The 281,052-nt window shown below is 38.7% G+C and overlaps 1 protein-coding gene and 1 pseudogene across 1 annotated transcript; one reads left to right on the top strand and one right to left on the bottom strand.

The window, feature by feature from the left end:
* Nucleotides 1-124,686: 124,686 nt before the first annotated feature.
* Nucleotides 124,687-240,063, bottom strand: LOC149159600 (serine/threonine-protein phosphatase 4 regulatory subunit-like protein). The gene is made up of 6 exons (XM_089434352.1): nt 239,984-240,063; nt 239,706-239,754; nt 239,374-239,479; nt 147,945-147,997; nt 147,685-147,747; nt 124,687-125,665 (listed from the first exon to the last, which is right to left on the bottom strand). Exons 1-6 carry the CDS (start codon nt 240,061-240,063, stop codon nt 125,345-125,347), a joined length of 672 nt encoding a protein of 223 aa, XP_089290478.1. The 3' UTR covers nt 124,687-125,344.
* A 20,745-nt stretch (nt 240,064-260,808) lies between these two features.
* LOC149159601 (uncharacterized) overlaps nt 260,809-281,052 on the top strand; it is a 33,971-nt pseudogene continuing 13,727 nt past the window's right edge.

Here is a 281,052-nt window from a genome sequence, read left to right on the forward strand (position 1 = left end):
GATTTTTGGAATATGGTGGGTCTTCGATCCCACAGTAGAGTCTATGAAATCATGATTAACATTTTTTTTGTTCGCATCATGAGTTTCCTTTACTACCTTTTCACCATTAGTAAGTATTTCTTGTAGAAAATTTGTCAAATCTGTCTTCAAATCTGCCATGTCTCTCTTCAAATCTGTCTTCAAATCTATCTTCAAATCGTCCATCATAGCTTCCACACCCTTTATCTTAGATTCCACGCCATTTATCTTAGCTTCTGTTAGCTTTTGTGAGAGTGACATTTGTTGCACTTGTTCTTGTAATTTTGATATATCATGTAGCATTTCTTCCTCTTCTTCATGAGTCATGCTAGAGCTTTCAGGTTGCTTACTAGGTGTTTGCATTTTCTTTCCTCGGGGCATCAGTTACCGATAATAATGCTCTACTATGCCCTTTGAATTCCTTCAAAATAAATTTTCAAACCAATCTTAAGCAAAAATTTAAAAGAATCTACACACCTTTTTTCACTTTGTAGGAGCTTGATATTGCCTCTGATGTATCTCTGTAATTTCAGATCATCTAGTTCTAAAATTGTGATCTGCAGTAGCCCTTTGTGTCCTCTTTCCAATGCCACCAGTCTGATCCAAATTGGATTCTCCAAGGAAGATTTATGCGAAATCTCCCACAGTGACCTGATTATAGACTAGTTCAGTAGAGTAAACTTGTATGACGTGCCACGAGTCACTGTTTCGACCTTTGGCTCTGAAAAATATAGAAAAGAAACTACAGTCCATCCTCTTTTTGTACCTTATTATGAAATTTCAATCCGATGCTCAGAGAGAAAGTTATGACGATTTTCCCTAGGTCACCTGTTTGGTATGTAATTAAGGAGTCTGCAAAAAGACCAACTTCCTCATATCATATCTCCATAAATATAGTGCGAAAAGCTTTGAAATTCGGACCCGAGGTTTAGCGCGATTTCTTCTCAAATGGGTTTTTTTTTAAGCTTCTGAAATGTCGCAGAACAAAAGTTATAGCAAAAATTCCATGATGACCTATTTGGATTAGCGAAACCCTAGAATCCAAAGCTCTGATACCAAATGTTATGAAACCAGCTCAAGAAAAGATAGAAAAGATAGATCAATGCCTTAGAATTCAGCCTCTTCGAGGGGGCAACCTCCTTTACATTACATAAATGAATAGTTCTTGGATGATTCAAATGATAAAACCTCCTTTCTATATATAGGAGTCTAAGGAGTCACAATATAACCCAGCCGACCTAACAATAATAATATAAAGCCACAAAAATAACAATAGAGGGATTCTATGGGGCACAATAATAACAATATGGGGATAATAGGGGCACAAAAATATTAATAAGGGATGCAACTACAATAGTAATGGGGTAATCACTAGTATTATAGGGACCCAACATACTCACCAATGCTCCTGCCAACTGAAAACTGAACCTGTATAGTTTCCCAGAGCGGACTCTAATCACTTTGGTTGAAGTGATGGAAGCTCCCCTGGGATGCATCAATACCTACCCTCTTGAGAAAGTGACATCAAACCCCTTATCCTCCATAGCAGACACTGAAATCAAGTTATTCTTCATCCCCAGAACATACAAAACATCCATGACCTTCAAAGGAAGAAAAGATTCCCTCTCAAATGTCACAGTCCCCACACCAACAACTCTCATAGTGCGGTCATCTCCTAGTACAATCTCAATATCAAGTGCCCTTCCTGCAAGCTCTGAAAAGAACTCTCGTGCACCTGTCATATGGCGAGAAGCACTGTTGTCTATGTACCACACATAGGATGATGTACTCCTACTAGATGTGGAATTAGTAAATGCAAAGTCCTGATCAAACTATGAAGCAAACTATTCCACCTCTGCTGAAGCTGCAGTACCATTCTTCCCCTTGTTCTTCCTCTCAGGACACGTAGAAGCATAGTGTCCCATCTTCTGACATGCCCAACATTTTACTTTGGACATATCTATATCTTTCTTCTTTTTCTTCTCCTTTCCCTTAGGCCCATCTGATGATGCCCCTTTCTTAGCCTTCCCTTTTTTCTGCCCCCTGGCTGTCAGGACTACATCCTCCTCATCTGTTATCTTCACCCCACCACTACCAGTCTTTCGTATCTCATGCTACACACAATCATCCTAGAATCTGTCCCAATTGGGAAGATTCTCCATAGAGGTAACATCATCTCCAAAGACCTCCCAAGACTTAGGAAGTCTCGCTATAGCTATCCTGACTAACTCTATGGGTGCAACTATCTCACCATTATCAATCAAATCATCACATACTTGTTTGACCCTGCCAAGATAATGAACTACACTTTCAGCCTTTGTCATCCTGATGTTCTTCAATAGTTCTTTGAGTACCATCTTCCTGCTCTCATTGGTACTCTGATAGAAAGTGGTTAGAGTTGTCCACATCTGATATGCATATGTGTTTCCTCTCACCTAAGGAACCACATGATCCTTCAGACTATCCATAAAAATCATTTTTGCCTTTGCATTATTTTTGTGAATTCATCAAGTTCATCTGTAGTAGTAGGAGGTAAAACCACTAGCCACACTATGTCCCAAACTGCTACCTCCTCAAACATTGTCTCAATTCTATCCTTCCAAATGGCATAGTTGGATATCCCATCTAGTCTGTCCTTTATCCTTAAGAACATGGCCATGGCCGCTACCCAAAATTTACAAAACCAAGAAAATGGAGAAATGAACTTTCCAACACACCTTGATGTCCCAAAAGTTTAGTCTATGTGAAATTTCACCTTGTTGTCCCAAAAGTTCAGTCTATGTGAAATTTCACCTTGCTGTCCCAAAATATCAGTTTGTTGTCCAAACTGAGTTTTCTGTCCAAAAATTCAATTTGTTGTCTAAACCATTGTTTTTTGTCCCAAACTATTGTCTATTGTTCAAACTACAATTTTCAGCATGTAGCTCCAATACCATGTTGAAATTTGACAACCAAAAAAAAAATGTTTCCAACAAACCCAACTCAGTTTTAATTTCACCTTATCACTCCCATTCAGTTAAATTCCCTTTCCCATAAACATACATTAAACATGTAGAATTCTGGAAATGAAATTTTTAGATTAAAACACATGGGACTGTCAACACACGCTGAAAATAAATATGGACATAACTAGACCAGCAATACACATAAAAATACACATAGATTTTTGGTCAACTTAGACCCAGGCAAAACCCCTTGAATCTTCTCCAGAGAAAACCTGTTAGAGAGCTCTTCAAATTTATTTATCTTTAAAGTTAAGGAAAAATACATTTGCAGACAAAACGAAACAACAAAATACAACTTATCTCTTCAGCCCAAAACTCCTTGAAAACTATGCCCACTTTGCCTCGATTTCCATGCCCACTTGAAGCTAAAAATATGTATTGCACGGATACGACTGTACGAACTGTATGAATTTCTGTATCAATGTACAAACTGTACAATTTTTTTTTTCAAAACATCTCTCGAACAAAGTGCAGCTCACAACATTCAATATTGTTCATACTGTACCTTTTGATGTCTTCTAAGCCTTGATTTCCATGCCCAACTTTGCTAGCAAATCACTCCTTCAGCTCGCTGCAACAAATTTCTCCTTCAGAACTTTTATCCAACTCTCAGCATCCTTTCTCCAATCTGCTCATGAAGAATGAATGTAGTCTCCCTTTTATTTTCCCCCTTTTGTTTCCCTAAATGACTTTTGGGCAACCCTAAGTCTAATGGCTCATATTCATTTAGATCAAGTGATGAGAATAAATGTGCATTTAATTCTCATTTTCTATTTTTTAACTCACCCATTAAATAAATTACCCACATTGTACTTTATGTCTAAAATCAATTTTCACTTTATAATTTAACATTGACTTTACCAATTATAAAGTCACTTTCACTTTATAAAGTCACACCTAGGAAACAAATTATTTTGGACACTTTTCCCTAGGTAGAGACTAACCCATGGGAAACCACTTGTCCAAGGTACATTAAAAATCAACACAATTTTCTTATAGGTTCATGAGATATGAACCTATTCACTTATTCCTTAGGTATTAATCTTCTTGTATTTCTTCTTCATCGAGTTGGTGGCCAAATGGAGGAGAAATCCCACTTGTTTATACTACTCAAAATACCTAAGATAGGGTCGACTTGGATAAGGGATAAAACAAGTGTTTGTTTCTTAAAAAAAACATTTCTCCTCAATGGAGAGGATCTAGGGGGCATACAATAGTTCGTTGGAAAGGGATTAAAGTGATTTTTAAGCCTATTCTATTTCCCTCTTTAGTTGGTCATCCCTTGACATCAATAACAACTAATTTCTCAACAATCCCCCATTTGTTATTGATGGCAACATTCCTCATATGCTACTCCCCCTAACATTGTGTTGCTCCCCTTGTCTTCATGTTCTCCCCCTTTGACATCAATAGAAAAGGGATGCTCTAATAGGATGAAAGAGAGATGCCCCCCATATTTTGAAGAAGATATTCAAATGCTTCTCGTGGTAGGGGTTTTATGAAAATGTCTGCAATTTGTTCCTTTGTGCTAACATATTTCATTTTGATGTTTTGATCAACAACCTATTCACAAAGAAAGCGATACTTGATTCGAATATATTTTGTTCTTGAGTGCATCACTGGGTTTTTAAGTGACTAATTACACTTGTATTTGCACCAAAGGTAGTGATGGGATGATTTAGTTCTATTTTGACATCCTTCAAGGCTTCCTTCATCAAAAGTATTTGTGTACAACAGTTTGTTTCTGCAATATATTCGATTTTAGCCTATGGAAGGAGATATGGATGACTATTTGTTTCTTAACTAGGATACAATACAATCTCCTAGAAAAAATGAATTTCCATTGGTTCTCTTTCGATCATCAATGCTTCCTACCCGTTTTGCAGCAGTATATGATATCAAGATAAGGTTTTTTCTCTTAGGATACCATAATCCAAAATCAGGGGTGCCCTTTAGATATCTGAATATCATTTTTATAGCTTGCATGTGAGATTCCTTAGGGGATGGCTAGAACCTTGCCACCATACCCACTGCTTGCATGATGTCTAGGCATAAAGTTGTCAGATATATAAGGCCTCCAATCACTGTTTTGTAGAGAGTTGCATTTACTGTAGGAGATTCATCATCCTTACTTAGTTTACAACCTCTAATCATAGGTGCACTTATAACAACAAATTCTTCCATCCCAAACCACTTAAGCATATCCTTGAGGTACTTTGTTTGTGATATAAACATTCCATCACAAGTTTGAGTTACTTCAAGTCTAGGAAAGAAAGAAAAATATCCAATCATTGGCATTTCAAATTATTTTGACATTTCTCGGGAAAATTGGTGACTCATTTTATCATTGTTACTGCCAAAAATTAGACCATCCACGTATACCAGTGTGATTAGTAGATTATCTTCATCGATCTTCATGTAAATATTGCTTCATTCAACTCCTATTTTGAATCCTATTTGTTGAATATAGTGATCAAGTCTAGCATACAAAGCTCTTGGGTCTTGATTTAAGCCATATACAGCCTTCTTCAATTTGCATATGAAGTCTTTATTTTATGACAAGTCAAACCCTTATGGTTGTTCCATGTATACTTCTTTTTTAGGTCACCATTTAGAAAGGATGATTTTACATCCATATGATAGAATTTTAACCCTTTTGAACATGAGAAAAATAAAAACATCCTTATGGCCTCTAGTGTGGGAACAAGAGCGAAAGTCTCTTCAAAGTTAATTCCTTCAATTTGAGTGTAACCCTTTCACATTGATCTTGATTTGCTTATAATGACTTGTCCATCTTCATTTATTTTTTTCTTTAACACTCACTTCATTCCTATGACATTCTTATCCTTTGGAAGAGGTACAAATTCCCATTTTCCATTCTTTTTTATTTGGTTCAACTCCTCTTCCATTGCTTTTATCCAGTGTGGATCCTCACTTTATTGAGTAAATTTATTTGGTTCTATCTAAGACATCAAATAAATTCCACTCTTTTTGGTGTGTTTGTCATATTTCATCATGTTTGTATTCCTACATCGACATCTCCGATAATTTGGTCTTCTAGATGATGTTTTTGTACAAACTTAAATTTGTCTTGGATGGTGTTTGAGCTTTTTCTTCCTTTTAGTCTTCCAGTTCCCGCTCTTCCCTTGCAACACCTTCCTCTTAATTTGTAAAGATAATGCCTTCTTAATTTGTTGGATCTACTTCTTTTTTGGGAAGATCCTCATCTATCTTTACATCAGTACTTTCTACCACCTTTTGTAGATGATTGTTGTAGCATTTGTATGCCTTACTCCTTAAATAGCACCCAAGAAAAATTCCTTCATCAATGTGAGAGTCAAACTTACCAAGACAATTGTCATTAATCTTAATAAAGCATTTTCTTCCAAATATTTTGAAGCGTTTCACAGAGGCAAATATTCCTTTCCATAGTTCATATGGAGTTTTACCGCTTTTTACCCAGAGTTGTGCCCTATTCATGATGTATACTCCTGCCCCCACTGCCTCCTTCCAAAATTTAATAGGTAAGATAGCTTCCAATAACATTTTTCTAGCAATCTCTTGTACATATATGTTCTTTCTTTCTACCACTCCATTTTTTTTTTAAGTCCTAGCTACAAAACGTTGCCTCTTGATTCCATGTTTTTCACAGAACTCATTGAATTCTCTTTATGTGAATTATCCACCTTTATATGATCTTAAGAATTTGATCTTCAATTCACTTTCATTTTCAATTGTTGTTGTGAATTTTTTAAAACAATTTATTGCTTTTGACTTATATTTCATGAAATATACCCACATCATTCTAGTATAATAATCTATAAGTAAAATAAATTACCTTTCTCCTTGTAGTGTTGGAGTTCTAGTAGGTCCACATAGATATGTATAAATGATTTTTAGAGGCATCGATGTTGAACACTCCTTCAATTTGAAGCTAGACCTGGTTTTCTTTCCATGTTGACATGTATGCAAATAACATTTGTTGGATTTGAGATTCTGGAGATATCTCTTATTGCTTGAGTTTTTCTAATCTTCACTAAGTTATCGAAGCATAGGTGTCCCAAATGTTTGTGCCACAACCAACTTTCATTTGATTAAATCATGTATGTTGAAGTGTGGGCACCTTTGGGATGAATTTACCTAAAGGGAAACCCTAATACCCTAAGAAGAATCCCTCCATACCGCAAAGGAGGAGTTCAATTTGATAGAAGGAAATTGTTATTAATTATGTTTGATCATTAAAGAATGTGATTCAAATTTATTTGGGATAGTATCCATGTTTGCCTCACTAAATTTATCCAAATACAAGTTGGATCCTAAAAAGGAGACACCCTTTTGGTTCAATCAATTTACTATAAATATAAGATTGATACCTCCATTTGGGACGTAAAATAAATCTGGTATCTCGATGGAATGTAATTTGTGCATCTCTATGGAATAATTTGTATGGTCTCCGTGGAATAATTCATATGGTCTTTGTGGCACAATTTATATGGTCTTTTTGGCATGATTCGTATGATCTTTGTGGCACAAAACCGTGACTCATACTATCTCAGTAACTCGCTTGGTACTAATGTGATCCAAATCTTTGAGGAATCTCGTCTTTATATTGACTCTATGGTTCGCTTTATTTACAAAGCTTACATTTCATGAATGGTTTGATCTAATCTGAGGTAGCTCACAATATACTTGTGTGGCTCGTCCATATTCTTCATGGATCACTTCTATTCTTTCTGAGGGTCATATCCATGGCTCACATTTTCTATACTTTGTGGCTTATGACTTGCACTTGATTTCTCTACGGTTAGAAATTTTCTATGCCATTGAATTTTTGAACATTTGCTTGCTTATGTTTACAGTGCCTTCCATTCTCTTTTCTATATAACACATTCTATCTAACAGTGGCCCAATAGATCACATTAATTTATCAATGGTTCATTCATGATCTCTATGGTTCACTCATAAATTACTATGGTTCACTCATAAATTACTATGGTTCATTCATAATATCATTGGATCATTTATAATTTATTGTGGCTCATTCATGATATCTGTGGTTATTTTCAATCTACTAAGGCTCTCTATATCTCTCATATGACTCACATAATTCCATGGCTCACACCTTTTCCTATGGATCAAATGTTTCAATGAACACGCATTGTCTTTATATTACAATGTGGTTCATATTGTAACTATTGTTTCTACATTATTACTCTATGTGGCATATCATGTAATTCAAATTAAAACATCCCTATTGTCGTGGCTTGAGAATTGGATAATAACTTTGAATAACAGTTAGTCATTGCAATGATATGTATGCTTATGGAAGTGACATGTATTCTCATAGCAATGAATTACATGGAAGTGAATTTGATGAATGAAACCTTGATGAATGACATGGCTTTGATGAATGATATGGCAGTGACTTGGTTGTATAATACAAATAATGATGACACTTGATATTGATTTATGTGACTACGATATAGTGACTTATATGACATGATTATAATGACCTTGCTTATGATCTGTAAGGAAAATGACAATAAGACAATGATGACCAATATGACAGTAACCTTGATTGCACAAAAATAACCTTGATGGATGATATGAGATAGTAATCTAAATGACAGTGATATTGAGACAATGTCTCTATAACAATGATGATGTGGCATTTCCCCTATGACAGAGATGTGTGGTTGTGACAATGATGTGTGGACTATCACCTGGTATAATTCTAGAATGGCCCTAGGTGGCGTAATGTGATTGATGTCTCATGATATTGTATCTCAGTTGAACATTTGATGAATATCTAATAGAAGAATCTAGATGAGTTTTCTCCCTTATGTGGTTTTCCCCTACTCTCTGACCTAAATCATGGTGTCTTATTTGTGCATGTTTTTATTATACTTTTCTTTATTGTTTTGTTGCATTGTTGATGTTATTGTACTCTCTACATAATTTCTAATGATTATATGAAGTTATGGGGAAAATTTAATGTGAAAATGTTGAAAAAGTTTATAAATGCAATTATCTATAACAAAGAACAATCTATCCCTTAAAATTAACAATATAACAACTTCTTCTTCAATTTCACTGAGAATGTATACATTATTCGTTGTTCTCACCTCTTTTCCCACTAGTCTTCTTGTAGATGATCTCCTTATTTCACAGTCTTTGGCACAAAAAATGAGATCATGTCCTTGATTACACATTTGGCTGACACTTAGAATATTATGCTTGAGGACTTCAACATATAGTACCTTTTTTGCTTTTCCCTTGCCATTGATGAGACTCATTGTGCCTATTCCAACAATTTTAGCAGATCCATTCTCTCCAAAGGTCACAATTCCATCATTTTCTTTGCTTAATGAGATGGAATTTTTTGTGGTCACCTATCATCTTCCTAGAGCATCCACTATGGAAAAACCATTGGCTTTCCTTATTTTGACCATACATAACCAAACCACAATTATCAAGGGTAGATTCTTCAATCTTCCTTCTTCAAACTATTTATGTTGCCTTTAGTGGAGAATTTTGTGCTTCACGACCCAGATTGTTGCATTTGCAAAATTTTAGACTATATTTTGAAAGGGGAGAAAAGCAATTATAAGTCTTATTTTTTTTTCCTCTTAGTGTCTCCAACCTTATTTTGGTGGTTATTATTGAAAAATGTAACTAGGTTTGGTCTTCATAATGACATGTGTAATTCTTATTTTATGTAATTAATGTAAAGAAGAAAAATAAAATTATTATTGTAATGCTTGTCTCATGAGTTTCATGAGCATGGATTTTTTTATTTATTTAAGGCTCCCATTGTGAGCTCTTAGGATTGGTCATAAATTCAAATTGAGACAATGATTTGTATAAAAGACCCTTCTTGGGTATGTTACATATGTATATGAGGCATTGAAAGAGTCAAAATACCCTCCAAGACCAACCTCAAGAACCTCCATCATGTCGGACTTAAACAAAGCAATGGAGCTACACCAAAGGACATGTCGGCCTAGATCACAGTCAAGTTGGCTAATGTACATGGGAAAATCACTATAAATGGTAGCTCAATCTCCATTTGAGCTAAAGGAATTTGATCAAGGTATGAAGCAAGAAGAAGTGTGAATAAATCAAGAAAGAAGCCTCATCATCAAGCGAAGAAGAAGGAAAGTAAACTGAGTAAACTTATGATCTATTTTAGGGTTGATCTCTTTCACACGTGTGAGAATGCAATGTTGTCTATTGCAGGAAAAGACTGAGATATTACAGTCATATTGAGAGAGAAGTTTTGGGAGAAAAATAAGGAAGATCTCAAGTTGAATTTCCAAGAATAAATCTCCTTATAGAGCGAGGAAAAATCAAGGGTCAAATTTGGTCAACCACATGTTCTAGGGTTTCTGAATTAGGGCCAAAAGTTGCAGATTTGTTTCTAGGAATCGAAACACTAAAAGGTAGTCGAGAAGGAGGAAGAAACAAGGAGGTTGACTATCGTTGACTCAAGGAAGAATAATTTCATCAAGGAGATATTGTGTCTTGGTCTTGGAGTGGTCAATTAGGTCAATGGTCTTAGTCTTGGTATTCGTCAATTGAAGTCTATATAAGAAGAATAATTTGTTTGGGTTTTCCTATCAAGTGGGCGAGGTTTTGACCTTGGCTAATGGCCTACACTATGATCCTCTTGTCTTTTTATTCTTTATGCTTTGGTAGTTGTTTTATGAAGAATAATAGTATAATATATAATTGAAGAGAAGATCCTAATATTGAAGTAAAAATAATTCACAAGCAGTTATCATTAATAGAGAAATAACTTAATATTGATGCCCTAGATTTCTCAACATGGTATCAGAGATAAGGTGAAAAATCAAGGAAATTTCATCTCATAAAGAGACACACAAGCAATCAAGGATCAAATATCGAAGGATATCAAATTGAAGTAAATAATTATCAAACCCTAGATCAAAGAAGAAGTCTTGGGATCCTCAAAACACCACAAAGACCCTACTCAAGATGAAGGGACTTAAAAATCAAGTTTCTTGAATAATATTCATCCTAGAGAAGCAATATCAAGGGCGTTATCATCATCTTCAAAAGTTTTAAGGCAATTTCCTCTCATTGAAGCAAGTACCTTACCATTGAACAAGATCATCCAAGAAGCATCAAGACATCATAAATAAGTCATCATTATCAACAAGGACATCACTATCAAAGGATATAAAGTTATCTCCTTCTTTGTGGAGTAACGGATCACTCTAGAATATATCTATCTTCATCAAGGAGAAGTTATTTATCATCTATATTATCATCAAATTGAAGGAGGCAACAAGTGGAAGAAGCATCTTCACAAGTATATTTATGTTTAAATCTTTCGAAATGTGTTTTTTCAAGGCAAAAAACAAATTGGTTGGGGATTCAAACTATATTGCATGGAAGAAGAGGACATATCTGAATCTCATTGAAAATGAGGCTATTGATGAGCCTCATCATTGGGTAATTATATGGGCCTTAATTGGCCTTAATTCACCTCCTAGCGTAGTCAAACCAACTATTCTCACAACTTATTGCATACTTTTGATTATATTTTGTTTATGAGATGAGTTAGAGTTGGATATTTTGATTTGTGGTCTAATGTGCAAGTAATGTAGGAATAAAGAATAAAAGAAAGGAAAAATGCAGGAATAAATAAATAAAGGGTAAAAGTAAGGAATTATGGCAAAGACCTTGGTAAAATCTCGAATGGGACAAGGGAGAGTAATTATAGGAGGTAAATCCTCCTTGTTATCGGGAAATCTAGTGTCTATGCAGAGCTGCTAGTCCCACTAAGGCTAGTAGCTACCTTAGAAACAAAAAAACTAAAACCACTTTCGTTTTCCTTTATGAGAGATAGATAAGAGGGGAAAGAAGGAGACCAACCTCTGTCTTGCGCTTGGTTCCTTGCTTGATTCCTCTCCCTTCTGATAGACCTTTGCCACTTGCTTCCTCATTTACCCAGCTTCAAAGAGTACCTGTAGAATCAAAGTAGCATAACACTATCCAAGAACAAAGATCTACTATCATAAAAAATATAGGATCAGATATATATTGACCACACAAATGCATATATCATCAATCATACAAGAATGTGGAGGAAAACTCGAATAACTTTATTAATAATCAAGAATAGCAAAGAGGATTACAACCAATTGTTCTGACCCAGTGTCATCCTCTCAGCAAGAAAGCCCTTCTTCACCTCATGAAAAGCTTAGATCACCCAACACTATGATGTTACACCAAGAAACCAGCAGCACTTCCTTACAAGATACAAAATTCTAGCCTTTGGATCTCTGGGATGAGGGATCCATATATAGATGTTTGCAAGGGGGGTGAGTCAGCTTCTGAGATTTGATTAGTGTCCTCTCTCTGATAGTTCTTGATTCCACTTGGAGATTGATGATCTCTTACTCATCCCTGGGCGAATGCAGAGAAGCAAGTGTCACAGGAGAAGTTTCTGGAAGATTCCATGATCCTCCACCTCACAGATTGACCCTTCCATTTATCCACTCTCACCCATCGCACCCCATAGAAGGGCGTTTCAGTATGCATCGCACCTCCCGTGTGCATTTAGGTGGGATGCAGCGCACTTTGACCATGGAGCAGGTGAGATGGTCCAATTTTGACCAGTTCTGAGTAGTTTTTCATGGAGAACTTTTGAGAGATGTTGTAATCAGTTGACCTTATTCTTTTAGGGGTTGGAACAACACTTTTAGGGACTTAGGAGCCCTTGGTTTATGGACATTTATGATTGGGTTTGCAGTGCCCAAAAATGTCTATAACAGTTGCCCCCTAAAGCATGAGGTCGTTAATCTTTTTGATGTCGGGTGAAATGCTTTATCATGAGGATCCGAAGTTTTTTCAAGCTGGAAGGTGACTTGTAATAAGATACAATACAATACATTATCTTCATAATATTTTTCATGATCTAGCTGAGGTGGCCATTCCCATGCTTAGCTTTATAAATTCATTTTCATGTACATAAGACAGACAATCGTCTGTGTGCAGACTGATGATTCTAGTAGAGCCATCATCCCTTAGGTTGGATGATTATATGTGCAACATTGATGTACATTTGATGTCTTTATTTTCCTAAATATATATCGCAGCCCGGATCGATGAAACTAGATCTGGGGTCTTCAATCTCATTCGATGTTCACTCAAAGTACAAGTTGATCCATGTGAGAGATGTTCTAGAGTCGAACATGGAAAGACATCGCCCGATTACCAGCCAATGATGTAAGTTGTTAACAGGCATGAGAGGAATCACCGATAATGATGATGACCCTCAAGGTACTACAGTACAATTCACGTGGTGTGAATAAGGGACTTGGTGTCGAACACCACGCAAAATATTTAGGTCGAAGGCCATTGATATAAACCTGTTGCCAAAAGTGAGAAACTTGCCATTGAGGCATGCAAGCTTCAAAGTACTGAAAGGGTTGTTCCTAGATCGACTTCTTGGATAATGAGCTGATTTCGACAAGAAGCGATCCATCATAGGAGGGCCTTAGTGAATCCCACATAAATGACACGGAACGAAGAAAATTATTTTAACGGAGGTGAAAACGATCTGATGACATAAGGTTCAGGGTGGCGGTCATGAAAGAATGGAGCGTAAATGTACTGCAGTGGATGAGACACAGGTGAATTCTTTGAGCGACTTCTCTTGAACATATCAGTGACACTGACATGATGGATTGATAACGTTAACCCCAAATATGGATGGTGTGATGGACCCATGGTGATATGACCAATGAATGGAACAACCCAACCCGACTCAGATGCAGAGTGAAAGTGTCATGTTCGAGAGCGACTTGCTACCAATAAAGTTTCTTCAAGTTTTCTTCCCAATTTTCCCCAGTCATTGCTGACCAGTACCTCTTTATTTTTGTCAAGCTTGAGGAGGATAATATATGCTTGTTCTATAATTTGCCCTTCGGGCAAACCCATCACTATGTTTTAACGAGCCTAGCGATAGTGAAACTCGTTCTTATCTGTATGGACAAGTTTGTCACTATTCGGTTTTAACGAGTTTAACGACAAAGATAACTTGGTCCTTTTCAATTTTAGAGAGTCTGAAAAGGGACGTAAAGAAAACTCCAATAATCATTTTTCGTCATATAATCCCTTGAGTCCGAAAAAGTATAAAACAATACAAAAGGGATGAATTTTCGGTACTTTTAACGAGCTGAACAAAACGAGTGCTCGATTTTTTTGTGTAATAATTCCTCAGGTCCAAAAAGATTAAAATCTAAAGGAGGGATAACACTTTCAGTCACTTTAACGAGCTGGAGAGGCCAATTACTTGGCAATATTTTCATATTTTACAAGTCAGTTGAAAAGAGCTTAAAGGAGACTCGTTTTTTGAGGAACGAGTGATAAATTTGGGTAGCAGCTAATTCTAGGTAAGGTTTGGAATTTTCCAATCACGGCAGTGTCACAAGGATGGCTAACAGGATCACTCTTCGTAGCTGCTCCTCAAAAAGGGTAAACAATCAAATGGAGGTGAATGATCGGCCAAAATAGAGTGGAGGTGATGATGAGAACACGACCAAGGCTTCAAAGGCTGATGATAATACATTCACGATGGTTATTTACCGGAAATTGGTTCATTTTTTAATGAGCTTAAACTCTAGGGGAACATTTGCTCATTGCTTATGTTTATTTTTTAACAAGCTTGAATTCCGCGTTAAAACTGCTCGATACAATGGTCATTGATTATCTTGATTTTACCATTGACAACTTCTATTCCTTCAAAGGTTGTACTGCCTGCTGAATTGCTTCATCAAACTAGTTAGAAACGAACAATATATGTTTGAAAAATGAGTCAAAACACTAATATTTTACTTGAATTACGTGAAAAGTAATTTAAAAGTGGTTTTTTACCTCTCATTTTACCATTTCATTTGAACTTTGGTTTGTTGGAGCTTTGGAGGTGCTTTCCCCCTTGATTTTCACTAGCTAATTCCAGGAGATTCTGTGGACGATTCTTGGTGCCGTCTGGACCAGGTAGGAGCTAAACCTGAGCTCTTCAATTTCATCCTTTCCTTTTTGAATTCTGAGCATGTTTTCTGGTTTTTCTGAGCCTCTGGGGTTTGAAAAACTCACCCTGGCTCCATCGCACCTCTTCTATATCGAAAGGTGTGATGCATGCTAGCTTGGCCATTGGCCAGTTAGCATGCATCCCACCCAGAACACTGCTGGGGGTGCGATGGGCGCAAAGAGGGAAATTTATGCACAGTTTTTCATGGAAATTTTTGCCTGTTTTTCACCAAATCAGGATCCTGACTCTTCTCTTGTTTGTTTCAGAGATTCATTGGAGCAAAATGCCTGTTACATGGCGAGAATGTGAGCATGAAGAAGAGGACATGCTTGCTTTACATGATCTGGTTACGGTAAATGCACTGCGGAACTGTGGCCTGTTCAAGTTTTTTCGCATCTCTAGCATGAGGCAACAAATGAACTTGTTGCAATATTTCCTTGATGCGTGGGATCCTACCACCTAGGTGTTCTAGATTAGGGGCAAGTCCATCCCCTTGACTGTCGTGGACATCTATTTTTTGACCGGCTTATCGAGGCGGGGTGCCCCTATCTCATTATCAGGTTCAGCCCGTGGGGGTGAATCCGTGAGAGATTACATTCGTAGGTATTGCAAAGAGGGATCTCAGCCAAGTAAGGATGGCAAGATCAATATCCGAGATGTCACTGACAGGTCCTTGAGGACCATTCTATTTACTTTTTCTAGACTGGCTGGTAGTGCGGCTCTCCATGTGGCCAACAGATCTTATATGTAGTATGTCGTAGAATGCCTTGAACCAAAGGTGTTCAACTGGTATGATGTAATACTCTCTGTGATGAAAGAACAACTAACCAAGGTGAAAAATGGAAGATTGAAGAAATTTGGATATGGTTCTATCTTGACCGCTTTCGCCTTGGAAAAGATCCCGCTAATGCAGCCGTAGTATGTTTCACTTGGTTTATCTCCACCGACTAAGACACAGATGCAGAGATGGGTCGACCTTATGGCCAGACATGCTGGTCAGTCCCAAGTTTCCTTTTCTGATACTTTCTTTGAGTGGTTCAACCGTCAGGAGATGGTTTTTTTCGAGTATCCATATGCTGGTATGGATTTCCGGGGTGATCCGGATTTGGTACTACCGGCTGGCGAGCAGTGGGGTGTCATCGGTAAATTCTCTGACCATATCTCTATTTATCATTTGTTTTATACTGTTCTTGTGCTTTCTTCTCTCAGGACTAATCAAAACTCATGTGCTCATGCAAATGTTGGACCAGTTCGGCCAGTAGTACGCCTGAGAGTGCCCACTGCCGCTCCAGCAGGAGAGGCTATGGGAAGGGCTATCCTTCGCGACCTTGATGTGGCCGAGACTCTTTCAGCATTACAGGATCAGGTCGAAGGCCTCACTCTTGGTATTCCGGACGTGAGGACTGACGAGCTGCCTCTGAGGTTGCAGCGACATACTATCGGCGTGCCGAGTCGATGGACTAGGCTTTTACGCATGATTGCACAAGCGGTGACTTGTTATCACCAGCATCATTAGACTAGGGTGCCCCCTAGCGTTTTGAGTTTTGGGTCATCTGACCAATTTTGTCTTGGTTACAGAACATTATATGTAAACCATAAACAATTATATATATATTTTTGATTTTCGGAGTTTTATTTTGGTTAAGTTACATGATCCTGATGCAAATATTGATGAAATGCTTCTTTTTATAAATGTTGCAAATGTCTATCTAACACATAATTTGCCAATGAATCTGTTAATGTGTTTAAGTTTCTGGAAATATGCTGATATTGAATAAAATCAAATTGTCTTTCTAAAATCTTGACCCTTAGGAACATGCGATAGATAGCTGGATTTCGGACGAAGTAGATACCAGTGAGTTGCAGTATGACGAGTTGTGAGTCTAGCCTGATGACAAGTCGGCATATGCCATGTGTGATGGCATCAGAGAGGATTTTTATCAACACGCTATATTCAGCGATATTATTTGTTGACTGACCAATACATACCCCTCTGAAACTTACTAACTCATCGCTTGGATCAAAAATGGCCCAGGCCGCAGAAGATAGGTTCCGCGAACTACGACTCGCTCCGTCGGCATATCCAACAAAAGATTCCAATAGATTCGACATCTGCAACAAATGTAAGAAGTGGATTACTTGACCAAAACAATTACCCTTAGCGAAAACAAAAATGTAAAAAAAGCATATGGGTTACTACACTGAATCATACGTAGTAACACTTAAGGTACAACCCGTTATGGGGTTGCGCCAGTGGAATCCCGTCATAATCCATTAACTCGTAGGCTCCTTTTGCTAATACATGCTTAACAATATAGGGGTCCATCCACAAATATTTGAATTTACCTGCTCCCAATTTATCGAATTCCTGGTCGTAAAGTAAGACCAAGTCACCTTCCGAGAAGACACGGGGTTTGACATTTTTGTCGAACTGCCGACATGTTTCATCCAATTGGATTAGTTCCAAGAAACGAGCCTCCTCTTCTAAAGTTCCGGGGAGAAGATCGACTGTGAATTTTAGGGACGAGATTTCACACTGAACTGGTAAGATTGCTTCTAGGCCATAAACCAGTTGAAAGGGTGTAAACCCAGTTGCATTCCTCACTGATGTTCGGTATGCCCACAAGTTTGAGTACAAAATCAGGTGCCAACTCCTTTTGTGAACTCCAATCATCCTTTGCAGCATCCGCTTCAGGACTTTGTTGATTGCTTCAACTTGTCCATTGGCCTGCGGGTAATATGGAGTAGAGCTGTCGTGGGATAGCCCCAATTTGGCAGCCAATTCGACCATCATGTGATTGCAAAAATGCGATCCATGATCTGTGACTATAGCCTGTGGAACGTCGAATCTGGCGACTACATGATTGAAAAAGAAAAGGGCAGTTGTTTCACCAGTTTTATCTAATGTAGGCATCGCCTCGGCCCATTTGGTAAAATAGTCTACAGCGACTATGATATACCCATGCCCCCCGGTCAAGGTGGGGTTACATGTCATGAAATCAATGCCCCATTTGGCGAATGGCCCAACCACAACTATTGGCTGTAGGGGTGCGGGTGGTCTTCTGGTTTTGCTATCGAAAATTTGACATGCATGGCAACTTCTGACTGCGGTTATGCAATCTTTGAACATTGTTGGCCAGAAGTATCCTGCTCGTAAAAAAAAATTGTCGTAGCATAACCAAATTGATGCCCCCCACACGCGCCTGAATGGCAATCATTCAGGACTTTTTTGGCCTCCTCATGGGTGAGGCACCTCCTCAGAACTGTATCGACACCACGACGGTAAAGTGTATCACCGACGATCATGTAGTCTTTTGATTGGTATCGAATACATTTTTGTTCTGAGCGAGAGGTATTAGACCTATATTTTTGGGTTTGGAGATAGATGATTATATCTCCATACCACGGATTTCTTGAAGATATCAGAAACAAAGATTCATCCACGATGGTTTCTTCAGATGTTCCATCGTTGGACGACGATGGGAGATCGCATAGTAATTCTATGAAAACCAGGGATTTCTTTGATTTGGATTTTATGAATTCCAGATCAAACTCTTGAAGAATTGCTATCCATTTTGAATATTTGCCCCCCAGTAACTGTCGCGACAATATATAAGTCATGGGGTTGCAATCTGAAAAAATGGTAGTTTTTCAAAATAGGACATAGTTTCAAAATCTCTGTATCGCTTGAACTACTGCGAGAGCCAGCTTTTCAACATAGGAATACTTGCTTTCTGTATCATTTAAGTTTCTACTCAAATAATATATAGGATGTTCAATTCCATTGTCTTCTTGAACTAAAACCATTGCGATGGTTGTATTTTCTGCAGCCAGATACAGGTTAAAGTCTTTTTGATAATTAGGAGCGTACATTAATGATGCTTTCATTATCAATTCCTTTAAAGAATCAAAGAAAGCTTGCATGACCTGATCCCAGACAAAGGGTACTTATTTTTTAATAGACACGTATAACCTTTAGCTAGTTCGGCGTAATTTGGAATGAACCTCCTCAGAATGTTTGCTTTCGCTTGGAGTTTCTGAATCTGAAGCAAATTTGAAGGTGGAGGCAAATTTATGATTGCCTGAACCTTACATGGGTCGAGACAAATCCCATCCTTTGAGACTACAAAGCCAAGTAAACGACCAGAACTGACACAGAACACACATTTGTGTGGATTGAGTCGTATCTTGTAGTGTCAGCAATGTAGAAATATCGCTCTCAAATGCTACGGATGATCGGTCCGCTTTCACGAATGAGCCGGAAGGTTGTCGAGATATGGTTGAACGATGTTTTTGATGTCATGGAAGGCATAATTCATTTCCCTTTGAAATGTTGCCCCTGCGTTCTTTAAACCAAAGGGTAATTTGCAATATGCAAATGTGCCCCACGGAAAAATAAATGCACTCTTTGACTGGTCCTGTGGGCGGATATTTATTTGATTATACCAGGAGAATCCATCCATAAATGAAAATATTTCACATCCGGCACATTCATCAATTATCTGGTCAATAAAGGGTGTAGGGTAGTTGTCTTTTGGACAAGCTTGATTTACATCCCTATAATCGATGCACACTCTAATCATTCCTTGTTTTTTCATCACAGGAACAATGTTTGATACCCAATCGGTTAGAGGAACCGGGTAAATAAAACCAGCATGGAGAAGTTTCTCAACTTCTGCCTTGATGGCAGCGGCTTTCTTGGGGTGCACCTGCCGTAGCCGTTGTCGTACCGGTTTGACATCTGGATACATCTTGATTTCGTGTTCAACGATATTCGAGTCAATTCCTGGCATTTCTTCATAAGACCAAGCAAAGACATCTCTGAATTCGCAAAAAAGAGCGTTATATATTTCCAGTTCTGAAGGAGAACAACATTTGCCAACATAAATATTCTCTACAACATCTGTTTTGGTCGATATATTTATGGCGATAGTCTCTTCGATATTGGACAATTTTCGCTCGGAATCCACCGTGTTTACAGTATTTGATAGGAAATAAAAAACTGAAGGATGATGAAGGTCATCAAGAGTATCTTCTTGACAATCCGGAAGATGGGAACAATGGTGGTAATTTTCCCATGGCGCCCCATCAATTGTCATTGACTGAACAATTCCTTCGTCGGTGTAATGCACTTGCGACCAAGGATCTGAAGGGGTGCCATATTCCTTAGACCTATCTATCCAAACGCTTGATGAGCGTTGATTTGGGTCTGCCTCCCATGCCAAAAACATTGATTGCTACAATATTTCTATTGGGCTTGGAGGCAATACCTGCAGATGATCCATGTTAATATCATTTTCTGAGATCTTTTGAATAGAATATATCATAATGTAGGTTCCTACCGTCGCCACTTCCGCCAGATTGATTGGAGGTGGGAGGGAAAAAGTCCCCATTAGTATAGGGTCTTTTAGTAGGCCTACTCCGATATTTTGAAGCGAATGGGAGCTTCCATGGATCATCGGAATGCTTCCCGTAACTTGGGAATTGTTGGGGAGAAATGTTTGTTGGTCGACGATTGTAATTCCTCCTTGAAAAGGAAATGCAATCTTCCTAAAGTAGGTCAACACAATGGCATCCATAGCATATATCCAGGGCCTTCCCAGTAGGATGTTGTAATCGAGGTTTCCGTCGATTACTTCAACATCTATTTCTATTGTTTTTCCCCCCAGTTCAACTTACAAGTTACTTAGAATCCCATATGGGGTATATGTTCGTCCATCAAATTCTTTTAATGTCATCGAAGATCGCGACAAGGTTGGAGATCCTAAAGTTTTCCAGCAACTCATCGACATAATACATGTAGATGCCCCCTCATCAATAATTGTTCGATGAACAATTTTGTTGAGGGCTTTCACTTGAATGAGGAAAGCTAGTTGAGCTGGTAACTGAGGATCATATCCTTTGTGATTAAAGGACACAAGATTAGAATCCTTTGGGTCAATCCCACCTATTGCTGATAATAAAGCCTGCTTTTGGGAGGGGCAATTTTGCAGTACCTCAAGTGTCGACATAGCGGATGGTGATTGGGCCAGATCTTCCACTATATTATAATGTTGTGCTACTCTGGCACGAGGATTAAATGTCGACTTGTGTACTACTCCCTTTGGCGGTTTTATTGTTAGCTCTGGAATGATGGGTGGCACAACTTCTATCGAAGTTGTTGTCAAACTACTAGGTTGATCTTTATCCTTGTTGTTCGACAGCTGTGGATTCCCGTAATCTTTATTCCTTGTCGTTATCAAAGCATCATTTTGCTGTTTCGAAACCGACAACATCAGCACTTGGGACGGGGAAGCATTATCATTGGCAACCAGATTTGTTCCTGGATTTGGAAACGGATCAGTTAATATCGCCAAGGTTTTCGAATTCTTGAAGAATTTTCTAAGCTCTGATTTATATGGACAATCTCTTGTCCAATGATCCTCATCACATATAAGACATGGACGATTTGGTTTCTTATCTCCAGAAGGGTTTGAAGAAGACTTTTCAGGTGATGATTCCTCCTGTTTCTTCTTCTTCCCTTTTTTTTTCTTCTTTCTCCCTGGTTGCTTGGTTTCTTTGCCTTTTTCAGTTGAGACGACATTTACTTCCGAGGCGAGAAGTTCTTCTTTTGCATTTTGACTAGAAATCTTACGGGCCTTTTTAGATGTAGCCTTTGTTGATTTCGTGTCTGTCGTACCAATCACGCCATCGCCGGCATGAGAGTCATTGTTCGATTTAGGAGGAGGAGGAACGGAAAATTACGGCCTGGGAGCGTCAGGGATTTTATCATAGAGCGTGCCAAACTGAGTATAAATCAAGTCTAAATATTGCGCACAAGCAATAACTTGCTCTTCAGTGGCGACTCCTCCCTTTGCCACATCTTCTATAATGGAAGGTAATAATGACTTAATAAACCATTCAGCTAAAATCTGATCAGGAACATACGTTTTTACCATTCTACGACGACGTTGCCACTCATGAATATGATCGAATATGTGATTGACCGTCGTTGCTTGAAATTGGTAAGAAGTTCTGTTCCCATTTCGTACCTTATGGGTAACTGAAAATGGGTTAAAAAGGTTGTGGCTAGGGCACTGAAGTTATCAAACGAAGCTCTAGGTAATTCGATATACCATTTTGCTGTCGGACCAGTTAACATTCTTTGAAAAAGGCGAAGCCTAATCGAATCATCGTTTAGGGTGTTTGATGAACACCACAAATGAAATGTCATCACATGATTCGATGGGTCTTCACCCGGATTCCCATTAAACTTAGGAATATCTGATGGAAGTTTATGCGGAATCGTTGGCTAGCAAGGGGCGTAAGCAATTGGATCTTTCGTTAGCCGATTTAGATCTGGTAACTCTAAAGTCGCCACGAAGGGTAACTGTTGATTCAGGTTTGGCGAAGCATACCCAGGATAAGATGGAATTGCCTGAGCAGTTGGTCTTTGCATACCAGCATAATACATTTGATGCTGGTAACTTTGGTAAGGTTGATGGGAATAACCATTATAGAATGGTTGATTTTGACCGTTTTGAATATACGGTTGCCCACTATTTGCAAAGATTTGTTGCTCAGATCCTTGGTATACTTGTTGGAATTGCGGTTGTTGATATTGCACCAGCCATGGTTGTGAAGCCATGTGCTATTGTCCAATACTGACTATTTGACCAAGATGAGGGGTAATTGTACCCGTTTGGGCCTGTGTCATTCCACTAGTTGGCGATTGTGGTTGAGTCGCAGGGACAAGAGGTTGTTGCATTACAACCTAAGAAACCTGAGGTTGGCATACAACAGGCAACGCTTGTACTTGCGACACCATTACAATAGCCGGCATAGTTGGTAAATTAGACATAGGTAAACATTGTTGCATTGAGTATACAACTCTTGGTTGTTGAGGCAATATTGGCACCCAACCGCTAGATGTAATTCCAGCATAACCTGAATTTTGTTGTGAACTCTCGTATGGTTGTCCTCCCGGAGGAGACAATGAAAGGGTATATTGCCCCCCATACGGCGGTAATCCGATACTCAAAGGAATTGTTTGTCCTTGAGGACCAGACTGCCCAAATTGACACCGTGAAGGATCAATTTGCTGAGACTCAACATAAGAGTTCCCAGATATTATTCTGGATGAACAAACGGGAACGGACCATACTGTCAAAATAGCCCTTGAGTGGGCCCCATCTAGCGATTGAGAGCTAGTCGGGACAGATGGTATGCCGACAAACATTGTTGGAGTGACAGCAGGAAGTTCTGCCATTGCTCTGTTGGATGACACAGTCCTATATGTCGACGATTGTTTATACATTTCTAGTCTATCCAAAATATTTCCTAACAATTCTACAGGAGCTTCCGATAATGGTAGACTAATTTCTGATGAAGAAGGATATAGGGTGATCCTAACTCCAAAGTGCGATGAAGTACTAGATGGAGGATCCTCCACAATCTCTTCTATAGCAATCAGACCAAGTGGAAGAGGTAGACTGTCAGGTCCGTAAAATATTTCTGGTGCCGAAGAAGGTATAGAATCTGCAGCGACCGATGTTTGGGGAATAACACCTTCCGAATTAGCTGTAGATGGAGCTGGTTCAGTAATACAAGTGTTTACCTTCACACTAGGATCAGCTCTACTGTCCTTTGGTGGCTGCGGAACTTCTTCTGTAAAGGCAGGGATACCAGAAATGGTTGGAGTAACCGGAGTTTCCGATGGTGTTGGAACACTTGTTCTAACCTTACCAGGGGATTTGGAACCTTCTAAACGAGTTCGCTTTGTCCGTAACAGTTTTGATTTTGGAGACAAAGACGGTTGACTCATAAGCCTTTGCGAACAATGGGGTTTCAATTGACTTTCTTCCATGATTGCGGATTACTCGATCAACTAAAAATAAAGGGGAAATATGTTTCCGAATTAAATGAATTTTAGATGCTTTGACGCAACTTGTTTTTTCAATTTTTAAGAGTTGAGAAAAAACAAAAGATGACTCTAGTCGCCTTCGATTTTTAATGAGCTTGAAGTGACAAGTGCTCAGATGGACCTTTTCCTTTAAGGAGTCTGAAAAGGAACGAAAGAGACTACTCTGGAAATATAGACAGAGGGATTACCAAACCAATCACAAAATTGCAGAATACTTTTTACGGTACGGCAGTCAAGCTTCCCGAATGCTGTGTTCAGTGCATTGCGATCGATAGGGCGGCAGACACGGCTTCCTATGGATAAAGGATAAAGCCTATTGTGGTCTCCCAATATATACTCGACGGTACGTGGGAGCACAAGTCCGTACTGGCACTTATCGTCTCAAAGTGGAGGAATCACCCAACCAACAATGAAAACAACAGTTACCAGGCTTTACAACACCGAAATACGTCTCTAGCCTAGACTTCTAAATGTTGTGCGTTAGGTTCCAAAGCGTTTTTAGATTCATTAAATTTATTTTACAGTTGATCTTGCTTAAGAAATTTTCCTTTCAGGTTCACCGCATGATGTAGATATACAATTCCTAAAATGCAATCTAAGATGATAAACAATGGTTTAATCTTCTTTTTGCAATGAAAATCCTAGCTACTAAGGAAAGAAAGACGATATTCTTTCAACATAGAGCAGAGAGCACACACTATATGCATTGTCCTTAATCAAACCAACAAATAGTCTAAATGCAAATGCACATGCATCTATTTGTTTTCAACCTTCTTAATGTGTGAATGATAAAAAGAAAGCTATGCGCAAATCTGAATTATTTTTAAAGCAACATTACTAACAAGTTTCTTTTCAAGACAAAATGAAGACAATGACGACACTTTATTATTTGGAATTGAAAACTTGCTTTCGACACTTGAAAAACTATTAATTCAAATCAAATACAAGAGTAACAGTGTAATCGACTATCAAGAACAATCGGATTCTCTTCTATGACTGAAAACGACACTTGCGACACTTCCAAATCAAGAAACGACAGTTCAATTACGCTACTTCTTTGTAAAAGAGAACTGAAAAATGGATCACAATACATAAAAACATTTACAGTTCTTTGCACAATAGAGGCGGAATAATGGCAAGGAAGGGGGTTTCCAATAGAGGTATACTGACTACAAACAGAAAAACTCCTGAATAGAGCTGAAAAGAGTGAAAAAACCAAAGTCTGAAGGCAAAATTAGCCCTTTCTGATCAGTGCACCTGTTACACGGGGATTCCAGTATGCATCCCACCTACAACACACGGGAAGTGCGATGCATACTGAGATCCTTGAAGAGAGGGTGCGATGGTACAGTGCGAGACTTTTGATCCAGTTCTTGATCACAGTTTGCAGCACAGTTCAGGGATTTTGGCCGAGCAAGTGGTAATCAATAAATAAATCACAGGGGTAGATCTAAGGAGGTTACTAGAGCCACCACAAGGGCAATTAGAGAGCTTGTAAATCGATTGTTCAATTCATAAAAAAAACCCGGAGATAGACTAAAGCAGCATTGATCTATTTTGCACTTGCATAGCAAATGCACTTTGAAGGCTAGCTGGCTTGACTTCAGGCTCCGTCTGTAAGTTTATAAAGCAAACAAATATAGACAAACAAACAATCTATTCGCTCCCCAGTATGGTCACCATTTTGTTATCGGGAAATCTAGTGTCTATGCAGAGCTGCTAGTCCCACTAAGGCTGGTAGCTACCTTAGAAACAAACAAACTAAAACCACTTTCATTTTCCTTTATGAGAGATAGATAAGAGGGGAAAGAAGGAGACCAACCTCTGTCTTGCGCTTGGTTCCTTGCTTGATTCCTCTCCCTTCTGATAGACCTTTGCCACTTGCTTCCTCGTTTACCTAGCTTCAAAGAGTACCTATAGAATCAAAGAAGCATAACACTATCCAAGAACAAAGATCTACTATCATAAACAATATAGAATCAGATATTATTGACCACACAAATGCATATATCATCAATCATACAAGAATGTGGAGGAAAACTCAAATAGTTTTATTAATAATCAAGAATAGCAAAGAGGATTACAACCAATTGCTCTGACCCAACGTCATCCTCTCAGCAAGAAAGCCCTTCTTCACCTCATGAAAAGCTTAGATCACCCAACACTATGATGTTACACCAAGAAACCAGCAGCACTTCCTTACAAGATACAAAATTCCAGCCTTTGGATCTTTGGTATGAGGGATCCATATATAGATGTTTGCAAGGGGGGTGAGTTAGCTTCTGAGATTTGATTAGTGTCCTCTCCTTGATAGTTCTTGATTCCACTTGAAGATTGATGATCTCTTACTCATCCCTGGGCGAATGCAGAGAGGCAAGTGTCACAGGAGAAGTTTCTGGAAGATTCCATGATCCTTCACCTCACAGATTGACCCTACCATTTGTCCACTCTCTCCCATCGCACCCCATAGAAGGGATTTTTAGTATGCATCGCACCTCCCGTGTGCATTTAGGTGGGATGCAATGCACTTTGACCATGGAGCAGGTGAGATGGTCCAATTTTGACCAGTTCTGAGTAGTTTTTCATGGAGAACTTCTGGGAGATGCTATAATTAGTTGACCTTGTTCTTTTAGGGGTTGGAACAACACTTTTAGGCACTTAGGAGCCCTTGTTTTATGGAGATTTATGATTGGGGTTGTAGTGCCCAAAAATGTCTATAACACTCCTCATTTACTACCGCTCCATTCAAATATTCCTCCATCAGCTCGGAGTGCAAACAACCATCACTTTGAAGACTAGAAGACATCAGAGCAAGTGAAAGTGAGATAAACCAATTTATCTTGAGTGGGGAGCCTAGCCTCCCTAATGGGAAGAAAGTTGTTGGAGACTTCAGATGTATAAATAGAGAGGCTTAGGACCTCAGTAGGATTTAAATTATTATTGTAAAACCCTGCTTTATTTCTGAGCTGCAAGACTTGTGACAGTTTATTATGTAATCCATGGTTTTGATAATGAGAATGAGTTTCGTTTTGAGCCAGCACTGAGTTAACTGAGAGGGTTGAAGCTCTTGGGTTAGGGCCCAACCTGAGCAGCCAAAGCTCCTCTTTACTATACATATATGCTAGCATAGATTCCCGGTTTTCATTGTTCATTTTCTTAAGTAGCTTCCTGGTTCTGTTCATTTGCTTAAGTAGATTCATGGTTTTTTGTTTATTTGTTTCAGTAGCTGCATTTGTTGTAGTTTTTTCATTTGCTTAAGTAGCTTCCTGGTTCTGTTCATTTGCTTAAGTAGATTCATGGTTTTCTGTTTATTTGTTTCAATAGCTGCATTTGTTGTAGTTTACTTCCATTTGTGCCTTCTTTCAGTTTACAGGTTAGCTAGGAGAAAAATATCACCATAAGGTTGTGCATAGGTGTCTCAACCTCATCTCCTCCCTTTGGGACCATGTCTTGAGGAAGAGACCCTTCAACAACCCCAAAAACATAGGTTTCTGGTTCTCGCATGAGCTATGGAGTTTGTCGTTTGATGCAGTTACTCGTTCACCCTCACTGGTTTTTCCATTTTCCTTTGAAACCTCCTTCAGCATGTTCTTCATGCATCGCTTCCTCACCATCCGATCCACAACAAACCTTCACAATCACCATCTGATTCATTATTTTCTCCAATTGTTGCCTCGTGTGAAGTCTTCCACTTACTTTATGCACTTTAATCTCCACCGTCGATCTGTCTCTTGATCCAATGGCTATCGCGTCACCTCAACACTTTATGCACTTTAAACCCCCACCGTTGATCTGCCTCGCCTGATCTGATGAATATCACATTACCCAATCGCCAACTAGCTTGGCCGATCTCCACTTGTTGATCAGCCCCACCTAATCCAACGGCTATCGCGCAATCTCGCGCGAATTATTGCACGACCGTTATCTGCCCGAGAGCACGCGAGAAAAGTGGTTTTCTCATGCTACGTGTCGCGCAGTAAGGCTAATCGCGTGAAATTTCAGAATTCCGCTTATAGCTGTGAGGGCGCGTGAGAAACTACTTACTACCTTAGAAACCCACTCCATCATTTCCACACATTTCTTTTTCTTGCGATACAATCTCTGCCATTCATCACTTCATTACCCTGTCTGTCCATCTCTTGACTTAATCTGCATGATAAGATCTCAGCCGTTCATCGCTTCATTACCCTGTCCGTCCATCTCTTGACTTAACCTCCACGATAAGACCTCATTTGTTCATCCCGTGCGTTCATCCATCTATTCACTTAAGCCTTCGCGATAAGATCTTCGCCGTTCATCTTTTGTTCGTTGGACGATCCAACGGTTCTTATGAACTACTGCTTCCTTACGTCCTCCTTTCACTGATTTCGACCTTCGATTTCTCTTCTGCTTGAAAAGCGATTTAGCTTAAGTTTATTGCTTACACCTTAGTATAGTTTGATGCTCTTTACCTCTACAACTTAGATAGCAGCATTAGGTTAGTGATTGATTTAGCAATTTTTCTTAGCATAGCTATTTAATTGGTTAATTAGGTTATGGTGTGGTTTAGCATTACATGTTGTTTTCTTCATTACTGCAGTAGAGTAGCTCTCTCTTAGAATAGATTTTCTCTTCTTCCATCAAAGAATTAAGCTTCTTCTGACCCTAAATAAGTCTGGCTTGGAACCCCTAGGGTCTCTTGCCAGATGAGAAATGACAACAGGCACTACCTTCACTTTTACTTATGCATATAGCACTATCACCTCCAAGTTTGTACGAACCCCGAGTTGATAAGTAAAGCTGGTAGCCCTGGGAGTTGAAGCACTCTTGTTGCAATACCTAGGTTCATCACTTTTTGGCACCGTTGCTGGGGAGGTGTCTAAGTAGAATGTGATTACTTCTTTCTTCTATTTCTAGTCTCCAACTTTCTTTTCTTCTACTTCTTATCCTCAGTTTTGTTCCATTAGTTTATTTTTGCAAAAGTAATCTAGTTTATTCCTCTCTCTTTTTTCAGTTGTCATTATCTGCTTTCCTTTTTGTTCTGCAAGTAGAATTTCAATTCAACAAGTAGTTTTTCTTGTTAGTGGTTTTTCATTCAATCAACAATTTCCTTTCTGCAGAGTACTTTCCATCTTAAAAATATAAAAAATCTTACAAAAACCAACCCAAAAACATTTCCTTTCATGCCTCGTAGGAATATAGACAATTTAGGGAAATTCTTGTCAAATACCCCCACTGCATCCAACAGTCAACCTTCGCTCTTCTTCAATTATGGTGAATTGGAAGACCCTTTAGGTGAGAAACCTTACATATTTGAGGAACCTACAGGGGAAGAAGAAAAGGAAGAACCCATTCCTACTAAACCAATGGCTGAAAACCGAAATGACAAAGGAAATAGAGAGAGAATTGAGGGTGCCTTCCCCATCAGGGAGACCAATGGGGATAGTAAGATGAAGAATATAAGCCCCTTTGCTCTACCTCATTTCCATGGCCTGACCACAGAGGACCCTAACACTTTCTTATTTTAATTTGTTGTTATATGCCGAACCTATGACTATACAGATGATGAGAAAAAGATAAAACTATTTCCATCTACCCTCAAGGATGCAACATTGCGCTGGTTCATGGGTTTACCTGGATATAGCGTCACAAATTGGGCTCAGATGCAACAGGATTTTAACAAAAAATATAGGGACTACTGTAGGTCAAAGGATACTAAAGAATATATTTTTAGGATGACCATAGGCCAGGATGAATCCTTAGAAGACTGTGAAGAAAGATTCCAGCTCAGTTACAAAAGGGCCAGGTGCACACTTGACCTTGAGTCACTAAAGTTGGTCCTGATTAGAGGGGTAAGGGAGGATCTTCTGGATACCTTACATATGATAGCAGGAGGAGATATCTACCAATTACCCTGTGAGGATATTCAGACTGTATTTAGAAACCATTCTAGGGCAACCAGGAAAAAGGATAGGGGTAGTCAATCTATGGCCAGTACATCATCCTCCCACTCATCCATCAAGGGTGAAATTGGAAATATGCTGGTAGATTTCAAAAGTGATATGCTGCAAATTGTTGCCTTGCAATTAGACACCATGAACATCAAAAGGAAGCAAGAGGAATCAGAAAGAGCCCTAGCCATATTTTTTCCTAAATGCATGAGGAGGCATCCTAGGAACAAATTTCCATTGAACTATGTTAAGATTTGCTCAGTCTGTGAAGAAAACCACTCCACAAACAAGTGCCCTTATTTACCTGGACTCAAAGATGTATATCAAGGAGCTGAAGGGGTCACTGAGCAGCTTTGCTACATCAACCAAAGGAGGCCTCTTGGTCCTAGACCATACCAGCAGGGTATGCAAGGGTCATCCCATGCATATTACAACCCCAACCAAATCACAACTATACCTTCTTTGAGACCCCCTGCTCATCCTTCCTGGTCTACACCCCCTCCTTGGTCCTATACATCTCAGTATCATTCCCAACCAGGAAACCAGTCATTTCAACCTTATGTTCAACCACAACCTCAGTGGAATACACCACTCCAGGGGTGGAGGCCCTGATTCAACAATGTTCCAGCCCTATTTCCTCCACCACCTACCCAACCACAACTCCTACACTCTGCTCCACCTAAGAAACCCTAGATTCCTTCCCAACCAAATCCGAACACAAACAATATGCAGACTCAACAAGTATACAGTGGAGAGACATCATACCCATCTTATGTTGTAGAAATCCAGGAGATCAACCCAAGATTTGGGAGAATTATCCCTAATAACCAACCTCCCTCTCCACATAGGGAGGTTGAGGAAGAATGAGAGGAAAGCAACCTTAAAGTAGATCCACCCTTTCCTAAGAGATTAGCCCAACTACTCCAACCTACCCCAGAAGAAATTGAACTTCTGGGAGAATTGAAAAATCTATGTGTAAAGATCCCCCTTCTCCAGGAAATCAAGGATGTTCCCATTTACAATAAGTTGATTAAGGAGAAGTGCTTCAAGCATCTAGGAAGAATAAAAATGGATGCCCCTACCATTAATGTCATTGGGCAGTTATCTGACTTAATGTTGGGTAGGTAATATATCCAAAATATTTGGACCCTAGAAGCCCTGTAGTAGATGTGCACATCAATGGCACCATTGTCCCACACACTCTGATTGGCATTGGCACTACCATTAATGTGATGACCAGGGACACCATGCTCAAGCTCAAACTCCAAGGGTCATTGAGGAAGACCACAACAGTTCTGCAACTTGCAAACCGTTCCACAGTCACCCCTGAGGGAATTGTGGAGGATGTGATGGTCTCCATTGACTCCTGGGAGTACCCTGTAGATTTCCTAGTTCTCTAGCCTAAGGCTAAGCTTACTGGTTACCCTCTCATCCTTGGGAGGCCATGGTTGGCCACAACTGATGCTTACATTAGCTGCAAAGCTGGGAATATGACCATCAAGAATGGGCATATGTCCAAACAATTAGTCCTATACCCTCCTGCTCAACCTACCCTAGAGCATGATTTACCTTTATGGTTGGAGGAGGAGGAAGAAGATGAGGTTTATTCTACCCAACTTTATGCTTTGGAAGCAACCATAGGAGGAGGAAAACAAGATGAGGATGACTTAATTGAACACTTGCTCCAAAGTCCAACTCCTAGTTCACTACCATTAGAAGAAGAAGTAAGGGAAACCCAGAACAATCATTCAATTGACTTATGCTTGGCCAATTCCAACCCACTCCATGTCAAAACCATATAATTTAGCCTAGAGAAAACTTTGAAAATTAATCCATCTCTTTCTGCTTTAGAAGAGGAAAAGCTATGCAACATGTTTAGAGAAAACCTAGAAGCCTTCGCTTGGAGTTATAAGTAAATCAAGGGAGTACACCCCTCAGTGTGTACTCACCACATATACATCAAAGAAGGTTGCAAGCCAGTCAAGAAACCACAAAGGAGGATGAATCCAGCTCTTAAAGACATAGTCAAAGAAGAACTACTAAAACTGCTAGATGCAGGATTCATTTACCCTACCTCAGACAATGAGTGGGTCTCTCCTTTAGTATTAGTTCCCAAGAAAAATGGTAAGTGGAGGATTTGTGTCTATTATAGGGAGTTGAAAAAAACCACAAATAAGGATCATTTTCCCCTACCCTTCATTGACCAAGTGCTAGATGGCCTAGCAGGGAAGAATTTTTTTCCTTTCTAGATGGATTCAATGCATACAACCAAATCCAAATCTGCCTAGAAGACTAGGATAAGACCACATTCACTTGTCCTTGGGGTACTTTTTCCTATAGGGTCCTTCCTTTTGGCCTATGCAATGCTCCTGCCACTTTCCAGAGAGCAGTCTTGAGTATTTTTTTCTGAATTAGTACATGATGCTGTGGAAATCTATATGGATGACTTTACACCTTATGGATGTGATTTTCAAGAAGCCCTGACTAACCTAGGAAAAATATTTCACAAATGCATTGAAATGAACTTGTCTCTCAGTCTAGAAAAATGTGAATTCTTAATGACTGAAGGGACCCAAACAAAATAACAATCATCCAAAGGGTCCAACCTCCACAAAAGCAGAGAGATTTCAGGAGTTTATTAGGGTTAGCTGGATACTACTGAAGGTTCATAAAGGACTTTAGCAAGTTGGCCTCTCCTTTATTTGGGTTTTTGACCAAAGATTTTGAGTTTGTATGGTCAAAGAGCTGTCAAGAGGCCTTAGACATTCTAAATGGTAAGTTAACAACTGCACCAATCCTTAGAGGCCCAAACTGGGACCTCCCTTGTCATATTCATGCTGATGCCTCACGCAAATCCATAGGAACAACCTTAGGTCAGGAAGAGGAGAAATTTCCCTATGCCATCTATTTTATCAGTAAGAACCTGTCAAAGGCTGAGCTAAATTATACTGTGACCGAAAATGAACTCCTAGTTGTTGTGCATTCATTAAACAAATTTAGGCATTATATTATAGGCTATCAAACATTTGTGCATACTGATCATGCTGCAATCAAATATTTAATGAACAAACTAGATGTGAATTCTAGAATTATAAGATGGTTGCTTTTATTACAGCAATTTGATCTGACTATTGTTGATAAGCTTGGTAAGGAAAATTTTGTTGTTGACTTTCTATCTAGGATGAATCTGCCTGCAGGTGAAGAAGGAATGGTTGATGACCAGTTACCAGATGAGCATTTGTTTGCTATTTCAGTTCTCTCCCCATGGTTTGCTGATATAGAAAAATATTTGGTATCAGCACAATTCTCACCAAACTTGCCCTCCAAGGAAAAGAGCAAGATAGTCAGGAAAAGTTCCCCCTTCACCTGGATTGGGGGCAATCTGTTCAAACTTGGCCTAGATAAAATCTTGAGAAGGTGTGTAAGGGAAGAGGAAGTCTTTGACATCCTTTTGACCTCTCATGATGGGCCTAGTGGAGGTCACTTTGTAGCAAAGAGGACAACATTCAAAGTGTTACAAGCAAGCTGTTATTGGCCTACTCTTCATCAGGATGTGAAAAAGTACATTAGTCAGTGTGATTGATGCCAGAGGATGGGAAAGCCTCCTCCAAGAGATGAAATGCCCCTACAACCTCAAGTGACTTTTGAGCCATTTGACAAGTGGGGCATGGACTTCATTGGGCCTATCAACCCTCCTTCAAAGAAAAAACAACACGTCATTGTGTGCATTGATTATTTGACTAAGTGAGCTGAAACCAAGGCAATTAAGGTAGCAACAGAAGAGAAGGTGGTTGAGTTCCTAAGGGAGAATATATTCTACAAATTTTGGTACCCTAGAGAGCTAGTCACAGACCAAGGCAACCAATTTACCTCCAGCATGATTGAAGAACTGCTCAGCCATCACAAAATCAAGCATAGGACCTCCACAAGCTAATGGGCAAGTGAAGGTGACCAACATGGCACTGGAGAACATCTTAACCAAGGTAGTGAGCAACAGTAGGAAGGTTTGGGTAGAGAGACTAGTTGAGGCCACTTGGGCCTATAATACAACATGGAAGACCACCACTAGATTTACACCCTATGAGCTGGTCCATGGGAAAAAGGCTTTGTTGTCCATTGAGTTTGAATATAACACATTGAGGATGGCAGCCCAACTAGGTTTGGATCTCAGTCATGCACAAAAAGAAAGATTGTTGCATTTGAATGGCTTGGATGAATTCAGAATGCAGGCCCTCCCACATACAAAGATAGTTCAACTTTAGAGGAAGATCTGGCATGACAAACATATTAAGGAGAAGCAATTTCAAGAGGGAGACTAGGCATTGTTATATGATTCTAGGTATAAAGACTTCAAGGGCAAGCTAAGGACAAGATGGCTCAGACTTTACGTGGTGGAAAGATGCCATGATAATGGTTTAGTGCAAATCGGAACTATAGATGAAGAAGCCATTCCATTGCCTGTTAATGGACAGTGATTGAAAATGTATAAGAGGCCTTTATCAAAACAAGAGTTCATTGACAATATCAATAAGATAGTGATGATGGTGAAGCAAGTTCCAGCTCCTCCTTCATCAAGGCACTGAAAAAGAGAAAAAAGAATAAGGATTCAGGTGACAAACGCCATGAGGTGCCTAAGTCCCATCTTTGGGTTGAAAACCTCGTGAGGCAGCCCAAGGATGAGAAAAAATGAAAAAGAGTAAGAAGATCCATGGGTGAAAACCTTCCTTGAGGCACCCAGGGCAGATATCTAGAGTGAAAACCTCTTTGAGGCGACCTAGGTGTTTTTTATATTAAAAAACTATAATAATAAAAGAAAAAAAACATAATTGTTATTTGCAGATGGGTGAGAAAGACAATCAAGGAGAAAAGGGAAGATCCAAAGGGAACCCTGCCTCACATATATTCATCTCCTTCAATCCTTACCATGCATCCCTCCATCAATTCCCTTGTTTTTCACTTCATTGCTTCAATTCATGTAAAGATTGTATTTTCTACAGGATCCCCTAAATGGTAGATTGGTTAGGTCCCCAAAATTCATACTAGACATGATCTAACCAATCACCTCATCCATTACCATCATCCCTACATCCACACACACTCCTACTCCCTCTATCCATTCATTACAACATCCTCACAGCACTAGCCAGCAACATGATCAAGAAATTCTAAGGGAGACACCAAACATTTCCAAACAGTAATCCAGGAGCTCCACAACAACAACAACATTAGATCTCCAGTCACAAACACCTCCAAAATCAAAGAAACCATCAACAGACAATAGAGGAGGAAGAAGAATGACCGTGCAACAAGTGAACAACGCAACACCTCTGATCCTCGACAAACTACAACATGGCATCGAGACCACAGGTAAGTATCCCACTCACTCACTCATATGCATCATTTGATCAAAAGTTTTAAAGGTTATGAGGTAGTTGGTTTGTAAATGAAAAGGTGGCTGGTTAACTTGGCCCCCTTCATTCAGTAATCACATACAAAGCAGGGTGTCCACTCACACATGGTTACAATCAACTCAAAGAATAGAGGAGGAGTAGGACAAGAAGTGGTTAACTATGGATTTAACAACTGTGGGAGTTGATTACAAGGAGTGGGAATGATGAGGTGGTAAAAAGGGAAACAAAACATCGTTTGCATGCATTCATGCATTCTACCTCCTTAAAACTCCCTCACTCAAGTAACTCTCATAACTCTGGCCACCCACTGGAAGCAAGGATCCATCGTTCTGCAAGAGATTTCCTACAAGAATAGTCTACAGGATACATAAAGGCAGTCTACAGGATAGGCAGAGAGGGGTTCAAGAGAGAATATCAAGAGAATTGTCCACTGCCACCATTCTAAAGAGGTAGGATCTAAAAATCCATCCCCATTTACAAGCAAATGAACTATAAGTCCCCTAAAAATCTAGTGGATTACATACATAGGAAACTATGCTTTCTCAAGAATTTTCTCATTCACTCACTCCACACAGTAGAATCCATGCCATTGTTATAGTTAGAGGGATCACTATAGATCTCAACCCAAAGTTCATCGGTAGGGTCACCACACTTCCCCTAGGAATTTCATGGAGAAAAGAAGACAAAGAAGACAGTCAGGTGGAAAAAAAGGAAATTATTTTTAAGAGGTGAAGAACCCACAGAGGAACACGATGAAGCAGAAGAGAAGGAGGATGATGTTGAAACATAAGAGGAACATGACATTGAAATAGAGGAGAAAGAACAACAAGAAGAAGAAGATAAGAAAAACAGAGAGGAAGAAGGCATTGAAACAGAGGAGAAAGAACATAAATAGGCCATCTAGCGTAGGATGCTAGCTAAATCCTATGCTCTTTACCTCAGAAAACAATGGCTACAATTTCAGATTAAAACACTAGCACAAAGGGGCACCATGCCATTTCAAGCCTGCAGGCAGTTTATTGATCTTTGTGATCAAAGTGCACTAGAGGATAGGGTCAAAATGGCTGAGTTTTACTTGCACAACATGACCCTCACAGACATGAATATTTGGGATCCTAATGCAGAGCTAGGATATCTGCAATCAATGGATTTGGCATCATTAATGAACCATGAGAAGTCAAGGGCTGCAGAGATGAAAAGAATATTGGACAAAGAGCAAAATGAACCTTTTTTTTCATCAGAGCTAAACAATCAAATCCCATGGCCCTAATCAGCACCCATAATGTAATTACAAATGTTCCTCAGCTGGCACCTAGATATCTTTCTACCCAAGAGCAAGAAATTTCACATTTTGAGGATATGTTTAGGCTGCTAAGAGATGATAATATACATGCCTGCTAAAGGAGATGGAACACACTGCCACACAGCTTGAATATCAACGAATACCACTCCCCTCAAAGGTTGAGGGAGGCACTCAACAGGACACCTATGTATAAGAAATAAATGCAAAGGTTGAAGGTCAATTGGATAGGCCTAAAACATAGTCCACCACTACTCCTAGGGATGCTAGAAGGGAGAAAAGAAGAGGAAAAGAGGTAGTGGGAAGAAGTAGAAAGGAGAAAAGAAGAAGAGGAAAAGAGGTAGTGGGAAGAAGTAGAAAGGAAAGCAGGCTTCTATGAACAAGAAGAACATACCACAACATAAGCATGGGATGTCAAAAAGGCTATGAGATCCATGAATGACATGGACATTGACTAAGTTGCTTAGAGGATGAGCAACACTTTCAGTAGGGGGTTGATGATGAGCCTCATCATTGGGTAATTATATGGGCCTTAATTGGCCCTAATTCACCTCCTAGCTTAGTCAAACCAACGATTTTCACAACTTATTGCATACTTTTGATTATATTTTGTTTATGAGATGAGTTAGAGTTGGATATTTTTCTTTTTGGTCTAATGTGCATGTAATGTAGGAATAAAGGATAAAAGCAAGGAAAAATGCAGGAATAAAGGAATAAAGGGTAAAAGCAAGGAATTGTGGCAAAGACCTTGGTAAAAACTTGAATGGGACAAGGGAGAGTAATTATAGGAGGTAAATCCTCCTCATTTACTACCCCTCCATTCAAATATTCCTCCATCAGCTCGGAGTGCAAACAACCATCACTTTGAAGACTAGAAGACAGTCGAGCAAGTGAAAGTGATAGAAACCAGTTTATCTTGAGTGGGGAGCCTAGCCTCCTTAATGGGAAGAAAGTTGTTGGAGACTTCAGATGTATAAATAGAGAGGCTTAGGACCTTAGTAGGATTCAGATTATTATTGTAAAATCCTGCTTTATTTCTGAGTTGCAAGACTTGTGACAATTTGTTATGTAATCCAAGGTTTTGATAATGAGAATGAGTTTCATTTTGAGTCAGCTTTGAGTTAACTCAGAGGGTTGAATCTCTTGGGTTAGGGCCCAACCTGAGCAGCCAAAGCCCCCCTTTATTGTACATGTATGCTAGTATAGATTCCTTGTTTTCATTGTTCATTTGCTTAAGTAGCATAGATTTATGTTCTGTTCATTTGCTTAAGTAGCTTCCTGGTTCTATTCATTTGCTTAAGTAGATTCATGGTTTTCTATTTATTTGTTTCAGTAGCTGCATTTGTTGTAGTTTACTTCCATTTGTGCCTTCTTTCAATTTACAAGTTAGCTAGGAGAAAAAGATCACCATAAGGTTGTGCGCAGGTGTCTCGGCCTCATCTCCTCCCTCTGGGACCATGACTTGAGGAAGAGACCCTTCAACAACCCCAAAAACACAGGTTTCTAGTTCTCGCATGAGCTATGGAGTTTGTCATTTGATGCATTTACTCGTTCACCCTCACTGGTTTTTTTATCATTTTCCTTTGAAACCTCCTTAATCACGTTCTTCATGCATACCTTCCTCACCATCTGATCCACGACAAACCTTCACAATCACCATCCGATTCATTATTTTCTCCAACTACTACCTCGCATGAAGTCTTCCACTTACTTTATGCGCTTTAATCTCCATCGTCGATTTGTCTCTTGATCCGATGGCTATTGCGTCACCTCAACACTTTATGCACTTTAAACCCCCACCGTCGATTTGCCTTGCCTGATTCGATGGTTATCGCGTCACCCGATCGCCAACTAGCTTGGTCGATCTCCACCGTTGATCAGCCCCACCTGATCCAACGGCTATCGCGCAATCTCATGCGGATTATTGCACGACCATTATCTGCCCGAGAGCACAGGAGAAAAGTGGTTCTCTCATGCTATGTGTCACGCAGTAAGGCTAATCGCAATGAAATTTCAAAATTCCACTTACGACCTTGAGGGTGCACGAGAAACTACTTTCCGCCTTAGAAACCTGCTACATCATTTCCGCACATTTCTTTTTCCCGTGATACGATCTCCGTCGTTCATCGCTTCATTACCCTGTCCGTCCATCTCTTGACTTAATCCGTGTGATAAGGTCTCAACCGTTCATCGCTTTGTTACCCTGTCTGTCCATCTCTTGACTTAACCTCCGCGATAAGACCTCAGCCATTCATCCTGTGCATTCACCCTGTTCATCCATCTAGTCACTTAAGCCTTTGCAATAAGATCTTCGTCGTTCATCTTATGTTCGTTGGCTGATCCAATATTTCTTATGCACTATTGCTTCCTTACGTCCTCCTTTTACTAATTTCGACCTCCGATTGCTCTTCTGCTTGAAAACTGATTTAGCTTAAGTTTCTTTGCTTACACCTTAGTATAGTTTGATGCTCTTTACCTCTACAACTTAGATATCAGCATTAGGATAGTGATTGATTTAGCAATTTTGCTTAGCATAGTTGTTTAATTGGTTAATTAGGTTATGGTTTGGTTTAGCATTAATGTTGTTTTCTTCATTACTACAATAGAGTAGCTCTCTCTTAGAATACATATTCTCTTCTTCCATCAAATAATTAAGCTTCTTCTGACCCTATAGAAGTCTGGATTGGAACCCCTAGGGTCTCTTGCCAGATGAGCAGTGACAACAAGCAGTACCTTCACTTTTACTTGTGCATATAGCACTATCACCTCCAAGCTTGTACAAAACCCGGGTTGATAAGTAAAGCTGGCAACCCTGGGAGTTGCAGCATTCTTGTTGATACCTAGGCTCATTAGCTATGGAACATGTCAAAGGCTCTATCACCAAACCATCAAAGGAAGATGCTCAAGAACTTGCAAAAATTATGAAAGGAGAAGTGAGGCCTCAAAGGATTCTCATAGAATCCATCAAGGATCCCCTCATTCCATATGTATCTAAACTTTTCACCTCAAAAGAAATATAATACAAATTGGTAGAGTTGTTTTATGTAAGCATCACGGGAGAAGTTATCTCTCTAAGGCAAGAAATATACAAGCTAAGGATGTCAAAATAAGAAGGGATAGCCTCATACTTTATGAGGATATCTGAAATAAGGGATCAACTTCAGGATCTGGGAGAAATAATGTTTGACAAGGAAATTACCATTGTAGTACCAAATTCACTACCATAGGAGTGGGGTAACTTTACTTCAAGTATTTATGGGAATAAAGAAGCTACTCCATTCTAGGATATATGGCCAATATGAAAGATTGAATAAACCAGGCTGAAGGATAAAACTGATGTGGGATCAAGTGAGCAAAATCAAGCATATGTTGTTATGACAATGAGAAAAGGAAAGTCTAGAAAATTTGGTCCTTAGAAAAAGAAGAATAACTTGGCTAAGGTTCAATGCTATGGATGTCAAGAATATGGGCACTATAAAATATATTGTCCTAAGCTCAAGAAGGGAAATAAAAAAAGAGGTAGAGAACAAGCCCATATCACCAAATAAGTGGAGGAATTTTAAAGGAAGAAGTCCAAGGAAGAGGAAGTAAGAGATCTCTACTATGATTGAGACAGTCTTCCTCACCTAGTTCTTTTCAAGTTTTTGTTTTCAAGTTTTCTTGTTGTAAAGTATAACTATTAGGAATCATTAGAAGCATGATAGGATGCATCATGTTAATAGATGTCATCATAAAAGTAAGATATCTTGACATCATCATAGGGAAGCATGAATGGTAGTTGTAATAAATCTATGACAATCACCTATGGAAGGATATAGCTCTTGGTAACCTCATTAGAAGCATAAGTGGCACTTATGGGAAAAAGAAGAACAATCATCTAACACAAAACTCATCATACATTAGTCAAAAAGAAAGATTTTCTGGATGAGGATACTGAAGATCATTTATTATAATCTTCATCAGAAGGTTCACCAATCGAAAGGAAGCAAGGGTTTCATCGAGAATTCCAACTTGTGGAATTCATGAGATGATCGTATGGTGACAAAAGAGGTGAAGCAGATCAAGGGATTGAAGTTCTTTCAATCAAGGAAGTTATTGAAAGGAAGTATAAGATGACCTAAAGGAAAATGAGGTATGTATGCTTGTATTCTATATTGTAGAAGTCATGTCATATGGTTGCAGGTAACATGGATAAATTCTCTATCTCAAGAGCATGATCAAAAGAAAAGGATCTACTCCTATGAAAGGATGCAGGAAGGCATGAATCACACATTCTTTATATGAAATCAGCATAATATGTCCTCATATGAAATGTGAGGTGGTTGACAATAATTGGAAGAACTCTAATTGAAAGTTCCTGGGAAGGAAATGCGTGAAGAAAGAAAGGAAGAGATCATGAAATATGCAACTATGGAAAAGGAAATCAACATCTGAGGACTAATATATTTTCCTAGGATATCTCCATGAAAGATATGAAGACTCTGATGAAGTCTAAAAATAAAGATACCCTTGAAAATATATATCTTTTGGAGATGTGTCAATGTGTATTCAGGATGTTGATGCAAACTAGACGATATCATGGTGAAAGATCATCACAAAGTTAATTTTGATTTAATTTTCATTCCTTATTTTTTAATGATATTTGGATGGGCTTATGTAGGGACTGCAAGGGAAGAGCTATGGATATCTTCCACCACCGATGTCCATGTAGTAGGATTAAATATCCTTAAATAAACATGGCATGAAGAAGGTAGCATGGCATAAAGGAAGGCCATATAGGAACTGATGGATCACTTTCTGATGAAAGGAATAATGACATGAATGAATCATGTATGAAATTGATGGATGATATGTTCCCTATGAAGAAGTTCTAAAAACATGAAGACTTCTAAATAAAGAAAATAAGTTCATGAAAGCATGGGGAGGAGTTCTTCAAGCATCTCGTTGTCCCATCATCTCCACCTAAAGAGTTGTTGTAGGTCCCTAATTAAGAGGGAGCCTAGCAATAAGTTTCTAAATTGATAGAAACTTGGAACAAAATTCATAAGCCAAGAGGGAGCTTATGTACATTTCTTCTGTAGGAATGAGTAAATTCCTTCATTGGAATGGGTATATACTCCCTAATTAAGAGGGAGAGATAGACACATAATTCTTGTCTTCACTTGGGAAGACAAAATGGAGGATTCGGTAAACATATGGCATCTGATACTATTTGAGGATGAGTTAGGGCATCCAAGATAACCATAGTCATAGAGGACCAATATTCTTTGAGGACTGGGAATCCAAGATAAGAATGCTCTTGGTGGAACTGTAGGTTTTAACCCTGTACAGAAATTACCTGCAAATGAATTCTTAATAATAGAAAACAAATATTGGCGAGTACTTAAAACATAAAACAAATATACACAAAGATTCCCCATGGATCCCAAAATTGGGACTACCAAATTTATTTTTTCATTATGTTCCTTTCAATGTCACAATACATATATATACATGCTGAAGCATTCACACACCCCAATCCATTAACCTTGGATTAGAACATAACCGTAGTTCACTTGATTGAATCTATAAAATACCATGGGCATAAAACCATCATGCCCAAAACGATGTGTGAAACCCATGCACAAAACCATAGGTAGGTTCGCCCACCTAATATAGGGTCAAAAAAAAAATCTTGAGGTGGCTCCCTAGACCTCGTAGAGGGGGGCTGCGTGTGGGGCTAGTTGTAGAAAAAATATAACACACACCCAACGGGAACATACTCTTAGAGAACTTGGGTGGAGTATGCTCCTATAGAGACAATGATGAGGGTGTATATACATCATTGGTATCGCCAAGCATTGTTCTTTGATCTTGTGGAGAGATAGAGTTGCTAGTCAAGGGCTTTCTATGTGACAATGCTGGTTGATATGATGCTAAACAAATGAGTTACCAATCTGACTCTTCTTATGAGAATTATTTAGATTCAAAATGACCAAGTACCATTATGAATACCTCCCTAGTTAAGAGGGAGTGTTGAAAAATGTAACTAGGTTCGGTATTCATAATGACATATGTAATTGTGATTTTATGTAATTATTGTAAAGAAGAAAAATAAAATTATTGTTGTAATACTTGTCTCATGGGTTTCATGAGCAAGGAATTTTATTTTTAGTTAAGGCTCCCATTTTGAGCTCTTAGGATTGGTCATAAATTCAAATTGAGTCAATTTCATGTATGAAGGACCCTTCTTGGGTATATTACATATGTATATGAGTCGTTGAAAGAGTCAAAATACCCTCCAAGGCCAAACTCAAGAACCTCCAGCAAGTCGGTCTTAAACGAAGCAATGGAGCTACACGAAACTGTATTTCAGCCTAGATCATAGTCAAGTTGGCTTATGTACATGGGAAAACCACTATAAATAGGTAGATTGACCTCCATTTGAGCTCAAGGAATTCAGTCAAGTTCTGAAGCAAGAAGAAGTTTGAAGACATCAAGAAAGAAGCCTCATCATCAAGTGAAGAAGAAGGAAATTCAACCAAGTCAACTTCTGATTTGTTTTAGGGTTGAACTCTTTCACACGTTTGAGATTATAGTGTTGTCTATTGTAGTAAAGGACCATGGTATTACCGTCATATTGAGAGAGCAGTTTTAGGAGAAAAACAAGGAATATCTCAAGTCGAATTACCAAGAATAAGTATCCTTCTAGAGCAAGGAAAAATCAAGGGTCAAAGTTGGTCAACCACATGTGATAGGGTTTCTAAATTAAGGCCTATAGTTGCATATCTATTCCTAGGAACTGAAAAATTGAAAGGTAGCCGAGAAAGAGGAAGAAACAAGGAGGTTGATTATCATTGACTCAAGGAAGAAGAATTTCATCAAGGAGATATTGTGTCTCGGTCTTGGAGAGGTCAAATAGGTCAAGGGTATTGGTATTAGTATTCATCAATTGAATTCTATATAAGAAGAATAATTCATTTGGGTTTTCCTCTCAAGTAGGAGAGGTTTTGGCCCTGGTTGATCGCCTACATTCTGTGTCTCTTGTCTCTTTATTGTTTATTCTTTTGTCATTGTTTGTTGAAGAAGAACACTTTAATAATCTAACTAAATAGAAGATCCTAATCTATTGAAGTAAAAATCATTCACAAGCAGTTATCATTAATATAGAAATCACTTAATCTTGATGCCCTAAATTTCTCAACAGTTAGCCCTATATGCCTTGCAATGTTTTTCTTGATGACCATTTTTTTGACCAAAGAAGCAGTGACTAAGGAAAATAGTTTGGTACATGTTAGTATAATCTTGCCTTGATTAGACATTCCTTTTGGGGATGGACTTCTTCTCATTCCTTGGATGTGTTAATTTTTCAAATGCAATAAATACAAGCACAATTTTCTAAAATATTGATAATTACTTCTAATGATATATATATTCTTCTAACAATTTTTGTTTATCATTAAGAAATTACACTTCATAAATTCAGCAATAAAACCATAAGGATAGTAGAGATACAATGCATAAGAAGAACACAAGATATACCCTGGGAAAACCCACTAGGGGAGAAAACCAAATAGCCTCAAAGAAATTCTTCAGTGCAATAAGAGATACATCTAACGCTACTAATCAACTATGATATCAAATTGATCAACAAACTATGGTCAAACCTGGTCAAGAAACCCTCTAGTGAAGTCAAACTTCTGCCCTTCAAACTTTGGCCTTCTTTGATTTTCCCTAGGTTAAATTTTGGCCTCCATAATATGCCTAGAAACTCGTCCTACCTGGAATTTTGGCCTACTTATAAATTCGTCCTAACCAGAAATTGCTACCTAGAAACTTCCTCAAATTCACACGTGTGAGTTCAAGAGAGTGAGAGATAGATGTTAGAGATAAATTCATCCTACTTGTCCTTCTTCCTTCTTTGTTGTTTGGATGACCAAAAATTGTCTTTCTTGTGAGTGATCAAATGGTTCCTTTGTGGAGGAGGTCAAATGCCTTTATATAGTGTTCTGTCTTTGTGAATGGGTGTGTAACTTCAATGGAGCTGACTTGACTTGAGGGATAGCCAACTTGACTAGTTTGGAGCCAAAAATTCAAAATTCAAATTATAAGTTTGTTGTTTTAAATATCACATGAAGAACATGTATCATAATAATTCTTTCAAGGGATAATTAATCAAAATTACATGAAGAACATATCTTACAATTACATTATACATTGTTGGAATTTCTAATTCTAACCCGTTAGAAACCCTTCATGTACTTTCTGATTTATTTCTGCCTACTTGTTTCGATTAATTAACAAGTTATTTACCATGTAAGTACTAAAAATAAATACAAGTACATGCTCAACACATTACAGATCATCAACTGAAAGAAATAGAAACAAGTACGCAAGTGACACTGTTGTTTTTGGACTAATGTCCCCGGAAAACACCAACGTGGAAAAACCAGTGCAACTATCTAAGGGTTTGATTTATTAAGCAGTTTCAGAATACAATCTAGGTGCCAAATCCAGCTTACCCAACAGAGAAAAATCTCGGTATTAGTACCTCTCTACTCAAAAGTAGATATTTTGGTTGAAACCCTGGATAAACACTCTGACAGCTCCACAGCTCCAATCCGCCCCACGAAACCCCAACATCAGCTTCTAGGGATTGTGTCAACTCTCTCTGGCCCAACATTAGCCCAACATCACTCTGGATTGGCCCGCATCAGCATTTGGAGGCACTGCATCAGTCCTTTGGCCCTCTGTGTCACTCATGCTAGCCCTCTAAGGCACTGTGAAGCTCCTAGCTGCCTCTACGTGAGCCCTGGATGGCTTTACATGAACCCTTGGCTGGTTTTGTGTCCCTCTCTCTAGATACTACACTGATCCTCCCTGTGCTATCTCTGCCTCTATGCTTTTGTATTCACTTCCCCTCAGCTGCAACTCTGATCACTCTCTCAACTTTCTCAACAAACCCAGCCCCAGAAAGTCGAAATTTTGATCTCTTGGTGTGTTCTCCAAGTGACCCTCAAGCCTCCTCTTATACTTTTCTTGTTGACAAATCAACGACCGAGATTGAGTCCCTAATCAATGGCTAAGATTATATCTAGCTTGATCCATGAATTTTGGACCATTCTAACACAGTTTTATATTAATTCACATTAACATTTTATTTTCCCTAAGTTTAGACTTAGGGACTCCATTAAAAATATTAATTATTTTAATATCTCCCAAAATGTTTAGAATCTAAACAAACCCTTTCTGGGTATTGGAAATATCATGTGCCTTAGCCTCTCCACCAATTTTAGTGGCTAGATCACATCCGATGCTACCCCAAATCAACACAGCCTCTTAGCGAGGACTGTGCTCTAACAATACTCCTCACTTAGTATCACCATGATCATCTGGCATTGGTCCCTGTGCTGATGCTAGGCCTGCTGCCCATCATCTGCACTGTTGCATCCTATACTACTACCCATGGCACTGCCACTACCACTAATACATCTGTATTGTAACCCCTCTCATCATGCTGCATTGTGCTGCCCATAACACTGCCACTGCTAACTGCTACACTGCAACTCTGTTACTGAAAAGTAAGTAACTGATCTCCAAACTCTGACATCTCCGTCAGGCTAGAAACGCTCTCGACGCTAAATCTCCCTCTATCACTAACAAGTTCTCCCTCTACTAACCTTTGCGCTATTGCAAAAACTCCCCGCATCTCGCACCATTGCACACCTCTCTATGCCATCCTGCACTGGTGCAACACTCTCGTGCATCTTGCACTATTGCCTCACGCTATCTTGGGAATCCTACACTGTAGCTCCCTCTGTCGCTCCATCTACATCCGTCTCTACTGACATTCGCCAGTACTGCTACTCCTCTTCGGGGCTCCCGTAGCAAGGTCTAATCCAAAAGGCTAGGTACCTCGAGGATCTTACCCGTCATTGCCTATAGTCCATCTGACTACAGCTCGATGTCTCCCCACTTCCGCTCAAGTGGTGTGTGAGCACTCATGGCATAGTCATCGTTTGTCTCCACTTCCTTCTCTACCCTTGCTGGTGCATCCTTAGTCTTGGAGGCCTCTCACTAGCTCTTCTTCCTTGGACACTGGAATCATTTGACCTTGGAGAGGTCCTTCTTCTTCCATTTCTCCTTCTTTCCCTCAGATGCTAGGGCAGCATCCACCTCCTCCTCCTTCTTGATTCTGATCCCTTTGCTGTTGTTTCCTGCCTTTCTTAGCCTTTTGATCTCGTCTTGGTGAAGAGAAACCCACATTTCCTCCCAATGTGGAAGGGTCTCCCTGCCCAGTATGCTCTGGACAAACACCTCCTAGTCTTCTGAGACTGCATTCAGGGTTGTCCTCACCATCAATTCTTGATTCGACATGGCCCCTATGGAAGTCACCTGATCTCGGATCTCCTTCAATCGACCGAGGAAAGGGTTGATCTGTTCTCCCTTCTGCATCTGGTACGATTGCATCTTATTTTCTAGTAACATCCTTCTCTGCAGAAGTATGCTGGTACAATTTATTTAAGGCCCCCCACATCTCATTTGTCATGTCCTTTTCCATAATATGTGGTACTACATGGTCCTTGACCCTGTCAAGGATGATGATCTTGGCCCTCACCATTGCCTCCTCGTACTTGTTGTTATCATTTGGGTCAATTGGGATAGATATCATCCTCAAGGCGAAGTGCTTGACATGATTCTTGTCTAAAACAGATAGGATTTTGTCCTTCCAGACTACGAAGTTTGAGGCTCCGTCCAGTCTATCCTGGTCTCTTACCCCGTTCACTGCCATCATGTTACTCCTCTACTTCCCTCCTGGAATTTCTTAGTGTGACTCCCTCTGAGCCTCGATTTCCCTCTTGCAAACCCTTATGCTAATGTTGAGATTCCCCCACTCCAATCGTTAGTGTAGTTGCACCACTGATCCAGATTTCTCAGCTAGAAATCCTCTGTAGAAACTCCCTCCTCCTTGGCCTTGCCCTATTAGGTACTGTTCTGACTATAGTACCCCACCAACTCCACTCTTCAACTTACCCACAGCCTCCTAAACCCCAACAAACTGAAGGTTGGAGCTCCTAGGCTCTGCCAATCCTAACATCGGCAAATCAGCTTCCACAGCCAATTGCGCCAGCCCTCCTGGCTTCTATGTTGCTTTACGTGAGCCTGTCTTTGCCTCCCTCAGCCTCTACGCCGCCTCTTCTTGGCTCGAACTTGATGATGCGGGTACTGCATCACCCCTTCCTTGTTGCTTCTCTGCTAGGAACAACTTCTATCGCTCGGGACAACTATTTTATGTTGTTTCTGCTATGCTTGGCTAATTTCCTCAGTTGTCCTGTCATCTGCAACCACGTTCTGACACCATGTTGGAATTTCTAAGTCTAACCCGTTAGAAACCCTTCATGTACTTTCTGATTTATTTCTGCCTACTTGTTCCAATTAATTAACAAGTTATTTACCATGTAAATACTGAAAATAAATACAAGTATATGCTCAACACATTACAGATCATCAACTAAAGGAAACAAAAACAAGCACACAAGTGACACCATTTTTTTAGACTAATGTCCCTGGAAAAACTAGTGCAACTATATGAGGGTTTGATTTATTAAGTAGTTTCAGAATACAATCTGGGTGCCAAATCCAGCTCACCCAACAAAGAAAAATATCAGCTGTAGTACCTCTCTACATGGAAGCAGATATTCTGGCTGAAACCCTGGATAAACACTCTGATAGCTCCACAACTCCAATCTGCCCCACAAAACCCAAGCATCAACCTCTATGGATTGCGGCAGCTCTCTCTAGCCCAACGTTAGCCCAGAGTCACTTTGGCTTGGCTTACGTCAGCCTCTGGAGGCACTTCATCAGTCCTCTAGCCCTCTGTGTCACTCATGCTGGCCCTCTGAGGCACTGCGCAGCTCCTAGTTGGCTCTGCGTGAGCCCTGACAGGCTCTACATGAACCCTTGGCTAGTTCTCCATCCCTCTCTCCGACTATTACATTGATCCTCCTGGTGCTATCTCTGCCTCTCTACTTCTATATTCACTGCCCCTCAACTACAACTCTGATCACTCTCTCAACTTTCTCAACAAACCCAGCCCCAGAAAGTCAAAATCTTGATCTCTTGGTGTGTTCTCCAAGTGACCCTCAAGCCTCCTCTTATACTTTTCTTGTTGACAAATAAATGGCCACGATTAAGTCCCTAATCAACGACCAAGATTAGATCTAGCTTGATCCATGACTTTTGGACCATTCTAACACAGTTTTATATTAATTCACATTAACATTTTATTTTCCCTAAGTTTAGACTTAGGGACTCCATTAAAAATATTAATTATTTTAATATCTCCCAAACTGTTTAGAATATGCCCAAACTGTTTCTGGGTATTGGAGATCTCATGTCCCTTAGCCTCTCCACCAATTTTCGTGTCTAGAGCACATCCGATGCTACCCCAAATCAACATACATTACAAGGGCTAAAATATAAATTATGAAGACCAACCATAGCTACAAAAATTCAACACTCCCTCTTAGCTAGGGAGGTATTCATAATGACTAGACAAATGTTCTTCATGTTGACAAATTTATCTAAGAAAAGGTTATAAAAAATCATCAATAGTATCAACATCATTCAACTACCATAATTCTGGCCAAATAACTTTGATACATGGTAGATCAACAACATCAACAGGTTACCATAATTATGGTCGATACCATTGACACATGGTGTATTCTCACCATAATTTTGGTCGGTACTCCTAACACATAGTAGATTAACCATAATTCTAGTCAGTGCCTTTAAAACATGGTGTATCATCACCATAATTCTAGTTGGTACTCCTGACATATTAACATCACATAGTCACCATAATTTTAGTTGATACTCCTGACATATTAACATCAAATAGTCACCATAATTCTTGTATATCTAACACATGGTATACATACTAGTCTTGGTTCACCATCATTCTAGTTGCTACCTCACACATGGTGAATCCAAAAAGGCCACGCTCTATCTTAGTAATTCTGGGCCTGATGATAAATGATATTGATGCTAAAAGGACACACTTTGTTTGAGTAATTCTAGGCCTTAAGGATCATTCTTTCTAATTATGGTCAATATACTTGACACAAGAAGAATGTATGTCCTTTGCCAGACCACTCTCCCTAATTCTGGTCATATCTGACACAGGGAGAATGTTAGTCCATGATAATATCTCATTAACACTCTGTCTCAATGAGAGAGTAATTCTCAACAAGTCCAAGCTTGTCCCTGAAGTATACAAACTTCACTCTAGATAGAGGCTTTGCAAGAATATAAAAAAATTTCTAATTAGTAGAGATATGTTGGAGCTTCACTGCTCCCTTTTGCACCATTTCACAAATGAAATGGTACTTGATCTCGATGTGCTTCGACCTGTCATGGAAAATTGGATTCTATGTTAGCTTCAAACAACTTTGCTTATCAATAAAGGTCAATTCTAACACACATTCAAATAGTCTCGCGAGTAAATTTTGAAGCCATATTGCTTCACAAATTTCCAAGCTAGCTACAATATATTTTTCCTCAACAGTGTTGAGTGTAACAATTGTCATCTTCCTACTCATCCATGAAATCATAGTGGAGCCCAAACCGAAAAACCTCCAGAGGTACTCTTTTTGTCTTTAGAACTCCTTTCCCAACATGCATCTATATATCTTTGTAAATGTATATCATTGGTTGATACATATCCCAAACCATAATCAACTATACTATGCAAATATCTTAATACATGCTTTTCTAGAATCCAGTGAACATGTATTGGTTCTGCTTAGAACAAAATTAGATGTTTACTGTAAAGAAAATGTCTAGCCTGGTATTAGCCAACTACATCACCAATCCAATAAACTTCTGGTACATGGATGGATATACCAAATCAGACTCAGAGTCTCTCATCTTTCTCAGATTTGTCACTATAGGAGTTGACATTGACTTACGATCCAACATTCCAAATTTTTTAAGGATCTTGATAATATATTTTCCATGAACAAAGAAAAAATTCACTGAGATTCTTCCATACTTTTAGCCCCAAATAGTAGTGTGTTAATTGAAGATACTTCATATAAAATTCACAAGCCAACTCCCTCTTACACAGAATAATTAAATTCTCCACACTTGTCAAAAATAATTCATCAACGTATAATAATAGAATCATAGGTTCATTCTTCTCGACCTTGAAATATAAGTTTGTATCAACATCACTCTTGGAGAAACCAAGTCTTGTCAGGTAGCTATCAATTCGTGAATACCAAGCTCTTAGTGTTCGTTAAGTACCGAGATTTCTTCAATATACAGACATGAAGCTCTCTTCCATGAACCTCAAAACCTTGAGGTTGTTCAATGTACACTTCTTCAATTACACCATTAAGAAAAATAATCTTTATATCCATCTAATGTAAATTTCAACCCATAGAAGAAGCAATAGAAATGATAGATCTAATGGTAGTGTGCCTGGCAACCAAAGAAAATGTCTCATCATAATCTTCTCCCTCTTTCTAGGAGAACCCTCTAGCCACAAATATAGCCTTGTATTTTTCAATACTACCATACACTACATGCTTGAGCTTTTATACCCATATTGAGTTCACCACTAATTTTTCCTTCTGGTCTTGGCACAATTTTCCATACATCATTCTTCATAATCGAATGGTCTTCTTCCAACATCGCATCCTTCCAAATTTTCTAGCTAGAATCTTCTCCAATCTGCTATGATCAGAAATCGCTCTAATACCATGTGAAAAATTATGAATCTACACATCAGAAACCCCTACTGCAAGTACTAGTTTAACATCTCCTACTTGTTATTTTGCATTAAAAAGTTATTTAATTACATAAATATGGATGTAAACATTATTGCAGGCTACACATACATACAGATCATGAACTGAAATACACCGAGACAATCACGCAAGGGACACCATTATTTTTGGACATTCGTCCCCATGAAAATGCAATTCGGGAAAATCAATGCAACATATAGAGGGTTTGTATTATTAAGAAGATTCTTGAATACAACTAGGGTTCTAGATATGGCTCACCCAACAGAAAAAATCCTGGCAGAAGTACCTCTATCCGGAGACAGATATTCTGGAAAATTCAACAACTGGATGATCAAACCTTACAGATGACCCGAATGTTCCCAGTGCTGGGTAGCGATGGCTACTCCAAGCTATGCGCTGGAATTGCATCACCTCCTCTAGGAGCTTTGTCACCACCACAATGAGCCTCCCTTGCTCAGAAATTCGATTTCCTGAATCGCTCCCTCTCTTCCCCACAAAATCTCCCTAGTGCTGCCTCTAAGGGCCTACGTCACCTAGGTCATCCCCTACGGCCTCTGCGTCACCCTCTCTGGGACTACACTATCTCTCCCGGTGTTTCTCTGCCTCTCTACTATGTATTCTTCGGCCTTGGAATGAAGTTCCCTTGCCGAGCTACCCCTCACTCTAGCTCAGATCAGTAGCTCGATTCTCTCAGAAAACCTCGCCCTAGAAAAATTGAACTCTTTGATCAATTTGGTGTATATCCAACTGACCCTCTAGCCTCCTCTTATACTTTTGTTTTTGATGAATGAACAACTGATATTAAGTCTCTAATAAATGGCTAAGATTAAAACAAATTGATCCTCGTCACTTAGAGCCTTCTCACCCATATTTTTTATTAATACCCATTAATATTTTTATTTTCCTAAGTTTAGACTTAGGAACCCATTAAAAATATTAACGATTTTAATAACTCCTCGTCCATGTGGAATTTATGCAAATGATTTTTTGGTTCTGGGGATCTCATGTGTTCTAGCCCCTCCACCAAATTTCAGAGCTAGATCACATCCGATGCTACCCAAAATAAACACATACTAGTTTTTATTTCTTTTTATATCATTTGATATTTTAGGACAATCACTTCTATAATGGCCAAATCTATGAAAATGATAGCATTGAACTTTTGACATGTCTCTCTTTCCTTAAGGAGAAGATCTTCTTCCTTCATGTCTTCTTCCCTCATTTCTTCTTTGAAATCCAATCTTCTTTCTTCCTGCAACCTTCTTGAAACATGTTTCAAATGATTGAGATTCACCTTCACCGAATCCCTAAATATTCCCCTTAGACATGAGGCTTGATTTGTCTTCAGTATGTGTAATCCATAGTTCATCAAACACTGGAACTTCTTTTCTGGCACATGTCCCCAATGCAAATGAGTCCCATGATTCAGGTAAACCATTAAGCGTTGTAGTTACTAGTTCCTTTTTAGAAATTATTTCATCAATTTCTTGAAATTGATCCCTCAATTGAGAAATCCTCATGAAATATGAGGCTATAGTCACATTCCCTGTCATTCTAACATCTTGAATATCATTCTTCAAACTCATTGCTTGACCAATATTATTGATAGAGTATAATCCAATTAGGGCATCATACATTTTTTTTAAGAGTCAAGATTTTCTACATATGGGATCAAATGATCTCGAATGGAATCTACAACGACAATTCTAGTAGTAATATCATATTTCTCAAATTTGATTTTTTCTTCATCTTTTTCAAGTCCAGTGGTATTTCCCTGCACAATACCCAAGAGTTAATTCTTTGCAAGAAGGAGACTGATCCTTGTTTTCCAAGCTCTAAAGTTTGTATCTCCTTCCAATTTGTTTTCTTCCTTCATACAGGAACCAATATCCATAAACTATCAAAATAGATCTTAGATGAGGTCTTATTTGATGCTCTTCCCTTTACCAAAGCTTTCCAAGAGTGATCTCAATGTCTTATCCTTCACCAAATCTCTAATACTATGTTGATTTTTCAAGTGCAATAAATACAAGCACAAATTTATGAAATAGTAACAATTACTTCTAATGATACAGATCTTATTCTAACAGTTTCAGTTTATCATTAATAAATTACACTTTAGAAATTCAACCATAAAACCATAAGGATAATAGAGATCACAATGCATAATAATACAAGATTTACCTCTGGAAAACCCACTAGAGGAAAATCTAACAACCTTTTCCCTAGATAAATTCTTTAGTTCAATAAGAGATACATCTAATGTTGCTAGTCAACTATGAGATCAAACTGATCAATAAGCTATGGTCAAACCTAGTCAAGCAACCCTCTACTCAAGTCAAGTCAAGTCAAACTTTTTCACCTTAAAAATTCAGGCCTCTCTGATTTTCCCTAGGCCAAATTTTAGCCTCTAGAATATGCCTAGAAACTTGGTCTGCCCTGAATTTTGGCTTGCCCAAAATATGTTTCACAAAAAATGCTACCTAGAAATCACACGTATGAGTTCAAGAGAGAGAGAGAGAGAGAGAGAGAGATCTAGATATAAATTCATCCTTCTTGTCCTTCTTCGTACTTCTTCTCCTTTGCTTGGATGCCCATAAACTATCTTTCTTGTGAGTGATCGAATGGTGCCTTTGTGGAGGAGCTTGAATGACTTTATATAGTGTTTTTTCTTTGCAAATGGGTGTGTCTCTTCACTAGAGACGACTTAACTAGTTTGGAGCCAAAAAATCAAAATTCAAATTTCAAAATTTTCTCTTTTAAATCTAACATGATGAACATGTCTTATAATAATTATTTCAATGGATAATTAATGAAAATAACATGAAGAACATGTCTTACAATTATATTATACATTACAAGGGATAAATATATATTATGAAGACTTATCATAGCTACAAAAATTCAATAGGATGAAGTTTGTTTCCTGTAGGATTAGTGAGATAAGATCCTCTAAGGACATCAACAAAAATTCTAGTTTTTTCTTCATGATGAAAATTGGTGTCTTCCTTTGAATTAAAGGATTCCCCTGTATAGCCAAGTCCAAAATTTTCATGTGGTGGCATTTGGGGGCTGAGAATAACATCCAATAATTGGGAACTCTTCAATTTTTTGTTGGCTTTGTCCAACTCCCTTTTTAAAGGCACAGCCTCGGCTTCCAATTTTCCACAAATTTCTTCCTTTTCCTTTAGTTTATTTCTCAACACTTCTTGTATTATTTTAGATTCTTCCTTCTCAGTTTTGAAAGAGATGATTTCCTTAGATAATTTTCCTTTAATTTTCCAGAGTCTCTCATTTTCTTCTATTGCATTAATCAATATTTCATCCATATTTCCTTCTACTTCTTCGAGACTTCTTCTTCTTTTGGATTATCTATTTCATTTGAGAAAGCCATGAACAATATTTCTCTACTTCCATCACATTCTACTTCATTAGAGTCACCATTTTCTTCCTTGGAGAAGAAATTATTTTTTCTTGAGCCTCTCTTCTTGAATGTTCTTCTCTTGTGTTTGTCTTCGTCATCACTATCATACTTGAAAGGACACTGTTGCATAATTACCTATTTTACCAAATCTAAATCAAATAAGAGGTAACTTACCTTTGAGTTTGTATCCTTTCTTCAACTTCTTGACAACTTGTGCCATTTTAGTATCAGAATCATCACTACTACAATCACATTTCTTCCCCTTTATTGATGTATTTGATGCCTTTAATGTAGCTTCCTTATGAGTTAAATTTCCTATCTTCATCTCATATGCTGTTAGGATTCCATGAATCTCATCTATTCATAAAGTTTCCAAGTCTTTTATATCTTCTATGGCATAAATTTTTTCATCAAACCAGTCAGGAGGTAATCTTAAAACTTTTTGAATAATCATCTTTTCTTGGGCATCTTTTCCTAGCCCTTTGAGAGAGTTAACTACTTCATGTACTCAAAGGAAGTAAGTTGTAATATCTTCTTCATTATTCATGTTGAGAATTTCAAATTGCTTTATGAAAGTTTGAAGCTTTTCCTTTTGACCGTGTCATCTCCTTCATAGATATTGATAAGCATGTCCCACATTTCTTCAGTTGTTTCACAATTCATAACTTTGGTGAATTGTGAGTCAGATGGGCCACTTGTTAAAGAATTAAAATCCTTGCCATTTACTACATATGCCTTCTTTCTTTCTTGTTTTTTTTGGAGTGGAGATGGAATCTTATATCCATATATAATTGATTGCCACACTTCAACACCAAGAGACATCAAATAAAACTTCATCCCAATTTTCAAAATGAAAAATTTATTCCACTAAAGAGAGGATCCTAAAACACTTGCTGGCCATGTGATTCACAAAAATCCTTCTTCCAGTTGCGAGGATGATCTTGAAGAAGCTGACTCTGATACCAATTTTTGGAAATACTGGGGGAGGTGAATCAATATTTCTTTCAATAATTTATTATCCATAATACTTGGTAAGATTTTGCAAATGGGGTAGCAAGCTAAGTGGGCTTGATTGTGGGTAAAACTCCACAGTTAAGCGCACTTGATCCAGAGGCGATCTAGGATGGGTGACCTCCCGGGAATTCCTAGTTACCGAGTGCAATCTGTAGGAATTTACAGGGTAAGTTCCTCAGAAAGAACACCAAAAGGACACCGCTCACAACCAGATCACAAATCAATACACCAGTATTTTTGACGTGGTTAAAACCCTCAAAGAGGGAAACAGTCCACGGCCTGCGCCAATGTGGCTACTACAGGCAATTTATTAATCAAAGAATGAAAATTTACATAAGCTTCTCTCATGCACGGATTACCCAAACAATGACCCTCCATGCGCTTTAAATAGAACTCATGGACCAATCGGGTGTCAAGCCACGGATCAAGTGTCGGTAATACCGAGGAGAGAATGAACCGTCGGATCACTACATATCGTGACCGTCGGATTGTAAGTTACAATATGTACAACGGTAAAGAAACACACTTTACCTAACTCTATACCTAACTCTAAACTAGACCAAGTTGTACTTAACTATTTCCTATGTGTCGGAATATCCTAACATCCCCCCTTAAGAACAACTTGGGATAGGATTGAAGGATTTACAAATATGACACAATAGGAGAAGGAAGGAGGCACTAGAGCCTATCCCCCCTTAGTGACAACTTCCTGAACTCCAAGCATATATCGAAGTTTAGTGAACTTCGCCTCTGTGAGAGCCTTTGTGAAGATGTCTGCAACCTGATCATCTGTTGAACAATATTGCACTTCAAGAACATGGTCATGAATGAGATTTCTGATGAAGTGCATGTGTAGTTCAATGTGTTTGCTGCGCTGATGCTGGACTGGATCTTTGCATAGCTGAATGGCACTTTGATTATCACACCAAAGTGTGGTTGGATGCTGCTGCTCAAAGCCAAACTCTGATAGGATCTGACGAAGCCACAAGGTTTCCTTACTAGCTTCCACGGCACCACGATACTCTGCTTCTGCTGATGAAAGAGAAATGGCAGCCTGTTTCTTACAAGCCCATGTAATAGGTCCTGAACCAAGAGTGAAGACATAACCGGCAGTAGACTTTCGATCATCAGGGTCACCAGCCCAATCAGAATCAGTGAAACCGACTAATAGAGGAGCTGCTTTGGCACTGTAATGAATCCCAAACTGTATTGTACCTCGAACATAACGAAGTATTCTTTTAGCTGCTTTCCAATGACTTTCACGGGGGTTTTGCATAAAACGAGCAACAAGGCCAACAACAAAGGAAAGGTCAGGACGAGTATGGGTTAAATACAAGAGTTTTCCTACAAGTTGACGGTATAAGGTAGCATCAACTTCAGGAGAAGTACAAGAGACTGAAAGTTTGACTCCAGACTGAAAGGGAGAAGGGGCTGGCTTACAGTCTTCCATGTGAAAATGACGAAGAATATCACAAGCATACTTGGACTGGGAAAGGAAAATACCCTCCTTGGATTGCAAGACTTGAAGACCGAGAAAATAGTGTAAGTGTCCTAAGTCTGTCATTTCAAATTTCTTTTTAAGGCTGGACTTCACATGGTTTATAAGGTTGGGATCACTACCAGTAAGAATAAGATCATCAACATAAAGAACAAGGATGATAAGAGAGTTGCCCACTTTCTTGGTGTAGACAGTATTGTCAGAATAACACCTAGAAAAGCCAGATTCTAAAAGAAAGCTATCCATTTTGGCATACCAAGCCCGAGGAGCTTGCTTGAGACCATAAAGGGATTTCTTAAGTCGACAAACAAGGCTGGAGTCTGTTTGTATGAAGCCAATGGGTTGTTCCATATAGATTTCTTCCTGCAAGTCCCCATGCAAGAAGGCAGATTTAACATCCATCTGATGGACTTCCCATTTTAAAGAGGCAGCAAGGGAAAGAACAAGGCGGATAGAGTTCATTTTGGCAATAGGGGAGAAGGTTTCAGTGTAGTCAATGCCTTCAACCTGTGAAAAGCCCTTAGCAACAAGACGAGCTTTATGTTTATCAACTTTCCCATCTGGTCCATACTTGGTTCTGTAAACCCATTTACATCTAACAAGTTTGCGTCCCTTTGGTAGAGGAACAAGATCCCATGTATCATTTGCCAACAATGAATGATATTCTTCATTCATAGCTGCTTCCCAATGTGGATGGCCTGAAGCTTCTGCAAAAGTGTCAGGATCATGATTTACTGGAGCTTGAGCCAATAAAGAAGAGGCTCTTTCAAACTGAGAACGTGTACGTCGTTGATCTGTAGGATCACCTGCTGCATCCCGAGTAGCACGGACCCATCTTGGAAGTTGAGGATCCTGAGAAGGTGGGGGAGGATTATCATCCTCACTTTCATCATCTGAAGAAGAAATGTTTTCAAAAGTAGAAGAGATAGGAAGAGGTGGCACATCCGTCGGACTAGGCTCGCAGGCCGATTTATTTTCATCAAATTTTACATCTCTTCTAATGATAACATTTTTGGACTTAAATGGAATAAGTCTATAACCTTTTACATCTTCAGAATATCCAACAAAAGTACATTTCTCACTCTTAGGTTCTAAAGCTTTATGCTTTTCATCTGGAATATGGGCCCATGCTTCACTTCCAAAAACACGGAAGTGACTTACATCTGGTTTAATGGAACTCCAAGCTTCTTCTGGAGTGATATTCTCTAGAACCTTAGTAGGAGTGTGATTGATTATATAATTTGCACAATTAATTGCTTCGGCCCAAAAACTAAGACTGAGTCCTTTAGATTGCAGCATACAATTAGCCATTTCCTTTAAGGTGCGATTTTTTCTTTCAGCTACACCATTTTGTTGTGGAGTGTATGGAACAGTATGTTGCATTTGAATTCCATTTTCGGTGCAAAAGTTGATGAATGTGTTTTTAACATATTCGCCACCATTATCAGTTCTTAGCTTAAGAATTTGATGTCCAGATTGTTTTTCAACAAAGGCTTTGAAGGCCAAAAATGTGTTAAATACTTCGCTCTTGAGTTTTAAGAAGTATACCCAAGTGCGTCTGGAGAAATCATCAATGAAAGTTAAGAAATACTTGCAGCCAGAGAATGAAGCAACAGGAAGAGGACCACATAAATCACTGTGCACAAGCTGTAAAGGGGCTGAGGCGTGCCAAGAGGCACGTTTGTCAAAACTGTCCCGATGATGTTTTCCGAGTACACATCCGGAACAAACACCATCTCTGCAAGATACCATAGGAAGACCTGTCACCATATTTTCTTTACATAGATGCTGAAGGGAGCGATAGTTTAAGTGACCAAATCGCTCATGCCAAAGTTTGCTCACTTCATCATTATGAGCAACAAATACTGAGGGAAGATTTGATGACCCAAAGTTGTGAAACTTATACAACCTTGTGGAATCATCAGCAATACCAGTAGCTAGAATCTGTTTAGGATCTCTTAGATCCTTGATTACAACATCATGAGGTGAAAATTCAACAATTTTACCTTCACCTGAATGAGTTATCTAATATACAGATAGAAGGTTGCAGGATAAGGTTGGAACACATAATACATCATTAAACTGACCATTGTCTAGATGAACAGTTCCAGTCCCTACAACATTAAGAGATCTATCATCACCAACATATATATTTTTGGTGTTACAATCATTTAAAGAAGAAAACATGGCTTGGTTTTTGGCCATGTGATAAGAGGCTCCAAAATCAATGAGCCACTCATGAGAAGGAGTGGAAGAAGATACATTTAATGCAAAACCAGACTGAGATGATTGACAACGACATGCAGAAAGTGCCATTCCGGAAGTTGAAGTTGAAGTAGGCTCCACATGGATGTTATGTTTCTTCATTGCGGCTTCCAAGGCTTCCATATTCTTAAAGCATTTAGATTCTAAGTGGCCATCTCGATTACAAAAGTTACAATGTCTATCAGTCTTCTTCCATTTGTTTTTATTGGTCTTATCATTTTGCTGAAATGATCTTTCATTTTGAGGCTGAGTTGGTTTAGGACCATTCTTTTGAGGATATGACTTCTTAGGATTCTTTGAATTTGGTTGCTGTTGGGCGGCTAACGCTTTCGTGGAAGAGTTTCCAAGATTAAGAAGACCAAGGTGTAAGAGTTTTTCTTGTTCTCTTATTAAGGAATCACAAAAGGAGTCAAAGGAAGGGGCCTTGTAGTCTTTTCCTTGACAAATGAAAGCTTCCCTTGTAGAATGGAAAGTGGAAACAAATACAGAGTAGGCTGGTCCCAACTTAGTAAGGATGGAATAAATAAGGTTACCATCTTCTTTCTTAACCTTAACACCTTCCAAGAGATATCTAAGGGTCTTGAATTTGGACAAGAAATCTTCAATGCAAGAAAAATTATTAGGATCCAAAGTAAGCAACTCATTTTCAAGTTTATGGGCTCTAATTTCATTTTTAATCCCAAAAACTTTAGCGATTTTTTCCAATGCTTCATGAGGAGTCTCAAGTTCTGCAATATGGAATCTAAGATCAGGAGAAATAGACATCCCTATCAAACCACGTGCTTGATCTTGTCTATTTTCCCCTTTTGCAGCCTTGTCTTCATCTTTTGGTTTCTTCTCTTGGTCTATGGCTATTCTGTAGAGACCTTTACTTCTAAGTAAATCTTCCATGTAGGCTATCCATTGGAAGTAGTTAGTGCTGTCAAGAATGACTTGGCATGGACTTTCCATTTTTTTAAAAACCTGAAGCTGAAGATGCTGAAAGTAAGTGTTCCAATGGATAGATCTCGAAAAATTAGGCTGTTTTAAAAAAAACGGCTCTGAAAAAGGCTTCCGGATGAAGAAGTTATGGCTTTTTGAAAAAAATTTGTTGAAGTTGCCGGCAAAGTGCGCGAATGTGCGGGAATGAAAAAAAAATCCGCCCCCACAAAATGGAGACTTGAACCCAAGACCTCTACTCTCTTAAAATAGATTTGAACCAATTGATCTATACAAAAAATTTGAGAGAGAGGGAGAGAGAGAGAGAGAGAGGGGGGGGGGGGGGCCTTGGTTTGCGTGCTTGCCTTGAGAAAGCTCTTTTTCCCTACAAAACACAAAACACAAAACCCAACACGAATATGCAAAGAAAAACGAACCTTGCAGCTCGAAGTTAGCTTTAGCCAAAAAACTAGATATTTAAAAAAAAAATCTCAAAGTTAGCTTTAGCCGAAAAACTAAATATTTTTCTCAATGTTTCTGATTTTCCGAGATCACACTAAGGTGCAGGGAAAAGAGCATACGCATGAGAAAAATCCTTCCTTTCTGTTTCTGATTTGCCCAGATCGCACAGAGTCGCAGGGCAAAGAGCATACGCAGAGATGAAAGGTATAGATCCGGTTAAAAAAAAGGGCTAAATAAACCGAAACCGAAATAAGCAGAGAGAAAATAACAGTAAACTGCAAAAACACTGTATACCTCCCGATCTGAAAAATGACGCGGCTAGGGCTACCGGAAACCTTTTCGCGTGAAATGAAAGGGGTTCCTCACTGGAACAGATGCTCCGAACGCAACAGAGTAGTCCTCTCGGCCCGAAAGCAGTCAGAAACAGCAGATCTAGGAAACGACAGCCGCATGCAGTTCTACCGGCTTCATATTTGGATCACCAACGGACGCGGCCCTCAAATAGCTCTGATACCATGTAGGAATTTACAGGGTAAGTTCCTCAGAAAGAACACCAAAACGACACCACTCACAACCAGATCACAAATCAATACACCAGTATTTTTGACGTGGTTAAAACCCTCAAAGAGGGAAACAGTCCACGGCCTGCGCCAACGTGGCTACTACAGGCAATTTATTAATCAAAGAATGAAAATTTACATAAGCTTCTCTCATGCACGGATTACCCGAACAATGACCCTCCATGCGCTTTAAATAGAACTCATGGACCAATCGGGTGTCAAGCCACGGATCAAGTGTCGGTAATACCGAGGAGAGAATGAACCGTCGGATTGTAAGTTACAATATGTACAACGGTAAAGAAACACACTTTACCTAACTCTAAACTAGACCAAGTTGTACTTAACTATTTCCTATGTGTCGGAATATCCTAACACAATCCCCAGAAGTGATGATTGATGCTACATGATTCATTTCACTAGTTTCAATCCCACTTCTTCACCCTTGTGAGCATCACCTGATGCAATGAGTGCTAAGTGGACTATTCAAAAATAATGAGAAATTAGTCAGTTACGACTACCTCTCATGGAAATGGTCATAGATGAATGACTTACTTAACGCAGTTGAATCCCAAAATAATATCTAATATAACACACTGTAAAAACCCCAATACTTAGTTTATTATCCAGTTAATAATTTTCATAACTTGAAGCACAAGATATACAAGAACACGAGAAATAAACCAAGATATAACTTGTATAAATATAGTTCAAATGATGACACACCAGTCAAATTTTGGCTCCAACCAATACAAATAATTCAATTCTTACAAGGTTCCAACCTTGAATGAGGAAACCAAACCTCTTAATCTAATTTAGGAACCAACTTGATTCATATGAGGACACCAATCCTCTTAGGATCCAACCTTTACAAATACTCTAGATAAACTTCAAAATATTGATCAAAGTTATGCTTCAAGATGTCTCCAATATCACTTTTATAAGTTGCTCCAGGATCACTTCAAAGGACACTTCAAAGGTTGCTTCAACAATTATTTAATGACTACTATAATGACTCTTCAAGGTTTGTTTCAAGGATGGCTTCAAAAATATCTTCAAGGATGATCCAAAGCCTACTCTAAAGATCTTCTTCAAATATGGTCTCAAGGCCCTTCAAATTGGTTTAGATAAGGATCAAAATAATCATCCACTAGGCAAAAACTTGAGTCAATAAGAGGCTAAAATATAGAGGTCAAATAAGGTCAAAATTTATGCCAATACAAGTCTAACTTATATCCTAAATAGACTTGAGTTATGTCCCTTATCATGGATTTGAACTATCCTCAGGAGAGTCGAGTCCCACAAGGTCGAATTGTCCATAAGAGGGGTCAATTTCTACACTTCATTGCAAGGTTGAGTCAGAGGTAAGATAAGTTGAGTTACAAGAGATGAGGTCTGTCCTCAAGCGTCCGAGTCTAGATAGATTTGCAAGAGGCCGAGTTTTGTCTCTTAACAAGAGCCAAATTATGTCACAAAGGAATCTGAGCTCTGACTTCAACAAAGGATGACTTGTATGCCACAAAAAGGGCCAAATTATGGAAAATATATTTTCTCCAAAATATCCCAAAACCTAATAAAAAAACCCACCAAGAACCCTTGATCTAGAGCAGAAAATATTATCCAAAATTGTTGCTTCAATATGTTTCTAGGTTCATGAGATATGAACCACTTCTTCCTTAGGTTTGAATCTTCTTGTCTTGATTCTTTAACGAGTTGGTGGAAAAATGGAGGAGAAATCCCACTTATTTACATTGCTCAAAATACCCAAGACAGGGTTGACTTGTCCTAAGAAGGGCCGACTTATACAGGGGATAAAATTAGTGGTTTTTGTCCTAAGAAATCCATTTCTCCTCAATGGAGAGGAGTTAGGGGGAATGGAATAACTCGTTGGAAAGGGATTAAAGCGATCTATAAGCCTATGTTTTTCTCATGTTCATAGAATCATCCTTTGGCATCAATAACAATTATTTTATCAACAATTGAACCTTGGTTGAGCCTTTAATTTCCATGCAAACATAGATAGGTTTCATTTCGTTGTGTAGTTTGGTATGTTTTCACAAAATCCATTGAATTTGGAGCTTTAATTTTGAACTGTAGAGTGTGAGAGAGCACAATGAGGGCAATGTCAGGCTTTTCTTCCCTCTTGGCTGTACAATGATTGTTTGGTTCAATTAGCATAACGGAAAAGGTCTTGTCAATCAAGGACATCATAGGCAACCCTAGTGGCATCAATAGACCTAGAATTATTTCCCTTTCCCACCCTTTTATTGTGATTTTTACCCTCACTTTGAACCAATCTAAGATGTAGTTTGAGGTTGCTTTAACGATATGTGAATGCAACAATTTTCTTATGCAATAAAATTGTTTCATGAAATGCCTATAACCATATTCTTAAGTCTATTGTCCAAAGAAAAAGTTCCCTGTAAGCTTCTTTCATTTGGATTGGTTTTTCGTATCATTTCCTTTCATGGTGATAGGACAGAATCCCATTAGAAAATATGACGACTACACATACAATGTAGTATCTCGAAGTTTGAAAACATCTTGATTGATAATTTAATGTTGAATCCTTTAAGCAATTAAACCAACCAACAACGTGTGATGCCTTGCTTGGAAGAAGACTTAATTATTGTACACTTTATGTTCCATGGAGGTCTTTGTGCTTATGTTGAAGAAAAAATTAAAGACCTAGTATTTGAGGACTTAATCCATAGGGCTGACATGTAGATTTCGAGGCTAGCACTATAGTTGTCTTTCCATGTACTTGTCTGGTGCAACACAGCTAAAGCTTGTAAAGCATAAATAAAACAACAAATCTAAGGTGAAAAACTTGTGTGATACAATCTTATTGAATGTCTTGACTTGTCGATGTTGATGTTAGCATGTAGAGGGTTTTTATTTCAGATTTTATACACAAGCTCAAGGTCTATGTGTGGAAAAATACCAAACTAGCTATTGCAAAACAATAGAGAAGAGAGAGAAAATTTTCTTAGAAATTTGACTAAGTAACCGAAGAAATAATTTGAATTACACAAGAGACATGATATGATATTATTATTTTTTAACATGAATATAATATATAGTCTCTCTAGGAAGTTGAACCAATTAAATTAGGTTGGTATTCCCTTTTTCATGCACTTAGTTAACTAGAATAACTTCCTAAAATAGCTAGAAATCCAAAACTAGAGTGAGAGACACTTAAATTAAAAAAAAAAAAAACATAAAAGAGTTAACTAGAGTTATAAATCTATCATGGATAAGCTATCATGTAGAGTGGATTTGATTGTTGAAATAGAAGCCACTGGACTCCCTATTATAAGTAAATCATCTACATAGCATACTATAAGCAAAAGACAGCCAATTTATTTCAACTTGTACATATTAGGATCATATTTACATCTTTGAAAACATTTGGAGAAAAGATATGAATCTGCCTTGGCATACCGAGCTCAAGGTACTTGTTTAAAACCATATAGTGATTTCTTCAATATGCAAACTAAGAATGGATCTTGCACATACCCTTGTGGATGCTCCATGTAGATCTATTTTTTGAGGTCTCCATGTAAGAATGCAGTCATTTCATCCATGTGATGCACTTCCCATTTACCAACAAATGCAATAACTAAAGCCAACCTAATAGTGTCCATCTTATTTACCAGTTGAAAGGTCTCCTCATAGTCAACCCCCTTAACCTGAGAGAATCCCTTAGCTACCAAACAAACCTTATACTTATATCTAACAAGTTTCCTATTGGGGTGAAAAAGTACCAATTCCCAAGTGTTTTTCTCCATCAAGGAATTGTACTCCTCTCTCATAGTTTCTTCCCAAGAGGTATTTTCTTCAGCCTCTACATAGGTTTTAGGGTCTAATTTAATAATAAAATAATAATGGATAGCATATGAAGGCTCCATGAAAATTAGAACTTGCAAAGGCTTCACAAAGTGCGACTTGGTCCTTTGTGATAGAAAAAATCACCCATTATATCACTACCTGCCTAAAGTGTTGTTGTAGCCATCAAGGCCTCTGCTTTGTGCCTTTAATTCCTTATTTTTGTCCTGAATATCAAAATTTGAAATATTATTAGAGTTTTGATCTAAAGTAGTGACTAAGATTTGACACAAGTAGAGGTGGAGAGGCTTTAGAAGTGGATTCGAGGGACCTTCTTCAAGTAAGGCTCTTCTCTATATGAAAAAATTATATGTTGAAGAGTCTAATAACATGTACCCATTAAATTCCCTTGGATATCACAAAAATATGCACTCCCTACTCTGAGGCTCCATATTTTTTCTCCTATTAGAGTGAATCCTAGCCTATGCCTAAGAACCAAAGACTCTAAAGTGAGCAATATTTGGTTTCTTCCATGTCAAGGAATCAAAAGCAGTGATCCTATTTACTAATTTATGTGGAATTATCTTCTAAATGTAAGTTTCATGGTTAATAACTTCATACCATAGCTTCATAGGTAAATATCTAGCATGAAGCATGCAGTTCACCATCTTTGTTAGTGTTCCATTTTCTTCCTTCCAAATCCATTTTGTTATGGAGTGTAAGGAACTATATTTCATGGTCCTATGCCAAATTATTAACAAATATTTTTAACATCCTTATTTTCATATTCATCCCTATTATTTGTTTAAAGGAATTTAGTTTTCTTCATTATCTAATTTTCTAGACGCCACTTGAAATTTTTGAGATGCTCAAAGGCTCTTGATTTCAACTTAAGAAAATAAACACATGTATATCTTGACAAATAATTTATGAATGTTAACACATACTTCACCTTATTAATGAGTGAGGAAAAGGTCCAATAATATCACTATTCATTCTCAAGAAATAAGGAGGCTCTCTTAACCTTACCTATCTCACACTAGCAATGAGGAGGCTCTCTCCTAGCCTTACTCGTCTCAAACTTCTCTTCAAAATTCTTTCCAAGCATGCAACCCTAACAATTTCCATTTATTTATTGGATATTTGGAAACCCTTCAACTATTCCTTGTTTATATAGTTGATCCAAATACTTATGATTAAGGTGACCAAATCTCTCATGCCATAACCTTCTCTCCTCATTAGCATGTGTTAGAAGAGAAAAAACAGATTTAAGAATACACCAAGAAGAAATGTATAACTTAGAATAGTATTTCACCTCTCTAATAACAACTCAAGAACCATATGACATGTTGGAAATCACCATTGTATATTGAATGATTTCCACTTTCTTGCCTGGCCTTGAATAAGCGATATACTAAATGGAATGTATGGTAACTAAAAGATGAGGAACATGAAGTACTTTATTAAAGCTACCATGGTCCAAGTCAATTCCCCCTTCTCCAAAAACCTTCATAGGTGTCCCATCTATCAAAAATATGGGTGGTCTACTACAATTCTCCAAGAAAGAAAACTATTTTTTGTTAAAAAATACATATGTCATGTGGCTCATGAATGAGGCACACAAGTATTATGAAATGTAGTAGCAGTTAGAAATGCATGACCCCCTGACCTTTTTGATATGATGGTTAGTCTCCCTTATTCTTCTTGGCGTTATCTGGCATGTAATCATCCAACTAATACTACTAAAGTACTTATGCCATATGATCATTCTTTTTCTTCATGCAATAGCTCTTAGGTTGGCACCCCCTATTGCAATATGTGCACTTCTTCTTGGCCTTTCCTCCCTTGCAATTTGAACCCTCCCTGATAGGATTTCTCTTGGCTTCCTTTCTATCTGATTCCTTTGTATTATTGTTATTTTTCTTAGCCTTATTTCTTGATTCATGTGTTGCAACTGCATGGGGTTTGGAAGAATTCAAAGTCCATGTGAGTATGACCTTGGTTTTCTCTTATATGAGGACCCAATAAATGTATCCAAATATGTTATGTTCCAATTTTTATACATAAAAAGTTTCATCGTATTGAAAGAACAAACAAAAATATATTACTAAAATTTTAACTTAGAAAGCCCCAAAATAATGAGTTTTTCCTCTTTCCTGTCTATGCATTAAAACTGTGCATGAGTCGTTAATGTCTTGAATCTAGAGTATTCTTGTAGGGTATCGAATTTTGTTGGAACTAGTGTGATCAACTCATTCTCAACCTGATTTCCCCTTGACACATCTTTCTTGCCAAACAATTCCTCCAATTTGGTCCAAAATTCATTAGGAGTTTTACACTCATCAATATATGAAACAACAAATAAGTGGAAATTGACAACAGAGAATCTCATAAGCTTCATTCATCATTAGGGAATTTTTGAGGTCTAAAATGGGTTTCCTAAGAAAAATTATAAAATAAGAGATGAATGTTTCAAGGAAATGAAAAAACTATTTTTTTATTGCATATTTGACTTATCTCCTTGTAGGTTTACTCAAATTTCAAGTTTGGAAACTCATTGGATGTGTAATTATATTCTGCATCTAATGAATGCTCGCTCAGTGTGCTTTTGAATTGATCCACACCGAGAAAAAATTAAAATATTTGAGAATGTGTGCTTTTGAGTAGATCCACATCAAGAAAAAATGAAAGTACATGAAAAAACTTGTTTCTTACATGTTTTTCATGTCTTTTAATTTTTTCTTGATGTGGATCTACTCAGAAGCATGTACAGTGGGTACTCATTGAATGCAAAATTTATTCCACATCCAATGATTTCCCACACTAAAAAATTGAGTAAACCTATAAGGAGATAAGTTGAAAACACAATTAAATAAATTAGTTCTCTTCTTTCCCTCCAAAATTATTTACCCCTTGAGATGACATTTTCATCTTGAATCCAACTGGTTCTTTAAAGTTGTTTTTGTTAGTACATTTTTCATTTTGAGGTTCACTTTTGACCCTAAAATTCCCCTAATGTTTGTTGAAGCATTTCAATTTCTTAACGACTAATGTGGTTTCAGTTTTTGTCGCCATTGTGATCCAATAGTCTCTCATTGTGTAGGAACATCAGATCTTAGGCTTCTAATCAAAATAGTTGAAAAGAATGAGGGTTACTAAGATCTTGTCCATTCTCTCTATGGGTTGTTTTAACTTGTCAAAAATGCAATATAATATCAGTGTTCTTCACCAACACACTCCATATCTAATATCATGTAGGATTTTAGACCCAAACTGAAGATCTATATCTGAAAAATTACTAGACCAATTATTGCAAAACAAGAGAAAATATAGAGAAAAATTGCTTAAAATTTGACTAAGTAGCCAAAGAGACAATTCAAATTACATAAGAGATATGGTTTTAAAATATGATAAATTAGTATTGCTAAATATAAGTACAAACTCTCCAGGAAGAAGAACCAATTCAAATTAGGTTGGAATTTTCTTGTGCATGCACTCATTTACTAATTTCCTAAAAAGTTAAAATGCCAAAACTGGAGCTAGAACCCTTAAAATAGAAAAACATCTAATAAAAAGGTCCATTGAAAGTAAGTGAAGCTAGAAATCCATTAAAAATAGTGTAATAACTCGCACATGTAATCAATACCCATGCAAACTCCAAAAAAGAAACTCAAATCCATTAGAAAAACATGTAGGTGAGTGGATAAGGTTGTAAATAAAGAAATCTATCAAATAAGAGGGGGAATTCATATTAGGAACCTTAGGGATGAAATAATGGAGAGGAAATCACCATGTAATATCCCAATCAACACCAAATCACCACATGTCATCTTAGGTGGCACCCCTTGCTAAAAATGGGAGATGGTTCTAAATGGTAGAAAATTTTTGGTATTGAAAGTATATGTGCCCCTAATAATGTATATAAGAGAGTCAAATGATAGCATGAATGATGGTCCTAATGAATTACTAGGTGCAATGTACTTGTTACCACAAAATCTAACATGACTTGGAGAGGGAAACCCTATAGGACAAAAGCTAGAGAAAGTGTTAACAATGGGGTAAAGGCCCAATGCCACCTTAGCTTAAAACCCCCTGCTTTTTATAGAATTTCACCAATGGGATGCATTGAAAATTGGTTGCCATTGATGTCAATCCAAATAGTAGCCAGAAGAAGCCCTGCGTTCAAGGACAAAAATGACAAGGAAAATTAGGGTTCCTGAGATCAATATCATCTTCATTTGATGGTATTTTTCATGTTGATTCTAACTGTAGATGGCACGCCTCTTAACTCCTTACGGTTGAGGAGATATGCCTGATCAAAGTTGGAGCCCCATTTTGTGGTCAAGAAGCCCCAAAGAATATGTTGCAAGTAGTCTATAGATTGGTTTATTTGTGGCATTTTTGTTTCAAAAATTAAATCAAATTAATGCTGGGATTTTACTAGTGAATTTTGCATGCAAAAGAAGTCATGGTCAAAGGAAAAATAATTAATTAAGTTTGAAAATCAATTTGGCCTCCATTAAAGAAATTTTGAGGTAAAAAATGGGTCTCAAAACAAAAATGTATAATAAAAGTCAACTTTATAAATAGGATTCAATATGATGATGTCAACCATGGGAGATGATTCTCCATTTTTGGAGTAAAAAGGTAAAAAGATAATTTAAAAAAAAAAATTTAAAAAAAGTTTTCCACCTCACATTATCAACTTATCTCCCTACGATTTTACTCAAATTTTGAGCAGGAGAACTCGTTGGCTCTAGAATTTAGTTTTGCATCCAAGGAATACCCATATTGCATACTTTCAATGGGCCCTACTACATGAAAAAAGTGAAAAACGTGAAGAAAAAAAACGTGATTGCAATCATGTTTTTTCATGTATTTCACACTTCTCGTGTAGTAGGGTCCATCGAAAGTATGCAACATGGGTATTCCTTGGATGGAAAATTAAATTATGCAACCCACGTATGCTCCTGCTCGAAATTTGAGTAAAATCATAGGGAGATAGTTGAAAATACGAGTTGAAAAAGTAGTTTTTTGTTTTCTCCCTCCAAAACTTGATGAGTTAATATAATTTTATTTCATTATTTCCACTATTATTTTATAATATTCCTTAAGAGGACCACTTTAGACCTCAAAAGTTCTCTAATGCTAAAATAATTTTCTTTTAGCTCAAAAAATTAAATTTAAAATTCAAATTTGAGGTTGACTCCCTCCTATTGTCAAGTCATATTTTCCCTTCTAGATGTATCCTTGGCCAGTATAAATTAATGACTTGTTGCCCTCCAAGACCAATGAATTCCAGTGATTATCTATAAAATATTGCATGATCTGTGGTCTTTCTTAGTCAGACCTAACTAAAGATACAATCCAAGTTCTAGAGACTATTTTTGCATCTGAAGTTTATATTTGATTATTGGTTTTCCGTTGGGCTAGTGTATATGTTTTGAGGCCTACTTGGCCCTATTTGGGAGACCACTTATGTAGTTATCTATGGGAGATTTTGTAGAAAATTTGTGGGATATGTCCTAAGGCTACTACAATCTGTTGATGGGCTTATTTTTTTATGGGTAGAGGCAATTATGAGGCTTAATCTTCTATGCTAAAGTATAGTCTAGGACTATTTGCATCTCTGTTACAGACCTTTGTGGACAGAGGGTCTTGGGGTTATTTATTTTTCTTTTATGAAGATTTTTTTTGTTGGGTTAATTGATCATCTGTTGTAGAAGCTCCAAGACCCACTGTGAATGAGTTTTTAGGTCTATTCAACCTCCTTTTTTGAGACTATAACTGAGATTTTTTGTCGCATTCTTTACAATTTGTTGGGCTATTCAATGGGAACATTCACTATGATTTTCTGAGCAATATTCTCTGTGATTTCCTGAGATATTTGGTGGACCCTTTCTATGGGAATATCCACTTCTTTGAGAACTTATATGTGGGTTATTTCACATTAGTTTTGAGATATATCTTGAACTCCTTTCTAAAGAAAATTTCACTTGTTTCCTGAGGGCTAATCTGTGCAAATCCAAGGAGATTTCATTGACCCTTTTCTAAGGCCTAATATGAATGTTTCTAAGGAAAATTCAAAGTTCCGATATAATTTTGAGGATTAACTTATGTTGTGGTTTTCACCCTGTTGACACGACGAATTTTCATGTGCCAACAAAGGGGAACCAACCCGACCGTAAACCCCAATTAGATCTGCTTCGTTTGGAATGGCTAGTTCCAACGGGTTTCAAAGGATCCCATAAACTGTTATAGGTGTTGAAAGATTGCGCCCCGGAGGAAGATTTCCATTAAATCAACAAAAGAAAAAACTAACCTATATGTATCAATTCCTATCTATACTGATTCTACCTACTTATGCTAGTCCTAACTATTCTAATCTATCCTGCATGAGCATAATAAAAGAGATTAAACATCATATATAGATTCCAAGTCCAAATGAATCAATCACTAAGTTCACCTATGAACAAGGTTGTATTTAAGCTTAATTTCAATCTAATTATTCATACAATAATACACATTCCTATTTCTACAAATAAAACTTGCAACTAATGTTTAATATAGCTTTGAATCGGATACCGCTCATGAGTTAACCATGATAACGAATTATATTCAAATAACCAATACTAGTCATAAGCTATCTGTTATAACTATGCATAAAAAAAAAACATATATATCCTCATGCCAATTACAACACCCTTATTCCAAACATAAAAGAAAAAGGAAAATGAATATTGTTGTGGAGGTAAATCCCCTCTGTGGACAGAGGCGATCCCTACTAGCCCAAATGGGGTCTAGCAACAATCAAACAACGCTAACACAGAGGTTCCTAATTGCAAATCAAAGACCAATGATGAGGGCCTACCTGGATTCCAATGCTAATATTTTTAGAAGAGTCGTCGCTCCCGTTCCTTGGCTCCGGTCACTCACAATCCCCACGATCCTCGTGAATAGACACCTGCACATGTAAAGAACGACACAAACACAAGCATAAAATCCAATAGATGCAACTATATATCAGTCATAAAGGATATAACTCAATCATCATTATAAAGACAATAAGAGTGGAACCATAATGATAATCATCTATTATTGATAAACAACAAAGGAGAATACAACCATAGTTCTAATGTCAAATCCTCCTTTGGCTGGGTGATCAGCAGCACATGCCTTGCAAAGCTTGTTGGGAATGGGGAACAAGCCTCTCTCTCCTTGGTTACTTGGACAAGAATCTCCTCACTTTAGATTTAGCTTCATGGGAATGAAGAAGGCTTCTTGTAGCATGACCTTAGCAATTCTCAGACTTTGGGACTTAGAATTTGGAACTTGGAGACTAACTTGTCAAAGGCAAAAGGACAAGCTTTTATAGATAGAGGAGAATGAGTTAGGGTCATCCACAAGATTCATGGGATTGGCTTTATCACTAAGAAGCTTCCATGAGAGGTGGAGAACTACTTCCCTTCTATGGAGATTCGAAGCCAAACTGACCCAACCCAATATAGATTCAGTTCATGAGTGGGTTAGGAAGAACCTTCGTAAGTTTGTTTGTTAAAAACTTTACCCAACTGGGCTGGCATGAGTGCAACTCTAAGATAGAGCGCCAGCTGGCGCGCCCTCTTTGGAGGATTTCCCCCATTGGCGCGAGTGATACACAGTCAAACCGCGCCAATGGAAAAAGGGCTATTTTTATGGGTATTTTGTAGAAGGTGTCTTCAGGGCATATGAAGTACATACTCAAGGGGATACAATGCAAGTGTTTTCAGGATATGTCACTTCTCACAGGTCCCGGAAGAAGTCCTTCAATGTGCGGGAGAAGGGGTAACAGGGACGGTAACAAATTACTGTGTAACAGATGCCCCCTAAAGCATGAGGCCCGAGAGAGAGAGATGAGTGAAATGCTTTACAAGAACATGGCCAACTGAAAACACTGTCGTCGGAGAACCTGCATGAAGAAGTACAATTGATATCTCAAGTACATGATGTATGTGGTATGGGTGCAGCCATCCATAGCAGAGTACATAAAAATCCAGATCCAAGGTATGGGCGCAGCTATCCAATGAGGATCGATAAACAGACTCAGGCATGGTTGCAGCCATCCAGTGAATGAGTCATGTAATGATCATAATAATCCACAAAATCGCAACCTGGATCTCAACAAACAAAATCCAGGGTCTTGTGCTCCATCTCGACCCGAACAAAGTACAAGTTCAAGCATGCGAATATGAGAGTTGAAGTTGAACATGCAAGAACATCGTCTGATTACCAGTCAATGATGAAAACTGTTAACAGACGCAAGAGGTACCACCAATAATGACAATGGTCCTCAAGGTACTATAGGTACAATCTACGGTGTGCGAATCAGTGAGCCGGTGTCGAACACCCGTAGAATCATTCAATCAGAGGCCAATGATGAAAACCTCACATCGAACATGAAGAACCTGCCATTGAGGCAGGCTCCAAGGCACCTGAAGGGAGTCTCTAGGTCAACTTCCTGGATAATCAACTGAAGTCGATAGGAAGTGACCTTGATCAAAGGTGGGCCATAATGTTTCCCACATCATCATCATGAGACATAGGAGGATAAGATGTTTTGTGTGAGGTATCAGAGGGAGGTTGAGTATTCTGTAGAGGTCAACTTCTCTTGAACATATTGGCGGCACGACAGTGGACTTGGTAGTATTTGACATCAAATGATCAAGGGTCATGGTGACGAGATAATGAGAAGATGAGAGGTCAAACAGGATAACCCAAACCCACAGAGGCAAGTGTAAAAACAAGATGAGATGTCCCCACCCAGACACGAATGCAGAAAAGTGCCATGTTCAAGAGCGACATATTGCCGACACGACAATAATTGTGGTTCCATTTTCCCCACCATTGCTGGCGAGTACCCCAGTTATTTTTATCAACAAGCTTGACGGGGATAGCATATGCTTGTGAGTGTCATTTCGACGGAATCCAATGTCATCAAGTTTTAACGAGTCTGACAGAGGAAGAACTCACGTCTTTTCATGTTTAGAGAGTTTGAAAAGACAGTAGAAAAGGAAACTCTAGGGGTGTCCTTTTTCGTAAAGTTGTGTCTCTCGAGCCCGAAAAAGTATAAAACAATGCTCGAAAGACGCCCGACCATTACGATCGAGGAGTACTTTTCATGAGAAGTGATTTCGATCTGAAAAGTAAAAAAGCGATCGAAACCACATCGCTTCGTAACCATTAACGAACCTGAAACGACAAGGGTCCGCCGATCTTTTCGTTTTTACACGGTCGGAAAAGGGTTTAAAGACGACCGCCTCTCATTTAAATTTAACGAGTCGAGAGGAATAACTCGGCAATATTTTCATCTTTAAATGGTTGGAAAAGAGCTGAAAGCATACCTCCATTTTTATTCTCTTTAACGAGTCAAAAAGGGAAAATACTCGGCAATCTTTTCATATTTTACGAGTCAGAAAAGAGCTTAAAGGTGACTCATCCTAGAGGAATGAGTGGTATAAAGGGTAGCAACTGGTTCTGGCAATGGTGGAACTGCTCAAAACATGTAATGGTCAAGAGGCTGGCTAATAAAACCACTCATCGCTGCAGTTCCTCAGGAATGGAAAAACAACCAAGTGAAAGCATATGATCAGCCAAAGAGATGGTGGTGATGGAATGAAACAACCAAGGCTCATCTAACAGAATTTAGCGGATAAATGACAATCACGAGATGTAAATCGGATATGGGTTCATTTTTACACAAGCTTGAACCATGGAGAACTTTTCTTGGATTCGGTTTCATGTTTACACAAGCTTGAAACGAAAAACTATGCTTGTTATGATCCGGATTTAAACAGGAACGCAACAAATTACAGAGATAACCATAAATACAGAGATGAGATAACCATAAATACTGATATGCAGTGGAAATAACACTTCATTTCATTACTGTAAAATATTGAAATGTGCTTACAAACAGAAATGGAAATAAATCAGCTAGGGCGATGGTAGCTTATCTCTGAGAAGAGATGTAGCGGCTACATGCCTCTGAACTGTTTTAAAATTGTGTTACAATGAGGCTCGAAGGCCTATTTATTGTTGAGAAAAAATGAAAAACCCTTCACATCCCAAAACCTAACCCTAGAAGATGAAACGCCAAATTGTGGGCCCCGTTTGGGTAAATTGGTACATCAATTTCCCGGGGTCGTAACTTTGGCATACGATCTCCGTTTGACGCGTACAATAGCTCGTTAGAAATATCTATCCGAGTACTACCACTTTGGGAGGCAACATCTGTCCATGGACCCATGTTTCCCTAGATTCCCAAAAAAAAATCGTTTAGGGCCTCAAAACGGCTCCAGAAGTTCAGGACCCGAAAAACTGCTAAAAATAGTAAACTGTGATACAATTTAGGAAATTGAAAAAGCTGAAAGAGACAGTTGTTGGGGTCCAAATGGGATAGGTGGGTGGCCACCAACATCCACCTGGATCATTCCTCCCCCCTTAGGAAGCAATGGTCCCCATTGCGTTGAGTTCCTCCATCTGCTGAACTTGTCCTGCAATCTCTGATGTGTCCAGTAATGGTGGGAAGCATGGTCAACGATGGTCCATATTGAACACTTGGTGCAGGCAAAGGAATGGAGGAATGATGTGCTCCAAAGCACTGTTCCCCACAGCCTTGGTACTGCTGTAAGGACCATGTTGGAGTGGTCTAAGCTTCTGATGGGTTCTGGTAAGGCGTTCTCTCTGCAGATGCAACCAAACTTTGTTGCCCACCTGAAACTTGTGTGGTATCTCTGTGGGTAAGGAGAAGTTGTTCCTATGTTCTGCCACGACCGTATCCCTTTGTTGTTGCTGCTGCATGGAGGAACCCTTTGCAGGGGTCATGGAGGTAGCAACGATCTTCCCCTTACTTTGAGAGTGAACCAGACAGATAAATTTCCTGGTCTGTGAGATGAGCTTGCTGCCTTTCTTAGAAGTGATCAAAGATGTGGCGGTAGGTGGGGCTACCTCTGGTATCCTGTATAATTAATTATTTAAAGAAATAATTACAGCACGGGGCCTTGATTCATACACAGCATGTCACCTCCACAAGTATGGTTGGCCTAATAATACATCACAAACATCCAGAGGTGTAACATCACACAGTACCTCGTCTGTGAAGGGCTTGATGCTGTAGGGAAGGCGGCACTGCTGGCGAACTTTGAGATCTCGTCCTTCATGAAGCCACCCGATACTGTATGGCTGTGGGTGTGGTGTAGTCGGTAGGCCCAACCACTTCACGACCTCTGCTAAAACAAGGTTCTTTTGGCTGCCACTGTCGACAATGAATTGTAGCGGAGAACCCTTCACCCACATCTATGAGTGGAAAAGACGCTCCCCTTCCTCTGGATTTTCGGGCTCATCTTTCTGGATCTTGGCGGTGGCAACAGCGGCACTGGGATCCGCATCAATGATCTGCTTCCCTTTGCCATTACCCTTGTCGGGTTCTGGCTCAGGATCAGAACATGCATCTGATTCGGAAGCCTTCAACTCAGCCACTAGCGACTGCTTGGTCCAACACTCACTTGTGTTATGAGTGGGACTCTTGTGGAACTCACACCACTTTCCTGTGTCCTTCTTCGGCTTCGTGGTGTTGTTCTTTTCTTGCAGCTTCGACGGGTTGTCTTGTGTCACCCCACCTTGGCTTTGTCCTTTTGGCTTTGGATTTGCAGATCCAAAGTCTCGCTTCTTCTGTTTGAACTTTTGCTCGATTTTGACAGCGTATCGGTATGCTGTGCCGAGTGAGGAGATGTTCAAGAACCCCATCTCTTCCTGGATGTATCTGTGTAGGCAGCCGCAGTATTTGAGTACTAGATGCAGCTCAGAATCTTTGATACCCAACTGTGTGCGAAGGGTATGAAAATTATTTGTGAACTCTGACACATCTTGGTCTCGTCCCTGCCACAGTGTGGTCCATTTGATGTATTTGTCCTCATAGCTTCCGACAGGGTAGTACTGCTCCTTGATGGCATCCCGGAAGTCATTCCAAGTGGGTGCGGCTGAAAATAGTGAGCCTGTACTTTCATCCTTCTGCTCACAGTAGGTTTCCCACCAGTCCTTGACGTGGGGGGCTTCTTTGAGAAGAGCGAAAACGATCTTTTCCCGATTTGAAAATTCATGAACAGAAAAATACCCATCTAGCAGATTTAACCATTTATCTACGGCATCTGCGTCTATTTGACCCTCGAATATGGGGATTTCAAAATTAACTTGTACCTTGAAGGGTGTGGCATTTCCAGAGTCGCTGTTGGAAGTCGATGTGTCGTCTCTGGGTAGCCGCTGAAGAATCTGCGCAAAGCTATCCATCATCGCATTCCTTTGCCACTCGAGCGCTTCTTCGAGCAAGATTTTGATAGGATCTCCTGCTCCCTCATCTTTCTTCTCATCCGCCATGGGAGGTCGTCGGGATTTGCGAGGCTGGTCTTGCAAAGGTTCGACCAGTTCAAGCCCTAACTCCTTATATCCCGACCTCGTTGGGGACATGCAAAGAAAAACAGAGAAAAAGCAGACCACTCTGATACCACTGATCCGGATTTAAACAGGAACGCAAAAAATTACAGAGATAACCATAAATACAGAGATGAGATAACCATAAATACTGATATGCAGCAGAAATAACACTTCATTTCATTACTGTAAAATACTGAAATGTGCTTACAAACAGAAATGGAAATAAATCAGCTAGGGCGATGGTAGCTTATCTCTGAGAAGAGATGTAGCGGCTACATGCCTCTGAACTGTTCTAAAACTGTGTTACAATGAGGCTCGAAGGCCTATTTATTGTTGAGAAACAATGAAAAACCCTTCACATCCCAAAACCTAACCTTAGAAGATGAAACGCCAAATTGTGGGCCCCGTTTGGGTAAATTGGTACATCAATTTCCCGGGGTCGTAACTTTGGCATGCGATCTCCATTTGACGCGTACGATAGCTCGTTAGAAAGATCTATCCGAGTACTACCACTTTGGGAGGAAACAACGATCCATGGACCCATGTTACCCCAGATTACCAAAAAAACGTCGTTTAGGGCCTCAAAACGGCTCCGGAAGTTCAGGACCCGAAAAACTGCTAAAAATAGTAAACTGTGATACAATTTAGGAAATTGAAAAAGTTGAAAGAGACAGTTGTGGGGGTCCAAATGGGATAGGTGGGTGGCCACCAACATCCACCTGGATCATGTTATGAGTTCGCATGCCCCCAGCATAATAACGCAAATCGAGGTACATTCCCCCCAAGCTTCATTGCATTCAACGAGGTGGATGGAATGAAGGTTCACTTTCGAGATCAAAGACTCGATTTGGAAAGGGAGTTGTTTCATTTTTTAATGAGGTTGACACAGTGAAAGAACTATCCTCATAACCCTTGTTTCATTTTTTAACGAGCTTGACACAAGACAAGGAACTGTGCTCCAGACCCAGTTTCATTTTTTTAAGGAGCTTGACATAGGAAAGTGAACTATGCTCCGACCAGACCCAGTTTCATTTTTTAAGGAGCTTGACATAGGAAAGCGAACTGTGCTCTGCCCGAACTTCATCATAATGAACAGGAAGTCGAGGCTTCCAAGAGTGCCACTCCCGGTGGAAGGACAACATCTCGGAAGTCAGAACCCAATGCGCCCAGGACACTACGAACAACGGTGGCATCACTGGATATAGGCACGGGATAAGTGGCCACGTAGTTGATCTGTGGTGGGGCAGATACAACTGGTGGATAAAAACCCGGAGGGGAGGACAACTGCATAGGAGGCACCTGGGGACTAAAGAATGATAATTGATCTATAGTCACGATTCTTCCGTCGTGTGGGAAGCAAACCACACGGAAAAGTGAAGAGACAAGGGCCCCCATGGCATAAACATAGTCACGGCCAAGGAGCAGACTGAAATCTAAAGCACCTTAGGTAACCAATATGTCTATATAGACGGTTTTGCCTCCCAAAGTAACAGGAAACTTCGGGAGGATCCCTAATGGTTGACTGGTTCCTCCATCAAATGCCAATAGATTTTGTGCGACTGGCACAAGCTGTGGGGAGCCCAAAGCTTGCCAAGTAGTGAAAGGCATGAGACTAACTGATGCACCCTCATCCAAGACAGTTCCAGGTACTGCCTTATCATAGGCATGTACTGTAATCTGGAAAGGCACATGGGATGGAAGGCAGAAAGTAGTCAAGTGACTCCAATCGAAAGCGACAGCCAAACTACTTGGTGGGGGAATCGTATGATTTCCCCCATGCTCTACAGGAACCGAAGAAGGACTCTCTGGATCAGCTGAGCCAGGAGAGTCGTTTTTGGACTCTGGAGAATCTGATGAGACGAGAAGAACATGAGCAGTAGAATCATGATACTCCTCCAGAACAGAGTAATCAACAGGTGGTGAAACCAAGTCGATACTATCTCCGACCAATGGTTGGTCTGGAGTAGGCTCGGCACAGCCAGGTTTTGGAAGAGGAGCTCGGACAAGAGAAGAATCTAAGTCAATCTCGTTGTCCACAGGGAGGGGGTCAGAAGAGAGCTTCTGATAACCAACAGGAAGTTGGGGTGAAGAAGCTGTAAGACTTTCCAAAATAGCGGAAGCTTTATCCATGAGCGGACAAAGGTGAAGGGGATGATTGCCCTTACATAGCCTACAGGGGATTCGAATCGTTCCTTTCTTCTGAATGTTGTCAGTTGATAGGGTGGCATTGCCATGAACTTTAGAGGACAATGAGGGACGAGCCGGATCGCGAGACCATACTTCAAGGATCCTGGGAATACCAGGACAATCACGAAGAAGGTGGTCATCCTTGCACAATCTACAAGGAAATTTGACCTTCCACAGAGGAGCAGAAGGTGGCTCAACTTGAGTTGTACTTTTAACCTCTCACTTAGGAGACTTCTTCTTCTTCTTCTTCTTCTTCTTCTTCTTAGCCACCTGGTTACTTTAATCCAAACTTTCACCAGGCGAAGTAGAAGATGAGGACGTAGAAACAGGCGAAGAAGGGGAGAGGTCCACCTTAGAATCAACATGATGTTGTTCAGGTGGAGGAACTGATTGACCAGCTGTTGAGACGGTAGGGACCAGAGAGGTTGAGAACAACCAAACAGGCAACCCAACAGTTAACCCAAGAAGTGACAACGTTGCCATGTAAGGAGCACCAACATTTCCAAAAGGAGGGAAATGACCAGGATTCCCATCAGAGGGGATGCCTGGGTTGGTAAACTCCAGAAAAGTTGCCATCACAAACAAGAAACAACCCTACTCAAACAAACACAAACAAGATCTAACCGGGTAAATGTGAATCGTGGCCGAATAAATTTTAAGACGCAAGGACATAACTTGACCTTTTCATTTTTTAAGAGTCGAGAAAAGGACAAAAAGATGACTCTAGTCGCCTTCGAATGTTTAATGAGCCTGAAGTGACAAGTGCTCAAATGGAACTTTTCTTTTAGGGAGTCAAAAAAGGAATGAAAGTGACTACTCTAGAGAACTAGGCAAAAGGTTTACCAAACAAATCCGTAAAACTGCATATACACCTTGGCAGTCATATGAAAACCAAGGACTTTCCGTACGGCAGTCAATCTTCCCGAATGTTGTGTTCGGTGCGTTACGGTTTGTAAGGCGGAAGACATGGCTTCCTAGGGATAAAGGATGATAACCTAGTGGGGTCTCCCCATATACTCGACGATACGTGGGAGCACAAGTCCGTACTAGACCACAATTGAGTCACAAAAGGAGGAATCACCCAACCTTGAGTGGAAACAAAAGTGACTAGGTTTAACGACGCCGGAGCACGTCTCTAGCCTAGACCTATAAAAAGTGTGCGTTATGTTCCAATGCGTTGTTAGATTTATTCAGTTCATTTTAAAGTTGATCTTGGATTATGTTTTAGTTTTCAGGCCCTACCGTATGTAATCTCTCAAAATTCCTTAAATGCAAACTATATGCCAAAATATGTCGTTTCATTCAATGAATGCTAATTACGAGAGGGTTTGAGAGCTTTCACGCAAACAAAATGATCACAAAACAACAAAGAACTTCCCTAATGCAGCTAATGGAAATTAACAAACTTTTCTTTAAGATCACTAATCACTAATCAAAATGAAAAGTTCTAATTCTCATTAACTAATACAAAGCAAAAGAGATTTTTTCTTTTGTTGATGGCAAAACGCACTAAACAACTTTGATAAATGATAACAAAAGAGTAAAAACACAAATTTCACTCAATGCAAACACGTTCAGTTCCCTAAATCACAAAGCAAACCTCCAAAGAACGAGAAAAGTCCCAAAGAGACCAATGAGCTGTGTAATCTAGGCTCAAAGTGAGACAAAGCGGAATTCAAGTGAAAACAAAGCAAGTCACCCAAATAACACAATAAAACGATTAACAACCACTAAACGAGTGCAAGGGAGCAATCAGAAAGTTGACTGGACTAATAGAAGACCAAAACTCCTAAGGAAGGCTCAACACACAAAGCCACTAGATGCCCTAGTGCTAGAAATGTGAAATCGATAGAAAATGGCAAACATCCAAAGGGTAAAGGTAATCTATGCACAATTCACTTGAAAAGTATGCAAATGTAATCTATGCACATTCTGAAAATGAGAATTCTAATTATGCAAGTGTGATCTATGCAAGAGAATTCTCAAACACAAGATGATTCTAATGTAATCCAAGAACCAATCAAGTGCAAATCAAGAAAATTGGGTGAGAGTTCCAAAGATCAAAAAATAAAAACACTCAAAGGCGATTAACACTCATACACATTTTGCCCCCCCCCCCGGCGAATGATGGGGAATTTTTTTTGCAAAAACAAAAGCAAAAAGATGCAAAATTGTGAAAACACTGGGACAAACCTCCAAGTAATGACCAAAGGAAATCAAATTAAGAATTTCTCAAAAAAGATAGTCAAAACCAGTCAAACAAGACTCCAACACACTCAAGTAGTCAAGAAAAGGTACCCAGAACAAAAACCAAGCTCAAGAGGCTCAGAAATAAGCAAACTTCAAAAGTTCCCAGGCCTAGCGTGACTGTCAGGCTGAAAATTGCACCTTTCAGTGATTGGCGCGGGTTTTCAATGTGCAACGAGCGCCAACTGGTGCGACTGTAACGCTATAAAAAGCGCCAGCCGAGTTTGCTATGGAAAAATAAAAACAAACGAGCCAAAGCTAAGTCAACATTACCCATGTACACCAAGGGGCAAGAAGCAACACAGGGATTCAACCCAGAAAGCTAATCAAGTAGGAGAAACCAAGAAACAAGGCAAGTTCCAAGCCGTTCAGTTCGTAAACCAAACTGGAGATGGACTAAAGTGGCGTTGATCTACTTTGCTAATGTGGAGCAATAGCGTTTCAAAGGCTATCTGGCTGTACTTCAGGCTCCGTCTAAAGTTTACAACTCAAACAACAAGACAAAACGAAGAACAAGACAAAATGCCAACTCCCCAGTGGAGTCGCCAAATTTTTGTGGAGGTAAATCCCCTCTGCGGATAGAGGCGATCCCTACTAGCCCAAATGGGGTCTAGCAACAATCAAACAACGCTAACATGCAGGTTCCTAATTGAAAATCAAAGACTGATGATGAGGGCCTACCTGGATTCCAACGCTAATATTTGTAGAAGAGTCGTCGCTCCCGTTCCTTGGCTCTGGCCGTTCACAATCCCCACGATCCTCGTGAACGGACACCTGCACATGCAAAGAATGACACAAACACAAGCATAAAATCCAATAGATGCAACTATATATCAGTCAGAAAGGATATAACTCAATCATCATTATAAAGACAATAAGAGTGTAACCATAATGATAGTCGTCTATTATTGATAATCAAAAAAGAAGAATACAACCATAGTTCTGATGTCAAATCCTCCTTTGGCTGGGTGATCAGCAGCACATGCCTTGCAAAGCTTGTTGGGAATGGGGAAAAAGCCTCTCTCTCCTTGGTTACTTGGACAAGAATCTCCTCACTTTAGATTTAGCTTCATGGGAATTCTTGTATATGAGCTTAGGCCTCTCTCTGGTTACTTGCAAGAATCTCCTCACTTTAGATTTAGCTTCATGGGAATGAAGAAGGCTTCTTGTAGCATGAGCTTAGCAATTCTCAGACTTTGGGACTTAGAATTTGGAACTTGGAGACTAACTTGTCAAAGGCAAAAGGACAAGCTTTTATAGATAGAGGAGAAGGCGTTAGGGTCATCCACAAGATTCATGGGATTGGCTTTATCACTAAGAAGCTTCCATGAGAGGTGGAGAACTACTTCCCTTCTATGGAGATTCGAAGCCAAACTGACCCAACCCAATATAGATTCAGTTCATGAGTGGGTTAGGAAGAACCTTCGTAAGTTTGTTTGTTAAAAACTTTACCCAACTAGGCTGGCACGAGTGCGACTCTGAGATAGAGCGCCAGCTGGCGCGCCCTCTTTGGAGGATTTCCCCCATTGGCGCGAGTGATACACAGTCAAACCGTGCCAATGGAAAAAGGGCTATTTTTATGGGTATTTTGCAGAAGGTGTCTTCAAGGCATATGAAGTACATACTCAAGGGGATACAATGCAAGTGTTTTCAGGTTATTTCACTTCTCACAGGTCCCGTAATAAGTCCTTCAATTTGCAGGAGAAGGGGTAACAGGGACGGTGACAAATTACTGTGTAACAAATATGAAAAAAGGCTTCTTCTTGACCGAAACAGTCTTCTTTAGTAGCATAATAAAATTGACCCCTCTTCTACCAAAAAAAAGTCATTTTCCTCTATCCAGAGGTGGTACTTATGGAGAAAAAGAACTTACCATCAGTTTCTCCCAACCTTCAACCTTCCCTCTTCCTTTCCACATTCAAATTAAAATACACAAAATGTAATGGTTAATGAAACAACGAACACGTTGAAGCCATTGCTACTGGATCGTTCTATTTCCTGAAGAAAAATGAACGTATGTCGGTAGAAAGAGGAATGACTGCATACCATCCCTTTGCACACGTATTGACTGAATGTTATTCATTTTTATTCCCTGAAGGCAAATGCAGACAGTGCACTCATTTTTCAACATCTGGCTTGATTTAAGGTGTATCCAGAGGTAATAATAACTTGATGGATTTGTGCTATTAGGAGTACCTTTACTGAGTATAGAGCGTGCCTCTTTTTCTTGGACAAGTATTCCAAGATGTAAGATCCTTTTGCAAGTCAGTAGTTGCAATTGAAAGCTCTATTACAAGAGTGGAAGGGATGGAGGGAGGATAAGCAATAAGAAATCACCGTAGTCTGTTGCATAGCTCCCCACTGTGTATGCCTTCCCTGTTGCGTGTCATAAATTCCTCTGTTTCGGCTAGGTCTCGCTTGCATATTTTCCCCGCAGCCATTCCTGATGCTTGTGCGTCAGCTCATTGACCTCGCTTTTCTTCTCTTGGTCGTAGCTTGTAGAAATAATTAACATTAGCTATGATTATGAGAGATATGATAGAAACACCCAAAAACAAACCTTTCCTTCATTAAAACTTTCATAAAGATACAAACTCTGTAACTGGGAGCTCTGTGAGTCCTTCGGGCTCTAAGTCTCAAGAGGGCGCAGTGATCTTTATTTGGTCACGGAACAATGATGGCTCTAAACTTTCTAGGCTATGGGGAACTGATGATTAAAGCAAAATGGACAACCATGTGATGAAATGATGAAAGTCTTTTGGCGCGGTGGGGATGCATCTCTTTCGAATTTTGTTTTCACTTATTCACATTTGGTGCTATAAATTGAGAACCCTCAAGGAACTCCCCCGAAATCTAGAGTTCAGGCATCAAGGGAGGCATTAAGGGAAGCGGTCACACGACGATCTCGAACTTCTACTATCTTATGCGAGGTTTCAACGCTAGACACGATTCAACCTTCAGGAACCTTTAGGTTGATTCCACGAATTATAGTATCAAGCATTTTGTGACACTCTTCAGGCATGCACAATCACAGTTTCCATTTTAATCTCAAAGCGTATTGCAATCATAATTATTAAACCATTCAACCATTCAACTTTGAAGACATAATTCCATTTGACAACTCTAGTTATCATTCAGAGAAACGAAAGATCAAACTTCTCAAGGGACCCATTCAAATTTACCTACAGAGCAGGTTTTAATAGGATGGTGGTTGTGGCCATAGCAAAAAATCTAAAAGTGTTGTTCCCTTGAGGGAACAGTAGTTGTTCCCTGGAGGGAACAACAAAAAACACTGCAAAAAGGTGTTGTTCCCTAGAGGGAACAGCAAAAACACTCAAAAAAAAATTTGTTGTGGTGGTGGTTGTGGCCACAACAAAATGGCGAACCATTGGACGAACCAGTTATCTCTGTTACCAAACAAACTTTGATCCGTAGAACATCAGGGTGTTAAGATAAACTCGAAATGCAAATTGTATAGACCGACAGATATGGGTTCTTCTTTAGCATTAATCGCTTTAGGCAGGATAAAGACAAATAACTTCTACTCACTGATAGGGTTTTGACATGCATTCTCCAATGGTCATATTATGGGATTTATTGACCCCTCTTTACCTGTTTTCTACTTTCAAAATCCTTCCAGGGCCATCACCGGTTTGTCAATACATGTTTAGGTGTGTACCTCAGCTCTTTATCGTGCATCAAGCTTGACGAATATATGTAGATATGTTTATCTGCACTTTCTGTAAGAATTTTTTAGTGTTATACTTTCGTATGATCGAATGGGGCGTAGTCATGGATCATGCCATATTTTTAAACCGCTTAAGCCACGTTGGGCTTGCTGTGTCAATTGGTACTCTAAGTCTAGCAACAGTCCCTACTCCAACCAGCTTCCCAAACAATCTGTCCTTCTATATTGACACAAGGACTCGACATTTCATTTTCTTTTAAATAAGTCCTTCCAGTTTCGGGCACAAGGACAAGAGCATAATTAAATTTGCCATAGGATATATGGCAGTGAGCTTAGCCCATGAAAGGAGGTTTACTTGTAGATGATAGATATTGGAAATTTAGTGTGGTGGATGGAATCAATGGAGAATGACTACAAATCTCATAGGCAAGTATAGGCTAGGTCTAGGTGGGATTTAAAAAAAAAAAATGCAGTGTTCCGCCATGCCAGTCCAACCGTGGTTACACATTTTTTCGTTTTATAAAGATGTCCCTACATGCTTCGAGTATCCAGGTTATCAACAGAGCCTACCTAGTTCCCAACAGATGTCGATGAGTGGCTTCAATTCGAATTTTACCGCTGAATTTAGGATTTGCAGAATCACCAGCAAGTTAATGAGGGAAGCGAAAGGCTAAAGGTAGCGAATTAGGGCAATCGGAAGAGAGTTATAAAAGGTGAAGACGAGACTAAAAGCCCGAAATCAATTGACTGAAAAGGACTAAAATTCAAAATAGAAGGAAGATAAACTTGCACAAGATAAGAACGAAAATGATGAAAATATAACTAAGCTAACAGCAAAATAAAATGAATCCTAACATACTCAGGAGGTAACCACCATGTGGTGGCTACTGGAAGTATCTCTTAAGATGTTGGCCATTAAGAGGGAGTTTTTCAGTTTCTCCTTGTAAATTTTTCAATCTGCAGGTTCCCTGACCAATTTTTTCCTCAACTTGGAACGGGCCCAGCCATAAATGTTGGAATTTGTGTGCTTACCCTTCGGCTCACTCAACTTGTCCCATTTCAAGACTAGCTCTCTGACTTGATAATCTTTATTTCCCGCCTGATGGTGATCAAACCATCTCTTCACAATCATTTGGTGATTCCTGAACTTATTTCTGGCATTTTCTCTCAATTCCTCCAACCTCACCAGTTGGTTGATTCTTTTTTGAAGTAAGGCTAAAGGGGTCCCTCTTGAGGCTTGGGAGAGCTATAAAGAGGGAAGCGTAACATTGGGAGGCAAGATGGCTTCCTGTCCATAGACGAGGAAGTATGGGGAGTTTTCTAATGCTACTTTTGGGTTGACCCTATCGGCCCAGAAGGCATTTGTTAGAGCGTTGTGCCAATTCCTCTAGTTGTTGGCAACAGATTTACGAATTACGCGAATGATGTTTTTATTTGAGGACTCTGTAACTCCATTTCCCTGGGGGGTAATAGTTTGATGCATATCTTATGCGAATTGATCTATTGATAGCAAATTCAGTCAATTTTAGTGATGAAAAATAAGAAGCATTATCAAATATGAGAGCATCACGGATGCCAAACCTGTTGGTAATAAATTTCTCAATAAAAGATACTACCTCATCTTCACTCTCATTCATAAGCCTGTCATGCTCCTTTTCATCAATGAGTGCATTTTTGAATGTCTTCTCGCAATGCAGGAACTCAAGGATTTGCTCGTCACCTTCAAATACCTACCAATTTGAGATGTTATCAGGTATGGATGGTTTAAAAATCAATTCAACATAATATTTATTCTTGTTTAATCTAAGATCAGGAAAAAGTTTTGCAGCCATACCAACCATCAAATTGGCATCTTGGTTTTGCCATCGAGGTATGTGTATGATATTAAAAGAATCAAAACTATAAATTAAGCTCCATACCTCATGTTGGTATCTTACCAGGTGTGGTGAATTGCAATGTATCCTTTTCCTTACCTAGTCCACAATTATCTGTAAGTCACCAAAAGCTTTAATATTTCTCACCTTCATATCAATGACTTTCTTCCAGCCCTGTAGCAAGCCTTCATATTCTACTATGTTTTTGGTGCACGCGAACAAAAACCAACCGGCTGGCCATTAAATGTTGTTTCCCTTGCAGGTCAATGAGAATGCTCCCAACACCTGCACCTTCTAGGCAGTTAGAGCCATCAAAATAGAGTGTCCAAAACATAGAATCTGATGTTATATCAAATGAAGTTGCCTTTTACGAAATTAGCCCTATCATCTACCATATTACAGGGTAGCTCATCAATCGGACTACGAGGGAGAGCTTCCAACCGTGTGTTTATTGCAGTTTCTTCAACTATCTCTGCATGGAATTCTCCAAAAAAAGTTTTCGTGACACAAACGTCGAAACTATAATTCCCAAGGATAAAGTTGGTAAACATTACAGGTTCATTATAGTCGTTTAGTTCTGTCACTACATACTTCATGTATCTTTCTCTATCAACTCTCAGCATATCATCCTTTCCTTTCTGAGGCAACAAGAGATGGGACCAATCAATTGAGAAATATCCATTCAAATTTGCTGACCAGTCCCTACTAAGAAGCATTCCATATGCCTCAGGTATGTCGACTACCACTATGTCAATGACTTGTGTGTACTGTGGTTTGGCAGCCATTCGAATCAGCACATCTTTCAATTCTCCAATTACTTTCACATTTGTTCTTTCCAGTTGCATAATTCGAGTTCCAATTTTCTTGAGCATTGCATGAAGTCTTTTAGCAACATCGTAAGGCATAACATTGGACGAGGCACCCAAATCTACCAGGCAATTTTATACGTTCATGTTGAAGATTTCAAATGTGATAAGGAAGGGTGGAGTCATGGATTTTGATTTCCTTCCTATCATGGCTGCACTGACATCTTGAGGCATTCGATTCATTTTTGACATAATGGCTTCCATGGCTAATGGCGTTTGGGTTGTACTGGGGGTTCTAATAGGTCTGGACATCGACTTCTTGGTTTGGCTACTCAAATTGGTGGGAGATTTGCAATTCGTTCATTCATAGCTTTCAAAATTAGATCTCTTTGCTGTGTTAACTTTAACAAATCGAAGTATGTGATATTAGCTCAAGATTTCTTAAGATATCTACAATATTGTAATCAATGTTATAAATAGGATAGGGCAAAGTAAACATACCATTTTTGTCGTTCTTAGGTGGGAGTTTAGCATTTTGAGTCCCCTTTGTTGCATTTGGAGATGTATTATCTTTCTCTGGATAGTTCACGACTGGAGTGCTCTTGGAATCACCACCAGGTTTATTCTTCTCAACAGGAAACTTGGGAGCAGATGCCTTCGAAGGGTGAACATCTTTCTTTGTCTAGTCTACAAGCTTCATCACCCCCGCAAGTGGCCCTTTAATTCGTATGTGGATTTCATTAGTGTGGATTTCTACTATACTATCTTCTTCATCGTCATCGTTCCCATTTGTATAGAAATCCCATAGTACATTGACTTGAGAAGCCTCATCCAAGGGCTCTTCTACTTGATACTCTTCCTCACCTTCTTGTTCTAGCTCCAGCTCTATTATAGGTTCTTCTTTGGTAAGAAGCGATCCGATAAGGGCCAGCTCTTCCATATTTAAATTCCCTTTGTTGGGTGGAGCAGGCAATGCAAGTTGACCATGACCACCTTCTATCTTCTTATGATAGAAAGGTTTGAAGGGTTTTTTGTTGTTATAATCTCCTCCATTCCCACTTATACTCTCTCTAGAATTCCTTTTCATATCAATGACTGTGTTCGTCAATTTCTTAATGATCCTATGCAAACCTTCCACATTTGTGGTGTCCTTTTCCTTGATCTCAGCCACTTTTTTATCACTCCCATTATTCTTCTTGGATGACTAAGAGGCTTTCTTTCCTTCGGTCGTATGATGACATGTTGTGAGACTGATCATTTCATTCTCGACTTTTACTGCTTCATCGATAGCACCCTGTAAGGTTTGTGCGTTACTCCTTTTAACCCACATCACGGTAGGGGCAGGGAGAGCAGTGATGTAGAATTCAATGAGCACCTCATCAGTAGGTATAGCGTTAGCCGGGATTTTTTTGAACAAAGTGTTGAACCGGATGTTAAAATCCTTGACCTTTTCTTTAGTTTCCACTATTAAACGGGATAGTTCTAAAACTAAGGTCGCAGGTGTTTTGTCATCGCTAAAATTGTTTAAGAAGTCCTACTAAAAGGAACCCCATGAGGTGATCGATCCTATTCTCAAGCTAAAGTACCATGTGGAAGCCATACCAATCAGAGTAAAAGGGAACAAGCGACATACCACATCTTCATCGGCTACCCCCAGCATGCGCACGGCTAAGAAGAAAGAGTGAATGTGGCTATAAGTAGTGTCTCCCCACTGAGGATCAAATTTAGGCAATACTCTTTCTGCGTTCTTGGGTAAGGCATGCTATTGCCCAGGTACTGCTACAACATCCTGTGCAAGCCAGGGAGGGAGTCCTCCCGAGGGGGTGGGGGTTGATTCCCACCTGGAGGAGGCGGTGGGGGCTGATTCCCACTTGGAGGAGGTGGTGGAGGCTGATTCCTACGTGGAGGAGGAACGTTAGCCACAGTATGATTTGGGAAGTTTTGGTTGAGGGTCTCCTCTAGGCGTTCTTTGTTAGCATTTTCCAAATCAAGCCAAGGATTACCTTTATAGAGGGGATCCTCAGGAATTTCTTCCCAAGGAGTGTCGATACTTTGCAAGGACTCTAGAACAATATCTTCAAGGGAAGGGGTTGCAGATGTCTCTTTGTTTATGGGACAGATCCTTGGCTTTCTTTTAGTTGTCAGAGGTAAAGAATGAAAGATGGGGAGCTGAGACAGGGAACGAGCGTAAGCACAAGTAAGTACTCTGACTAGTTGTTCCTGAGTGACAGGATACTCCCACAGTCTCTCTTCCTTAGGTGAACCAAACACGGGACTTAGAAGGACCTCTGCTTCTTCGAAGTGAGGCTCTTCCCAATGGGTGGAAGGATCTTTTCAACCTTTAGGATCCATACATTAATCTTTTCGAATCCATGCGTAACATTTATAGATGAAATCCTGAACGTTGTGGACGAAGGTTCAGACCCTCCTTCTAGCGTGAAATCTATTGACATGACGAATTTTCGTGTGCCAACAAAGGGGAACCAACCTGATCGCAAACCCCAATTAGATCTGCTTTCGTTTGGAATGGCTAGTTCCAACGGGTTCCAAAGGATCTCGTAAACTGTTATAGGTGTTGAAAGATTGATCCCCGGAGGAAGACTTCCATTAAGTCAACAAAAGAAACAGCTAACCTATATGTATCAAGTCCTATCTATACTGATTCTACCTACTTATGCTAGTCCTAACTATTCTAATCTATCCTACAGGAGCATAATAAAAGAGATTAAACATCATATATAGATTCCAAGTCCAAATGAATCAATCACTGAGTTCACCGATGAATGTATTTAAGCCTAATTGCAATCTAATTATTCACACAATAATACACATTCCTGTTTCTACAAATAAAACTTGCAACTGATGTTTAATATAGCTTCGAATTGGACACCACTCATGAGTTAACCATGATAACGAATTATATTCAAATAACCAAGACTAGTCATAAGTTGTCTGTTATAACTGTGCATAAAAACAAAACATATATATCCTCATGCCAGTCACAACACCCTGATTCCAAACATAAAAGAAGAAGGAAAATGAATCTGTAAAAAGGTTTCTTCTTGACCGAAACAATCTTCTTTATTAGCATAATAAAATCGACCCCTCTTCTGCCAAAAAAAAATCCTTTTCCTCTATCCAAAAGTGATAGTTATGGAGAAAGAGAACTGACCATCGGTTTCTCCCGACCTTCGGCCTTCCCTCTTCCTTTCCATATTCAAATTAAATATACAAAATGTAACGGTTAATGAAAATTCGAACACGTTGAAGCCATTTCTACTGGAGCATTCTATTTCCTTAAGAAAAATAAATGGATGTTTGTAGAAAGAGGAATGACTGCATGCCATCCCTTTGCACACGTATTGACTAAATGTTATTCCTTTTTATTCCCTGAAGGCAAATGCAGATAGTGCACTCATTTTTCAACATCTGGCTTGATTTAAGGTGTATCCAGAGGTAATAATAATTTGATGGATCTGCGCTATCAGGAGTACCTTTACTAAGTATAGAGCATGCCTCCTTTTCTTGGACAAGTATTCCAGGATGTAAGATCCTTTTGCAAGTCAGTAGTTGCAATTGAAAGCTCTGTTACAAGAGTGGAAGGGATTGAGGGAGGATAAGCAACAGGAAATCACCGTAGTCTGTTGCGTGTCTCCCCACTATGTATGCCTTCCATGTTGCTTGTCATAAATTCCTCTGTTTCGGCTAGGTCTCGCTTGCATCTTTTCTCCGCAGCCATTCCTGATGCTTATGCATCAGCTCGTCGACCTCACTTTTCTTCTTTTCATCCTTGCCTACAAAAATAATTAACATTACCTATGATTATGAGAGATATGATAGAAACACCCAAAAACAAACCTTGCCTTCATTAAAATTTTCATAAAGAGACAGACTCTGTAACTAGGAGCTCTGTGAGTCCTTCAGGCTCTAAGTCTCAAGAGGGCACAGTGATATTTATTTGGTCACGGCACAATGATGGCTCTAAACTTGCTAAACGATGGGGAATTAATGATTAAAGAAAAACGGACAACCATGCGATGAAATGGTTAAAGTCTTTCGGCGCGGTGGGGATGCATCTCTTTCGAATTTTGTTTTCACTTATTCACATTCGGTACTGTGAACTGAGAACCCTCAAGGAACTTCCCCAAAATCTAGAGTTCAGGCATCAGGGGAAGCGATCACACGACGATCTCGGACTTCTACTATCTTATGCGAGGCCTTTAGGTTGATTCCACGAATTATAGTATCAAGCATTTCATGACACTCTTTAGGCATGCACAGTCATAGTTTCCATTTTAATCTCAAAACGCATTGCAACCATAATTGTTAAACCATTGAACCATTTAACTTTGAAGACATAATTCCATATGACAACTACAGTTATCATTCAGAGAAACGAAAGATCAAACTTCTCAAGGGACCCATTCAAATTTTCCTCCAGAGCAGGTTTTAATAGGGTGGTGGTTGTGGCCACAACAAAAACTCTAAAAATGTTGTTCCCTTGAGGGAACAACAGCTGTTCCCTGGAGGGAACAACAAAAAACACTCCAAAAGGGAACAATAGTTTTTCCCTAGAGGGAACAGCAAAAACACTCAAAAAAATGTTGTTATGGTGGTGGTTGTGGCCGCAACACACCCTCCTCTTGTCTATTGTGAAGCAGTCCTAGGGTATTCCTTGGAGGCAAAATTTATTATCTTTAAAAGCCTATTATAAGGGAGGAATTTGACATCTATACTTGACATGTCTGAAGTCAGCTCAGAAACATCATCTCAGGATCAATGGATTATTCTATTGAAAGCTTAAAGGATAAGTCATGAGGTAAAGTATTATCAAGCCTTTTCAAAGAATATTTCTTAGAGGCATACCAAATAAGTCATTGACATTGTTTTGGGTAGTACAATTAATTGATTCTTGTAGCAAAGTAAGAAGATCATCATAATGAAGCAGGTTATTGAGGGGAAACTTCAGGCACTCCTTTTGGTAGTCAAATGACACACTTCACTCAAGGTATGAAATTATTGGTTAAAGGTAGAATCAAGAGGTAGTTCTAAAGTTTTGGTCAATTATTGAAGTTTGTCTCTCCATTGTATATCTGAAGCATACATCAGCAAAAAGGAATATAAACAAAGTTATTGACTTAACGAGAATTGTAACCTCAAAAATAGAACTTTCATTGGCATAATTTTGAGGTCTAAAATGGGACTCCTAAGGAAATTATAAAATAATAGTGGAAATAATCAAATAAGATTAGATTACATCATCAATTTTTAGAGGGAAAAAGGAAAAAAACTAGATTTTCAACTTATCTCCCTATGGGTTTACTCAAATTTCGAGTGGAAACACTCGTTGGATGCATAATTTGATTCCTCATCCAAGGAGTACCAATGTTGCATACTTCCGATGGACCCTTCTACACGAAAAATGAGAAATACATGAAAAAACATTATTGCAATCACATTTTTCATGTATTTCTCATTTTTCGTGTAATAGGGTCCATCAAAAGTATGAAACATGGGTACTTCTTGGATGAGGAATTAAATTTTGCATTCAACAAGTACTCTCACTCAAAATTTGAGTAAAACCTTAGGGAGATAAGTTGAAAATATGAGTTGAAAAGTAGTTTTATTATTTTATTATTTTATTATTTTTTAATATTTTTACTTTTTTACTCCAAAAATGGTGAATAATCCCCCATGGTTGACATCATCATCTTGAATCTTGTTGGTTCTAATAAATTTTATTTTGGTTGTACATTTTTATTAGGGGGCCCACTTTAGACCTCAAAAATCCCCTAATGAACCCAAAAAAACCCCTATTTTTGTGCAAAAAACATGAAAAAACACCCTGCAACGAAAAGCGTTCATATTGCATCAACATTTTTTTGAGTTAAAATCCTAATTATTTTTTTACGAACGACATTAGAAACCAAAATTTTTGTGCAATAAGCACGAAAAAACACCCCAAAAATGAAAAGTGTTGATGCTACATCAAAACTTGTTTTTTTTTGGGTCAAAATTCCATTTTTTTAACAATGACATTGAAAATTAAAAATTTTGTGCAATAAGTATGGAAAACACCTTGGATGTTGCATAAATGTTTTTTTTGTTAAAATTCCAACATTTTTAGCAATGGCATTAAAAATAAAATACCATGACTTCAAAAAACCTTAAAATTCCATTAGTATTCCATGATAGCATTAAAGATAAGGTATCATGACTCCAAAATACCTAAAAAATCCAACAATTTTCAACCATGGCGTTGAAGATAAATATCATGACTCTAAAAAACCTTAAAATTTTGACATTTTTCAACCATGGTGTTAAAGTTAAAATATCGCGACTTTGAAAACCTTAAAATTTTGAAGTTTTTCAATCTTTGAATTAAAACCAAATACCATGACTAAAAAACCCTAAAAAATAAATATGTAAATCAAAGATTCATTATACCAAGAGTATTTTTTTTTAAATGCTAAAAAGTATAGCTCTTTAAAAATCTTAACTTAAGACAACATGACACATTGCAACTAAAATTTAAAAATCAACCATCAACTTTACACGTAGTGGGGGTGGACTTGACCCATTCTAATGAAAAATTAGAAATTGTTAAGTTATGGTATGTTCTATGCTTATAACAGTTTACTTCTCTTCTTATTATATTCCATAGATTAGCAATCACATGTACATAAAGTAAAGTGCAGATAGAACATTAAACGATCGACAGAAAATAAGCCAAGACAAGAGACACAAGATGTGGCGGCTAGCCAGGGACAAACCCCACAATGTGTGGGGAAACCCTTTGATCAAATCTATTTTTATCTTCAATAATTCAACAAAGAGAAATAGTACAATAAATATGATTTATATCAGCAGTAGCAAACCCTAGATCAGCAGCATCAACATTAGCAGCTTCATCATCAAAACTAGGGCAGTCGATATCTCACAAACCAACCGTCGGATCGGCTTGATTCCACCACCAAACGTTGCAGCCTTCAGAGGAGGTTCAGATGAACCTACATCGTAGTTCAGATGAGGAAATATTCTGGTCCATGCAGGTCAAACTCCACTTCTGCAATTGTAGCTTCAGTTCCAGTAGCTTCCTTCAAACTAGGGCAGTCGATATCTCGCAAATCGTTCGTCAGATAGACTTGATTCCACCACCAAAAGTTGCGGCCTTCAAAGGAGGTTTAGATGAACCTATAGTGCAGATTAGAAGAGGAGGTTTGATGGTCCATCCTAGTCAAAGTTTGGATCTGCAGTTGCAGCTTCAGTTTCAGCAGCTTCCAGCTTCACGTGTGAGAGAGAGACCCTTTTCTACGTGGTAGAGAAGAGACTCTTTTCTACGCAATAGAGAAGAGACTCTTTTCTGCGCAGAAGAGAGAGAGAGAGATGTGATGAGATGAGTGAGTGAAAATGAGGAAAATTCCTCCTGTATTTATACACAACTGTTGATGTTTGAATAGATGCAACTATTGGGCTTCTGAACCTACATGAATTGTAGGTCGGCTTGATAATAATTCCATAATCAAAATAAATTCATATCTCCATGAATACTTATCGGAATTGGATGATATTTAGATTAATCCTACACCTCTTGACGAGAGGAATCTAATCAACATATTATCGGCCATGAATAAGATGACCCACATGAAGTTTGGCCCTAGTTGCCAATTTTAACACTCCCTCTCAACTAGGGAGAACTTCATCTGCAATATGTCTGTCGGTCACTACTACATCCATCAAATGCACTGCCCTGTACAGCCTGACCCTTGACCTGCTCTGCTCTATTCTGCCTGTTCTGCTTTGTCTTGTTCTACCATGTACTGATCTATACAGCTCTGCTCTGTTATGCTCTGCTCTGCTTTTGTCCAAATTATGAAGAAGAAATGATCGAGGATGTATCATACTGACTCAAAGTGAGTCTCAGAGTATGTACCACTGGTCCCAGACCAGTAACATCCTCCACTGACTCAAAGTCAGCCTCAGAGTGCGTACCACTGGTCCCAGACTAGTAACAACCAACTGGAAGTCAGTGTCGTAGAATGTACCACTCCTACCACTAGTCCCAGACTAGTATCATTGATCCCAGATCAATGGAGGTCATCCTAGTGTAGGGAGTACAGTAGATACAACAATGTGTCCATCGATACTACTATGGTCCCTAACTTCATTTCCCTACTCATTAATCAAATGAGAGGTACTTCCCATGAGTCCCAGACTGCATGGGTAGGATGTCTCGACAGGAGCATTTAATCAATCCCGTCCTCACAGGAGAACACATCAATCCTGCTACAATCACCATGGAGAACACATCAATCCAGGCCACCATGGAGAACACATCAATCCAGGCCTCACAAGAGAACACATCAATCTTGCCACAATCACCATGGGGAACACATCAATCTAGGCCTCACAGGAGAACACATCAATCCTGCTACAATTGCCATGGGGAACACATTAATCCAGGACTCACAGGAGAACACATCAATCCTGCTACAATCGCCATGGAGAACACATCAATCCAGGCCTCACAGGAGAACACATCAATCCTACTACAATCACCATGGAGAACACATCAATCCAAGCCTCACATCTCCGACAATGTATCTTAACCCATAAATGAATGTGCCACGAAGATATCTCAACAGATTCTTGGAACCAATCCAATGTATGTGGTGGGGTTCAACCATATGTTGACTCAACGTGTTGACTGCGAAGCATATATCTGGATGGGAGTTCACTAAGAACATTAATGCTCTGACAAGTTACCGATACTCGGTAGCATTTCATAAAACAGGTCCAGTGCTACCACTTAACTTCTTGAAGTCAAGCTCCATCGGGGTAGTTACAGGGTTGCAGTCCACCATACCGAATCTTTCCAATATCTTCCCCACATATTTTCCTTGAGATAGGAAAGTTTCCCCTTGCTTCTACCACACTTCAAGTCCTAGGAAATAGTGCATCAGTCCTAGGTCATTCATTTCAAATTCAGAAGCCAACTCCCTCTTACATTTGAGAATGAGAGGGTCTACACCTGTTAGAAAAACGTCATCCACATACAGCACCAGTATGAGAGGTTTGTCATCTTCAAGCTTAAAGTAAAGGTTAGGATCGACTTCACTCCTAGTGAATCCAAGCTTCATCAAGTAGCTATCGATCCTCTCATGCCATGCTCAGGGTGCTTGCTTCATCCCACAGAGGGCCTTCTTCAACCTGCATACATGAGATTTTTTATCATGAATCTCAAATCCTTCGAGTTGCTCCACGTAGACCTCTTCTTTGATCGAACCATGCAAGAACGTGTTCTTGACATCCATCTGATGTAGTTTCCATCCTAGTGAAGCCGCAAGGGACATGATCAAGCGGATGGTGGTATATCTGGAAACAGGTGCAAATATCTCATCATACTCCTTTTCTTTCGGTTCCCTGCTGTCGGCTTCTTGAGAGCTCCTCAAAGTAGGAAGATTGTTCATCTTGCTGAGAGCCATATCTTCGTCAAAGGTGACATCATGACTAATCACGACTTCCCTTTGATCGGCTACATCGATTCTATAGCCCTTGGTATTTTCATCATAACCCATGAAGACTCATTTCTTTCCAGATGCACCCAATTTATTCCTTTTCTCTTTCAGCACATGAAAATATATAGGGCTTCCAAAAATTATAAAATGAGATATGTCAGGTTTCTTACTAGTGAACATTTCTTAAAGAATCTTGGAACCCAATGCTTGATGAGGGCATCGATTTTGTACATATACACCAGCGTTTGCAGCTTCGGCCCATAGAAACTTCGGAAGTCTTTGATCATGGAGCATAGCATGGACAGCTTCCACAATCGTACGGTTCTTCCTTTCCGCCACACCATTCTATTCAAGAGTGTACTATGTAGTAGTCTCCTTCTTAATGCCAGCCTCTTTACAAAAGTCATGAAACTCATTAAATTCATATTCAGTCCCATTATCATTCCTTAAGATCTTGATCTTCTTTTTGGTTTGATTCTCGATCAAGGCTTGAGATGTGTCACAAGACATGACACCTAGCGGACTTCCTCTGACCTGATATAATGAATCAACTCGAAACCCAAGAGTGAAGGCATCTTTAATATTGTTTTTCCATGCACATACCTTGCCTTCGCTGAAGGTCACCTTGTAGCCTTTGTCTTCCATTGTCGAGATGGACACCAGGTTCTTTTTGAGGTTAGGTACATATAATACATCTTGTAAGTGGATCGTATTACCTTGATTCAATTTAAGAGAGACATTGCCTGCACCTTTCACGGGGTATTTCATGTCATCTCCAAGGACAATTTCCAGGTTAGTTTCTTTCTCTGCCAGATTATGGAGTACTTCTTTGTAACCAGTGAAGTGCCTTGAGGCACCACTATCAATGAGCCAAATTCCAATTGAGTTCGAAGGAGCAGAGGTAGATAGGGCAGCTGGTAGATAATATTCAGCCTGCTTAGTGTCAACAGTGTTAGATTCATAACTGTAATTTCTAACCTTCTTGAATGGTTGTCCTCTTCCTTGATTTCCAGCACTCCTTTTACCTCTGCTATTAGATTTTCCATTCCTTTGATTACCATGGGAGGGATTTTGATCATCATCTTGGTGAGAGTCCTTTCTATCAAGGCATTCCCTTGCATAGTGTCTTGCTTTATTGCAAATGTAACATCGTCCTTTTCTTCCACCCTTAGTTCTAGCCTTTCTTTTTTATTTAGACCCAAAATTATTTCTTTCCTTAGCATGAGAAGAAAAAGCGGCAAGAGGACCTTTAGGCAAGAGCATTTCTTTCTCTTATACCCTTGTTTCTTCTTGAATGCATCTAGCCATTAATTCATCGAAACCAAGAATTACATTATTGTTCAGAAGAGTAGTCCTGAACACGTACCATTCAGATGGTAATCCTCCAAGAGTTGTGAGTGCCATTTCCCTGTCAGTAATAGTTTCCCCAATAGATAGGAGATCGTTCTTGATCTCGGTGATTCTTAAGAAGTATGCTTGCATACTCTCATCTTTACCCTTCTTGATTTCCCTCAGCTTATTTCTAAGAAACAAAACTTAATTTGCATCAATGACTTTAAATAAACTCACCAGTCTATCGTAGATTTCCTTGGAGGTGTCCAGTTCAGAGATGTAGGCCACCAAGTGCTTATCAATCGAGTCTCGATGATCTTCTTTGTTTTGACTTCTCCATTTTCCATTTTTTCCAGGCAGCAGCGCATGCATTTGATGGAGGCTCAACAATATTGCTTCTTACATGGTCCACCACTCCTTGATCTTCTAGGGTTAGATCGATAGACATCTTCCATCCGTGTTAGTCAGCTTTCTCGCGGAGCTTGTCTTCGGTAGGAAAGATTGTTGAGGACCACATAGTTCTTTTAGGATAGCCTTGCCAATCTTTTCTTTGGTGATTGCTCTTGCTCTTGCTCGGGCTTTGTCTTCACCTGAGCTCTGCTTCCATGTTAAGTTATGGTATGTTCTATGCTTATAAAAATTTACTTCTTTTCTTATTATATTCCACATATTAGCAATCACATGTACATAAAGTAAAGTGCAGATAGAACATTAAACGATCGACAGAAAACAAGCCAAGACAAGAGACACAAGATGTGGCGGCTAGCCAGGGACAAACCCCACAATGTGTGGGGAAACCCTTTGATCAAATATTATTTTATCTTCAATAATTTAGTAGAGAGAAATAGCACAATAAATCTGATTTATATCAGCAGTAGCAAACCCTAGATCAGCAAGATCAGCATTAGCAGCTTCATCATCAAAACTAGGGCAGTCGATATCTCACAAACCGATTGTCAGATCGGCTTGATTCCACCACCAAAAGTTGCAGCCTTCAGAGGGGGTTTAGATGAACCTACGGTGCAGTTCAGATGAGGATATCTTCTGGCCCACGCAGGTCAAACTTCACTTCTGCAGTTCCAGCTTCAGTTTCAGCGGCTTCCTTCAAACTAGGGCAGTCGATATCTCGCAAACCGTCCGTTGGATCGACTTGATTCCACCACCAAAAGTTGCAGCCTTCAGAGGAGATTCAAATGAACCTATAGTGTAGATCTAAATAGGAGGCTTGATGGTCCACACTGGTCAATGTTTGGATCTGCAGTTGCTGCTTCAGTTTCAACAGCTTCTGGCTTCACATGTATGAGAGAGAGACCCTTTTCTGCGCAGTAAAGAAGAGACTCTTTTTTGTGCAGTAGAAAGAGAGAGAGATGTGATGATATGACTGAATGCAAATGAGGAAAAGTCCTCCCGTATTTATACACAACTGTTGATGTTTGAATATATGCGACTGTTGGGCTTCTAAGCCTACATGAGTTGTAGGTCAGCTTGATAATAATTCCATAATCAAAATAAATTCATATCTCCATGAATACTTATCGGAATCGGATGATCTTTAGATCAATCCCACACCTCTCGACGAGAGGAATCTAATGAACATATTATTAGCCATGAATAAGATGACCCACATGAATTTTGGCCCTAGTTTCCAATTTTAACAAAAATCAACCATGAAATTGACACACAATGGGGAAAAACTTGATTCATCGTAACAAAAACTTAAAATCAAATAAAAAATTAGCACAAAGTGGGGGCAGTTGGTTAGTCAAGCATCGACACAACTCCTATAACAATAAAAAGTAAAAAATGGAAAAATAGATAAATAACTACAAAAAAAACAAGCATAAATGTGTATGTTTTTGTATTAACTTGCACATGGTCGTGACATATACCCAAGAGAATTACATGGCCATATGGGATGTCAAATTGTGCCTAATTTCCCTTACCCAGATTACATCAAAAAACCCAAATCCAAATTTTACCATTTATTTGCCGAGAAGTGTATATGCGGCAAACTTGTAACAAAAAATACACACATTTGAAACCAAACATTCCAACATTGATTAGTTTGCATAATATGTTGGCCTGTTGAGGATGATATCTTGGGAGGGCACTCTGGGTGGATTTTCTGATTGAATTCCCTAAAGCTTGAGATCCATGATTATACCACACAACACATCCACTTCGTCTTCCAGGCAAGAAATTGTTTGTTGAATAGGCACAATTATTTCAAAAGAGTTGCACTCAGAAGCCTCATGCTGATACATCATAACTTGCAAGTCGTATATTTCACAATAATGGCATCATGATCTTTTTTGCAGTGGTCACACACAATGGAGGTCGAGGAGTTTGTTGCCGAGGAGCTAGGGTCCATAGAGAGATCAAAATTATGTCAGTACCAAGAGAGAGAGAGAGACTATACTAGCTAGGCGAAAGAGGGAAGAGAGCCATAAAGAGCTAGTGGAATACTCAATGACCAAATGGTTCCAACACAACAACCAAATAACACAAATAGAATTGGTAGAGTAGTTTATAGGGTTAGCACAAGACGGGAAGGGGAAAGTCGCCTCCAATTGAGTATCTTGAATGTTGACTAAGCTAAAAATCGGAACAAAGTAATTGCCAACACCAGTCCAATATCTCACATTGTAATGAATAGGCCAAATCACCCAATTGCAGTGATGATGAACCCACGCGAGTTTCTCATAGTAGAAGAATGCCCACAAAATTAACCAAATCTCATTGCAGATCTCCCCATTATACCAACGCCTAGACACCACCATTGATACAAAGGTAACCCACTTCAAAATCAATAGTGAATTCATATTTTTGAACCAACTCTACTCGCAAGTCATGAATGTGGTTATGCTCCCACAACCATATTTATTCTTGTCACACCATGGAGGCCACACTCAAACTTTCATTTCGACATTATTATCTCCAATACCCCATAATTGAGTAATCATCATGAGTCGATTAGAGGTAATGTAGCAATAACTGACCATGAGATCAGGTCTATTCCACACAAAGGCTATTAAATTAGGATGCTTGCATGAGGCAAGTGTCTAGTCCATGTCGAGCTAACAGAAGGTGTCCTCGACAATCATAAGGAGGCAAATGAGGGATTTAGTGCAGTCATCCGTATGAACATAGTCGACATTATAATGAGAGAAGAGGATCAAGATGGGGATGGGGCGTAATGGCTCAAGGAGGGAAAAAGAAATGGGGAGCACAAGGGAGTAAGACATTAAAACTTACGAGATCAATACATACCCTATTATCCCATTGACCTCCTTATGCCCTTCATTCAAAAGGAAAACATTATTGGCATGTTGACCCGCCTCGTAATTTAGATTTCTAAGGATGTGGTAGAAGGTACAATTAGAGGAGTGAAGAATACTTTTAATCCGATGATACAAAAGGCCTAATGTATTATCTTTTGGAGGAGTGTCAGTTCTCATATATCGAATAACTAGGAAAGAGTCACACTGATGCCCCAACCTTGAGCCAAAGTTACTCCTAGAAATAACACATACATTTCAGCTTAGTTGTTAGATTTCCACCCAAGACCCCATAAAAATTTATCCACAATGCTTCCTTTGGTATTTAGTAATATCATTCCCCTCCTACCACCTCTTAAAAAAAAAATTCAAAAAAAATTAAACATATATATATAAAACAAAAAAACACCCAAAAATTCAAACATAGAAGAAAAAAAAAATCAAACATTAAAAGAAAAATTATAGAACAAAATAAAAATAAATTAATTAATTAAATATCAATTAAAAAACATATTAAAAAATAAAATTAAATTGAAAATAATTTAAAAAAAACAAATTAAATAATAAAAAAATCAAATTTAAAAACAAAGAATATATAGAATCTATTAAAAAATAGGGGATCGCTTTGTGCGAAAGGGTGAAAAAGGTAAGTTTATTTTAAATATGAAAAAGTTAAAGTTTTTTTTTTGTTTTACTACTGGTTCAATATTTCGTACGTCCAGGATCGATCTTTTTTCACAGTTTTTTTTTGTGACCTCCCATTGTTGACCGATTTTTTATGAAAAAAAAGTTATAATATATTTTATTTTTTTATCTTTTATTTTTTTAAATTTGCATTTATAGTATTTTTTATTATTATTTTTTTAAATTTGTTTTATATTTTTTATTTTAAAATAATGAAAATTTAAAAAAAAAACAAAAAAATTCAAAAACAAAATAACTCATAAAAAATCAAAAATTAAAAAAAATAAATAAATAAATAAAAATTAATTAATTAATTAAATATCAATAAAAAAATAAATCACAAAATAAAATCAAATTAAAAGAAATAAAAAAAAAACAAAACAAAAAACTATTAAAAACAATTATATATAGGGGAGTGAGAAGGGTAAAAAAGGAAAAAAAAAATAATAATAATAATAATATATATTTTAAATATTTTTTTATTTATTTAGTTTTTAATGTTTTTTTTGAAATGATTTTATAATATATTTTATTTTTTTATTATTATTATTTTTAAATGAGTATGATATTTTTTATTTTTATTTTTTCAAATTTGTTTTTTTTTAATAAATTTTGATTTTATTTCATTTATATTATTAAATTTTTATTTTTATTTTTATATTTCCTTTTTAGTTTTTTTTGTTTTTCCAAATTTTTGTTTTAAATATTTTTGAATTTTTTTTTGGAAATTTTTGTTTATATATATATAATGTTTATTTTTTATGTTAAAATTATTTTTTATTTTATTTTTTTAAACTTTTTTTTTGTTATTTTTATGTGAGTTAGCATTTTCAGGAAAAAAAAAAAAAAAAAAAAAAACTTCAAATATTATCATCTTTGAACATAAAACTTATAAAAAAATTGATATTTTTTCAACTTCTTAGTTTCAATTTTTTTTCCATAAAAAATTCATTTCTTTGACATGTCATTTTTAGCGAAAAGATCCTGAAATCTGTATTTTTTAATTATATTTATATGCAAAATCTGTATTTTTTTATGTATTTAAAAATATTTTTTTAGTGACAATTATTTATATGTATTGAAGTATTAATTAACTATCCATAAATATATAACAAATCCTAACTTCAAAAAATTAATCTCATTATTGTTTTTTAAATTTGCAAAAAAAAAAAAAAAAAAATCATTACAAAAAAATATTGCAAAGAAAAAAATACAAGCATGAAAAACTATTAAAAAACAAATAACTCACAAAGAAAAAGAATACAACTTGAAAAAAGATTAAATAAACAACATTAAAAAAAATGTGCAATGAAAGGAACTTAGCACAAGTGGTAAATGCTCATGTTTCTTGGCTAGCTATTTGGGTTCAAGTCTCTTGAGACGTGTTAGGTTGACCCTTGTGGCATTTATGAAATTGTTGTTCTATTTGGTGAAACAGTGGCAATCATTTGTATGAAGTTAGTGAATCCATCAAGTCAAAATGTTCTCATTCTTGCTAAAAAGAGATTGTTCATACTCAAGGCATTAAAAAAATTTAAGTGTCAAAAATATCTCCCCCTACGCTTTTTAAAATTACCATGAAAATCATCAACATTTTAATATGTTAATACATTAGAAGATTTAAAGTGTAAAAAATAAGCCCCCCTCCAAAAAAAAAATATTGGGTTGATTTTGCATCAACACTTTTTGAAATCAGCATGAAAATCACTAACATTTAAAAAAAAATGTTCATACTTAATACATAAGAAAATTTAGTGTACAAAATATGCTAAAAAATGAAGTTTAATGTTGCATCAACACTTTTCAAAATCGACATGAAAATCATGATTTTTTACGACCTCAAAAAAGGGGGAACTAGCTCTCTTGCTATGTAAACCCTAGCTACGCAGTGATCCAGATCCGGCCGAGCCCTTGCTTTCGGCAGCCATGGCTCCCCCTGAGGGCCCCCCCACCTCCCCTGCTTGATGAGGTAGCCGCCTTCCAGGAATTGGTCTCCTCTCTATCACAGAAGCAAAGATCAAATGTGAACCCTTCAAAATTTGTGAAAAGGTTAGACTTGATCCCTTTGGTTCTGCTTCCCCCAGTGTTTTGCAAATCGACCCTCACCTACTCGGATCGGGATTTAGTCGAGAAATTCACTGGATGTGGTCCTCCCCCAAAATCGATGGAGTTTTGGGCAGAGAAGAACTGGAAGGATAAAGTGAAAGGTAATTTGGGGATTTTTTTTATAGGTAATGGATATTTTACCTTTCTATTTGAATACAAGGAGGACAAGGAAGCTATCTTCAGAAATGGGCCATATTTCTTTGGAAGTCACAGAATGTATCTCAATCAATGGACTCTGAACTTTAACACCACAAAAGTCATTCCCATTTTGATTCCAGTCTGGGTAAAACTTCTACGCCTTCCACTCTCTTGTTGGAGTGATGATTGCCTCAGAGCAATAGGGAATGGGGTTGGAAAGTATATTGATCAGGCATAACCCAAAGAAGGACAATTTTCATGAACCAAGACATGTGTTGAGGTGGATATCGAGAAGGGTTTACTGGTTGAGATTCTCCTAACTATGGGAAATTGGAAACACTGCTAGGTTTTGGACTATGAGAAAATACCATTCAAGTGCATAATATGTCACGAGTACAGGCATTTTGCGAGAGACTATAAGAAAGCCTTTGCCAAAGCCCCAAAGAACCCTTGTTCCGATCAAGAAGAACAGTCTGAACAATGGAAAACCCAAAAGATGGTGGAGGTAAAAAGGAGAATGAAAATAACAAAAAATCCAAAACAATATCGAGCCATCCACCTCAACAAATCCATTTGATGCACTTCAATCTTTGGAATCGAAGTAATCACAGGAGCCTCAAGCGAAGGTTGTAGGAGTAGTTGAGGAAGAGACAATGGAAGAAGGGGAGATTCATGAAGTAGAAGAGGAAATCAATGAAGGCGAGAACACAACAAAACTAATCCCCACTCAAGAGGGAGCTCCAATCCCTTTCCACATAGCTTAGCCCTCGTCTCCAGTTAAAAGGCAGTAAGATCCTCAAGAGGGATCATGAAAAATCATCACCATAAATAGGTCTCAAACTCAGTGAGGAAGTGAGGATAATCGTAGTTAGGATATATGCAACAATACAAAGAAAAAATGGCGACACTCTAAGAAGGAAATAAGGGAAACAAAATCAGAGAAAAATAAGAAATTAGGAATTCAACTCCAGATCTCAGATCTTCTCAAATCATCGGGTCAAAAAAGGAGTAGCAGGTTTGAATGAGGGAGGATCAAAATCTACTTTGACTCCCAATCGATGAAGATTCTCTCTTGAAATGTAAGGGTATGGAAGGACCCTCTAAATCCCTCTTGATAAAAGATTTAGTCAAAAAGGAATAGTAAACAATTCTTCTTTTGCAAGAGATAAAGTTGAAGAAGCAGAGTTTAAAAAAACCTCTCAAGTACTTTGGAATGGTAGTGAAGGAATAGGGTAAAACTCTAGACATGCTTCTAGAGGCTGGGGACCTTCTATAGGAAGGAACAATTTACTTTGGTAAATAGTATCATGTCAACCAATTGGTTGGGGGTGGATCTAGAGGTAAAGAACACAAATGTCAGGATTAAGATCTTAAATTTATATTCTCCAACGTTATATAATGAGAAGCAAGAGCTTTGGGACAAACTAATTCTTATTAAAAATGATAGTTGGCATCAGATGGGGATAGCGGGGGGAGACTTCAACACCACATTATTCTCTTATGAGAAAAAGGAGGGAATATAATCAGAGATCCATTTTGAGAAAATCTTGAATATCTTATGGTTGAATGGGATCTACTAGATATCACTCCCCACAAAAGAAAGTACACTTGGTCTAATAAAAGGGTGGGAAGCGGTCATATTGCAACCAAGTTAGATCGATTACTACTTCATTACACCTGGATTCTCCAGGACCATGAACCACAATCGTTGATTCTAGCCTATGGAGATTCTAATCATAGACCAATCTTATTGGTGCTAGGGAAAAAGAGAATCTAGGGATGATCCATTTCAGATATAACCCATGATGGTTGGAAGAGGAGGGTGTTAAGGGCTTAATAAACAATACATGGCATCAAGAATTTATAGGATCCCGAGCCTATGTTTGAGAATCAAAGTTAAAAGCAATAAAGCAATATTTGTGAGCCTAGGCTAGGGAGGTTTATATCCCACTAGGAAATAAAAAGGAAGACCTTATGAAAGAATTGGAGATCCATATAAAAACCATGGAGGATCATCAAGTTGAGGATTGGCACCTGGAAAAGGAAAATAATCTTACGAAGTAGATCTTTCAAGAAAGAAGAAAAGAGGAAGAGGAGTGGAGGTTAAAATCTAGAAGTATATGGTTGAAAGTAGGAGATAAAAATACATCCTTTTTCCTAAGCAGACCAAAGCTAGGGAGCTGAAAAACCAGGTCAAGGAAATAATACCTGAGGGGAAACCCCCCATGTCAAGGTTTGAAGAAATAAAGGAGGAAGCCTTCTCGCACTTTCAATCCCTATTCTCTACAGATAAGGAGGTAGATGTAAACTTGCGAGATTCCTTTTTGGACCCCTTCAATATAGAAATATCAAAGGAGGAAAATACTTAGTTAATGGAAAAGATCAGGGAAGAAGAGGTGATAGAAGCAATATGGGCATTACACCCGGATAAATCTCTGAGCCCATATGGTTTTCAATTAGTTTCTATCACTCCTTTTGGCTCGTTATCAAGAAATATCTAATTCAAATGCTCAACTAGTCTAGGATCAAATGGAAGTTAGGAGGAGGCACAAACTTGACATTCTTGGCATTAATCATTAAAGAGTTGAATTCTTCAAGCTTTAATAGGTTTAGACCTATCTCCTTATGTAATGCATAATACAAAATATTAACTAAGATTATCTCCTGGCGCCTCAAAAAAGTCCTTCCCTGGCTTATAGCTAAGAATCAAGGTGGCTTTCTACAAAATGGATGTATCCTCAACAATATCATATTGGTTCAAGAGGCAATCCATTCAAGCCAGGGAAGCACAGAACTGCGTATCATAATTAAATTGGATATGGTGAACGCTTTTGGTTGGGTAAGATATTCTTACTTATTCAACATTTTAGAAAAACTTTGATTTAGTAAAGGATTTGTTATTTGGGTCAATGCATGCATCGGAAGCCCCTAGATCGCTCCTTTGATAAATGGAAGACCATTTTCCTTCTTTAAAACCTCTAGAGGACTTCATCAAGTTTGTCCCCTCTCTTCACTGATATATATCTTAGTTGTGGAAATTTTAAGTCAAAACTTGGAGGTCGCTCAAAGATCAGGATCCCTTCCTATCCTTAGCATTTCCCATCAAGTCAAAGAGATTAATCACTCACAATTTTTTGATGATACGATTCTTATGGGAGGAGCATCTAAAATCATAGCCACCAGAGTCAAAAGAAGATTGGACTCTTACTTGGAGTTATTAGGAGGACAAGTAAATAAAAGGAAAAGTTGTATATATGGATGGAATTGACAAGAAGAAGTTTTCTAGCAGATCACAACAATTCTAGAATTCTCAGTCAAAGCATAATGGAAATCATTCAAGTACCTTAGGATTCCTATTTCGATTGGAAACTCACACAAGGAGGATTGGGAGGAGGTTCTGCAAAAATTTAAAAAGAAAATTACAGGTTGGGGTGCCTAGTGGTTAAATTTGACTAGAAAATTAATTCTGATAAAGGTAGTTCTTTCAACTCTTCCTATTTATCTCTTCTCTAGACTCTTAGCCCCGAAAAGAATTCTAAACCAAATGAATATCATGATAATAAATTTTATACGTAAGGGGGGAATAATAATGAAAAGAAGTTTCATCTAGTTAACTCGAACATAGTTAAATTGCCTAAAGAGATGGGGGGACTGGGAATTCGAGACCCTTTAATGATTAATATCACTTTGGGAGAAAAGTTAGTCTAGAAGCTAGCCTCAGATTCCAAACAATGGTGGAAAGAAGCTTTCACAAAAAAATACTTTTAGAAATCCCAACAATTAAAATTAGAGGAGGCACAATGGACAGGGGGATGATAAAAAATATGGAGGTTATGCAAGAAAGCAACTCCACTCATTGCTAATAATTTGGGATGGAAGGCAGGAAATGGAGCACAAATAAATCTATGGAAGGATAAATATTTGCCTAATTTCATACATTCTTCTGAAGAAATGAACCCTTTGCTAGATTGGATGAAAAGAAAGGGTATTTAAAAAATGAAGGATATTTCGATGTGGGGTGGATCGACATCCTAGAAAAGATGGGACTGTATGGGAATTCCCCCGAAGTTACAAGCACCTTGGTCAAAATTTATTCATTTCTTGAAGGGGCTACCTCTAGTGCATGTCCAAAAAAAGTATATAAGATAATGGATAGTATCAAAATAAATTGTATACTGAGTTAAAGATGGATATTGATTTTTGTTAAGGATTGTCCCATCTTCTAACCCCTTAAAGCTTTGGAAACCCATATGGAGCAGTGTCTCCATCCCAAAGGTTAAAGAATTTTGATGGACTCTCGTTCATGGAAGAATACTAATAGCAGATAATTTAAAGCATAGAAACATCCAAGGGCCTTCGAGGTGTGTTCTTTGTTGGCAGGAAGAAGAAACGATTACCCGACTCTTTTTTTATTGTCAATTCTCCACTGCAGTATGAAGATGTGTTTTTGAACAATTTGCGCTGATAATCGTGATTCCTTCTAGTTGGGAAGAAATTTATTACATTGGAATTATCAAGATTCCTCGTAGGGGATGATTATGAAACAGGCTTGGCGAGCCCTCCCAATGTATATTTGTTGGGGTATCTAGACCTCCAGGAATCAGGGCATATTTGAAGGATCTAATCCTTCCATATCTCAAGTGGATACCAAATAATTTTCTTTCCCTCTGAATCCTTAATGGAAAAAGGGATAACAAATTTAGAGTGGGCAGGGTCAGTAGAAAATGAAAAGAGTTGGCTAGGAATATGGGCCCCTCTGGTTCATGTTGGAAGCCTCAAATCTCAACCCCAAGCAACAAAATTTCGATGTTTAAAACTCATCTAAACATAATTTTCTCGGTGGAAAGAATCGCAACATGGGGTGATTCTTATGTTTGATGGAGCAACTAAAGGAAATCCAGGGGAGGTAGCAACGGGAGGGGTTCCTTTTCACCCCGAGGAACAAATTGAAATACAGTATGCATGGGATTTAGGAGTGGCAACGAAAAATAAGGCATAATTGTCAGTGTTGGCGAAAGGGTGGGATGTGGCATTATCTCTAGGATTAAATAACATCAAGGTGGATGGAGACTCCTTATTAGTTATAAGGATGTTTTCTACCAACAAAGAAAATAAAAGGGAAGCAAAATCCTCCCTCGAATTAAGGATCGAATATCAATTGCAAACGTTTGACAAATTATAATTATTCCATATCCAACGCCATCTCAATGTTGTTGCTCATGAGTTGGTGAATCGTGGGGTGGTTTTGGGAGAAGGGAAATGTGAGACAGGTGAGAGGGTTGTGGGTCCCATCCTAATTCCTTAAGGTAATGATGGACAAAGGAATAAATACTCCCCTCAAGCTTGATGAGGGTAGGATGACACGTGATCCTTTGACAAGATGGCAAGACAAATGGGTCAAGGCTTGTGAGTTTTTAATGCATGGTGATCATTCGAATCCCAAAATTACTCTCAGAATGCATGTATAAGGTATCAGTTAAGTTAATGGAGATATAAGTGAACCTATCATCTTAGGAAGGATATCGAACAGTAAATTATTCTAGTGAATTAAGTGGTGAAGCAATGGTTGGCATCCCGTTCTTCAGTAAAATGATTGCAAGGGTGGTTAGGGAGAACCACAAAGCAACAAGATCATTTAATGAGCCTGCAGATCAAGTATCTTGTGGCGATCATGGCTCATGCAGATATGAATGAGGAATGGTAATATCAAGGGGTATATAAGAGTTCACAACCCCCTCTAGTCTCATTTGGTGTGGTAAGAGGAGAGAATTTTTTTGCGAGTAATGTTGGTTTGTAGGATACAATCATGGATACAAAGAAAATGCAGGTCGGGAATCTTCCCGAGGAGGAATTGGACTGATGGAAAAGGGTCGTAGTTCCTGTTTAAACTACTCATAGATCGCTTGGACCTTCTCACTCATTGTATCAAGCTCCTTGAAAAATATAGAGCTTCCAATGTAAAATGAATAAATGATAAGTTCCAGAGCATCGAAGCTTCGCTGGAATGGAAGATTGTGAAGATGGAAATGGAGTTGTTGACCTCCAACTTGAACCTTATAAATGAAAACATCTTCAAGGAAGTGCAACAAATTATTGCAAGGATGCCTAAAGAAGTTGTCGCTCAACTGCAAGCACTGGAAGGAGTTAGTGAAATAGAAGCAAGCAATTGAGAAAAGGAGGAAGGCACGAAAGTGGGGAAGTACAATCTTGCTTAATGTATGTTTTATGTATTTTCGTTTTGTGTTAATTCTGGGTCTTTTCTATCAAGATTATGGGAACTTTCGGTGTTATATAATAGTAATATAATAGTAAATAAGGCATGTAGAAGGAAGAAAATAGTATTTTGGATGTACTAGGACATGGACATAGATGCTCAAACTGTTGTTAGTTTTGTTGAAATGTTGTAAAAGTGGTTCTAGCCGTGCCAACCCAAATTTTGGATATACAAAGTACTTATTTTGTTTAAAAATAAAAAAGTAACTCGGTACAGTTCTCGTTAAGATGGTAACTTTTTTTATATTGAATATATTTCTAAGTGTGTCATTGTCCCTGGTACATGAGCCCACAATCAATTTTTCTATTTTATATTTTCAAGGTAGTTGGGTGGTGCTAGGCAGGAGAGTGAGGTCTCCTTCAAGTTGGAGTCTAAAAATACTTCAAGGTGGCAAGGTGGTGTTAGGGAAAGTTGGAGCTTCTACGGTGTTATAGCATCTTTTCAATTGAAGATGATAAAATTAGGGCATTGGAGCATCTTTCCAGTTGGAGTTGGTAAAACCAGGGTGTAGGAGCATCCTTTCAGGAGTTGGAGTTTCCTGATAAATTGAATGTTTTTCTAGAGTACTAGGGAATCAAAGCTTCCCTTTCAGTTGGAGCTAAGAAAGTTTTGTATTCATAAATTATTAAAAGAGTTTGATGATTTTTCTCTCGGAAGGGTTTCCACCTTAAAATCTTATGCACTACTCTTCTGACATGTTTATAATTATTGTTTTATTGTGCATGCTCTAATAATTTATAATTAATTGATTGTAAGTGAAACATTGATTCACCCCCTCTCATTTTTTCTAACGGGAGGAGTCTTGGTAGGAGGGAGATTACTGAAAAAAAAAAATATATGCTAAAAATAAGGTACAAAGTGATCAAGATAAAGCTCATTCAAGAGAGAGGCTCAATAATGGATCAAGGCTTCAAGGAAATAAAACGCTCTCAAAGAAAATCCCTAGAATAAAGGTTTAGGACCGAGAGTTTTGATCTTTTTTGGTGAAAAAAAAGTGTTCACAAGATCAAGACCAAAGAGAAAGGGTTTCTTACAATGATAATTAGTTATCCCAAGGCTCATGAAACTATCAAGAGAGTCCTCAAGTTGAGGGAGAGGAAACTAGGGTTTCCCTCTTAGGGATACACCTAGGGCAAGAGATTTTATGGATGAAATTTGAGTGGGTTCCCACTAAATTGATAGGTTAGGTAGCCTAGACCTATCTCGATGTTTATACTCTCAAATCACCAGAAATAATCTTCCCTAAATTTTTTCACCAAGCCCCATTTTTTCTCCCTAGCCTTAAAAAGACCAGATTTGAGAAGAGAAAATTTATGGAGAAAATTTAAGGTTGAACATCAAGTGATAAGACAAATGCCTAGTCCTATGGGGATATGGAGTCTAAGATGTTTAAGATAATCAAAATTCCTAGTCCAAAAAACCAAAAAATTGTAAAAATCAAGAAAATATTAGTAAAAATAGGCAAACATCCGCAAAATCAAGATACCATCAAAATATTGGTAAAAATCAACAAACATCGGTTAGGCCAAAAAATCGTGATTTTGAGACAAAATCAGGATGTTATCGAGATGTTCGCAACACTACAAATAACAAGAAGTGCTCCGCTAGGAACATTCATTACATGTTACAATGAGTAATGCATACAACATTCATCTAGATATTATTCAATAAATTGATCTTTAACCAATTAAGGCACATAATTTCAACCTAAAATAGATAGTTTCATGCACTACGCATTCAAGAAAAAGATATTCAAAAAAATATTTCACTTACAAGATAACATGCAATATATTCTTCCATTAGACCAAGAAATATCTCCAAAAAATGTCAAAATCAACTTCCATATATCAAAATGCATCTAAGTATCTCCAAAATCACCCACAAGAAGCAAGTGTGAATTCTCTAAGAGGTCCGAAATTCACAAGATTGATGATGATTGATCACAAATGAGTTATCTCTTATTTATACATGTCCTACTAACTTGAATTAGAGCAAGAAGCCCCTCCTAAGTCATAAAGTAATGTGAAAAATCACTCTAGGTCACATGCCAACCTAGTAGCCAGTGTGTAAACATAAGAATTAACCCACAAAGAGGTTGAAACGTTGACGCCATGAATGCATAGGCCCTTCTAGGGAATGGGTTGGGCTCCTCCAGTGCCAAAGTGAGTGAAGAAGGCTCCAAAAATCATGATTTATGGGTTGGCTCCCAAATCTCCATGCAAATCATCATGTGGGCCTCAGCTTTGTGTTTGGGGCACAAAATGGGTCTCATGGGTCTCTTCGTGATAAAATAGTCTGATTCTACTTTAATGTTGAGGGCTCTGAGGATGGTGTTAGCCCTCCTATTTCTCAAGGGGTGAGACAAACCTCAGTTAGGCCTCAAATTAGTTACCGAACCACGTGTACACTATTAAGTCAGTTGGGGCACATTGGTCCAAGTGCATCATCTTATGAACAATGTGGGGCAAAGTGCAAACCGTTGGGGGTGTTGTAGGTGCCCATGGAATGGAATGATGCTCTGCAAGTGGTAGGAGTCCCATGGCTCTCAACGCTTCACCTGTAGGGTGTCACAATCATGATACTCTTCTAGTGAACTTGGGCCCCAGTTAAGTTGCCCACCCCATAATGAAAATCATCTACCAATCACACACAATGTCCAATGATGCATCTTCACCATTAGGTACAATAATCATTTATGCATCTAAGTGGACCAAACTTGCTATTCAATGGCAAATTGACACTTCATATGGGGCTTCCCTTTCAAAATTAGGGCCTTGATCATGTAACAATGTTACCTCCCTAGGTAGGAGTGGCTAATAGACGATCCTATTAGGTGTTGCCGACCCTTAAGGGGAAAGACAGGTCTCTGGTACATCCCTCAGTCAATAGGTACCATATGAATAATGATGGAACAAAAAGGGAAAAGGGGGTTGTTGAGCCAAATTCCATGATCAAAGGGGTAGCAATGATGAGGAAATCCACATTCTTGGCATGCATATGTGAGGAGGGAGAAGTCATGGATGCATGAGTTACCTAGGCCTCTACTTTTCCACCCCTCTTATTGTCTTTTGTCTTTTATTAATTTGTGTCTTTCTGTTATTGCTCGAAGCTCTAGTAAATGAGAGTGTGTTGTGAATGATGTGTAGCAGTGGATCACCCCCTTAAAGGTGGGGTAGTTCATCGCCCACCACGAATTGGGACATGCAAGGGTTCGTTTTATGATGTGGCACAAAAACATTGGCCCTAGAAATTGGGTGATTTCCATAATGATAAGGAGTAGAACTCATGCTTGCCTTTTGCCCACATGCTAATGTTGATGTCTCGACCCTCTTTTGCATTTTACAATCTTGTTTTTCTTTCATTTTTTACTTATGGCCATGATATGGGTTTTACTTTTATTTTATCTGCATCAACCTTATGGGGCAATTTTTTTAGGCCCAACCCATATATGTGTACAAGGGGAGTGGTTGTGCTAGAACCTAGTGGACCCAGAGATGGGAGGTGGAGTATAGGGCTTGTAATGTATGGAGGGAAGTGATATGTATGGAATGAGAAAAAAAACCATGTTATCTCAATCATAGTTTCCCAAATAATGTCCCTCCTAAAGTCGTAGGCCATTAGGGCAGGTCCCACTAGACTAGAATTGAATATTAACCCCCCATTTGGGGTGAGGGAACAAAACCATGGTCAAAGCGCTTACCTTTTCCAAGTCACCCAATGATCCATGCCAAATGTCCAAATGAAAAACAAGCATAAGCACCATATTGCATAATGAATAACATACCTTTTGGATCAGATTGTCCACTTTCTAACATGTGCTCTTGATAAATGGGAAAGGAAACATATGGTTGATGCAGGTGGCAGAGATAAAATGACACATCATATCAGCTACAAGGTAGTCTTTATAGGTTGTTCGCTGTCAACTGGAAGAGATGACTTGGAGAAAAATTATGCTATGGTGTCGCGCACTTTTGGTGGATAACAATACCAACACTTTGATGAAGTGACTAGGGTTATTTGTGAGTGATTCCTAGCTAAGAGGAGTTTGTGGTTATGATTTATTTAGTGTCTTGAGTTAGGGTTTAGAGAGTTTGATTCATTCGTATATTTCAACTCTTGTTGTTCGTATTGATTTGACATTAATATATAGTTGAATTAGTTAAGTGATTTAACACACATCCAAGAGATAAAGGAGCATATTTGGAATTTCAACTATGTTATATGGCTTGAAAGTGTGCCCTAAGAGTTGAAGCAATATAGTAATTAAGTACACTTAATATTTATTCTATTGAACTATGAAAAAAAGTTCAAGGGAAATGAAATATTATCGCTATAAATTAATATTTCAAATCAATGCTAAGGCTCAATACGAATGGGATTGGATTTGAGAAGCTCAAGTAATTAAGGCGAAATTTCAAAATTGTATTAATTGCTTAATTCTCAAAATTTATCGTTGTAGAGAAAAATGAACTGGGGTCATAAAACCCTAGTCAAGGCTTAAACACTTTCTTGGATTCCTTGTCACCAAGGGCACCCACACAAACTGTACCTCTTATTGTCTTACTTTTTGCCCATAATGAAATCTCCACATATGGTTGGAAAAATGGTTTGTTTTCTCTTGCACCCAGGATCAATTCCCGAAGAGGGACATGTGCCACACTGTGATAAGGCTCAAAGAGTAGGAACCCTCCTCATCTGTGGGCGTCTTGACTCTTACCAAGTTATTGGTATATATGGCTTGCAATCTATTAGAGGTACTCTTGGTGCTGTATTAGCATGAAGCATAAAAACTTAAATATTTAATAAAAAAATATTTCTATATATTTTATTATATGAAAAATTGAATGATGAGTGTTACAATGAAGGCCCTTGGCTTAAATATAGCCTCGGGTGCCTTTACACGAGGAGTCATGATGTTTAGCTCGTGCCCCCTTTACCTAAATTAATCATAATTGGCATAAATTATTTTTTATACATATCATTGCCTTCCTCTCAAGAAAAATGCTTTGTCCTCAAAGCATAGGTAATGAAGGGTGTTGGTGACCAAATTCTTTCGTCTCCCAAAAGGCTTCTTTTTCTAGCAGGTTCTTCCACTTAATAAGATATTCTTTAATTACTAGTGATCACAATTTCTTTTCCCTGGCAGTGATGACTCATTCTAGTTCTAAAATGATTTCCCTTCATCATTTAATGTCAAAAGTTTCGTCTGCGTTGATTGGTGTTTTCCTAGTCCCTTTTTAAGAAAATATACATGGAAAATGTTGTGAATGTGGCTTTTATCAGGAAGGTTCAAGTTGTATGCTACTTGGCTAATCTTTTTGCTAATCTGATACAGTCCATAGAACTTTGGTGCCAATTTGTTTTTCCTTGTTGTTTTAGGGATAATTGCTTGTAAGGTTGAAGCTCTTTCTCTTTTGTGTTGGTCGGCTTGCTATTTCATACAATTTCTTGCAATATTTAGGTTTTCCTTTAATGCTTGAAAGATTTATTGAGTTTCTTTTAAATGGTCTTTAACTACTGGAAATTTGTTTCAAATATGGCGAATTCCTTCCATTTAGGAGGCTCATAACCATAAATATATATAAAAGGGTTCATTTTTGTTGAAGTGTGAAAGTGGAATTGTACCACCATTCAACGAAGTGTAACCATTGAACCCATTTATTTTGTTTGTCTATTGCATAACAACAAAGATAAGCTTCTAAACATTTATTGACAATTTATGTTTGACCGTTTGAGGATGATAAGTTGAACTAATGTTGAGGTATGTCCAATATGTTTGAAAAAATCCCTCCAGAAATTCCCTTAAATTTAGTATCTCTATCGCTAACAATGACTTTTGGAAATCCATGTAATTTGCATACATTTTTGAAAAATATTTCGACAATTTGTTCTGCAAAGTCAGATTTCTTTGTTCTCATGAATTGTGCATACTTGGTGACTATGTTGACTACTACGAGGATTGTATCTTTTCCATCCAACACATGTAGGCCTTCAATAAAGTCTATCGATATTTCTTCCCACTTTTGGTTTGGAATATTTAGGGGGTGGAACAATTCGGGGGTCATAATGTTCTCATTTTTATTTCTTTGGCATTGATCACACTTTGTTACATATTTTTTAATATCATTACTCATCCCCTTCCAAAAAAATGATTGGAGTGCACTAGAGTATGTTTTAAAGAAACTCACATGTCCAACTGCTAGCGAATCATGGGGTTCCTTGAGAACTTTGGATTTAAATTTTGAATTTGAGCTTAGGTAAATTCTTCTTTTATACCAAGAATATCGTTTTTCCATTCAAATTTTGATTTTGAGCAAGATTATTGATTATAGTGCATGTTTTTGGATCTTTTGCATACTCATTTTGAATTTCATTAAACTATTCTGGGACTACAACCGAAATTGCAAGCAGTGATAACTCTTCATCTCTTTGGGATAGAGCATCTACTACTATGTTGTGTTTCCCTTTCTTATGTAATATCTCCATGTCAAAAGTGGAAAATTTATCAATCCCTTTATGTGGTTTTGTAGAAAGTGTTTTTCGTTGGAGAATATGTTGAAGACTATTATGATATGTGTGTATCAAAAACTTACTTCCCAAAATATATTGTCTCCATTTGGTTAATGCATGCATAATGGTGAGCATTTCCTTGTCATATGTAGATTTTAGACATTCTCATTTATTAAGCTTCCTGCTTTCAAATGCTAATGGATGGTCATCTCGCATTGACACTGCTCTCATTCCAAAACCTGAAGCGTTGCATTCAATTACAAGTTTTGAAAACTCTGGAGTTGATAATACAGGTGTAATGGACATAATTTCTTTTAAGGTTTTGAAACACTTTTTTGCCTTATCATCTCATTGGAATGAGTTCTTTAAAAAGCTTGTTAGGGGTGTGGTTATATGAACATAGTTTCGAATAAACCTTCGATAGTATCTTGTTAAACCTAGAAATCCTCTTAATTTATAAATTTTAGTTGCCTTTGGCCATTGTGTGATAGATTTAATCATGTTTGGATCTACCTTCACTCCTCGTGATATCACATGTCCCAGATACTCCACGTCTTCCTTTCCAAAGGTGCATTTTGACATATTTGTGTAGATTTGGTTCTTTTCTAGAAGAGAAAGGACTTGCTCCAAGCGCTTGAGATGTTCACCCCATGTTTTACTATATATCAGGATGTCATCAAAAAAGACTAAATACATTTTTATTCAAGTACAATAAGAAAACTTCATTCATGGTTGCTTGGAAGGTGGTTGAGGCATTAGTTAACCCGAACGGTATAATCTTGAATTTGTAATGCCCTTCATGAGTTCAAAAATCGTCTTTTCCATGTCTTCCAATCTTACCCTGATTTGGTAGTATCCTGATCTCAAATCCGATTTAGAAAAATACTTCGCTCCATGTAGCTCATCTGACATTTTGTCTATAAAGGGAATACAAAATTCATTTTTTATTGTTATCATATTCAATCCTCTATACTCAATACATAACCTGAAAGATCCATCCTCCTTTTGAAGGATGACTACAGGGGCTACATTAGGGCTTCTACTTTTCGTAATAATACCACACTTTAGTAGGTCTTGGATTATCCTTTCGATTTATGTTTTTTTGATGATGGGAGCACTGACATGGTTTGATATTAAACAAATTTGAGCCAACTTTGACTTCAATAATGTGTTCAATCTCTCTTTCAAGAGACATCTCTAGTGGTAAATCTTGGAATACTTCCTTGTGCTTTTGAATTAACTCCGTAATCTCAGGGGGGTCTTTCATCAATTAATTTTGAAGCCATCATTTCGATCTGATGACATTGCACCATATATGCAGGAGCTCCTTTTTTATCAACTTCACCATTTGATGGGATGACACAATCTGATTTTTAGGTGGTTGAAAACCATACAACTTATATTTTTGTCCTTAACATCAAAATTTTATAAATTGTTTTTTATGGTTAACAGAGTAAGTGCCTAAGGTTTGCATCCATTGGACACCTAGCACCACATCCACTCCTCCAAGCAATATGGTGTAAAATGGCAATTCTAAATTGTAATCCTAAATCTGCGATTTAACCTTATTGCATTTTCCCACTCTTCCAATTTTCTTTCCATCTGCTACCATCACTTTCATGTTAGGCATTAGATTGTGGAAATGTTGAGCCTTTTTGCAAGATTTGGATCCAAAAAATTGTGAGCGCTTTCTGTGTCAATTAGAACCATTACATTGTTCTTTCTGATATGCCCTTTTAACTTCGAGGTTCGAGATTGGGTTATTCCTGTCATGGCTGATATCAATACTTGTGGAACATTTTTGTCATCTGATTTTGGGGAAAAATGTTGAAAATCCTCAACTCTTTCTATGTTTGATTCTTCACTATCTGAGTCATTGGTTGCTTCACATTTATATAAGCTCTTGGTATCCTTTCCCTTCAAAGATTTTTGTCTGGGATTTTATTTTTCGCCACAATGTTTGCATTTACCTTCTTTTATTCTTTGCACCTGTATATTAAATTTTACTTGTTCTTGTATATGTTGTGGAACATTGTATTTTCCATGTCAGAAGTCTGGAGAAACCTTTCTCTTAAATATATTTTTTCAACTTTGGGCAACTATATTCTTTCAAAGTTCCTTTATGCAACTCTTGCTTTCTATATTGCTTCCTCTATAGATGTAACATCATGAAGCTTAAGTTCATTTTCGAGATAAGGTTTAAGTTTAATGAAGTATGATTGAATAAGACGATTTTCTAATAACCCTGGTACTAGTGTAGCTAGTGTTTCCCATTTTCTAGTATACTTTTCCACATTTCCCTTTTGTTATAACCTGGTGAGTTCTGTGAAGAACTCTTCTTCCTTGACATCCCAGAACCCTTTAAAGAATTTACTCCAACTAGTTGCAAATGCAACTTCTTCCACCACGTGTACCAATTATATACATCACCATCGCCTCCAAGGTGCATGTATGCATGCTTGATTTTTCAATGTTGTTGTCAATATTGTTAATCTCAAAATACTCCTCTACCTTATTGAACCATGCTAGATAGGTTTCTCATTACCATCAAATTTCGACAACTTGAGCTTTGTGCTTCGTTTGTATGTGACAATAAGTGGATTGAATGAAGGAATTTGGATTGAAATCAACATATTTTAAAGATTCAATGTATTGTTTTGTGGATTGTGTATGGTAAATGAATGTGGAAATTCAAGTGTGATGTGAATTTGACGGGTCTAGCATATTTGAAGAGTCTTGTTGTTGAGTGGTTGCATTATTCTTTGATTGAAAGATCAAGTACAACATACTCAGCACTTGATTGTGATTACTATCAACCTAGTTTTGCAAGTCTTCATGATCCTTTTGAATGTCATTGAAATTTTGCTAGCGCTAATTCTGTAAACTTTGTTTTCTCCTGTATCTTCACAATTTCCACGTCATTTTGGTCGCACATCTCAAAATCATCCAATTTTTCACTAAATTTGCTCATCAAAATTGTACGAGTAACTAGTGGTGTATTTTGTTCTAGTTTGAATCACCTCCTTAATTATATATAAAATAACTTTTTATTTTTTTCTTTTTTATTAATTTTTTTTGTTTATTATTCATTTTATTTTTTATATTATAAGGTATATTAACTAATTATATTATAAAGTTAATTTTCTTAAAATTGAAATATTAACTTATGTATGGGATAAACATGCGGATAAGGTGTTGATGTTGTCCACGACAACGACATGGAGCGAAGCGAGGAGGCGCCGTGATTGTTGGCCAACAAACAATGGCAAAGTAAAAGAAAATAGCAGGGCACATAAGCTTGTTGGAAAAACTTGGACAGACTAGCAATGCGACAACACGAGACCAAGTCGGATCGACGAATTAGTGGGTAAGGTGTTGGAAAGAGGTTTGTTGAGACGACTGAAATCACGTGAGGTATGCAAAACAAACGGTGGAACAAGGTTCGACAACTAAGGTGGCTATGACAGAGTACTATGGTTACAACTACAAGCAACATCAAATAAGTGCAAAACTGGCGTGGAAAGAATGGACAATATGGCATCGACAATGGTGGGAGGTAGCACAGAAATATAGTGGAACACAACGATGGAACAGGTATTGGTGGGGACAATGGAATAGGACTTGGGGAATGCAGAACTTAGCTCTGATACCAAATGAAGCAGGAACATTTCGATATTTAATTAAATATCTATTGATCATGCCCCCTTTACCTAAATTAATAATAATTAACGTACATTAATTTTTATACATAACATAACAGCTGAAGGTTTAATCCTAAGCCTCTCCCAGATTACTCCAACACCTTACTAATTCAACATGATTTTAAAAAAGGGATGTGCATCTGAATACCACCAACCATCTAATGCCAAAAGTTCTCTCTATAGCATCATTAAAAGCATAAATCTTGCCCAATCCCAAAAGTCCACCATCAAGATTTAACAAAATCCAAACCTTTGCATATGGCCTATGCCTCACTCTAACAACTACATTAGCACGTTAAGGAAGGATTAGGTTTGTAACCCCCCTTTCCCATTAACATGGATCAAGCAAACATTTAGTATCCAATGAAATGACACAATAGGTTGTACAAAACATATACCCTATGATTTTGACATGTAAACAAGATATCCACCTAGACAATTTTTCTTTCCAAGGATACTTGAGGCTTTTGACATTCCATGAGGTGATTTTCATTAGAAACGCACTATGTTGTGCATCTTTTTCCTCGTTATATCAAAAGTCATTGAGAACACCAACTAAATTTGATCTTGCAAGGTTACACCAAGCAAACCAAGCATCCAAATTAATCCGTTGTGGGCTTTTGAGTAGGGCCCCAATTGAATCCTCTACTTAGGGGTCAAGCAAAACAAAGGACATTAAGCCCAATGATTTTCCCCACCCTACTAAGAGGGTCCAAGGACCTATTGTATCATCAACATACCTGTTAAAGTAACCTAGGGCCAATCGGTACTACATTACTAAGTAGAGGTCATTTGAGGCTCATTACCTTTGTTCTTGCACACCACTTGAGTCCATCCTCCCTAAACATCATTGCAAACTCAAGGACCATTTTAAGGTTGTGGGGTCTGCATGGACAAGGTTGCAAAATTGTCAGCTCAGTTCATTAACTGTAGATGCACAATGTTCTAGAGTTTGTCATCAAAGATGGGGCTTCAAAAAATTAATGTGGCAACTAGGGTGACGAATCATCTTTGAGAGCACAAATTCTTTGACATTGTTTTCTGGAGACACTTGGCACTAAGGCCTAGGGTTAAGGAACCTACAAGACTCGTGACTAATAAAGTTGTCTACTATGGTTAAGATATGTTCCAAGAATAGCAATAATTGCATAGGGAATTCATGGAACTTTACCCACACCAAGCATGAAAATTTGGGTTGTGTGCTTGGGTGAGAACCCTTTAAACTGAGGAAAAAACAAGGCGGCCTTCTCAAGGATTTTCAGGTGTGCTTTTCAACAAATCACAAAAGAAAAATGCCCTCAATCACATTGTGTGTATGGATGCAACACTAATCTTGTGGGTCCCAAACTTCCCCAATCCAATTTCATATGACAATCTCACACAAAACACACCTTACAAAATATCCCGGCAAGGCTTCCTACTGGAAGGAATTGCAAACATAAACATGTATTCACATAAATGTTATACAAATGTCACTTGTATCAGAGACCAAGTTACCAAGACTTATATCACAAAATTCTTATATGGTCTTTGGTGGTACCATTATCAATGTCAGCAAAGTCCTTTAAATCCCTGAAATTACCAGAGGGTTTCCAGGGAATCTTGGTTTCTATATTCCTTCTGACAGATTGCACCTTAGCAGGGACAGCTAGGCCAGTGATCAATACAAAAAGACACTGTCTAAAACTAGGCAAGCACGAAGAATCACAATCCTTTACAGCATACCCTAAACCCTGGAAAAACCTCTCTTTAATTTAGAGCATTAGGCAAAAGAGAAAATATATTAACGGCTTTAAATACTGTTAGATTATAAATCTATATTACCATTTCTGCCAATACCCTTACCAAATCCCAATGTAAAATGCATCAATATTTTATTAATAAAGATATGTAATTTCCTTCTCCCAATTTTGATGGGTGGAAAAGTCAAAACCACCATTCAAATATAAGAAACACTACTCTGGAAGATTTTAATTTAAGGAGGATGCTGACAAATTTAGGAATTTGAAAAACTCCAAACTAAAGGCCAAGATGCTCTTGAAGCACTTCAAAAAGTGTTTGAACTCAAACCAAGATAGGAGAAATAGAATGTTAGGTGGTGCTTACCAATGTCATAAACATGATTCCAAATAGCTCACGCACTTCTTGTGTAAAATAATGTAATGAGCAGCCACACTTCTCATGCCAAACAATGTAAAGCATCATACACGTCTCATGCCAAAAAAAACTTGTAGATCCCAAAAAAAGTAATATAATCATTAATTCCATCCGTGAAAATTTGGACGTGGATTGTATTCAAATAAAACTTGTAGATCCCAAAAAAAGTAATAAAATCACTAATTCCATCCATGAAAAATTTGGGCGTGGATTGTATTCAACAGAACCACAAGATTTGAACCTTTTCCTAGCAATATGGAGGTTCAGGTTTGTTTAAGCTAAGGCTGTCACTATTTTTAAGTCTATACCCTACTGGCACAAAGGATGTCACTGAAAGTGTCTTTATTACAACAATTAAAATGCACTGCACTCTAACAGAGTTTTGTTCTTGCATCAAGCACTCACTGCCTGATTGGAAAGTGAAAAAAAAAAGAGGGAATTCGATACCAGCTTTATATAGTGAAGTACATATACAACAGATTGATGGTAGCTGTAACTAAAACATTGCCTCAAGAAAGAGTATATAGAAAACCAACTTCCCATCTGATAAATTTGTAAACAAATATGTAGCATACTATATCAAGAGCTTAAGTATACTGCCTTTTGCTGCCATGTGCTTTCTTGTATTCTTTGAATATCCCCATCAGTTTCTGTGTTGGATGCACACTCATCCATGCGAGGAGCATCAATTCCTGCCCGAATTGTCCATTGAAAATTAAATTCTTGCCAGAATTTAATATTAAAAATTTCAAACTGGAATTAACAAACTTTCCCACTGAACCCATGCAAAATAACTACTCTCATTATAGCCATGTCATAATAGGTCTGCATTTCAGTCAACAAACAACTACGGCTGAACACAAATAATTTGATGTTTTCCAATAGCTAATATACTCTACAGTTACACACATAACCTGTAAAGAATACAAGGCACTGGATAATTCAACCCATGACGCATTTGTTTACAGGATATTGACCAATGTTCTCAACTATCAACTGCCACATTTACTCCATTAACAGGTGCAAGAATTGTATCTCCATCAGAGGAAATCTCAGATGGTTCTTCTGTCATAGAATCCAGTTGTCCATGTTGTTCTGTGGTCTCTGCTTTCTCCTCATCCTCTGTGATAGCATCCACCATCTCTACATCAACAATGGCAACTGGGTCCTGAATTCCATTTTGCTTGGGACTACCCAAATTCTGTTCTTGACTGCCTGCCACCTCCTCGTGTGCAGATGAATTAGGCAGGGGCAATGATGGATAGGGATCCACACATACCGGGAGGGTTGATGTCACAAGCAAAATCTGAATAAACCAAACCAACAACTAAATAGTGAGCATGTCAGAAGGAGGCAAAAAGAACACATCACTAGCTTACAGACCAATCTTTCATCACCAACCAATAATGATAGAAAGGCAGATGTCAGTTTCAAACAGAATACAAACTCAAAGCAAGAAATCCAGAAAAAACTCATATACACAACACTAAACTAGAAGTAACAACAGCAGCTCAAATGTGTTCCAAGAATCTAAATTAAGCTACAGAAAAGACGGTAATTCATCATTTTTACAGGTAAAGACGATCCACAGCACAGAAATAAACACTACAATTCGTATGTGACCAGTGACATGAAATCTTGCAAAAGTCACCAAGTTTTTTTATCAACTGTCAAGAGCACAGAGAATGAGACGTTAATAGAACATTGACACTATCCTCAATGTTGAGACATAACAAATTTACTAACTGAGAATGAGCTGAAGAAAGTTTTTCAACCAAATAACAAATTGCAATGGAATATTTTGATTCAACCAAAATATAAGAAACATAGAGGATGCAAACTCGCATGGTTGGCTAATTGAAATTGAAAAAATTTATGCATTAGTAAACTGCCAAATATCCTTGTGGTAAGGCAAGGGAAGCACATTTCATCATAGAGACTGAGATGGGAACGAAACAGCAACCGGAAAGGGTTATAAGCACCTTTATGCTATTTTATGCATCCATGCCATGATATGTAATGCATAGTAGCGAGGAAGTAGGGAGGTGTCAACCATGCTTGGGCCAATCCTGATTTTCCATGATTGTGATGGAAAAACCATAATCGTTGCTCTAGTACTACTCTTCAAAATCAGTTCTCCATTCTTGATACAAAAACACGAATAAACGAGAGATGGCTATGGTGGTAAGCATATAATACATGGCTACTCAAACTACACAAGTATGATGATGAAGCCAAGCATTTTGTATGCAACGAAAAATCTTGCATGACATTAGAAAAGACATATGACCAAATACCAACTTCCCAATGGTAACCCATCTTCCAATGCTTGTTCAAGTGATCATGACCTACCACATAAAACAGTTAAATAGTTCATCCATGATTTTACCCCATTACCATATTGCCACAGGGATGAGATGCCTAACCTTAGTGTCTCGTGGAAACTTAACAAAAAAGTAGGAATTGAAGTTTTATCAACACTTTTGCATAACTTTAAGCTTAAATTTTACTTAACCTTTATCTGTGTCAATACATGTGCTTTTATTTAACATTTATCTATGGAAATATACATGCCTTTCAATTAACTTGCTTTCTGTGCAGGTTACAAAGCTATGTTACCAGAAGCTTCACCCCAAGGAGCTGGAAACATAACTCCGCATTTTGGAAAGGTTTCTTACAAAGCACCTCTGATACATGGCTGAGATGTTTCAGTGACATTTCATATTTTTGGAACATTATATCAGCCAATTTTATGGCGTCAGCCATTTTAAATAACATTTTGTTGCCTCGGAATTCTCCCTAGTTAAGAGGGAGTGTTAAAATTGGCAACTAGGGCCAAATTCCACCTTAGGACAGCTCATATGATGGAGATGATTATTGCATCAAGAGGGAGTTGACTGCTCCTTACAACCCACAACATAATGGAGTTGCAGAGAGGAAGAACATGGCCATAGTAGCGGCTGGGAGAGCCATGCTTCATGATCAGAGACTACCTTTCTTTCTTTGGGCCGAAGCTTGTAACATTGTGGTATATTTGCAGAAGAGGAGTCCATATAGATTTTTGCGGAGCAAGACTCCAAAGGAGGCTTTTTTGGGGAAGAAGCCTAAGGTTGGGCACTTTAGGATTTTTGGGTGTCTGACTTATTCTCATGTCCCTGAGGAGAAGAAGACAAGGTTAGAACCCATGCATGAGAAGGGTATCTTTGTGGGGTAAAGTGAGACCTCTAAGGCTCACAAGTTACAGCATATATATTCCTTCCTTAAGGAAGATTGTTGTGAGGCAGAATGTGAGATTTGAGGAGCGAGCCTTGAGTAGGTCAAGCGAGTTGGATCAGGTAGAGCAGCAGACTCCTCAGCAAGTGAGTATTAAGATTTACATAGGTCTTCTCTACTGAGAATTGTTGTTAATGATTTACTTCCTTTTACATTCTTATATATCATTCCATTATTAAACAATTACACATAATACATCAATCATTTAAAATCTATAAGAGAAGGATCATGAACAGGCATCCACACAAAGAACACAATAGTTTACCCTGGTCCAAACCTCCTAGTAAAGTCCAACAACTTTCCCAAGAAGCTCGGTTTGGTTTGCTCAGCTATGCCAGAATTTCGGCCTCCCTTTTCCTCCCTAACCTCGGTTCTACAACTTGACATGCCTTAGTCTTGCAACTAATCCTGAAATTTGTCATGCCCCAGACTGCAACTCACTTTGTAATTCATCATGCCTCGGACTACAATTCGTCCTATAATTTATCATGCCTCAGACACTCATATGTTGCCTCAGACTCGTTTTATGATCTTCCTCAGGATATCCAAACTCAATACGAACATAAGATCTGAATTTCTCTTAGAGAGGAGATCGAGTTACATATATATAGTCATCTTGCCATTTGAATTGGTGTGTCCCTTAACTGAGCCGACTTGTATAGTGGGAGAGGTTGACTTAACTAGGAGGGGGCCGACACGACTAATATGGAGTGACAAATCTCCAAATTTAAATTTTCACATTTTTATTTTGAAAAAAGAATAAATATTTTTTTCTTTTATCACAAGTATAAAGAACATGCTAAATATTATTTTTTCTTTTGGCACAAAATCATTACAAGTACAAAATTTGTATGTTATGAAGACCGAACATAGCTACAAAATTCAACACTCCCTCTTAGCTAGGGAGGTATTCATAATGACTATCCATATGTTTTCATGTTGACCAATTTCTCTAAGAAGAGGTTATAACAAATCCAATTACCATAATTAAGTAATCGGTGCAAAGGTCTCATCATAACATTCTCCCTCTTTCTGGGATAACCCTCTAGCCACAAATCTCGCCTTGTATTTTTCAATGCTCCCATCTGCTGCATGCTTGATCTTATATATCCACTTTAAGGTTACCACAGACTTGAAACTTCAAGTCTTGGAACAATTTCCCAAACATCTTTCTTCATAATAGATCTGTATTCTTCCATCATTGCGTCTGCGTTCTTCCAAACTTGTTGGGTGGCTACTTCCTTGAAGTTGGAATGTTCGGAGTCAATCAAATTAGTCATTAAAGTTGCATAACCAAAATACCTCGTAGGTCTCTTCGATTCCCTGAAGGTGTCATGTAGAGTCGCAAGTCCTTCTGCACCCCGCAAAGTAGACTTGAGCCAAGCTAGTATTTTTCTAGTTTCTGGAACAACCACAGGATTCAATGGTTCACGAGGCCCTTTTGGTGTTTTTTTCATGATCTTCAGGATGTCTTGAGGATGTGGAAGGACCTGTCACTTCTTTGGGAGCCACAAGCTCCTTCTCTTCATCATCAGTGTCCACGTGTTCTTCTCTGGACTTACAATAAGCGACATCCTCATCAAAAGTCACGTCCCTGCTTACTTCAACTTTTTGTTGCCTCGGAATATAGATCTTATAGGCTTTTAATGACTCATTTTACCCAACAAATATCCCCTTCTTTCTAGATGTCTCTGTTAATTTTAGGTATGTTCTATGCTTAAAGCAATTTATTTCAATTTTCACAGTTAGCTCAATAGCTTTTCCAAATTAGCAATCACATCAACATTAAAGTAAACTGCAGATAGAACATAAACATAAATCGCAAAAGACAAGCCAAGACAAGAGGACACAAGATGTGGCGCTAGCCAGGGACAAACCCCAATGTGGGGAAACCCTTGATCAATTCTTCTTATATGTTCTTCAATAGTTCAGCAGAGAGAGAGAGAGAGAGATAGTACATTTACAACAGAAGTCAACACTTAGACTTTCTAGATAAGAGAATAGATCATCTCTACATGAGATCAGTTGAAGACATGCTGCTTCAACTAATTCTCCAAGGTGACTCCTTCACCTATCATTGTGTTGCATCTCGTCATCATGTTGCACATCACCGTGTTGCACTATGCTGCACCCATCATCACATTGTTGGACCTCATGTCCATGTTGTATACATCATCACATTGTTGGATCTCATGACCATGATGTACACATCATACTGTTGCACCTTATGCTACCACTGTTAGTGACATTGCCATTCCATGTTTGCCATACTACTGTCCCATTTGCTTGCGCCATTAGGCTTCATTGTTGTCCCAAGTACCATTGCTGCACTTTGCTGCACCATGTACTCGTTGTCCCATTTAGACATGTTGTACCTTACTGCTCCATGTACTAGTTGTCCCATCTAGACATGGTGTACTTTGCTGCTCCATGTACTAGTTGTCCCATCTAGACATGTTGTACCTTGTTGCTCCATGTACTAGCTGTCCCATCTAGACATGTTGTACCTTGCTGCTCCATGCACTAGTTGTCCCATCTAGACATGTTGTACCTTGTTGCTCCATGCACTGTTTCATGTACTTGTTGTCCATGTATTGCATCATGTACAACTATACTGTTGTCCCACTGTAACACCTACAACACACATAGATTTCCATGTTGTCACCTACAACACACATAGGGTCCTTACGTGGCTAGGTCTCCTTTTCTAGCTGCGTATAGGTCTCCTCAATTGCTATGAATCTGGCCTCTCTTTACTACGGACTTAGGCCTCCTCTAACTGCAGATTTAGGCCTCCTTTAACTACAGATTTAGGCCTTCTTTAACTGCAGCCAGACCTCTACCTTAACTGCTGCTAGAGCTCTCCTCCATCTGCGGCTGAGTCTCCTTTCCACCTGTAGCTAGGGCTTTTATCATGACTGCGGCTAGGGCTAGTTTGTGGCTCCATTTAGATCTGCGGCTAGGGCTAGGTCTCTTCTTTAGGACAGCAACTTTGGTCTCTTCTAGACTAGCATTGAGGGTAGTTTAGAACTTCTCCTTGCTGCGCTATAGTAGTCTCCTCCATGACTGCATTAAGGCTGATTAGGGCTTCTTCATTAGGGCAGCGTAGAGCCTAGGGCACTCCCTCTAGATAGCGTAGAACCTTTCTCCATTAGGGCAGCGTTATCCCTTAGGATCTCTCCTCCTACTAAAACCCAAAGACAAGTAGAGAGGAAGAGATCCCAAGTGAGTGTGTCCAAATGAATTTCAAGGCACCTCTATTTATACTAAAACGTTGAGCACATGTGGGGTTTATTTGGTTGTTGGCCGACCTTGACGAATTGTCCCATAACACAAATAAATTCATATCTCCATGAATACTTATCGAAATCGGATGATCTTTAGATCAATCCTACACCTCTTAATGAGAGGGATCCAAGAAAAATATCAGTTGCCATTAATAAGATGACCCACATGGAGTTTGGCCCTAGTTGCCAAATTTAACACTCCATCTCAACTAGGGAGAACTCCATCCGATGATCCATATGTCCGACTGTACTATCTTTGCCATCAATGCCCTACACTGCTATGCTAAGCCATGAAGAAGAAGAATTGATCGAGAATGTTTCGTACCATTCTCTATTGAGCCGAATTTAGTTTTATTGATCCCAGATCAATATCACAGGACAGTGTCTCAAACCACTCATACTGATCCCAAATCAGTTTCATTGATCCTAGATCAATGGAAGTCATCCTAGCATAGGGAGTACGGTACCACTCATACTGATCTCAAATCAATTTCATTGATCCCAGATCAACGGAGGTCATCCTAGCATAGGGAGTACAGTAGATACAACGATGCGTCCATCGATAGTACTATTGTGGTCCCTAAGCCCATTTCCCTGTTCATTGATTAGATGAGAGGTACCTCCCATGAGTCCCAGACTGCATGGGTAGGATGCCTCGACAGGAGAACTAATCATCTTGTCCCTAATTCACCTCGGGGTATCACAGGGGAAGGCTGAGCCATTCACCTTGTACACAACATGCCATTAGGGGAGGGTGAGTCGCCCTATGGTCGCGTGTTGCTCTAGTAGTACCCCAAGCCCCCCGGAGCTCCCAGAGCTCAATGCATGCAACATGCAGGACCCTCATAAGAGAGTCTCTCAACAACTCCAATTCATTCGGGAAGGTCACAAATTTGACCTTTCCCTGGGGCTTTGACAGAATGTCTGCAACCTATACATCAGTCTCAATGCGATGGAGCCTCCTCACTCATCGACGTACCATATCCTTGATAAGGTAGTATCTGATGTCTATCTACTGGAGAAATCATAGAATACGGGATTCCTCAACAATCAAATCCCCCCCTGGTTGACATAGAAGATCACGGTGGTATCCATCATGTGTACCAACAACTCACTAAAGAGCTTCCACAACCAGGTAGCTTCACACGAGATCATACTCGTAGTTATGTATTTGGTCTCGGCAATGCTTATAGTAACCGACTTCTGCTTCCTACTCATCCATGATATCGAAGCAAAATCCAAAGAGAACAAGCACACAAAAGTGCTCATGCGATCCTCCACACTGCCTGCTTAGTCGGCATTCGAATTTTATCATGCAGCTTCACACTTCTGGCAATGTATCTTAGTTCATGAGAGATTGTGCCCCAAAGATATCTCATAAGATTCTTGGCACCAATCCAGTGAGGCTCAACCATATATGAGCTCATCATGCTAAGTGAAAAACATATGTCCAGATGGAAGTTCACCCAGAACATCAATGCAAATGAGTTTATAAACTCAGAGGCATTTCCCAAATCTGGTTCGGCATCACTACCATATAACTTCTTGAAAGTTACAATCCTCGAGGTAGTCATGCGCTTGCAGTTTACCATTCCACATCCGGAATCCAACTCCCTCTTACTTTTGCAAATGAGAGGGTCTGCACCTGTTAGAAATAAGTCGTCCTCATAAGGTGCCAGTATGAGAGGTCTATCATCCACAACCTTCAAGCAAAGGTTTGGTTCAGCTTCACTCCTAGTGAATCTCAACTTCATCAGACAACTATCAATCCTCTCATACTATACCCAGGGTGTTTTGCTTCAAGCCATAAAGGGTTTTCTTCCACCTATATACATGAGATTCCCGATCATGAATCTCAAACTCCTTGGGTTGTTCCAAACCTATGGACCTGCTACATAAGGGGAATGGTCCCCTTGTAAGATTTTCCTTCGGTACATCTCAGAAATATACCTCCATGCTCTTCTTGAATTCAGGCATCCCTATCACGATCTGACTCATATCGGGTAGGGCCCCATAAGTAGACCTCCAGTGTTATAGATGAGATATGTCAATTGACATGATCCCCAATGGACCATCCTGCAACTTGATACAAATTGCCAACCCTGAACGCATGAGAAAAAAACATTTTTGAAAATTCTATTTTCAAACACGTACCTTTCCATCGATGAATGCCACCTTGAAACCTTTGACTTCCATTGCCGAAATGGACACCAGGTTCTTCTTACGATCAAGTACATGAAAGAGATTCTGTAAATGAATTGAGTTACCCTCATTCAATTGAGGGGTAACATTTCCTACACTCTTTCCGGGATAGGTGACATCGGCTCCAAGTATAATCCCACGATTGTTTCCATCTCTCACCAAATTTGAGAGAGCACCCTTCTATCTGATAAAGTGCCTTGAAGCACTATAATCAATAAGCCAAATTCCCACAGAATCTGAAAGAGAGGGCCAATACAAGATAACGCTTCTTTATCTTATCACAAACAATGTTTGATTCTTCATACCTCGGGTTCCTTGCTTTCTCTGAAGAGTCGTCCATTTCCTTGATGACTTGCATTACCTGTCATTCCTCTGATCATTGAAGATGTCCCTGGAATGATTGTTATCATCATCAAGTGATGTGTTCCTGCCATTCAGACACTCCTACGCATAATGGCCAAACTTATTCGAAACAATGCATATGTCTTTCTTTCCACCCTTAGATCCAGACTTCCCATTAAGTAATCTTTAGGCCATCAGAAACTTTCGTTGCGCCATTCTGATAATATTCTCTGCTTCGACTTCACCCTTGGTGAATTATAAGAGGGATGAGAAATCCATTGATCCTTTTGTCCTTTCCCAACTATCTTCGTTGACTGCTCTTTCACTCTTGCTTGAGCATTGTCTTCAACTCAGCTCTGATACCATGTTAATTTTAGGTATATGTTCTATGCTTAGAGCAATTTATTTCAATTTTCACAGTTAGCTCAATATCTTTTCCAAATTAGCAATCACATCAGCATTAAAGTAAACTGTAGATAGAACATAAACATAAATTGCAAAAGACAAGCCAAGACAAAAGGACACAAGATGTGGCGCTAGCCAGGGACAAACCCCAATGTGGGGAAACCCTTGATCAATTCTTCTTATATGTTCTTCAATAGTTCAACAGAGAGAGAGAGAGAGATAGTACATTTACAACAGAAGTCAACACTTAGACTTTCGAGATAAGAGAAAAAACCATCTCTACATGAGATCAGTTGAAGACACACGGCGTCAACTGATTCTCCAAGGTGACTCCTTCACCTATCATTGTGCTGCATCTCGTCATCATGCTGCACCTCACCGTGCTGCACCATGTTGCACCCATCATCACATTGTTGGACCTCATGACCATGTTGTACACATCATCACATTGCTGGACCTCATGACCATGTTGTACACATCATCACATTGTTGGACCTCATGACCATGTTGTACACATCATACTATTGCACCTTATGCTGCCACTGCTGTCCCACTGTTAGTGACATTGCCATTCCATGTTTGCCATACTACTGTCCCATTTGCTTGCTTCATCAGGGTTCATTGTTGTCCCAAGTACCATTGTTGCACTTTGTTGCACCATGTACTAGTTGTTCCATTTAGACATGATGTACCTTGTTGCTCCATGTACTAGTTGTCCCATCTAGACATGTTGTAACTTGCTGCTCCATGTACTAGTTATCCCATCTAGACATGTTGTACCTTGCTGCTCCATGTACTAGTTGTCCCATCTAGACATGATGTACCTTGCTGCTCCATGTACTAGTTGTCCCATCTAGACACATATTGTACCTTGCTGCTCCATGCACTGTTTCATGTACTTGTTGTCCATGTATTGCATCATGTACAGGTATATTGTTGTCCCACTGTAACACCTACAGCACACATAGATTTCCATGTTGTCACCTACAACACACATAGATTTCCATGCTGTCACCTACAACACACATAGAGTCCTTACGTGGCTAGGTCTCCTTTTCTAGCTGTGTATAGGTCTCCTCAATTGCTATGAATTTGGCCTCTCTTTACTGCGGACATAGGCCTCCTCTAACTGCGGATTTAGGCCTTCTTTAACTGCGGCGAAACCTCTACACTAACTACTGCTAGAGCTCTCCTCCATCTGCTGTTGAGTCTCCTTTCCACCTGCAGCTAGGGCTTTTATCATGACTGCAGCTAGGGCTAGTTTGTGACTCCATTTAGATCTATGGCTAGGGCTAGGTCTCTTCTTTAGGACAGCTGCTTAGGTCTCTTCTAGATCAACATTGAGGGCAGTTTAGAACTTCTCCTTGCTATGCCATAGTAGTCTCCTCCATGATTGTGTTAAGGTTGATTAGGGCTTCTTCATTAGGGCAGCGTAGAGCCTAGGGCACTCCCTCTAGATAGCATAGAACCTTTCTCCATTAGGGCAACGTTATCCCTTAGGATCTCTCCTCCTACTAAAACCCAAAGACAAGTAGAGAGGAAGAGATCCCAAGTGAGTGTGTCCAAATGCATTTCAAGGCACCTCTATTTATACTAAAACGTTGAGCACATGTGGGGTTTATTTGGTTGCTAGCCGATCTTGAAGAATTGTCCCATAACACAAATAAATTCATATCTCCATGAATACTTATCGGAATCGGATGATCTTTAGATCAATCCTACACCTCTCGTTGAGAGGGATCCAAGAAAAATATCAGCGACCATTAATAAGATGACCCACATGTAGTTTGGCCCTAGTTGCCAATTTTAACAGTCTCTAACTTATTTCTCTTATCCTTAGGTACATGTATGAACACTGGGCAAAGAAAGATTCTCAAATGTTCAACCTATGGTTTCCGACCAGTGAATGCTTTTTCATGAGTCTTATGATTTATCTTCTAGAATTCGATGAGGACTTCTATTTAGAATGTAGGCAGTTGTCCTGGCTACTTCTCCCCACAAGAACATTGGTACATCTTGATCATGTATCATTGCCTTCACGTATTCTTCAATATATATGTTCTTTCTCTCAGCCACTCCATTATGTTGAGGACTATAGGGAACTATCAATGCCCTCTTAATCCCAACTTCCTTACAGAAGGCAATGGGTTCCTTGGAGGAGTATTCTCCTCCATTATCTGATCTTAGAGTCTTGATCTTCTTCCTTGTCAGATTCTCCACTTCAGCTTTGAATTCCTAGAATTTTCTGAAAACTTCATCTTTTGCCTTCATAAGATAGAGTGGACTAGATCCAAAATCTCTTTGGACCTATGTTCACTGCTTGGAAAGGGTTTCTCAACATTTTTTCCAAGAGCGCATCCATTACACACACCTTCATGATCTATTTGAAAATCTGGTACACCTGAAACAATTTGCTTCAAAGTTGGTTGGCAAGCCTCTATAATGAAGGTGAGCATATCTTCTATGCCATACCTCACATGGATTGATATCATTATCATTAGGCAGACTTCATCACTGGTAGGCCGACTATAGTAAAATTATATGCAAGCAGCAATACCAACAGGAAATTAGCCTTGAAGTATCGTCTTTGCAATATTAAAATGACTGAAACAGATTCTGTTACCTCTCATCTTATGAAAATAATTCAGGTTAATGATGAACTTAGAGCCACTGAAGAAAAAATTGAAGATTCAAAATTAGTTACAGTTGCTCTAAATGGATTTCCTTCATCATGGAACCATTTATTCAAGGAGTCTGTGCACGTCGAAAAATACCATCATTTGTTGATCTATGGGATGATTATATTCAAGAAGGAACTAAGTTGTTGGCTAAAAATGAACCTCAAAACGAACAAACTCAGGCCCTTGCTGCTCACACAAAGAAAGGGAAAGAAGGAATCCTAAAAAATTCGACAAGAGAAACATTGGAAAAATTGATAAAAGGAACTTTGGAAAATTTGATAAGAGGAACTTTGGAAAGTCTGGTGAGAGAAATCCAAAAGGATCAAATCAAAAGAAGAAATACATATCAAAGGTTAAATGTTTTATCTATCATAAACTTGGTCACTATGCATCACAATGCCTTGAAAGAAAGAAGAAGGATAAAGAGCAAGCCTCTACTGCCAATGTCGATGAAGAAGAGAATGATGTACTTTCTTCCTATTTTTGTTATAATAAAGGGAGATTTTCTTAAGACTATCGTAGTACAAGGCATTGTGGTAGGAAGAAGGAATTTCCTACAAAGAACAAATAAAAATACCCATGGTCATGGAATGATCAAAAGGAATTGATCTCTATATATGTTAAAGACAAAGGATGGCCTATTGAAAATTCCTAGAAAATAAATTCTATAATTAGATTTGGAATATAAGGATTGCAAAAGAATTTGAAGGATATCTGCAAGGAGTCAAGGATAAAGAAAACAACTCCATACAACTCTCAAAAGATAAGTAATCTATATCCTTCTATCTTGATTCTATTTTATTTCCTTCTCTTGCATTCCTTTGATTTTTGTATCTTTTACTCAATAATAATTGTTTCTTTTATAATATCCTGAATAAGGTTTGCAGGAACATTGTTGATATAATCTCTCAAGTAAGAGGGAGTAGCAGTGATACAAAAGACTTGCTTATATGGCAGAGGGAGCAACAATAAGAAAAAAACTTGCTTATGGAAGAGAGATGATGGAAGGATTGTTATCGTGACAGATGGAGCAACCAAGATCAGCACATGGAAGACCTACTTCAACTTCAAAAGCAAGTTAACCTTAGAAGATAAGATGAAGGATTTTTTAAAGTACATTGAAAATGAACAACTCAAGTTAATATATGGTACATTGGTACCTATAATGTATATTGGATATATCTCAAGAGATGAAGTGAGTCTTTGCAAGGACATCACTAGTCATAAAGCAATGACCGTGTTTTTTTTTTTTAATCTAGGATAATCGGTAACTAGTGAGAGTTATCCTGAACAGGCCCAAGACCAAATCCAACTAGTAAGAGTCCTAGGGAGGGTTCCTATAGAACAACTACTAGGTCAAGTGGAAACAATGGAGCAATAGCCCAATGTTGCCTCAGCTAAGGCTCCCTGCTTTTTATGGACTTTCAATGATGGGAGGAGTCCCAATATAAGGAAAATCACTAAGAGAAATGTATCAATGGTGTGAACATAGTGATTACAAGAGCCTATTCAAAGGAGAGAAGCTAATGATAGGGATTGTTTGATTTAGAAGCAAGATGAATGGCTCTCCAAGAAGGACTAGGAGGAGACCTAGACCTAGGGTTGAGGAGTATTTCTTGATAAGAAGTGCCCTAGACCAAAGAATCCTAGAAGAATAGGGTTTCCAAGCAATCCTTGTGAAATTGGAATGACAAGGTTGCGGGACCACAAACAAGCCCTAGTGGATCCAATCAAGGTCAAGGGTTTGGGATGAAACTTCAAACAAAGGGTCTTGACCAAGTGAGGGAGGAGAAAAGGACCAAGAGATTGGATTTGACTTGAGACTTTAATGCAATGATCCTTAATAAAGCCACTAACCAGAGGAAACCTAAGGAGAATGGTTTGCAAGCTAGGGCTTGGAAAAACTTGAGATTCCACCATCGTAATGGCCTCCAAATTGGAGGAGCTCTCAAGGACTCACCAACACAGTTATAGAACAAAATTCACCAAGTTTGGATGGCTACAATCAATTTCACATGATGCCCTAGGGAGCCTACTAGAGTTAGAGCTTATTTTGGAAGAAAAGGAGAAAAAAAAAGGTTCTGGTGGCCACCAAAGGAATTTGAGGATCAATGCCTTGTCTTTTGCACTTAATGGAGTCAAGATACACCAAGATTTCAAATTTCGATATGCTAGGGAGTCCTAGATGACTTTCGCTAGCCTTTCTCAAGTGCAGCGACTAGGTCATAGGGATTTATACTTTGATATGCAAGATAGATGAAGTTTCGAGGTTTGTTATGATCTTAGGCCACCTCTAAGAACATTTTCTCTCCCTCCCAATGAGTAACACACACACTAAATCCATCATTCAAGACTTGTGTAAATTTCCGCATCATTTTAGGACATGTGCAAGAACAATGATAAATATTCCATGCGTTAGACAAGTAACAAGACAAATATAGCATTAAATTGTACTTACTAGGGAGAAAGAGTATATCCATTCATCATGCTTGCAGAAATAGAATCTTCAAAGACAATAGCGAAATCTCAAACATCAAAGTGCATCAAAGATACTCCAATTTCGTCCAAGAACAAGTGCGAAAATCTTTTAGAGATACAAATCCAACTCCAAGTGATGATCAAATGAAATGATCATCACATCAATACATATCCTCCCTAAGGGGTTCAATTTGCCTAATAAGGCCTAATAATGCCCCAACTAATAAAATAATATGCAAAATAACATTCCTTGGTGACAAGCCCACCAAGATAGTTCCATAATACAAAAATAAGCCTCCCAAGAGGGCAAAATTGTTGATTTTGGGTAGCATCGGATGTGCTCTAGCCTTGAAATTTGGTGGAGAGGCTAACGCACATGAGATATCCAAGAATCAGAAATCGTTTGGAGAAATTCCACCAGGATGAATAGATATTAAAATAATTAATATTTTTAATGGGTCCCTAAGTCTAAACTTAGGAAAAAAAATATTAATGTGTATTAATATAAAATGGGTGAGAACATTCTAAGTGATGACGATCAAGTCAGTTCTAATCTTAGCCATCGATTAGGGACTTAATCTTGGTCGTTGAATCATCAACAGGAAAAGTATAAGAGGAGGCTTGAGGGTTAGTTGGAGACAAACCAAGAGAGATCAAGAATTTGATTTTTTTGGGCAAGGTTTGTTGAAGAAATCAAGTTAGTGATCAGTTGCAGCAAGGAGCAGTTCAACAAGGGATTTTCATCCAAGGCTGAAGAATCCATAGCAGAGAGGCAGTGAAGGGTCAGGAGAGACAGCGCAGGCCCAAGAAGGGCTGACATAGAGGCCGAAGGAGGTAGCGCAGAGGACACAGAGGGTTATAGAGGCTGACGCAGAGGATGCAGAGGGCTTCAGAGGTAGCGTTGACAAGATTCTGTGGGGCAGAATGAGAGCAGATCAGCCGGGAGAAGGTGGCGCAGTTCCTGAAGAGTGACACAGTTCCAGAGCAATGCTTGGAGCAGCTTTCGCTATCCAACACAAGGAACAGTTAGAGTCATTGTGGGGTTGATCATCTGGTTGTTGATTTGCCGGAATATCTGTCTCCGGATAGAGGTACTACTACCGAGGACATTCTCTGTTGGGAGAGCCATTCTGGCACCCTAGTTGTATTCAAGAAATTTGCTTAATAATAAAACCCTCATATCTGTTGCACCAGTTTTCCCGAATTGGGCTTTTCCGGGGACGATTGTCCAAAAATAATGGTGTCCCTTGTGTTATTGATTATGTTTACTTCAGTGCATGATCTGTATATCTATGAAAATTGCATTTGTGTTTACTTCGAGGTTTATGCAATTAAATAACTTGTTAATGTAAAGAACGAGTAGGAGATAGTAAACCAGAAATTGCAGTAGGGGTTTTTGATGTGTTAGATTAAGGAATCTTCATATGGTATCAGAGCGATTGCAGATCAAGGGCGACTGAAGACACCAGCCGATAAAACCTGAGAAATTGCAGCAGAGAGGCAGTTATCCCGAGACACAACGTTGTTCCAGAGCTGAAGAGGCAAGAGGAGTGACGCAATGTAGAGAGTGTGACGCAGAGGCTCATGCAGTGCCGGCGTCAGCATTCTGAGCCGAGAGAGGAAGACATAGTAGCTGGGAGAAGACCATGCAGTAGCTGTGTCAGCTGTCCAAGCCAGTGCAGAGGCAGAAGGAGGCAGATCAGACTTACACAGTGCCAAGTCATCTTTTTGAGCCAGGAAGGATTGACGCAGTGGCCAAGAGGAGCTGATCCAGCTCTCACTGTGATTGCGCAGAGCCAGAAGGGCTCAGATTCTTTAGTTGTCAGGCTAAGGGAGCTGAGCAGATTTCGATTTAAGGAGCTGGGGGGACGTTGTTTCTATCAAGGTAGAACAGTGTCTAAGGGGACTGAACCAAGGCAGAGGGAAGCACTACCTCGACAGATTTCTAGCCAAGAAATCTAGATTTGGGTTGCAACGGCAAAGGAGGATTGGAGAGGAGTGATTCGACAATTGGCCGGATGATCTCCGAGAGGGAAATCAGGACTCAAAGGGAGTCTAGAGAAGAGGAGCAAAGATGGCAGTGAACGGATTGAGGGATCAGGACAAATTGGATGGGGCTTCCAATTTTGTCGTTTGGAAGGCCAGGATCCTGGCAACCCTGGATAAACATCGCAAAAGGGATTATGCCTTGAAAACAGTTGTTGTCCTAGTTGACCCTAATGCAAATGAGAAGTATGAGGAGGCTCAGGCGAAGGCGAAATGCATGATCCTAGATGGGGTCAACGATCATGTAATACCACATATTGTTGAAAAGAACACAGCAAGGGAGATGTGGCAGACGCTGACCACCTTATACCAAGGCTCTTCGGTGCAGCGGAAGATGTTATTAGAGAATCAATTGAGGTCATATCAGATGCAAAAAGGAGAGGAGATAGATCAGTTCCTTCTCAGGTTGCAAGGAATTCACGACCAACTTACTTATGTGGCGTCTACACCAAATCCAAATTTTATGGTTAGGACTGCTCTAAATATAGTCTCTGAGGACTGGGAGACGTTTGTCCAAAGCATTTTGGGCAGAGCAACTCTCTCAAGTTAGGAGGAGATGTGGGCAGCTCTTCGACAGGAAGAGATCAAGAGATTGACCAAGGCGAAGAGTAGCGATAAGGGATTTCGAATCAACAAAGAGGAGGAGGAGGATGCCGCTCTAGCATCTACCGGATAGCAGGGGGTTCAGAAGAGGAAGAAGAAAGATATCTTCAAGGTCAAGTGCTTCAACTCTGGGGAGCTGGGACATTATGCGTCTCAGTGCCCCAAGAAGAAAGGGAAGGGAGAAGCTTCTGACTCAAAGGGTGCTCCAGCAAAGGCGGAGAAGGATGTCGAGACTGATGACGATTGTGCCATGAGTGTTCATATGCCTCTAGAGAAGAGGTGGGGGGCCATTGAGTTGTAGTCAAGAGGACTACAGAGGGGGGCAGGATCCTTGAGGTGCCCAAACTCTTGGATCACGTCCAACTACGGGAGCCCTTAAAGACAGTAGCATGATGACAGGTGTTAGGTGGAGCAAGGTGTAATGGAGCGGCAATGCAGTGCTAGAGTGCATAAGTCTGTAGCAGCAAAGTGGAGGCTGCAGCAGTGCGAGGGGCACAGAAGAGGTTGCAGCAGCATAGTGGCAGCAGAGGGAGCACAAGATAGCAACAGAGGTAGCTTCAGCATCACGAGGCTTCCAGACTGACCAGGATGTCAGTTTTTGGGTGAATTCAGTTACTTACTTCTCGGTAACTAAGTTGCAGTGCAACAGTTAGCAATGAGGTTGCAGTAGTGAGAGAGGCACAGAAGAGGTTTCAGCAGCGCAGTGGCAGCAAAGGGAGCACAAGATAACAATAGAGGTAGCTTCAGCATCACGAGGCTTCCAGACTGGCCAGGATGTTAGTATTTGGGTGAATTCAGTTACATATTTCTCGGTAACTGAGTTGCAATGCAACAGTTAGCAATGGCATTGCTATAGGCAGCATGATGTAGCATGTTGAGAGAGAGTTGCAGTACAGATGTAGCAGTGTCATGGGAAACAGTACAGAAAGCAGCAATGCAGTGGATGTGGGGCAGCAGGCCAAGCATCAGCACAAAGGACTGATGTGGAGGATCAGTGTGATGCTTCTATGGTGAAACATTGCTAGAGCACATTCCTCGCTAAGAGGAAGTGTTGATTTTGGGTAGCATCGGATGTGTTCTAGCCTTGAAATTTGGTGGAGAGGCTAAGGCACATGAGATCTCCAAGACCCATAAATTGTTTGGAGAAATTCCACCTGGATGAAGAGATATTAAAATAATTAATATTTTTAATGGGTCCCTAAGTCTAAACTTATAAAATTAAAAATATTAATGTGTATTAATATAAAATGGGTGAGAAAGTTCTAAGTGACAAGGATCAAGCCAGTTCTAATCTTAGTCGTTGATTACGGACTTAATGTCAATCGTTGAATCGTCAACAGGAAAAGTATAAGAGGAGGCTTGAGGGTCAGTTGGAGACAAACCAAGAGAGATCAAGAATTCGTTTTTCTGGGGCGAGGTTTGCTGAGAAAATCTAGTTAGTGATCAATTGCAGCGAGGGGCAGTTCAACAAGGGATTTTCATCCAACACTGAAGAATACATAGTAGAGAGGCACTGAAGTGCGAGGAGAGACAACGCAAGCCCAAGAAGGGCTAACGCGGAGGCCGAAGGAGGCAGCGCAGAGGACACAAAGCGTCATAAAGGCTAACGCAGAGGACGTAGAGGGTTTCAGAGGCAGCGCTGATGAGATTTTGTGGGGTAGAATGAGAGCAGATCGGCCGGGAGAAGGTGACGTAGTTCTTGAAGAGTGATGCAATTCTAGAGCAGTGCTTGGAGCAGCTTTCGTTGTCCAGCACAAGGAATAATCAGAGCCAGTGTGGGGTTGATCATCTGGTTGCTGATTTGCCGGAATATCTGTCTCCGGATAGAGGTACTACTACCGTGGACATTCTCTATTGGGTGAGACATTCTAGCACCCTAGTTGTATTCAAGAAATCTGCTTAATAATAAAACCCTCATATCTGTTGCACCGGTTTTCCCAAATTGGGCTTTTCCGGGGACGATTTTCCAAAAATAACGGTGCCCCTTGTGTTATTGTTTTTGTTTACTTCAGTGCGTGATCTATATATCTGTGAAGGTTGCATTTGTGTTTACTTCAATGTTTATGCGATTAAATAGCTTGTTAATGTAAAGAACAAGTAGGAGATAGTAAACCAGAAATTGCAGTAGGGGTTTCTGATGTGTTAGATTAAGGAATCTTCACAAAAATAATAGATACAATAGGTCGAAGGGCGATTAGAGAGGCCCAATGGAGTCCAATGTATGCCAAGATGGATGAATGAGCTCCAAACATAGTGATAAAGGGGGTGGCCCCTTGATATCCAAGCAAATGACCTATGGTGTCCCCAAGTGGCTGTGGGGGGAAAAAAACCATCCTCATGGGTCTCCAAGTGGATCGAACAAGCCTGTATCCCATTTGTAAGCGCTGGAAGGATGATGCAAGGCCTCTCTTTGTCTCCCACTGTGAGACATCCTCATCTGGGCCCTAGATCAGCTGCCAAATGTGTGGTTCAAGAGTGCAGCACGCTGGGCAAGTTGGTCCAAGTGCATTATCATCATCAAATAAATGGAACACGAGCAAGCAATGGGTGGAACTAAAGGATCCCATGATGTGGCAATCCACTCTTTGTTATAGTGGAGGCCCAAAGCTCTCAACGCTCGCACTGTAAATGCCAAGATGACCCTCTAAAGGGCTTGGATCCTGTATAGGGAGACCAAATCCAAGATGAAGACCCACTTGCAATCCTATATAAGATCCAATGCGTCCCCTCACCTTCCAGTACAACCAAACATTAGTTCAATTGAACAAAAAAGCTTACAAATCATGGAATCAATTGGACACTTCATGGTGGCAAACCCTTCCATAGTGGGTTTTAGAACGTACAAGTGTCTCCAAGTTCAAGAAGGTTAACCAAAGACCTTATTAGGTGGTTTCAGCCTCTGAGGGGGTGACATGTCCACGGTATATCTATCAAATGGCAGGTGGCATGTGATATAATGATGGAAGAGAGTGGGACGTCGGGGGAAGGCTCCAAGCCACATGCCACAATACAAGGTTAGTCGTAGTAAGGGAAGCCCACACTTGAGTATATGAATGTAGGAGGGAGCAATCATGGTACATGAGTTACCCCGACCATTGTTTTTCCACCCTCCTTCATATGCCTTTTGCCTTTTATTGATTTTTCCTTTATAACTGCTCAGGGCTCTAGGGGATGAGAGCATGATGTGTAAGATATAGCAGTGGATACCCCTTTGAGGTGGGGTAGTTCATCACCCACCGGGGGTTGGGACAACCATGGGTTCCTTAATGATGAAAGGGGTCGATATGAGGGACCTTAGGAACCAGGGAAATGGCCATAATGATAGGGGCAGACCTCATGTTTGGCTTTTGCCCACGTGCTAAATTTATATGTCCCGACCATCTTTTACATTTTATGGTACATTTCTTGTTGAGAGTGGCCAAATTATGTTTTTTTCTTTTCTTTTTAGCTTCATCAACCTCCGCGGCATCGTTCCAGGCTCGACCCAAGGTGTGGACAAGACAAGGGGGAAGCTAACTCCTTGTGAACCCAGTGAACATATCTGGACCCAGAAGTGAAATATGGTGAATGGGGTTATAATGAGTGGAGGGGAGTGATGTATGTGGTGTTCAGAAACGGGACCACACAACCAAAATCGGGGTTTCCCATGTAGTTCCACCCCTAAAGCTAGCAACCAATAAAGGAGATCCCATGGGACTAATATACAAGGCTAACCATCAAATTGGAAATAGGAGACAAGAGTACCAACCAAGCGCACTATTTCTTCAAATCCCCCCACTAATCCATGCCCAAAAGTGTCCATGAGAAGTAAACAAAAATACCCAACTATAGAATGAAAAGCCACACCTTCGAGGTTTGAAGGTCCACCTTCAAACATATGATCATAACAGATGGGCAAAAGAGCATATGGTTGGCTTAGGTGGCAGAGATGGTGGCACATCGAGCTATCTGGTGGCTGCAAAGGGTTGCTAGCTGCTGGTTGAGGACCATCTAGGAGAAAAATCCCTCCTATGTGTGTCACCCACGAGTGGTGGGTAACAGACCAAATCACTTCACTTGAGACATGATAAACAGAGGAGCAATAGAGCTCAATAAATTGTGGACAAAAATGGGCTTAGTATGATGTTATATGTCTCCCTCATTGAAAGGAATGACGAGGTAGCCAGAAGGATTTGGCTAGGTCATAAAGGACTTTAACAAATAGAGATGTAAACATTCATCTTTGAAGCTAAAAGAACTCGGCTAGGTTGACTAAAAGTAAATGTTCGAGGGAAACTATAATATTGGACAAATCTTCTCCTTAGAAGCCAAAAGGAATTGGCTGCCAGAAGGACTTGGCTATGACAACCAAAAGAGATAGATGAAATTCACCTTTAAATACTCGAAGGACTTGAGCATGTCACAAAGGACTTTGACCAGAAACGTGAATAGTCCAAAGGCAGATTATCTTGAGAAGTTAAAAATATTTAATGCATAGGCTAAGGTCATGACCAGAGGAGATTGATATATTTGCGGCTTGCCTAAGGAGCCATAAAGGAACTTGGCCCACCCTGGATATTTATGTTAATCAAAAGACATGCATCATTATGACAAGATCATGAAACTTTTCTTAAGGAAGGAGAATTCCCAGCTAAGGGAAATTTGTTGCAGGAAAGTACCTACCTTGGTAAGGAGTATCGATTTTTGTAGCATCAAGAGGTATTCTTGCATGCCCAATTGGCCTTCTAAATCAACCCAAGAAAATATTATATATGGAATGTAAATACTATTAATCTTGGCCTTCATGTAGGCCCCAAAAGTCAAGTCAGCCCCACCTTGTGAATGGGTGTGACCCTTGGTCAAAACCCACCCCATTTGACCACTATAAATAAATGATTTGACCTCCTCAATTCATCATCAAATCAATTTGAATCCCAAGAACAATTACAGATTTGTTCACACGTGTGAAGAAGCAGAATAAGACTGAGGTTTGACAGGTGTATTCCAAGCAGAAGTTTGACTCAATGACGAGTGTTGACTGAAGGATCTTTTGGACTATTGCTGATATGCATTGACCAAGATACATCTGGAAATTTGACTGCATCTTTGACTGAACAGTTGACCAAAATTCTGGGCATTGACCAAACTGTTTGACCAGCATTGACCGTAGGTTGACTGAGGCAGTTTGACCAAATTTTTTTAGATAGCAACAGAGGCCAAAATTCCACCTGTTGACCAGATTTGACTAAGCTAAACAGAAGTCAGATATTCTCTCTCCTTTGACCAGGTTTGACTGGTATTTGGGCTTGGAAATTGGCACAGATTTCTAGACAATTTATATTGTAAACTTTGCTGAAAATTGAATTCTCCTTAAAAGAAAAGTTAGCTGAGTTTTTCCGAAGGTTGGGTTTTCCCATGGTAATCTTGTGTCTTTTTGTGTGGGGATGTCTCTTTATGATCCTGTGGTTATTATTGCATTATAGTTGAGATTTTTTATGTATAATTGCTTAATGGTATAAGTGACATAAGACAACTTGAGAATACAAATCATTGGAAGTAATTATCAAGATTATAAAATCAGTTTCTATTATAAGAAAAATCAGCACCCTAGGCACCCCCTGCTGCAAGAGCCTGGGAAACGTGGGGTGTCCCAAGAGGATGGAAAAGATGTGGGGCACACCCCCCACCCTCGGGGATGTGTCCCTGTGTAACACTGAAAAATAGACACTAAGCATTAAGCCTGCCCCAGTCCAGACTCTAGGGGATGACATTAATAAACATTGTAAAAATTTAAAAAACATGTAAATTATTGCATCTCAAACACAACTATGGTACAAAATAAACAATAATAGGAATCCAAACCCACGTTAAGCATCTATTCTCAAAATACATAATGCAAAAACATCAAATTTTATGCCCATATTGAAATATAAAGATGGCTACTACAGTAAGCTAAGTAACAGATCTTTATAAATACTTATATTGCAAATAACAATGATTGTCTCTAGCATAAAAAGTGTGCATTTTACCTTTTCTAATGCGAGGGAAACTTTAGCAATATTTGGGTAAATGCTTTGTGGTTTTAATAAAATCTGCATAACATCAACAAAATCTCAAAAAATCAAACTAACCACAAATGGTAGCATACTACTCTTCAAATCTTGGCATGTTATCCTTAATGTAGTCTTTTCTTGTGCAGAAATGCAATACAAACTGCAATAAAAACATATTTTACACAAAATACCTAGCATGTTAAAAACACAATTTCCAGAATCAACAGTAAATGTACCTCACACAACCGTTGGACTGTAAATGGTGGACCTTCAACAAAGGAGTCAAGAGCTGGAAGTCAACAAAAGAGAGAATCTTAGAAAGTGAACAAAAGATGCGATGATTTAACAATAATCCTTGGTCTTAAGCAAATTTTAGAATATATATTGAATAATCAATTGTACAGTTAGCGCCATAACATGATACACACAAATTTCAGGAAGCAATGGAGAAACATGAAAAGAAAGAAATTATATTAATTGCAACAAGTGTCTAAATTTGGACAGAACAACAATCGACATTCTGTAGAGGTAAAGCATCTTCAGCATATCCAAGGTTGTGATTAGATCCAGTTATTTCTAATCGATTTGACAACACAATTGAGAAGAAAAATAATCAGCTAGAGTGAGAAAAATGATGAATGCCATGAACTTGAGTGATATTCATTTGAAAGTGGGGATAGGAGAATGGTTTTCAAAAAATAGAATGATCCAAACGTGGAGTTAAAAGTATCAATAATTGAAATAGCTATATTAAATGTCAATGACGATAACAATTGATTTCAATAACTGTAGTATTTTTTTTTCTCTGAGACTTTTGTGATCCATAATGATTGTTTGAAACTGACTTTCGAATTAATCACATAGAATTATTTGCTGGTCGACGTTTCGAACCTACTAATGAGGTTCATCTTCAGGACCAAGGTAGTATTTGTCAATGTTTGTCCAATGCTTACCAAAGCTTGGTTTAATTTAGTAGTAATTAAAGGTCTTGTACAACCTGAGTAAAATATCATTTTCCAGTCCTGGTTGCATTTTCTGGCAATAAACCAACCTGCTCAAGAAGCGTTGGAGCTGCTGAATCAAGGACAAGATTGTTGGGGTCACTACAACTTGATACGCAAGATTAGGAGGATGGTCACATGGGGCAGTACATTATATCCAATGGAAGAATGGTTTGAACAGAATGTCGAGGAGAGAAAATTTCCAGGATCAGGAATGGAACCGAGTCCAGAAACATCACTTGCAAGAGACGCTGAGGACTTTCAATGTTAAATTTCCTGTGAACCTAGTACCCGGCACTTCACTAACCTAGCAGATTACAGACTATTGAATAAAGGCCAAACTAAGTTCTAAACACAATTAAAGGAAGCAAAATTACACCAATCATAATCACAAGTGACAAACAAATTCTACCCAATGAATGGTTCTTCATTAACAATCAATCAGAACCTACTTGGGCTCCCGCCCTGGGAAATAGCCCAACTGAGAAAATTATAATTATAACCAAAGTTACATTTATCGTTATCGGCAATTTATCACCCGGGGTCTGAAATTTATACGATTGGCAATATCAGGGAAAATATCAGAAAATATTGGAAAACTTCAAAAAAATACAAAAATTATCATTTATAAAAAACTATTATTTTATAGCAACATCAACATCAAGAAAACACATTGTCACACAAATATGAAAATAAAACTACAATATAAAATGTATAGATGTCAAGTGGTACATCAATCACTGATAGTAGATACTAAAATATAATATCTATCCTCAGTCATAAGTTCTAACAAGATAATATAAAATCACATTAAAATAAAAATAAATGCATCTCATGAGTTGATCATCGTGAAGCATCTAGATACTATAATGATAATCCAATAATCATAATCCACTAAGAAGATGTGGGCCGCTCCAATTCCAAGTGGTCAAGTCCAACAAAGCACAAACCCGAAGAAACCCTTGTTAAAGGTTGTGAAGAAAATTACTAAAAACAAGAAAAAGAATAGTGGTGGTTGTGAAGAATGGATGTGCACATTGTGTAACCATGTGTTTAAAGGAAGCTACACTAGGGTGTGGCATCTCTTCTATCCCTATTTGGTGATGGAGCAAAGGGTTGTACATATACTATTGAGAAAAGGATGGAGTTGACAAAGCTTCATATGGCTTCCCTAGGATACAATTTAATGAACTTGGACAATGGTTGTAACTTTAAACTACCTAGATCTTCTTCCCATGATATGGAAGATTCAGTTAATCAAAATGCATCAAACCAATTTGAGTCTATGAGGGGGGTCTACTTCTAGGAGGTGTAAGAGGCCTGCTATTACATACGGATGAGGCTGATGATGCTATTGCTATTTCTTTTATGGAAAATGGGATTTCGTTTAATGCTACCTGTTCTCCACATTACAAAGAAATGGTGTGAAAAATCATAGATGTTGGGCCAGCATATGCACCTCCAAATTACAACAAAATGAGGACATCATTGTTAGATAAGGGGGTGACAAGAATGCAGGGGCTTATGGGCCCCTTAAACAATCTTGGATTTATTCAGGATGTTCAGGTTGGACAGACATTCAACAAAGGCTATTGTTGAATATTATTGTTACATCTCCAGTTGGGCCCTATTTTTAAGAGCAATTGATTGTAGTGGGAAACTAAAGGATGCTACCTTCATGTTTGAAGTAATGAAAGAAGCAATTGATGAGCTTGGTCCTTCAAATGTAGCACATGTAATCACAAATGCAATCCCTATTTGCAAAGCAACGGGTTTGATGGTTCAAAGTCGATATAGGCATATATTTTGGACTCCTTGTTGTGTACATGCCTTGAATAATGTCCTCAAAGATAATGGCAAAATATCTTGGATTGCAAAACTCATTTTAGATGCAAGAGATGCACAAATGTACATTTGCAACCACCATGCCTCTTTAGCAATCTATAGGGTGTATTCAAGAAAGAGGTTTTTGAAACCTGCAAAACAAGATATGCTACATACTTCATTCGTTTTCAGCGTATGGTTGAGGTGCATGCATCCTTACAAGCCATTGTTGTTTCCCAAGAGTGGAATGCATGGTCTAAATCTAAATTAGTGCAGGCAAAGAAGATAAGAGAGCAACATCTCAATGATGATTGGTTGTCTGATTGTAAATATGTTGTTTCTTTCATAACTCCAATTGTGGAGTTGATTAGGTATGCAGATTTTGATTCCCCCACCCTTGGAGAAGTTTATGAATGTATTGATAGCATGGTAGGCAACATAAGGCACATCATTTGGGATAGAAACCCCTCTTTGGAGTTCTTCAATGAATTTCATAAGATAATAGGGAAGATATGCCTAAGGGACGAAGTAGCTTGTTGATCCCCGTAGGCTATAGTCCTCGATAAAGGGGAAATCCCCAAAATACCCAAAGTTTGGCCATCAATGCCATCATTTTTCCTTAGGTCCAACCCCATCAAGTTGTGACTTTTGCCACTTCCTTTATGCATGTCGTAGCTTGTTTGTAGATCTTATCGATCATGGATACCCTAGTTAGCACCTTTTTGCCGAGATGGTGTCCATGCAATCATTTTTCACTCCTTGGAATTCCTCCTTCTGACCCGCCATGACCTAGAATTGGAGCCTCATGTCCTCTTCTTCATCATATTGAATTATATGGAGAGACCAAACAAAGTTCTACACATTGACGATGAAGAAGTGAAACAAGGATTTCTTGATGCCATATGCAAAATCTATACACTTAATGAAGCAAAAGTAATGCGGGAACAATTTATTGATTTTTCTACCTTAAACCCTTCCACATTCTCTCAAGATGCAAGGGTGGACATCAACATTTATGCACAAAAGAATCCCATTGGATGGTGGAGAATGTATGGGGGAAAAGCCCAAGAGCTTCGAAATCTTGCCTCACACTTGCTATCTTAGGTTTCTAGTTCATTGGCAGCTAAAAAGAATTGGTCCACTTAGAGTTTCATTCACTATGTAAGAGGAATAGGTTTATCTCTAAGAGCTCAGAGAAATTGGTTTATATGCATAGTAGTCTTCGACTTCACTCAAGGAAGCTACCTAATTATTTAGAGGGCCCTATAGCACGATGGGATGTTGACGCTGAGGATGCTTCTTAGATTGATGATGATGAGGATAATCCTCCACCAGATGTAGGTTTAGTTGGCATACCTTTGGGTAGCATTGCAGGTGATCTTGATATTGATGATGGTGATGATGGAATTGGAGTGCCTAGCGAGGCTCAAGCTTATATGGATAGTCTTGATGTCGAAGATTGCACTTTACGATCATCTTCGACTTTAGTCTTTAATGTTATGTTTTGGCCCTTTGATCATTTTTGGACGATGTATTACTTTGCCACTTTGGGCATTTGCCAATTTTTTTACTATGTACTACATTAGGCACGCTGGAAATATGAATATTAATATGATGAGTTCTTTGATTTTCACTATGTTTCTTAAATTCAGAAGTGTCTCTTGAATCATTTACATTTTCAAATTTTCAGTTTTGAATTCGATATTCATATAGTGAGTTAAAATTTTAAATTGATTTTTATATTTGAATATTTTGATTCAATATTAATTTTGATTATTATATAAAAATATATAATTAAAAAAAAAATTATATTTTTAATCTTTTTATTATATAATATTACTGCTCCTAATTTGCCGTTGTAAATTTTGGGGAAACCTCTATCCGTTCCAGATACCTGTACCCAAGTTCGCAACATTCCCACGTTCTAGAAACTCATGCAACATAGTTTTAAAGCCAAAAGCAACTCGCTAGATAGATGGACATCTACGGGGCTTGCATGATTGTTAAGTCTATATCGTATTAGAACTAATACCATCACTTTTTCCATGAATTACGACAGGTTATTTTCAAATAGTTTAGTCGATGGGACGAGGGTGCAATACAGCATATGGAATTGTTTTATTACTCACTTTAGACATGGATTCAAATATTTCTTCAAAGATAGAATTGCATTTATAGAGTTATTTTATTTTTTTACATTATTGAAGAGGTTGAAAAGCCACAATATTATAATTGGTAAAGTGTAATTTTTACTTTTCATGTATTAATTTTATTTTGGTTATGGCTATTGGTCAGTTTTAGAGTATATAATTTTTACTCGTCATGGGTGTGACTTTATTTTATCATAAAGCATGATTTATTAGTTTTTAATATAATAAAAGTTTTGAATATTTATATAATCTAATTTTGTTTTTTTATTTTATTTTTATTAAAATAAAGAGAAAATAAGTACATGTGGGATAAATAAAATAAATTGAAAATATAATAGTTTAATACTTTATAATTAGTTTAAAATTCTTCATACTAGCATATGTCATAATTAAAATACTTATGAACAAGAAATATTGACCCATTTTGTTCGAAAATATTTTGAATTTATGATATTAGTAGATTCTATTGACCAGAACAATATAAAGCATGGTAAGATGTTTAAAATTTAAATAACTTTTAAGGCAAGATTAACTATATATTTTAATATCCATCAAGACTCCAATAGATTTTATACCACAAGTAACGATCATTATGAAAAAGGTGGGAAAACTCAAAATATTAAAGTTTATAGAAGTCAATGTCATGGTAAATATGAATATAATTTTATCCGGGTCATTAGAAATTGTGTCATCAAGAGTCATAGGAAGACAAAATAATAAAATTTCATAAAGTCGAAATAAAAGTTTACATCAAGAAAATATAAGATCATGACAAGTTATCCCTTCTTTTCTTTTATGACCTTAGACATAACTAAAATCCTAAAGCCAAGAAGATGAACCATCATTTAGGACAAGGAGGTAACGATACCACCCTCCTTGACCTTAGTATCAGTAACACCTACCTGCATGTAATACCCGCATGTGAGCTTAAATGTTACAAAATTGTATTTATAAATTGTACCTTAGATACTCATAACCTTATTGGATTTCAAGGAAAAGTTACAATGGTAAAGACATATCAACGACGACATCATCTAGTGGCATCGCCATCGCCACCACCGATACCATCATCAGCACCAACCCTTCTAGCACCTGAGCAAACCATTATAATGGGCTCATTGGAAGCCATCTTAGAAACATTAAAAGAGTCATCGATAGACAATACTAAGGAAGAGAGACCTCACCTTGAGGAAAGAAACCTAGAGGAGTCCAAAGTTTTTTATTATAGAAAACCAAAGGAGGATATTTCTAGGAAGCTACAAAAGATTAAGCTCCAAGAATTTTCAGGAGGGCAAGCCGAAGAACGTGCTGAAGCATGGCTGGAAGGAATGGACATGTTTTGCGCTACGAGAATATTCTTCTACCTCCAAAATGAATATTGCTATATTCCAGCTAAGGGAAGTGCTTTAATTTTGTAGGGAAATTTAGAAAAACAACTACATCTCACATCAGACAACGTTCCTTGGGAATTGTTCAAGGAAATATTCTGCGCAAAGTACTTGCCACCCTATTTTCCAAAGAAACAGGTCAGAGCCTTCCACACATTAATTCAAGGTAATAAAAGAGTGGAAGAATTTGAAATAAGGTTTATGGAGTTTCTGAACTATGTTCCTTATCTAGATACTGATGAACACCAAGCTGAACGATTCGTGTATGGGTTAAATCCTCGAATCAAGGCCATGGTTAGAATGTGGAAGCCATCATCAGTAACAAAGGCAATTGAATGTCTCCATTATGCAAAGGAACATCTAGGGATCAAAAGGATGTCAAGCCAACAGGACCGCCACAGCGAAGATTTCTAGGGAAGACTCCCCAAAACTTCTTCAAGAAGAGTAGCTCAAGACCACCTCCTTATGGTAATAGATTTACCGCAAGAGCCCCCATAGCAGTTAATGTTATAGCTGCAAAATCGTCAAGATCTAACACAAGTCAGTGGAACACTCGAGGAACCACTAATAGAGGAAGAAGCGCAAGAGGAAGTAGCACAAGAGGACAAAGCTCCTTTTCTAGAAACTCACCATCTAACTCAAAGGGATCGTCCTAGCTTAACTGTTGGGGATGTGGAGGACCTCATTTTCAATGTGATTGTCTAGAGGCTTCAAATGTAATGCAACAAGTTAAATACCCTAGGCAATCACATAATCCATGTTGTAGTCAACAACAACCAGGCTAAACATCAGTCCACTATAGTGGAATCCTCAGGTACTATTAACGGCATAAAACTCAAAATCTTGTTTGATATTGGTGCTACTGATAATTTTGTTTCATCTTATGCATTAAATAAATGTGGGTCGGAAGCCCGCAAGCAAAATGATTTCAAACAAGTGGAAATGGCTTCAGAGGAACTTCAATTTGTAGAATTAAGTGTTGAGGGATGCAAAGTTGATCTAGGGGTCTGTTCGACTAAGTTAAAAGTATATGTCACAGCCCTAGGAACTTATGACCTCGTCATCATGATGGATTGGTTAGAAGCTCATAAAGTTTGGGTAGGTTGTTATAGAAAAATAATTCTCTGCATAAATGACGAAGGAGAAACGATCCAAATCCAGGGTATTAAGAGGAATGTACCTTTACGCTTCATCTCAACAATGCAAATGAAGTGTTGCTTAAGCAATGCAAATGAAGTGTTGCTTAAGAAAAGGTTGTCAAGTATATGCAGTTAAGGAAGTAAGCAAGGAAAAAGGATTGTCCCTAGAGCAATATATGGTGTTATCTGAATTGTTGGATGTTTTTCCAAAGGAACTACTAGGATTACCTACTGAAAGGGAGTTTGACCTCACAATAGAATTAAAACCTGGTACAGAACCAATCTCTAAACACTCTACTTCTAAAACTTCAAGAACTACAAATTCAATTGAACGAACTATTGAAAATATGACACATCCGACCTAGTACCTCGCCTTGGGGTGAACCTATAATTTTTATCAAGAAGAAGGATGGTTCCTTGCGATTATGCATAGGCTATCGAGACTTAAATCAAGCTACAACAAAGAATAGGTATCTAATGCCTCGAAATGATGACCTCTTCGACCAAATGAAAGGAGTTTCGGTCTTTTCAAAAATCGATCTACGATCAGGGTATCATCAATTAAGAATCAAGCATAGCAATATCTCTAAGACTACATTCTGAACAAGTTTTGGACGTTACGAGTTCACAGTAGTACCATTTGGGTTGACCAATGCACCAGCAATATTCATGAATCTTATGAATAGTGTTTTCTGCAAGTATCTCGACCACTTTGTACAAGTCTTCTTAGATGATATTCTCATCTACTCCAAAAATGAGGAGGAGCATCAAGAACATTTGCAGATAGTATTATCTTGCCTCGGCATCGGTTATATGGAAAGATATCCAAGTGTTCTTTCTTTCAAAAGAAGATTCATTATCTAGGTCATATTATATCTAGTGAAGGGATCTCAGTAGATCCTGGGAAAGTAAAAGCAATCGTGGAATGGTCGGAACCAAAGAATGCACATGAAGTGCGAGTTTTATGAGTTTAGTTAGATATTATCGAAAGTTTGTAGAAGGGTTCTCAAAAATTTCAAAACCTATCACAACCCTACAGCGTAAAGAAGTTAGATATGAATGGACTTAGGAATGTGACAGAGCATACTCTGAACTTAAAAAGTTGTTGACTAGTGCACCAATCTTGCGAGTACCTGATATGGATAAAGACTTTACCGTATGTACTAACCAGTGTTTTAAAATTCGGCCATATCGAATCGGATTTCGCTGAGCCAACCAAGTTGGAACTTGGTCGAGCTGGCTCTGTATAAAAATTGGTTCGGTGGTCAGTTTGTTACCGAATCAGTTGAGCCGACCAAGCTAGCCGAATCGAGTCGACCATGTTGATAGCGCCGGACCCCTGGCCGGTTTGTTAAGGTGTTGTGGTCAGTGGATGGAGAAAGATTGGCTATGGTCTTCATTTATGAGACTATGGATCAAGAAAAGGAGCAAATAAAGGCAACATACAAGGATAGAGTGGCTAAGTATGGGCCCATTTGGGAAATCATTGATCAAAGATGGAACAATCAACTCCATCGCCCTATACAAGAAGCTGGGTTTTTTCTAAACCTAATGTACCATTATAAAGCTCTGGAGGCAGAAGCTTCACTGGGGATGTTAGCAGTAGCCAATAGTACTGGTGCCTAGTGATGTTTTACATTTTACTTTTGTTGTAGAGGACATTTATAGACTCCTTGGTTATGTGTTTTTGTTTTGATCTCTATATCATGTATGTATTGGATAGTGCACTGGGTGCCATTTTGATATAATGGACATATTCATGAGCCTACTTTAATCATACGTTGTCTTCTCTCTATATTCTAATGCATTGTGTTTCGAAACATCAATGAAAATCTTTAAAATTATGTTTTTTCATTAAAAAAAAAAAATTAATGTATTTTTTACAACGACCAAATCATTGAAATCAAACCAGCCGAGTCGACCCTCGGTCAGTTCCGAACCCGAGTCTGAGTTTTAAAACACTGGTACTAATGCATCCAAGCAAGGATTAGGTGCAGTATTAATGCAAGATAGGGGAGTAATAGGGTGTGCCTCGAGGAAGTTAAAACCTCATGAAGAACTCTATGCCACGCATGATTTAGAATTGGTCATTGTAGTACTAGCTTTAAAGATATGGAGACACTATTTTGTAAGGAAAAGCTTTGTGCTTAAAAGCGACCATCAAAGTTTACAATATTCATTTACCCAAAGGGACTTGAATGTTAGGCAAAGACGATGGAGTGAGTATGACTTTGGAATTTCATACATTAAAGGGAAAGAGAATGTAGTGGTAGATGCTTTAAGTAGAAGACCATGGATATTTTCCCTCATACCTATCAAAGTAAACTTCAGGAAGCAACTACTAGAACATCTCTTGGAAGATAGTTGGTATTTAAAAGTGAGATTCGGGCTTGATAGTAAAAATCCAAAAGAACCTAAGTTTGAGGGATATGAACTAGAAGATGGAATTTTGCGATTCCATGGATGTACATTCTGGATGGTGGAAATCTTTGAAACACCATTTTTAGGGAGGCCCGTAGAGCGTTGTATTGCGCGCATCCTGGCGTAAAGAAAATATATGTTGATATAAAGAAAATTTTCTTTTGGGCAGCCATGAAGTGCGATATTGTCCAATTCATTGCAAAATGTCTTAAATGCCAGCAAGTGAAGGCTGACGATTGTCACCTCACAAGTCTCGTGCAACCTCGTCACATTCCTATGACCAAATGGGAGGTGATTTCTATGGATTTTATCGTCGGGCTACCTCTTACCCCACAAATGCATAATGCCATTCTGGTTGTTGTGGATAAATTAATGAAAAGCACCCATTTTATTATCGTAAGAGATACTTATGAAGTTGTTGACGTAGCTCAAGTATTTATAAATGAAATCATCAAATTTCATGGAGTTCCTAACTGTGCATCACCCTCTTTGCCCTTTGCGCTGCCTCCTTTATGTGTCCCTCTGCCTCTCTACTGAGTATCCTTGGCTCCAGAGAAGATCCTTCAGCCAAAACTCCCTTTGCCCCTCTCTGCAAAAGCTCATTGTGTATGTGATTTCCAAATGACTCTCAAGCCTCCTTAAATAATCTTCTTGTTGACATTCAACAGCCCAGATTAGAAGCTAATCAATGGCTAAGATCATTTATGCTTGGTCCTCATCTTCTTCTAGAAATTACACTCACAGTTAGATTAATACCCATTAATTATTTTAATTTCCTAAGTTTAGACTTAGGGACCCATTAAAAATAATTAATTATTTTAATGAAACTATCTCTGGGTGGAATTTCCCAAAACGATTTTTGGGTTTTTTGAAATACATGTGCCCAAGCCTCCCTGCAAAATTTGAGACTTAGGGCACATCCGATGCTACCAGAAATCATTAATAGATCAGAAAATACAATGGGAAAATTATTACCCTTGGTTGAATTTGCATACAATAACAGTGACCATAGTTCAATTGGAATGCTTCCATTTGAAGCATTATACGGCAAACCTTACAAAACACCGCTAAGTTGGGACAGGTTAGAGAACAAGGTAATAGTAGGACCAGAATTAATTTAAGAGATGGAGGAACAAGTAAAACAAATTAGGCAACGGTTGAAGGAGGCACAAGATACACAGAAAAGTTATGCTGATGCTCACATGATGGATAGGAATTATGAAGCAGGGGATAAAGTTTTCATCTGTATCAATCCAAACAAAAGTACCATTTGATTTGGAAAAAGAACAAAGTTATCACCCCGATTTATTGGGCCATTCAAAGTTATGGAAAGATTTGGTGTATCTGTACTAAGACATTATATAGCTAAAAAATCGCATAACCTTCAATGGAAGGAACTGCAGGTATCGGACAAGGAAACAATTCGGTCAAACCATTACGTATACTGGAACGTAAAGTTTGAAAACTCAGGAATCGCTTGATAACGAAGTTAAAGTCTAGTGGGACAAGTATAGTCTTGGATCCACTACCTCGGAAGATACAAAAACCATATGTCAGAAATACCCCAACTTGTGTTGATATTGAAGAACTTAGAACCTTATTTTGTATGTGTTTACTTTATTTTAGTTGGATACTTAAGACTATCATTTTGAACTATTACATGTAAAAATGAATTTTATTTCACTTTGCTGGTACATGAATACCATTATGAAATATGTTATTTGCTCAACATGGTTGGAATATGGATACCAATATGAAGTCTAGTATTTGATTAACATTGCTATGAAATCTGAGTTATGAATTATATTATGGATAAAATATCTATATTTTAAATATTTATTTTATTCTTGCATATCAACATGATTGATGAGATGGAAATAAAAGAACGACAACACTTGACTACTTGAAAAGAAAGCTAACTTGTTGATATATAGGCTAGACATAGCCAAATATGTTATATAAATTTAAAGATCAATCTCATAAATAGTAACATGATAGCAAGGCAAGGAACTATTATTTCAATACAATAAGTTTTGAATATATTGATGCATATATTATAATGTGTGGACAGGTGTTTATATTGCAGATAATATCGTTACCAGAACAACCACGTGATGACAAAAGCTCCAAGAACAATTGACACTCAATGAGATCCAATGATAGGGTGTTGACCCTAGTCGATATAGTCGACTAGGTAATCAGGTCGATATAATTGATGTTGTCACTCTTGAGGTTTATGAATGGTTAGATTAGTAATAAGTATAGCTGATGCCATGGCATATTCCAGTAGAGGATAAATAGGATGGGAGCGGAAGAGACTAAAAAGGATAAGATGATTCCAGAATAGCTTGGGAGCCCAGCTGAGTAGGGCATGACTATTAAAATTGTAAACCTATAAATGTTCGAATCACAAATTTTAAAAAAATTTCCTCACATTAAATAAATAATAAATCACAAGACATAATCCTTACATAATTACACTAATTGCTAAAATAATTACTCATATACTATATAAACCTTAATTCTAGGACGAAGTTCTCTAAAGAAGGGGTTTATGTAATAACCCACCTCAAGTTACACGGAACATAGAAATATTAGCATGCATATGATAGCTACATATGCATGTATCGCATGCACTGCACTAGTATATGCATTAATCAACTATGAAAAGTCCAAGTATAGGGTAATGAGTTAATTATTGAAACATTGAGTAAATACCTAAAAACGTCATAATATAATGAACATATTAACGTGGAATACTTAATATGTATACCACCATGATAATATATAATAAAAATAAATACAATGAATTATAAATTTATTTTATTTTATAATTTAATTTAAAAATAAAAAATAAAGTAATTTATTTAAAATATATATAAGGTACTTTATTTAATTTATAAATAAAGTGATTTACTCAACTTATAAATAAAGTAATTTAGTTAAAGTATAAATTAAATGGATTGATATAATACATAATAAGGTTATATATAAATAAATACTAAGGCAAAATAAAAACTCACGTAAATGTCATCCTACCAAAACCTTAACAAGTGTCAAAAGATATTTAAGTTTCACCATATCAGGTAGCAGTGGTTCAGCTAGTAAAAGAGTCGTGACTGCCATAGGTGTAAATATAAAGTGCTTCAATTTTGAAGTATTTTGGAGTTGGCTACTAAGATTGTGCCCAGTTTAGCAGGGAAGATTTGGTCATTTTGGTAACAGAAACAAATTTGGAGCTACGACAGCTCGAGACCGACTTCAAACGCAGAAGCCAGGTATGTATCCGTATTATTTAATTGATAGATTCCTATTTAATTTACAGTTGTTAGAGTTTAGGGATTTAATTTTGGTAAGGTCATCACAGATTCAGATTTGATGTTGAGATGATGGATGCATTCTTTAGTTGTGCTCATAAGAGGGTGTCATGTTTGCAAAAACATGTAGAAATTTCTAAAGAAATGGAGATATGTAGGATGGTGAGTGGCACATTTAGCTTTGACATGGCTATCTATGATAGGAAGACCAAAATGTCAGGTAAGTTTTAGTTTGTTTCAAATTTCATTGTCTCTTCATACTTTGCTTCAACTTTCAAATTTCAATTTTTTTCTTATGTTTCTCTTATTTGTTGTAGATGCATGGTGGACAAGCTATGGTGGCAAAGTACCCAAACTCCAAAATCTTGCCATTCTAGTGCTCATCCAAAAATGTAGCTGCTCCAAATGCAAGCACAACTAAAATGTATTTGAAAAAATACACACCAAGAAGTGCAACAGGTTAAAAAAATTCAAATTAATTTTTTGAATTCATTGAAAATTATAATTTGTTATTTTTATAATTTTTAACTTATAATTTATGACCCTCATACAGATTGGAGTCTCAGTGCCTTAATGACATGGTCTACGTCTACTACAATCTCTAATTTTGGGTGAGACAACTCGTAATATTCCAAAGAGAGTTTACAGAAATAATCAAAGACATGCACAGAAATAATAGCACAACAAATTTCAGCAAACACCCATGAATAGAAAAATGCTCTGGAACACAAAATGGTCAATTTTATTATATGTAAACTACTGGAGTACAATAAAAATTGGAAGAAGTGCACCTAGGCTTTCTCAAGGCAGGCTACAAGCCCTAGGTGATCAATCTTTCAATGCCCAACTGATACAATAGTTTGTCCCTCCAGAAATTTACGCTGGCCCAGTTTTTCTACATAGTTGGTTGACTAGGCCCTTGATTTAACCCCTCAAAACTGCCCAAAAAATTCTGTAAATTTAGGGTTGTGATCCTTGTCAAAAACCCAAAAAAACCCAAAAAGGGTTTGCTCTAGTTTTGACCCTCCAAATTTGGCCCCAAATGGCTTGGCCCTTCTTTAAAACCAAAATGCTAACAATGTCCCCACAATCACCCTCCAAATGAAATCCTAGCAACTCAACCCCTAAATCCTCCAACTGACACTCCACATAACGATCACCCAAGAAGCACTGCATAGGCATGTAAGGGATGACACAGTGCCACGTTTCAGCAATTCATACAGCAATAAAGGGCTCCCTTTACCTCCCGAAATCTTCCTCCTTTCGCTGGAATCTGACCAAGAAACACCCCTGCAGTAATAGAAACCCCAATTCCAGCACCAATCCTCCCTAATGATTGTGTGGCTTGTCCCTCTGTGTCCTAGCTAAACCAGAATAGTGTGTACCTGCATGATGTCTCTCTCCCAACCTCCAAAGCAAGGTAAAATCTTTCCTACGGTGGCACTCAAAGTCCACTGAAGAAAGGTTGAGCTTCACTCCTTGGGAAGTTCTTGTGCTAAGCAACACTTGTAACTCAGCTAAACAGCGAGAGTGACAATAAGATATCAAAATGTCAAAAGCCCCAAATGATGCTTCTCTCCATTTTATACTTGTTGGCCCTTGGTCTCATGTGGGTCCCTCCTTTGATTTTCGACCTCCCTTAGGAAATTCGAATTACCTACTAAGTGGTGTGCATTATTTGTGGGTGGGTGGCCCCCACATTCCACTGAAAGCTCTTCGACCCACTTTTCCTAAGTTTTGCCTCCAAAATTTGCCTTTAGACCAAAATTGGTTTCTTTGCCTTAGAAAATATTTAGGAAGGGACGTTAAAGTCCTCCCCTCCCAGATGTTCCTTGTCCCGAAGCAACTGCAACGCTGAAAGTTGCAAGATTTGTTCACTCTCCCATGTAGCATCCTCTTCCGGCAAATCCTTCCATTTGACCAAACACTCTCTGATTACCCGGTTTCTCAATCTCCTCTCCCAAGTCTCCAATATGGTCTCTGGTGTCAAAACTAAATGCCCCTCATCATCCAAAGGTGGCAACTCATTTGTTGTTGTAACCTACTGCCCCAACGCCTTCTTTAGGCATGAGACATGGAACACGTTGTGGATCCGACTCTCTGAAGGTAGCTCCAGCTCATAAGCCACCTTTGTGACTCTCCTGGTCACCTTATACGACACATAAATTCGTGGTCGAAGTTTTTCTGCTCCCATCTGCTTTAGTGAAAACTGTTTGTAGGGTTGCAAACAAAGGTAGACCATGTCCCCTACCTCAAATTGTCTCTCCACCCTATGCTTGTTTGCATACATCTTCTGTGGATTTTGAGCCACTTGTAAATTTCTCCTGAGAGCTCGGAGGATTTCTTGACTCTTTTGAACCCAGTCCTTTGCCCCCGGAGCCCTGCTATCTCCAAACATCATATCAGAAAAATAAAGTGCATGATGGGAGACATACCGATCAACATGTGATAAGTGGTGTCGTAGCAGAACTCTCCTAGATGAAGCCACTTTACCCACGCTCTTTGTTGCCCTGTCACATATTTGCATAAGTACCCTTCCAACCACTTGTTCATGATCTCGGTCTGCCCATCTATCTGTGGGTGATAGCTAGTGCTGGGCGTAAGCTTTGTCCCACCAACCAAAACAACTCCTGCCAGAAGGCCCCCATAAGTCTGATGTCCCTATCACTAACAATGGTCTTGGGAATAACTCTCGGAAGAACAACTCAGCCACCTGGGAAGCTGAAGATCTTGATGAGATGGCGAAGAAATGGGCGAACTTGGTCAATCTGTCAACCACAACGTAAATGCAATCTCGCCCCTGTGCAGCTGGGAACCCCATGATGAAGTCCATGGACACGCTTTCCCACTTCCTCTCCAGAATGGGAAGCGACTGTAATAACCCAGTGGGATGTGACAACTCCACCTTGTTCCTCTGGCAGTCTATGCACTCCTGTACGTGCCTCAGCACATCTCCCTTGAGCCCCCACCATGAAAATCTCTCCCTAATGGCATGATATGTCTTGAGGAACCTAGGGTGTCCTGCTAGAGGGGAATCATGGGTTGCCTGCATAATCCACTCCTTGAGCTACAATCCAAGCACCAAATATATCTGGTCCTTGTAGTAGATCACATCATCCATCACCCGAAATCGGTCATCCCTGTGTGCCATCCAGAATCTCACAAGCCTGCCTGTCTTTAGAGTACTTCGCAAAAAGTTGAGCCTTCCAGTCATGAGTATTGTCCATCACAGATAATATTGCGGGTCTCCCGGAAAGTGCATCTGCTACTATATTGTGCTTCCCCTTGACGTACTCAATCTCGAATTCATAGGCCTGGATCTTGCTCACCCACTTCGATTGTCACTCCTCTAATGACTGTTGCTCAAGGAAAAATCTAAGACTGTTGCGGTCAGTCTTCACCTTGAAATAGTTGCCCACTAGATACTTTCTAAACTTGGCCAGTGCATGCATCATGGTCAAAATCTCTTTGTCATAACTGAGTACAACCGCTCGTGGAGTAGCAGTTTTCTGCTCTCAAATGCAATAGGATGGCCCCCCTATGTCAACACAGCCCCAACTCCCTCCCTAGAAGCGTCACACTATAGCACAAACAGTCGTGTGAAGTCTGGCAAAGCCAAAAAGGGACAGTTGCTCATCACCTTCTTAAGGCGCTCAAAGGCCTCCTGTGCTACCTACGTCCACTGAAAAGCCCCGCTTTTTGTCAAATCGGTGAGGGGTGTTGCAAGTTGTGAGAATCCTCTCACGAATCTCCTATAGTATGTGCAAAATGCCCACGAATCCTCTCAACTCTGTCAGGTTCCTGGGTGTGAAGCAGTCCAAAATGGCCCTGATCTTCTCCTGGTGTACCTTCACTCCATCCTCCCTAATCACATGCCCCAGTTATAACATCTCTGTTGGTCCAAATTCACATTTGGACATCTTTGCATACAGTTGTTGCTCAAGTATGCATAGCACTACCTCCGACTTGGATCTTAATGAACCAGTGCTAGAGCCCGTCACTTTGGATGATGGTGATACCCTTGAAGGGTCATCCTCCACACCAGCAGATGCAAAGATTACATTGGATTCAAAGGAGAAGGATGCAAAGGAGAGAAGTGGTGACCACGACAGTGATGTTGATTTTGATAATGATGATTGATGAGCTACCTACTACCTTGTAGTTGTTTTGTATTTGCTATTTCTATTTGCCATTGGCACTGATAGTCAGGAGTCCTCAGGACTCAGTACCTATGTAACACATTTTGATTTTGATGACTTAATGACAAAACTACATTTTCTTATCTTTCACTTATTGGATCATTGATGAATATGTCACGATTGTATTTGTATGCATAATGTTACCACTTGCAAATTTACAATGTAGAATCTGGAATCTAGATGTCTGTTTGAATTTGTATCATCATGAGAATTTGTGTAATATGAAATCATTGAAATATATATATAATGTGTCCTACATGTCCTGTTCTGGGGGGTTCTACGTGCCTTGTGTCGGACACTCATATTTGTGTGTCCTGTGCGTCCCGTATCCTTATGTCAGGTGACTTGGCCAACACTAGGTGCAAAAGGCAGTACCAACAACAAGCAAGATATGCAAAGGTCAACCCTCAGAGGGAGAGAGGGAGATCGCACTAATCAGGGGATTGGCAACAGAATTCATTGGTGTCTCAAAGGACAGAGAAAGACCCACATTCATGCTAGGACTTAGCGCAACATCGATGTTAGTTACAAAAAATGAGTAGGAGAATCTGAAGACTGAGTTGAGACCGAGGACTCAGACTTCCAATCTAGAAGATGGGCAAGGGGGCTCTTCTATATCTGTCAGGACCAATCGGTATGAGCTAACATTGATGGATGCTCAGCAGCAGGATCCTAGGAGCATGGTTGGAAGGAACAAGTCTTCAAATCAGATTACACAGTAGGAAGCAGGGAAGTCTTCTAGTTCAGAGGCAACAGTTGCAGCAGCAGAGAATGTGGAAGTGTTGAACACAGATCCAGGTGGATGAGGTTCTTCCAGAAGTACCTTCCTCGCTAAGAGGGACTGTTGAAAATGTAGCGATGAGTTGTCATCGTGAGTTAGACTTCAGTTGGGATGAGTTATTTCCAGTTTACTAGAATAATCATTCAGTTAACATATGTATGGTTGGAGCTTCAATTAAGTGGAGTCTTCATCAATTTGACTACAAAACGACATGGTAGTTACATGTTAAGTTAGAGAGAGTTAGCCTTCAGTTTTCATTGAAGGAAAGAAGAGTTAACAGCTCTAGTGATGATTGGAAGGAGAGCGAGTAACACTCTCGATTAACTCGCAATTAGAACTAGTGTTCTAAATTTCGAACTCAGCCTCCTTGCATGTTCAAATTGGACCTATAAAGAGTGGACAAAGACACAAGGAATTCACACGTTTTGTGCACAAAGGTTTGTGTGAAAAGATAGAGAGCTCACAAGTTTGTGAGAGAAGCCTTGATTGTGGAGAGCACAGGAATTGTGTCATAAGTAATAGGAGATCACAAGTGCACTAGGATTTAGGAGTTGGGATCAACGGTTCACTGGGAAAGTCCAAGTTAGATCAGCAGGAGAACAAGTATGTTCTCAAAGCGATAGATTGCTTTGTAATTGGTTCAATTGCTCAAGATCAATAAAATAGCCACATCAAGCAAGCAAGTTTTCCCTATTGGGTTTCCTAAGAAAACTATGTCAATATCTGTGATGTGTTTTTATCTTTGTGCTTATTCTACTACTTATGTGTGTTAAGAAATTTTGTGTCTTGGTGAAAAGAAACTAGTTTCAGATTGTTCACCATAGCAGTTGCATAATTTCGTGGAAAATTAACACAATGATAATATGGGACCTACAAGGTGAGGTGCTTGGTTGATCACTCTCTACTCTAGCAACTGTTGCAACCGCTTCTTCACTCCATTTGCTTCCAGAACAAACTTTCTATACAACCCAATGTTTGGCAATGGGGAACCAAGCAACAATTGTATCTCATGTTCCATTTCCCTCTAAGTTAGTAGCCCTTTAGGCTCCTAGAACACCCATCTACATCTTTGTAGCAACTCCTCCAATCATTATTTTTGCTCTTTAATACATCTAGTGTTGCGGGGGAGTGCCCCCCCTGCATTTTCGGGAGTGTTTAGCCTTTTTTGCAAAAAAAAATTGCAGAAATGTTTTAAATGCAAATTTTTTTCAAAGTAACAAATAAGTTTTGAGTGGTTCAAGTTAATGATCAAGCCTATGGCCCTAGTATTGATATGCGATTCATGGTAATGTTAAGAAAAGTGACATTCTCCTTAATCTTCATTTTCATCATTTTACTTAAATTTTTAACATTACCATGAAATGACTCAGGATGTTTGAGAGTGGTTCTGACCTCATTGGATTTCATATGGAGGAAGTAGAATTTTAGATTTCATTCAAAATTCAACAGACTTATCAGTTTTTCAGGATTGCAATGTTTCCATTGAATTTGTCATGTATTAGGGTATGGAAATCGTATTTAATCAAGAGAACCAATCCCTCTATGTACCTTGATGTTAGTGACATTGGTTGTCGAACTCCTCTATCATGACCCTCCAAAAAATGTACGGGTCACTCAGAAAAAGCATGGCATGTCAAGTCAAAAAGCATAGCATGTCAAGTCAAGATTTTGTTTATCTTATGTTAATGCTTAGAGGGTGATATTAATGACAAAGATCCCTATACAGATACAGAGGTAATGACAAAGATATCTCTGGATATTAACGCTTAGAGGGTGATATTAATGACAAAGATTCTGATTTTCCAACAAGACTAAAAAACTAGACATTTCTCGTGGTGACAAGAGTCCCAAGCATAAGCAATAGATAATAGATTTACTTGTCTTTTCTAGTTTCTAGTAGTTTTTATAACTATTGACTCTTTCATATTTATTATGATATTTTTTTAAACAATATATGACAATTTAAGTTTGAAGTTTGCAATTATAACTCATTAGTAATGAATTATGAATATGATGCTTCGTGAAAGTTGAGATTTGTTTCATTTCATTTTATAGCATTTCATTTCATGTTATATATTATTTGTTGTAATGGTTACACTTAGCTTACAAGTACAACTTTGGTGATCAATGATGATAAATGTTATATATTGAATTTTGAAAGCTTGAAACTTTAAGATTGATGAATCATGAGACTCAATATGTTGTATGTTACTATGTTACTAACTTGTGGACGTGGTTGATGAAGATTATAACTTCTAGGATGATTGTTTTTATATGGTTCAATCTATGTCTTTTTATGTTTTTTATATCTAATTCATAATTCTACATGTTTTTGTTGACATATATGTATCAAAATATAAAAATATATATATATATATATATATAAAAAACGCTCCGGGATTCGCTCCCAAACCGGGAGCTTTTGAAAATGTCGCTCTCGCACCCGTTTTCACTCCAGCTCCCAAGTAACACTGAGTACATCCCTCTAAGGATGTCTTGCCCTTAATGATTAATCACCTAGTTGATTCTCTTTTTAGAAAACAAACACATTTATTACTAGCAGTAATTAGCTTTTGAGATTAGTTGGCACTTAGCAAAGAGATCTTTGATTTACCTTTGTGTGCACTGATGTGGTAGGATTTCCCATCCTTGATTAAGGAATATTGGTTTGCTCTCCACATGAAGATTGCATCCCTCATATACATATAGGGGCTTCTAAACACTACACCACACACATCAGGAGGTAGTTCCTCCAACTCAACTTCATCAATAAACTTTGCAATGCCAATAATTTGATCTTACATTGTTTCATTACCTTGATTTTTGCATCCTTGTTAACCCACCCCAATGGGTATTGGCCTATAGATGATAGTGAACCTCCAATCCAAGTTTGTTGACTAGGTCAACTACTATGAGATTGGCATGTGAACCAAAACCAAATAGGGCATCTACGCTGGTCTTCTTGACCTAGACCTTGATATGGAAGAATTTTGTCATATCCATCTTTATTTTGTTTAAAGCTACTTAGATTCACCTCCTTCTACACTGAGGTGCAAGCAATCATTTAATCCACATATGAACTTCTCTCTACCTAATTGCTTAAATCTATGACTAGAAGGTTCTTCTTTACATCCTTCTTACAATTCTTAGGGTTCAACTCTCAAAGTAGTTTCTGTTGGAGAATGTAACTAGGTTCGGTCTTCATAATTGTAGTTAAATCATGATGTAATGTATTTGTAAAAGAAAAGAAAAAGAAATTCTATTATTAAAGAAATTGACTTATTAAAGAATGGGTTTAATGCTTGGCTCAATTGTTTATATGTCAAAGCCTCCATTGCAGGCTTCTAGGGTTTATGTCAAGTGTCCTTGTGCATGTCATAATGTAAAGAACCCTTCTTGGGTTTTATTTGTCAAGAAAGAAATTTATTTTATTATAAAATAGGTCAATTAGGCCTCCTCCACCAAGTTGGCCTCAAACTGGACAAGTCGGCCTAAACTAAAGGACAGAAACACTATATAATGGAAGCAACTCGACCTCATTTGTCACTCTCACTCACCAAGTTCGATCTACAACTTCTAGGCAAAGGAAAAAGTGCAAAATTCATGGGAGAAAAAGGAAGAATCTAGCAAAGAAGAATAAGGATACTATCTTGCAATAAAATCGAAATTTCTCTCTCCTATCTCACACGTGCAAGGCTCTGAAGTGTTGTTGGAGAGCCGAAATTATGCAGTAACTAGGAGGCCGAAAATTCTGTTGTTGGATCGAAGTTTCGGTGTTGGGGGTCGAAATTTTGTAGTTGGGAAGTCGAATTTTTGCATTGTTGTTGAGCTGAACCTACTAGATAAGAAGAGACTACTAAATCATCTTGGAGGGTTGACTTGGTGGAGGAGGAAAGTTTGTCGATCTAGTGCCTTGGTCCATCTCATTTTGAATTACTGAAGGAAGAGTTCTTGACTGGGTTTTCCCCTATAAAGGAGTTTTAGCCCTGGTTGAGTTCCTACATCTGGTGCCCCTAATATTAGTATTTTGGTTTTGGTAATTGCTTGATGAAATAAAATAAAAAGGAACATAAGAAAGATAATAAGAATTCAAAGATATCACAAGTAATTATCAACTAGAGAAAATAATTTTGCCTTGCCGATTTTCCAACATGGTATCGGAGCTAAGGTAAAGAAGAAAGAAAAAGGCAGGTTACAAGATCCATTGAGGAAAGAGAGATCAAGGAAAGTTCATTAAAGAGGACCATATAAAGTATCAAGCCTACTATCTACAGGAATTGTGTTAAACTCAATAAAGCGAGAAAACAAATTAGAAGGAGCCTCCAACTACAGGGCCTAGAAAAAGAGAATAGACCTCCTTCTCGAAAAGAACAAAGTTTTGGATCTCATTCAAGGAAAATCAAGAAGCCTACAAATGAATCAAGTGAAGCAAAAAAGCAAAGTTTAGAGAAATAGAAATCTTGTCTATGAAACTTATAGTGGATGGAGTTAAGGACAACCTAAATCCATACATATCCAACATAAATTCCACCCAAGAAATGTATGAAGCTCTCTCCAAGTTATTCACAAAAACATTGGTCAAATAGAAAGCCTCAAGAATGAATTAAGAACTGTTAGAATGACAAATGATATATTGTTTCATCATATTTTATAAGGATATCTAGAATCAAAGATGAACTCCAAGCAATAGATGAAGTTGTCCCAGAAAAGGAGCTCATAATTGTTGCTCTTCTAGGACTACCAAAATCTTGGAGTGCCTTTGCATCAAGACTAGACAGTTGGAAGGATACTCCAACATTTGAACAAATGTGGAATGCATGCAATCAAGAAGAAGCTAGAGTATCATTAGTAAAAAACAAGGAGGCTAAAGAAAAAAATACCTCGAATGCACATCCGCTCATCACAAGAAGAAAGGAACTTTTAAGAAGTTCAAAGGACCAAAGAAGAAAGTGGATGTCACCAACAGTGGGACAGCAGTATGGTACATGCAACAGGTGTAGCAGCATGGTGCAACAAGTGCAGCATTAGGTGCAGCAGTATGATGTGTACAGCTTGAGGTCCAACATTGTAATGATGGGTGCAGCATGGTGCAGTGCGTGAGGTGCAACATGATAACGAGATGTAGCACAATGATAGGTGAAAGCAATGTTACTTGGGAGCGGGAGTGAAAGTGGGGAGCGGGACCGAAAACGGGAGCGGGAGCGACATTTTCAGAAGCTCCCTGTTTGGGAGGGAATCCTGGAGCAATTTAAAAAAAAATATATATATATATATATATATATATATATTTATTTTTTTATTTTTGATACATATATGTCAACAAAAACATGTAGAATGATGAATTAGATATAAAAAACGTAGAAAAAAAAAAAAAAAAAAATTGATCATTGAACCATATCACATCAATCATCTAGAAGTTATAATCTTCATCAACCATGTCCACAAGTTAGTAAAATACATATTACAACTGCAACATGTTGAGTCTCGCGAATCATGATTCATCAAATTCAATCTTAAAGTTTCAACTTCAAGCTTTCAAAATTGAAAATTCAATATATAACATTTATCATCATTGATCACCAAAGTTGTACTTGTAAGCTAAGTTTAACCATTACAAGAAATAATATCTTAGATATTTTTAAGTCCTAACTTCTAACTGTTAACATGAAATGAAATGTTATAAAATGAAACATGAATAATGAAATGAAATGAAACAACTTTAGTCTTTCACGAAGCATCATATTCATAATTCACAATCATTACAAATGAGTTATAATTGCCAACTTCAAACTTCAAATTTTCAATGTCACAGTCATATATTGTTTACAAAAAATATCATTATGATATGAAAGAGTCAAGAGTCAAGAGTCACTCAAGACTCAATAGTTATGAAAACTAACAGAAACTAGAAAAGACAAGTAAACTGTAAAATCTACATGTGGCCCTTGCCACGAGAGTCTCCAGGAGTATAAGCAGGTCATGGTGGTCTTCTAGGAGTCTCCCGCACAGACCAACGACCAGAACTAGAAGGCACATGCCCTCCACACTAGGGTGTAGTTGGACGTGGCGACAGCAAAGGAACAAGATTCGGACCTCGAGCACTGCTACTGGATGGTGGAGGTGGAGGTGGCATGGTTGTTGCAGCTGCAGCTGCTTCATCTTCATCCCTTATAAGTTCCTCTTCCAGTGCTTCAAGATGCATTATACCATCCTCCAAATTGTCATCCTTTGGGTGATTGTCCCAAATTTTATATGTGGGATCCTCATAAGCCCGATCACAGTAATGACTCAACAACCTCAAGTTGTAGTGCACATAAACCAAGCTTTCTGCTCGATTTTCATTGAGTCTGTTTCTTTTCACATTATGTATGACGATGTAGGTGCTCCAACACCTCTCTGCAGAAGAAGTATTTACAACTTGTGATAGAACTTTTTTTGCCAATTTTGGCAAAAGTCCATGGCCGCCATATGTTTCCCACCATGTGAGAGCATCAAATCTGTCTCTGTCTTCCATTTCACGGAAGGTACCAAACAAACTAGTGCCACTGAAGTATTTGCCTATTTCAAGGCGCACAGCTGCACATTCCTCCCTGTCAGGTATCAACTTTTCTAATGCTTGCAAATATCCACTAGTTACCTCTACATCTAAATGGGGTTTGGTCCTAATCCCACACCCTAGTGCAAGTTGGCCCAACCAAGATGTAGAGTAGTATTTTGGCGTAAGGATATACGCCAAGCAATGTAGTGGAAGATTAATTCTATTCCACCGTTTACACACACAATCGTTTATCAGTTTGTACAAGTCGGGATCTTTATTATGAGCAATATCTTTTATTTGCCCCAACATGGTATCCATTTTCTCATACACCTCGCCAATCATTGGTTTGTCTATATCTGCAAACCGAATCATGTGATAAATGGGCTTGGTGAAATCCAATACTTGCCTCACACTTGTCCAAAACTAACTATCAAGACCGGCCTCCTCCACCAGTACAAAACCTCGCCTGTCAGCTGCATTTGTAGCCCTTTCCTTTAATACCTGCCAATGTGGACGTGATACCATGCTAGCCAATGACTCTCTTACCTTCAAAAGGCGCCTGAAGGTGAGGTAATAGCTACCAAATCTGGTCTTCGCAATCTTCAACAACTCCAATCTCGAGTGACTGCGGAAAAGGCCATGGGTATTGCTATGATTTGTAATAAATTTTATCATTTGTTTGCCTTTCTTGTACAAATCACCAATCCATTTGTATTGTGCATTTTTGTTCTTGACAACATCATGCATCAGAAGGTTCAATGTGTGAACCAAACATCCAGACCAAAATATGTTAGGGTATTTATCCTCAATAATTGCTCTTGTTGCCTTACAATTAGGAGCATTATCAGTGATGACTTGGATGACATTGTATGGCCCAATACGGTCAATTGTTTCAAGTAATGCTTCTGCAATGTTGATGGTGGTCATGAACTTGTCTGAGTAATCATGTGCAATTAGAAAGATGGCACCACTAACAGACACAACAAGAACACTTATTAATGGCTTGCCTTTTACATTTTTCCATCCATCAAATACAATGGACACCCCATGGTCAGTCCAAGAACTTGTCATTCTATTCAAAGAATGTGATATTTTTGCTTTTTCATGATCAAGTCCAACGGTTCTTGCCTTGTCATACGGTATACCCAGGGCTCTTGTATCCTTTAGGGGCATCATTTATGGCAGAAACCATTTCGTGCCAATAAGGTGAGCGAAGAACATTGAATGGTATCCCACATGAATAAAGAAACCTGTAAACCTTTGAATCCACATCATTCCTACACCCCTCATCAAGGAAATCTGATATGGTTCTACGCCTTAAAGTTGATGACCCTGTGCCTCCATATCCACTGCCTTGGGAGGATGCTGAAGGAGTTCTTTGTGCTTGTGATTGTGAGGTTGGTTCAAAGAAACCCCTTGATTTTTTTTATTTGTATTGGGCTTCCTCCTCTTCCCTTATGTATTTGGCTCTATCCGCTGCTGACACCGCTGGACAAGTTTTGATTCCTATTTGTTTGTCTCCATCCCATGGCCTTTTCCCACATAGGTGTTTTCTGGCACGGGTGTATGAACCTGTGTAATCATTGTTGCAATGGGGGCAATGAAATTTAGTGGTTCCACCCCCTCTCCCTACTTCAGACCTGTTAACATATTTCCACAATGGGGTTTGGTCTTGTTTTTTTTTTAGAGTCATGTTCACCCTCCTCCAGCTCCTCCTCACCAGGGTTTTCATCAAATCCACTTTCTCCAGCTTCTTCATCCCCCTCTTCATTTTGGCCACTCCGTTTCCTACTCTCCAGCACCATAATAACCATAAAAGGGACCAAGAAGAGGAAAATGCCAAGAAATATAGCCAGGTCCATGATGTTTGATATTTGTAGGCTTTTGAATCTGCAAATTAATTTAATTTATTTAGAATTTTAGACTAATTAATTTAATTTAGATTCGTGATTTTTTAACTAAATAAAGTTAATAAACTAAATTAAACTAACTAAATTACTACCTAACTAAATTAAACTAACTAAATTACTAAGTTACTAACCTCTTTGCAGGCTTGCTCCTTGCTCCTCAGCGCTTGCTCCTCGCTTCTCCTCGCTCCTTTGCTCTTGCTCTCCAGCTTCTACTCAACTCATTCAAGTGATAATGAAATTTTTTTTGCCCCATTGTGTTTTTAAAACATAATTTCTTAAAAACAATTGATTTTTTTCGCGTCCGCGATTTTTTTTCCGCCTGGATCGCTCCCAGCGTCGGTCGAATTGCTCTCGGAGCGAAAATTTAATGCTCGGGAGCAATCGCTCGCTCCCGAGCTATAATTTTCACTCCAAGAGCGACAGGAGTGACGCTCCCGATTTTGGTAGGGAGAGCACATTTTTTTATCGGGAGCGCGCTCCCGCCCAGAGCGCGGATTGGAGCGGGTTCGAAGGGGGGGGGAGCGCTCCCCCGCAACTCTGGGTGAAAGAGTCACCTCGGAGAATCAGTTGAAGCAGCATGTCTTCAACTCATCTCATGTATCATCTTCTTAAAGATGATCTATGCTCTTATCTAGATAAGTCAAAGTGTTGACTTCTGTTATAAATGTACTCTCTCTTTCTCTCTCTGTTGAACTATTGAATAACATATATGAAGAATTGATCAAGGGTTTCCCCACATTGGGGTTTGTCCTCTTGTCTTGGCTTGTCTTCTGTGATTTATGTTTATGTTCTATCTGCAGTTTACTTTAATGCTGATGTGATTGCTAATCTGGAAACGATATTGAGCTAACTGTGAAAATTGAAATAAATTGTTCTAAGCATAGAACATACCTAAAATTAACACCTATCCTTGTTGAGGTGAGAAATCAGGGAGTCTATCAAGAACACCAAGATCTTCTCAAGTTATCTATATCTGGTTTAGCAGCTTCTTCATTTCATCGGACCTGTCTTTCATGTTGACTTTAATAATCAACTCCCTCTTGAGAGGATCATCTTTTGTATCTTAGATTATGGCTCCCACTAAATATCAGGGAAAATGATCTTGCTTGAAGGATAGATATCGAGTCTGTCTGCAATTCTGCAATTCTGCAATTCTGATGTGCCAAAGTCATCCATTCTGCCAGGGACTGTAGTTGGTCATTCAGCCTTTGCTCCTCATCTTTAAGATGAGATATTAATATGTTGTATTAATAGTACCTCAATATTACAGGTACGATTAACTGCATGGAGATTCCAGGAGACTTGCTCTGAGAGTTTCCTTGGAATGATCTGCTCCAAGTCTAATTTGAGCCAAGGTGACTAGCCTTATTAGTATTGTTCCAAACATATGTCATATTCTAGATGGACCAAAGAAGACCCAAACGATGCATACATAGATTGAATCAAGTTATGTTAAGTGACAAATTCCTTGAAAGGTTCAGTGTTGTAGGTAGAAGATTGTGGCAAATAAACAATGTTGATAAAAAGCTAACTTTTGTCCTCAAGGGGTTGATACTGACATTGGAAAAGGCCCTTACAACTACCCCTATTACCAGACTTGAATCAAGTCGTCCTTCCACCAGACTACTGCAACAATGGAGCAATTCTGAAAATGATGGGACTACTGCTAGATAGAGCCCAAACTTGATGAAGATCTTCTTACTGTTGAACAAAACTTCTGCAGGAATACGATATTAGAGTTCCAATACTGTAACCCTTCAAAAACTTTAACTGCTGAAAGTTTGCTTCGATTAAAACCTTCATCACTGTAGGAGGTTTGTTTTTGTCAAAATGCTAATAGTATTGCCATGTCAACTATAGTATTGATTGCCAGATCAGTCTTGGTGACTGCCCATATATCTGCCACAGCTCTAGTTTGAACAAACCCTTCCTTGTTTACTTGGGATACAATGTATAATGAGATAAACCAACAGCCCTCCTTGGGTAAACACAAGTCAGTTCACAAGTACATTTGTGAATTGAAATAAATAAATAAGAGTTGTTATCTTTACACTTACCATCAACACTGTCAACACTATTATCATGGTTCTTGTCATGCATAAGATGCCTTACAGTCATTAGGGTTTCACTAGAGATGAGATTTCAGTATGTATCTCAAAAATGTTATAGGATAAAGCAATGTTACCAGACTCGAAATTGGCAATAAATCGGTGAGGCAAAAGAGCGAAGAGTTTTAATTGGATCGGGAAAAAATCAGGAAAAAGTCAGGAAAAAACCGGTAAATTCAATAAATAAAGATATGCACATATATTGAATTAAAAATAAATAATTAAATTAAAAAAAAAAAAAAACCATTTTTCATTGATATTCAATAAAGCCATGTCCAAACAATGCATAATATCAATAGATGTCCAAAATATCATGAATGAATAAGTATCTCATATATGTTATGAGTCCAAACACGATCCAAAGTACTGAGTACTGACTCCTAACTAGTGACTACATAGAACCAGAAGAATCTAAAAATTTATAAAATATTGTATACTAATCAGTAAAAAACAGTAATTGAAATCTCCTGATTGTTGCTGAAATGATATGATAACGGTTTGCTACTGAAATCTATGAAAGAGCACACACTGAAGCTAACGTTGGGGCACACCACACACTACATCTCAATTACATTACACCTCTATTACGCGGAGTAAACTGAAACTGAAACCACGCTTCTATTACCTTCTCAGCGTATGAGTTGTCGGGCCTGAGCAGTGAGAAGTGAGTCATGGACCAAAGTTTAATTTTTAACCTAACTAAACCACGCGTTGAACAATGTGGCAACCCTAAAAGTTAAAACTTGTGCTCACTGAGTTGAGGGCTAAAAATTGCCTCAGTCACCTAAATCGCAATTAATCAGTGAGTCGCGAGTCAAACTCGGTCAACGCAAGTTTGACGCGCCCAGAGTTGAATCAGAGCGTTTGAGGGAAGAGCAGAGTTTGACTCGCGATTAATCGCGTGTGATCGAAGATTCATGTTTCACTGGGATAGAGTGGATGACATCGCAATATATATATATATATATATATATATATATATATACATGAAGCCTATCAGATTTCACTGCTTCGAAGGAAGAACCAAACAATTTCACTTGTCTCGAAGATAATAAGATAAGGGTCGAATCTCAAAGATATCAGCAACCCAAAACGCAACTCATGATCACTCAAAACGTAGGGCACTATGCACAAAACATAACTTCTCATCTCTTTTAGACCCTTCTTAGTCAATAAAAAAAAGGATTTTTCTATTTCATTAAAAAAAATTGCGATTTTTGTCTAGGGAAACGACCCCTTTCGCCTAGGAAACGACCCCATTTGGACGATTCGACCCCGAAAACCAAGGAAACAACCCCTTACAAGTTTCCTCACGTACTCTACTTTTGGGAGCATGGGGAAACGGCCCCCAGTCATCCCCAAGTCCCCGGAGCGCGAGGGAGCTAGGAAACTCGACCCCTGGGGGGGCAACCCCATGGAATACTGACAAATTCAATCTAAAGATGTTTTCATAATATAAGGTTTGACCCCAAAGCAAGCGAACTAATGAACCAAAACTTCTTGGTTGCGAACATGCACATAAGGCCTTAGATACAAATCATTTGTCCAGCAATTTGATAGGGTGCTATGTCCTAGAGATGCATGTTTGATGAAGCCTTGATCTCATTTCCTTGCTGGGGTCTGCAACCTAGAATTTTGCAATAGAAGTTTGCAAGAAAGCCTTCTTAGTTCAATGCTTCAAGATGACTGATCTTTGGACAGGAAGAAGGTCATAACGAATTGTCAGTGAACTTCTTAGTGATTGCTTTCTCCCTTGCTTGGGCTTGTCCTCGCCTTTGCTCTAATACCATGTTAATTTTAGCTTAACATGTTCTTTGCTTAGGACAATTACTTCAATGTTCCATATTAGCCCAATCTTAATACCATTTCTTTCATTAGCAATCACATAAACCATTAACACATTGACAATAACTGAAGAAAGAACAAAAATAACATCTACAGAAGACAAGCCAAGACAAGAGAACACAATAATGGCTCAAGCCCAGGAAAAACCCCAAGATGGGGAAACCCTTGATCAAATCTTCTTATTATTAATATCAAATGTTCAGCAAAGAGATAGAGAGATAGAGAGAGTACAATAATATACGTCAAAGTTGACTTGATTAATCAAATGTTCAAGACAACCCTGAAGAGCATGTGATTCTGACTAATGTAGCTTGCTTCCTAGATAGGGCTCCTAATAGCCATTGACAAACTTTCCCAAACAGATCCTTTGGTCTCTTAACAATTGTGGCTCTTCACCCTAGGCAATATACCTTAAATTTCCTGTGATCTGGATGTGCTTCTCGGTTGTGGATTTAGGTGACCTGGTTAGGGCTAAGTGCCAGCACTTTAGCCCTCTTCCTTTGCTCCAAAACACCTTTGACATTGCGGCCAGCCTCTAAGCAGGGTTTACACATTATATTGGGCTCACACCAGCCCTAAATCTGATCTACGGTTCCTCCTTTGCTAAGGTATGCAGCTCGGTCCTCATGTTACCCTTAATATAGGCCTGCAGCTCTTGGTTTAGAGATTTGCCCACACAAAACCTTCAAATAAAGCCCAGAATTACCCTAATACCTACGGCCTACTCAACAGAAGATTCTTGGCCCACTATTCAGCAAGGTAAGGCCTACGGCTTGGATAACGAGGACTCTGTGAATTTGCAGTCTACTTAGGAGAGAGTTTCCACACCATAAAACATACCCAAACACATCATCCCATCACTTATGCCTGCAGTCAGCTTTAGAGAAAACTCAAACCTGCAACAAGAGAGAGATATGCCCACATTCTTCCAAGCCTTGCCCCCCAATCAACTTCGCTACCACAAAGATATATTATCACAAGGGCAAGTGTGCAAGGATATGAAACGAGGTTGGAGGCCATTTCTATATATACAAATTGTTGGGGTCAAGAGTCATGTCGCTTGGGCTTCATGAGTCTACATTAGGGTGAGGCTGACCTTGACAATTTGCACGAGTGGGCTTAAATTCAAAAATACATTTTTCCTTAGCCAAATTTGGCAATCTTTAGGTTGATTTTGATCCTCTCGAGAAGAGGAATTTAATGCAATGATTATCTCCATCAGATGAGTTGTCCAAAGTGGAGTTTGGCCCTACTTGCAATTTTAATAGAAATCCTAGATATATTCGAGTATGCTAACTTAATTGTTGATACTTGTATTTTGATTTGTAAAATATAGGGTTTGTAACAAAACCCTTGTAGAAATAGATGTTTTAGGAGATGATAATATTGTTATAGATTATTTTAGCCTTGATGATAAAATCTAGGGTTTTGAACAAACCCTAGTAGAGTTGAAAAACCTAGATGCATAGTAGAATTACTATTTGATCGAATTGTTGATATCTAAGGTTTTGTGTCTCGAAAATAGAATCTATAGTTTACAATAAATCATAGTAGAGTCTGTCATATATATCTGAAAGTCGTATTGAGACCCTAGCTATAATGAGACTAATATCTTGACTGAGTTGTTGATGTAGTCTAGGGTTTATAACAAAACCCTAGCAAGAGGTTGAAATCTAGTATGTGTCTCTTATGAACCTATCTAGGTTTAAGTGTTTGATGTTTGAAGTTTGAATGATTTAAAGCTTCCATTACAATTATATGATTTTCGATATGGTTAACTTCATGCTTCTATATGTGTGTGTGTGTGTGGATGTACTTGCTATTAAAATTTTGTAGGTACATAATCTTCAAGATGTTGGAGATACTCGTAATTGAAAAATAATGATGAGTATGATGAAGTAAGATGATCAACTATTGAAGCTTCTCTGATGTTATAGAAGAATAAAATTGTTGATTTCCTTAAGTTAAGAGGGAGCATGATTAGAAGAAAAGAGTGCATCTCCCTAGTTGAGAGGAAGGTCATATTATGATAGTCATGATGGATACCTTGTAGAAGAAATCGTAGAGTGAATAGATCTACAATGTATTGAGGATGTCTTGGTGCTGCTAAAGAAATGAAAGAAGAAAAGTTTCTAACAATTTGTATATGAATAAGTGGCATCGGGATGATTGAGGACCCCAAAGGTTTGTGTTTACTTATATGTATATTTGAAAGTTTAATGCAAATTAAGGTTTGTGTTTGAACAGCTAAATCCTTTCATAAGAACGTTTGGAAAGCATGCCTGGACAAATGGATATATCTGGTTTAGTTTATTAGGGGAGATGAAGCATCTAATGGTGGATGCTTGGGAGGACATCTAGTTGGCCTATGTGTTGATGTCTAGGTCTTGAAGAGGGGGGGTAGCATTGGTCATGGAGCTCCGACCTTGGATACGCACCTAGATCCCTAGGTTGAGGGTTAGCAGGCCTGATGGTGCCTAGACTAATTGAAAGCTTGAGTACATCTTAGTCCCACCTGAATAGAATACCCTGGTTAGGCTTCAAGTCCGCAAAACTGAGTGTGCTAGAACTCTTCGTAGTTCATTTTGGAGATCTTCCATGTACCTCTATATAGTTATAATTATGAATACCTCCCTAGTTAAGAGGGAGTGTTGAAGAATGTAATTAGGCTTGGTCTTCATAATTGTATTTAAATCATGATGTAATGTATTTGTCAAAAGAAAAGAAAAAGAAATTTTATTATTAAAGAAATTGACTTATTAGAGCATGGATTTCATGCTTGGGTCAATTGTTTATAAGTCAAAGCCTCCATTGCAAGCTTCTAGGGCTCATGTCAAGTGTCGTTGTCCATATCATAATGTAAAGAACCCTTCTTGGATTTATTTTTCAAGAAAGAAATTAATTTTATTATAAAATAGGTCAATTAGGCCTTCTCCACCAAGTTGGCCTCAAACTGGACAACTCAGCCTAAACTAAGGGACAGAAACACTATATAAACGCAGCAACTCAACCTCATTTGTCACTCTCACTCACCAAGTTCGATTTGCAACTTCTGGGCAAGGAAAAAAGTGTGAAATTCAAGGGAGAAGCAGGAATCTAGCAAAGAAGGATATTATCTTGCAATAAATCGAAATTTCTCTCACCTATCTCACACGTGCGAGGTTCTGAAGAGTCGCTGGAGGGTCGAAATTCTGAAATAACTAGGAGGACAAAAACCCTGTTGTTGGGTCAAAGTTCTAGTGCTGGGGGTTGAAATTTTGTAGCTGGGAAGTCGAATTTCTGGAAAGTTTCTAGGTTGAAGCTGTTGGATAAGAAGAGACTACTAAACCATCTTGGACCGCTGACTTGGTGGAGGAGGAAGGTTTGTTGGTCTAGGGTCTTGGTCCATCTCATTTTGAGTTACTGAAGGAAGAGTTCGTGTCTGGGTATTCCCCTATATAAGGGTTTTAGCCCTGGCTGAGTGCCTACATCTGTTGTCCCTAATCTTTGTATTTTGGTTTTGGTAATTGCTTGATGAACTAAAATAAAAAGGAACATAAGAAATATAATAAGAGTTCAAAGATATCACAAGTAACTATTAACTAAAGAAAACTTTTCTGCCTTTCCAATTTTCTAACAGTTTCCAACACTTTTCTTCAACGTGACCATCAAAATTACAATGGTTGTAGGGGTTACTTGGATCCTTGCACTAACATGCAATGGCAATTATCTTCTTGTCTTTCCCTTTCCACTTCTTGCCCTTCTTAAAAGCATCTTGGTGCTCTCCTGTTTGGAACCAGTTGGCTACCCTTTTCTATGTCCTATATTTTCTATATATTATGCTTGGACACAAACCTCCTCCATTGACCTAGGCTTACAAAGCACCATTTTCTTTTGTAAATGATTGTATAGACCCCCAAAATACCTGAGGAGTGCATCTAGGTTCTTGGGAGAGATATCCAACATGATAGCCATCTTCCTAAATTTGATGATGTACTCTTGCACACTCCACCCCTACCTTTGCCTAAAGTAATAACAACATATTCATTAGTCATTTACATACCCAATAAGGCATAACTAGAACTTAATGAGGGTTTTGAAAACCTTCAACTTCGTTATTGGTGGATCACCTTCCAGCATAAGTGTCTTTAAGTGACTTTCCAACCAAGTTAATGCATGGCCCTCTAAATTTAGTCTGGAATCGAAATCTTTTGTTGTGTTGGACAATGATATAGACCTCAAATGGTTGCAACCAATGATTCACATTTACTACACTGGTCTCATCTTGGTATGGCTTGATATCCAATTTTGCTTCCATTGTAAATAAGGATTGTGAAGGGGTTGATTTTCCAAGTGCAATAGAGATGCTAGCACAATATTTCTGAAAATTGATAATTACTTCTAATGATGTTTATCTTCTTTTACTTTTTCCAATATATCAGTAAGCAAATATATTTCAGAAATTCAACCATATAAAAGCAGTAGAATAGTAGAGATCACAATGCACAAAGAGAGCACAATGTTTACCTTGGAAAAACCCACTAAGGGGAAAAACCCAACAACCTTTTCAATAGAGAAATTATCTTGTTCAACAAGAGACACACCTAGACCTCTAGTCAACAACTAGGTCAAACTGACCTTCAACAACTCTATGGTCCAACCCTCCAATTCAAGCCTTCCAATCTGATCCAGCGCTTCGCTCAACTTATCTACCCTAGACCGAATTTCAGCCTCCCAGACACTGCCAAAATCCTAGAATTTCAGCACCCCGCAACTGCCCAGAAAATATGCAAACTAGAGAGAGATAGAGAGAGAGAGAGAGAGAGAGAGTCCTTCCACACGTGCGAGCTAGGAGAGAGAGAGAGAGAATATTTCATCCTTCTTCTTCGTCCTCTTCGTCCTTCTTGTGTTGCGCTTAGTTGCCCAGAAGATACTTCCTTTAGAGAAGTCGAATTGGTGACTTGTGGAGGAGGTCGACCTACCTTTATATAGAGATCTTCTTGGGTCGACCTGCCGATTTGACTAACTTTGAAGCCAAAATTTAAAATTTTCTTCTTTTAAAAGTCCAAATGGACATGACTCAAATATTTTTCTTTTGACTAGGTTTGGTCTTCATAATGTCTTATGTAATCTTGATTTTGTGTATTTGATGTAAAGAGAGAAAAACTTTATTATTATTATTTTATAGCATGGGTTTCATGCTCAAGCTCATTTTATTTATAGGTCAAGCACTCATTGTGTGCTTCTAGGGCTTTGTCATAGAGTCAAAGATGTTAAAAGATCATTGTAATATGTAATAGACCCTATTGGGCATCTTGTATCATGTAAAAAGAATTTATTTAGAGTCAAAAGTGTGATAGTCCTCCTCCAAGACCAAGTACACCTGCAAGAAGACAAGTCAGCCTAGAGTGATGAAGGCGGCCTCATTAGGGCTCCCTAGAAGCCTATATATACATGGCATTTGACCTCATTTGGAGATCATCCATCCAAGTTCGTTGAAGCACACAAGAAGGATAAAAAAGTCAACGAAGAAGAGGAGAATAAGAGAAGAAAGATCGATTTTAGGCCACTTTGTCTCACATGTGTGAAGAAACTAGGGCACACATTGCTAAAATTTCAATCATCCTAAAAAGCTGAATTTTAGTGTCAAGAAGGATCAAATCTTAAGGCTGAATATCCAAGAAAAGAACATCAAGCCAAGCAAAGAAAAGAGAAGACCGAAAACAGTGCCTTTCTCCCACGTGCGAAAATTGCAATTGTTGCAGGAGAGCCAAAACAGTGTAGACCTAAAGAAGGAGCATAAATTCTGAATTTAGGTTGAAATCTGAAGTGTTGAAGCACTTTGACTAGGGTTGACTTTGTGAAGGACAAGCTCATCAAAGGAGAGGTTGACTTAATCTTGGAGGGGTCTTTGTCTTGGGTCTGTGTCTTGGAATTCGTCATTTGAAGATTCAATAAGAAGACAAGAATTCTTGTGAGTATTCCTCTCTATGAGAGGTTTTGGCCCTGGCTAGCAACCTATATCTTGTGTTCTCTTGTTCTATTGATCTTCATAGTTTGGTAGTTGTTTCATGATAAGAACACTATAACAATCAAGTAAAGAAGAAGCTAACTACAAGTACATCAAATTGAAGTAAAGAACATCACAAGCAATTATCTAAGTAAAGAGAAATCACCTAATATAGTTGCCCTTGATTTCTCAACAATAACTTCATTAGCAATTATATAGAAAGAACAATAACATCAACAATGCAACGGAACAATAAGGAACAATAGAAGAAAAGCATGCACAATAGAAACACCAGGATTTAGGTAAGAGACTCCGGCAAAACCCCACAAGGGGGAAACCCGACCAAATTCCTCTTCTATTAGATATTCATCAAATGTTCAATTGAAATACAACAATCATATAAGGCCACCTAGGGACAACTAGGGATCATACATGATCCTCATAAGCATTGTTTTAAAATTTGGCTGAATCGAATCCGAAACGGCCGAGTTGATCCGAGTCATTGAAGAATTTTATGACCCGGTAGAAAAACCAGTTCGGGAGGCCGAGTCAGTGATGACTCTGTCAACCCGGCCATTTCTGCATCTACTCGGCCGAGTCATTAAATCCGACCAGTCACCCAAAAAAATAGCGATTTTTCTAAAAAAAAATTGAACTTTTTAACATTTAGCTGATTGTTGAGGACTCCAAGGTGTTTTCTAAATTGGTTAAGTGCTATTTGGGGTCCAGTCCCCTCTCCTAGTATTGATATGCTATTCAAATTTCATGGTAATGTTAAATTCTTAAGTAAAAGTGACATTCTCCTCAATCTTCATTTTCATCCTTTTACTTAAATTTTTAACATTACCATGAAATGACTCAGGATGTTTGAGAGTGGTTCTGGCTTCATTGGATTTCATATGGAGAAAGTAGAATTTAGATTTCATTCAAAATCCAGCAGACTTATCAGTTTCTCAGGATTTCAAAATTGGAGGATTGCAATGTTTCCATTGAATTTTGTCATGTATTAGGGTATGGAATTCGTATTTAATCAAGAGCACTAATCCCTCTATGTACCTTGATGTTAGTGACATTGGTTGTCGAACTCCTCTGGGATTCGCTCCCAAACTAGGAGCTTCTGAAAATGTCGCTCCCGCTCCCATTTTCGTTCTCGCTCCACACTTTCGCCAGATGATTTTGGCAACTCTAACAGTAGCCAGTAGTACTAGTCACAGAGTTTTGTTGTAGAGGCCATTTATAGCCTCCTTGGTTATGTGTTTTTGTTTTGATCTCTATATCATCATCGTGTATGTATTGGACAGTGCACTGGGTGCCATTTTGATATAATGGATATATTCATGAGCTTACTTTAATCATATGTTGTCTTCTCTCTATATTCTAATGCTGTGTGTTTGGAAACATGAATGAAAATCTTCAAAATTATGTGTTTTTATAAAAAATAAATATTTAATGTATTTTTTACAACGACCGAGTCATTGAAATCGAGCCGGCCGAGTCGATACTGAGTCGGAGTCAGAGTCGGAGTTGACCCTCGGTCGAGTCGGAGTCGGAGTCAGAGTTTTAAAACATTGCTCATAAGTAAAACTACATCCCTGTCATGTCAAGTCATACATCACTGCAATGTCATACCATGCCATGTCATATGAGTTGCCATACATCCCTATCCCTATATTGCCATTGTCATAATGATTTAAGGTCACTCTCATTATCAATAGGTTACTTCCACATTATCCATACTAGGTTTCTGTTATATCAAGAGTATTGTCATGATCTCTATCATATAGGGTTACTGTCAAACATCAGGGTCATCGTTAACAAGGTCATTGCATATATCTAAATCATTGTTATACAACAATGTCATTGTCATAGTCATCAAATGTCATTATCATAGAGAAAAGTGTCCAAATTTATTTATTCTTTTCTCCTAAAGTGACTTTATAAGTGGTAAAGTCAATTTAATTTAAAAGTGACTTTATAAGTGGTAAAGTCAATTTAATTTAAAAGTGACTTTATAAGTGGTAAAGTTACATTCTAATTTAAAAGTGACCTTATTAAAGTCAATGAAGAATTAGAAAGTGAAAAAGTGACTATGGAAATAAAAGGCTAAGTGGGTCTTTATTTAAGTGGGTGAGTAAAAAAATAGAAAGTGAGAATTAAATGCACATTTATTCTCATTCCTAGATCTAAATGAATCTCAGCCATTAGATCTTAGGGTAACCCAAGAGGTCATTTAGAGAATAAAAGGAGAAGAGAAGAGGAAAATATCAATTCATTCTTTCATGAGCATTTGAGAGAGAGAAGAGAGAGCAAGGAGAAAATTTCTGAGCAGTGAGGAAGTGAAGGAGAGCAGCAAGAAGACATTTTAGCAAATCTGGGCAACAGCATTCATTGGCACACATCCCTATACAAAACCGTACAATAGGAGAAAGGCACAAAAATCAAGGAATAGGGACAACACAAAAATCGAGGAAGAGGGACAGCAGAAAGGCCACAAATTTCGAGGCAATCTTACTGCTGAAATCTATATGGTTTGTACAATCCGTATATCAAGTTCTGGGCACGATTTTCGAGGCAATCCATACAGCATTTAATGTTGTTTTATTGCTAGAAAAATAATGTTTTCGTTGTTTGCTGATTGGCACAATTTTCGAGGCAGAGTGCAAGCACGGAAATCGAGATAAGTTGTAATTTGTGGTTGCTGGAATTTTTACTATGTATTTCAATTTCTCTATAAAAGCATTTTCATAAATAAAAAAGAGCTCTCAAACTGGTTTTCCCCAAGAGTTGTAGGGGGTTTTTCCAGGGTCACATTGAACAAAAATCACTGTGTTATTTTCTGAGCATGGTTGTCATAATTTTGTTGTGTTTTATTTCTGCAATTTCAGCAGTTGTGAAATCTCTAAATTTGTGTTTTCATAAAAATATTGTCATTTCCATATTTTAGAATTTTTATCATGCTTGGATTTAAAACTAAATGCATGGAGTTGAAATTTCTTCATCATCATCATAGAGCCAAGTCATACATCAGAGTATACTGCTATGTCAAGGTCACTGCCATACATCAAAGGTCACTACCATGTAGATCTTTGTCACATCATTGTCACAAATCCAAAGTACTGCCATGAAGATCAAACGGATTTTCATATGCATATAGATCATTATCATGCATCATGATCATTGTCATATATATTGAAGTTACTGTCATACCAAAAGTCACAACCATACTAGTTCACTAGCATCAAGAGTCATGTAAAGTGTTATTGTCACTGTCATATTGATCAAGGTTATTGCCATATGCCAAAGCTACAAGGACAACAATGCAAGCCACAGGTATAGTGCGATTCTTAGATACAATGCAAGCTGAGATATACGAGCCTCCTCAGAGAAACCAAGTTACAATGATACGAGCCCATAACAAAAGCGAGTCATAATGAATAGATCACATATTAATGAATGTGAGTTATAAAGAATAGATTTGAACCACAGATACAATGCAAATCTGCAATATGAGCCATAGAATTATGAATGCGGGCCACAAGTGACAAAAGAGTCCATGAGCCACAAAGATTATGTGAGTCATAAATAGATTCATGCGAGCCACAAAAAATCAACGGGCCACAAATGCGAGCCATAAATAAAGCAAGCCTCAGAATTAACAATATGATCCAATGAGCTAGTTGTAATGGGAGTTATAAATAAAGCAATCTTCAAAATTACCAATATGATCCAGCAAACCACTATAATGATGTCACAAAGTATAGTATGGCGAGAGTATGATTTAGCAAAGCCACTGGAATGTAATACGCACCACAAATTATAGTGATGCCACTTTGTAGTCGACATAGCAATGCCATAAAATAACATTCAACGACATGGGAGTTATACCACTGTGATGCCACTATTTATTTGATCCATATAGAGATGCGATGCAATCCACGGGCCACAAAGGAATGTACAATGTGAACCACAAATAGATAGATCATGCATGCCACACAATGAATGTATCAAGCCTCAAAGAATAATACCTCCCACAATACCAAGCCACAGAGAATAATTCGAGCCACACTAATTCATTGCAAGCATTAGAAAATGATATGTGCCATAGAGACAGAGTGTGTGCCATTGAAATGTGTGAGCCTCAGATATTTGTTATGAGCCTGCACAGAGAAATAGATGTGAGCTTTTAATGTTAGATATCCAAATTGCTTTCTAAGAGGAGGAACATTCCAATATTTATATACATTCAAGATGCCTTCAAAGGTCAAACCGACTTTAGTGTTTTGGAGGGAAATTCAAATTTGTTCATTTAAAAATATATTTTTCAAATGCTCGTCCAAATAATTTTGTCACGTTAATAATAATATTTCTTTGCCCAATTTAGAATTATTCTTTGGGGCAAGGAGGACTTCTCTTGGGTCTTTTGGTTCCCATGGGAAATTCGTCCCATAGCTGCCCCAACTTCCAATACTGCATCCTTGCTGGGAAATGAAACCCATCAAGAACTCTATAAAAGGAAGGCAAGGATTATCTCATTCTACACATCACAAGTGCACTCATCAAGAAGAGGATTGATTTGAGGAAGTCGCAGACCTAAGGAGTTGATCTAGAGTTTAAGAGAAGGACATGTTTTGGTTTGTCTCTTGAGATCTGGTTAGGCTGAATTAGGAAGACTATTGGCATATGTGTTTTGGTATTGTTTTGGGTTAAGGCATTTGCTAAACCTTATGTGATCTGCCCGCTAAAGTTTTGTACCTTATTGGAGGTTCGAAATCCCTAGAACAAGTATGTTTTGTTCAGCGGTGAGGACTAGTGCATAATTGGAGTTAGACTACATGCCTTAAGGAACCAAAGTAGTGAGTTCAAGTGTTGGAAGGAGGTTATTTCAGGGCTTGAAGGTCGTTTGGAGGACGAGTTTAGGGTAGTCCTGTGGTTGCTTCAGGAGCCGTAAAAAAGATTTGAAGTTTTAAACATTTATGTGCTCAGAGATGAGGGTTTTAGGACAGTTGTGTGAACGTCTTAAAGAGGTAAGGTGATTAGTCTACTTGTGGATGATTGCAAGGTGATGTAGTATGGTTTGGGCAGTGTTTTGGATCAGCCTAAGAACAGTGATTTTGAGGACTATTAGTGGCTGGTAAGAAGCCTTAAGTTTTGTGGACACAAGGTAGACTTGTCACAGTAAGTGGGTTGTGTATAGTGCCCTAAGCATTGACTTTTGAAGCATTCAAGAGAACAATCAAGTGGGTTGGTAATTGTGCCCTAGTTCAGTGGCTCAGCACTTATCAAAAACAAATCAACAACATATAGCAATAAACTCAGGTGTATTCTTCACAACCTTGAAATAGAGGTTTGGATCAGCGTCACTCTTGGCAAATGCAAGTCTCATCGGGTAGCTATCAATTTGAGCATACCAAGTTCTTGGAAGTTGCTTGAGTCCATACAAGGCCTTCTTCAACTTGCAAATGTGAGACTTCTTCCCATGTACCTCAAAACCTTGAGGCTACTCTATATACACCTCTTCTTCAATTACACCTTTAAGGAAAGCAGTGTTTACATTCATCTGATGTAAATTCCTACCCAACGAAGCAACAAGAGAAATAATAGATCTAATGGAGGTGTACTTAGCAACTAGAGCAAAAGTTTCATCACAGTTTTCTCCCTTTTGGAATAACCCTCTAGTCACAAATTGTTCCTTATATTTGTCAATACTTCCATCTGCAACATGTTTGATCTTGTATATCCACTTGGAAGTCACCATTGACTTCCCTTCAGGACTCAACACAATCTCCCATACATCATTCTTCATGATGGATTGATATTCTTCCATCTGGCTAGTTACTTCTTCATAAGCGGAAGGCTTTGCATCAACAAGGTTAGTCATAAGAGCTGCATAACTAGAAAAACTTTTTGGTTTCTTACTTTCTCCAGATGTGCCATGTGGAGTTGCATGTCCTTCTGCTTCTTCCAATGTAGATCTAAGCCATGTTGGTCTCTTTCTGATCTCAAGAACAATAACTAGTTCAACAAGTTCACAAGGCCCTTCTAGCTCTTCAGGGTATTCTGAAGAACTTGAACTTTCTTCCTTAGAAGCCCCATGTTTTACTTCATCTTATAAATCCATGGAAACTTCCTTAGATTTCCAATATGCAATCTTCTCATCAAAGGGTAATCTCTCTGCTGACCACAACCTTTCATTCCTTTGAAATGTAGATTCAACAAGCCTTTGATGATTCATTGTACCCAACAAATATTACTTTCTTTCCGGAAGGTTCTAGTTTCTTTCCCTTATCCTTAGGAACATGGATGTAAATTGGGCAGCCAAAGATTCTCAAATGCCCAACCTTTGTCTTTTGTCCAATGAATGCTTCTTCAAGAGTCATATCTTCCAAAATTCGATGGGGACTTCTGCTTTGAATATATACAGTTGCCAATGATGTTTCTCCCCATAGGAAAATCTTGATCATCCATCATACCCTTGACAAATTCTTAAATGGATCCATTCTTTCTTCCTGCCACTCCATTATGTTGCGGATTATAGGGGACAACCAATGCCCTCTTAATCCCAACTTCCTTACAGAAGACAATAAGTTCTTTCGAAGTGTATTCTCATCCATTGTCAAGTCTTAAAATCTTGATCTCCTTACTTGTTGAGTTCTCTACTTGAGCCTTAAACTCTTGAAACTTAGTGAAGACTTTATCCTTGGTCTTCATGAGATAGATCCACGTCTGACGAGAGAAGTCATCAATAAAGGTTACATAGTAAAAAGATCCTCCAAGAGTTTTCACTGACATAGGACCACATAGATCAGAGTGAATCAGATTCGGGAATGCCTGAAGCCAATTGATTTAAGGCGGGCAATGCTCTATAATGAAATTGATTGTATCTCCTATGCCATAGTTCACATGAATTGATTTTATCATGTACTAAAGCTTGAGTTGTTTGACCCAAAATTCTATACAATTTTCCATCACGAATTTCAATAACTCTAGCACCATCTATACTAGAGCCCTTGGGCCATAGAAGTACTTTGCCATCAACAAAAGCTATTCTATCTCCTTTATCTTCTAAACATGAAATAGAGACTAAATTATTTCTCAAACCTAGTACATATAGCACATTGTTGACATGGGCATTGTTACCAGATTCCACCTCAATGGATGTCTTTCCAATTCCTTTGACTGCATAGTTGTGGTTGTCTCCAAGCTCTACCCTTTAAGATAGTCTTATTTCCATCATGCTAGTGACGTTGCTACGATCTCCTGTCATATGCCTTGAAGCACCACTATCTACCAGCCACATAGCATCATCATCTGCAATAGAACTTGTTAGAGCAGAAAAGGAAAAGAAATCCTTGTCACCTTTAGACTTCTTTGGATGTTCATCATCAATGTCAGTTGCAAAGGCATGTTGTTTTCCTTTTCTCTTTCTATCATTCTCTCCTTCAAGACATTAATTCATGTAGTGAGCAAATATGCAACAACGATAGCATTGAATCTTTTATATGTCTTTCTTTCTTTGCGAAGCAATTCTCCTTTTAGTTTCTTATTTTTGAAACCAAACTTCTTATTTCCTCAATTCTTCCTTTTCAAGCGAGCTACAAATGCTTGAGAGATTTCTTCCTTTCTATCTCTTAAGATAAGGCTTAATTCCTCTTGAGCACAAGAAGTCCATAGTTATTCAAAAGAGGGAACATCCTTCCTACTACTTATACCAGCTGCAAATACATCCCATGATCTAGGTAGTCCATTAAATGTTGTAGTCACAGTTGAAAATGTAATTAGTTTCGGTCTTCATAATTGTTCTTGCAACAAACAAAAGAAGAAAAGAAAAAGTTATTATTTTAACGCTGGGTTTCATGCTCATTTTTTATGGTATTCTAGGTAAAAGCATATTCTTCGTTCTTATAGTGTTTGATAAGTCATAGGATATATTGTCATGAGTCAAAAGAGTCAACATCATGTTTATAAGACCCTTCTGAGCAAAATGTATCTTGTAAAAGAATTATTTTTTAGTCTAGAAAGTCCTAGAAACTCCAAAAGTACAAGTCGGCCCTCGCACCTTCAAGTCAACCTAAAGGAGAAAATTCGACCCCTTGGAAAGGCTATAAATACAAGTAGTTCGACCCCATTTGGGACACACTCTCACTCACAAGTTTAATCTCAAAAAGGAAGTTTGATCTGTAGCTGGAAAGTAGGAGAAGAAAATACCAAAGATCTAGAAGAAGGAATGATGAAAATCTTGTTTTTGAGCTCTATCTGTCTCACACATGTGAAGGATTAGGGTTTCTACAACTTCCAAGAAGGTTGAAATTGCAGGTCTAAGTTGCAGTAGGAAAAATTGCAGTGTCAAGTAGCTAGAAGGGCCATATATTATGTTTTGACTTCATTGACCTTGGAAGAAGTTGTCTTAATCAAGGAAGTCCGCTTGAAGAGCTAAGCTAGGTATTCTACAACAAATACAGGGCCGAAGTTGTAGGTCGAAATAGCAACATTGAAGCTGGCATATTGCAGTTGCAGTTTGAAGCTAGTTGGTGCTAGATCAAGGAAGGACATGTTGGACAAGTTGACTTGGTACCTAGAGAAGGACTTGTTCTAGGATTGGGTCTTCATTGTCTCATTGGAAGCAGATTCTATAAGAAGAGAAGAGTTTTTCGAGTTTTCCCCTTGAAGGGGTTTTGCCTTGGCTGAGAGCCTAATTTTTGTGTCCTATGTTACCACTGATTTTGTTCTTGATATTTATTTGATGAAAAGTGTTGAAATTTGATGACTAAAAAAAGTTTCCAACAATCCCAAACGGTTTTAGTTTCACCTTATCACTCCCATTTAGTTAAATTCCCTTTCCCATAAACATACATTCAACATATAGAATTCTGGAAATGAAATTTTCAGATTAAAACACATGGGACTGTCAACACATGCTGAAAATAAATATAGACATAACTAGACTAGCAATACACATAAAAATACACACAGATTTTTGGTCAACTTAGACCTAGGCAAAACCCCTTCAATCTTCTCCATGGAAAACCTATTAGAGAGCTCTTCAAATTTATTTATCTTTCAAGTTCAGGAAAAATACATTTGCAGACAAAACGAAACAGCAAAATACAACTTATCTCTCCAACCCAAAATCCTTGAAAATCATGCCCACTTTGCCTCGATTTCCATGCCCACTTGAAGCTGAAAATATGTACTGTACGGATACGACTGTAGGAATTTACGTACCACTGTACGAATTTTTTTCAATTTTTTTTTGAAAACTTCTCTCGAACGGCATGGAGCTCACAACATTCAATGTTGTTCATACTATACCTTCTGTTGTCTACTATGCCTTGATTTCCATGCCCAACTTTGCCCATAAATCATTCCTTCAGCGTGCTGCAACAAATTTCTCCTTCAGAACTTTTCTCCAACTCTCAGCCCCTTTTCTCCAATCTACTCATGAAGAACGAATGCAATCTTTCTTTCCTTTTCCTGCTTTTGTGTCCCTAAATGACTTTTGGGCAACCCTAAGATTTAATGGCTCAGATTCATTTAGATCAAGGGATGAGAATAAATGTGCATTTAATTCTCACTTTCTATTTTTTAACTCACCCAGTAAATAAAGTACCCACATTGTACTTTATGTCTAAAGTCACTTTTCACTTTATAATTTAACATTGACTTTACCACTTATAAAGTCACTTTCAATTTATAAAGTCACACTTAGGAAAAGAATTATTTTGGACACTTTTCCCTAGGTAGAGACTAACCCATGGGAAACCACTTGTCCAAGGTACATTAAAAATCAACACTCCCTCTTACTGAGGAAAGTGCTTCTCACCACACCCATTTTGTCCCTGAAATGGACATGCTTGCCTCTTGGCAAGGACTTTGTGAGACCATCGGCCACTTGCTCATCTATTGATATAGACTCCAGCTTCACTGCCCCCTTCAGAACATAGTCCCTGATGAAATGATATACGATGTCAATGTGTTTTGACCTATCATGAAACACTAGATTCTCTGTGAGTTTAAAGCAACTTTGATTATCACAATGAATAACCGTCTATCTCAACTCCTGATCAAATAGGCCATACAACAACTTGCGAAGCCAAATGGCCTCACAACTAGCCTGGCGAGCAGCCATATAATCAGCCTCAAAAGAGCTCAAAGCAACTGACTTTTGCTTTCGACTGAACCACGACACAACTGTCAAACCCAATCTGAAGCAACACCCTGAAGTGTTTTTACTGTCAAAAGCATAGCCTGCCCAATCTAAATCTGTGTAACCTGCCAACCTCACTCCATCTCCCTGCCTATAGTCCAAACAATCAACAGTCCCCTGCATGTAGCGAAGAATGTGCTTTACAACTACCCAGTGCACCTTCCTGGGCTCAACCATAAACTGGCTAAGTGTGTTCACTGCAAAGCATATATCTGGCCTTGTGTTGACCAGATACATCAAGGACCCAACAAGCTGCCTATACAATGTGGGATCCACCAAACTAGAATCTGAAGCATGAAGCTTCTTCCAGTTGGTGATCATAGGTGTAGACATGGGTCTACAGCCTGCCATGTGAAATTTGTTCAACACATCCACAACATAATGCCCCTACCTAGAAAGATACGCCCCTCCTCCTGCCACACCTCAAGCCCCAAAAAGTAATGCATCAGCCCAATGTCCTTCATCTCGAACTCCATAGCAAGATCCTCCTTGCAACCACTAATCAATCTCTCTACCCCAGTAATGAATAAGTCATCAACATACAACACAAGAATGAGCAGATCATCCCCTACAACAATGTAGTATAGGTTCGGATTTGCATCACTCTTCCTGAAACCCATCTACTGCAAGTAAGTACCAATCCTCGAATACCAAACTCTCGGAGCTTACTTAAGTCCGTAGAGTGCTCGCCTCAACCGGCATACATGGGTCTCCCGCCCAAGTACCTCAAAGCCCCGAGGTTGCTCAACATACACCTCCTCCTCTATAACTCCATTCAGAAATGTGGTCTTCACATCCATCTGATCGATCTGCCAACCCATTTCTACAACGATAGAAATAAGGGACCGGATAGAAGTGTACTGAGCTACGGGAGGGAAGGTCTCATCATAGTCAATTCCCTCTATCTGTGAGAACCCTCTAGCCACAAACCTCACCTTGAACTTCTCAATGCTGCCATCCGCAGCATGCTTGATCTTGTAGAGCCACTTGGAAGTCACAACTGACTTGCCCTCAGGCTTGGCACCACTTCCCAGACATTGTTCTTAATGATAGAGGCATACTACTCCACCATAGCCTCTCTCCATACCTCCTGGCTGGAAGCCTCCTCATAGCTAGTAGGCTCAAAGTCAACAATGTTGGTAGCCTTTGCTACATAACTGCAAAATCGCTCAGGTGGCACACTCACGTTGTTCACCCTCTTCGAAGGACCAATAGAGTCTGCTTCCTTCAAGGTGTCTTGAAGCCACTTGGGCCTCCTCTTCACTAAAGAAGCTTCCCCGTAGGGAACCAGTTTGGTGAACCTAAAGGTCTACCAAATGACCCTAGTGTGTCTGTACCAGAACCTATCCTCGAAGAACCTGTACTGGCACCTGTGCCTGTGTCAGTTGAAGTGCCATGTGAAATCTGTACCAGTGGACTCCCTAAAGAAGTGCTCGATGAACTCGCCATTGGTGCCCCAGATGTCATTGACACTGAGTACCTATTGTGCCAATCGATCTAGAACCCTGACGTCCTACTCCCTATACCTGACCTTCCTGCTAAGGAGAAGTCTGTGACTCTCTCTCATCATACTGCCATGATCTCCGATAAGCCCTCTTCTCCTCGAACTTCACATCCCTCCTAATGACCACTCTCCTCGATTTTCGTGCCCACTTCACGCTGAAAACATGTATTATACAAAAACTAATGTTACAGACTATACGATTTCTTTTCAAAAAAAAAATAATAATAATAATAATAAAATTAAATTAAAAAAAATAAAATAAATAAATTAAATTAATTAATTAAATTAAAAACTTCTCTCGAACGGTGTGCAGCTCACAACGTTCAATGTTGTTCCTACTATACCTTTTGTTGTCTTCTATGCCTTGATTTCCATGCCCGACTCTACCCCTTCAGCTTGCCACAACAACTACAAAGGAAAAGAACGAAAACCCTTCTCCTCCTAGCAATGCAATATATAACATAGCTCAGTAGCTATCTAGATTTAGGGGTTTGATTTCCTCGATTCTCAATATGATAAAGCTTTGGACGTTTTAGATCTTTTTGAAAGTCCTCACATGGCTAGTGTCACATGTGTTAGTAACAAGGGCTATGGTGCCAACCACTCATACCATGGTGTTCAAGAAGGTAGGTCAACTTACGAGAGGCATAACCTTTGCATGCAAGTGCCAATTAAGGTGATTTACAAATCACTGATAAATTTTCTAAGTGTACAGCGACATCATGGAAGTGCGAGTTATCCTTACAAACTGTTCACCCCAAAAAAAGTTGATGGATGCAACAAAATGGTTCCAAAAAGTTCTGAACCCCGATTTTGCAAACTAGGACCTGCCACTAAAATCAACACTACAAGCTAATTCCTCCATTTTTTCCCATCAAAAAAGCATCAAGATAGATGAAAAATAGTATGATGCTCCAATCCAAATCAACATGATTCATGAAATGTTAGAAAGCACCTAGAGGGTTTCCCCAAAGGCACTTTCCATGGAACTCTCTCTCTCTCTCTCTCTCATATATATATATATATATATATATATTTCAAACATTGTCTTTCATGTATGATCCCTTAGCATTATATCCATTTGGTACCACATCATTCTTGGAATGTGAGGAGCACTTAGAAGGTTTCCCCAATTAAACTTCTTTTAACCCTAACTATCACCTAATTATTAACCTAACAAATTCATTCTTGTAAAATAATTGTTATTGTGCATCCAATGAATAAAAAGGATTGTTGAGATTTGAACACATAAAAGAATATAACATTGAAAGAAAAATAATCACACCAATCTCATACACATGCACACATTAATTTATGCCCTTCAAATTTGTTAATTCATTAATAACAATCATCAGCATACAAGGGCTCCCATCGTGGAAAAATGGCCCTTAGAGGAAAAATACAAATACAACAAAACCGGGATTTTTCCAACTACTCAAACGCTCTGCAAATCTATCCTTTGATCTTGCTAGCTTATCTGGATCTTTCTCCCTTCTAGACCCTAACACTCTTTCCTCAAACTCTGCACACTTGGATGAAAGTCCTTCACCCAATCATTGAGATATTACAATCTCATTGTGTCTTGTTCTCAACAGATGTGTCTTCTCCTTTAGCCTAGCTTTCCTTTTATAAGCTTTAGTTATTGACCAAATCAACAACCCAAATCTCCAAAGTGATTAACGGCAGACATTAGATCTCAACATCACTTGAGATCAATGGTTGAGATTCATCTAATTCTCTAATGAAATGTAAATCCTTCCATTATTCGAGTTGATAATGTAACGAATCACACTTTTCACTAATGCAAATAACCTTTACATTTCATTAGATTAACTCACTTTTTCTTATAAAAATCAATTACTTTAATAAGTCCTTTAATTAAAGTAATTTTCTAAGGTTAAAGAGTCCTTTAGACGACTTTGAAGTAATATTACGCTAGCATAAATGGAGCAATGCACAAAATTAGCAATAATAAGACAAGCTCAAACCTTTACGTGAAGAAAACCAATACTTATACATGCTCATGACCAAATGCTCGATTCAATCATTTCCTACAATATCTCATCAAATTTCTATAACCTCTCCACAAATCTATCAACTAATAATTCTCTATCCAAAATAAAACCTTTGAAACATAACAATAATAATTCTAGGATATGACAAATGATCATTATTCTGACATTTCTCCCTTGTAATGATCATTTGGAGAAATCCAAGATCATTTCTAAACTTGCAAAAATTTCATTTTGGTAATGCTTTGGTGAAGACATCAACAATCTAATCTTTTGTTTTCAAATACATGACCTTGATCACACCTTGTTGAACCAAGAATCGAACAAAATAATTGTTAGGATATTCCGACACATAGGAAATAGTTAAGTATAACTTGGTCTAGTGTAGAGTTAGGTAAAGTGTGTTTCTTTACTATGTACCTTTGTAACTTACAATCTGACGATCACAGTATGTAGTGATCTGACGGTTCATTCTCTCTTCAATATTACCGACACTTGATCCGTGGCTTAACACCCGATTGGTCCATGATCTCTATTTAAAGAGCATGGAGGATCATTTGTAGGGTAACCATTCATGAGAGAAGCTTATGTAGATTTTCATTCTTTTATTAATAAATTCCTGAAGTGGGCACGTTGGCTTAGGCCATGCACTGTTTCCCTCTTTGAGGGTTTTAACCACGTCAACAATACTGGTGTATTGATATGTGATTTGTTTGTCAGCGACGTCATTTGGTGTTCTATCTGAGGAACTTACCCTGTGAATTACTACATGGTATCAGAGCTATTTGAGGGCCGCATCCGTTGGTGATCCAAATCTAAAGCCAGTAGAACTGCATCCGACTATCGTTTCCTAAATCTACTGTTACTGACTGCTTTCGGGCCGAGAGGACTGCTCTATTGTGTTAGGAGAATCTGTTCCAGTGAGGAACCCCTTTCATTTGACGCAAAAAGGTTTCCAGTAGCCCTAGCTACGTCATTTTTAAGATCTGGAGGTGTACAGTGTTTATTTGCAGTTTTTAATTATTTTCTCTCTATTTATTTCGGTTTATTTAGCTCTTTGTTTTTTTTATTACTGGATCTATACTTTTCATTTCTGCATATGCTCTTTGCCTCGCAACTCTATGCGGCCTAGGCAAATTAGAAACAGAAAGGAAGGATTTTTCTCATGCATATGCTCTTTTCTGCCGTGCCCTAGTGTGATCTCGGAAAATCAGAAACTTTGAGGAAAATATTTAGTTTCCGACTAAAACTAACTTCAAGCCATAAGGTTTGTTTTTTTTTGTATGTCCGTGTTGGGTTTTGTGTTTTTTGTTTTGTAGGCAAAAAAGAGCTTTCTCAAGTAAGCACGCACCCCAAAGCTTCAGTGACAAAACAAAAAACAAAAAAAAAAACCCTTCCTCTTTTTCAAAAATTACTAACCTTTTAATCTTGCACACCTGGTCCAAAGCTACTTTATGAGAATAGAGGTCTTGAGTTCAAGTCTTTCTTTTTGTTGAGCTAATTAGATTAAGTTTGGAAAGGGGGCGAATTTTTTTTAAATATAAAATTATCATTCACTTGTGCACATTCCCACACTTCGTCAACATCTTCAACAACTTTTCTTCAAAAAGCCATAACTTCTTCATCCAGATGCCATTTTCAGAGCCGTTTTTTTTAATCAGCCTAATTTTTTGAGATCTTTACATTGGAACACTTAGTTTCAGCATCTATAGCTTCCGTTTTTGTTAAAATGGAAAGTCCATGCCAAGTTATTCTTGACAACACCAACTACTTCCAATGGTGGTCCTACATTGTGGATTTACTTAAAAGTAAAGGTATTTACAGAATAGCCTCAGGCTAAGAAACCAAACCGAAAGATGAAGATAAGGTAGCCAAATGGGAAAATAGGCAAGATCAAGCCCGTGGGTTAATAAGGATGTCTATTTCTCCAGACCTTAGATTCCATATCGCAGAACTTGATACTCTTAATGAAGCAATGAAACAGATCACTAAAGTTTTTGGAATTAAAAATGAACTTAGAGCCCATCAACTCGAAAATGAGTTGTTTACATTGGACCCCAATAATTTTTCTTCCATTGAAGATTTTTTGTCCAAGTTCAAGACCCTTAGACTTCTCTTGGAAGGTGTTAAGGTTAAGAAAGAAGATGGTAACCTTATCTATTCCATTCTTACTAAGTTGGGACCAGCCTACTCTGTGTTTGTTTCCACCTTCCATTCTACAAGAGAAGCCTTCATTTTTCAAGGACAAGACTACAAGTCCCCTTCTTTTGATGCCTTTTGTGATTTTTTAATAAGAGAACAAGAAAAACTCTTACATCTTGGTCTTCTTAATCCTGGAAACTCTTCTAAGAAAGCCTTAGCTGCCCAGCAGCAACCAAATTCAAAGAATCCTAAGAAGTCGTATCCTAAAAAGAATGGTCCTAAACCAAACAAGGGTCCTAAGCCATTTCAATCTCAAAATGAAAAAAAAAATTCAACAAAATGATAAGGCAAATAAAAACAAAAGGAAGAAAACTGATAGACATTGCCACTTTTGTAATCGAGATGGCCACTTAGAATCCAAATGCTTTAAGAAGATGGAAGCAGCAATGAAGAAGCATAACATCCATTTGGAGCACTCAACAACTTCAACTTCATCTTCAGGAATAGCACTTTCTGCATGTGGTTGTCAAGCATCTCGGTCTGGATATGCACTAAATGTATCTTCTTCTTCTCATTCTCATGAGTGGCTCATTGATTCTAGAGCTTCTTATCACATGGCCAAAAACAAAGCCATGTTTTCTTCTTTAAATGTTTGTAACACCAAAAATATATATGTTGGTGATCATAGATCTCTTAGTGTTGTAGGGACTGGAATTGTTCATATAGACAATGGTCAATTTAATGATGTATTGTGTTCCAACCTTATCTTGCAACCTTCTATCTCTATATTAGATAACTCATTCAGGTGAAGGTAAAATCGTTGAATTTTCACCTCACAATGTTGTAATTAAGGACCTAAGAGATCCCAGACAGATTTTAGCTACTGGCATTGTTGATGATTCTACAAGGTTGTATAAGTTTAACAAATTTGGGTCATCAAATCTTCCCTCGGTATTTGTTGCTCATAATGATGAAGTGAGCAAACTTTGGCATGAGCAATTTGGTCACTTAAACTATTGCTCCCTTCAGAATCTATGTAAAGAAAATATGGTGACCGGTCTTCCAATGGTATCTTGCAGAGATGGTGTTTGTTTCGGATGTGTACTCGGAAAACATCATCGGGATATTTTTGAAAAACTTGCCTCTTAGCACGCCTCAGCCCCTTTACAACTTGTGCATAGTGATTTATGTGGTTCACTTCCAGTTGTTTCATTCTCTAGCTACAAGTATTTCTTAACTTTCATTGATGATTTCTCCAGACGCACTTGGGTATACTTCTTAAAACTCAAGAGTGGAGTATTTAACATGTTCTTGGCCTTTAAGTCCTTTGTTGAAAAATAATCTGGATATCAAATTCTTAAGCTAAGATCTGATAATGGCGGAGAATATGTTAACAACAAATTCATCAACTTTTGCACTGAGAATGGAATTCAAATGCAACATAATGTTCCATATACTCCACAACAAAATGGTGTAGCTGAAAGGAAGAATCGCACCTTAAAGGAAACAGCTAATTGTATGCTTCAATCTAAAGGACTTAGTCTTAATTTTTGGGCAGAAGCAATTAACTGTGCAAATTACATAATAAATCGCACTCCTACTAAGGTTTTAAAGAATATCACTCCAAAAGAAGCATGGAGCTCAATTATACCAGATGTAAGTCACTTTCGTGTTTTTGGATGTGAAGCATGGGCCCATATTCCAGATGAGAAACATAAAGCTTTAGAACCTAAGAGTGAAAAAAGTATTTTTGTTGGATATTCTGAAGATGTCAAAGGATACAGACTTATTCCACTTAAGTCCAAAAATGTTATCATTAGAAGAGATGTAAAGTTTGCTGAAAATATATCGGCCTACGAGCCTAGTTCGGCGAATGTGCCACCTCTCTCTATCCCTTCTACTTCTGAAAATGTTTCTTCTTCAGATGATGACAGCGGGGATGACAATACTCCCCCACATTTTCAGGATCCTCCTTCAGCTCCTCAGCTTCCAAAATGGGTCTGTGCTACTCGGGATGCAGCAGGTGCTCTTGCCGGTGATCCTACAGATCAGCAACGTACACGTTCTCAGTTCGATAGAGCCTCTTCTTTACTAGCTCAAGCTTCAGCTAATTATGATCCTGACACCTTTGCAGAAGCTTCCGACCATCCAAATTGGGACGCAGCTATGAATGAAGAATATCGTTCATTATTGGCAAATGATACATGGGATCTTGTTCCCCTTCCAAAGGGACGAAAACTCATTAGATGCAAAAGGGTTTACAGAACCAAGAATGGACCAGATGGAAAAGTTGATAAACATAAAGCTCGTCTTGTTGCTAAGGGTTTTTCACAAGTTGAAGGCATTGACTATACTGAAACCTTCTCCCCTGTTGCCAAAATGAACTCTATCCGCCTTGTTCTTTCCCTTCCTGCCTCTTTCAAATGGGAAGTCCATCAGATAGATGTTAAATCTACCTTCTTGCATGGGGACTTGCATTAAGAAATCTATATGGAACAACCTACTAGCTTTATACAAATAGACTCCAGCCTTGTATGTCGGCTTAAGAAATCCCTTTATGGTCTCAAGCAAGCCCCTCGGGCTTGGTATGCCAAAATGGATAGCTTTTTTTTAGAAACTGGATTTTCTAGGTGTCATTCTAACAATACTGTCTACACCAAGAAAGTGGGCAAGTCTCTTATCATTCTTGTTCTTTATGTTGATGATCTTATCCTTACTAGTAGTGATCCTAACCTTATAAACCATGTGAAATCCAGCCTTAAAAAGAAGTTTGCAATGACAGACTTAGGACACTTGCATTATTTTCTTGGTCTTCAAGTCTTGCAATCCAAGGAAGGTATTTCCCTTTCCCAATCCAAGTATGCATGTGATCTTCTACGCCATTTTCACATGGAAGACTGTAAGCCAACCCCTTCTCCCTTTCAGTCTGGAGCCAAACTTTCAATCACTTGTACTTCCCCTGAAGTTGATGCTACCTTATACCGTCAACTTGTAGGAAAACTTTTGTATCTGACCCATACTCGTCTTGACCTTTCCTTTGTTGTTGGCCTTATTGCTCGGTTTATGCAAAACCCACATGAAAGTCATTAGAAAGCAGCTAAAAGAATACTTCGTTATGTTCGAGGTACAGTTCCGTTTGGGATTCATTACAGTACAGAAGCATCTACTCTATTGGTTGGTTTCACTGATTCTGATTGGGTCGGTGACCCTGATGATCGGAAGTCTACTGCAGGTTCTGTGTTCACTCTTGGTTCAAGACCTATTACATGGGCTTGCAAGAAACAAAGTGTCATTTCTCTTTCTTCAGCAAAAGCAAAGTATCGTGGTGTCGTCGAAGCTAGTAAGGAAGCCCTGTGGCTTCGTCAGATCCTATCAGAGTTTGGCTTTCAGCAGCAGCATCCGACTACACTTTGGGTGTGATAATCAAAGTGTCATTCAACTATGCAAAGATCCAGTCCAACATCATCGCAACAAACACATTGAACTGCACATGCACTTCATCAGAAAGCTCATTCACGACCATGTTCTTGAAGTGCAATATTGTTCAACAGATGATCAAGTTGCAGACATCTTTACAAAGGCTCTCACAAAGGCAAAGTTTACTAAACTCCGATTTATGGTTGGAGTTCAGGGAGTTGTCACTAAGGGGGGATAGGCTCTAATGCCTCGTTCCTTCTCCTATTGTGTCATATTTGACATCCTTCAATCCTATCCCAGGTTGTTCTTAAGGGGGGATGTTAGGATATTCTGACACATAGGAAATAGTTAAGTATAACTTGGTCTAGTGTAGAGTTAGGTAAAGTGTGTTTCTTTACTATGTACTTTTGTAACTTACAATCCGACGGTCACGATATGTAGTGATCTAACGGTTCATTCTCTCCTCGGTATTACCGACACTTGATTCGTGGCTTAACACTCGATTGGTCCATGATCTCTATTTAAAGAGCATGGAGGGTCATTTGTAGGGTAACCGTTCATGAGAGAAGCTTATGTAAATTTTCATTCTTTTATTAATAAATTGCCTGAAGTGGCCGCTTTGGCTCAGGTCGTGGACTGTTTCCCTCTTTGAGGGTTTTAACCACGTCAGCAACACTGGTGTATTGATATGTGATCTGTTTGTGAGTGGTGTCCTTTGGTGTTCTGTCTGAGGAACTTACCCTGTAAATTCCTACAATGATATTGAATGTAAATGTGTTTGGGCTTCTTGTGAAAAACCGAATTCTTGGTCATTTTAATAACACTTTGATTGTCACAAATCAACTGAGTAGGTTACCCCTGCTACTCATGTAGATCTTACAAAAAAATTCTTAACCATAGTACTACACAAGTTGTTGTTGCTGCTACTTTAGACTTTGCTTTGCTTGTGGAGAGAGAAATTGTAGATTGCTTATTAATACTCAACGCAATTATTGTTGAACCCATATTGAAGGAATCCACTGAAGTTGATTTCTTGTCGTCCATGAAACCTATCCAATCAAAATATCTATAACCAATTAGCATGAAATCCTTTGTAGATCTGTATATTATGCCATAGCCATTAGTACCATGCAGGAATCTCAAAATCCCCTAGTTGTCTTTCAATGCAATTCATTGGGTTCATACATAAATATGGATACATATTGAGTTGTCACTATCTTGCAACTCAACAAGTTAAACTTCTTTAGAATATCCCAAACATACTTGGCTTATGACATAGAAATACCATCTTCCTTCAACCATACTTCAATACCCAATAAATAATGCAATTCACTAAAATTTGTCATTTCAAATTATGCAATCATATGTGATTTTAACCTTTGAAATAATTCAAAATTGTTCCTTGCGTAGATTAGATCAACATAAAGTGCAACAATAAGAATGCTTTGACTCATCTAAAGTATATAAAGATTAGGTTCATATGAACTCTTAACTAGACTATGATCATGGAAATATTTATCAATTCTTGAATACCAAGCCATTGTGCTTGCTAAAGACCATACAAAGCCTTTTTTAACATGTAAACATGATCTTGTTTTCCTAGAATCTCAAAACATTCAAGTTGTTCAACATTGATTTCTTCATCTATAAAACCATTTAAGAATATCCCAAGTATATTTGGCTTATGGCATAAAAATACCATCTTCCTTCTACCATACTTCAATACTCAATCAATAATGCAATTCACTAAGATTTGTCATTTCAAATTTTGTAATCATATGTGGCTTAAACCTTTGAAATAATTCAAAATTGTTCCCTGTGTAGATTAGATCAACATAAAGTGCAACAATAAGAATGTTTTGACTCGCCTTAAGTATATAAAGATTAAGTTCATATGAACTCTTAACTAGACAATGATCGCGAGCAAAATTTATCAGTCCTTGAATACCAAGCCATTGTGCTTGCTTAAGACCATACAATGCCTCTTTTAACCTATAAACATAATCTTTTTTTCATGGAATCTCAAATCCTTCAGGTTCTTCAACAGAGATTTATTTACCTATATAACCATTCAAGAATGTTGGTTTAACATCCATCTGACAAATTTTCCACTTATACTGTGTCGCCAATGTAAGAACCATGATTGTGTCCATCTTGGCTACTAGAGCAGATATCTCAATATAATCAATCCCTTTTTTTTAAGCATAACCTTTGGAAACTAAACCATTTGATTTATACTTAGTCTTATACACCCTTTTTGTACCAATTACTCCTTTCCTTTAGGTAATTTGACCAAGTCCCAAGTATCATTCTTCACCAAAGCATTGAACTCTGCTTCCATGTCTTCATTCCATTTTTTCCTTTTTGATGCTTCTGCATAATTATTTGGCTCATCCATCTTCATTACTTTACCAATAAGTGCAAAATATACAACAAAACTGAGTGATCTAGAAATTCTTTTTTCAAACTTTCTATCCAACATATCACTTTCAAAATGACTTATCATCATCTCCCTTAACGCTAGATCCATTACCGACTTTTACCCGATTTATACTTGATTTTATCTATACATATTCTAGATGATAAAGTCCATGCTCCTCACAAACAACATCTCAGCTTATTATGATTTGTTTTGCATGAGGATCAAATAACCTGTAGCTTTTGTTTCAGTAATATACCTAGTAAAGACACACTTCACACTTTTATCACACTTTTATCATCCAATTTTCTCCTCTTTTCCTTATTCACATGTCCATATGTTGTGCAACCAAATACTTTCATATGTGCAACACTTGGTTTGTATCCTGACCAAGCTTCTTCTGGAGTAAAATTCAATACTACTCTCATAGGATCTCTATTGAGAGTGTAAACTGATGTATGCACTATTTCAGCCCAAAAATTATTTCCAGGAGACTTAGTTTTTAGCATGCTTAGAGCCATTTCAACTATGGTCATGTCATGTTTTTTCTTTCAACGACTCCATTTTGTTGAGGAGGGTGTGAATTGGTAAACTCTCGCTTTATTCCATTTCTTCTGCAATAGTTCAAAAATCCACTTGATTTGTATTCTACCCCATTATTTGTTCTTAGGGTAAGAATTTTCAAACCACTCTACTTTTCTACCATTTCCTTGAACTAAAGGAAATAAGAAAACAACTCAAATTTTTCCTGCAGAAAATACACCCAAGTCTTCCTAGAATAATCATCAATGAAACTAAAAAATAGCATGCCTTTCCAAAGAACATTGTCTCCAAAGGACGACACAAGTCTAAATGTATCAACACTTGTTCTCTAACCTTCCATGTTTTGTTTGAAAAACTTCCCCTATGTTGCTTCCCAAACATGCACATCCTTCACATATGTCATCATCCACTTTGATATAAAAAAGACCATTCACCATGTTATTCTTCCTTAACAAAATCAAACTTTGAAAATTCAATTGTCCCAACCTTAAATGCCAAAGCTTGCTATCTACTTCCTCAACAGGATTCAGTCTATGTGAGTTGCTTGAATCAAAAGAGAGCTGAAAAATTATGTCTTTAGTCATTTCTCCTCTTGCACCAATCGCATTTTATTTAACTTATCCATGATTAAGCATTCTTTATTGTCAAATACCAACTTTTACTTTTGCTCCATCATCTGTCCCATGGAAAGTAGATTCTTCCTTGATGCTAGTGTTTGCAATGTGTCATCAAGAAATTTATTTTTCCCATGCAATGGAATTGTAATTGTACCTTTCCCTTTCACTTTGGAAACAATGTCATCACCAAATATGACTTTACCAGAATAAGTATTGTTTATTCTAGTAAACAACTCTTCCTGAGATGTCATATAAGTTGAACATCCTGAACCAATATACCATGCATTAGTTTCTTCACTATGTGCCATCAACCCTGATACGAAGAACTTATCATTTCTAGTTTCTTCAACAATTGTATTAGCACCTTTATGTTCATTAATTGCAGTGTTCTCAAGATGACCAAATTTGTGACAATAATAACACTGTGGTCTTTGCCTTCCTCTTCCTCCATTTCTTTCTCTTCCTCGAGTTCCATTCTCTTCCTCTTCCTCCATCTCCTTCTCTTCCTCGAGTTCCATTCTCTTCCTCTTCCTCAAGATTCTTCTTTGTTTCTGCTTCCAAACTGACCAAGACTTCTTCATCTGCCTCTCGAAGTGAATGGATTTCCTTGTGAATTTTCTTGAATTCTGATCTAACTTCAAAAAACTTGATTATGAAATTGTTGAGAAACCAAGTGTAGTAAAGAATAACACCTAATTTCTCTTTCTTGATAATTACTTGTGAATATTAGAAGTCCTCTTTTATTACTTCATATATCTTCTTCATCAAGCAATTATACAAATGTTCAATATTTTTGGAATATAGAGATCACAAAGAGACAAGAGACACCAAAATTAGGCTGCTAGCCAGGGCAAAAAACCACAAGGAGAAAACCCAACAATCCTTCTCTTATAGAATCAGATCAAAATCAGATATCCAAGGCCAAAATGCCACCAAAAGACCAAGTCTAAACCCTCCTCCAAGTCACCTCCAAAGTCAAAATCAATGTTGGTCAAACCCACTCCAAACTAGTCGAGTTTCAAGAATTTCGAACCAGCAACTAGGGCCAAATTTTGGCCTGCAATAACTAAAAAAAATTCAGCCTCTTTCCACAAAAAATCATCCTTTCACACGTGCAAACTGTCAAGTCAAAGATTCAGTCAACCAAGGCATATTCTTCTTGTTCTTGGTTAGATTTCTCTCTCCTTTGACTCGTCTTCTTTTTCTCCTTCGCTTGGTTCAGATATGCTTCTTGTTGTGTCTATGTGTATGAATCTCCCAAATGACTCAAATTTGTCCTTTATATATAGTTGTCCCGAAGGGTCAAAAAGGTGTCTTTTGGAGGTCCAGGTCGACTTGTCCATGGAGGGCATACTTGGTCATCTTGAGGACTTTTGACTCAATATAAAAATTCAAATTTCTTTCTTTTCAAATGTCCAAATGGGACAAGCCTTAAATACATTTTCTTTTGACTAATAATAAATTATCTTTGACTCTTTTTAACTCCCTAATCATGAAGAACATGCTTTGACAAAAATAATAAATATAAATATAATAAATACATTAATAATAAATTTATATTATCAAGGTTGGGGGAGGAGTTGTGAACCCTAGCAGCAACTTCACATTTCAAAGACTAACCCTGGAGGTTTACTCCACAATTTTCTTTCCTTTCTACTGATCTTAGTCATATTTTATCGTTTTTCCTATTTTCAAGTGGTTTTTTTTTGACATGGAGTGAGGAGCGGGGCGTTTCACCCCCTGGTCCATGCCTCCCATATTTTCATGGAGTCGGTGTTGCATCTTTCTCTGGTGGGCAACTTCATTTTTTGCAGGTCTACTTTTGCGAGTGGTCCGGTTTATGAGTCAACAAGAGGTCCTCGTCAGTGTCCATTTTTCTGCCCTTCCTTCGACCGGTGTAGCATTTTTTCATTCGTTAGATTTTGGTGTCGGCTTCATATGTTGGGCCTCTGATCTGTTCTTCCGTCATCAAGGTTCCCTTGGGCCACGAGGCCTCTTTATTTATGTCGTCGGGGGTCATTTCTTTGGGCTAGTCAGTTCCACATTTCAACAGCTCATCTCTAACCTTGGTGGATCTCTTTTTTGGCTATCGCAGTCTCTCCTTGGACACTGTGGCTTTTTTCTTTTTTAGTTTCTAGAGGCAACTTCCATTTGACACTGGCAATGGGGTTCGTCGTTATTTTCTTAGGTGTCGCTGCTCCTTTTTCTCTTCGCTACCATGACTCCTTTAGGGATTCCATCTGAATGATTATTTGTCCACTATTGGGTTTGTTCACAATCTTTTTGAATGTAATGGTTGCCTATTGTTGGGCTTCTTGTGGTGTTTTTCATGGAGTTTTCAGTGGTCTTGCGTCACCCTATATATTGAATTTGTATCAAACATTTACAACCCAGGATTGTATACGCACATTGTGTGTCTACAAAATGTAATTTTTATTTTCATTAATAAAAATTATTGTTTTTTTCTATGAAAAATATATTTATATTATGATGATCGACTCTAGTTACAACTTCAACACTCCCTCTTAACTATGGAGGTATTCATAATGACTCAACAAGATAATCTCAAGTTGAAATATTCATATAAGAAAGAATCTGGATTGATAAGTATCAATGATGATAACAACATCATAACCAGCATTGTCAAAATACCAAGGCCTTGACAAGTAAGCTATATCTTTCCACTAGATTCGGGCACAATGTTGGGACGCATTTAATTGGACACCACCACCTCTCAAGGCACATGCCCTAGTTCCACTAAGGTATGTCCTCATAGGGCCATTTCCTAATCCCAAGGAAAAGTTCGCCCACCAAACCATTCTTAACCAAGTCCATGTACTTGACTTACGGTGGTTAGTCTTGGTCACAACACATGACTAAAGAATATTTGTCCAATATGCTTATCCAATCCACCATTCTCCCTATCTGTGTTCATGTACTAGACTTACGGCGGTTAGTCCTAGTCGTGGTGCAGGACACATGGAGAACACAGTGTCCATCCTTACTCCCTCTCAAACAGGGAGAAGATATCCACAAGCCCAAGCTTGTCCCCAAAGTACTCATCCTTTCCCTTAGAAAGGCACTTCATCAATGCATCAACTACTTATTTTTCAGTGGAGATATATTGTAGTTTCATTGCTCCATTCTGCATCATGTCAGGAATCATAATATGCTTTGATCTTCCTAGTTCTCTGACAATCTTCATATAACTTTGATCAATACAAGGTATTATAATTGAATTCAACATGTCATCAGATAGTCTATCAAACACTATACAGAGCCAAACTGCTTTATAGCTAAACTTTCATATCTTCTTCCTTCACGGTGCAATAGAATCTTGCTTCATATTCTTCCAAGAAATCATACCAAATCCCAAGAAGAACCAACCATCTGTGGTATCTGTATTCATCATCAGCATTGCCAACTCAAATGATGTGTCCTAGAATCGGATATATATCATGAAATCAATCAGTTGTTGGTACAGTAATATTAGAACTTCTTCAACTTCTTGCTAAATGGTGTTGTGATTCGTATATAATTTTTCATTTGGCATTCTAGAGAGTTTTGATCATAAGTTCTTAGTTTTCTGTCAAGCTTAAAGTAATAGTGTATCCACAATATGTTAGATTCTATCTTCAACTCCCTCTGAAGATAATATCTCTAGCTCATAAGTTCTTTTAGAATCATTCAATTTGCTTCTAATGTACAAGGTCTTCTTTCATTAGGAGCAGTGTTGCGGGGGAGAGCCCCCCCCCCTCGCTCCCGCTCCCGATCCGCGCTCCGGGCGGGAGCGACTCGGGAGCGGGTCGGGAGCGCGCTCCCGAAATCGCTCCCGAAAAGGGAGCGATTTCGGGAGCGCGCTCCCTAAAAAAAATTTCGCTCCCTGCCTTTTCGGGAGCGTTTTGGCTTTTTTGCATTTTTTTTTTTGAAGTAATGTTCGAAATGCAATTTTTTTTGAAAGAAACAAATAGTTTTTGAGTGGGGCAACTTAATGATCAAGTCTAGGCCCTAGTATTGATATGCTATTCATGGTAATGTTAAATTCTTAAAGTAAAAGGATGAAAATGAAAATTAAAGAATGTCACTTTTACTTAAATTTTTAACATTACCATGAAATGACTCAGGATGTTTGAGAGTGGTTTCGTCCTCATTGGATTTCATATGGAGAAAGTAGAATTTTAGATTTCATTTAAAATCCAGCAGACTTATCAGTTTTTCAGGATTTTAGGATTGGGGGATTGCAATGTTTCCATTGAATTTTGTCATGTATTAGGGTATGGAACTCATATTTAATCAAGAGTACCAATCCCTCTATGTACCTTGATGTTAGTGACATTGGTTGTCGAACTCCTCTATCATGACCCTTCTAAAAATGTACGCATCACTCAAACAAAATCTTGACTTGACATGCTATGCTTTTTCTATCTTATGTTAATGCTTAGAGGGTGATATTAATGACAAAGATCCCTATACAGATACAAAGGTAATGACAAAGATACCTCTGGATATTAATGCTTGGAGGGTGATATTAATGACAAAGATCCTGATTTTGCAAGAAGACTAAAAAATTAGACATTTCTCGTGGTGGCAAGAGGCCCAAGCATAAGAAATAGATAATAGATTTACTTCTCTTTTCTAGTTTCTAGTAGCTTTTATAACTATTGACTCTTTCATATTTATTATGAAATTTTTTTAAACAATATATGACAATTTAAGTTTGAAGTTGGCAATTATAACTCATTAGTAATGAATTATGAATATGATGCTTCATGAAAGTTGAAAGTTGTTTCATTTCATTTCATTTTATAACATTTCATTTCATGTTAGATATTATTTGTTGTAATGGTTACACTTAGCTTACAAGTACAACTTTGGTGATCAATGATGATAAATGTTATATATTGAATTTTGAAAGCTTGAAACTTTAAGATTGATGAATCATGAGACTCAATATGTTGTATGTTACTATGTTACTAACTTGCGGACGTGGTTGATGAAGATTATAACTTCTAGATGATTGTTGTTATATGGTTCAATCTATGCTTTTTTATGTTTTTTATATCTAATTCATCATTCTACATGTTTTTGTTGACATATATGTATCAAAAATTAAAAAATATAAAATATATATATATTTTTAAAAAATCGCTCCGGGATTCGCTCCCAAACCGGGAGCTTCTGAAAATGGTCGCTCCCGCTCCCGCTTCCGCTCCCGCTCCCCGCTCCCAAGTAACATTGATTAGGAGTAACCTTTTTAGCTAAGACAAACTTCTTGTGAGAACTTTATTCAAGGCTTTCTTTCATGCTACTATCTAATGCTATTGGTTGACTTAATGTATTCTTCCAACAGTGTGCTTTTAATATAGAATATGTTTTGCTATGTCTTGCGATATATAAGAAAAAATTGCTTTCTAAAATACTCTTCTCTAGCCACCGTAGTATCACTAGTTCATTCTTTGATGTATAAGTTCAAATTAGCTCCACTAAGATTTGAGGTGAATATCAAATATTTTTGACTAGAAGAATCTCTAACAAGTTGCAAGCTAGATATCGACTACCACTGATTATACTTCTTGTCTATTATGCCCCTTTTCTTGACTGCCATCTTGTTAGCTTCCTTACTTATTGGTGAGAAACGTTAACTTTTTTTGAATCTTCATGATGAAATTTTGTAGACATGAATCTTTCTATATTATTTGCGAATGTAACTAAGAGCTTCTTCTATAGTTTATATGATGCATTTTATATAGACAATAGTCAAGGAGACTCCTCTTCTTACCTTAGTGAATTGATTCTAATTACTCTATTGTAGATGACTATGAGCTCCTCTTAATTTCAATCTTCCACGAAAAGACTTAATTTACGGATCCCAATAATATTCTACGTTATTCCCCATAAATCATATAATTGTCTTAACAACAAATGCTACTCTATTTGCCATCTTCTAAAAAAGAAATATAAGACTTAACTACAAACCTGGTACAAAAGTAAATTGTAGAGCTATGTACACTTGCCATATTCTTCATTAACTTTAATAGTAGAGATCCTTGTTGTCTTTGACCTTGAGTTTCTTCAAAGCTTCTTCATCTTCAATTGTTAATGCTTCATTTCTTGCCTTCCTCTTATTGATCTTGTTGTTCTTAGGGTTCTTGGGACAATCTCTCTTTGATATGTCCATATTCATGACAACCATAACATTGAACTTTGGACGTGTCCTTGTTTCTGTGAGACTTTTTTCATGATATCCAAACTTCCCAAAATTATTTTTCAATCTAGCAACAAAAGCTTGAGAGTTTTCATTATTAGGTTATGTATCAACTTTAGCTTTCAGTTTTGATTCCTCTAGAACACATGAAGCCCATAATTCTTCAAATGTTGGAATTTCCTTTCTAGCATAGATGCCTCCTGCAAAACCATCCCAAGCTGGGGGTAGAGCATTGACTACAAAAGTAATCAATTCATAATCAAATATAGTTTCAACAAACCCTTGAAGATGATCTTTGATTTTTAATATCTTCATGAAATATGATGCCACGTTCTCTTCTTTTGACATTCTTGTTCCATAGAGTTGATTTCCTAGAGATATATTATGACCGGTTGTGTTGATGGAGTATAACTTTACCAATGTATCATAGACTTCCTTGCATGTAGATAAATCTTAGACAAAAGAAATGAGATGATCCTTGATGGATTCAAAGAGAATACTTTGAGCTCTAATTTTTCCCTTATTGTACTAGGCCAATTCTTGACCATTGTTTTTATCTGGTATTGGAACATTTCCTTCTACGAATTGCATTGTTAATTTTTGTAGCATCGGATGTGTTCTAGCCTGGAAATTTTGTGGAGAGGTTAGAATACATGAGATCTCTGAAACCCATAAATAGTTTCTAGAAATTCTGCCTTGAAGTGACTTAATTAGATTATTAACCAGTTTTGAAATATTTCCTAAGTCTAAACTTAAGGAATATGGTTAATTAATCAATATTAATTAATTCAAGTTGAGAATCATCTAGAAACTCACACGGATCGATCCAAAGATGATCCTAGTCATCGATTATGACTTAATCTCGGTCGTTGGTGCTCCAACATACGATTATAAGAGGAGGTTGATGTGCTGATGGAGACTATACTTGAGAGGTTCGATTTCATGAGTAGATCGATTTCCAGAGAGAGAGCTAGCGAGATCGAAGCAGTGAGAAAAGGACAGAGACAGTGAAGCCAGAGGAAGGTTTCCATATTCGGTGAGTGCATTTGCAGAGGCAAGAGCGCCACAGAGAGGTTGACGTTGGCGCAGCGCAGTAGCCTCTAGAGGCAAACTCAATTTGCCGGGAAAAATTCACGTTTTCAGTTCTAGAGGTTAGGAAGGAGTCCCAGAGTGTCAGAGAAGCGTCTTTCTGGTCAGCAGAAGGCAGAATGACTTCATCAGGGTCCAGTTTTAGGCTAGACATCCATCCAGCTATGCAGAGCATTGCAGAGGCTCAGAGGGCCGAAATTCTAAAGGCAAATTGTGTCGGGAGATTGCCTGTGGGGTGAGGAAAATTCCTCTCCAGATTTTTTTCCAGTATTTCTTTGTACGATTGTTACTTTTGGCATCCAATTGTACTCAGATTATTTCATTGTTGCATAATAATAAAACCCTCACTTGTTGCACTGATTTTCCCAAGTTGGGTTTTTCCAAGGACATTTGTCCAAAAATAGCTGTGTTAATTGAATGTGTGTGTGCTAGAATTTCTTCCAACGTTTATTCTTCTGCAATTTTATTTGTGTAGGTTGCAGTGTGAGTTATTCAATATTTGTTGTAACAAATAGTAAATAAATTGTTAAATTAAATTCACAATATGAGAATAATCTCCAGTTGTTGCAATAGGATTCCAGTTTGGAATTTTCACATGGTATCAGAGCGCAATTGATCAGCTGGAGAGCTCAAAGGCGAAAAGAGAAGGAATTTTGATGTTCAGTATGAGCAGCAAATCGAAATTCCCAGGGGCAGCATAGTCACTTATCCAACAAGCCGAGTTACTTGAGTGAGGGGCAGAAGAATTCAATCTCTCTAGATCGAGTGATTCCAGAGGCAAAGGGAACAGCTCCGTATTTTTTCGTCGAGCAGATCTCTAGCTGGAAGCAGTGGTTTTGCAATAGTTTGTTAGAGCAGAGCCAGCGTCGAGTGTTAGGTAGAAGAGCACACACAGAGGGAAAATTTTCCTCAAGGAACTTCTAGTCTCAAGAAGTTTGATTTTTCCTTACAAATCAGCAGTCGTTGTTAGCAAATTTTCTCACTCCAAAAGGGAGTTAGCTTAGCAAAAGGAAAGAGGAGAATTTTGACATTTGTTGAGATGGCCATTGTTGGGCTTCGTGATCAGGACAGGTTGGATGGAGCTTCCAACTATATCATTTGGAAGGCAAGGATGTCCTTCCTTCTGAATGAGCTGGGCCTGAAGATGTATATTGATGCAGTGGTAGAAGTACCCCAGGACGCAAATCAACTGAAGTAGTATAGAAAGGAGATGGCACGGGTGAAACATTTGATCCTAGATGGTGTCCGGGATCATGTAGTTTCACACATAGTTGGCAAAGACACTGCCAAAGAGATGTGGGATGCCCTCTCTACACTGTACCAGGGCACTTTCGAGCAGCGTAAGATGTACCCAGAGGAGAAGTTGAAGTGTGTCATTATGCAGAAGGGGGAAGGCATAGACCCCTTCCTCACCAGGATTTACGAGATTCGAGACTAGCTTGCAGTTGTTGGGGCGGCGCCTCACCCCACAGAGCTAGTGCGATTGACACTCAATAACGTCTCAGAGGAGTGGCAAGGGCAAAGATACCTTGCCAAGGTGGGACAGGAAGTGGGCCAATTTGCAACAGGAGGAGTTGAGACGAGCTCTTTTCAAGAGATTCATCAGTGGCAGCAGCAGCAAATCGAAGCAGGTGAAGGAGGAGGAGAATGTGGCTCTCGCAAAAAGGGTCCCAGTCAGGGACAAGGGGAGCAGAGGAAGAAGAAGAAGGACTTGTCGAAGGTCAGGTGCTTCAGGTGTGGTGAACTCGGTCACTACAGTACCCAGTGTCCTCTCAGGAAGAAGGACAAGGAGGAGTGTCCTCAATAGGTTGTCCTCCAAATTGGAGGAAGACTTCGTGATGTTTGTAGATATACCTCCAGGAATGAGGTGGGGAGAATTGGTGTTGTAGCCCCAGAGCGCTACAAATGGGCAGGATCCTTAAGGTCTCCACCTCGTGGATCAATACCTTGCTATGGGAGCCCACAATATTTAGTAGCAGGATGGATTAGTGACAGTTGATGCAATCAGATGCCAAAGTGATAATTGCAGAGACTAGTAGCAGTCAAATGTTGGGGAGCGCAGTGTAGAGTTGGCAGCAGTGCAGTTGACACAGTGCAAAGTCAGCAGCAACGCAGATTCCTCAGTGATAATGCAAAGACTAGCAACAATCAGAAACTCGAGTGACAGATGTATCATACTGATCACAGTTGATTCAGTATTTTGTATGTTTTTCAATTGCAAATGTTGCAATTGCAGCAGCAACAGATGAAAGGGAGTTGCAGTAGTTCAGCAGGCCCAGCAACAACACAGATGCAGCATATATCAGAGTTGTGCAGTTGTTGGTGGGCAGTATGGCCAGACATCAACAGCATGACAAGAGATGATGCAGAGACAGAGTGCTGCTACAGGGGGTGCAATAGCACTAGAACACATTCCTCGCTAAGAGGGAGTGTTATTTTTTGTAGCATCAGATGTGTTCTAGCCTTGAAATTTTGTGGAGAGGCTAGAATACATGAGATCTCCAAAACCCAGAAATCATTTCTGGAAATTCCACATAGAAGTGACTTAATTAGATTATTAATCAATTTTTAAATATTTCCTAAGTCTAAACTTAGGGAATATGGTTAATCAATCAGTATTAATTAAGTCAAGGTGAGAATCATCTAGAAACACACACGAAACGATCCTGAGATGATCCTAGCCATCGATTATGATTTAATCTTAGTCATTGGTGTTCCAACAGAGGATTATAAGAGGAGGTCAATCTAATGATAGAGAATACACTTGAGAGGTTCAATTTCATGAGAAAATTGATTTCCAGAGTAGCAACAGTTAGCTGTTGGAGAGAGAGCTAGCGAGATCGAAGCAACGAGAGAGGGGCAGAGACAGTGAAGCTGGAGGAAGGTTTCCAGATCCGGTGAGTGCGTTTGCAAAGAGGCAAGCGAGCCACAGATACACTGACACTTGGGCAACGCAGTAGCATCTAGAGGCAAAGTCAATTTGCTGGGAGAGATTGACGTTTTCAGTTCCAGAGGTCGGGAAGGAGTCACAGAGTGCCAGAGAAGAGTATTTCTGGTCAACATGTTGATTTTTAATGTACCTTGGACAAGTGGTTTCCCATGGGTTAGTCTCTACCTAGGGAAGAGTGTCCAAAATAATTCTTTTCCTAAGTGTGACTTTATAAAGTGAAAGTGACTTTATAAGTGGTAAAGTCAATGTTAAATTATAAAGTGAAAAGTGACTTTAGACATAAAGTACAATATGGGTACTTTATTTAATGGGTGAGTTAAAAAATAGAAAGTGAGAATTAAATGCACATTTATTCTCATCCCTTGATCTAAATGAATCTGAGCCATTAAATCTTAGGGTTGCCCAACAATCATTTAGGGAAACAAAAGGGGGAAAGAAAAAAGAGATTGCTTTCATTCTCCATGAGCAAATTGGAGAAAGGAGGCTGAGAGCTAGAGAAAAGTTCTAAAGGAAAAATTTGTTGCAACAAGATGAATGAGTGATTTATGGGCAAAGTTGGGCATGGAAATCAAGGCATAGAAGACAGCAGAAAGGTACAGTACAAACAGCATTGAATGTTGTGATCTCCACGCCGTTCGAGAGAAGTTTTTGAAAAAAAATGAAAAAAAAAAAATTGTACAGTTCGTACGGAGTCCATACAATCATATTGGTATAGTACATATTTTCAGCTTCAAGTGGGCACAAAAATCGAGGCAAATTGGGCACGATTTCCAAGGAGTTTTGGGCTGAAGGGGTAAGTTGTATTTTGTTGTTTTGTTTTGTCTGCAAATGTATTTTTCCTAAACTTGAAAGATAAATAAATTTTAAGAGCTCTCTAATAGGTTTTCCTGGAGAAGATTGAAGGGGTTTTGCCTGGGTCTAAGTTGACCAAAAATCTGTGTGTATTTTTATGTGTGTCGCTGGTCTGGTTATGTCCATATTTATTTTCAGCGTGTGTTGACAGTCCCATGTGTTTTAATCTGAAAATTTCATTTTCAGAATTCTATATGTTGAATGTATGTTTATGGGAAAGGGCATTTAACTGAATGGGAGTGATAAGGTGAAATTAAAACCATGTTGGGATTGCAGGAAACTTTTTTAAGTCATCAAATTTCAACACAACAGAAGGCAGAATGACTTCATCAGAGTCTAGTCCGAGGTTAGATGTCCAGCCAGCTACGCAGACAATGGCACAAAGGGCCAAAATTCTAAAGGCAAGTTGTGTCGGTAGATTGCCTGTGGGGTGAGGAAAATTCCTCTCCAAATTTTTTCCAAAATTTCCTTGTAGGATTGTCAGTTTCGGCATCCAGTTGTACTCAAATTATTTCACAACTGCATAATAATAAAACCCTCAGTTGTTGCACCGGTTTTCCCAAGTTGGGTTTTTCCGGGGACATTTGTCCAAAAATAATTGTGCTAATTTTATGTGTGCCCTAGCATTTCTTCCAGCGTTTATTCGTCCACAGTTTTATTTGTCTAGGTTGCAGTGTGATTTATTTAGTATTTGTTGTAGCAAACAATAAATAAATTGTTAAATTAAATTAACAATTAGGAGAATAATTTCCAGTTGCTGCAATAGGATTCCAGTTCGGAATTTTCACATGCACGACTTCATTTTCTTGAAGGACTAAATCAATCCTCCTCTTCCAAGCTTTCAAATTGGATGTTCCTTCAAGTTTGTTTCCTTCCTTACAGTTAGAAGCCATTTGATTCGGAAGGATTAAACATAAAGTATAGAAAGGTACTTACTTGACGATGGGAGAGAAAGTTGTTATAGGAATATCTTCAAGAGTGTCCTTTGAGTGAGAGCTACTACAATGATGTATTCAAGAGAATGAGCAAGAGAGAAGTGCTACAAGAGTATCTTCAACTGTGCCAACGAGTTGTGATCTTCAAGCTTCCTTCCTTCAACTTAGCTCTGAAACCATGTCGAGAAACCAAGTGTAGTAAAGATTAACACCTAATTTCTCTTTCTTGATAATTACTTGTGAATATTAGATGTCTTCTTTTATTACTTCTTATATCTCTTTCATCAAGCAATTATACAAATGTTCAATCTTTCTGGAATACAGAGATCACAGAGACAAATTAAGTTGCTAACCAGGGCAAAACCACATAAGGGGAGAGCCCAATAATCATTCTCTTATAGAATCAGATCAAAATGCGATATCCAAGGCCAAGACCAAGACCAAGACCAAAATACCACCAAAAGATCAAGTCCAACCCCTCTTCTAAGTCACCTCCAAAATCAAAGTCAACATTGGTCAAACCTACTCCAAATTGGTTAAATTTTAGGAATTTTGGACCTCCAACTAGAGCCAAATTTTGGCCTGCAATGAACTTAGAAAATTTTGGGCTCTTTCCACAGAAAATCATCCTTCCACACGTGCAAACTCTCAAGTCAAAGATTTGGTCAGCAAAGGTATATTCTTCTTGTTCTTGGCTAGCTTTCTCTCTCCTTTTACTCATCTTCTTTTCTCCTTCGCTTGGTTCAGAACTAATACTTGTTGTATGTGTGTATTAATCTCCCAAACGAGTCAAACTTGTCCTTTATATATAGTTGTCCAATAGGGTCAAAAAGGCGTCTTTGGATGTCCAAGCCCACTTGTCCAAGGAGGGCCAACTTGGCCATCTTGTGGACTTTTGACTCGATATAAAAATTTGAATTTCTTTCATTTCAAATGTCCAAATGGGACAAGACTCAAATACATTTTCTTTTGATTCATAATAAATTCTTTTTTACTCTTTTTGACTCTCTAAGCATGAAGAACATGCATCGACAAAAATAATAAATATAAATATAATAAATGCATTAATAACGAATTGATATTATGAGGACCCGCTCTAGTTACAACTTTAACAGAAATTGTCCTCTACTTCTTCCTTGTCCCCTATACTTTGTGGAGAATGTGTTTTCCATGTGCTCACTTGAAGAAACCTCTTCAAAAACTAATGAATATTCACTTAACTTATCAATCCTCAATACACTAAAATCTTTAGAAACTAATAAACTTGAGGCGACCATTTCAAATTTTTGTATTGGACTCCTTAAAATATTCTCAATCATCCTCTCTAGAACTTCATCACCCAATGTGCTCATCTGATTACCAATATCCTAAATTTTTGTGATATAATGATTCATTGATTCATTACTTCGCATCTTTACATTTTCAAACTTAGTTCTTAATGTTTGTAGTTTAGCAATTGTTGCTCCTTCATATGTCTTTTATAATATAGTCCATGCATGATTAGAGGTTTGTGTTGCAATAATTCTTGGAAAAACCAATTCAATCACTGTGTTGCCAATTAAGGAAAGTGTTTCATTGTCTTTCTTTTAATTTCCCTTAATTTTTGTTTTCCATCAATATCTAGTGCTTTATATTCATCATCAGTGTGCATACCATAACCATCAATTACCAGTGCCCATAGATCTTTGTTGATAAATATTGGTTGCATGCTTTTTCTCTAATAGAAGTAATTAATACCTGTGAGCTTTGGAAGCATTATATTGCTTCTCACCATTTGAAGAAAGTGAGCAAGCCACCAAAAAAAGCAAAGAAAACAAACATGTTGTCCCACTTCAACCTGGGATGTGAACAGTTGCCCCAAAATCGAGATTCAACCAACAACACCAAAAATGATTTTTATTGGGTACAAGGATGGCGCCCCATATGTGCAATTACAACAAATTTCTCCTTACAAAAGGAATGAAGCATTTATCACTAATTTCTTACAAAGTAATCCCTTAATAATCCTTCAATTTTTAAACTTTTACAAATACCTTTAAACGCTCTTACAATCTTTTTGTACCCAAAATAAAAGTAAGAGATAAAATATTCTCTTTTACAATCGATTTCAAATTCTCACATTCTCCAGAAATTCTCTCTCATGATCATAATTCTAAATATATAAACAAATTGATTAAAATAATGAAAAGTACAAACTTTTTGCTATTCACTATTATGTCATAACAAATAGCATACCATAATCTACAAACTTTTTGCTATTCACTATTATGACATACCAAATAGCATACCATAATCTGCAAACTTTTCACTATTCACTATTTATAATATGCCAGACAGACCTCCAAATGAAATCAGTTATGGCATACTAGATCAATGGCCTCCGCCACAAATAGCTTACGCCAAAGGCTACACAAATTACACCACACACTAGACAAAACACAAAACACTCCATATAGTTTTTTCAAAAAACAGTCTTCTCAGGTCACGCGGGTCTTCACATGGAACTTATACGTTGTTGTACTCACTGCACGTCGTTTGAGCTTTCAACCTATATGTTATTTTTAGTTCCCAATAATCTCAATCACAGCGATATAACGTGTTTTCAATCACACTCTGCTCCACATTTACACCGCTGCAGAAGCAAGGTTCACACAACAACTTTTTTCTCCACACACTGGCTTCATGCACAAGCTTTACGCACAAGCACAAGCTTACTCCACACACAAGCCTCGATCCTTTATTCGTTGTGTATTGGTTTTACATTCACGAGAAAGCTACGCATCCTCCTCTCACATAGCAGTCCACTCACTCCTCCATGTTGATTTCCACACGACCTCACACTCCATGCATATTCCAATACAGACACAAGCCATTCTCCACTCATTCACATAAGTCTCGATTCTATCACTCATAATGGTCACATCACAACCATGCTCTAGTACCAAAATGAGGTAGTATTACACCAGCATAAATAGAGCAATGCACAAAATTAGCAATAATAAGACAAGCTCAAGCCTTTTCATTAGGAAAACAAATATTTATTCATGCTCATGAGTAAATGCTCGATTCAATCATTTCCTACAATCTCTCAATAAATTTCTACAATCTCTCCACAAATCTTTCAACAAAAAATTCTCTTTAGCAAAATCACATAACAAATCTTTTGTCGACGCGTTTCGAACCAGCCAGTGTGGTTCATCGTCAGGACAAGTTGAAGAACCAATCCAGCTTAGCTGATTAAATAGAGTGTGCAGAGATTCCAACGGCTATATTGCTAACGGCTAATTTTGACCTAATGATCTTAGTCAACACTAATTTAATTATTAACATTCCTATAAATAGCAAAAACAGGTAAATAAATATATATGAATACCTAAAATTAAAATTCCTTTGATAATAATATAATATCCATATTTATTATGGTCATTATATCTCGTATAATAGTTCATATTTACCAAATAATCTATAAATACTATTTAAATGGTATTAAATTACTATTACTCTTAGAATTTAGTTACCTTAGGTAATTTCGAGTTTATATAATTATTTAATGGTCCAAGGTAAGTTAGACTTTCTTTATTTGTTCTTTAAAATATACCATTATTATTTATTATTTAAAATAATAATTTATTATTTTAAATAATAATTTAGGGTTAAATTAATAATACTCAATTATTATTTTAAATAATAAAAATATAATATATTATTTTAAATATATCATTATTAATTATTATTATTCTAATATTATTTAAATGATATTAAATTACTATTACTCTTAGGTAATTGTATGTTTATATAATTACTTAATGGTCCAATGGTAAGTTAGACCTTCTCTATTTGTTCTTTAAAAAATATATCAATATTATTTATTATTTAATTATAATGGTCATTATAATTAATAAATTAAAATAATAAATAATAATAAATTATTATTTATCATTTAAAATAATAATTTATTATTTTAAATAATAATTTAGGGTTAAAATACTAAATTATTATTTTAAATAATAAAATATAATATATTATTTTAAATATATCATTATTAATTATTATTATTCTAATATTATTTAAATGGTATTAAATTACTATTACTCTTAGGTAATTGTATGTTTATATAATTACTTAATGGTCCAATGGTAAGTTAGACCTTCTCTATTTGTTCTTTAAAAAATATATCAATATTATTTATTATTTGATTATATGGTCATTCGAAATTAAAATAATAGGTTATATACAATAATATATGATTATTAAAAAATCTATATTTACTTAATAATTTATAATTTATAATTTATTTAGTATTTTGACCCTAAATTATTATTTAAAATAATAAATTATTATTTTAAATGATAAATAATAATTTATTATTATTTATTATTTTAATTTATTAATTATAATGACCATTATAATTAAATAATAAATAATATTGATATATTTTTTAAAGAACAAATAGAGAAGGTCTAACTTACCATTGGACCATTAAGTAATCATATAAACATACAATTACCTAAGAGTAATAGTAATTTAATATCATTTAAATAATATTAGAATAATAATAATTAATAATGATATATTTAAAATAATATATTATATTTTTATTATTTAAAATAATAATGGAGTATTATTAATTTAACCCTAAATTATTATTTAAAATAATAAATTATTATTTTAAATAATAAATAATAATGGTATATTTTAAAGAACAAATAAAGAAAGTCTAACTTACCTTGGACCATTAAATAATTATATAAACTCGAAATTACCTAAGGTAACTAAATTCTAAGAGTAATAGTAATTTAATACCATTTAAATAGTATTTATAGATTATTTGGTAAATATGAACTATTATACGAGATATAATGACCATAATAAATATGGATATTATATTATTATCAAAGGAATTTTAATTTTAGGTATTCATATATATTTATTTACCTGTTTTTGCTATTTATAGGAATGTTAATAATTAAATTAGTGTTGACTAAGATCATTAGGTCAAAATTAGCCGTTAGCAATATAGCCGTTGGAATCTCTGCACACTCTATTTAATCAGCTAAGCCGGATTGGTTCTTCAACTTGTCCTGACGATGAACCACACTGGCTGGTTCGAAACGCGTCGACAAAAGATTTGTTATGTGATTTTGCCGAAGACTATCTAAACAATGTTATGGATCACAGAAGTCTAAATTCCTTAAAAAATTCTCTATCTAAACTAAAACCTTCGTGACATAAAAATAATAATTCTAGAATATGACAAGCAATCATCATTCTAACAAACTTCCACACCTCTATACACTTCTTGATGCTACTATCATCAACATCCCCAAGGGCATTTTCCATGGGGAGAAAAGAAATAATATATATATATATATATATATATATATATATATATAAATCCTAATTGGATTATTCCAAACCTTGTGTCTTTCATTCGTGATCGCTTAGCATAACAATCATTTGATTTCTTATTGGGAGTTGATGTTCTGAATTCGATCTTCCTCGTTAAAGAGGCAATTAAGTAGGTTGAACAAGAGAACGTGGTGTAAATCATCGATCATAATGTTGCCAATAATGTTTTGTCTAGGTGATGATAGAAGATGAGCATCCAAACATATTTTAAACTCCATATGTTGTTCGTTATTAAAGGATATGAATGGCCCTAACTAGAATAAGAGAAATGTTGTGAATTACAAAAAAACCAGCAAAGTTTTAATGAATAATTCCATGTATGAAGCCATCTATAGGAAATACAAAACCTTGTAGCTTATTTGTTGTGAGGATACCAAATATGAATCTCCATTTATCATGTTTGATTGCTTCTTCAAAGTCAACCAATCAATTAAAGAGTTAGAGGTGTCTACAAATTGGGAGGGATTAAGGGCCTAAGCCACTACTTCATAGTAATCTTCAAACCCCACATGCTTCAGCTCCATTTTGGGATTAGGTGGAGGATCCGCAAACGTTTTGCGCCCCTATAGTAGAGATCATTTCTTTTTCCTACAACTGCTTTAATCAGAGGAAAAAAATGCCTACAAGACATTTCATACAATTGGGCACAATCTTATGACTCTAACATTTCAAACACTGTGGTGAGCTAGCAACGGGAGGTGGAAGATGCTCCACATGCCTCTCAAGTCATTGCATTTTTTCTTAATCTGCAATAGTTATAGAAGAAAACACAAATAGATGTGAGGGTTTTTCATAATTAGACTACTTATATTTACAAATGTTATCCTCCTAAAAAGGACTACCTATAAACTCAAAGCCATTCCAATTCCTTGGGGGTATTGATGGACTTAGAACCCTGAAGCGTCTAAAATATTGTTCAAGCTTCTACTCCATAGATAAGATAAGATAATTATATTAATGTCCAACAAATGACCACAAAAATAGGTTAATGGGACTGTTGAGTACAATGATATTAATACAAGGCAAGAGCACTAAAAAATCTCCTATATAAAGAAGTAAAAACATAAAGTTTATATGCGAAAATGCGAGAAAGCCCTCAAATCCAAATGTGGGTGGTTGCAATGGGAAGATGTGCAAAGCGAAAGGATCTAGGGACTAGCTCATGGTCCACAGGGTCTAACTCTCCTAACATCCAAGATTGAATGAAGAAAAGTTGGGATAGAATGAGGCCCCAAAGAATAGATACGCGAAGATTTGTACCATCTACTATGGTGTTGCCTAGCCACTATAACTAAATGTTGATGCCTCAATGATCTGATCTGCCTATTGGTAAGAGATTTGGTCTCCTAACATAAGTCTTTAAGGAGGGGAATGGTCCCTCTGAAGCTAGAAGCAATGTTGTTATCAAACTGTCTCTTAGTGCCCCTAGTTAATGCAAGCACTGTAAAGGAGGTATTATGTTGAACAACATCCAAACGAGGAGAAGGCTCAAGAGTGTGGGCATAAAGTCTAAAGGTTTCCTCCTATATGTAACGAACTAGACATCTCTGGTCTAAACACTAAAAGAAACTAGAAAGGATCCGCCCCCAAAAAAAAGGCAATGAAATCTCCCATGAATTTCATAATAAGTGGGACCATGGAAGATGAAGTGCTCCTCCAACTTAATCTCTCAAAGATGACATAACTAGCAAATCCTGTCTATATAGTCTAATTGGTGGTCTGCCTCAATTCATAGTCAATGAGAGCCAACTATAAAATTCCCTAGGGGAAAAACTCAAGGGCATGCATCCAATGGCAAAGCATATATAATGGGGATGAACAATGAGTCCATCCCTCATCATCATGAAGTGCTCAGCATATAAGGCCAACTTCGAACGTAACCCACCCTAAGGGTTTATCTAAGTGACTTGTATGAATTGCATGTACATATCCTTGCGAATGATTATATTCATCTCTTGTTTGGTTGGTAAGAGATGGTTGTGCACAGAAGGAATATCTAACTAGAGGAAGCCAATCCAACATAATACCAACTAAAGTAAGGCGGTCTGAGATTTTGGTGTATCAATATCCAAGCCAAGCCGAGGGACTAGCTCTTGCAATGGACTCTAACGAATAGTAGGGAAAATATGGATATCTCTCACACCCTTGCATCGTTTCAGCAAAACTCTGAACACAGTCTAGAAGTGAGACGAGACAGAACATTGCGTCAAGTCAAAAGAAATAAGCGCCAAACTCTATGAGGATGATTGGTTGAGGAATTGTCTATTTGCATCGAATGAAGCAGTGAAGAAGGATGGTTTGAACTCTCTCTACTGAGGATGAATCAGACTCTAGTAAGCAAAGTTCCCAAACCTCAAACGCATATAGAACTATGGGTTGAACAAGAGTGTCCACGAGTGACATCTTGAATGATATGTGCTGAAAGTAGTTTTGAAAACAATGTCTCTCCAGAATGGCCAAGGACCCGTAGCCCTTGTTGATTCAAGGCTAAAGTGCATGACCCAAACTGAAGTGAGGATTTGTGAATAAAACTCCCAAATAAGTAAATGTAGTGGTGATCTCAATCTCCTCGCCTTTGAAAAGTGACCAAAGAGAATCTTCTTTGATGCGTTGAAGATCATGACCTTGGTTTAAACCCAGGTTGACTGTTAACCAACAAAGATCACAGAAAAGAGCTAGGGCATCTAGTTGACACTGCAATTTGTAGAAAGAGTATACTAGAAGGACCACATTAGTTGCAAACAAAAGGATAGAAATCAGGACATGGTGTAGGTGGCAACCATCACCATCCTAGATGTGTTCAATCAAGGACTCCAACTCGTTTGTGTAGATCCCAAATAATGTGGCGGCAGGGAGAAACCTTGCTTAACCCCAATAGTACTCTGGATGAAATCTAATAGGCCATATGTTATGTGCAAGTGACCACGCATCAACTATTATAGATGCATGATGGCTAACCATAAAGGGCCTCTAAGATGCTAATGTCTCCAAGTCTTTGAAATAAAGCCTACCTAGAGATGAATTCAAAAGCTTTTCAAAAGTCTACAAAACAACACTAAACTTTCAAAGAAAGATGACATGCTCCCTCAATGATGGCCCTAAGTGTAAGATGTGATCAATAGTATAGTGCTTAGGTCAAACTCTATCCAATCTTGTAGCTTTGAGATGTCACTGCTCCCAAAGAGATTCACGTGGAGAATTGTAGCATAGAGATTCAAGAACATGTGGCCCACCAAGGTCGTCATGTAGTTATTGGGATCAGAGTTAGGACTTGCTTTGTGTATCGAGTAAATGATGTGATATAACCATGCCAATGGAAAACCTATCAAACCACATGGTTAAAGAGACCAGCGAAGAGAGGAACTAGAGGACGAAGACCGTGTTTAAAGAACTCTACCTAGAAACCACCCTCATCTGCGACTTTGTTGTTGTCAATCACCCACAAGGCCTCTCTAATGTCCTTATCTAAGAATAATTGGTCTGAAGAAGGAAGAGATGTAACTTGAATCTAAGGTTTTCCAAGGATATCATAAAGGGTTCCAAGGAAGACGATGGACCAAAAATGTTTCAAGGAGTGAGTAAAGGAGGTACACAAGTCTTGTTTTCTCTAAGAGACAAACAGTCCTTTCATAAATGGAGAAGACAACAATAGGAGGCTTTAATGTTGGAGTAGGAAGGCTGAGCATGATTGAGTGTGTGTACCGAACGTGACGGTGGAGGGTCTTAGATCTGTTGTAATACCAACAGTACTATAAGACAAGAGTTGGTTTATGGGGAGGTGGAAATGGGCCAAGTGTAGCGAGGGTAGGACTTGAAGGATGCCTTTGAAATGATGGATGAAAGGATATTGCACTTGATAGAAGTTGTGTCTACTCAGGAGAATCGGGTCTCAAAGGTGAGCAACTGGTGAAAGTGATTAAAAAAGGTGTTTGGGTCCCCCTCCATGAAACAGAAAGTAAACAAGGTGGGCCCTAAGGGGAGAAGGGCCTAGAAGGAGAGGAGAAGGTGTCAACCTAAAGACAGAAGGAAAGAAAGTGTGGTACACAACGGGGATGGCGAAGACAGTTAAATGGAAAATGAAGGGGGGTGAGTTCTGAGTAGAAATGCCATAATCAACAACACTCATACCTCCACCATGAGGGTGACATGTGAAATGTGAAATGTGAAATGTGAGAATCAGGGAAGGAGGGGAGTCAATTATGAATAAACAACCCTTGGGACTCTCTTAGCTATAGAAGTCGTTGACCATAAGTTGTGTCTAGTGAGGAGAATTGGGTCTAAAAGGGGAGCAACTAGTGAAGGCACTTAGAAAAGGTGTTTGGGTCACCCTCCACAAAACAGAAAGTAATGTAGGTTAGACCCTAGGGGAAGAGGAGTCTAGCAGGAGAGGCAAGGGTGTCAAGCTGAAGAGAGAAGGAAATAAAGTGTGGTCCACAAGGGGGATGGCGAAGATAGTTTAGTGGCAAAATAAGGGGAATAAGTTCTGAGTAGAAAGGACATAATCAACAACACTCACCCCTCCACCATGAGGGTGACATGTGAAAATGTGTGAATCAAGGAAAGAGGTGAGTCCATTAACAATAAACAACTATTGGGACTCTCCTAGCTAAAGAAGGCGTTGACCATAGGCTGTGAAAGGCCCTCATTCATCGCCTGACATCCGATAAATCCCCACTGATGCTAGATCAATCTCTTGGACACCAAATACATCCTCTTGCTTGTCATTAAGAGGAATCTAGAGCGCTCTAGTGTGGGCAATGAAGTTGCCTAGAAGGATAACTTCCCCAACCACAAAATACTAGGTAATACCAACATACAAATCTAAAACAAGATCCCTGTCAGGGCCATGAATAGCAAATGACGAAGGAGCTAGAGGGAAGTAACAATTTGCAATGTAAATGTCCATGGAGATCAAGGAGATACCTGTAACTCGAACCCACAAAAAGCGAGCAAACCCATCAATGGCCACCAAAGATATCCTGCTCCAGAGGGAGTTAGTAACAAAAACAAGCAACTTCGCTTGAGACCCTAAAAACACCAGAGCTCCTCATCTCATGCCTACATGCTAAATATTGGTGGTACATTGTTATGCTCGGGAGAGGTCGAACAAGGCTCTCATGAGTCTCTGTGATGAAAAGGACATTTGACAACCTCAAAGCACTGTACATGAGACCCATCAATGATGACCAAAAAGACTCGTCGTCATTCCAAATGTTAATGGAGATGTGTGCACCCTATCCCCTCTCTCGTCAAGCCTGCCATTTGGATACTCTACGATAGGATACCCACCCGAGTGGAAAAGAATCCTAAATAATTGCTCTAAAGTTTTTGAATGACTACCCATCCCCCTACCTTGTGTGTTGTTGTAACTAGTTTTCTAGACCATTTAAGCTCCTAAAACTATGATCTAGTGAGATCTTAATCAACGAAGATTTTATTGGGAAGAGACAGTATAGCTTAATTTAGCTATGAGGATTTGAAGTCGATCAATCGTACACCTAAATCGAAGGAAGTGAGTAGAGTCAAACCCAAGCCAAGCTCCATCTAAGGGAAGGTCAAGGAGATCCCGATTATTCTTAAGAAACAAAGTCCCAACCATAATGGGGTCCATAGAAATTCTACAACAGTAATAGATGTCCTACCCTCATCAATTATACTAGTTTCAAAGTTTCCTTCTTCTATAATGCAAGTCCCCATTTATTCTCGAAATTTCCTCATTTCTTTTGTATTTGGGTTCAACTTTAGAATTACTAAATGGAAGCCAATTACTTCGTTGTCACTATCTCCCCTTAATTCAAAGAGTATATGATAAAAATATCATCTTATTACATAGAAAAGGTGGCACCACATTTGCTTTTTGCAACCAATTAGAACCTACAGCTTCAAAATTCAAGTTGTCATTCATATTTAGCTTCAAAATTCAAATTTCCATTCACATTACTGGATGTGCATCTAATTCCTTCCTTTCAATGGCCCACACCCTTTTAGACAAACACAATCTAAATGGTGTTAACATTAATTATGTAATCAAAATTTGGGTTCAACATGTTTACACATTACCATCACTTTCCCAAATGTTACTACTTAGAATGGCTTCTTCCTTAATCCTTTCTTCACAACATATTTAGAAGCAATTTCCCCAATCAATACTAAATTCAACAAATCTTAAAGATACCTTCTACTGGTTGTATTTGTTGCATAATAGCAGTGAATTGCCTAATATCTTTGACACTTCATCTACTCATATCTTATTCAACTCTCATCTTCTTCATATGTTAGTTAAATCTATTGTATGTTTGCATTTTGGCATCCAAATTGAATTTTTATAATCTATCCTTTTATAGATAAACATTTCAAGATTGTTTTTTCCCAAAAAAAATGTGTTTCTGAGCAAAGTGTCACAAGACTACTTAGAAAATGTCAAGAATTCATTAATCTTAGTAAGACTGGCTACAAGAAATGGACCTAATGTCCTAACTTTTATGACCTAATGTCAAACATCAATAAATAAACACTTACCTATAATTATATGGTGCTCTTTGAATTATGATAAAATTGAGAGGCCAAAAATGCAAGGATGGGATGAGAGCTACAAGATGGGCGCTAAACATGCATGGTTGCCAACTATAACGATTGAAACAGGCACACCTAAAACGAAAAATATTGCTAAAATACAGTTGTTGAAACAGCATAATGTTGTTCATTCATACCCCCAAGGTGTGGTCAAATGGTTAATAAAAGCAGTTTCAACACTCACCATGTTAACATGGCCAATTAATTCAATACTCAATTTAATTTTAAGAAAAAGTGGCACTATAGACCTAGCAGGTCTCCAACGACAATAAAAGATAAGCAAACAAGCAAACATGGACACAGACAATTCCTTTTTTGCCTCTATTAACACATCCAAACTACAGAATGGGTGCAAGAGTTCTGATGGTGGACATCACTAAAAACAGAGACAGGAAACAATGTAAGAGAAAGATGGATGACAGGAAAGAACAATTGGACAAATGAAATGTGTGCAAACCAAACTGGAAGTAGAATAGATCAATTTAAAAAGTAGTGATACAATACAGAATGGTCTAGTGGAAATTTAAATTGGAAACAAATATGCTAGTGAATAATATGAGGTTCTAGAAATGATCCCATAGCCGAACCTTCGCCTTCACACATATCACCTCAACCTTCGCTCTATAATCTGAACTAGGGCTTGAGTTAGGGTTTGGCACTAGTAACCATGGCGGGTCGTGGAGGAGGGAGTTTTGCTCCCTCCTACAGTCAAATAGCCACGAACAAAAGCAAGGGAACTGGTCTGCATTGCTTCAAGAAACCACCGAAGGTGATAACTGAGGATATTAACACAGGAAATATCAAACCTCACGGACAGAAAGAAAATCATGAGGAAGATAGCAGGGAGAAGAGGAAAGAGGGTAGCAGTCAGAAAGCTGCACCTATGAGTGCGATAGGGGTCTGTAAACCCAAGTCAACCATTATTCCTCGGGTCGTTTTAAGTGACCTAACGCTACAGGTGCACAGAGAACACATGGCGGAACATGCGATTATATGCAAATTTATGGGGATTTGGCCAACGGAGAAGGCCTTACACGCATGGATAAGGAACCATTGGAAACCAAAGGGGGAAATAAACCTTCACCTTGGATCCAAGGGCTTCTTTACGGTGGTGTTCACGAGCTTAGAAGATAAAGACAGAGTGTTCGAGGGAGGACCCTATTTTTACGCTGTTGCAGGCCTTTACATGCGACCATGGGTGATGAATTTTGTCCCAGAACAAGAAACGTTCACTTCAGTACCGGTATGGATAAGACTATACTCCCTTCCTTTAGATTATTGGTTGTCGGAGTCTCTAAAGGCTATCGGCAATAAACTAGGGCATTTTATAAAAATATCAGATGCGACTCTAAGAGGTAAATACACTTCATTCGCCCGGATTTGTGTGGAAATGGACTTATCTGGGGCACTTCCGGACGAGATCATTTTAGAAGTGTATGATGAAGAATGGGTGCATGTGGTGGACTATGAACATGTCCCATTCAGGTGTCGTAAGTGCCATGAACACAGGCACCTATACAGAGACTTCCCATCAAACAAACTGGAGAGCAACACAAAAACCACCACAAGCAAAGATCCCAAGGGTTTCACTAAGGTGGGGGGCAAAGGGAAAGGAGGAAAGCGGTACCAAAAGAAAATCAACAAGGACGGGCAACCGAGCCACAATAGTTTCAAAATCTTAGAAGAAGAAGTTGGAAACAACGGGGCAAACCAGGAATCGCAAACTAATACCAATGAGAAGGATAGGGATGCTAGCGTGGAGGATATACCAAAGAACAACCAGCAAAAGGATGATCTACCGAGCACTGTGGAGCTCAGAAGGGACCATGAGATGACCCCAAGTGAGGCGGGAACAGAGGACCATGAACTGCAGGAGATTCTTGAGAGTGAAAACTTAGATCTAGAAAATCTTCTGGAGCAGGGTATTAACAACTCCCTGCCAAAGGAGGAGTTTGACAGGGTTCAACAGCGCTTCCTCTGGAGATCCCAATAGAAGGGCTCTAGAGTCAAAAGAAACCATGACAGCCAGAAGAATAGAGGGATGAAAACAATGGAGGAAACATCGGGGCACTCTTCCAAGAATCCGGGTAGGAAAAGAGGAAGAAAAAGACATAATGAGCTGCTGACTGAATGTGGAAAACTCATGATTAACTCCGATAAGATGAGAGATCGCACCAGCTACACCTTTACAAACCTTTCTTAATGAAGCTTACAACCTGGAACATTAGGGGCCTAGGAAGTAAAAGGAAACAAAGAAATCTTAGCAGTAGAATAAAAGAAGAAAAACCAGATATGGTTTTTATTCAGGAAACTAAGTGTTCGATGGACAAGATCAGAGAATACATAGCAAATGGTTAAGCAAGTATGAGTATCTAGAGGTTAAGGCAGGTAACTCGGCAGGAGGGATTCTTATGCTTTAGGATCCCCAAAAACTTGGAATCCTGGATGCGGAAGCATCCAGGAACTATCTATCGTTGGTGATTCAACCTTTGGGTGATAGGGAGACTTACATGATTACAAATGTCTATGGTCCTCAAAAACTAGAAGACAAACTCAAGCTTCTCACCTCCCTTGAGGAGCTGAGATAGGGATATCCTGATATGCCCTAGACTCTGGCAAGGGATTTCAATATGATCAAATCTCTTACAGAGAAAAAAGGTGGCACCAGAACACTAGGCAGAGACTCCATTGCCTTCCAGAACTTCATAAATAAAATGAGACTAATGGACGCTGAAACAATAAATGGCACTTTCACTTGGAACAACAAGAGAGGAGGGGCTTCTCAAGTTGCCTCTAAACTAGATAGATTCATAATCTCAGAGGACCTCCTTCTCACAGGCCTTGACATGTCAGCTCTAATCCTTCCCTTTGGAGGCTCGGACCATTGGCCTGTCCAACTTGAAGACGCTTTTATGGGTACACCGAGGAACAGACCTTTCAGGTTTGAAAATGTCTGGATCTCTCACCCTAACTTCACCAGCAGTATTGACAAATGGTGGATGGAAGATTTTCCCATTCAAGGCACTAAAATGTTCATGTTGCAACAAAGACTTAAACACATCAAATCCAGACTCAAAGATTGGAACAAGAAAGAGTTTGGTAATATTTTTAAAGCCAAAAGAGAAGTTGAACAGAAACTCTAGGGGATTAATCAAATCATAATCACAAATGGTTTTACCAAGGAAAGAAGAACTCAAGCTGATTCTCTTCAAAAGGAATGGGAAGATAGGTGCATCCAAGAGGAGATATTCTAGAGGCAGAAATCGAGAATGCAGTGGATTAGAGAAGGGGAAAGCAACACAAAGTTTTTCCATAAATCAACTTTGGATCACAAGTCAAATAACAGAATTTCAAAACTCGGAGATTTTCAAGGGAAAGAGCTTGTCTCCCACAAAGAAATGGAATTTGTCCTACTACAACACTTCCTTAGCATTGCAAAGGAGCCTTTCTTAGACAAGTCATGGTTCATTAACAATTTCACAAAGTACATTCCCAAGATTGTAACAAGGGAAGACAATCACAATCTTAATAGGCTAGTGTCTGGAGATGAGGTCAGTGATGTTATCAATGAGAAGCAAAATGGGAAAGCTCCTGGTGCGGATGGATTCAATGTGGACTTCTTCAAAGCATGTTGGAAAACAGGCAAACAAGACATCCTTGATGTAGTGGAAGACTCCAGAAGATCCAGAACGGTTTTGAAGGCTCTCAATGCCTCTTTCATAGCTTTGATTCCAAAGAAAGAAAAAGCTATGACACCGGACAGATTCAGAGCCATAGCTTTATGTAATGTGTTGTACAAGATTATTTCCAAAGTGATCGCTAATAGACTCAAGCCCCTTCTTCCAGCGCTTGTCTCAAAGGAGCAAACTGGTTATGTGAAAGGAAGACAGATTCTCAATAACATCATACAAGCTCATGAGGTGGTACACTCTCTTAAGAGCAATAAGCAAGCTAGTATGATCATACAGCTTGACCTAGCGAAAGCTTATGACAAGCTAAGCTGGTCTTACATCAGGGCAGTGCTGAGAGCTTATGGTTTCGACCACAACTGGATTAGATGGGTTATGGCCCTGGCATCCACGGCTAGTTTTTCAATCCTACTTAATGGCTCACCCTCAAGAACCTTTATGCCTTCTAGGGGTCTCAGACAAGGAGATCCACTCTCCCCCTTCCTCTTTGTGCTCATGATGGAAGGGCTAGGCAGAGCGATAAAAAGTACAAGTGCTGAAGGAAGAATCTAGGGACTGAAACTTACCATAGATGGAGCTACTTCAACTCACCAACAATTTGTGGATGATACTATGCTGCAGGGCATTCCCACGGTCAAGGAAGCCAAAGCTTTTAAACAAATCTTGAACGACTTTGTTATGGCTACTGGTACAGAGGTAAGCCTTGACAAATCAAAAGTTTTCTTTTTTAACACTGACACTGCTATTTAGAGAAACCTCACCAGAATTCTAGGGTTTCAAAGGGATCAGTTACCTTCTAAGTACCTTGGAATCCCTCTTACGGACAAACCTCTAAGTAGGGGAGTGTGGGAGCCGGTAATTAACAAACTTCAAGATAGGATCAGGAAATGGACATGCAGATCTTTGAATTTGGTAGGGCGCCTTGTGCTTACAAAGGATGTCCTGCAGGCCATACCCATTTTTATGATATCAGCTCTTCCTGCTCCTATAGGAGTTATGCAACAGATCAGGAATATTCAAAGAGATTTTCTTTGGGGCAAAGGGGAAGAGAAAAAGAAATGGGCTTTGGTAGCTTGGGACAAGATCTGCAAACCTAGGGCCCATGGTGGTTTGGGGCTTCATGACCCTGAAACCCTCAGCAGAATTTCGGGTGCAAAATTTTGGTGGAGGTGGCTTAGGGAATCTGCAACCCCTTGGGCCAAGGTTTGGAAACAAAAATATGCAAATAATTGGCAGGAGAGGGATCATATCTGAATGTCCGGGCTTATCAAGGGCTCCCACATTTGGAATCTTGCTTGGGAAAACAGAGCCATTGTCCAGCAGCATAGCTTCTGGGAGATCCGAGCTGGGAACCTGGAAAGATTCTGGGAGGACAACTGGCAGTAGGAACCAAACTTGTTTAGGGAAGAACTAACCGCTCTCAAGAATGACACTGACAACAAAGGCTTATGCATGGTAAGTGACTTCTAGGATCAGGCAAGGAACAATGGTAAATGGAGAATATGGAAGGATCTGGGCTACAGTGAAGAGAGCCCTTTGAAAGCTCAGGCAGGCTCTCTTGCTCGAGACTTGGAACAGAGGAAGATTTTGGTATCATCCTCGTCTGACCAACTGAGATGGGGAAGAAACACAGAAGGTAACTTTAACCTCAAAGAAGCTAAACGAATAGCCCTAGGGTTTGATTATCAAAACCCTGATAAGGTATGGAAGGACCTTTGGCAGCACCAACATTGGATGAAAATAAAGTTGTTTATGTGGTTGGTTCAACAAAAGAAAATTCTAACTTGGGAAAATCTTCTGAAAAGGGGTTTTGTTGGCCCATCCAAATGCCATCTATGTGGTTCACAAGAGGAGACGATGGAACACTTACTCAACCTCTGCCCTTTCACCTCTACCTTGTGGGATTGGGTGGCCTCAATCTTCAGGCAGACTGACAGGGACAGACTCAGTATTACCAACACTTTGAAGAATTGGAGAAAAGACTTCTCAGGCAATGAAATCATCAACAAAGCTTGGACTCTGGTTCCAGGCTTCTTAATCTGGGATGTCTGGAAAGAACGCAATGGCAGGATTTTCAAGAATAAAACTGGCTCAACCCAGAACATTATTGCACAAATATTAAGACAACTCAAAGACATTGTTGGAGCCCTTTTAGGGAGACCTCCTAAGCACCCTACTCTTCCCCAGGACGCTCATATACTGCTACATTTGGGTCTCCATTCACTAGTTCCCCGGAGCATAAACATGGGTGTGAGCCAGATAAATGCTGGTAAAGACTTCTGGCAACCTCCTCCTCATGGTTTCTTGAAATTCAATATAGATGGAGCCTCTAAAGTTAACCCAGGGATGGTTGGTTTTGGACGGGTCATCAGAGATGAGCAGGGGTGCATTAAGGATATCTTTCACAGTCATTTGGGGACTGCCACTAATAACACGGCAGAGCTCATGGACTTAGAGCAGTGCCTAGAAATACTGATCGAGTCAAATTTACATAATGCCATCATTGAAGCAGACTCTGAATTGATTATTAATGTGGCCAAGAAGATATGTAATGGAAAAGCACTAGGAAAAGTTTCAAAACATTGGCGGCTTTTGCAGGTCTTTCAGTGCATTCATACCCACCTACAAACCCTGAGAACGGTTAGCTTCGTTCATGTGTGAAGAAAAGCCAATATGCTAGCTGATCGTCTGGTGAATGGAGTGTTATGCAAGGAAAGTTACAGCAGGTATGCTTGGGATTCAACACCCTCGAGAAAATTGCGTGAGGATTGTCAAAGACAAGCAGCCAAAGACATGGAGAACTTCCAAACTATTAGGAATGAACAAAAAGAAGACTAGTGGAAGCAGGGGTAAACGGAAGCGAAAGGCTTTCTTAACCGTTGATCCCTCAAAATGTGTAACAAAGAGCTTTCTACAAGGGAGGGGCACTTGGTAAACAGCAGGCTTCTTAGCAGGTCACCGACCACAGATCTTGATAGCCTTCGCCATCGAATGGCTATCGGGTGGGAAAGAAATCAAAGGTTAACTATTCAAGCGGACCCGAAGATTTTTAGATCAACGATTCATAATCTTCATCGGGTTCGTAAAGAGGGTAAAGACCATGCAAGTTTCCGATCCGATATCTCGAAGGAACATCAGATCAACAGGGACCTAATCGTATGGATATTGGGTTCTAAACGTCATCAAAGGTTAAGTCTCAGACCGGACCCGAACATTTATAAACCAATGGTTCATAATCCTTATCAGATCCATGAACCGGGTAAAAGGGGCGCATGTTGCCGAGGCGATAGTGTCTGTGACTGTCGGATCTTATGAGACCTAGATTGAAAGGATATCGGGTTTCAACATGGGAGGAGGTTAAGTCCAAGAATGGACCCGAAGTTTTATACATTGACAGTTTATTTACCCTGTCGGCTCCGTAAAGCTGGTAAAGGTCGCACATATCTCCGAATCAATTTCTTTAACGACCGTTGGATCACTGGGGGTCTTATGAAATGGCCATCGGGTTGGATAAAGGGCGGAGGTTTAGATGTAACATTTAGGTATAAGGTTTTGGGATTGTTTCGAGTTGTTTCGGGTTAATCTTCATCAAGTTAGCCCTTGTTGGTATTTACACTTGTAAAGACATGTAATATATGTAATTTTTCTTGCGGTTAATAGAAGGCTCCACTTTTACTTGACCAAAAACAAAAACAAAAAAGAATAGTATGAGGTTCTACTAAACGGGGAAAATGAGGATGCTAACACACATAGTCAACAACACCAATGAAAGAAATAGGAAATATGTAACAAACAAAGTTCGTACTCAACGGAATATTCGGTAATCAGAATATCTGAAATCTGTAAATATCTATTATAGGACAAGTAATATATTATACATAGGAATATTGAATGTACAAGAGATATGATATATATCATATATCATATATGATATGGTATAACTTATAAGTAATAGTTAATATATATACTAGACAAGGTGTCCCTTCACAAATAGCCATGTCCTTTAGGACATGTCTCTTCAATATGCTAATTATTTATTAACTATTACTTATATTATGTTCATAACAGAGCCATAGAAGGAAATATAACAGAAAACAGCAAGTTAACAAAATGGTACAAGCAAAATATAAAAATTCAAGAATGATAATTAAAACACAGTGGAATGACTTGACAGTGAAAAAATGAAGAGATGTTTCCAGCAGAAGCAATTATGGACTCTGATGCCATCCAATATTCTGAGGTAAACTGAGTAGTGTGTTACCAGATAAATATTGCCACTGTTACAATGTTCACACATACATTCTACAACATCATATGGAAGGGTACCATAAGTGGTCACTTGATATCTTTATTAGCTATAACACCAATATTCTCAGTCACTTAAATATCTTTATTAGCTATAACACTAATTTCAGTACATAACAGAGATAGTGTAATGTTGCTCCTAATTCTCTGTTATTGCAAAAGGAGAAACCAACTGACCCATATGCATTACCTTGATCTAGCCTTTTAACCAAATCTGGATATGTTTCCCCTGATATGAGATTTTGGCGTGAACCAATGTCACCAGCTATGTGAGACTCGTAGTATTCTGTCAAAACCTTCAACAACAGTGAAAATTACCAAATGAAAATCAAATGCAATTTCAGACTTTTATCATATCACAAATGCAATATTCTTGAATAAAACCTTAGAGTTGGTGAAATAACAGTGCATAAGTGTACAGTAGAGAACATTTTAAGATATAAAATTGTGATTCTCTAAAATTAATAAGCCAATCGCTGAAACTAGAATTACAAAAAAGATGTGTTCATACCTCCCTCATACCTGCTTCAAACGAAAAGACAATAAACTTTTCAGCATAGGCCAATCATGCCTGCAATCATAAATGATAATCCACTTGTCAAGACTATATGAGCTAGGAAAAAGAAAATTCAACCAAATGGCAAATACAGAATGCATTCCCACAAAAGACAAAAACAACCCACTTAGATACCTCACAACAGTGTCATAATCTTACAAGATTCCACATCATAAGTAACATAGCATTTATTTTAGTTTCATAACTGATATTTTCTAAATGTTAAAAGGACAGGAAAAGGTACAGATCCTTGGCATGGATATCAATAATAAAAACATTGACATGTAACAGTTCCTTGTGTTTTTCATTATAGTATATAGTCATTTCAATTTGTGACACATACTATTAAATAAAAGAAAATTTTCAGCAATATTTAACAAAATTTTGAATGCCAACACAAGTTCTTTTGCCATATGGAACATTGGCAGATTAAAATGTTTGGTTGTGTTGACTTTAATAGAATAACAAACTGCATCACCCTATAGTGGCAATTTTCTAAAAGTATTTATTTAACAGAAACAAGAGTCAGAATGATTTTCTTCCCAAAAATATCACTGGAATTTTCATAGCAAACATTCACAAAAAATGTCATCAGAAGTTTACTTTCATAAAGGAAAAAAGATCATTTAGGAGTCCTTTTATCACACATGACGAGAACTGCAAAGAACTATGAACAAAGTACATAGTCTACGTACCAACCAGCCGGGATTGCTATAGTACTTGTGAGGAGCTAAAAAGGCTAGCCGCTAAACACTATAACAAGGCTGTCCTAAAACCGCTAAGTTGAACAATTGAAACCTTCCACGGATGGTCTGTGTGTAAAGACTAAAGACAATTTCCACGTAACCTATGATCACACATTATCGCTAAAGAGATAATGCAGTACAGAGTATTTAGTTTTCCTACCTCAATAGTATTATATCCCAATTTATGGAGATGAGACCTTTTTTAAGCCTTCATGGAAGGGCAATTTACTATATTATTTGCACAGTTGATTGCTTCTGCCCAATAATAAAGACTTAGTCCCTTATAGATTGGAGCCATATAATTATCCATTTCCTTTAAGGTTCAATTCTTTTCTCAGCAACACCATTTTATTATGGTGTATATGACTATGTTACATTTTAATGCCTTGTGAAGTGCAGTAAGTTACCTCCATTATCTACACTTAACCTTTGTTGTTCATGTCGAAATTGTTTTCCTACGAGGGGCTTGTAGGTGAAGAACAAGTCAAAAACTTCACCCTTAAGTTTTAAAAGTAAACCCAAGTGTATAGATTCTGTAGAAGAGTCATCTCTGAAAGTTAAGCACTTGTACCCAGAGATATTTAGTGTGATACTTAGTGAGGAGTATTGCTAGAGCACAGTCCTCGCGAAGAGGGAGTATTGATTTGGGGTAGCATCGGATGTGCTCTAGCCACCAAAATTGGTGGAGAGGCTAAGGCACATGAGATCTCCAATACCCAGAAAGGGTTTGGGCAAATTCTAAACACTTTGGAAGATATTAAAATAATTAATATTTTTAGTGGAGTCTAGAAGTCTAAACTTAGGGAAAATAAAATATTAATGTGAATTAATATAAAACTGTGTTAGGATGGTCCAAAGGTCATGGATCAAGCCAGATCTAATATTAGCCGTTGATTAGGGACTTAATCTCGGCCATTGATTTGTCAAGGAGAAAAGTAAAAGAGGAGGCTTGAGGATCACTTGGAGAACACACCGAGTTGATCAAGATTTTGATTTTCTGGGGCAGGGTTTGCTGAAGAAGTCGAAAGAGTGATCAGAGTTGTAGCTGAAAGGCAGTGAATACAAAAGCAGAGAGGCAGAGATAGCACCGGGAGGATCAGCGCAGTAGCCGGAGAGGGGTGCAAAACCAGCCAAGGGGTCACGCAGAGCCAGCCAGGGCTCACACAAAGCCAGCCAGGAGTTGCGCAGTGCCTCAGAGGGCCAGCGTGAGTGACACACAAGGCCAGAGGACTGACGCAGTGCCTCCAAAGGTTGACGTCGGCCAAGCCAAAGTGACAATGGGCTAATGTTGGGCGAGAGAGAACCGACACGGTGCCTAAAGCCTAATGTTGGGGTTTCGTGGGGCAGATTGGAGCTGTGAAGGTGTCGAAGTGTTTATTCGGGGTTTCAACCGGAATATCTGCTTCCGAGTATAGAGGTACTGCTGCTAAGATTTTTCTCTGTTGGGTGAGCCGGATTTGGAACCCAGATTGTATTCTAAAACTACTTAATAAATCAAACCCTCAGATAGTTGCATCAATTTTCCCGCATTGGGTTTTTCAAGGGACATTAGTTCAAAAACAACAGTGTCACTTGTGTTCTTGTTTCTGTTTCTTTCAGTTGATGATTTGTGATGTGTTGAGCATGTACTTGTATTTATTTCCAGTGTTTACATGGTAAATAACTTGTTAATTAACAGAACAAGTAGGTAGGAATAAATCAGCAAAGTACATGAAAGGTTTCTAAGAGTTAGACTTAGAAACTTCAACCACTTCTGGTCACAGATTAAATATGTTTTGCAATTCACCAAACCAATTTATTACATGGTCAAGTTTGCAATTTCAGATAGGCTAATAATTGGAGAGGTGTATGAGCAAATGGATAGCATGTTGGGGCGGATTAAAGACATTGTTGAGCCTAGAGATATCACCTTATACAGTTATATTCATGTAGAGGTGGAAAAATGATGGCAAATGCTAAACATTCCATTGCATGCCTTAACATATGTTCTGACACCTAAATATTATCATCCATCATGGCTTTCAACACCAGCACCTGGGGGAGGAGCAAGAGAAAACCACACCTAGATCCAGAGGTTCTCTCTGATTATACAAAAGCATTGAATAAATTAGTCCCTCATGAGGAGTCTGCCATGATACAGAAACATTTGAGCAACTATACTCTTAGCACTGGTCCATTTGGGAGGATGCACGCAATTAGATATCGAGAAAATTTATCATCTCCTGAGTGTTGGAACATGCATGGAGATGCTACTCCACTTCTACAAACTTTGGCATTGCGGGAGCTATCACAAGTCGTAAACACTTCTTCTGTAGAGAGGTGTTGGAGCTCTTTATTCTTTCATCCATAGTTTTAAAAGGAACAAGTTAAATTTAGTCCGGGCAGAGAGCTTGGTTTATGTTCACTACAACTTGCGATTGTTGTCCCATTATTGTGATGATGCAAAGGCTAATAAAGGCCTTCAGGTTTGGGACAAAAATCTAGAGGAGCCCAATTTGGAGGATGGAGTGTTGCGATTAGAGCGATTGGAGGATGCCCTTATCCAGGATGATGATGATTGAGTTGAGATGCCACTCCCATCCAGTCCCATGGTTCCCAAGTTCCATGCTTCAACATCAACAGTAGGGGCTTCATCTTCATCAGTTCCACTGCCACAACTTCCAAAGCCACCATCTTCTTCACTACCACCATCTTCATTGCCAGCAACTGGAGGCTCACGTACTATTCGTGGTGGAAGGAGGAGAGATTAGTAGATATATTCACAGTTTACTACTTTTGTCATAGAGTAGACTTGTAATCATGTTGTGAATTTGAACTTTCATGTCTTATTCTTCCTAGTTCAATGTGTACTTGAGTCTTGGTGGTGGCCAAGAGGCATATTCTGTAAACATTATTATTTGAATTTTGGACATAACTCATGTTGATCGTTCCTCACTTTCTAGATAAGTTACTTGAATGTTTGATGATTTTATCTTCTAAATATTTTATGTTTTATGATACGCTTAAAAATTTGATGTATGTTTGTAATTGCTAGAATCTAGATGGTTGATGCTCGACTAATTAATCATTGATGTACAATGGAATCATGGATGCCATATCTATCTTGATTTATGTAAAAATTGCATGTTTTCATATCTTCTACAACTAATTTGGTATTTTGGATGTCTTTTCAATATAAAAGCAAAAAAAATATATATATATAGTAAATGCTTCGCTTCCTAGATTTTTGGGAAAGCGTTGAAATGACACTTCGATGTCCCCGCTTCCAAAAAACGTCCCCACTTCATGCAACAATGAAACAGACCACAAATCACTGTGAACAAGTTGCAAAGGGGTCGAAGCGTGCCAAGAGGCACATTTGTCAAAATTGTCTCAATGATGTTTGCCAAAAACACAACTGGCACAAACACCATCTTTACAAGAAATAAGAGGAAGACTAATCTGTTGAAGAATGTAACTAGTTCAGTCTTCATAAATTGTATTAGAGTCATAATGAAATGTATTTATCAAAAGAAAGAAAGAAAAACAAATTATATGACTTATTAAAGCATGGGTTTCATGCTTGGGTCATCATGTTATAGCTCAAAGTCCCCATTGAGGACTTCTAGGATTTATTCTGAGTCATTAGAGTCATTGTCCATTTAAAGAGACCCTTCTTAGGCTTTTGAATCATATAAAAAGAATTAATATTGAGTCAAATAAGTTATTTGTCACCTCCACACCAAGTCGGCCTCAAGGAGATCAAGTCAGCCTCAATCTGGGTAATTTGACCTCACCAGAAGCCTATATATTAAACCCATTCGAATCCATTTGGAGCACACTCTCTCACTCAAGTTCAATATCCAAGCAGAAGAGCTGGAAAAGTGCGAAGTTGGAAAAGGAGCGAGAAGTTGAAGAAGAAGGAAGAAAAGGTCAAGATCGAAATTTTGAGCTATCTATCTCTCTCTCGTGTGGATTCCTCTAGGAGATCGGAATCTCTCTAGGCAAGTTGAAGTTGTTGTTGTTGTTGTTGGTGGTGCCAGTTGCTGAGTCGAAATTGCTCCTGCAAGGTCGAAATTGTTGTTGAAGGGTTATCATCTACAAGAAGGAAGAAAGGGCTGACTTGGTGTGGAGGAAGTTTGTGTCTAGGTCAAGAGTCTTGGATTATCTCAGGAAGTTATTAAGGAAGAGTTGTTGACTAGGTTTTCCCCTAGATAGGGGTTTTTCCCCAGCTATCTGCCTATATCTGGTGTCTGTGATCTTTGTGCTATTGGTTTGGTAATTGCTTGAGGAACTAAAAGATAAAAGAAGAGCATAATGATAAGAAATTCACAAGTAATTATCTATATATAGAAAATATATATGCCTTTCTGATTTTCTAACCTGGTATCATAACTAGGGTGAAGAAGGGAAAAAGGCAGCTCAAAGATCTATTGAAAGAAGAGTAAGGAGTTCTAAGAAGCTTTGACGAAGGATCATCAAAAGAAACATATAAGAAATCAAATCTATCATCTTCAAGGACAATGTCTAACTCAATGAAGGGAGAAAACAAGCTAGAAGGACCATCTAGGGTTACCGATGAAATCTAGAAAATACTATTCTTTTAATGTTTAGGTTTTGATGATAATGTCATGTTTGGAGTCTTTAATATTATGGAAACCCTTGTCCTTTAGGGTTGGTTGGTAATGTGTTCCTAGACCTTGAGGTTTTGGTAAATTATGGTTTGTAAGTAAAACCCTTATGTATCGAAAGTAAGTTCTTAAAAATGAATCCCTAGGTGTATCAAAACCCTAGCCTAATCGAGATTATTATATGTCTGACTTTAAATGTATTGTTATTTGTGTCTTGGGTTTACCTAATGGATATTGTTGTGATATGCTTATGCATGAAATCCTAGGTATATTTGCTAACCAAAATTGTTGATGTTCATATAGTTCTAGGGTTTGTAACTAAGCCCTAGTAGAAGTTTGATGTTCTAGGATATGATGTTAAGATATTCCATTATGATGATAAAATCTAGGGTTTACAACCAACCCTAGTAGGAGTTGGTCATTTAGTTGAAACCTTAGACTGTGATTTGATTGTTTATGTTTGTTGTCATCTAAGGCTTAGTGTTTCATGTATGGAATCTAGGGTTTGCATGAAATCCTAGTGGTAGTCTAACATATGAATTCTAAAGTTGTTAGATGCATTATAGAGTTATACTTGTTTGAATTGCTTCTAGGGTTTGCAATATACTATAGTGGAGTATGTCATATCTTTGGAAGAAATATTGAGGCCCTAGATACAATGAGAGATACTTTGTTTGAGTTATTAATGTGATCTAAGTCTACCCATGCAAGTAGTTGAAGTATAAAAGTATGTGTCTCTTGTTGTTTGTGAACCTAACTAAGTTTAGGTATTTGTTCTAATGCTTCCGTTATTGTATGATTATGATAAAGTTAAAGATCATGCTTCTATTTACGTATTTGGTTGTACTTGTTGTCTAAGGTGTGCAGGTACATAATCTTCAAGATGATGAAGATGTTTGCAAGTAATGTTGATTTAGTAAATAAGCATGGTGAAGGCAGTTATATGAATGATGATGGAAGCCCTGAAAGATTCTCCGATGTCACTGAAAAGAAGTTGATCTCCCTAAGTTAAGAGGGAGCCTGGATAAAGAAAAGAGCATATCTCCCGAGTTGAGAGGAAGAGCATATTATAGTCATGATGGATACCTTGACGAAGAAATTGGAGAATGCATATTGAGTTGTCGCTGAAAGAAGGGAAGCTGGTTTTGGTTGTTGCATGTGAAGTAGGAAAGGAAGTTGAATGATTGAAGAAACCTTTGTCAAGATTTGTTTGGAAAACCTTGAAGTCCTACTGCGATGAATTGTGAGGCAGCATCAAGAAGTCGGAAGACCACAAAGGTTTGTGTTTACTCATGAATATTTGAAAGGTCGCTACTAATTGGGGTTGCGACTGTTCAGGTAAATCTCTCAAGGTTTTTTTAAAAGCATGCTTAAGGTTAGAGAGATTTGACGTATGCATTGAGTGTGTATAATGCATGGGAGGACATACGGCCGACATATGTTGATGTCTAGATCCCGAAGAGGGAGGGTGGCGTTGGTCATGGAGCTCTGACCTTGGATACACACCTAGATCCCTAGGTTGATGGTTAGCAAGTAAGCTTGATGGTACCTAGACTGGCTGAAAGCTTTAGTCCATCTTAGTCCCACCCGGATAGATTGCCCTGGTCAGGAATCTAGTCCGTGGCACCGTAAGTGCCTAAACTCTTCATGTGTTTTGAGATCTTCCATGTACTTGTATATCTAAGTATGAATACCTCCCTAGTTAAGAGGGAGTGTTGAAGAATGTAACTAGGTCCAATCTTCATAAATTGTATTTGAGTCATAATGAAATGTATTTATCAAAAGAAAGAAAAAGAAATTTTTATTATTATTAATATGACTTATTAAAGCATGGGTTTCATGCTTGGGTCATCATGTTTTTAGGTCAAAGTCTCCATTGAGGACTTCTAGGATTTATTCTAAGTCATTAGAGTCATTGTCGATCTAAAGAGACCCTTCTTGGGCTTTTGGATCATGTAAAAAGAATTAATATTGAGTCAAATAAGTTATTTGTTACCTCCACACCAAGTCAACCTCAAAGAGATCAAGTCGGCCTCAATTTGGGTAATTCGACCTCACCAAAAGCCTATAAATTGAAGCAATCTGTATCCATTTGGAGCACACACTCTCAATCAAGTTCGATACCCAAGAAGTAGAGCTAGAAAAGTGCAAAGTTGGAAAAGGAGGCTAAAAGGAGTGTGAAGTTGAAGAAGAGGGAAGAAAAGGTCAAGATCGAAATTTTGGGCTATCTATCTATCTCTCGTGTGGATTCCTCTAGGAGATCGAAGTCTCTCTTGTCAAGTCGAAGTTGTTGTTGATGTTGCTGCCAGTTGTTGGGTCGAAATTGTTGCTGCAAGTTGTTGTTGCAAGGTCAAAGTTGTTGTTGAAGGGTTATCATCTGCAAGAAGGAAGAAAGGGTTGACTGGGTATGAAGGAAGTTTGTGTCAAGAATCTTGGATTATCTCAAGAAGTTATTAAGGAAGAGTTGTGGACTGGGTTTTCCCCTAAATAGGGGTTTTGCCCTGGTTGTTCACCTATATCTGGTGTCTATGATCTTTGTGTTATTGTTTTGGTAATGCATGATGAACTAAAAGATAAAAGAACATAAAGATAAGAAAGTCACAAGTAATTATCTATATAAAGAAAAAAATTCTGCCTTTCTGATTTTCTAACACAATCACCATATTTTGATTACACAGTTGCTGCAATGAGCGATAGCTTGGATGGCCAAATCACTCATACCAAAGTTTTCTCAAGTCATCACTATAAATGACCCAAAGTTTTCAAATTTGTACAACCTGGTAATATCATCAACAATTCTATTGGCAAGAACATGCTTAGCATCCTTTAAATCCTTGATTACAACTTGGTGAGGTGAAAACTTTAATGGTTTACCTTCACCTATATGAGTGATCTGATATATTGATAGAAAATTGCACGAAAGACTTGGAACATATAATACATCATTGAAATGACCATTGTCTACCTAAGTTGTTCCAAACACTACAACAGTAAGAGATCTATCACATCAACAAACATTTGTTTGGTATTACAATCATTAAGAGCAAAAAAAATAGATTTATCCTTAGCCATACGATAAGATACTCCAGAATTAATAAACCACTCATCAAAAGACATAGATATCACATTAAAGGAGAAACCATAAGCAAAAATTGCTTGTCAATCAAAAGAAGTGTTAAATGCAAGTTTTCTCTCTGTTTTTTATTTGTCTAGATTGCATAGAACGTAGAGAAAAGAGCATACGCAGAAAAGAACACTTTTTGCTCAGTTTCTGTTCTGTTGAGATCAGATAGAGTGCAGAACAAAAAAGCATGTGCAAACCAGAAAAAAGCAAAAAACAGGGAATAAAAATAGTAAAACCAAAATATTAACTGAAAAATAAATAATGAAAGAGCATATTTAGACTTTATACCTTTGGATCTAACGAAAAAAATCATATTTTGGGAAATGGTGTTGATTTTTGATAGCATCGGATGTGCTCTAGCCATGAAAATTGGTGGAGAGGCTAAGGCACATGAGATCTCCAAGGCCCAGAAATCGTTTGGGAAAATTCCACCCAGATGGAGAGATATTAAAATAATTCATATTTTTAATGGGGTTCCTAGGTATAAACTTAGGGAAATTAAAATATTAACGTGTACTAATATAATATGTGTGATCAATATAAATAACGAGGATCAAGCCAGATCTAATCTTAGTCGTTGATTAGGGACTTAATCTTGGTCGTTGAATTGTCAACGGGAAAAGTATAAGAGGAGGCTTGAGGGTCAATTGGAGATATACCAAGACACCAAGAGAGATCAAGAATTCAATTTTGTGGGGTTGGGTTTGCTGAGGAAATCGAGTGAGTGATTAGTTGCAGCGAGGGGCAGTTCAGCAAGAGGATTTTGATCCAAGGCTGAAGGATACATATCAGAGAGGTAGAAGAGTGTTGAAAGAGGCAGCACAGAGCCTAGGAGGGCTGACGCAGTGTTAAATTGGCAACTAGGGCCAAACTCCATGTGGGTCAGCTTATTTATGGCAGCTGATATTTTTATTGGATCCCTCTCGTCGAGAGGTGTAGGATTGATCCAAAGATCATCCAATTCCGATAAGTATTTATGGAGATATGAATTTATCTCTATTAAGTAATTATCAGCAAGCCGACCATCACATGAGTAGGCTCAGAAGCGCAATAGACGTGTCTATTCATCTCCTACACATTTTAGTATAAATATAAGGGGATTGGATGTCATTTGGACTCAATTCTTGAGTGATCTCCTCCTCTCCACGTCTTGGGTTTTTGGAAAAGGAGTGAGACACCAAGAGAAACACACGTTGGCCCTATAATGATGCCCTACCTTCACAGTCATAAAAACCTACCACCGCAGATCATGGAGACACATAAAACATAGCTAATGGAAGAAGTCTCGTTGTTGTCCAAACAAGGAGGTTCTATACTCAAAGTTCGAGCCCTAAACAATGAAAGGGAGCTTCTATACGAAACCCTAAAGGGACATCTATATGTTGTCCAGTTCAAGCCGAATGAACGCAGCACATATGAATGCAGAATGAAGGCAGCACATATGAACATATGAACAAAGTCAAGGCACTCAAGTAATGAAGGCAGTATACATGGAACGCAGTCACAGGATGGAATGTTGTCAAGGCAGCAAGGGAACACGTTGTAATGTGAACGCAGTCACATGATGAGGCAGCAAGCAAACACGTTGTAATCACATGATGAGGCAACAAGGGAACACGCTGTAATGTGAACGCAGTCACTTGATGAGGCAGCAAGCAAACACGTTGTAATGTGAACGCAATCACTTGATGAGGCAGCAAGGGAACACGCTGTAATGACATGATGAGGCAGCAAGGGAACACGCTATAATGTGAACGCAGTCACTTAATGAGGCAGCAAGGGAACACGCTGTAATCACATGATGAGGCAGCAAGGGAACATGTGTAATGAACGCAATCAAAGGGAGCACCGTTGTCCCTAAACCCTAACACGTTGTAATGATCACAGTCAAAGGGAGCACCGCAGTCAATAGAGCAGTTATCCCATACGCAGTTCATGGAAGACATGGATACGCTGAAGCACCCATACGCAGGTTAATATGCCACGAAGTTCATATGTATGTCAACGTAGATATATATATATATATAGATATATATATATATATATTTATATTGTAGAACGCAGTCATATACATACAGAACGCAATCACCATGGATTATATTTACGCTGTTCATGGAGGTACAAATACATTGTTCATTATGAACCCTAATATAATGAACAACAATGATATTGTCTAGGTATATAAACTTTGGTGGCATAGAAATAAGGACATTGTTATTATGTGTGATCTGGGCACATATATATAACGCAGTCATGGGCAGCAGCGTTATGTGTGATCTGGAACATAGCCTAGCTGCTTTGCTAGGCTGCAAGCCATAGCAAGCAGCTAAGGCAGATATACATTTGGTAGTGTAATTGTGTTGAAGCATGATGAGATCATGGGCAGCATGAAGCATGATGAGATCATGGGCAGCATAGGCAACATGATGCATGAGGATGGATAAGATCATGGACATGGGTAGCATGATGATAATCATGATTAGTGTAGTATGCAGTGGTGCAGCAAGTGGACCAGATGCAGCACTACGATAGGTGAAGCCATCACCTTGGAGAATCAGTTGAAGCAGAATGTCTTCAACTAGTCTCATCGTTATATGAAATGATCTATGCTAGATCTAGATAAGTCAAAGTGTTGACTTCTGATGTAAATGAACTATCTCTCTCTCTCTCTCTGCTGAACTTTGAAGAACATAAAAGAAGAATTGATCAAGGGTTCCCCACACATTGTGGGGTTTGTCCCTGACTTGCGCCACATCTTGTGTCCTCCTGTCTTGGCTTGTCTTTTGCGATTTATATTTGTGTTCTATCTGCAAATTATCTTAATGTTGATGTGATTGCTAACTGTGAAAATTTAAATTGCTCTAGCATAGAACAAACCTAAAATTAACATGGTATTAGAGCTGAGGTCAAGACAATGCCCAAGCAAGAGTGAAAGAGCAATCACCGAAGGTAGTTGGGACAAGACAGAAGGATCAATGGGTTCCTCATAATTCACCTAGAGTGAAGTCGAAGCAAAGAATGTTATCAGAATGACGCAGCGGCCCTTATACGAAGGAGTGTCCAAATGGCAGAGATGCAAGTCATCAGGGACACAGCCGACCCTTCAAGGAAGCAAGGAACCCCAGGGAATGGAAGTTGAAGGTTTTAAGATGGCATAGAATTTTCAAAGATGGTTTTGAGTTCAGGGTTGTATTAAGTTACAGGAAGTCCACTGGAGATCATGTCCATTGACACATAGCACCGGAGGTCTGTGAGTCAGATGGTGACAGGGAAACCTGAATTCAAAAAGAGCATGAAAGTACATGTCTGAGATATACCAAAGGAAAATCTTACAAGAGGACCATTCCCCTCATGTCGCAGGTCCACAGGTTTGAAACAACCCGTGGAGTTTGAGGTTCATGAACAAGAATCTCATGTATACAGGTGGAAGAAAGCCCTCTATGGCTTGAAGCAAAACACACCGAGCATAGTATGAGAGGACTGATAGCTGTTTAATGAAGCTAAGATTCACTAAGGAGTGAAACCGATCCAAACCATTATCCGAAGGTTGTGGATGATTGACCTATCATTTTGGCATCTTATGCGGACGAACTATTTCTGACAGTTGTAGACCCTCTCATTTGCAGAAGTAAGAGGGAGTTGGATTCAGGACATATGTTTTGCAATTAGCACAGGGAGCTCATATTTGGTTGAGCCTCACTAGATTGGTGACAAGGATCTTCTGAGATGTCTTCAGGGCACAATCTCTCATGGATTGAGATACACAGCGGGAATTATGAAACTGCATGATTATTCGAATGTTGATTGGGCAGACAGTGTGGAGGATCATTAGAGCACTTCTTAGTGTTGTTTCTCTTTGGATTTTGCTTTAATATCATGGATGAGCAGGAAGCAGAAGTCGGTTGTTGTAAGCATTGCCAAGACCGAATACATATCTACGAGTATGATCTCGTACGAAGCTGCCTGGTTGGGGAAGTTCTTCAGTGCGCTGTTTGTACACATGATGAATACCATTGTGATGCTCTGTAACAACCAGAGGTGGGATTCGATTATTGAGGAATCCCATATTCGACGATTCCTCCAGCAGATGGACATCACATACTACCTTATCTTGTATAGGTAAGTTGATGAGCAAGGAGGCTCCATCGCACTGAGATGATGTACAGATCGCTAAAGCCCTGGGGGAAGATCAAATCTGTGATTTTCCCGAATGACTTGGAGTCATCAAGAGACCCTTGTACAAGGGTCCTGCATGTTGCATACATTGAGCTCTAGGAGCTCTGGGGGCTTGCGGTTCCTACTAAAGCAACGTACAACCACAGGGTGACTCGCCCTCCCCTAGTGGTGTGCACTGGGACAAGATGATTCGCTCTCTTATGGGACAAGATGATTCGCTCTCTTGTGGAACAGGATGATTCGCTCTCCTGTGTAGCAGGATGATGATTTCTCCTGTGAGGTCTGGATGATGTGTTCTCCATGACAAATGTAGCAGGATGATTAGTTCTCCTATGAGGTCTGGATGATGTGTTCTCCATGACAAATGTAGCAGGATGATTAGTTCCCCTGTGAGGCCTGGATGATGTGTTCTCCATGGCGATTGTAGCAGGATGATTAGTTCTCCTGTGAGGACAGGATTGATTAAGTTCTCCTATCGAGGCATCCTACCCATGCAGTCTGGGACTCATGGGAAGTACCTCTCATCTGATCAATGAGCAGGGAAATGAAGATAGGGACCATAGTAGTACCAATGGACGCATCGTTGTATCTACCGTACTCCTTACGCTAGGATGACCTTCATTGATTTGGGATTAGTGATACTAGTCTGGGATCAGTGGTAGGAGTTGTACCTACTATGACGTTGACTTCGGGTCGGTTGAGACTGGGCTGGGACCAGTGGTACATACTCTGAGACTGACTTCGTGTCAGTGCAGGACTGGTCTGGGACCAATGGGAGTGGTACATACTATGACGCTAACTTTGGGTCGGTTGAGATTGCTTTGGGACCAGTAATACACTCTCTGAGCCTGCGATATTGGTCTGGGACCAGTGGTAGGAGTTGTACCTATTATGACACTGACTTCGAGTCAGTTGAGACTGGTTTGGGACCAGTGGTACATACTCTGAGACTGACTTCGTGTCAGTGCACGACTGATCTGGGACCAGTGAGAGCAGTGCATACTATGACGCTGACTCTGGGTCGGTTGAGACTGGTCTGGGACCAGTAGTACACTCTCTGAGCCTGCAACACTGGTCTGGGACCAGTGGTAGGATTTGTACCTACTATGACGTTGACTTCAGTTGGTTAAGACAGGTCTAGGACCAGTGGTACATACTCTGAGACTGATTTCGTGTCAGTGCAAGACTGGTCTGGGACCAGTGAGAGTGGTACATACTATGATGTTGACTTTGGGTCGGTTTAGACTGGTATGGGACCAATGGTAAACTCTTTGAGCCTGTGACACTGGTCTGGGACCAGTGGTAGGAGTGGTACCCACTATGACCCTGACTTTGGGTCGGTTGAGACTGGTCTGGGACCAGTGGTACGCACTCTGAGACTGACTTCGAGTCAGTGGAGAATGGTATGAGACATTCTCGATCAATTCTTCTTCTTAATAGTTCAGCAGAGCAAAGCAAAGCCAGTAGAGTTGAGCAGAGCAGAGCCAGCAGAGCAGAGAAAAGCCAGCAGAGCTGAGCAGAGCCAGCAGATCTGGGCAGAGCAGTGCAGGTCACTGATGGTAAAGATAGTACAGTTGAACTTATGGATCACCGGATGGAGTTCTGGCAACTAGGGCCAAACTCCATGTGGGTCAGCGTATTTATCGCAGCTGATATTTTTTATGGATCCCTCTCGTCGAGAGGTGTAGGATTGATCCAAAGATCATCCGATTTCGATAAGCTTTTATGAAGATATGAATTTATCTCGATTAAGTAATTATTATCAAGCCGACCATCACTTGAGTAGGCTCAGAAGCCCAATAGACGTGTCTATTCATCTCCTACACATTTTAGTATAAATATAAGAGGATTAGATGTCATTTGGACTCAATTCTTGAGTGATCTCCTCTCCACGTCTTGGGTTTTTGGAAAATGAGAGAGACACCAAGAGAAACACATGTTGGCCCTAAAATGATGCCCTACCTTCGTAGTCATGAAAACCTACCAACGCAGATCATGGAGACACATAAAACATAGTTAATGGAGGAAGTCTCAATGTTGTCCAGACAAGGAGGTTCTATACTCGGAGTTCAAGCCCTAAACAGTGAAAGGGAGCTTCTATACAAAGCCCTAAAGGGACATCTATACGTTGTCCAGTTCAAGCCAAATGAACGCAGCACATATGAACGTTGAATGAAGGCAGCACATATGAACATATGAACGCAGTCAAGGCACTCAAGTAATGAAGGCAGTATACATGGAACGCAGTCACAGGATGGAACGCTGTCAAGGCAGCAAGGGAACACGCAGTGACATGATGAGGCAGCAAGCAAACACGTTGTAATCACATGATGAGGCAGCAAGGGAACACGCTGTAATGTGAACGCACACGCGTAATGAACGCAGTCAAAGGGAGCACCATTGTCCCTAAACCCTAACACGCTATAATGATCACAGTCAAAGGGAGCACCGCAGTCAATAGAGCAGTTATCCTATACGCAGTTCATGGAAGACATGGATATGCTGAAGCACCCATACGCAGGTTAATATGCCACGAAGTTCATATGTATGTCAACACAGATATATATATATATATATATATATATATATGTTGTAGAACGCAGTCATATACATACGGAACGCAATAACCATGGATTATATTTACGTTGTTCATGGAGGTACAAATACATTGTTCATTATGAACCCTAATATAATGAACAGCAATGATATTGTCTAGGTATATAAACTTCGGTGGTATAGAAATAAGGACGTTGTTATTATGTGTGATCTGGGCACATATATATAAAGCAGTCATGGGCAACAGCATTATGTGTGATCTGGAACATAGCCTAGCTGCTTTACTAGGCTGCAAGCCATAGCAAGCAACTAAGGCAGATATATATTTGGTAGTGTAATTATGTTGAAGCATGATGAGATCATGGGCAGCATGGGTAGCATGAAGCATGATGAGATCATGGGCAGCATAGGCAGCATGAAGCATGAGGATGGATAAGATCATGGACATGGGCAGCATGATGATAATCATGATTAGTGCAGTATGCAGTGGTGCAACAAGTGGACCAGATGCAGCACTATGATAGGTGAAGTCATCACCTTGGAGAATCAGTTGAAGCAGAATGTCTTCAACTGATCTCATCGTTATACGAAATGATCTATGCTAGATCTAGATAAGTCAAAGTGTTGACTTCTGTTGTAAATGTACTATCTCTCTCTCTCTCTCTTTCTCTGCTGAACTTTGAAGAACATAAAAGAAGAATTGATCAAGGGTTTCCCCACACATTGTGGGGTTTGTCCCTGGCTTGTGCCACATCTTGTGTCCTCTTGTCTTGGCCTGTCTTCTGCGATTTATATTTGTGTTCTATCTACTGTTTATCTTAATGTTGATGTGATTGCTAACAGTGAAAATTTAAATTGCTCTGGCATAGAACATACCTAAAATTAACACGCAGAGGCAGCAAGGGTTGACGCAGAGGCTAAGGAGGCCAGTGCAGAGGACGCAGAGGGCCAAAGAAGCTAACGCAGAGGCCGTAGAGGCTGACGCAGAGGACGCAGTGAGCTTCATAAGTTGCACTGAGGTGATTCAGTGGGGCAGGCTGAGAGCTAATTCGTTGACGCAGAACCAGAGAGGGTGACACAGTTCCAGAGGAGTGCGTGGAGCAGCGTTCGCTGTCCAACACAAGGAACAGCAGGAGTCACTGTGGGATTGCTCATCCAGTTGCTAATCAGCCAGAATATCTGTCTCCGGATAGAGGTATTGGTGCCAAGGATATTCTCTGAAGGTTGAGCCATTTCTCGCACCCTAGTTGTATTCAGAATTTGCTTAATAATAAAACCCTCATATATGCTTGACCGGTTTTCCCGCATTGGGTTTTTTTCCGAGGATGATTGTCCAAAAATAACAGTGTCCCTTATGTTGTCTCAATTTATTTCAGTTGTTGATTTGTATATTTGTGAAGGTTGCATTTGTGTTTACTTCGATATGCATATATTTAAAAAACTTGTTAATGCAAAGAACAAGTAGGAGATAGTAAACCAAAAAATGTAGTAGGGATTTCTGATGTGTCAGACTTAGAAATTCTCCCATGGTATCAGAGCGATTGCAAGTCTAGGAGGACAGAAGACACCAGCCGAAGAAACCTGAGAATTTGCAGCAAAGAAGCAGTTGTCCCGAAAGACGGCGTTGTTCCAAAGCTGAAGAGGCAAGAGGAGGAGTGACGCAATGCTAAGAGGGTGACACAGAGGCTCACGCAAAGCCTGCGTCAGCATTCTGAGCCAAGAGAAAGGCCAGCGCAGAGACAAAGGGGGGCAAATCGGGCAAATCAGGCCTATGCAGTTCCCGGCCATCTTTCTCAGCCAAGAAGGATCAACACTGAGGCCAAGAGGAGTTGATCCAACTCTCATTGTGATTGCGCAGAGCCAAAAGGGCTCAGATTCTTCAGTTGTCGGGGCTAAGGGAGCTGTGCAGATTGTGATTGAGGAGCTGGTGGAATGTTGTTTCTGTCTGTGCAAAACAATGTCTAAGGAGACGGAACCAAGGTAGAGGGAAGCACTACCTCGACGGATTTCTAGACAAAGAAATCTAGATCCGGGTTGCAACAACAAAGGAGGATTAGGGAAGAGTGATTTGACATTTGGCCGGAGGATTTCCGTGAAGGAAATCAAGACTCAGAGGGAGTCTAGAGGAGCTTGTTCCTTAGAGGGTTTCTTGCACCAAAGAAATCTAGATCCAAGTTTTGCTGGGGCAGCAACGAAAGAGGGAGAAGAGAACTAGTTCGACATTCATTTTGGCAGAGATGGAAGCCACATCTCCAAGAGGGAGGTGGGGTGATCTAGAGTTGTAGTTCGAAAGGACTATAGAATGGGGGCAAGATCCTTGAGGTGCCCAAACTCTTGGATCACATCCGGCTACGGGAGCCCTTAACGACAATAGCATGATGACAGGTGTCGGGTGGAGCAAAGTGTGATGGAGCAACAAGGCAGGGCTAGAGTGCAGAAATCTAGGGCAGTGCAGTGGAGGTTGTGGCAGTCCGAGAGGCACAGAGGTGTTTGCAATAGCGTTGTGGCAGCAGAGGGAGCATAGAATAGCAGCAAAGGTGGCTTCAGCATCACGAGGCTTCCAGACTGGCCGGGATGTCAGTATTTGGGTGAAGTTAGTTATTTACTTATCGGTAACTGAGTTGCAATGCAGTAGTTAGTAGTGGCAGTGCTATGGGAAGCATATTGAGAGGGAGTTGCAGTACAGATGTAGCATTGTCAAAGGCAGTGTCATGGGCAGTAGTACAAGGAGCAACAGTGCAGAGGATTTGAGGCAACAGGCCAAGCATCAGCACAGGTACTGATGTGGAGGATCAGTGTGATGTTTCTGTGGTGAAGCATTACTAGAGCACATTCCTCGCTAAGAGGGAGTGTTGATTTTTGGTAGCATCAGATGCGCTATAGCCATGAAAATTGGTGAAGAACCTAAGGCACATGAGATCTCCAAGACCCAAAAATCGTTTGGAAAAATTCCACCCGGATGGAGAGATATTAAAAATATTTAATATTTTTAATGAGGTTCCTAAGTATAAACTTAAGAAAATTAAAATATTAATGTGTATTAATATAATATGGGTGAGAAAGTTCTAAATAACGAGGATCAAGCCAGATCTAATCTTAGCTATTGATTAGGGACTTAATCTCGGTCGTTGAATCGTCAACGAGAAAAGTTTAAGAGGAGGCTTGAGGGTCAGTTGGAGATACACCAAGATACCAAGAGAGATCAAGAATTCGATTTTCTGGGGCCAGGTTTGCTGAGGAAATTGAGTGAGTGTTTAGTTGCAGCAAGGGGCAGTTCAACAAGAGGATTTCAATCCAAGGCTAAAGGATACATATCAGAGAGGCAAGGGAGTATCGAAAGAGGCAACGCAGAGCCTAGGAGAGTTGACACAGAGGCAACAAGGGGCAACGCAGAGCCTAGGAGAGTTGACACAGAGGCAACAAGGGTTGACGCAGAGGCTACGGAGGCCAACGCAGAGGACGCTGAGGGCCAAAGAAGCTAACGCAGAGGATGCTGAGGGCCAAAGAAGCTAACGCAGAGGCCATAGAGGTTGACGCAAAGGATGCAATGAGCTTCAGAAGCTGTGCTGAGGTGATTCTGTGGGACAGACTGAGAGTTGATTGGTTGACACAGAACCAGAGAGGGTGACGCAGTTTCGAAGAGGGTGACGCAGTTCCAGAGTTGTGCATGGAGCGAATTTCGTTGTCCAACACAAGGAACAACCGGAGTCACTGTGGAATTGTTCATCAGGTTGCTGATCAGCCAGAATATTTGTCTTCGGATAGAGGTATTGTTGCCAAGGATATTCTCTGAAGGGTCAGCCATTTCTAGCACCCTAGTTGTATTCAGAATCTGCTTAATAATAAAACCCTCATATATATTGCACCGGTTTTCCCACATTGGGTTTTTTTCCGAGGACGATTGTCCAAAAATAATGATGTCCCTTGTGTCATCTCAGTGTATTTCAGTTGGTTGATTTGTATATTTGTGAAGGATGCATTTGTGTTTACTTCATTATTTAAGTATTTAAATAACTTGTTAATGCAAAGAACAAGTAGGAAATAGTAAACCAGAAAATGCAGTAGGGGTTTCAGAGGTGTCAGACTTAGAAATTTTCACAAATGGGAAAAATTTTGAGTGAAATGGAAAGTGTTTCCAACTAAAAGCAATGCTCTAGATGCAATGGAACAGTCCACTCAACCCATAAATGCATAGAAATAGCAAGACATGGAAATCATTTATTGCATGTGACAGTATTGTTGAAATTTGGGTAGGCCTAGGAGGTACTCCTACAAGCCTTGGATGCTAGGTTTGTAAGGAGAAAACCCACAAAACGAAGTGTTTGTGGGCAAAGTACCCAAGTTTGGGGTTTTGAACCCAAAGCAATGGGCTTGGAACCCAAGGGAACTAATCTTAAATACTAATTTGTAGTATAGTAATGAAGTAGGGCCTCTTGAAGGAAAAAGGGGGCACCCAAGACACTCACACAAGATATATAAGAGAGCCAAAGGAGAGGCTAGACATAAGTGTGATGGACTACACTTGTGCAAGGAAGAGAGCCACAGCGCAAGGTGAACCACAGCAAGGAGTATTTTTTGTTCAAAGAGACCAAGTCAAGAATCTGTTCAGCAGCAAGTGAGCCAAGGTTTGTGGAGGATTATTCCGGGTAGGCCAATGTTGGTTTAAGGCATGGTTAAGGCCACGTGCTAGGAAGGAAGGCCTGTTTGTGAGCGCCGCAACCTATTTAGGGCTGGTTGCAGGCTGCCTCAGCCCTAGAAGCTAGACCGCAGGCTCGACAGAGATTTAGAAGGCCTAGTAAGGGCCTCAGGAATCACGAACAGGAAGGCCGAGGTGGAGCAAGCTGGCCACAGGGCAAATTGAGGCGACAACAGAGCTGAACAAGGGTACTGAGACCAGTTGGGGAGGTTTCCAAAGTGAACAGGAAAGATCCTGTGTTGGACAGTGAAGGAATGTTGGCCTAGGAGGGCTTAAGAAGAGCTAGTTGTGGAGAAGAGTATGGTACAGCAGTAGTCTGTGAGCTGAAGGGATAAGGCCAGGCTTAAGGCGCTGATTGTGGAGCTGCTTAGTGGGCAAAGTGGACTGTGAGACTAAAGGTGTTTGATGGGCAGTATCTGGTGGTAAAGAACAGTCAAGAACAACAATAGATGAGAGCTAAAAGGACTTATCCTCAACCCAGGTACTTTGTATTATATTTTGTTGTGTTATAGCATTGTACCAGGGGTTGTAAAGGGCCATGATCCATGGTACGAGAGCCCTATGATTTTCTTATTGATGGAATGATAAGGAATAATTCTTGTGTACCATTGTTGATTTCACCGTTATTATGTTCTGTTGTGCAAAGTGCTTTATTGTTGGGCATCTCTAGTGTGATTTTATTCCTAGCTAGGGCATAGACCTGACCTACGCTGCGAGGAAATTTCAACATGGTAGCAAAGCTACCTTGAAGGGAAATTGGATCATAATGTGCACAAGGACCATCTTTAAAGGGAGCAGATTTGACTTGTTGAAGGAAGAACAGATTGTCAAAGATAGTTACTGGCTTGAGGTATGAGGAACGGTTGGAGGGGTTGTCCAACTACAGTCCATGGAAGCAAAGGATCAAGCTAGTGTTATTGGTGAATGATCTATGGGAATTTGCTAATAAGAAGATTGCCCCACCAACCAACGCGACGGAGTTGGCCTAAAGTCAAATGTGAAGGCCATGTTGATCATTCTTGATGGAGTCAAGTATCACTTGATACCTCATCTCGCTAGAAAGAACACTGCATGGGATATGTGGGAGGGATTGGAAGAGTTATTTCATAAGAAGAACAAGAACTGGAAGATGGTATTGAGAGAGAAGCTCAAGACATCAAGATGACAAATGGAGAGAATGTATCCATGTATCTAACAAGGATTCAACAAGTGTGTGACAAGCTTAGTGCCATTGGTGATGATGTTCTTGAACCTGAGTTGGTGAGAACTGCCTTGAAAGGATTTTTAGAGCAGCGAAAGCCATTTATCCAAGGAATAGTCTCACGAGAGAATCTACTAGATTGGAACAGGTTATGGGATGATTTCATCCAGAGGAACTTCGAGATGAGGATATTCAAAAGAAGAATTTTGATGAACAGAATCTTGCTCTTGCTAGTAAGTTGAAGAAGGGCAAGAGGAAGTTCGACAATGGCAAGAAGAACAAGGACCTGAGTAAAGTGAAATGCTTTACATGTGGCGAGTTTGGTCATTATGCAAGTAAGTGTCTGCAAAGGAAGAAAGGAGGGAATGAGAAGAAGCAGGGGAATGTTGTCGTTGCTTCAAGTACAATTGAACAAGATGATTCCTTGAAAAGGTTCGACGAGGAGTTTTCTCTGATCTCTCATTTCTCAAGGAGTACCATTTGTGAGGGTGCTTGGTTCATAGATAGCAAAGCATCAAAGCATATGACAAGATCGTGAGAAGTGTTTGAGAGTTTAACCAAATGGGAGTCTAATCTACACATGAAGATTGGCGATAAGAGTTAGAAGACAATGAAAAGGAGCAAGAATTGTACCATTCAGGATGGAGTTAGGAGGATTGCTATGAGTCCAGGATGTACTTTGGGTACCGGAGCTCAAGTGTAGCATGTTGTTTATCTCAGCAATTGAGGCCAAGGGGTTTGAAGTAAAGTTTAAGGATGGAAAGGTGATGCTCAAGCTCAGTGGCTCTAACTCCAGTTTAGGAGCAGTGCTTGGATTTAGAGACAATGGCATGTACAATTTGAAGGGCAAGCTTATTGACCAAGGGAAGAAGAAGTTTTCTGAGACTCAAAACGAATCAAGTTTGAGAGAGAGTTCATATATTCAAAGGAAGAATCTACAACCCAAGAAGAGTGTATCGTCATAGGGAAGAAAGGAGACTTCCATAGCTAACAAGTAAGAGCCATGGAATGGCTTAAAGGCCTATCATGATAAGACGAGGCAAGCGGCTTCTAGTAGCAGGGACACTTCCAAGAAGAGTATTGTTCATACTACATGCTTTTCTTCAGCTATGGATGACAAAGCGTATGAAGCATTGTGGAGAGCAGTTGGTGGGGAGGATAGTGTTCCAGTATGGGAAGAAGAGCTACTTCTAAGGAATGGAAGTACCTCCCTCACTAAGAGGGCACGTTGAAATTTGGGTAGCTTGGGAAGTGCTCCTATAAGCCTTGGGTGTTAGGTTTGTGAGGAGAAAACCCACAATTTGTGGGAAAAGTATACAAGTTTGGGGCTTGAACCCAAAGCAGTGGGTTTGGAACCCAAGGAAACTAATATTATATTCTAATTTGTAGTTGAGTGGTGAAAAAGGGCCTCTTGAAGGAAAAAGGGGGGCTCCAAACACACACACAAGATATATAAATAGAGAGCCAAATGAGAGGCTAGATAAGTTTGATGGACTACACTTGAGCAAGGAAAAGAGTCACAACCGAAGGAGAACCATAGAAAGGAGTGTTTTCTATTCAAAGAGGCCGAGTCAAAAATTTGTTCAGCAGCAAGTTAGTCGAGGTTTGTGGAGGATTATTCTAGGTAGGTCGTGATTGGATTAAGGCCTGGAAAAGGCCACGTCCAAGGAAGGAAGGTCTGCTTGTGAGGGTCACAACCTATTTATGGCTAGCCACAAGTTGTCTCAGCCCTAGAAGCTAGACCACAGACTGAACAGATATTTAGAAGGCTTACTTAGGGCCTCAGTAATAACGGAAAAGAAGGTTGAGGTGGAGCAAGTTGGCCACAAGGCAGACTGAGGTGACAACAGGGCTGAACATGGGTACCAAGACCTATTGGAAAGGTTGCCAAAGTGAACACGAAAGAGCCCGTGCTGGACAGCAAAGGATTGTTGGCCTAAGAGGGTTTAAGAAAAGTTGGTTGTGGAGAAAAGTATGGTACAGCAGTAGTCGATGGGCCGAAGGGATAAGCTTGAGCTTAAGGAGTTGATTGTGGAGCTACCAAGTGGGAAGAAATGGACTGTGAACCTAAAGGAGTTGGCTAGGCAGTATCTGGTGGGAAAGGACAGCCAAGAACAAGGGTAAATGAGGGCTAAGAGGACTTAGCCTCAACCCAGGTGCTTTGTATTATATTTTGTTGTATTATAGCATTGTATAAAGGGTCGCAAAGGGCCATGATCCCCGCCATGGGAGGCCTATGATTTTCTTATCGATGGACTGATAAAGAATAATTCTTGCATACTATTGTTGATTTCAATGTTGTTATATTCCACTATGCAAAGTGCTTTATTCTTGGGAATCTCTAGTGTTGACTTGGGGTAGCATCGGATGTGCTATAGCCACAAAAATTGGTGGAGAGGCTAAGGCACATGAGATCTCCAATACCCAGAAAGGGTTTGGGCAGATTCTAACCAGTTTGGGAGATATTAAAATAATTAATATTTTTAATGGGGTCCCTAAGTCTAAACTTAGGGAAAATAAAATACTAATATGAATTAATGTAAAACTGTGTTAGAATGGTCCAAAAGTCATGGATCAAGCCAGATCTACTCTTAGCCGTCGATTAGGGACTTAATCTCGGTCATTGATTTGTCAACGAGAAAAGTATAAGAGAAGGCTTGAGGGTCACTTGGAGAACACACCAAGAGATCAAGATTTCGACTTTCTGGGGCTGAGTTTGTTGAGAAAGTTGAGAGAGTGATCAAAGTTGCAACTGAGGGGCAGTGAATACAAAAGCAAAGAGGCAAAGATAGCACTGGGAGGATCAGCGCAGCAGTCGGAGAGAGGGACACAAAACCAGCAAGGGGTTCATGCAAAGCCATCCAGGGCTCATGCAGAGGCAGCCAGGAGCTGCGCAGTGCCTTAGAGGGCGAGTGTGGGTGACACAGAGGGCCAGAGGGCTGACGCAGTGCCTCCAAAGGCTGACACAGGCCAAGCTAGAGTGACGTTGGGCTAACGCTAGGCCAAAGAGAGCTGACGCAGTCCCTAGAGGCTGACGTTGGGGTTTTGTGCGGCAGATTGGAGTTATGGAGTTGTCGGAGTGTTTATCGAGGGTTTCAACAGAAATATCTTCTTCCGAGTAAAGAGGTACTACTGCGGAGATCTTTCTTTGTTGGGTGAGCCGGATTTGGCACCCAGATTGTATTCTGAAACTGCTTAATAAATCAAACTCTCAAATAGTTGCACTGGTTTTCCGCATTGGGTTTTTTTCGGGGACATTAGTCCCAAAACAATAGCGTCACTTGTGTGCTTGTTTTTGTTTCCTTCAGTTGATGATCTGTAATGTGTTCAGCATCTACTTGCATTTATTTCCAGTATTTACATGGTAAATAACTTGTCAATTAACATAACAAGTAGGTAGGAATAAATCAGTAAAGTGCATGAAGGGTTTCTAGTAGTTAGACTTAGAAATTCCAACATGGTATCAGAGCGTGGTTGCAGATCACAAGAGAGCTAAGGACATCAGCCGAACAGAGCAGCAACAGCAGAAAACAGTTGTCCCATGTGACAGATGATGTTCCTAGCGGAGAAACAGAAAGGAAGGGGTGACGCAGTGCCTACATCATCAAGATTGAGCCAGGAAGTGGCAGCGTAGAGGTCGAGGGAGGCAAAGACAGGGTCATGCAGAGCCACGCAGAGGCCAGGAGGGCTGACGCAGCCGGCTGGGGACGCTGATTTGCTGGTGCCGGGATTGCGCAGAGCCTAGGAGCTCTAACCTTCAGTTTGTTGGGGTTTAGGAGGCTGTGGGTAAGTTGCAGAATGGAGCTAGTGGGGTACTATAGTCAGAACAGTACCTAACAGAGCAAGGCCAAGGAAGAGGGAGTTGCTACTGAGGATTTCTAGCCGAGAAATCCGGATTAGTGGTGCGGCTACACTAACGATCAGAGTGGAGGCATTTCGACATTCGCAAAAGGGTTTCTAGGAGGGAAATCGAGTCTCAGAGGGAGTCACACCAAGAACTTCCAAGAGGGAAGTAGAGAAGCAGCAAGATGGCAGTGAACAGGGTAAGAGACCAAGACAGACTGGACGGAGCCTCAAACTTCGCAGTCTGGAAGGCTAAAATCCTATCTGTTCTAGACAGAAATTGTGTCAAGCACTTCGCCTTGAAGACGATAGCTATCGCAATTGACCCAGCTGATAACAACAAGTACGAGGAGGCAATGGCGAGGGCCAAGAGCCAAGAGCATCATTCTTGATGGGGTCAAGGACAATGTAGTACCACATATTGTCGAAAAGGACACGGCAATGAGATGTGGGAGGCCCTAAAGAAATTGTACCAGCATACTTTTGTGCAAAGAAGGATGTTACTAGAAAATCAGAAGCGATCATACCAAATGAAAAACGAAGAACAGATCAACCCCTTCCTCTGCCAATTGAAGGACATCATGGATCAGCTGACTTCCATAGGGGCCACGCTGGATCAATAATTGATGGTGAGAACAGCCCTGAACGCAGTCTCAGAAGACTGGGAGGTGTTTGTCCAAAGCATACTGGGCAGGGTGACCCTTCCAGATTGGGAGGAAATGTGGGCTGCTCTTCACCAAGAAGAGATCAGAAGCTGAGCAAGGCAGGGAGCAACAGCAAGGGGATTAGAATCAAGAAGGTGGAGGAGGTGGATGCTGCCCTAGCATCTGAGGAAAAGCAGGAGAAACGAAAGAAGGACCTCTCCAAGGTCAAATGCTTCCACTATGGGGAGATTGGACATTATGCGACCCAGTGTCCAAGGAAGAAGAGCAAGGGAGAGGCCTTCGAGACCAAGGCTGTGCCAGCAAGGGCAGAGAAGGAAGCGGAGACAGACGATGACTATGCCATGAATGCTCACACAGCACTTGAGCGGAAGTGGAGAGACATCGAGCTGTAGTCAGGCCAATGTTTTAAAAACCGGAACCGGTGACCGGACCGATCCACCTAATGAACCGGATTTCGAACCAGAACCGGTCGAACTGGGACTGGTCAGTTCTCAACAAACTAGTTTAAAAAATATATATTAAATAATTAATTTTTAATGAAAAAAACTATTTTTAAGATTTAAAACTATGATTCCAAGCTAATAGAAACAAAATATGCAAGGTTTGCTCATCTATATACCATGTAAAGGTGAATATATCAAAATGGCATCGAGTGCAATACATATCCGCAACAAAATACATAATCAATGAGGCTCTAAATGGCCTCTAGAGTCCGAAATCAATGCTCTAAGCTACGGGGTCACTGAACTACTACAAGTCTACATATCAGTGATCAACAACATGATCACTCCTCATCATGATCAAACTCATCACCACTACTAGACAAGAGATCATCAACATGAGCTACATAAATAATATGCCTCCGAGTTTGAGGACTCCTAAAACTCCTCTACAACTTTAGTAGTAGTAGCAAAAATAGACATCAAAACTACAAATCACTGATCAACATGGTCACTCATGAAACTCATCATTGTTTCAACACTACTAGAAATACATAAACATCATCAACAAGAGATATATGAACATCATCTAGCTCAAGTCTTTAGACTTGGATTGCTCAACCTTATAACAAGATAGAAATTGAAAAGGTTTAACATGCCTAACCAATGATTTTGGTTTGAATGAAGCGTTCATCTCCTCAACCTTATAATGTGATAGAAAAAGATTAGCATGCCTAACCAGTGGTTTTCCTTTGAGTGAAGGGTGCATTCTTGTTAAGGCCATGGTAGAGGAGTTCAACAATCAATACCACCAACATCAACAAAGTTCAACAATCAATGCCACCACGATCAAGGTTCTTAAAGGGCTTCATGCTCTTGATCAAATGCCAATCTCATACCCTCATGCATGATAGAATCAAATGGAAACATTGCAAACCCCCAAACCATGAAATCCTAAAAACCATTAAGTTTGCTGAATTTTGAGTGAGATCTAAATTCTAGTTTCTCCATATGAAATCCAATGAGGTCGAAACCACTCTCAAACATCCTGAGTCATTTCATGGTAATGTTAAAAATTTAAGTAAAAGGATGAAAATGAAAATTAAAGGAAATGTCACTTTTACTTTAAGAATTTAACATTACCATTAATTGCCAACATTGTTAGGGTTGAGATGTGTCAGGAAAATGAGAGGGTAGGCATGTTTTTCTTGGAGGGACTATTTTTGAAGGAAAACAACCCCAAATTTCCCTCAAAACAGCTTCAAAACTCACAAAAATGCATTTTGTGGGGGTTATAGTTGCCCTGGCAATAAACCGACCGGTTTCATCCTAAACCGGTCGGTTAGGACCGATTAGGGCAAAAAAAAGGCGAAATGAGGAGGTAAATCAGGTTTTTAAGCCGGTTTGACCAGTTACCGGTTCAGACCGATCGGTTTTAGAACACCGAGTCAAACGGACTACAAGCGATGAGGGGCACAATCCTCGAGGTACCCAGCCTCTTGGATTAGACCTTGCTACAGGAGCCCCGAAGAGGAGTAGCAGAATTGGCAGATGTTAGGAGAGACAGATGCGGATGGAGCGACAAAGGGAGCTACAGTGCATGATTCCCAGGACAATGTGAGGCAGCAATGTGAGAAACACGGAATGTTGCACCAGTAAAAGATGGCACAGTGAGGTGTGCAACGGTGCGAGATGCATGGAGTTGTTGCAGTAGCGCAGAGATCAGAGAGGGAGCAATTGTTAGCGACAGAGGGAGTTCCAACATCGAGGGTGTCTCTAGCCTGACAAAGATGTCAGAGTTACTTACATCTCAGTAACTGGGTTGCGGTGCAGCAGTTATCAGTGACAGTGCTATGGACAACACGATACAACACGATGAGAGGGAGTTGCATTACGGATGCAGCAGTGGCAGTGGCAGTGGCAGGGCCATGGGTAGCAGTACAAGATGCAGTAGTGCAGATGATGGGCAGCAGGCCTAGCATCAGCATAGGGACCGATGTCAGATGATCAGGGTGATACTCAGTGAGGAGTATTGCTAGAGCACAGTCCTTGCTAAGAGGGAGTGTTGATTTGGGGTAGCATCGGATGTGCTCTAGCCACGAAAATTGGTGGAGAGGCTAAGGCACATGAGATCTCCAATACCCAGAAAGGGTTTGGGCAAATTCCAACCAGTTTGGGAGATATTAAAATAATTAATATTTTTAATGGAGTCCTTAAGTCTAAACTTAGGGAAAATAAAATATTAATGTGAATTAATATAAAACTATGTTAGAATGGTCCAAAAGTCATGGATCAAGCCAAAGCTAATCTTAGTCGTTGATTAGCAAATTAATCTCGACCGTTGATTTGTCAACGAGAAAAGTATAAGAGGAGGCTTGAGGGTCACTTGGATAACACACCAAGAGATCAAGATTTCGACTTTCTGGGGCTGGGTTTGCTGAGAAAGTTGAGAGAGTGATCACAATTGCAGCGGAGGGGCAGTGAATACAGAAGCAAAGAGGCAGAGATAGCACCAGGAGGATCAGCGCAGTAGCCAGAGAGAGGGACGCAGAACCAGCCAGGGGTTCACGCAGAGCCATCCAGGGCTCACGCAGTCCCAGCCAAGCGCTACGCAGTGCCTCAGAGGGCCAGCGTAGGTGACGCAGAGGGCCAGAGGGTTGACACAGTGCCTCCAGAGTCTGACGCAGGCCAAGCCAGAGTGACGTTGGGCTAACGTTAGGCCAAAGAGAGCTAACGCAATCCCTAAAGGCCGACGCTGGGGTTTTGTGGGGCATATTAGAGCTGTGGAGCTGCCGAAATGCTTATCCGGGGTTTCAGCCAGAATATCTGCTTCCGAGTAAAGAGGTACCACTGCCGAGATCTTTCTCTATTGGGTGAGCCAGATTTGGCACCCAAATTGTATTCTGAAACTGCTTAATAAATCAAACCCTCAGATAGTTGCACTAGGTTTTTCCGGGGACATTAGTCCAAAAACAACGGTGTCACTTGTGTGCTTGTCTCTGTTTCCTTCAGTTGATGATCTGTAATGTGTTCAGCATGATGTACTTGTATTTATTTCCAGTATTTACATGGTAAATAACTTGTCAATTAACAGAACAAGTAGGTAGGAATAAATCAGTTAAGTGCATGAAGGGTTTCTAACAGTTAGACTTGGAAATTCCAACATCTAGTGTGTTTGTGTTCCTAACTTGGGCATAGACCTGACCTGGGCTACAAGGAAATTTCAACAAACATAGGTTCAAGATCTCAACCAACTACAACAACATCTTTTCAAACCTGGCTTTGATACCATGTTGGGGAAAACAAAGTATTCCACATAGAACAAACACCTTAAGTAAACCACTCAAAACCAAATCAAAGATCATAACAACAATGTTTTTACGTGGTCAAAACCCTCTATGAGGAAAACAGTGCATGGGCCCATCCAACATTACCAATTGAGGCAATTTAGTAATGCAAAAGAAAATTTGTACATAAGAGAGTTTATCACAATCGATAATTAGTAAATGATCCTCCATGCCCTTTCAATAGAGATCATGGACCAATCGAGTGCTAAGCCATGAATCAATGGCCATTAGTATCTATGAGAATATGAGCCATCAAATCACTCTATGTATAGAACATATCGTGATTATTGGATTACTTAACTATAAATGCATACTAAACAAACACATTAAAGAAACACACTTTTACCTAGAGAGTCAGAGACACATTAGACCAAGTTGATCTTAACTAGCTCCTGATGTGTCTAAATATCGTAACAATTTGTGCATCTCCCAACTTCATAATGCGAGAGAAGTAACATGAAAATAAAGTTAAATGGAACAATAATCATAATGACTAAGAGAACCAACCTAGTGATAGTTGTTGAAATATGTAACTAGGTTCAGTCTTCATAATGACATATGTAATCATGATTTAATATATTAATGAAAAGAGAAAAATGAATTTATTATTATTGTTCTTAAGGCATGGGTTTCATGCTTAAGAGAAATTTATTTTTAGGTCAAGCACCCATTGAGTGCTATTAGGGATTATTATTTAGTCTACAAGTCAATTGAGTCATTGTCATGTATTGAAGACTCATTTGGGCATGTTACATATTGTAAAAAGAATTTATTTGAGTCAAAAGACCCTCCAAGACCTCGTCATGATGCAAAGATCAAGTCGGCCTACATGATGGAACAAGTCGACTTAAAGATAGCAGTTTGTACCCCTCAAAGCCTATAAATAAGAAGGAACTCGACCTCATTTGGAGACTCATTTCAAGCAAGTTCAATCTTCTCAAGATAGAAGTTGGAAAAGGACGAATAAGAAGGAGAAGAACTAGATCGAAATTTTTGGGCTTCTCTCTCGTGTTATGGTTTCTACATTTGTTGGATAGAAGAATTTGTTGGGCGGAAGAATTTGTTGGGCGGGTCGAAGTTGTAGAAGAATTTGCTAAGAAAGTCGAAGTTCTAGAAGAATCTGTTGGGTAAGTCGAAATTGCAGAAGTTGCTAGAAGCAAGGTTTGACTTGGTCTTGGAAGGTCTTGGTCAAGGGTCATTGGTCTTGGAATTTGTCAATTGAAGTTCTATAAGAAGAGAAGAATTCTTGTGGGCTTTCCTTTCAGTTGGAAAGGTTTTGGCCCTCGTTGATCGCCTACATCTTATGTCCTATTGTCTCAATGATTTTAATATTTAGTCGTTGTTTGATGATAAAGAACACTAATAATAATCAAGTGTAAGAAGAAGCTAATCAAGTTAAGTAAAAATACATCACAAGCATTTATCAAAGTAAGAGAAAACACCTAATGTAATTGCCCATAGATTTCTCAACATAGAATCAGAGCTAAGGTGACAAGACAAGGAAAGGCAGCGTAAAGAAGGACACTCAAGGGCCTAAGCACAAGAAAAGCATCTAAGAAGCATCAAGAAGTTTGATCAAGAGAGAAAAAGAAGCCTAATACCTAACGAAGAAAAAAGAAGGAGAAATAAAGCATCTTAGATCTGTTTTGGGCTATATTCCTCCACATGTGCGAAGATTAGGACATCATTTTGTAGCAGAAAATTCTGAAGTATAAGCTACTCCAAGAGAGTCAACGTTTTGGGGCAAAAGAATCTCCCTTGCAAGCCGAATTAATAAGAAGAAGATTCCATCTCAAATGAAGGAGATGTTGAAAAATGTAACTAAGTTCAGTCTTCATAAATGTATTTGACTCACAATGAAATGTATTTATCAAAAGAATGAAGAAGATATTTTTATTATTATTATGACTTATTAAAGCATGGGTTTCAAGCTTGGGTCATCATGTTTTAGGTCAAAGTCCCCATTGAGGACTTCTAGGATTTATTCTGAGTCATTAGAATCACTATCCATTTAAGGAGACCCTTCTTGGGCTTTTGAATCATGTAAAAGAATTAATATTGAGTCAAATATGCTATTTGTACCCTCCACACCAAGTCGGCCTCAAGAAGATCAAGTCGGCTTCAAGAAGGGCAATTCAACCTCACTAGAAGGCTATATATACAGGGCAGTTTGAATTCATTTGGCGCATCCATTTTCTCTCACAAAAGTTCGATATCCAAAAGAAAGAGTTGGAAAAGTGCGAAGTAGGAAAGAAGGCTAAAAGGAGTGTGAAGTTGGAGAAGGGAGAAGAAGGCAAGACCGAAATTTTGGGCTATCTATCTCTCTCTCGTGTTATTGCTTCAAGGTCGAAATTGTTGGAAGAGGAGACTAACTTGGTGGTTGGTGGAGTTCTGTGTCTAGGTTGAAGAGTCTCAAGAAAACTATTGAAGGAAGATACTTTGATTGGGTTTTCCCCTAGATAGGGGTTTTGCCTTGGTAGGATGCCTACATCTTGTGTCTTGCGCTTTTCTGGTCTTCATACACACATGATTTGGTAATTGCTTGATGAAAGATAATATAACAAAGAAGTAAAAGAAGGCTAAAAGGAGTGTGAAGTTGAGAAGGGAGAAGAAGGCAAGACCGAAATTTTGGGCTATCTATCTCTCTCTGTGTTATTGCTTCAGGTCGAAATTGTTGGAAGAGGAGACTAACTTGGTGGTTGGTGGAGTTCTGTGTCTAGGTTGAAGAGTCTCAAGAAAACTATTGAAGGAAGATACTTTGATTGGATTTTCCCCTAGATAGGGGTTTTGCCTTGGTAGGATGCCTACATCTTGTGTCTTGCGCTTTTCTGGTCTTCATACACACATGATTTGGTAATTGCTTGATGAAAGATAATATAACAAAGAAGTAAAAGAAGCCAACATAATTCACAAGTAATTATCAAGAAAGAGAAATCTAACCCTAACTCTACTAACATTGATTTCTCAACATGGTATCAGAGCTAAGGTCAAGGAATATTGAAGATCACTTTGTTGGCTTGAAGGAAATAGGTACTCCCTCTATGATAAGTTATATGAGAATGGGATTCAATACTGCAGGAAGCTGGATCAAGAAGATATTCTACTACTTATTTAACACGATCAAAAGTCAAGGGTTCTTGGTTGCACTTACAGGTTCTCTTAATGATGATAATGAATGGATTATTGACAATGGAGCATCAAGGAAAATGATAGGGAAAAAAAATTTCACACTCTATCAAAGGAACCATCTTCTCATGCAATGGAATTGGGAGACAACAAAAGCTATGTTGTTAGAGGCTTGGATCAACATCATTGAAGCTGGAGAATGGAGCTAAGGTGAGGAAGGAGGAAAAAGGCAGTTTAAGGATCTATTGAAAGGAATCTAAGGAACCTCAAGAAGTTGATCAAAGAATCATATAAGGAGACCTTATAAGGAAAGAAGCTTACTATCTTCAAGAACAATGTCTAACACAATAAAAGGGAGAGAACAAATTAGAAGGAGCATCCAATTACAATGCTTGGAAGAAGAGGATAGATCTCATCCTTGAAAAGAATAAAGTCTTGGATCTAGTAAAAAGAAAAGTGAAGAAGTCTACAAAGAAATCAAGAAGTCTAAAGGGCCAAGAAGGAAGGTAGACCTATTCAAGATAGAATGCTACAATTGTCACAAGATGGGTCACTATAGAAGTGATTGTCCTGATAATCCTAGGAATAAAAGAGGGACAGGGATCAAGCAAACTTTGCCAAAGAAGTTTCACCAAAGAAGAACAAGATGGAAGGATCTGAAGTCAAAGACCTATTTGCTAGGAACTCTTAGGGACTCTATCCCTTGCATATCCTTCTACTCTAAGTTTTGAATTGCTTTCCTTTATGTTTTGATTTCTAAGTTTTAACATGCTTTGGAAAAACATTTTTGAATTGTTTTGATAAAGCTATAGGCATCCCTCGAGATTGGATTAAAAGGTAGCCATCACCATTTTTCCAAAGATAAGTATCTTACCCCTTGTATTACCTTTTCATTTATGGTTTCCTTTACTTATCTAATTTTTGTTTGTATTAAATACTAATCACATATTTATACATATTTTCCTTGTTTAGGAAAAGCTTGCTAAATACTCAAGGATTATGGAAGAAGGCCTCACAAAGACAAAGCATTAAAATTACAAGGTTTGTTAAGAAACAAAAGGTATGCCTTAGACTATAGGTTTTTCTCTCTTCATAAAGGTATGTTCATTCTTGATAAACTATTCTACACTACTAACATTATTGTGTCTAGCTCTCTTGAATCATAAAGATTCTTGATTGGGTGATTCATCATTAGATAAATCTACCTCCTCATATCTTTGATTATTCTTGTAAAGTTCTTTGTAAAAACCCTAACTTAAGGGTATGTCGATGATAATGTGTGAAACCCTAGCCTACTTAGGGTTATTGGTGAAGTCTAAGAGAATGTTATTCTTGATGTTTGAAGTTTTTAATGATGTCATGTTTGGGGTTTTGGTATGGTTATGAAAACCCTAACTTGTTAGGGTTGAATGGTGATGTCTGAAATCCCAAACCTTTGAAGTATTGATAAATTAGGGTTTGCTGTGTTATGTATTGAAACCCTAGATCATTAGGGTTTGGTAGGGTGTATAAGCAAAACCCTTATAATGTCCTAGGAATGAAATCCTAGGTATATGTGTGTTTTCCAATCGAAACCCTAGTCTGATCAAGTTTGTTATATGTCTAACTTTAATATATTGATATTTGTGTTTGACTAACACATGTTATGATATGCTTGTGCATGATGATGGAATCCTAGATATATATGTTGACCTAATTGTTGATGGTCATAAGTCCTAGGGTTTGGAACTAAGCCCTAGTCAAAGTTTGATTCTCTAAGATGATAGTATTTGTGAATTCTAGGTTTTGTAACTAAACCTTAGTAGAAGTTCAATTCTCTAATATGTGATGACAAGTGTGATAATCTGAGATTTATGAAAGATTGTTGAAATCTGAATTTGAACTGTGAATATTGTTGGAGCTTAATGGCTCATGTATGAAATCTAGGATCTTGCACTAAATCCTATTGGAAGTCTAACATATGAGTTCTAAAGTTGTTAGATGCATTGTAGAACTATATTTGTTTGAATTGCTTCTAGGGTTTGCAATATTTTGTAGTAGGGTATGTCATACCTCTGGAAGAAATATTGAAGCCTTAGATATAATGAAGGTTGTTATCTTGATTGAGGTACTGAAAGTCTTGATGATGAAATCTAGGGTTTATGACAAAACCCTGGTATGTAGTTGAAGTATAAATGTATGTGTTTCTTGTTTGTAAACCTAACTAAGTTTAGGTATTTGATGTCTAATGTCTAATGCTTCCATTATTGTATGATTCTGATATAGTTAACTTCATGCTTTTATATAGATTTGGTTGTACCTGCTATCTAAGTTGTGTAGGTACATAATCTTCAAGATAATGAAGATGTTCATAAGTAAAGTTGATATGATAAGCATGATGAAGAAAGTTATATGAATGATGATGGTCATGATAACTCTGATAAGAAGGATGGAAGCCATGAAAGATTCTCCAATGTCATAAGAAGAAGTTGATCTCCCTAAGTTAAGAGGGAGCCTGGATAAAAGAAATCTCCCTAGTTAAGAGGGAGGGCATATTATAGTCATGATGGACACCTTGAAAGAAGAAAATTGGAGAATGCATTTTGAGGGGCTACTGAGATAAGGAAAGCAGGATTTGATTGTAGAATATGTTGCTACATGTGAAGTAGGAAAGGAAGATGTATAATTGAGGAATCTTCTGTCAAGATTTGTTTGAAAGTCCTACTGTGATAAATTGAGAAGCAACATCAGTTGTCTGAAAGACCCCAGAGGTTTGTGTTTACTTATGTACATTTGAAAGTTTGTTACTAATTGGGGTTGTGTTTGTACAGGTAAATCTCTCAAGAGGTTTGATAAGCATGTTAGTTACACGAGAGAGATTTGTAACCGATCTGTTTGATCGGGAATGATTTGCTACTGATTGGAATAATCAGGAGTGTTGAGGCTTTGTGTATAAAACACATTCCCTGGGAGGACATCTGGTCAACACCTTGTGTTGATGTTTGGATCTCGAAGTAAGGAGGGTGGTGTTGGTTATAGAGCTTCGACCTCAGATAAGCACTTGGATCCCTGGGTTGATGGTTAGCAAGTAAGCATGATGGTACCTAGAAAGGTTGAAAACTTTAGTCCATCTTAGTCCCACCTGGATAGATTGCCCTGGTTAGGAATCTAGTGCATGGCATTGCGATGCCTAACCTCTTCATAGCTCATATGTTTTGAGATCTTCCTTGTACTTATTATTATGAAAACTTCCCTAGTTAAGAGGGAGTGTTGAAAAATGTAACTAGGTTTGGTCTTCATAAGTGTATTTGAATCACAATGAAATGTATTTATCTGAAGCGCCTGACCTCTCCTCTTGTGAGTATTGGCGTTTTCTTGTATTGATTTGCTCGACCTCCTTCTTGCTTGTATTGCGCTTTGAGCAAACTCTATCTCTATTTCTCGAACGATCAAGCTCTCTGCATAAAGAGAAGAGAGGCCCCAATAGAATCATGGGAACCCACTTTTGAGAGAGGTTGATTCTGCGTAAGCATTTTAGGAAGGGGTTATGATTCTCCGATCAATTTGGGTATATTATAGAAAAGGGTAGCTTCTTTGAAAGCCTTTTAGGAAGTACAACTATAGACTTCTCCAGGATGGGATGGAATGGTATGGCATGCATGCTTCCTAGATTTTATATACGTAATTAAGATCGGGAAAAGCGCCCACTTTTTTTCCCGTACTTCGAGCGAGCGAATGAACACACTAGAAACTCCTATCAGATCGGGCTAGTTATTTAATTAATTACCTTCCAAAACTGCTTTAATTGATAAATTTACCTAAATAAAAATGCGAGTTCGAGACCCCAGCGACAATTAATTATGCCTACAAATTCGTCAACACATATATTTTCTTTCTCAAATGCTAAAAGAATGAAGAAGATATTATTATTATTATGACTTATTAAAGCATGGGTTTCATGCTTGGGTCATCATGTTTTAGGTCAAAATCCCCATTAAGGACTTCTAGAATTTATTCTGAGTTATTAGAGTCATTGTCCATTTAAAGAGACCCTTCTTGGGATTTTGAATCATGTAAAAATAATTAATATTGAGTCAAATATGTTATTTGTCCCCTCCACACCAAGTCAACCTCAAGGAGATCAAGTCATCTTCAAGAACGACAATTCGACCTCACTAGAAGGCTATATATACAGGGTTGTTCGAATTCATTTGGAGCATTCATTCTCTCTCACAAAAGTTCGATATCTAGAAGAAAAAGTTGGAAAAGTGCGAAGTAGGAAAGAAGGCTAAAAGGAGTGTGAAGTTGGAGAAGGGAAAAGGCGGCAAGATCGAAATTTTGGGCTATCTATCTCTCTCTCGTGTGGGTTCATTTAGGAGATTGAAGTCTTTCTTATCAAGTCGAAGCTGTTGCTACTGCCATTTGCTGGGTCGAAGTGTTGTTGCTTCAAGGTCGAAGTTTTGGGTCGAAGCTGTTGGAAGAGGAGGGTCACTGGCTAGAGGAGGTCTGTGTCTAGGTTGAAGAGTCCCAAGAAAACTATTGAAGGAAGAGATTTTGACTAGGTTTTCCCCTATATAGGGGTTTTTCCCTGGCATAGTGCCTACATCTTGTGTCTTGTGTTTTTGTGATCTTCATACACATATGATTTGGTAATTGCTTGATGAAAGATAACATATCAAAGAAGTAAAAGAAGCCAACATAATTCACAAGTAATTATCAAGAAAGAGAAATCTAACCCTAACTCTATTTGCATTGATTTCTCAATAGGAGAAAGGAGACAAATCCATCCATCTTCTAGTCACACATATGGACTAGGGTTTCTACATAAGAAGCTAAAATTGTAGTCCTACAACAACAAGCCGAAATTCTGAAGAAGGGTCGAAATAAGAAGTTGTAAGTTTGACAAGAGTGGCTGGAAGGAACTAAGAAGACCTCAAAACCCTAGCTCATCCATAGAAGAACTACACACTGAAGCATCTAAAAATATCTACATACTAGAGAAGCAAGAAGAAACGTAATCATCATCATCAAGGAATCAAGGTGATCTCCCTCTTGTTGAAGGATCACTTTTGAAGGAAGACATCTTCTATCATCATAAAAATCAAGAAGGCATCAAGTTGAAGATATTAACATCAAGGAGCATCTTCACTTGTCAAGTATCTTTATATATATGTCTGAATCTATTAAAAATGACTTCATTTTGCAAGGAAAGCAACAAATTGGTTGGGTCATCAAACTTTCTTGCTTGGAAGAAGAGGGCAGATTTGATCCTCAGAGAATGAAGTCGTTGATGTAAAAATCTCTGTTTTCCCACCCCGGTTTTCAGTTTCTCCTTATTTCTCCCATGTAGTTAAATGCCCATTCCCATAACCATACATTTAACAGACTGAAAAAAATAAATATTGCTGAAAACACAAATTCTGGAAATTTTTCAGAATGCTGGAAATTGCAGAATTAAAATAGAAAGTGAGATTTAAATGAGCATTTAATCTCAGCCATTGATCTAAATCTATTTCAGCCATTGGATTTAGAGATCACCCAAAAGTCACTTGGATCACCCAAAAGTCACTTGGAGTTATATTAAAGGATGAAAAGGTCATTCATTCTTTCATGAGCAGATTGGAAGAAGGAGAGCAAGAGAGCAAGAGAGATTTCTGAGCAGGGAGGAGAAAGAGACAGCAGCTTGGCACACATTCCAAGGCAGCAGTTGAGCAGATTTGTACAGCTGATTCAGCACATAGTGAAAGGCATATTTTTGCACAAAAATCGAGGAGCAGTTTGCTGATTTTTCTGCACACAAAACGGAGGCCGTACAGCATTTATTGCTGTCCTGTTTGCTGTAATTTCCAGATTGCTGTGAGGCACGGGAAAGGAGATAAGTTGTAAATTTGCTTGCTGATTTTTTGCTGAATAATTCTCACTGTAAAAAGGCAATTTTCATAAATAAAGAAGAACTCTCAAACTGGTTTTCCCCAAGAGTTGTAGGGGGTTTTTCCAGGGTCAAGTTGACCAAAAATATCAGTGTTTTAATGTGTTTTAATGGCTGTTTTGATTGCTGATTTTTAATTCTGCAATTTCCAGCATTCTGAAAAATTTCCAGAATTTGTGTTTTCAGCATATTTATTTTTTTCAATCTCTTAAATGTATGCTTATGGGAATGGGCATTTAACTACATGGGAGAAATAAGGAGAAACTGAAAACCGGGGTGGGAAAACAGAGATTTTTACATGGTATCAGAGCTTGAGTGCTGAAGGGCAGTTTGGGACAGCAAAAGGAAAAATTACAGTTGCTGATTTTTCACTCAGAAAATTCCAGCAAGCTGATTTTTTCATAAACAGCAGTTTTATCTTTACTACAGCAGTGTTATTTTTCAGTTTTAGGACAGCAGGATGTCATTGGGATTGAGGGTGGAGGATAGGTTGGATGGGCATACAAATTACAGTGTTTGGAAGGAGAGAATGCAGAGTATCTTTAAGGAGGCAGAAGTCTGGGATACATGATGCATACCGCACAGAACCCTGTTGTTGTGCCCACTGATGTTACTCAGTTGGCTGAATATCAAAAGAAGAACAATAAGGGTAAGAGGCTGATTCTAGACGGAATCAAAGACCATTGCATTCCTCATGTGAGAGGAAAGAGCAATTCCATGAGATGTGGACAGCATTGTCCAATCTCTACCAGAGTACCAATGAGAACCGGAAGATGGTCCTGAAGGAGAAGCTGAAGAACATTAAGATGGGGAATGATAGTGCAGCTGGATATCTCACAAAGATTACCAATGTGAGAGATGAGTTGGCAGCGATTGGAGAGGCCATTCCATCCACTGAGTTGGTGCGTATTGCAGTAAATGGCCTCCCCCGTTCATGGTTGAACTTTGCTGATGGGGTTTGTGCACGTGAGACCCTTCCCACATGGGAAAGGTTTTGGGATGATTGCATTCGGACAGAGATCAAGAAAGGTCAGCTTGGGGCAGCCAAGCCAGTTGAGCAGGATGAGGATGTAGCACTGGTGGCAGGAGGCAAGAAAGGCAAAGGGAAGAAGCAGGCTTCCACAAGTAGTGGTGGGGGCAAAGGCAAAGGTAAAGGTAAACAGGGGAACACACAGAAGGACTATTCCAAGGTGAAGTGTTGGAATTGTCAAAAGATGGGACACTATGCAGTTGTGTGTCCGGAGAAGAAGAAGAAGAAGGGGAAGAACCAGGGCGTGGCAGCTTCAGCAGAGATTGAGGACTTTGCAGGTCGTTTTGATCGGGAGTTTGCGTTCACTACGTGTGAGTCCTCTAGTGCAGGATCACTGCCACACAGGTTCAGAGGGAGCATGTTTTTCCCTCGATTAGCGGAGCATCTTCAGGTATCTGGTATGTGGACAGTGGGGCTTCACGTCACATGACAGGAGTCCGTGAGTACTTCTCAGAGCTTTCAGAGAGTGGCACTGATATTGAGGTAGTAATCGGTGATGACAGAGTTGTTAGAGCAGTCGAGGTGGGGACAGTGACATTTCAGAGGGAGTCCAAACCTCCCTTGAAGGTGTCAGAGGTTCTTTATGTGCCAGGGATGAGGAAGAACCTCATATCCGTCTCAGCTTTGGAGGACAGAGGAGATGAGGTACTGTTCAGGGGAGGACAGGTGTTGATGTACCCAAGGGGCGCTCCAGCTGATTCAGCTAGAGTGATAGGTGTACGCCATGCAAAGGTGTACAAGTTTGCATTCCAACCCCTTTTGGCATTGAGCAGTAGTACCGACAGCAGAGCTAGCAGTTCTGAGCTGTGTGAGATTTGGCATCGCAGGATGGGACATATGTATCATGGAGCCTTGAGGACATTGCGGGAGATCACTACAGGTGTGCCAGATTTCAGTACTGATCACTTTGATACTTGCAGAGGTTGTGCGATGGGCAAGTTTGCCAAATCCCCTTTTCCCAGCAGTGACAGCAGAGCGACGGGGATACTTGATTTGATTCATTCCGATGTGAGCGGTCGGATGTCTCATGTTTCCTTGAGTGGATATGAGTACTATGTGTTATTCATTGATGATCACTCCAGGAGGACCTGGATTTATTTTTTGAAGACCAAGAGTGAGGTCTTCAAGCGGTTTCAGGAGTTCAGAGCTCTTGTGGAGACTCAGACAGGTCGAAAGATCAAGTCCTTGAGGTCGGACAATGGAGGAGAGTACACCCTTGGAGAGTTTGTTGACTATTGTGCGGAGGCAGGCATTAGGAGGGAGTTCACTGTTCCTTACAACCCCCAGCAGAACGGAGTTGCAGAGAGGAATAACAGATCCATCATAGGGGCTGCCAAAGCCATGTTACATGATCAGGGGTTGCCATTGTTCTTGTGGGCAGAAGCCTGCAACACAGTTGTTTACTTGCAGAACAGGAGTCCGCATCGTGCCTTGGGGCACATGACTCCAGAGGAGGCTTTCTCTGGGAAGAAGCCTGATATTGGTCATCTTCATATCTTTGGATGCATAACATACTCCTATATACCCAAGGAGAAGAGGACCAAACTAGAGCCCACCGCAGAGAAGGGTATCTTTGTGGGCTACAGTGAGACCTCAAAGGCCTTTCGGATTTACATTCCTGCACAGAGGAGAGTTGTTGTCAAACGGGATGTGAAGTTCGAGGAGGACAGGGCCTTTAGGAGGTCACGGGAGTTAGAGTATCTGGATCAGCCAGACCCTCAGCAGCAGTTGAGTCAGTCGCAGGGATCCAGTGGGCAGGGATCAGGAGGATCCGGAGGTACATCCATGAGGATGTCAGGTCCATCAGTGAGCAGTGGCTCGCCGAGCCAGAGGGGTGGTGCTCCG

The sequence above is a fragment of the Pinus tabuliformis genome, chromosome 5_2, assembly GCF_031772625.1.
Source record: "Pinus tabuliformis cultivar Carrire ecotype Pingquan chromosome 5_2, CPIR1, whole genome shotgun sequence".
NCBI lineage: Eukaryota > Viridiplantae > Streptophyta > Pinopsida > Pinales > Pinaceae > Pinus > Pinus tabuliformis.

Coding starts and splice junctions, on each gene's coding strand:
- LOC149159600 (XM_089434352.1), bottom strand. CDS start 240,063: ATGACTATATACTATAATGAAAAACACAAGGAACTGTTACATGTCAAT. Junction 239,480..239,705: donor TGTCTTTTCGTTTGAAGCAG/GTATGAGGGAGG, acceptor CTGTTGTTGAAG/GTTTTGACAGAATACTACGA. Junction 147,748..147,944: donor CAGTCCAACGGTTGTGTGAG/GTACATTTACTG, acceptor GATGTTATGCAG/ATTTTATTAAAACCACAAAG.